Here is a 226,620-nt window from a genome sequence, read left to right on the forward strand (position 1 = left end):
GGTATAGGCTGAGGAAATGTCCATTAGACCATCGTGATAAATTTAACAGGAACTAATTTCATGATTTTTAAGTGGGATCGCGGGGAATTCGACATAACAAAGTATGTTCCCAGTAATGGAGCGGCTAGTTCCCATTACTAATTATATAAATATTATTGAAAGTTTCTTCTTTATGTAAACATAGATATTAGTTATTTAAGAATGTAATATATTTGACCACTATCGATAACAAACTAAATTATATTTTACTTACTACATTGAACGAAAATAGCGCTGTTAGTAAGTGGATATGTAGGCGTCAATCTGCATCTGATTTTGGAAAGACTGTACTGCTCTTTAATCCCACACATAAATAAAAACTGGCCAATACTAAACCAGATAGACGTTAATTGGGTTCCTTCGTCTTTTATTACTATTTAATCGTCATGAAATAATTTTAAATTAAGAGTTTAACTCCATAAATTCAATAGAATATATTAATTAACGTGAATAAAAAGTAGCCCATGTCTATCTTTATATCACTTGTATGTCAAATCCTATAACAATAAGTTGAGCTTTTAAGCTACTTAAGGTAATAAACAAACAAATTAAAAATCACCATTATCGCTACTAGAGTATAAGTAAGAAAAGTATCAAAAATATTTATATTATATAGAGTTTACTGAGAAGCACAAATTTACATACTAAATTAAGGTTTCTTTATATAATTTATGTTTCGGTGGAGAGGTTCTCTTCGATGTACGTATTTCACAAAAAAAAAATGGATTTAATATTAAAAAATTGTGTAATATTTTCATCGGTATTTAAAAATGATTTCATCAACATCACCTTACCTCAACAACATTACCTTACTGAACCCTAAAAAGAGATAACACTCAAATAAAATATTCATCGAATTCAATGTGTAATTAAAACTTTATAAACTAAACCGGAATTATATTGATAATATAATAATAATAAATAATTTCACATATAATTACAGCAGGTATAGCTAGAGCATCAAAGGTGAATGATATTTCGTCCATTGGTCGGTGGCCAAATTGTCCAACCTACAGAATATCTATCATAAATCTACACAGAATTAGCCAGGAAACAGGTATCTATGTCATTTTGGTTTCGATGTAAAAACGAAAAAGGGATGATATTTTTTATTGTACATAAATATATATTACATAAAAATGTAATATATACGCTATGGTATATGATTATATATATTATGATTATCCACATATGTGTACATATTTGTATATTTCCCAGTGACTCACCATAAAGAGACTTTGTACAAAAGTCGTTTGCTTGGGCATCTCTATCCCATTCGTGTTTCTACCGTGAAGTAGTTGTGTTTGCATGGCTGTGTTTCCATTTGAAGGATGGAATGTGACAATGAATTTACAGGGTACAGAGGAATAACACTTGAGCCCTCAGAAATGGCAACGCATGGGGAGGTTCATGGGTGAAACAGTATACTCTGTTATGTCCATGATACTGCTCATGTCTATAGGCGACGGTTACCACTTTCCATCAGATGGACCATCAGCTTGCTTGCCATTCTAAATTGCATAAAAAAATACCTTTATAGTTGTAATGCGTAGATGAGTAAATTATTTTTGATGCATAAATTATATTGTACTTACATACTTATTTACGCATATTTTTGGAAAGTTAGTTTGAACAAAACATTACCGTACCGTATTAATTAATATAACATTGTTAATTCTCTGTAATGTATACCTACGGAAATTAAGAGTACTAACACGTAGAAATAATGTCAAAAGAAAGGATTTCGAAGCATTATAATATAAATAAATTTCAAAATTGGACGTATATACACCAAGGGAGGCGTACACTGTCCTATTATAATTTGAAATACTGTGCATTAACTAGTTTTGGAGTCCAAAGTCTCTAATGGATAATAATGGAATGGTAAACTCTCGTGCGCTAACGGTATACGCTGACAGGGCACCAGTGAGGGATAATAGGTAAGAATTAAAAGGCAGGTCAGTTAGCTCATCGTGACGAATACACCTAGAAATCGTAGGTCGACTTAATAGGGTATATTACTAGCAATGAAATTGGTAGTCCGCATTACTAACAATCCCTTCCCCCCAAAAAGGCAGGTCAGTTAGTCCATCGTGATGAATACACCTGGAATTCAGCACTGTGGTTTCCAGGAGGGCCCACGTGGAGATCGACTTAACAGGGTATATTGCTAACAACGAAACTGGTAAACTGGCCACTTCCCCCCTGGTATATGATGTTGAAATAAACACATAATAAGTCCAACATTTGATTAGAAAAATCACTTAATTTATTGATTATAAAAAACTAAAACATAACTTTTCGTGGTGGGTTTCTTTTTTGTTGCTACCGTATCTAATTTCTACGAAACAGATTCAGTCAGTGGATTGGGCTGTATGCGCCGCCCGCGCAGGGACGGGGCGGCAACCGTCCACATCACATGCATCCGCCATTTTGGCAATTCGTTTTATAATTGATCAACTAAATTATTCCGACATTATACTACCTCGCATAAGTTATTTACACAAGCATTACAACTGCATAAAACTGTGAATGTTTACTGGAGATATTGTTTTGCAAAGATAAAAATGTTAATCACGGTGTCAATGTCCGACACCAAGTGTCTTTGCTCCTTCTTTCGATAACGTATATAACTCACTAGTTTTATTCATGCTAATATAAATATATCTTGCATTAATATCAATGCGTTTTATATAATTTCTTTTATAATTTTCTTATAGTGTCATGTGCTAGCGACTTGAAATAATTATCCGGGTTATAAAGTGGTCTGTCTTTCTTCATACAAATATTATCTAGTTAAAATATCTATTTTGAATTCAAAGATTGCATAACATACATTTCAATAAGTAAGAGTGATAAATTAAAACTGAATATCAGCATTTGTATGTAAGTACTCTTTAATTAATGCTCACTGAAGGGTGACTAATTACCCTCGTCTATTATACAAGGTTAAAATGCATCGATCACCCCTCTATGAATTATTTACTCTGTAATTTTTACTTAGTTAATCCTACTACTATTAAAAATGCGAATGTTTGTGAGGATAGATAAATGTTTATTATTCTTTCACGCAAAAATTATTGAACGGATTTGATATAAATTTTATACACGGGCAGATTATAACCATGCGATCTTATTTTCACGCCGGCAAGCGAAGCTGCGCGATATTGCTAGAATTTAATAAATATGAAATGCTAAAACTTTAGATAAAAGTTTATGATATGTACCTACATAAAAATTAACTAGTAACTAATACCTGTAGTTAGAGATACGTGTAATATTTATATCAGCAAATGTTAGACTCCGTTAGCAACAGAACCAATTTAGCGTGTGCCTGGAATGTACAAGAATAATACTTAGTTGGCAAATTGAATGTCTAAGTAGCAAATAAGTCCACATGTCTGTATTTATAATCACAAATAAGGCTAAAAAGTAAACGTCATCGGGCAGTAAGCGTCACCGAAATCGTGGCGCTGCAGAGCAGACGCGCCAGAGAGACGGCGACGCTCGCGCCAAGCTCGCCTTCAGTCGAGTGGCCAAAACTGGCGCAGGCTGTGGCGCGAAGGCTCGTGATTGGCCGAAGAGCCGGCGGCGGCGGCGCGCGCGCAAGGCCGCCGGTTTTCCCGCGAACAATGCCAAATGGTGCATTTGTCAAGGTGAGTTCGTTCACCGCCGACGCCGGCGCCGCCGCGTGCTCCTCCACAGAGTTGCTCATTCGCGCCGATCGAAGGTCGACAAAAGTCAGCCAACCGAGCGCTTAGTTCGCCCGCGCCACGCTGAATCTACATTCATTTGCATCTGCTGTGAATTACAGGTGAAAATTACTAAATACCTTTAATTACTGTTGAACATATTTTTGCTTTTCGTTGCATTTGTAAAATTTGACATTGAATATAGATAAATATTGATACGACTTGACACTAATATACGAGCTGGATGACACTATATTACGTAGATTATTTTGGCCGTTACTGTATCTAACAATTATATTGTACTTGTAGTGATATCATTGCTTTTTCTATTTTTGTTCATGTAGGTACAAAGTAAAGTACATTTAGTACATGCACAGAATTAGAAAGGCAATAACTAATACTAAAGTGTGTAGTGTAGTACTTTTTAAGTATTTGTATTAATTTCCCATAGACCAATATTTAATACTTAGATATAATTTAACCTGGATTACCAGTTTTTTATTACAATTAATTAAAAAACTTAGTTTTGTTTTAATTGTAATACTTAATTTGTTATACTACTTATTGAATGGAAGAATTAATTTTGTAATTAAATGAGAATAATGTTTATAAAGAATTAATATGAAAAAGAAGAAAGAAGAAAAAGGTGTGAATACACAGAAGACAAAATATCAAGTGCTACGCCCGGATGAAATTCCCGTCGGCCGGTAGTAATTGGGTCGGTGGGATCTTCGTCCGTTTGTATCGCTGATAATTTTTAATACAACGTAATACGTCGAACTGCAGCAATATGAAATAACTGAAAATGAAACAACGAAATTCAATTGAAGAACATAATGAAGATATTAGCAAGACTTAACGTTAGGTATATACATGGCTATAACAAACTGATTCATTGTAATTGATATCGATGTTTGTATATCAATTAATTACATCCGTTGGCCTATTTATTTGTATAATTTATATTCACAAATTACAGCATACAGTAGTAGAATATATACGTAATTAATATTTTATATTTCAAGTGAATAATCTTGGAAATACTGGTACAATACTAATTTCTAGAATGAACTCTAAATGTAAAATGTTGTGTATGTGTGTTGAGCACAACAATATTAGTGTGTTGTCGAATAAAAATATTTATTTTTATAAGACCATCCCTTGACTTTTAGGAAGTGGATGCGGGTGGTTTAGAGCCGTTCCTTATGGTAGTCTATTGGTGAAGCCTACGTTCGACAGTGGACAGATAACGGCTAAGGTAATCATTATGATACTTTGACTTTCGCTACAGCTTAGATACATTATATCTACCTTATTTTTAAATATTATAAGAAATATTCCATTTAGAAACAGATATATACTCGATTTTCATTTCTTGAAAGATGAGCCCCATATGTTAATACCTGGCTACATAGTAACATTAACCTAAACTACACTTTTTTTTTTTAAATAAAACCTATCGGATTTCTATGCACATATACAAACAAAATTTTATCTAAGTGTTGAGGGTGAACCCAGGTGGTGATAAAGAACTGAGGCGTCCCCACTCATCACATTAGTTTTACCCATCTAGCTTACGTCATTAAAGCAGGAACGCCGCCTCTTGAACTATATTATATTTGCATATCTTATTTCATTTTCTACGAAACACTGATGGCACTGAAATGTAATATTAAATATGTAAACTCATTATTATTATTTATTGTATCTTGAATAATTTACCACACAAAAAGTGGTAGGAGTACTATAAGCATTGAAGTCGATTCCGAAGAGCTTTTTCTCTAAACTTACCCATAAAATTAAAATTCGAATTTAATGTCACAACGAAATCTTTTTTGTAAGGGCCAATATGAACTAATATTATAATAAATTTTAATTAAAATTATTATAATTTTAACTCACGATAGTCTATAAAATAGTAAATTCGAAAAATTATCGAAATAAAATATTAGGTTAAGACATAAATTTAGAGAAATTGCTCCTCAGAATTGGTTTCATTCTCTACCACTGTATTTGAGTTGGGTTGAGTTTACTCTATTTGGGAATATGCAGAAATTCTTAAATGCAATATCTACTTTATAATAATTTAATTCCTTTATAATAATTTAATTTAATTCCTTTATAATAGTTTCTTTTATAATAATTTAATTCCTTGTTATTTGTTATATAATTAACTTTCTCATTATATTATATTTAGTAAATAATCGTTTGTAATTTAATTAATAAACTGGCACGATGTTAATAAAATTGGCACTACATGTATAAATATTTGAAAAAAAATTTTTTGGCACTTGTTATTGTTGCTGAAGTAAGTCATTAGGCAGTGTGCAAATGTAGGTATTTATTGTTTATGTATAATATCAACCACCAATTAATTAGCTTTATTTTCATGCAATTAAAATTATTTTGTGGTGGATTTCATATTAATTGTAAAATATAGAACAATAAACTATATATGGTCTGCTTCAATAGAACTAATGAAAAGGTGACAAAATTTTATTATAGTTTCCATATTCAAATTAAATCTGTAACAAATTGAAATATTTAGTTAATTCATCTGTTTTTCATTTAGAATAGCAAGACATTAACATACACATCAGCATACTTAATGTCGGATCCTTAGATTATATAGATAGAGTATCGAGCCTCAAAAACGGGTCAACTTTTTCTCAGGTAATTGTCAATTTAGTTGACTCGTATTTTCATAAGTATTCTATATACTTATACATAAAATGTATCTTGACGTATTATTTAATAAATAAAATGAGTATTTACGCTTTAAAAAAGATGCAGCATTTATAAGACAAATACAAAAGTTATAAAGAAATCACTCATAAATGTTTATCACGCAAAATTATATGAAAAAGTTGACCCGTTTTTCTCGAAGCATTTCTATGGAGACACTCTATCTATATAATCTAAGTATATATTTTCTAAGTCTTTGTATATATTTTCATTAAGTTCTATTGAAACAGGCCGTAGACACTGTGTCTAATCGCCGTCAGCGACATAGAAACCCCGTTTCCTATGGACCTAATGATTTGTAACAGAAAAAATATATTTTAGTTTGCAGTAGTTTGCACAGTGCCTGAATGGTAAAATCTATAATATTTTTTTATATTATTCATGATACAATGGAATCCAATTTTTTTTTTAAGAGTAATGAATGCATAGGAAATTTTTCGCTTTTTAGGAAAATTGGAATATAATAGCTCAACTAAATAAACTTCTGTTTCCACCAAAATAGATAAATACAACGCATCTTATTATTATTATTATTTAGAAAACGGCGCGATATCAACGTTATATACATAATAAAAAACTTTAAAATTCTAAATAAGAAAACTGCCATGTCATTTATTACCAATATCAGTAGGTACTTGAAATAATGTAGATGTTATTATTTATTCTAGGTACAAAAGGCGGAGTCAAAGAAAACTTTCTAATGCTCGGAATCAAGAGGAGAAAATCTCTTTCTCTCTTTTTGGATCCCCGTGGAGTGTCAGAAAAAGATTAGAAACCAGAATACCGGAATCCTATCAACGGTATATTTATTTCTACTTGAGCAGTGTGGTAATAAAAAAAGTAGATATACCTATTTTATAAAAGAATTTTATTCTCAGCAGTGGAAAATGAATGCCATGTTATGATGATGATGATAAAATTTTATAAAAACAATAAATATCAACTTTTATTGGAAAGTATATCGGTTAAGCTGATTAACTCCGGCTCTATTTACAATACTGAGTCTCATTAGTGGACAGGAGCACATGTTTACCAGTTTAGTCTATTTGATTTGGTTCAGAGATGAACTATAAGAATTGTCGATGATCCTACACTTAGATACGAGTATGTATTCTGCCAGCTGCGTTGTATAAATTACATAGATTTTTTTTATTTATTTATTTCTAGACGGCGAATCAAAATAAGACATGTACCAGTTTTTAAATTAAACCTTCAAGAATACAACAGTGTTCGGTTACCGATATCGGATTTTGGTGTACCTAATAATTTTACCTAAATCAGGAACAAACATACAGGTAGATAAAATTTATAAAAATACTTGTTTTGACTTCTGTTGCTCTTATTAAGACCCCTCATTCATTTTTTCTTAATTGTCTCCTATGTACCTATCTACAAATACCTATATAAATAATAATAATAAATAATAGATATCTACAAATTACAAATTTACAAAAGAAAGAGGTTCTATGTTCGACTGTATATTTTTTTATATTATATTAGTAAGATATGTATATAGTATCAACGAAACCTCTTACTTCTGAGAAAAGGCTTCGCTGTGTACCTATGTTCTTTATCACGCTTGTGGGCATGATATCTACGGTTAATTTCTATCACAGCCGCCTATACCACGTGGTAACATTACAAAGAAATTCGCCCTAAATCTCAGAACCTATATGGTTGCATACAATATAACTTACAGAACATGCTTCTAAGTGAAGATTTTTTCCTATAGATTACAAAACATGGTTGCTAGAAAAAAAAGAATTAACTATGTTTTTAGAATCATTGACTACTCTTGGTGTAATATATATTTATTGTAGCATAAAAACGCACTTTAAATCCGCTTACAATATAAATATTTTCTTTCTTATCAGGAGCATAGCGGACTAGTAAGCTGGTCAACTAACAGGGACTAAGGGCCTATAGAAAAATGCAAATGAGATGGAAAGATGACACCAGGGAAATATTGTCTCAATGGAGGAAAATGTAACGAATTAACAACGATGGGTTTAAGGATTGATGTTGTGGTAGTCGACCTGATAAGCAATGGCACCCCTGCCCTTAGCCACCTTACTAACAATGCAATAAACAAATCAAAATCATGTGATAATAGTCTAACAAATGAAGGCAATCAAAACACAAAAAAAAAATAAGAAAAAGAACAAATTGAATTTTAATTTTTTTATAAATATCTCTCACCCGTCAAATATTATTAAAGATTATTACATTTGTATGTATCTGATGTATTATATTATCATAGGTATCATAGGTATAATCTAATATACCAGTTCAGTTAGAATTCTGTCTTCAAAGCCCCCGTCATGATGCGCTATCTAGCGAGTTAGAGATTAAATGATACTAAACATTCGTTGCTGTACATGGAAATATATAAAATTTCTATGGTATCTAGTTTGTACAAAGAGAATCATCATCATTTCAGCCGTTAACTGTCCACTGCTGAACATAGGCCTCCCCTTTGGGGGATTTTATCAGTATTTACCAGGCTTGATTGGGAGGCGAATTAGCAACTGCAGTTAGGCTTTGGTGATGTTTTAAGAAAGACGCAAGAAAGTCCCTCTCCGACAATTAAATTCTTTTAAAATCGTCTCTTATGACACCCCCGGCAAAGAAGGGGCAAATAGAGAATAAGAACTGCAAATTGACAATTGAACACTTGATATCAATATTCATTATTATTTCACAACGTGAATTAGAATGAGAAATTAGTAATGGAGACTAGCCGCCCCATTGCTACATGTAAATCTATCCACAAATGGACACCACAACTTATAGACATCATCATCTCAGCCATCAACTGTCCACTGTGAAACACAGGCCTCCCCCATAGACTGCCATAAGGAACGGTTCTGAGCCACCTGCATCCACTGATTTACTGCACTGCATATGAAGTCGTCAATCCATCTAGTGGGTTTTTTTAATGGGTGAAAATGGTATGGTAACACCGCCTGCGTCAACGGGATACGCTGGCCGAGCACCAGTGAAGGGTGATAGATGAGAATGAAAACAAGTCAGTTAGCTTATCATGATGAATTCATCAGGAATTAACCGTGATAGTTTCCAGGGAGAACCGCGAGGAGGTCGACCTAGTTGGGTATATTGCTAGCAATGGGATTCTCAGTCTCCATTACTAACAATCCCTTCCCCCCCCCCCATCTAGTGGGTGTCGTCCTACACTGCGTTTGCCCGTATGAGATTGCTATTTAAGAACCTTTCTTCCCATCGGTTGTCGGTTCTTCGAAGTGTGACCAGGCCATTGCCTCTTTAACTTGCTTATCCTTCGGGCTAGATTGATCACCTTGGTTCTTTTGCGGTTATCCTTATTTCGTATTGTACAACGCAAAGAAACTCAGAGTTTGCCTTGAGAGTGCCCTCTCTATATCTCGCTGAATAATTTGAAGCTTTTGCATACGGGCAATAGGGCCACTAATAGACATACAAAATACGTATTCCTTTCAAATGTTCAAATAATACCGTTTGCGTATTCTCAAACTTACGATAATTAATATCCTAGGTGGCATAGACGACTTCACTTCGCTCCTTTTCATTAAATATTTCAAGTAATTTTTTATATTGACACGGTTCTTTCGATTAACTTGACTAACGGTTTACTCGAGTTAAAATACATTTGACTCACTGAAATCTATTTTTTATACTGGGCATAAAATAATAGATGAGTTAAGCAATAATATTATTTTATACCCTCATTATATCGTTGGTGAATGTATTGCAAAAAGTGCTCTGCTAGCAAAATAAAATGTAAATCAGAATATATCACGATTATCATCTTCCTTGCCTTATCTCAATTATTCTCAGCATTATATCCCTTATTTGGAGTCGGGGTAATATGATTTTATTCATCAGAGGGAGTTGTACAAAAGTCATTTGCTTGGATACTTCTGTCTCATCCGTGTTTCTGCTGTGAAACAATTGTTTTTGCATGGCTGTTTCGGTTTGTTGATTTTTTAATGGGTAAAAATGAAATAGTAACCCCGCCTGCGCTATCGGTATATACTGGTGGAGCACTAATGGGAAATAATACGTAAGAATTATTGCAGATCAATTGACTCACCATAACGAATTCAACAAGAAATAACCATGATAGTTTCCAGAGAGAACCACGTAGAAGTCGACCTGATAGCAATGGGGCTATCAGACCTCATTACTAATAATCCTTTACACTGCATTAACCCATTCATCAAACTTTACCCTTTTGAAGAGTGGGATAATGCAGTGAAATTAAAAGGTACACACCATGCCTTAGTGTTATCACCTTAGTCCTCAAGAATGGTAACGCATAGGGTACTATGGGCGACACAGTACTGTTGTCCATTGTACTATTCATGTCTATACGATTACCGCTTTCCACCAGATAGACTGTCCGATAGCTTGTTTGCTAATCTAATTGATTAAAAAGTCTAATTTCCCTAGGATTTGGTTTTTGGGTTTACGAGCGACTAAGTTTATTGATAATATTCGCCATCTACGGTATGGGGGAAAGGATCGAGGAAAAAGGAGGAGAGCGTTAGATTGAGTAAATGATGTTAGTAAAAAAGCAATGAAGGTCTTATAGAAAAAAGGGAAAGAAGAATTGCATATAAATCTACCATTGAATATACTTTACGCCTACTTCACCTTGCTTCGGAATTTTTCATATAAATTATTGCCATCAAAATTCAAATTCTCAATCTGAAAGACACCTTAAAAATAATATTACTTCCTTATTATGGCATGATTAACATTTTAGCTCAAGAACTTTTAGAAAATCAATCAGAAACATTGAAAATTATTAAATTGTTGTTGAAAATTGACAGATAATTACGACGTTGACACACCTTCAGTAAGTACTAATAGTAATAATGAACTAACAATAACGAGCGCTCGTAACAAAAAAATATTACCGTTTTAAAAAATTTCCAACACAATTATTAAAAATCGTTTTTCATATTAATATATTGTCAGGCATATATATTATATATAGTCTAATACATGAAAAAATACTTGTTTATAACTAGCTAGCTAGCTAGCTGTTGCCTCAACTTAGCATGCATGGTATCATGTTTTCCGTTTATGTTGAAATTTTCAAAAATCCATTTTTAGCGGATGCCTACGTTATAAAATACGATTTTATAAGTATAAACTTCGTTAGAAAAAAATCTTCATTGCCATTTTACATTAGCCGCCATATTAGATCTGACAATATTTAATGTCCGAAAAAAATATATTGATGTGAGAAATTAGCGTTAGAAAGATTTGTCCAATATTTCAAAATAATCAGATGATTATTTGAAAAAAAAAAAACCTATTACATAATCAGTATCGATCACATAGACCAACACAAAAACAAGTTAATAAAAACGTTGCAAAAAATTAGTTAATTCGCGCTACCCTAAGTCTTATTCTGAAGACACGTAACAAAAACTGTAGAACATGCTGCACTGAATTTTTTTTCTTTTATGTGAGTGATACATGCTAAATATAGAGTATGCGTGTTGTAGCCGCCCAGTGGCGGTGCGTCGTTCTATTACGTGTCTCGTTAGTCAGCCTATTAATTCGCGAATGCCTGCGTCAGCATCGTTACAAGGCTATGCGTAACTACACTTGTTTTAGGAAAAACAACGCTCGTGTAACGCGCATGTTTATTATCTATATTATTTGGACAGAACTCGATTCCATCAGGTACCGATTTACGTAAAGGATTAAAAAAAAATACCGATTTTTTTAAACAAATCAATATTATTTCCAATAAATTTATCAGTACATCCACATTGAATGCAATAGTAATTTTTATCCATTAAATACAACATAAAGTCTTCGACAGCTTGAAACTAAACATTATGAATACAATCTATTTACAATAAGGTGGTTTAAACACAAAATAAAACATTGAACATAACAAAAATCAGTGCAACAATAAAATAATAAATATTTATAGATAGTGGACTTCAACGTGGTAAAGTTATAGTAATTCTACAAATATAATATATTGTTAGTTATACAAGTTTATTACAAAATTATCTATTGGGCATTAAATCACAGAGCTAAGCGATCAAGTTCCGACCGATAAAGTGACGCTTGTAGAAGACCACAAGACGAGATGTGACGCGCACCGCGCAAACTGAAGCATCCGATGTTCCGGCATTTTGTATACAGAGCTTAGCTTTTTGCCTAATCCCTTATTTATCAGACGGTACATACTCATCATATTACAATACGAAAACAAAACAACTGATTCGAGGCAATTTGTGAGCGGCACTTAAGAATAACGAAACCGTATCAAACCTTCACGCACAAAACCTCTAAACTAATCTGTGAGTACCGATACTACAACTCGAAATTATAACACTATACATATCAAAAATGTCAGAGCTGCACAGTAAATGCGTATACAATAATATCGAAAGTCATCTACGCTGGCTAATTGTAAATAATTCTAAATAAAGATAACGAACACGGTATCGACCGGCGTCCAAAAAGTCTACGTCGATTCTATAAGACTAGAAAAATGCAAATGATTCGAAGGAAAACTGACAATTTCGTCGACGAACAAATGCCCATACTTGAAAATCTGTACAATTGATATGTGTAGTCCCAGAAGCGATGCGAAAGCTTTCTTGCGGCCCGCGAACGGCGACATAACGTCATATAAACAGATGAACACACTATGAAATATCATCAATTATCTAAAATATTCAACAAGAGAATTGGGCTGAGTCTCCTACTCGTTCGGTTGAGAATTTCGATAGAGCTCGTACAACAATAATTATCATAACTTAGGACAGTCGTTAGGCCTTAATATATAAAATTTACAGTTATGTATTATGGCAGATATCAACAATCAATTTATATCTATCAAATATGATACTGACACTTTTTACAGAAACAATACTAGGAATATATACACACGATAACAACGTTCACCGACCCCGCGGCGTCGCGCCGCCACCTCCAATAATAAATGGCACTTTCGATACAAGCTCAATCAAGTATACAAACAATTTTCCGTGTCCTCGACTCGCACCGGTCGCCAAAAACAATCACCGGACCGAGAGCATCCAATATGACGACTTCGATCTATCGTTCTAACTATAGGTACTAAATTATACTAATTAAATACTTCTGAACCCTCGGCCGACAACTAAGCGCGCATATAATATTCGAATCGTTAAGGTACTGGCAGCGGGGCGGCCGGTCCGAGTCAATTCTGCCGAGATTACAAAATCACTCAATTTTGGAAGAGGTCACGACTCGGAAAGAATCGAGTGAATGAGCAAAGAATCGGAGCCGGTGGCGCGTCCAGAACGGCGGCTACGCGTATCCCGGTGGATCCCAGGTGGCCGTCCATCAGGAGATTTGTGGTAGCAGCAGGTAGTAAAGCACCGCGGCGAGTATAGGCACGCATACCGCGGCAAGCTGAGTCATGGACACGCGAGTTGATGGTTTGCACTGCAACTGAGCTAGTTGTTCCGCTAGTCGCGCACGTTCGCCGCACACCTCCGCCCACCGCTCCTTCGCGCGGACCAGCTCCTCTTCAAGTGCGTGCAGCGACCCGTTCTGCAGCGTCACTTGCAGCCGCTGTTCGTCGTCGAGTCGCACAAAATCGGTCGCAGGCTCGCTCGCCGCGCTCTCCTCATCCCTGTTGATCTCCGTGGACGCCGAGTCAGTGTCGTCGTCATCCTCATCAAGCCGGAACATCTCATCAATCTCAGCGGATATCTGTTTAGCGTCGATTTTTTCATCGACCTTTCTTAAATCTTCAATAGAGGGTGTAGTCTCAATCGCTCTATCTGTAGTTTGTTTCTCGGTGTCGGCCCGTTGTCGTTCGAGCAGTTGGTCCTTGGCGAGGAGTTCAGCGCGCAAGTTGTCGACGAGAGCTGTGAGGTCGTCGAGTTCAGCACGTGTAGGTCGGAACGCAAGTTGCGCCTGCATTTCGGCTGCGTTTGCCGCCAGCCGTTGGATCTCGGCGAGATTCGCCTCCTCTGCGACCGTCGAGCGCGTTAATTGAGCCTGAAATTATAAATATTTATTTAATATAATTATACTACCTATAATAAATAATGTAAATACTTAGCTTTGGTTTCTGTAAAGATCTTGACATAAAGATATAAGTTGTTAATTCAGTAAACATAAATAACTATGAATGCGTGCAACCTTTAAATCAAAAGATATTATATCTCAGTCTTTAGACATAGCTAAGTAATATACCATGAGCTGCAATTTAATACGGAATGTCTATAGTGTCTAATGTCCTTGTCCATCAAGTGGATTTTTAGCTTGATTTTCAGAAACATAAAAAAATAATACAAAAGTACGAATCTACTTTTTTTCTACTACTTTGGTGGCAAACAAAAATACAGCCCGTGTGATGGTAAACGAGATTACCGAAGTCTATGGACACCTATAACACCAATATTTTTTTAAAATGCGTCAGAGCGGTATGATGTAAATGAATAGAATATAGGGTAATAAATATAGGAAAGAAGTGTATTAATTTTTTTTTTAACCCCGGAAAAAGGTGTAAGGTATATGCAGTGGAATTGGACGTTTTCTTATGAGTGATTCCTTTATAACTTTTATATGTATTTATTTTGTCTTATAATTTCTGCATCCTTTAAATATGAAACACTCATTTTATTTATTAAATAATATGTTCAGATACATTTTATGCGTAAGTATATAAAATACTGATAAAAAAAAATGGCAACCTCACCCGCAGTATCGGTATACACCGGCGGGGCACCAGTAAAGGTATCATTTTTGGTGAGAATGAAGCAGGTCAGTTAGCCCATCGTGACGAATTCAACAAGAATTGTTCACGATGGTTTCATTGCAGGGGGAACTATGTATATAGTGTGTAGTGTGTGAGTGTCAACCGGAGTGTGTGTAATAGGGCGGAGTGTGTGTATGTGCGGAGTGTGTGTGTGTAGCAAGTGTGTGTGGGTCAGTCAAACTCCATGTGTGTAACAGTGTGTGTTTGCGTAGTGTGTGTGTGTAGTGTGTGTGTAGTGTGCAGAGTGTGTGTATAGTGTAGTGTGTGGAGTGTGTGGAGTGTGTGAGTGTGTGTAGTGTGTGTAGTGTGTGTAGTGTGCGAAGTGTGTGTAGTGTGCGGAGTGTGTGTAGTGTGCGGAGTGTGTGTAGTGTGCGAAGTGTGTGTAGTGTGCGGAGCGTGTGTAACGTGCGCAGTGCGTGGCGCACCTGCAGGTCGAGTATGCTGGCGCGCGCGAGGGCGGCGTGGTCGGGCTCGGCGGCGGGGTCGCGCGCGGCCAGCAGCTCGTCGCGCACGCCGCGCAGCTGCTCGTTCTCGGCGAGCGCGGCGCCCAGCCGCGCGCGCAGCACCTTGATCTCCTCGTTCAGCCCGCTCATCACGCGCAGCACGTTCGCGTACTCCACGTTCGCTTTGTGCTGACCAGTCCGAAATTGTATGTTAGTACATCATTATAATATTTGTGTCTCAGACTAAACTATTTATGCGACAGCCTAGGAAATCATACAGCAATTAATAGTGATACCTATCTACTCTAATATTATATATAAAGGGGAAAGATTTAATTGTTTATTTGTAATGGATAAACTTAAAAACTTCACAACCAATTTTAAAATATTACGAAATTAATTCCTCTAAAATCCCATGAAGGTATATGACATTTTTCATACTTCAAGAAAAAACTAAATAAAACTGTTAAAAATTTGCTTTTTCTTCCAAATTTCAATGAAATGCAAAACAAATTGGGGTAGTTTTAAACTTTCGCGTTATTTATACATATTATCGGGATTTAACGCAATAAAAAATTTTCACGGTGAACGTCGGCAATAAAGAAACAGGTATGTAGGCCCTATTTACCTAAAAAAATTTTTCATCGCGTAAAGTCTCAATAGTGTATTTAAAAATTGGATTAATATAAAATATTTACTGCAGAGGTATCCTTGTTGAGCGGGTCACTGAATGTGGAATTTGCGTTGTTATCTGACTCCCCGTCAACTGGACTTGGACAATCTTCAAGGCCACTCTCTGTAAAATAAAATGAAAGAGATTAGCATTAAACTAATATGATTATGTAGTGTCCACTTGTTAACTAATGAACTCCTCCCATCCCATAGTGTTAGAAATATTTGCCTTAAATTAATCATTAAAATTCACTAATTCTGGAAATTTAATAAATAGCACTTCATAATTAGTCCTATCATCATCATCATCTTCCTACCCTTATCCCAGTTATTATTTGGGGTCGGCGTAATGTTTTTTATCCATATTACAAAAAGATTTGGCTTATAGTTTTACAACCGGCCGCCTGCCTGACGTCAAACTTCTTTAGGAATTGGTCCCGGCAAATACTTCGCTCGTTTTCGAAATCAGCTACCTTCTTTTGTCTTCTTATCGAATTAAGAGAGATTAGGATCCTGACACAAAATTGTTATTATAATTACAATAAAATTGTAATAAATAAAAATTGTGTATTTTCATTCTAAAGTTGATTGTCGTACTTTCATATATTTATAAACTATATCCCATTTTTTATATAATAATATCACGTAATATTAAAAATGTGTAATAAAAAAAACTAGAAGTGGCTTTATTGGTAACCGTTCAACAAAAACTTTATGTAAGACATGTTATTAAATCATTATAACTACTCGTATTTAACACGCTGTGTATGCCCAAGATAAAATGGCGCATCCTTCCTCTCCCGCGGCTGTCATAAGAGGCGACTATGGGTACTTAATGGTAGAGGGATAGGCCGCAGCTCCCCTTTTAAAACGTCACTAAAGCCTAACTGCGGTTGCCAACCCGTCTGCCAACCGTGACAATTACTGGCAAAATTTCCCTTATGGGAAAGACCTATTCAGCAGTGAACAATTAAAGGCTGATATAATAATAATTATTTCAAATCATCTAATCTAATCAGACACATTTACCACAGGGAGACTTTGTACAAAAGTCGATTGCTTGGGTACCTCTGTCCCATTCGTGTTTCTACCATGAAGCAGTTGTGTGTGCATGGCTATGTTTCAGTTTGAAGGGTGGGATATGGTGTGAATTTACAGGGTTCAGAGGAATAACATCTGAGTCCTCAGGAATGGCAACGCATGGGGGGTATCATGGGCGAAACAGTATACTCTGTGCTCATGTCTATAGGCGACGGTTACCACTTTCCATCAGGTGGGCCATCAGCTTGTTTGCCATTCTAAGTTGTATAAAAAAAAAACAAATGGTTATAATACTTTTCAGGGACAAGCAACAAATTCCTATATATTTCTACTGTATTAAAATTATAATATTGTTTAAACAGCGATTTTTTAACCATACCGTGATTTAGAAGCGGTTGCTTCTCTTCATCTCCCCCAGAATCAGGGTCCCCTGATTTTTCCTCGCCGCTACCACTGCCGCTACTCTCATCTGTCGTTTCTGTAAACATATGAGTAACATTTCACAATGTATAGCATTAAATGAACGTTTGCAAATGGATTTATTTTTTAAATAATAAATTTACATAGACTTATATAAAAGTGTTGAGAAAGGTACATGATCCGCCATTTTGTCAGCCATTAAAAGTATGTATTTTAAGTACTGCATATTCTATGAGCAACAGAACTAAAAATTTAAGTTCAATTGGATGTCATGAACTGGTTCTAATTCAGCTTGCAAGATTTGACCTAAACAAACTAACATATATTGCAAATTAAATGTCTATGTAATTAGAAGAAAGTTGCTTTTTTTTTATACATCTTAAAATTACAAACAAGCTGACGGCCCGCTTGATGGAAAGTGGTAACTGTCGCCTATAAGAATAAACAATACTATGGCTCTAACATAGTTGTTTCAAATTTAAATTATAAATAAGTACATTACTGTTTCTAAAACACATTTATCTATTCAGTTATCTTGGATATAACCTGACATTTTTTAGTCTTATTTTTTGCAATATGATTAAATGTTATAACGTTGTATTAAAAATAACATTAACAGTTCATAAAATTTTAAAAGGGTTCATATTAATTTGGAAATAAACAAAATAAGTTTTAAAAATTACCTTTTAAATCAGAATTATTATAAATGTTATTTTTCTTTAATATCAATTCGAACTCTTTGGCGGACTTCCCTTGCGCTGATATCGCCTTTATTCCAGCCTGAAAAAGTCAATATTTAAAATATACAAGTGTCATGCCTCCATACTTAGTAATTTTATTGCAATATCCCACCCTTTAAAACATAGTGGAATCTCGATTATCCGAATATTTCCGTATCCAAACTTATTCTTCACTCTTTCGCTCACCGATTTAGAAATGATATTGTATATTAATTGGGTGTAATCCATTTTCTTATAGCTCGTAATTTTTTTAAATCGTTTTGTCTAAACGACATATGCAAAACACTAAAAATAAAAAAATAAATAAAAAATTAACAGTTGTTTGATTTGTTTTTGAAATCAATTATCCGGATTCCCGATTATATGGTTTTATTTAATTCGGATAATCGAGATTCTACTGCATATGTAAACACAGTTGTTTGAAACACGAGTGAGACAAAGGAAAGCATACAGACGACTTGTAGACTAAAGTGAATGGTCATCTAACACTTAGGCCGCTATTGTCGTACACAAAGGCCTTTGTGGTGGCTTACTTACTGAACGACAGCTTTAGCTACCCTCAAAAATCAAGAAGCAAAAGACAATTCTTTAAAATACATTAATTTGAAAATTAAAAAATTTAGACTGGCATTCTATCTTCGGCCTATCAGACTGTAGTCAAAAGTCGCCCAATCCAACAAGAAGCCGAAAGAATAAGTGATTTTATTTAAAATTACGTAAATAATAACTCGCAGAGTAAGTCACTCAATTTAGTATGTGTATAAGCAAGTGAATTACCATATTTAGTAGATGCTGTGGCAACAGTAGCTTAATGTAATCGGGCAGCGCTCTCACGGCATCGTCCAGCGAGCCGCCGCACTGCGCCTCTTGTAGCTTGTTACTGTCTGTACTGAGCACCAACATTTTCGCTTCGCCGTTTTGTACAGAATACTGTAAATAAGAAAGAGAAACTTTAAGGGAAAATAATTTTTAAATTTTAAAAAGAAGCACTCTATTGTTTAATTTTAATGTAAAATTTTCTCAAAAACGGCTCAACTTTTTATCAGCTAATTGTTAAATTAGCTGACTCGTTCTTTTATTACAATTCTTTATATTTACGCATACAATATATCTTAACATATTATTTAATAAAGAAAATTAATATTCATGCATTATAAAGATGTTATTCATAATAACATCAAATCTCTCAAACTTATTTTTATAAGACAAAAAAATAAAACAGTGTAATAGTTAAAATAGGTTTGTATATACAAAAAAAGAGTATTGTATCACTCAAGTTGATGATTAAACTATTTATCGAGTCTCAAAAAAAAGTTAATTGTTAAATTAAGTCGCTTTTCTCTTGACGTATTATTTAATAAATAAAATTAATAGCATTTGCAGAATTTATAAGACAAAATAAATATAGAAGTTATGTCCCTAACTATTTATCTATATATTATAAGAGCACTACACTGACCGTGAGTGGTAAATGGTTGCGGACGGCCTGCTCGCGCTCCTCCGCGGCAGTGATAGCGAGCCGCGCAGCGCACATTTTACGCTCGCACCGCGCTGCCAGCTTCTGCAAAATACACAATATAAACAAAACTTTAATATCTATTAGTATGTATTAGGAAGATTAACTCGTGTTAGAAAATGAATAAATAAATATTCCTTATATTTTATTTATTTATTCTTTATTAACAACATTACAAAAAAAAAAGTCTGGTATAAAAGGTGAACTATAAATATTACATTATAAATGTAAAAAAGAAATATGTGACGACTATTTGAATTTGAACAACTGATCGGATTGGAATACTAATAGGTAAACAGTTAAGTATTGTCTAGCTAGTATAATTCAATATAACATAATTTTATCACAGCTACATCATAATAAATTAAAAATAAAATTTGTCAAACTAGTGGAAAATATACATAATCTATAAAATATATATATAATATAATCGATAAAGTGATGCTTCTATTAAATATAAACCATACTGAATGCATGTGACACTCACAATTTACAAGACGACAGTTACACAGACAGACGTTATTTATTGAAAACTGTATTGTACAGTTGTATTAATAATGACAACAAATAATGCTAACATATCACAAAATGCATTGTGATACACATGGTACTCCTTGCACATTGTCATTACAGAGGTATGCAGTAATTACAGAACTATGTTCATGTTCACACATTGTCTCGTTCCAACGTTCGCCTTGCATGCAAGAGAGAGAAAGAGAGAGAGAGAGAGTGCGAGAGGGAGTGAGAGCAATTGAGAGCGAGTGAAAGTGTATGAGTTTTTTTTACAACACAGGGGGCAAACGAGCATGCGGCTCACCTGGTGGTAAGTGACTACCGCCGCCCATGATCACCCATAACACCAACAGCATTGCAGGTGTGCTACCGGCCTTTTAAAAAGGAATATACTCTTTTCTTGAAGGTTATGTTGTCGTATCGGTTTGGAAATACTGCTGCTGGAAGTTGATTCCAAAGAGTGGTGCGTGGAAGAAAGTGCCTCGAAAAACGCACGGTGGAAGACCGCCACTCGTCTAGATGATTGGGATGAAACTTTAGTTTATGGCGGATTGTACGGTGGTGAAAATCAGCAGCAGGTATCAATCCGAACAATTCCTCAGAACACTCCCCATGATAAATTCTGTAGAAGATGCACAAAGATGCAACATCTCTGCGCAGTTTAAGTGGGCCGAGTCGGACAGTAAGGCGTTGACTATCAATAATTCGAGCCGCCCGACTTTGAATGCGGTCTAACGGAAGGAGTTGGTACTGGGGCCTGACTTGAGCTTTATACAATTTCAGGCGGTATTCCGACATGAAATACCGTCTCACTCTATTGAGCACTCCTAACTTTTTGGAAGCTATCTTAGCCTTTTCCTCCAGATGACCGCAAAACTGGACGTCTCAAGATATATCAACGCCCAGAACTCCTAGACTCGACTTTTTATCAAGGGAAGTGCCCTGAAAGTGTGGAGATACGACAAACAGGATCTTTTTTGCAGTGAACGCGCAGACTTGTGTCTTCTTAGGGTTAAATGTATGTGAGTGTGTGTGTGTGTGTGAGAGAGAGAGAGAGAGAGAGTAAAGAGAGTAGAGAGAGCCAGCATACCTGCAGCTCGGCGAGCGCGTTGTTGGCGGCGAGCCGCAGCGCGCAGTTGTGCTGGTGCAGCGCGGTGGCCTCGCGGTTGCGCCGCTCCAGCGATTCCTCCAGCGCCAGCCGCTGCTCGTGCGCCGCGCGAAGGCTCTCCTGCGCCACTTCCTGCAAACATGCAGTCGGGCATGATTCGTCACTTAGCTGGTAATAATACTCAATGAACCATTTAGTCAGTATAAAGAAAAATGCAATTACTAGATTTAATTTTTTAACATATTTTATGAATGTCTTTGTCTATAGGTATTGTTGATATGACTAAACAAAAAATATATATATAAAATTATTCAAATCCAATACCATCAATAAAAAATAATCTCTAAAGATCTTAATTACCTATCAATCTACTTACTGTGAATGATTTTGACTGTCAAACTAATCCTTATTATGGTAAATAGATTGCCGCCTATTATTGATAGATTCTATTAATGGTGCAAAGTCAGGTGCCCCTGGATAGCAAACAGCCCGCAGAGCCTACGGTACAGACAGGACGAGCCCCTTTAGGAAGACCCCACTAACACATTTTGGTCCCCCCACCAACATATTTGTTTAGTGAAGTCCTAGTTTATACCTACGATACTAATGTCTAAATACTTTTAACTTGCTACTTGAGTGAAAGGAAATTGATAATATAAATAAAAGTAATATTCTAAAGCGCTCTGTGTTTACCTGATAGTTCCTTTTATCGCTTAGTAGCTGCGCTACATTTTGCGCGTCTGGCTGCTTGCCGACCGAGAGCATGGTCTCGAGCGTGTGTACGCGCATCAACAGTCTCTGCTCGCCCACGAACAGCTCCCACGACGCCTGCGCCTCCGCACGCGTCCGCTCTACGAACTCGCGTAACGTCCGCAACCGACTCTCCAGCGATGCTTCGCGTTGTATCGCTTCCTGATATATGAAATGTTTATGTATGTAGGTGTAATCAGTTTTAATAGAATCGTAGATTATATAGATAGAGCCTCGAATCTTAAAAACGGGCCAACTTTTAGTCAGCTAATTATTAAATTAACTGACTCGTTTTTTCTATTACTGTTCTATTAGGTATATACTTATGCACACAATGTATCTTGACATGTTTATATTTAATTACTGAATAAATAAAATAAATTTTTGCAGACTAAAAAGGGCAAAAATTATAAAACAAAAAATAGAATTAATAAAGGAATCACTTATAACTTATTTGGTAACTCTATCACGTACACAATTGTATGAAACAATCGAGCCGCTTATTTCGATACATTTGTATGGGGACACTATCTATATAATCTAAGAATAGAACCTATCGAAAAAGTTTTGTTGTAATATATATATATATATATATATATATATATATATATATATATATATATATATATATATATATATATATATATATATATATATATATATATATATATAGTCACGGGTAATAGCTAGTTATAAATAATTTACTTAAAAAGAATTGTTTATAATTTCTACTGTATGTTTTGTAGCGATATCTTCGCCCATTCTGAATCTATTATTATACTTATTTTTTTTAATAGTAGGTGTTTATCCAATGTTAATTTTATTATAAGATTAATCTGCTTTTATTTGAAGTAAAATATTTTACAGTTTCTATTTGAGTAAGGTGAGTCTTCACTCAATCGTTTCGGGATCACATCAAATAGATGTCAAAAATTTTAGAATAATTTACATTAGTAACACAAGCACACTAGAATTGGCACCATTTCTACGATTAATCCTCTTGCAATAAACAAGGCCAAATGACCAAAATAATATTCGTAAAAAGCAAGAGGTACAAAACAAATAATTTACTATGGACCTATATATAAAACTAAAACCATCATTTTTAAACGATGTGCTATTTCTTGCTCTCCTACATAAGGACGTAGCGTAAACATAATATGTTTTTACTTATTATTTAAAAAATAATACATAATAACCTGTATTTATAACTTTAAAACGTAAACAACATCGTCTTAACCACAATTAGAGTCACTAAAGTTTAGTCTATTTCAATAGAATTCACAGAAAAGGTAATCGATTGGAAATATTCAAAAGATTTTTTATTTGTACTGTTAGTTTATCAAACTTTAGCAGACTGTTTAATGGTCGGATAAATTATTATTCATTTGTTTACATTTCGTTTTGTTTTCGTTATATTCTATTGAAACCGACTATATAATAATAAACTAGAGTAACAAACCATAAATTTTACCTGTACAAAGTTGTTTAACTGATAAAGTTCCTTAAGGTGTAATGGTGTGGTCATGGTGGGATTGAAGGAAAGCTTCGCCTCTTTTCCATCCGGGTGGTACAGCTTGAGAAGGGCCACCACGGGAGGAAACGTGTTCTAAAATTAAAAACAAAAATAAATATAAATACAACGCATACATTGTCTTATAATCTTATAATAAATAAAATACTTCAACTGCTAAAAGATGACTAAATCAGTGATAATCCGCTATTTAACATTATGTACGTATTTAACAAATACAAAAGTAAACAAACCATATAAACATAACAATTATAACTACGTAGCAATTAATAAATTACGAAGTAATTATAAATGTTTAAAATACAAAAAGATAAACGCAACCATTTTTAATACCAGAATTGAAGCTTCTAACCGGATAGCACCGACAACAAATTATATTTTAAGGAACCATACGAATTATATTAGCCATATTAACTTCACACTTTGGCTTTATGTGGTTTATAATTTATAAGAGACGGGAATTAACGCGATCTTTCAAGTGAACTATGATATTTTACCTGAGGTATCTCGACCAGGTTATACCGACTGTGGTCACGAGTAGACTGATATAGTGCTGTCATGCATCGAATCATCTAACACGGTCAGTGTTGTGTGCAGAAACCGTCAGTATAGGGACAAAATTTGTGTGGTCAATAAGTGGGTAGTACAAAAAACTTCTGCCTCGGAAACGAAGTAATGACAGCGCTACAATAGTCTACTCGTAACCACGGCCGGTTTAACCTAGTCAAAACGTCAAAATAACTCAGGTCATATTACATTATTTTGTATCATAGTTTACCTAAATGATTGCGTTATTTCTCGTTTCTTATGTAGCATATATTCGCCAAATTCTGAACCGATTGTAATATATTTTTTTTAACAAAAGATTCCAGTATCCATACTAAACTAGTCAAACAAATTTTAATCAAACCTGTTTAAAAAATCAGTGTAGATATTGGGCAATGACAATTTATACACAATAAATTAAATTCAAAACTATAAACATGTAAGTTCAAAATCACAAAAACAATGCATTAGAGTCTTTTTTTACAAGGATGATAATAGAATGGCAACCCCGCCTGCGCTAAGGGCATACGCTGGCAGAGCACCAGTGAGGGATAATAGGTAAGAATAAAAAGGCAGGTCAGTTAGTCCATCGTGATGAATACACTTGGAATTGAGCACAATAGTCTCCAGACCACTAAAAGCTTGACTTGATAGGGTATATTGCTAGCAATGGGGTCGGTACTTTGCATTACAACAACCTCCCCCCCCCCCCCTCCTGTATTACAGGGTTGGAAAAGGTGTTCATAACTGTTCATGTACATAAAATTCGTTAAATTCAAATAAATAGATAATTTGTCTATACCTATCTAAATGAGGAAATATCCTTATCACACTGAATGACCACAAAATTTTAGTTTCAATAAACGCGAATAATAATATATTATTACAAATACAAACTTAAACGTTCATAATATTAATATTGACTCTATAATTTATTAATCCTTGATTCACTTTTAATATTCAACATCCTGCAAAAGTATTTTGTTTTTTTTTTTGCACTAATTCAATTTCATTTAATTGTATTTACTGTCATTATCTTATTAATAGAATAAAAAACTAGGCAATGTTTGTACATGGGAGATATTTAAGAAAAAATTATATAGGTAACGACCCCGTACGAAAGAATGCAGTATAGTACGAACCCCACTCAATGCAGTGACGACACCTAATGTAAATAGGACTCCATTTTTCGCACTTAGCCTCTCATTTGGGCCGTGACGATACCTAATACATTGTAGGGATGCAGGTGGCTCAGGAACGTTCCTACACTGCCATAGACTGCCACAGTCTATGGGGTAGGCCAATGTTCAGCAGTGGACAGGTGATGGCTCAGATTATGATGATGATGAATATGGGGAATTTTAATAGTTTATTCTCCAAAAAATAGAACCTACAGATGTCAAAAAGATATTTTTTACAAATTATCTTTATGCATGTTCCGACATCACACAGAAATCATTCTACCAAATTTGTTGTGATTTTGAAATCTGCACCAAATTTAAGGTCTAACTTTAATACTGGTGTATGTTTTACTTTAATACACCTTCTAGAAGTAGCCCATTTCATGGTTTTTCTACTTATGAAATCCATGTGTACGAAGTAGCGGACAAAAAGCTAGTCAAAACATAAAAGAATATAAATAAATATTTTAAAAATATTTTCATCAAACAAAGCAAGCTTTGTTTCTTAACAAACATATCGTAAGTTAGGTTGGATTTTGTTTGTATATAAAAATTATTCAAAGTGTGGTCGGGTTTCTCCTAATGTGGAATAGCTACTTTTATTTTGAGTCTTGATAAACAAATTGTTAGTAACGAAGACTAGAGGACTCGTTGCATTTTCAATTGCGTCCATGTGGAGGTTGAACAGTAGTTGGACGTGATAGGAACTATAAATTATGCAAATGTGTGACGACAAAATACAAAAATACAGTACAAATACAGAGGTTTTAGATGCAGTGAAATGGGAGAATTAAATCCACAATTAAGACAGCATTATAATGCAAAGCAAATCAATGAAATCTTAGGGGGGTCGATTCTGAAATACCATTATCTATCACTAGCTATAAAACTAGAATTTCAGTTTAATATAAAAGCGAAAATACATATTATTGACTTTAAATTTAAATAGTCCTCGGAGATCTGTAATTTCATTAAAATACCTAATAAAAACTTAAATTTTAGAAGTTTAGGAAATACAAGCCTTGAACTTAGTGCAGGAATTGCTGGTAAATCGATTTCAAGCCACTTTTTAACGTCATGCGGACGAAGTCGTAGGGACAGTTAGTTTATAGCAACGATTACAATAAATTTTGTTTTGTAATCTGTGCTGTCTATTTTACAATACAGGCATGGTCTAAATATCAAACAGTAAGTGATTTGCCTATTATACCTTACACTAATTGGACACATTGGACGTTGGAAAAATTTAATTAGAAAACGGGTTTAAATACAAATATCAAATAATTTATATTACTTTACCACAATTTCTGAAGACATATGATGGACTGAAGTTTGAGGCTGCGAGTAAAAAAACTCAAATATAAGTATAAATATATTTAAAAAAAAATCTCGATATTTGATAATTAAAAAAAAATATATAAATATATATATATATATATATATATATATATTGCAATAAATGTACATAACAATTGCGTTAAATTAATTTATTATTGATTACTTATAACACTCATTTATATTATTTAGCATATTTAGTTAGATTTTTTGGTATTTTTCAGGTCGCGTCACAGCTACTCATGGTTAAGGATCACGAATTGATCCCGAAACTTGTCGAGCTTTCTCTACTAATTACAGGTTAATTAAACTGGTAGTTATTAAATTAAAGTATAATGTGTGCTTACGAAACTATTAACAATAAAAATTTTTAGCAATATCTAAAGTAAGAAAAGGAAATTGGCATAAATGAAAAAAAAAAAACATTGATAACTAGGTAGAAATCAACTTTCGTATTAATAAGTGAATATCCACGTGAAATTTTCTCCAATAAACATTTCTGATAGACATATAGACAGTAAAAGATATTTTATAAGTCGTTCATAAGTATCAACCAATATGTATACACTGAAACAGAACTTATGTGTTTTGAATAAATAACTTATGAACACAAAATAGATCAAGGTGAGTGGTATTTACGACATAGGCTGACATCTCATAGTCACATAATAATACCCTTATACTCTAAAACGTCAATGTTTCACACACAGTACGACTTAAAATGTGTATGATATAATTCTGCCAACTAAAATACAAACTTTCTTAGGTCTTAGTGATAGTTCGCAGCAAATTACAAAAAATGTACACAAAACCTTATATCTAATCATTATGCATCATTTGTAACTGAGAACTATTTTATCTAACTTTTTATAGTCAAAAATATTACAAAAATGTCTACCTTTTCTGAATTGCTCGCATTCTCAACAACAGGTATGCCGAATTGGACGACGTCACCGGAAAACACTTCGTGGGGCTCTTGCTCTTTGGATATGGAGCACCGGTTATTGTTGATAAACGTGCCGTTGCTGCTCTGATTGTCCTGCAAACAAACAAACAAATGTCATATGGAATGTCTACAGTATGCGATAACAATAATATACTGTTCCTATTCAATATAGAATAACCTCACAATACATAATATTCGTAGTACTCTGTGAAATAGATTTTAAAGGTGGAGTCAAACCAGGTAACCGAATCTTTGTTTTCTCTTATCTGATGTGCAATCTAAGACAATTCTTTCGTAAAGTACATTCCGGAACAATTTTATAATTTTAAGCGTTGTTCTTGTATTATTCTTTAAGTGTGTACCTGAAACTACATTTTGTATTTTATTATTTTAATCTAGCTTCACCATTAAAGAACCTCTAAAATAGACAATTAAAAAAATGAATAAGTAAAAAAAAAAGAAAATCGAACACGAATTTAGGAATAGTAAATTTAGGATTAATATATAATTAAAAGCTGTTCGTTGTAAGAGAGCGAGTGAACCGATTTGACTAACATGTTATTAATGTTCATAATAGATTCAAGTTTTTACAAATTACAATTGGGACAGGATAACATCTGTCACAGTTAATTCTGCATAAAAAAACAAGCTGACTACAAACTAGCTTACATACTTGTCAATACACATCCAAAATTAATCACATTAATTGAAAAATGTTGTACAGATGTTCATGTAATATTGTAGGTGCTCTCTGCGAAACAATTTCCCAAAAATTCCAAGAGAAGAAAGAAACATTAACAGGTTGGTACCACAGACACCGTTATGATTTAAGACACAAAAAAGGTACTTAGTACTTGACAAAATAAATACAAAAACCTTACAAAAATAGAATTGACCAAAAGAAACACAAAAACAAATCGGTGACAGTTAGCGAAAATATCATATAGCAAATATTTTTTGTATGTAATTATAAATCCTTGCCACAAGTTACAACTAGTCTGGAATGTAAGTTGTGTTGCCGCACAAAACAAGATTCGGAGCCAGTTTATAAAATTAACATAACTTTGTGGATGTATCATAAGATAGATTTTGGTAATCACCATATTGATCAAGCTATAAATACGTATTTTATAATGACTTATCGTTCTTAATTTACAATATTTTATGCATTTATTCTATTAAATCTAAACATCGATAAAGAGTACCTATTCTAACTAAACAATATTAAATTTTATAAGGTAAGTACATAAAACGCATGATTAATCATACAATGAACAATATAACCGATAAGAAAAGTCAACAGTCTAGTAATTTTATTGATGCGTAATAATCTTTATAATACAATGGACACAAATAGTTGTAAAAAAAATCGCAGTATAGGTGACGAGCGGTTAACACTAGGCTCTTAGCACCGATCTATTAATTTGCCAGAAGGTGCTCAGTTTAAAGGTGAAACACGTGTCACAAAACGTCTGTTGACGAAATGGTAATCGGAGATTGTGGCTAATATGGTAGGTTGTTGTAACTTTTGGTAATAATAATAGTAGTCAATCTTCAAATGTTCGCAGTCGTACATATACCAGTAGTAACGGAATTAAACAAAAGAATTCTAATCAAACCAGTGATTTTCAAAAAAATACTATAATATAGCAAAACTGAATGAAATATTGTTTTAAGTGTGAAAGTTGGACGAAGTAATGTACCTATATAGTATAATTATAACCTATTGGTTGTCCAAGTTTTTGTTTATTATTTAATATTAATTATAAATTAATATAATTTTTATAAGCTATCGTTTCTCACTAAATAGAACACACTTTATTAAGACTTCTATTTCACTGAAGACAGTAAAGTATTTTTGCTCGACAAAAGTAATTTTTCAAGATATTAATACAATACAAAAACTAAAATCGCGTTAAAAAGTAATAACGTTACATAAAAAAATTTAATGATATTTTTGTACATTATACAATTTTAAATATATTTTTTTAACAGTCTAAAAATAAAATAGTAATAGATACGTTTATAGCTAGTAAAAAACGCAGGAAAAATAACGTTCAAAGTGATCCTAAAAATACAATAAATCTTACGATTGTGATTTATCAGTTTGAAATTAGGAACTAGATTGATACCCTTCCAATAAAAGATCAAAACCACGTAGTAACTATTATATCATCTGTGATTAAACATAGTCGATCCGAATTCATAAGGATTTACGAGTAGAGTACATTGTTAATGTTACTTGAATAGAAAATGCTAATAGCAGACGCCAGACATTAGGTATTCTGTAGTAACGCATTCTTACTGTGGTTTAAATTAAACAACGAACAGATTTAAATATTTTTTTTGTCTTCGTTATTTAAATGAATATATAAATATATACACATGGGCGCCGGTAGCAGAGTGTAAGACGGTTGCGCCTGCACCCTCCTGTCGGGAAATAAAATACATAGAAAAAATTTATAGCTTTTTTTTAATAAGTTACTGCTTGAATATATTTCAAATCCAAATTTGTTAAAAAAACATACATGTACAAATATTTATATTTTATTAATATCAGTGTGCAAATACAAATGAAAATAATCCCAACGGCGTCTGTGGGAATAATTTTAAATACATTTTCAATTTCGCGTGACATAAAAAATTCAAAACGTTCACTTTTTAATCGGTTGCAAAAAGGAAACTAAATGACACAGTAACACCTTATATAAGAATTAGGTATGACATGACGAGAAAAGGCCCAATAACATCCCACCACAGTATGAATGGACAATTAGCTGAGATTCATTGCCTAATTCTCCTTATTTTTCGTGCGAAAGTTTGTTGACAGCATTGAAATAGTGGTCTCGAAAAAGATAAAAATCATTAAGTATGAGTCGTATATGTGTGGCATGTCACATATACTATTTTACGCGACTTCACCCGTCGTGATGGACACTCACGTTATAATTCTATATATGACGTAACTTGTGACTGTAATTTTTTAAGCAGTAAATAGATAGATCACTCAGTATAGTGTAGATCTATTACTTTTCATATAATTTTAAAAAATTCAAGTAATAAAACTGGTCAGGTGTGAGTCGAACTTACACGCCGAGGGTCCGTACACCGATCGCTAAGAAATAAAATTACCTTTAATGCACACTTCTACTTGTACGAAATAGACACCTAATAGTTGTTATTATTGATATTTCATTTTGTATTTTTTTTTTTATTTTAGTTCATAATTTTGATTAAAAACCGGACCGCATAGTTAAGTCTATTTTTGTAGATATTTTGATAATTACCTACTCAAAAAACGGTAGTAAATAGAAACATCGTTTTATTTTTTCTGTAATATTACATGTTATATGTATTTTTATAAACTGTATTTCGATTTTTTGGCTTCACAAACTTCGGAGATGGAATATTTTTTCTGACACTTTCGATCAAGCATAAATTTAAACTAAGTAGTATAAAAATCAGATATGTACTTTTGTAAACTGTATTTCAGATTTTTTGACTTTACAAACTTCGAACTATTAGCTCTATTTTGAAATTATGGCTACCCCCTTTTAGATCCTTAATAAAAAAATAAAAAATTGTTTAATTATTTCTTCGCAATATATGTGGACCAACAATATATAAAACTATTCGAAATTGCAAATCGATAGTTGTATCTATATATCAGATATAGAGCTGTGACAGCACACGCACAGAGCTTTGCACCTTTTTGATATAGGAGTCTTAAAAAATAGTGACTTAGATGGACTAAGTTTTTTTTAAGTATGTATAAGCACGACAGAAGTTGGAACGCTTAATAAGTGAAACTGCTTATTAATTTTTCAAAGATGGCTATAACAAATATGGATAGGCACTTTTATTGGAAATCAGAGCAATCGTTAGCCTAAAAAACGACATTCATACCAATTAATCCGCTGCTTGTATCCGATACGAATGAATCTATGCATATAAATAGTATTATAACACCCATCCATTATGGCTTAGAGCATTCATACCAAAGTCTGACAACATATTCATTATCCACCAATTAACAATAACGAGCAATTTTCAATATTTCAAACTTTATAAGCGAGATACCTACATTTTTTATTATACAACTTAGAATGGCAAACAAGCTGATGGCCCACCTGATGGAAAGTGGTAACCGTCGCCTATAGACATGAGCAGTACCATGGACATAACAAAATATACTGTTTTACCCATGATACCCCCCATGCGTTGTCATTCCTGAGGACTCAGGTGTTATTCCTCCGTACTCAGTAAATTCACGCCATATCCCACCCTTCAAACCGAAACACAGGCATGCAAACACAACTGCTTTACGATTGAAACACGAATGGGACAGAGGTACCCAAGCAATCGACTTTTGTACAGAGTCTCCCTCTGGTAACATTATACTTAAGATACGAGTTAATAAAAAATCCTATTGTTCATTTATTATTTCTTACTGCACCGGTACCACTTCTACTATTATAAGTGCGGAAGCTTTTGAGGATAGATGCATGTTTGTTACTCTTTCTTATATCTTTGTATCAGATTTGAATCTTTGACAAACAGATTATATATATCCTATCTAAACACAGGATACGTTATACGCTAATTCATATTTCACACACGAGCAAAATATTATTAATGTCAAAAATCGAAACTCAAATGTAATTTGAAAAAACGCAGCCAAATACAAAAATTAAAAATCTCTTATCACTATATTATTAGCAGATTAAATATGGACGTAGTAATTACACATGAGCGATAAACTAGGAATAAGGATACATTAAAAACGACCTTAGGCCCAAAGCAACAATTCGAAACGCATACCAAAGAAACAACCTCCAAATGCGGAGAAGCTGTTTAGTAAACGGAATTAGCATGAGACAATCAGACAACAGAAGCGTACGCTCATAGAAATCGACTGTGGGCGGAAGCGGTGAGAGCCGAGTTGCCGATCTGGGTTCATTCTAGGCCTTAACACGTAACCAGTCCAAGGTTCTTTCATAATTTTAAATGTTTGACGAGTTGATTGTTTGTACGTAACGTGAGTTTAGTGACGACACCGTGAATGAACTATGACGAGTTTAGAAAATTGTAAAACAAGACAACATGAAAGATACGCGTGTGGGTCGCAAAAAATATATTTTGAGTTGCTTTGTACATTATATAGACAGAAACGAGTAATAATATGTTAAAATGAAATGTTAAAATGTTTCTTTAAGACGACTGTGTCAGATATTGTTAGTATATTTGTAAAATTAATATTATTCGTGTACATTAAAATTATATCTAATTAATTGACTTGAACGAACCGACAGACCATTTGATGGGAAACAGCTATCATACTTACTATTAATATAAATGTGATAATTGAATTGTGTCCCACAAAAAAAAATAACTTCAATTATGGTAAAACGAGTTATTTTGTTTTAAAAACTAAACTGCTGAACCGATTTTAATAAAAATTTCTATAGGACCATTTTGTAAGCATATCCTTGCAGATACAAAAAAAACTTTTCCAAATTGGTTTACAACTGGCAGTTATGAGGTAACAAACATAAAAAGATATACAACCAAATTGAGAACCTCCTTTTTTTTGATTTCGATAGAAAATGAATTTATTTGTTACCTTGACAGATATCAACATAGACTTCATTTCATTCTCGTCAATGAATATGTTTTAGTCACACAGATCAAAAGCAACAGGAGAGTCTATGAGTTGCAAGCTTTTTTAAAAGTGTCGTATTTATGAAGTGCAACATGTTTGAAGAATAATTTAAGATTAAAATAATTTAAGTCGGTTTTTTTGTGGAACACAACAAAAAAACTACTTTAATCGTGGCAAAATCAAACACATTGATTAAAAAAATCCAGATATTTGGATTTAAATAATAAATTACTGAACCAATCTTAATAAAATTTCTATGAGATTCATCTGAAAGTATATCCTTTCAGATAGATATAGATAATAATACAAATTTCAAATCGATTTATATCGGACAAAGTTATAAGATAACAAACATAAAAAAACACCACCAAATTGAGAACTTTCTCCTTTTTTGAAATCGATTAAAAAATTACCGTGATACAAAATATTTCTATAAACAAAGCTTCAACAAGATATTAGACCCTACTATCTCGCGCAGACCTAATTGCACATTTGAAACTCCTTCTAGTGTCTTCTTCTCATTTGCATTCCTCGAAACTAATTTCATTACATTTATATTAGTACTTGGAAGTATGATATTTCGCTATCAACAGAGAGTACTTACCACGAGGTAAAAGTGGCCTTTATCATAGTACAGCGTAGCGTGATGCCGCGAGAGCACCCGGCATTCAAATATGGTATTCGTTGGGCTTGGAGTCGCGCGGTAAACGTTCCGGCCGATCTGAAATACAATGGAATTATTTTTAATTTGAAATTTTGTAAAATATATTATATTTCAAACATTATTCTAATCATAGGTAAAACTAATAACAACATATTTTCGTTATTTTGTTATTACATTTATAAATATAAGAATAACAAATTGAAACCTGTTAACAGTATAATCTCATTAAAAACATACATTTAAAATGAGAGCCAAGTTCAATATTACGAATTATGCCATTTCGATTCCGCCATATTAAAAAATTGAGATCTATATGGGTCCTAAGTTCTGTATAGAAAAATCTTAAACTTACTAGTTACAAAAAGTGCAACATTATAAAATGAATTTACATAACAATTTCTTGTTTCTTGGTACTACTACCATGTTTGGTACTTAATAGGATTTTATCAATAAACCAAATGCTAGAAAAGCAATGTATGTATTATAACAACCCAACAGTATGAGTACAGTATAAACAGGACGTACACTAACATGCACATGACTTAATGAAGATAAGTTGATTAGACAAATACAATAAAGCCTGTACATAAAAACTAGACTTGGCTAATTTTTCAAGCTCAAGCTCAATTCAATTCAAGCAAAATTCAATTTTGATAAGCCAAATCTTGAGCTTGAATTATATTTATATCAAAAATGATATAAATATGCATTGTTTAAATAATTGTCTGTTAAAATTTAAAAATGTATAATACCAAGAAATAATAAATTGTTATATAAATTCATTTTATAATATTGCACATTCTTGTAATTTTAAAGATTTTCTACACAGAACTTGGCATCCATATAGACCTCAATTCTTTTTACTGCAGAGTCAAAATGACACATTCGTAATATTGAATTTGGCTCTCATTTCACATTTATGTTTTTGATGAGATACCATTAATTTTTGTACAGAAATTATTAGTATTCATCATTAATACATTGATATTTGCAAAAATACTTAATTTTTTTACTTTTACGCTATATTCGTTATTTTGTTTGTTATTAATTTTGTTTTTCAGCTTATTTTCTATATTTTTTGTACCTTCGAAATATTCGTGAATTCGTTTCCATTCATTATTTTTAATTTTTCTTACGCGTTTTCTGTTTATTTTTAATTTGACCAAGTCGGTGAGATAGAATATATATGTGACAATATATTAACTCATTAGATATCAACAACTATTTGAGCAACATTTATGATATTATGGATTCTAAACAAACTAAGGGTCTTTAATAACTGTGACAAATTTCATGTATATAGGTTATATAAGTTTCGACTTATGAGGAGGTCAATATATATATAATTTAATATTACACTCAGCTGCTACGTCGTCAGTTTTTTTTTTTAACTTGGCTGGACACGCTGCCGCATGTCTAGATATAAATAGCGAAACAAAACTACACGGGGTTTTGTGATTCACATAAAAAAAAATGGTTCTACGGCAATTACTAGTAATGTAGTATTTTTTTTTTAAATAGAATTTTATAATAGAGCTACCAAACTGCAATCCTGCTGCTTTTGTAAGTCGCCAATCAGGTATAACAATGATAATAACATTTATATGTTGTTTTTTTTTCATTTAAGTCTATAGGTAACTCTTGCTATGATTATATAATGAAATTATATGTAGCTGAATATATTTCACTGAATATGGTTAAATTACTCATAGTCATACTCATACAAAAAAAATATGAATAATTAAAATAAAAAAAAACTGAATTATTCAACAATTTACGATGTAACAAATAACAAAACACGTATGTTTCAGATAATGCTGTTACAGAGATACTCAAAGTATGTATCCTGGCTCTTTGAGCACTATGAAGGAAGAGCCATGAAGAGTTAACAAGGGCACGAAGCGGCAGTACAGACCAATCTGGTTTTCACAAAACAGGAATTTTCTTTTCTCTAGAAACTAGATTTACTTATAATCGTAATAAACAATGCACATTTTATTCACAAAAGATAATTTAAAAATAATTATTCGTATTACGATAGTTATAAGGGACATTTGTACAATATTTTTTACTACTTAGAATGGCAAAAAAATCATTGTGCAATGCAAAGCAATTAGCATCATATACGCCCTGAGTGTAGAAAAAAATTGGCAATTAGGAGAAACCTGCAGTCCTGAGAAAAATAATTGAAAAACTTTTCGACTTACATAGCTATGTAAGCCATACATTGTGATTGTTTTCATTTTAGCATTTAGTATTGTACAGATTTTAACTATTAAAATACCTGTTAATGTGCCGTGAATTGAAAAAAGTTTGGGAACCCCTGTGCCCTTGCATAATACCATTGTTGTCGAGTCAAATCACGTTTACATTACTGCGATAATTACTCTAACGCACGCACTCGTTCGTTCACTATTGACTCACTACTCAGTGGAAGCAATAACTATTTTGCAAAACCATGTGGCAACATGTATTAATGCTATCGATAGAATTAATCATCAACTTCTCTAGTAGTATTTAATTTGACAAATTGATGGTACTTTACTCAATTACCTAATAGAAAAATATTACTTTAAAGAACAAATTGATCCCACAGGATCCGAACCTGCATTATTCAGCTATCTGAGTACATTCTTCCCAATCCCATCAATAAAGAAAGTTTTACGCATTTAATACTGTTACTAAAAGCAAAGTCAACATTTTAAGTAATTTCAAAAATAAAATCACTGTTAGTTAATCAAATTATAATTTAAAAAATTGTTCTTTAAAAATTTTTAAATGGAATAATATATACATTTAAAAATAAAAATAAAAAATAATTATAATAAAGCACCCTGACTAATACAACTGTCAAAATAAGTTAAATAGTACCTAAATATTGTTTTTATTTATCCCAGTTAAAAAAAGAGCAAAATATGAGTGTATGGTAAATGCGAGGCTCTTTTAAAACAGCCTATTTGCAACACAAACAAAAAAAAGTAAAATGGCCAAGCATTTAATAACTAGATTATTAATAATTAGTTATTAGTTAAGTTATTGGAGAGTTTAAACTCTCCAATAAAAAGGATGAATTTGTAGCCCTCAGTACGAAATGTGGAGGAAAACACATGTTGGAAGGTATTAAAGAAGGCCTATATTCAGCAGTGGATAGATACAGGTTGCAATGATAAATCATTATTTATTAATAATTATTAAAATTAAAAGATTATTATTAATCTGTAAAATAGACTAATATTTTTATTGTTATCTCGAAAATATAGTTACAGTAGAGCACTTATTATAAACACCGTTTATAGTAACACTATTTATTAAAATTAAAAATTAGTTATTTACTTGCCTGTTCATATTAATTTTGTTACAACTAAATTCACCATTTTCTATTTGCTTTATTCTTTGAAGAAAAAAATGAAACAATAGTCAATACTGGTATGTAGTTACTAATAAATAACCAAACCTTACAATTATTTGCTTATGATATACCTCGATATTCCTATCATAGAACAATGTATAATTATACCGCGCCCAAGTATCTGTCTCACGAGTAATTTACCAATCTTAAAACCTGAATTATTAATCTTAAAGGCACCCTTCGTATATGATAAGGGAACTTTGAGCACAATAATATACCCACAAAGTAGCGACAAAGTTTGAAAGGTAATTATAGCATTGTACTATTAATATAGTTATGAAATTATAGCATACCTATTGTATTAAAAATCCATTGTGAACTGAGTATAGTTAAGTACTGTAGTGTAGTAACCATTATAGTAAGTGTTTATAATAAGTGCTCTACTGTAACTATCTTTTGGCGATAACAAAAAAAAATAATCTATTTTACAGATTAATAATAATCTTTGATATAACTATTTAGTATGAATATGTATCAGTTTCACAATGAAGAAGAAACGCCGAAGATCTTAATATGTGACTGTAGCACACTCATATATAAACAATATATCTGCTTTAAAAAATACACATATCTTAAGGAGATGAAAAACATCACTACCTAGAATATCTTAAAATTGCTATCACTGATATGAGTTAGCAGCAAACTTTAAAGAAAGGGGTCGTAATGTCACAGGTTTTTCGACTTGACAAAGCCTATTTCTCAATAATAATAATGTATCAGTTTGAACAGAAGATATTACACATAGCCTTTTTAGTAACAATAGGAGCTGGTTAAACCACTTAAAGATACCACGTAAATAGTAGCCAACTATTTGTTTAATGGACACGAGTCAATATGAAAAAAATCACAATTTGTCTAGTCATCTAGTACGAATCACGTCTAACAACAAAGTTAGCAATCGGTAGGAATATAGTTTCCTGTTCAACCATAAAAAACTGATAGGAACGCACTTCCGGCACTAGTACGCGCAACAGATGGGTGAACAGAAATAGCATAAATTAATCTCATTAAATTTAATTGCCAGTGCACAATTGTGACCGTCTCAAGCACCTCGGGTCAGGCTGAGTCACGCATGTACGCACCCTGGCCCGACATGTACTATGGTGCACGCCTGGATTGCATACAAAGTATCGCAGTGTGAGCATCAGACGCAATTTAAATGTCGCCAGAGAATAATATACACTTTATATGCAATAAGTATGTATATTCAAGGAGAAAAGGGATTATTAGTAATGAGGTCTAATAGCCCTATTGCTAGCAATATACCCCTTTCAGGTCGACCTCCACGCGGTGACCCTGGAAACCATCATGGCTAATTCTTGTCGAATTCATCATGGTGACCTGCACTCATTCTCACCTATCATCTACTGGTGCCTGGTCGATTCCATTTTCATTCATTATCACCCATTAAAAAAAACAATATGTATATTCAAAATGTATTGAACTAACTAAACCCAAATAATAATCCAATAAAATGTATGAAATACCATTAGAATTTGTTATAAATAAACAAATAGGTATTAATTAATAATATACCAGAGATTTTGTGCAAAATTCGTCCGCTTGAACACCTTTGTTCCACCCGTGTTTCTACCATGAATCTGATATGCATGCATGACTGGTTTTCAGTGTGAAATATGGCAGTAAAATTACAGGGTACAAAGGCGTTACACCATAGTCAGTGGAAATGACAACAGGTGAAAAGGTAAAAAAAATATGTAAGCTTGTTTGGCATTCCAAATTGCATAAAAAAAAAAAATCTTTTAATGTATGGATAACATAAATTATAAAAGTAATAGAAGCAAGAGGAGTAGGTACCTATATAGAGAAACTGGTTTTTTATGCAACTAGGAATAGCACAGCAAAATGTTGACAGACAACCCGTGTTGTAAAAAAGTAATCTAACGGTATGTTACCCTTTTTCAAATTCAAATCATCTTTATTCAAATAGGTTTGTTTACAAGCATTTTTATATTGTATTTTTTATTAATCTACTGTAGCATCTAGAATATTGTTATATGCTCAGAAGAAACCTTAACAAACTCTTTTAAATCTTTGTTCACATTTTATTTAGTATATATAAATATACTGTCTAAAATTACATAGGCATTGCTTATGCATGATCGACTAATGCCATGCTATGTTTGTCATTCAAATAATCATTTAATGTGTAATAAATATGCTTTCATTCCTACTGATATAAACAGCACAATGGATATTACACAGTATTTTTTATGCAACTTAGAATGGAAAACAAGCTGACGGCCCATAGCTCTGATGGAAAGTGATAACCGTCGCCTATAGACATGAGCAATACCATGGACATAACAGAATTTACTGTTTCGCCCATGATACCCCCATGCATTGCCATTCCTAAGGAGTCAGGTGTTATTCCTCTGTGCTGCTGTACTGAAACACAGCCATGCAAACACAATTGTTTTACAGTAGAAACAAGAATGGGGCAGAAGTGCCCAAGCAAATGACTTTCGTACAAAGTCTCCCTCTGGTAAAGATTTAATGTAATATAAATTGGACTCTCTTTTCTGTGATTAGACTCTTATTTGGACCATTGTGCATATGAGTTATGGCTAGCCCAGCTTCGCTCAAAAGCACAGAACCTTCCTAGAATTTTCACAGGCTTCATGGAGAGACCTCACCATTCCAACTATTTCTAAACATTGAAAGGCCACAGCTTTACATTACAGGATTATGTGAACAGCTGTTTCTTCGGCGTTAAGAGAACCTCAACATAGAGGCTGTCTGTGGCTCCTATTGTGTATGTTTGTTTAATAGGCAATAGCCCGTTATTGTATCTATGATTATTATAAGTGGATATCACAGAATATCCTATAATATTAATTACTTAATTAATTTTTTTTCTAATATTAACTTTATTGTTCTTTTTTATCTCCTACTATTAATTATTGTTTTTTATTTTTATTTTCGGATTATGTAATTTTAGTGGAATTTTGTTTAATTATTATTTAAACACATATCAGTTGGGGGCCTGGTGATCTGCACTATAGGTCTTAACCTATTACAGACACCAGCTCCTCACAGCAGAGTTCCATATTATTTTTATTTTATTTTATCCTAAATACCTATGTGTAAATTTAAGGAGACATTAATAAAAATATTATTATTATTATTATATAAGTTTCACAGCACTTTTTATGTATTGCCATTTCTAGTAAGGTACACTATGGTATTTTGTCATATCCCACTCATCAAACCAATACACAGCCATACAAGGACAATTATTTGATGGCAGCAACTGGAACAGAGATACCAATGTGGGGATAACTTTGTACAAATTCTCCCTCTAATCTGTTATAAAATATTAAAAAGTCTTCTTCTTCCTACCCATATCCCAATTATTATATGGGGTTGGCGTAATATATTTTTATCCATATCACAAAAAGATTTGGCTTAGTTTTAAGACCAGCTGCCTGCCTGATGTCAACCCTATTTGGGAATGCATTTATAATTTCCACTACCTACAGTATAGAGGAAAGAATTGAGGAAAAAAGGAAGAGAATGTCGGCAATGCTTAAAGGAAATTGGTAAACAAGAAATTGGTGAATAAGGGACTTATGTGGGAAAGTAAAAGGGAGGGGGGACACTGCAATTGTGGAAAGGACTGGGACACTGCAGCAGCTCGGAAGGCCGGGATCGTATACCTATATGCCCTTATTCTAGAATTGGACAGATTTCTAGAGAACACCTCTGATGCTAAATAGTGAAAAGTATACTTTAATATTAAAAAGAGGCCTCATGAGACTGATGTATTGTTATGTTAAAATTGTTCAAGTATATCCTCTTCAAAATGATAGATATTGATATTTTATGATAATGTCACACAAAGATTACTATCAAAACAATATTGATAAGAGTATGTATATATTTACCTTGCTTTATAGTGACTGAAGAGGTGAATTGACAGTTCATTGCTATGTAAATAGGAACTTGTAATTGGAAAAGCAAAAAACCGGTTTTGTTAAAACAGTAACTTCATACCCATGCTTCAATTTTAATGTCAAAGCCAGATATGAAAGAAAAAATATTATCATACTAAAGTGAATAGTTACTATAAAGGTACTATTTACACACTTCTATCATAGATACCAAATTAATATCTTTTACTAAACAATCAAATGTAAATGTTTTGGTAATATAAACCATAAAAAACATATATGTAAGAATTTGCCCAAATTTTATAAATACAAAGGTGATCCTTATTTTTTTTTTTCAAATATTTTATATTCATTTAATAAAGCATGTCAAATGCATTAGAGGTTTACACATGAAAATATTCTTGAAATTCATGTTGTGAAACTAGTTACATGTAAAATGACTAGTACATGTAAATAATAACAATGTAAATTGACCAAAATTAAAATTAAAATGTTTATATTGAACATTTAACAAATTAGGTACTTCAAATTCTTTATTTTTAAATTGTTGTTAATAATATGATCATAAGCACAATTTATTTAAATTTTCTTTTACACACAATTTATAACAATAAATTGAACTTTAAAATAATGTATTAGTTAAGTAGGCATGTAAAATAATAATAGTAAAAACAAATTATTTACAGAAGATTGTTCCAATTTATACCTAGTTGAAAGTTATTGTACCTAAAAGAATCAAACAAGAATCAGAGTTTATCTGTTGATATCATAATGTATATAAATTACCATAAGATCAGTTTGTGGCATTAAATAAGGACAAGAAGGTATTGCTATTTTCAGATATTGTTATTAAAACGAAATTTGAGTACTGAAAATAAGTTTAAATTTATATATTTAACAAAAAATAAAACAAAAAATATGTATAAAAATTATTGAACAGAAAATTATTTATGCATATTTGATGCCCACCAAGAAGCAGTTAAAGATAGACACATTGCTAATAAAGGTTTATTATTAATTAGGCAAATTTAGAAAATGAACTTTTTTAACTCTGTTAATTTTAAGTTTTCTGGATAGCGCACTCAACTATTAGTTAATTGATCTCATAGTATAATATCTATATATACTTGGCTTTCAAACTACAATCAGTTCTTACACTTGAAATATGTAGGTAAATTACTTTCTCAAAATTAGTTATTGAGAAACAAGGCAGACAAAACATAATAATGTCTATTGGACAATCCATATTAGTAGGATTCCCTGTTATAAATAAAACTACTTGGTTTATTTTTTTGTTACCACTTGGTGCCTTTATAGCTTAACCAGTCACATAAAATTTAATATACATTTAAGATATATAAAGACATAAGCTGCTATTTATCCTAGTTAATTAAAATATTTGTCATGTGAACAAAGTTATGAATGAAAACTAGTAATTCATACCTTTTTATTCTAGCTATTTTGCACTGTTAATTTAATAAAAAATATATATCAAGATTGTTTTATGGTATATGTGAAGTATCTATAAAAATCAGATTACAGGATATTGTTTTATAGTCAGTGATTAGGTAGCATTTTTATTACTATTACACAAAATATCCAAATCTTATATGAGCTCAATTTTAATGAATTTCCAAAACAGTTACCGAATATACAACATAACTCACATCCTCTCTTAATTGTAGTGAGCTGACGAACAACTAAATTCTAGAGATTTTTTACATAAAAATATCCTTTTATTAAGAACAAATATTTATTTATTAAAACTTATTCATAACAATTAAAATTGTAAACATTCAAAATATTATTCCTGAATGGGTATTATTTGCTAATTTGCAAAAGTGGTAAGATAGTGGTAAATATGGCATCTTACCTTCACTGGCTGTTCCAAAGTTACGCGCCTCTCCTCAAACGGCAACGAATTTGAATGGGGAATGAAAATTGCTCTGGGTACCCCCACATCTTGGTTATTAGGTGGCTCTGGCCCAGGGGTCCAGTTATAATCCATGTTCTTGATAGTGTTGTTCATTTGAGGTTTGACCTTCTTACTCTTTGCTATCACCATCGCACACACTGCCCCCGGGAGTCAGTGCACATACCTCGTATAAGAAAGAACGAGCGGCACATAGATGATCGAATTAGTCTATTCACTTGTAGGTGAAAGGTGAACACAATTCACTGCCATCTTGAGGGGCAAACATTATTATTTCTAAAGACGATTATGTGTTGTAGATATCCCAACGCTTATGCAAACGCAAACACCATTATTTATGAAACTTGATTCCTTTCGTCTACGTATCGTATCGACAATTATAAAATATCAAAATTTGGAAGAAATATATCAAAACCTAATATCTAATATTTAAGACTTCGAGTAAACGAAATTATCAATTTACAATTGCCCAAAATATATTAGATTAAATTATATTTAGGGCGTTAATTGAAATAATCATCGGAGGAACTTACGAAATGGGCGCAAGAATCGGACATTTGTTTTGTTGAATAGGTATGTCTCGTTGTTCATCTGTTAAATGGGTATTTTATTAGGTACATTAAATAAGAATAAATACTGCCACAGTAAAAAAATCTATTGTAGAGATATTTAAACCTATTTACCTGTGATTCGAAGTGATTTTTTAACAGATATAAAGCCATTAACAAAACAGACAACTGGATATGAATATTTTTATTCTTATTTAGGGTTATTTAGAATAAAAACAGGTAAACACACGACTTTAAAATTTTAGAACTTAATAGTTCGTAAGCAATGGCGTCGACTTAAATCATTAAAAGAAATAAACATCTATTAATTAATAGATTATAAAGCACAAATGGAACTATTCCTTCATCTTTGTCTTATAAGCGATTAACACGGAACCCTAAAAATAGGTGCTAGACTTAAGTCGCTTGACCGTCCATAAATGCTATAAAATACTTTATGACAGTAAGATAGTAGTTGCCATGCTTGGCAGGCCAGTCGACAACGGGAGTTAAGATTTTAGTGATGTTTTAAGAAAAATGCTGCTGCCCATCCCTCGATATTATTCCCTTAGTCACCTCTTACAACACCCGCGGAAATTATAAAATATCACCAGTTTAGAAATATCTAATATTTAAGATTATAAATATTAACTATTTCTTGAGTATTACCTAATAATTGTTTTCTATGACTGTAAAATGATAAATTTAGATCAAATTATGTACAACATAAATGTTATAAATTATCTATATAGATTTGTAGGTACATAGGTTTAAAGATATATACCTATAAATATTTTGTTAATACTTTTTCACCATCCAATCTCGTTATTTTCTTTTTTATTGTTAGTAAAATAAACAAGCAAACGGTCCACCAGATAAGTAACAACTGCTGTCACCTATGAAAACTTGCAACACGAGGGTTGCCTATGTATTATTGGCCTTTTAAATGTTTGTACATTTTTAGAAATCGTACAACTATTTAATAGGCCTATATTGTAGTTTGAAGGAATAACTACGAAGGGAGTCTATTTCACAAATTGTATAAGGTAAATAAGAACGACTTGACGCGTAATGGTAGTGTGCCACGTGCCAAAAAACCTCAATAAAGCCCAATTTTATAGCGAGCGAAAGTTAGGTTGGTAAAAAAATGATTAGGGAACTAGACAGTGTAATTCCTTGAAACACTTCACATTGTATAAAGGTGAAAGGAATTGATATTTGGGTGCTCTTGCCTAAAGTTAAGAGCAGTACTCTATATGTGCACGAATTTAGACTTCATGAAGTAGAAGCCAATACTGAGGAGTTAAATACGCTTTCGTTTGTTTTAACATCTCAAGGTTTTTAGAAGCCGATTGCAATTTTTTCCACTAAATGACCCCTGATTAGAAGTCGCTCGCACACACCTTACTCCTACCCATTCTTGATTATGCCGACTCATGTTATTTAGACCTCACCGAAGAGCAATTAAACCGTTCAAATCTAACACCTAATGCCGACTCATGTTATTTAGACCTCACCGAAGAGCAATTAATGACCCCTGATTAGTATCCGCTTCATATTTGGCTTTAAATATGATAATCCTAAGATCCGTTTTCTTAATGCTTTTAAAGACTTTAGAAAAAGTGTACTAGACTAATCTGTTTATGAAGACTTTTTAAGCTGTAAAAAATATGTAAAATAATTAAGTAATTATGTTTACCACAGTGGACACAAAAGTCGCCATGCCATCTATAATGTTTACTGAACTTTTTACTTTACTATAGGTACTAAACAGGTTTGCGAATACAACTATGAAAATTACATCTAATTTGGCGCAGTAGTTTTTGCGTGATGCCAGACCAAACATATATACAAAGACAGAGAGGTAATTTTTTTTAATTATTGTTTAGCTTTTTTATTATGTACCTCACAAATTATTTTTTCTTAAATACTCATCGTATATATATCATTACATACATATCATAATCTGGACAGAGAGGTAATTTTTTTTAATTATTGTTTAGCTTTTTTATTTAATTTATTTTATAAGTACTCATCGTATATATAATAATATCATAATCTGGTTAAAAATTTATTTTATAAGTAAATAAGGTGTTCAGCTATTGTAGGTACTAAATATAAAGAGGAAAGTTCGATTTGTTATACGTTTGTAATCGACGAATATATTTTAAAAATTCTTTGCCTTATCGAAAACTACATTATTAGTTAATAACATAGGCTATATTTTAATAAAAAAATTGTACTAAGTGAAGATTTTTCCTTTGAATCCTTAAACTGTGGAATCAGCTTCTTGTCAAGATTTTCCCTAGAGACTAAACTAAAGAATATAGGATCCTTAAATAGGGATATATTAAGGTTTTTTCAGGGTCGGCAACGCGTATATGACTACCCTAGTGTTGAGGAGGAAAGGGACTATCAAACGCAGACTAAGGTCTCAATTGCTAGCAATACACACAACCAGATTATTATTAGATAGGCTATATATTTGTTTGCCACCATCGTGATATAAAAGAAATAATTACTTGTTCCTCATGGTAGTGTATCTCGATTTTTAATTGCATAATATTTAAATTAATTTATTTAAATTTATTAGAATTAAAATATAACAATTCCTAAATTGGTATTCAATATTACAATAGCCTTTAAACCACCTGCAGGTGGCTCTGGATCATTCCTTAGGACAGTCTATGGGAAAGACCTATTATTGAGTAATGGACAGATAACGACTGATATGATCATGATGATGATGAATTATATTGGTACGGTAATTTTATGATATAGAGCGATGTAGTTGTCATTAAAAAACACCTTCTATAGAGATGTTCTCCACATTATCGCTGAGTGTTCAAAAAAAACCGGCGTTAAACGGTAAAAACTGTATCACTATATTGTCGCTAACCTTTTTATTCTCCTTAAACTTCCATTAGCAGTATCTCTTTTTAACAACGAGTGTTGCCATAGTCTCCTCATAAGTTTTAATGTAGATGGCGCTAACTCAAAGATTGAATAATCACTAAATTCGTTAGTTTATTCGTTCATCTGTACTACTATACAGCTAAGTTTCATTCGATGGATGGAGTGAACTGAAATGAACTAAATTGACTATCCTGCCAGCCAAAGTGAGCCACTGCATCGAAAACGGTTTCTGCCTTGAGTCTTGTGTGAATTGTGTGCTCGTGTGTGATATTTATTTCGAACCTTAGTGCCGTTTTAAGTGTTTTTGTGTTTTGTGAGTATTTATTACAAATATATTCTTGTCAAATTCGTTTATATAACAGTATCTCCAATATTTTCAGTTGATTCCATGATCTTTTATGTGTTCAATATGGCCGTTCTTTTAGATTATTTGAACTTTTTCTGATGACTAATTTGTAAAATATCAATTTTCCCAATATTCCATAAATTCCTTCATATTATGTTGGTGAATTTTTACAGTTTACACATTTCGTTGATGTGGCAATTGACAGTAACCCTATTGGATTTGACGTTTAATTTCTGACTCATTTTTCTGCAGTGCTCCCTTCTTTTTATTGTTTTTGCGCATGATTATTTCTAAAGATATAAAACACTTTTTAGAAGTTGTTAGTTAATACTCCTGCAAAATTAATAAAGCTGCTATAATATTTAAGTGCTTATTAAAATGAAATACTTATTGTCAATAATATTCAAAACAATCTTATTGGTTGTATTTTGAAAACTATTCCACTTTGATCGATATTTATTTGTATAACATCGTTTTCAATAACTTAAAAATATGCAGTAATGTGTTAAAAGCCAAAAACATTACACATATTCAAATATGTATATATATACTATAATAGTAAAAATTGTGCATATTATTCATTAAAAATAATATTATTACATTATTTAAACTCATTCTTTATCTACTGATAAATTCAACATAATATTCCTCCCCATATGTTATGCTTATTAATATCATAAATCTGAAATAGATATTGTTTATTTCTTAACAGCTCAACTAATCACCATATAATTTGTCATACAAGTACTATTTTGGATGAAGAAGAACAAATAGCCACACATACAGAGACAGAATAATCTGTTATGTCTATGGTACTACTTATGTTTATAAGCAACATTTACCATTTTCAATCAGATGACCCATCAGCTTGTTTATTACTATAAGTACATAAAAAATATGAAGTTTACTTTTTATCTGGATCAATCAACAGGTATATGCTGTTCACACAGATAAAGTTGCAAATAAAAACTAGTCCTGTAATAAGTAGGGATTATAAAGCTTACATTTATATTGTTGCTCTTTTCATAGGTGAGTTTAATTTGTTGTTAATTTATAATGATGAATTTTTAAGTTTTATAATGCTAAACAACACTTAAGAATCATTTTTAGGCTATAAATAGCTATATAAATCAGTACTAACATAAAATTATTTTATATTTTTGATAGCTATTTAATACCATATATAATCTGTGTGTACTGCAAACTCCTGTGCAACATATTATATGTAACTTAAAATATTAAATTATTAATTGTAAAAGAATATATTGAATAGCTTTTAATCAAATCTTAAAATATGAATATCACCTTAATTGTTTAATAATTTCTTCGGAGCATATTTTTTGTATAATAAGCAGTCCATTACTGACATCACATTATTGATTTTTATCTGTGACTTCAATTAAGTCATTGGAATGCATTGATTGACCAGACTATAAAATGTCCTTCTTCATTCCAAATACTATAAATATGTCAAACATAATCTTTAGTTGAGCAAATTAAGGTGCTAAACAAAAGGCTTTAAACAAAGTCCTGTTCCTATTCATAGTATTATTGGATTTTTACCTAAATTTATTTCATTTAATGCATGCTATACAATTTGCAATCCTTACATTATTTACTATTTAGAATATTAGGTGCTATACGAGAGACTAATATTATAAATATAAATTATAGATAGTGTTAAGTGTTTGATACAATATTAATAAATACTCCGGTATTATAAAGAATGATAATTTTATTTTTACCAATAATTCATAAACAACAAAAGATATTTCAGTTAAATATGTTACACAAAATAGATCACATCCCCTAGATTAATGCATATGATACTACCCTTTTTTATATTATAAATGTGGTAGTGGAGGCTAATTTATATTTCACTCACAGTAACAAAGTTGTGGATAAAAATTAGACCTAAATTAATTAATTATAATTAGCTATCTGCTAATTCTCAAAGTAAATATATATATATATCAATCATATAAAGAAATATTCTCATATAATATTTCTTTTTGCAAAGTTACCAAAATAAAGTTACCCTTGACATGGAAGCCATATATAGTTTTATTAGTCAGCTTGAATTACATGCATATTATCTTCAAAATTAAGTGAAACCTTGCAATTGCCATTTCAATAATAAGTTCACCATATTGCATACAAGTGTATAATAGTAAAAAGTTTAAGTTAGACACACCTGTTATAACTTCTTAGTCATATTATTTTTTAGTCAAATATAAATATATTTACACCTAAAGAATTTTGTGTCCTTTAGCAGGCAATTAAACCTTGTCACACTCAATGTAATTTGTCATTATTATTACTAACCTGGTATATCTCAAGCCTTTAACAGAAACAAACCTACATTTCCTCTATGTTCATAATTATTTATTTTTTATCACTAATCAATTAAATTTAAAGAAATATTTTAATAACTTAGTATAGTATTATCTGTTGATCTTTGGCACATATATATATAACTCTGACATGTGTAGGCCACATTTGTATGTAATAATTTGTGGAAGAGGCAGGGCATATTTCTTTATGATGCTATGCTTTTTGTAGTCATGAATTTCCAAAAAATATCACATATAAGTTATACATTTGTTTGTATTAATAAAAATGGATCATAGATATCTGTAATAAAAAAAATATATTAATATAATAAAATAATAATAACTCCAATATAAAGCAATATATTATTGCTTTATATTTGAGGTAGATGAAGCAAGTCTCTCATTTTTTAAATATAATAATTAAAAATCGCGTAAATCGAGACTAAATGCAGTTAGAATCTAATATTTATTTAATTACGAGTCAGTGCATTAAACGGTGGTTGAGACGGAGCAGCGTTTCACATGTTATCATAGGATGTGTGTTTTGTTGCACAGGTGTGATAATGGCCACGGTGCTCCCGCCGTCGCCCGCGTGAACAAGTAAGACTCTAGTGCAGTGAACCTCCCGGGCCCGCCGCCTCAAGCGTCACCCGATCACAATGAAAATGGTGTTGTCTCAACGGCAACGAGAGGAGCTGTATGTATTTATTTTATTGGTATTTATATTATTGGTTTTAGAGAAAACTGAAGTCAGACTCAAAGTAGTTTCGTATAACATATTTTCCATTCGTTACAAGTTTTGGAGCATAGTTTCAATGGCGGCTGCAGTAGAATAAAGAGCAAGAGATAGAAAAGGTTTAAACCAAAAGAAACAACGTACAACATTATTTGTAAATGTAGTCTAGCTGCGAAAGATTTGCTTAGTCTAACTTCATTGAAGTTAACCAAACATGAAAACAGTAAATATAAAAAATTTAAACATTCCGAAATAAAAAAAAAATTTCAATATATACGAGGTCTGTCCGGAAAATGTTCTGGAATAGTGGGGAGGCCAGGTAAGCGCAGGATATGTCCCTAACAATCAGTTCTGGTCTGACCGCCGTGCGGTGCGAACTGGCTTGTCAATCTGTGAAGTTACCTCTTAACGAAAATGGAGCCCGCTTCCGTTGAAGAGCAGCGCGTCGTAATCAAGTTTCTCTCGAAACTCGGCAAGAATGGCCGTGAAATTTTTGCCGATCTCAGAACAGTTTATGGGGATGATGCTGTGAAGGAACCAACCGTCCACAAGTGGCTAAAAAGATTCAGAGAGGGCCGAGAAAGCGTTCAAGATGACCCACGTTCAGGACGTCCTTCCACTTCACATTCCGACGAAAACGTGGAAAGAATTCGAACTTGTGTTAATGGGGACCGTCGTTTAACGGTCAGACAGGTGGCTGAAGAGCTTAATTTGGGCAAAACCGTGGTCCACGAAATTCTAAGAAACGAACTTCAAATGAAAAAAATTTGCGCCAAGATCGTTCCGTGAGTTTTTGAGTAAAAATTCCATTACGGTGACCGAACAATTCGCCGGATTTGGCCCCGTGTGACTTCTTCTTGTTCCCAAAAACCAAAACTTCGGGGGCGGCATTTGGGGGACATAAATGAGATAAAAAAAGCTACGACGGGGCAGCTGAGAAACCTACAACCAGAGGACTTTCAAGGAGCCTTCTCACAGTGGAAACGGCGTTGGCACAAGTGCATTATAAAAATTGATTTACCTGAATAATTGTAAAATAAAATTTTTAAAAAAAAACTTTCCGGACAAATATATCTTGCGACGAAAAATAAAAGCTTTAAAAAAATAGACAGAAAAATGCCAAAAGGTTCCCTAACCTTATTTGCAATACATTGCACTTTAATTAATTCGACATTAATATTAGAAAGTGACTATTGAAATCAACTGATCTGTTGATTTTATTTACAAAATATTGATTGAGAAAACACATATAGAGCTGTAAGACTATTAACGACTATGTTATATACTAGAATTATCGTAATTAAAATTAGAAAGCTGTATTTAGAAATTAGCCAGTACAAACTCAGACAAATGTATAATTGTAATTCCTACGATAGCAGGTGTTGCACTGTCCTTGATTGTGTCTAACCTAGATTAATCAAAACCTATAAGTATAAGTTTTGAATAATCTAAATTATTATCTTTGTTATATAATAGAATAAATCTATGGTCAAAGGCTTTGCTTTATAATTTGGCGACCAAGAAAATATTTTTCTATAGGACGAAGATTTTGTATCCATACCTAGTATTCTTTTTCTTAGAGAATTATTCACTGTCATATATTTTTCAAATAAAACTCTCTAAGCTAATAACAGAAGTAGAAGCATTCACTATGTAGACAACTTTGAACAGATTATTAAAAAAATAACTAAATATTAATGTAATTGTGTAATGTACTTAGTATGTGATCTCTTGTCTTTCGTATTCAATATTTCATTAACTAAAATATTGTCTATTAGAGCGAATTTCCACTGATATTTTTAGGCGTATTTAAATTAAAAACAATAGTCTTGCAAAAATATATTTTAATTCTCCTCTGAGTTTTAATGAATTCGGTCAAGCAAATATTTGCCGAGGCAACAAGGTCGTGGCTATAACGCAACGATACCTTTACAAGTATTTTACTAGTATCGAATTAAACACACTCTAGCAGAGCATAAATATTAAATCATCATCATGTCAGCCGTTATTTGTCCACTGCTATAAATAGGTTTCCTCCATGGACTCATAGGCCGTTCCTTATGGCAGTTAACAATTAGAGAGATTTACCAGTAGTTGCCACGCTTGGCAGGCGGATTGACAACTGCAATTAGGCTTTGATGATTTTTTAAAAGGGCAATGGGCATCGCATCCTACTAAATGAATCATACATAATATACAACGAGATAGCAATATCTGATGTTCTGCTTTTTCCCTACATATCGAAAGTGCGTCTACCCATAAATTCGTTTGTCACTTGTTGTTTCCGAGGTCCATCTTCGACCTCATTGTCACTTCCTATTACATTAAAGAAACACCCGTCTTGCTACTGCATTTGTTACAATTGACGTCGTTCTTTTTGGCGCAGCAAAATCTTTAACTATTGAAACTCAAAGATTCAAAAATGTAATACGAGTATGTAAAATGAAAGTAGTTCTATCAATGTTATATGTATTGCGCCATGCTGCAATATCTTAATATAACTAGAATACTTTGACGTATGTAAATTTATATCTTAGTCCCCAAAAACTTGATATATAATCGTTTCGTATTACCTAAGTTCGATAGTTGTATCAAGTTGTTTGTGTAATCGAATTTAAACGATTAATTTCCTTCCGCGTGAAACCATTCGTGTTTTATTTACTCGTCCTAACTCTTTCTATGAAAGTTGGAAGTAGTTTCTAGATTTTAGTGCCCAGTTAATTATTAAGTATGATAATTATTAGAAAGAAAGAAATCATTTATTCAAATAAACTTACATTGAAGCACTTTTGAAAAGTCATTACATTTTTTTTAATCTACCGCTCGTTCGGAAAGCTGTCTCATCACAAGAAGAACGAGCAAGAAACTTGCGTGTTGCTCTTTTAAAAATATTTATTACTTATTCAGTTATGATTTGGTCTTTGATGTAAGAAAGCAATCTACGGGACGGGACCGTCCTATATGATATACGAGTACATACAAGAAAACAAAGAAAAGACTTTTATTTCGTCATTGTGCAATTTTTCGTATTTCTCAACTTTAATTTTGTCGTTGTTTGATTTTTTTATAATTGTCAATTAAATAGATAGCATAAAAGGTAGAAAATATTCCTGCAGTACTTTGAGCACTGGCTGTAGTCAGCGGGGAAGTCGCGGGTGACCTGCCAGCCGCTCGACCTTTGAAAGTAACAGTGTTCTTCACTGAAAGGTCATTGATCCCGCCTGCAGCGCCTTCCACTAGGCTCCTATGCATAACTTTCTTCATAAATTAAGAAATTCCATAATTTTTACTAGCTGTGTCATTATAGATTAAGAGAAACTGTACCCTATCTCTCTTTGTGCTAAATTTCTTTTAAATTTGTTCACCAGTTTATAAAAGTAATAAATATTCAAACATTTATAAGATTTTATTCATGATTCAATGCACAAACTTATCTGTGAACAAATGCGGCCTTCAAAATAATCGTTACTTTATAGATAGGATTGTTACCATAATTTATTTCAATAATATGTACATTACTACAGAAATATTTTAATTGCTTCAGAAATAAATTATCTATTATACAGATACTGATATTCATTGAAAACCTGTCTAAAATATGCATCTATAATATTATTATTATTAAATCTATGCTATTGCTATTACTTAATAGAATTTTGTAACTCAAACTTGTTTGTTATGAATATAATCTTATACTTATCCCATTGTTTTGTATTGTGCCAATCGCGAACTCGTGGCCCAAATGCCTTATCGCATTCCTCTTTACCTTACCCTTTGAGCTCGCCTTGCTCAAGTGAAAGGAAACACGACCTGCAAACTTATAAAGATGGCCATTCTGTTCACACGCTATTGTTATTAATGTATATCGTGTCCAACCAAGGTGCAACTCGCCCATATAAATTTTGAAATTACGTAAGCTTATTAGACAAATGCGATTATACTCTTAATAGTATTACGCTAAAGTACTGCAGGTGAATGACAGAAATATCCTATATGCTAAACATAACGATATCTTACGTCATACGTGTTGTGTTGTGTCTCTTAGAACGGGACCGGACGTACAAAGTCGCACCAACATGTTACTGTTACTTTATAACACCTTCCCGAGTATCAATAGAAAATCTCGGCTCCATGGGACCATTCCGCGTTCCGTTCGAATCTACCGCGTCAAGAGTTGGGGTCGTTGAACGCGTCTCTTGATTAAAAATAACGATGACAAGTGAATTAAAAGTAGCAAAATTGCTAAAAGGACTTGATCCGCTCTATTGTCAATATAGTAGGAATGACATAATATACCTGGTGTATGTACTGATTGGACCTTAATTACCCACTTATGTTAAAAGAAAAATTTAACATAAGAAAACAGTTTTTATATAACATGGAAAGGCAAATAAGCAGGCAGCCCATCTAACGGAAAATGGTAACCGTCGCGTAAGACATTCATAACGTTATGATATGAACATCCCTGAGTACGATGTCGTTTTGAGGTGCTGTTTATAAGATTTTTTTAATGGGTGAAAATGAAATAACCCCGTCTGCGCTATCGGAATTCACTGATTGGACATCAGTGAGTCATAATGAAGTAGGTCATTTGGTCTATTATGATGAATTTAACATTAACCGCAATAGTTTTTTTTTTTTTTAATGGATAATAATGGAATGATAGCCCCCACCCGCCCTATCGGTATACACCGGAGGGGCACCAGTGAAGGATGATAGGTGAGGATGAAGTAGGTCAGTTAGCCCATCGTGATGAATTCAACAAGAATTGTTCACGATGGTTTCCAGGGGGAAACACGTGGAGGTCGACCTAATAAGGCATATTGCTAGCAATGGTGCTGTCAAACTCCATTGCTAAAAATTCCTTTCCCCCTAACCACAATAGTTCCCAAAGGGAACCTCGTCGAAGTCCACCTGATAAGGTATTTTGTTAACAACTTCATTATTAACGATCCCTTTCTCCCAGTACCAAGATATTATACCTTTCTTACACGGTAATTATACTGGTTTATGTCACCCTTCAAACCATGTAAACACAAATGCTTGGCGGTGGAAATACTAACTTTAATAAATTAATTTTACTGAACTAGGTCTTATTTTGCGGAAGTCCATATCAATGTTGACAGTCGCTCAGATAGTAATGGTAGTGAAATTAAACAAAATAATTCTAAACGACTAACCAGTAACTTAATGTTGCTGATAAATGTTTCAGCAACATAGACACCATTCGATGTCCAACATTGCGGTTATATTGTATATACTTAAATATCCACACATTAATAATTTATTTAATTTATATATTTGGGATTACATTATTCATATCGCAAGTGTTTATGAGCAACACTACTCACTTTCCATAAGACAGACTTAGTTTCGTAAGCCATTCGTTGCCTCTAACAATAAAAAACATATACTAAAAAATAGTATGACTAAAATTATTAATTATATGTTTGTTTTTGTGTTTGTAAAAATAAACAGCTTCATACAATTAAGTTTTAAATAAGACATCTAATATTAATGATGCAATCTAAAATAATATATAAGAAATGTATTACCTAACAAAATGTATATACTTAATGAAAGGTTGTAGAACTATTAAAAATAATACCTACCTAAACATTAAAACTGCGCAAAGTAACTGACGTTCTTTAATTGTCTGTTACACCTTATAGAAAAAGAAAAAAAATTAATTCAAATTACTGACACAATCAAATATGAATTGAATTTTCACTATAAGTTTAGATTGGTTAGCGAATCGGCAATGTTATTCTGTCCCCTACTACCTACTGAGACTTACCGGGTCTATATTTTTTTATCGGCATAAAAAATATCTCTGAAGTTGAGGCAAAGCAATAGGTTCACTTTTACAAAGTTTCATTGAAATTGGTTAAGCGGTTTCGAAGATTAGTGTAAACGAATATCGTGACACGAGATACCAGATGTATATACCAGAGATATGGATTCTTCACAATGAAATATATCTAATACTTATGCGATGCTTGCAACTCAACATATAGATATTATACTTCCTAAATATTCGTATCAGTCTGTCGAGACCTTTCTCAATTCGTCATAATTTTTTATACATAATAACCTCATATTATAGACGCTTGAGAAAATAACAGTGAAAGTGCATAAACGGTAACGCGCACGCTGAGCTAGTGTATTATTCAAATTAGTGATAACTATCTCTTTATACCGGCTGCCTTGCAAGAACACCTATTGGCATCTCAACCAGGTCGAATCGAGAGTTGTCTTACTTTTGCAGCCGAACTACAAAATGCTTACGTCATAGTTTATTACCATAATCAATCAAGATCATAATCTCGCTTACATAACTAGTATGATCAAAAATCGTTGCAGAACGTTTATCTTTAAATTATATCGTGCAAAACTCTAGCGCTGTTGACGCGTCTGCAAATACGTAAAATAGCATCAATAGGTGTGCCAAAATGATGTAATTTCTTCCCTAGTGTTGTGGTGATATTGACCTTGATAATTATACCAATATCGATTGTTATTATTTATTTTACGTGTTATTTTTATCGTAGTTTATCTACGCTATTAACTACATGCAATGTTATCAACCTGCATTTATTTGAAGGCAAATGTGAGTAATCGCATATGTTTCGTCACTTAGAATTACGTCAGTGTCAACATGTATTATCTTGTTCTAGACAATTTCAACTTCGATTGAGATATCATTCTATGAATATATTTATTGATAGTTTTTGTAAATAATCTTTTATAATCATAATTTTATTATGATCATATCATGATCACTTATATTGTAAAAAGTTTTTATTAGATTTTTGAAATATGTATAGGGCATAATTGTATTGAAGGTGATTATATGTACATTTACATGTGTATACTCTCCTGTATCCACACATCCAATCCAACATTTTGTAATTATTTATACATAAATTTAATCTATTCTGTTATACAGTTAGAAAAATGAAATTTTTATAAAAACAATTTCCTAGCTTTCTTTACCAAATAAAAAAAGCAAAATCTTGCAAAGCGACGGTTCAAATATCAGATTAATGTCTTTGTGAGAATATCTATTTTCCAAGTCGATGAATAAATAAATGCACTTAAATCGTTCCGCTTTAAATAATCCTATGCAGAGACAGAGGTATGGATAGTAGGGCGATATTCTCTAATAACCAAACCAGTACCTATTTTCTGTATAGAGAGAGCATATCTTTTCATACATACAGTATACAATTACAGTATGTAGTTATGTTCGCAAGGCGACTAGCCTTAAGCACAGTCGAGTATCAGTACAAAACTAGTTATTTTAATATGTTTCTTTATGTGGTTCCCATCATCAAGAACGCGACACGTGAGGTTCAAGACCCGTTGTTCATCCGCTAAACGTCTCGGTACGCGTGGAATGCAGTTCTCGCTACCCCGCCGGACTGTCGCCCATTCGCTAGTTACTTTACCATTACTTTGAGTAGGCAGCTTTCTGCATATATATAATGACGATGTTATGACGCGCAAAATGATCATATTATATTAAAAAACTGAATGAAAATCGTAATCTCGTCCACGATTTTTTTTTAAAGTCGTCCCTTATATTATATATTTATCTTATGTCCAGTCTATTGTTGATAAAGAATGATTTTTATTAAAAAATTTCAATGTAATGTGTTTTTTCGTATTTTCTACTTTGGACTTCTTAATAAACTTCCATTTTTTACTTGAATTTTATACACTCCAAAATCTTTTAATTTGGCTAAACCATACATGAAAAAATTATATTTATTTAAGTGAGATAACATGATATGGAAAAGTCTTTTTTAATAAAATTTCTAGATTAGACGTATGAACTGTTTATTTTGTAGTGACGATGTAATACCACAAGCCGTTTTTTACTGTCATGCAGTAATTATATGCGTTCTTTTATTTATCATAACCAAATTTAGCCAAAATCCGGTACATACGATTGCCACCTACATTATGAGGTGCCTATGTGACCATGACGTCACCATACACCGCACATAGTGGACAAAGGTCGAATACGCAGAGGCTATTCACAATTTTAAAGTAAGTGACGAATTAGCCCGAAATGTCTAAGGCTGACAATATAATTTCTTGGCTTATCGATGTAACAAACAATTTATTAGTATCACAACATATTGTTACATTAGAGTGTATCTTTCCAAATTCCATTAACAGGGAATAAGGAATTTTTAATAACGGGGACTAGCAACCCCATTGATAATAATATGAATATATTAGGTTAACCACCACACTTTCTCCCCCGGAAATCATCATGATAAACCAAATAACCTTTTTTCATGATCACCTATATCATTTGTCACCGGTGCTTCGCCAGTGTATAATACCACTAGATTTTATCCATCATTCATTAAAAAGAAAGTCTAATACATTGCTTAAATAAATATTAAAATATATAATATAATAAATATATAATATAATCTTATTTGCTTAGATTAGAAATCTTTTTTTTTTGTTAAAGAAATTTGTTGAAAAAAGCACACATGCTTCGTTATATATTGAACAGTTTCACGCTACTAATTTCCTTACACAGTAAATTTGTCCATTAATGTCAAGTTTTTTGCGGATTACTTTCAGAAATCATTTGCAAAGTTGCACGTTTCATTAACTTAATAATTATGTATATACCATATACTTTTCGGAAAGTCATGTTAATCTATCTAGGCTCCCTTAGTAACAGCATCCTCCTACATTCAGTACATGTATTTATTTATAAGGATCTTCTCTCTCTCTTAGTTATTCCCACAAGAGCTATTGTAGGCGGATTGATAAGGCACAACCTTATCAATCCGCCTACGATAGCTCTTAATCATGATACGCTCTTTGTTGTCAGTTGCTTTAAATATTCATATACATTTTTTTAATTTATATGCTTATTTTAAGTGAATTTCAATAATATATTTCAATGTTATTGTGCTTAAAATTTACATGAATTCCACTTTTATGAATAATGTATTACCGATATTGAATTGAATTTCCTAAACGGGCTACGGAACCAACTTGGCCGTTGCCGTGACAACTTATTTTCATTGTCGATCCAGCTCAATATAAAATACATATAAATAATCAATCTTTGACCTTTCCCCAGCCAAATACATCGTGTCGATGGTATTTCGTTCCCCTATTCCTGGTTTAACCGATACCATTACTTTAACCCCTGTTGCCAGGAAGTCGGAGTCAATATAATAAAGCTTACAGGTTGTTTGTATTGTTGGGTTCGTGAAATAATAGCTGTCTTTTGATTGTAGGTATCATTGGTACATACCATGTATTATTGTAAGCAAATATAATTAAATCCATTCCTAATTCAAAATAAATCTCAAAGAAAATTTCTTAAATATCCTAGCAGCATCATTTTAGCGCAATTAAATTATATCAAATTTCTTTTCAATCTGAAAATTATGTATTTATGCACGAGTTTATGTATGCGCGTAACTTTAATTTTTAAATGTATATTTTTAATTAAAAATAAACAAATAAGATTGTCAAAGGCATTTCCTTAACGGTATTTGTCTCCCATTTAACGTGTATAATTGTTTAGACGAATATTGTAGAGAATTTTTAACTTCAACGTGGCAGTTAGAGAACTGATTGTCACCTCTCAACTTTAGTTAAATAATTGTAGAAAAAGTATAAAAGTACACAGATGGATGTAAAACAATGTCAGAACCTTATTCTTACCGAGAGAATAATAATGAACCATTAGATCGCGTACGTTTGTACATATATAAATCTCTTTTAAAATTATTATAAAATTTCACATGGGTTGCATTCCATGCGTTGTCAGCATTATAGTCGTCCTTTTAGTAGAATTTCCATTAATACTTTAATTAACAGTGAGTGATAGGTTATTTGAAGTATGTCTCCCATATATCCATTAGTAACTGAACTTAACTAAAAAGAACTGTAGGAAATGTTTAAAAATAACGTTTCCTTTTAGATGCATTCATTTTCTGAACAGCGACATGGCACGCTAGTTCATGGAGCAAATTGACATCTCTGTTTCTTGCTTGGATTGAATTGATACTTCGAAAAATGCTATACTTTTCTTTAAATATTATATATCTGTATTATATTATCTGTGATATTGTACTAGTTTTTACGTGCAAGTTTGTCTGCATAAACATATTATATCGATTGAAAAGTAATCTATGTACAACAATTCTATCTAAAAAAAAGATATAGTACGTTTATAGAGTCATGTGGGGTAAACGTACGCATTTTTTAGTTAATTGCTTCCAGAATAAAAGATTTTGATAATTGAAAAGAAAAAACTTTTATTTTAACGTTAAAAACATTTGAGAAGAAAAACAAAATATAAAATTTCAATTCTAACAATAACTATTACTTTTATTTAATAATTTAATGAACAAGGGAAACGCGGGTTTTTACCCGCATCGGCGGGAAAGTATCCGCACACCTTCGGTTAAGTGTACGCACGTAAACTTAATTTACTATTGCACAAAAATCACATGTGAATGTACCCTCTTCGTAACTTGTACAGGCGTCGTGCCATCAAGGTAACAGATATAACTTTATGGCTTTGTATCTCCTTAACGTCTACTGTGCTTATAGAGTTCAAAGAAGGTATATTTCGAGCTATAGCATCAGCAGATAGATTACACATATCAGTAACTGCAGATGGTGCAAATTCTGCTTCTGTAAATAAATCGTCTTCCACGCACAACCACTCTTTGGAATCAACTTCCAGCAGTAGTATTTCCGAACCGATACGACAACATAATCTTCAAGAAAAGAGTATATTCCTTTTTAAAAGGCCGGCAGCATACCTGCAATGCCGCTGATGTTGTGGGTGATCATGGGCGGCGGTACTCACTTACCACAGGGGGCAAACGAGCATGCGGCTCGCATGCTCGTTTGCCCCCTGTGTTGTAAAAAAAAAGGATATATTCCAGTCATCCTGAATGTACAAACTGCGTTACCTACAGTAGCAATTTTTTTAAACGCTCTGTCGAAAATAGAAGTTACTTGGTATTGATTAATAGATCTATCAGGATGCTGTGCCATCCATTTATCAGCTTCAAGTGCGTACTGATTTTTTAGAGGACTGTAAATGGTTCTATCCAAGGGTTGTATATTGTGACTACTGTGAGGTGGCAATGTAAGTACAACGATGTTATTCTCTTTGCAATACAGAGTAGCTTGCAAGCTGATATGACTTGAATGATTGTCAATAATCAGTATTGGTGAAGTGCATTCCTTGAAGTGTACCAGCCACTGAAAATATAAGTCCGCGTTGGTGAATCCGGAATCAGATGTCATGCCAATGCTACCAGCCGGAGCTCCGTCCATAAGTTCACCCTTCATTCTTTTTCGAGGCAAAATAAATGCAGGCGGCACATAATTTTCAGTTGCATTAACACAACAAACTACGGTTATAGTTTGACCACGTTCTCCGGAAACAATTTTGTCAACTAGAAGGCAAACAAATATGACTGGGTAAGTATATGCATTTTAATTAATGCGGACACTTAACCCCTGGACACTTACCCCATCCCATTAAAGCAAATAAAAATAATAAAATTTCGAAGTATGACTTACCTTAGACAAAATAAATAGATTCACACAAAATATTGAATAACTTCTGTTCTCAGTCACTTTATTATACAATCAGACTAATAACATTGCTTCAGTAACTATGCAAATTAATTTTAAAGAAAAAAATAACAAATCCGTGCAAAAGCAATACTGCTGTGTAAGTTTCTACAGCATTGTACAGCAAACCTGTAACGTAGTACTCTCGCTTGGTGGTCAAGTGCTAACTAAACGCGATAGGTCTCGACCTGGTGTCATCCATGGGGTTCGCAGAATGTTCACTGCGGACACTTTTTCGCCGCGTACGTTTACCCCACATGACTCTACAACAATTTTATCGTGATTGTTTGATGTATGCCAAGAAGAAATTGCTTATGCTTATTACTCTTAACTTATTTCATATTTCTAATACATACTATGATAATTAATAATTGATTGTAATAAAAATATATGAGACTTCCAAAAGAAGTCTTCAGTTTTATCAGATTTTTTTTAGAGACTAGAGAGAGACTTTGTATAAAAGTCGTTTGCTTGGGTGCCTCTGTCCCATTTGTGTTTCAACCATAAAGCAGTTGTGTTTGCATGGCTGTTTCGGTATGAAGGGTGGGATATGGCGTGAATTTACAGGGTACAGAGGAATAACACCTGAATCCTCAGGAATGGCAACACATGGGGGGGGGTATCATGGGCGAAACAATATACTTTGTTATGTCCATGGTACTGTTCATGTCTATAGGCGACGGTTACCACTTTCCATCAGGTGGGCTGTCAGCTTGTTTGCCATTCTAAGTTGTATAAAAAAAGATATTTTACGTTATTACGTCGCTAAATCTAAATCAAAATTTTCATAATTCTTTTTGCGGTCGATAGTTGTCTTATTCCTGTGTACGTTCCATTCATATTGCAACGATTGAAGTTGCTGTATTTCTTTTCTGAGCAAAAAACTGTAATTGCGTAGCAAAATTTACTACATGATTCCGCGTTCTTAAATCTAAATATTTTCTATCTACGAAACATAGACGATCCATACATGGAAAATATCTCATCGTTTATAACTTTTTTAAAGTACAGAATGTATTTATTTAAGTAATTAATTATTTATGCAATATTATGTTACTGACGCACTTATTCATTTACATAGAGTTATTGTTTATCATTTAATAGATACATAATAACGCTTGGATACATGTTTATTATATCCAAGATTATCTGGAACTTATTATAAAATCTCTAGGGAAATTGTTGGAAACGCCAGAGGAATAGATTGGCAATGACGCAGTCGGTTTCTGACGTAGCGCCTACCAGCCGGCGGCGTCTAGGCGATCGATACGATCGCGTGGGCGACCGCCCTTTCATCCCCGCTGTTGAATAAACGTGACTACGAAACATACCATTGTCGTTTAAAAACTGCATTTTCTCATACATCGCTAAAATAAATAGGTTCAGAGACGTTTTAGTTAAGATTTTTAACTGTACAATTTTTATCTTTAGATTTTATAAGCTGTAATACTCGTATTGACAATTGATATTTCCAAAGGATACGATCAAATATATATTTTATATTTATTATATGTTATGTATATTTTATATTTTATAGAATTCAAAATTTTTAGATTAGAACTCGTATGTGAATAAAATTACAGAAGTATTAATAATCATTCAGAAAATACATCTAGGTTACTTTGATACTGTTCTACAATTTAATTTTTTATATTTTTTTTATATCTAATCGCATTGTTGTATAATTATAAACTCAAAATACGACCAAGCGAACATTCACTATACAGGGCTAGTAGTGCTAATAAAATTACAATATCTATGATCTTAGTATTTTTGAAATAGGTAGATGTCTATAGAATCCCCACACCAAGTCCTCGACTTCTAAAAATGTGGACAATTGGTTTTTCTAAATTGTTTAATTAAGTAATCAACATTCTAATTTAGCGATTGATATTTATTCGTATTTAAGTTACAAGGTTTCGTAGCGTTTTCAACGAATGTGTCGTATGCGGAATGCAGATGAACTGTACGTGTTGTTCATTCGTACACAGTACACGTTTGTAATTTACTGATGTACCGACTACTATTGACTTAGTATTCGTTTTGCTTCGGTGCTCATCTCTATGTTATCCCGTTATGGCATGTTCTATTTGCGACATAATAATGATTATTTTTATATCATTACTAGCTGACCTCGGCAAACGTTTTTTACAACTTTTTTTTTCGGAACTAAAATTGTCTTATCTCTCAAGAAGCTAATAGTATCAAACCGATTTTAGTTGGGAGAAGGTATTGTTAGTAATCGAGTATGGTATCCCTACTGCTGGCAACATACCCCATCAGGCCGACTTTCATGTGGTCCCTTTAGAAACCATCGTGATTAATTCTCAGTAAATTTTTCACGATGTCTTATCGACTTACGTTTAGCTTTAATTATCATCTGTCATATAACTCATTGCTACGTCGCCAGCGTATAACAGGCGGGATTACCTATTGCATCCTATTAAAATAAAAAAAAAATTAACGAAATTTTCTAAAGATGTAGACATAACATACCGAAAATTTCACTAAAATCGCTTGAGCGGTTTCGCAAATTAGCATGACCGAACATTGTGACACGGGATTTTTATATATTAAGATACATCAAAGGCACAGGATTAGATCAAAGGTCCCCAAACTCTTGTTTCGTAGATCACTTATCATGTGTTTCGATTTTGGGTTGATGCCCGCTACTAATATTGAATTTTTGAAGTTACTACTACTACTGAAGGCTCAAGGGTGGGCATTGACCCTTTCCAAATCGTAGTTCAAACGTTCAGATCGATATGGGCCCTTTCATTAATACAATTCAACACTGATCAAGTTATTTACTGTAAATGGAATGACGGAATTACCCTGCAAGCATGCAGCGACAGATCTAGATTTCGTTTCTGTTCACTCGACCGCATATAAAATGGGTGCATTGCGTAGTAAACAAGCACTTGTCCTTCCAATTAGGGCCATAACTTTGGAAATGTATCGTGAAAGTTATTTTCTCAGGCGCTCCCGATCGGCCCGCGCCTCTTTGTACAAAACCACTTTCGCTGGGCCCAGCGCCCCAACGTCGCTTTTCAACTATTACATTGTCCAGTTAGAGACAGCAGCCGAATTTGCGAATAATACAATCATGATGACTGACAAGTTTTTTTTTTTTATTTAACGAGAGCAATTCGTTCTCAGCCGACTTAAAAAGAAGTAGGCTCTCGATTCTACTATAATTTTTCGTGTATGTTACGCGATAACTTGATCCATTCTGCGCCAATTCGACGGATTCTTTCGATAATCAATAGGATGTATTCTCATCTTAGTCTCATACAATTTTATCACCATTAAAAACTAGTATATAATTACTTTTTTTAACTAATTTAAATTTAATTTAGTCTTTACCCACTTCGTCCACTTGACGGGTAGACTGATGAACAGATATGTATAGCATATATATATATATATATATATATATATATATCTTTCGTGACAATTACTCGAGCATTTAAGACAATAAGAGGTAGCAAACAAACAAACACGAGTTTATTTATAATATTAATATAGATCATGATACCAAGAATATATGATGTGCTCGTATGAGTGGAATTCATTATGTACGGGACTTTGAACAAGTATAATTTATTATATTTAATTTAGTACAGTTTCAGACTAATTTCACTTTCACATCGATCTTTTTTCTTGGTATCAATTAAATTGTAAGTAAATAACTATTTTATTCATGTCATGCTTTTTCGTCGAAATAGAATTAATTTTATTACTCTTGAGCTTATGTAAATTGCAATCTTTCTGCTAATAAAAAAGTCCGTATGGTGATTTTATCTCCAGGACGATGTAGAAGAGCTAATGTAAATAAAAAATGAAGAAAACCCCAACCAAAAACCCCATCTATACCTACTGAATCATTTGGTCGGTGTAGTAATAATAGCCCGCTAATATGAAATGCAGTAATAAAATAAAATGTCAGTTCAAAGCGTAAGAGTAATCTACACTTATATTCATTATTTTCATAAATATACTGTCTGTCAATCTGTTGTTTGGTATTACTAGTATCGGCCAAGTATATCACTATGTCGTGATATAGTTCCGTTATTAATATAACAGAATCTTTTTACCATGTCTCAATAAACGTAACATGATTGCTCCCACGCTAACAATAGAGACACCCGTGAATAGACTGATTTGGTTTCTCTCCATAGATATCATGCACTGGCGTACTCGTAATGGTATAAAAACAAGTACCACTCTACTGAATGGTTTACAAGTGATAGCTTGACATATTATTTATAGTCTTTTTACTTTTCACCTATACCTTTGTCTGCCATAGGAAAGCATCGTTGCCGATGTGTTTACAATATGGATTATGCATTACAATAAAAACTGTAATGGGATTATTTACTTTACTAGCAAGGATAAAGACATAAGCTACTTACTTAGATAAAAATTAGCCTATGTCCTTCTCTACGCTTAATTTCATAACCATCGAGCTTATTGCACCTTTGTACTATAACAAGTACTTTCGTGGATAAATGTGTCTTAACTTAATTAAATAAATTGTACCGAAATATGTATGGCTTCTAATCGCTTTTAATATATATAGCGCTACTTGTAACAAAATCCTAATCAGGATAAAACGACCCCAACTAGAAAGTAACACAATTATGTAATCTTCTAATAGATTGAACTAGAGCACTGGCTAACTGATGGAGATCAGGCTTAACCTATAGTGGGTTGAGTATTGTATTTAGAAATTTCTTCTGTTATGTAAATGATGCATAAAGGAAGCAACTTTTATTTAAATAGAGAGAGAGGGAGATAGAGAAATATATAAAAGTTAACGATAAGTCTCATCAGACACGCAGTTAGTTTGAAGATAAATATGCTCATGTAAGCTAATCGGTAGTTGAAGGCTTCTTGTCTATCATTATCATTGAAAAATATGTGCATTACATAATAAACTAGGACCGATTTATATATTCAAAATAATTCTAAATACTTTGAAGAATGACGTAACCCCAGTATCTAACGGAATACAAACTAAGAATTTTGACAAAGAAAATACTTCATTTCTTGTATACTAGTAACAACGTCTCATTTTGCATCAAAATCTGCATAGTGTTACTCTTTAATGGGAAGTAAATAATAAAATACTACAGTAATATCGGATAGTTCAATATTTTCAGTAACAACACCTCTTGCTTATCGACCTTGCTTCAAATCCGTTTATCAAACTTTCTGCTGCTTTGCTACTAATACGATCGACGGTTTTATTGGCTTGGCCATACCATTGTTCTTACGTAAACAGCAAATTGTTTGTTTGAGACTTAAGTAGGTATGAAATGTAAAGTGAATTACAATTTTCTTGTGTTACATTATGCGTGAAATTATTCTTAAATCTATAATAAAAATAGTGTTCCCACAAATGAAATGGAGTTTTTCTGAGGCTTTCGTTATTTAATCAGCCTATCTTGCTCTATAGAAAGTTAACGCCATAATTGTTTGTTTTGTAATAGCTCCAAGCTGCAATGGAGTAACATATCCATAAAAGTAATAAATCAGCACATTCTGAATGAAGGTTGTAATCGTATAAACCTGTGTATTTGTCATTTCTCTTAGAAAGCTGGTGTAGGCGGTGTACAAACTACAATCCTAGTCTTGATAATATGTAGGTACCTGTAGAAAATTCTGAGCTTGTATTACTTACTACCTGCCCTCTATTTTATCCACTTAATCGTTTAAGTCAAATTATTAAATATAATAAAGCGTTTTAACAGTAGTTAATTTAATGATAATATGTTCTTGAAATATTTTTTGTAAACGAATGTTCTACATTCGTTCTTAAATCCAACTTTTTAAGAATCGAACTTTATAAGAAAAATAAATATTTGTATAACTAATTATATAACATATATTACGCTCTTATTTGCTTTTACATACGTTCACTACCCTCTCTATGGAAAGCCTTAGCGCTCACTAGTAGGAGGCATTGTTCCCAATATATCCAGAAAATCTATGGGCTCATTATACATTATATATTATAATATGTATTTACTAGAATGTAGGTTTGCATGTAATTCTTATACACAACAATATCATAAAATTCATGTAGTTAAATCTGATATAAAAAACTAAATACTCCAAATGAAGGTTTGCACGCTGCATAGTGGAGAATGCAAAATTAACATTTAGATATATTGTATTGTGAGTTGCCTGTTATGTTTATTACAAAACCACTTGTGTTAACCAAATGAATGACCTCATCATTGGTCTCAAACGATGTGTGTCATCGTGCCTTGTGCTAATGATCAGATTTACATCCAATGATTTAGCCATAATCGTGAACAAACACATTTCATTTTTTATACTCGTAGAACCGGTTTCTGGTAATTATATTGTGATATGACGCGACAACATTGCATTAACCTGACATTAATTTTATTATATAATATTATGTATTTGCGTAGGCTTCAATAAAAATCAGGTGACATCTTACATAAATTCATACTATTTATTTAATATCACATTATTTATAAATACTAGTGTGTAAATTTATACCTGCTAAGGTATTTGTAAGAAGCGAACCATTCAGTTGTAATCTTGATTGACACAGGGTAATAATGTCTTGGCATAGTCATTAAAAGCGTTGTTGACACAACATTGTTTCTCAATACACACTCGACCCGAGGCATATAACATGGTGTAAAAATACTAGAATTATGTAATGATTACTTCTTCATTATCATGGTAAACTTATTGTTCTGTCAGTTACAGTGCGAAAGTTCATTCGGTATGCGTTGCTTTTTGCACAACGATACTTGAACGGTCCGTCTAATGTTACAATAAGTGACCAGCAAAAAACCGGTTGAAGAAGCCACGACAGTACATACTTCGCAACATAAATTTGACTAAAAGATGTTTTAAACTAGTCTGTGAATGTTACTCCCTCTAATATCGGATAGAGTCAAAGTTTTTCTAAATCAGGGGTTCTGAAACTTATAGCACCAAGTACTCTATACTAGGCAAGTGGAATAAATATATAGGACTTAACAAATTATACTAGGATTTTACACACGAACACGGACTATTTACTTATACATTTTACTTATATTAGGATTTGCACTATGGTAAAAAAAATACGCAAGAAAAAAAAAAAACGGAAATTATAAAAAAAAATTAGAAGGTTTCGCGTGAAAAATAGCGACAGGCATTACAGTTATTTAATAAAAAAAAAATCCTAAAAGCCACTACTAGGCTCTTTAGATCAGCAATCCAAAATAGTTTAGGTACTAAACTGCATTTTATTCAATCCAGTTTAAGCAAATAATTATTTATTTTCAATAATCAGATATGGAATATCATTGCCCTTACTCTCCCTATGAATAAAATTGAAACTATTGAGTTGTATATTTATATTATATATAGTGTAGGTATACGTTCTAGTGGATGACAATTACGAATACGGGCCATCATAGCTTATAACAAGGACGGCTTATCGAATTAGGATATGTTCGTACTTCAGTGGGTATGTTCGACATTTGTTCCTTCACTCAAGATTACTAGTAAGCTAATACGTAGATATTACTACGGAAATTGCTCTTTAAAAGACCTTAGTGACTTCCTGCACACATCCATCGCATCATGTATGCATTATTGTGTGTTTTTTTTTCATTCTATAGGAAAATATTGTTTATCCACGACTTCGTCCGCGTGATCGAGCTGTTTTGATTTAAATAGGTAGTTTTCTAGGTCTTTCTATTCATCGCAAATACTACGTGTATTGCGATGGAGATAAAAAGACCAAAATTGTGTGAATATGGGTTGAGTTATTAAGCAACCAAAAGGTAACAAACAAATTCGTTATAACTTTATATTGGTGAAAACATACAAAAAATATTTCTCATTTTAATTGAATTCCTTAAAATACAAGAACTTCGTTCTCCTAACAATTAAACGTTCAAAACAGCTATGTATTACACTAACCATTCGTGTTTCTACCGTGAAGCAGTTGTGTTTGCATGCATGGCTGTGTTTTGGTTTGAAAGGCAGTGAATTAACAGGGTACAGAAAATAACACCTGAGTCCTCAACAATGATAACAGTATATTCTGTTGTGATCATGGTGCTGCTCATGTTTATAGGCAACGGTTACCACTTTCCATCAGGTGGGCCGTCAGCTTGTTTGCCATTCTAAGTTGCATAAAAAACTAACCATATGTGAAAATGAACAGCATATGATAAAATCTGCTTTTTTTTTTAAATCTAATAAGCAAATAATGCAGTGTTGCCGAAAATCTGTTCTCTACTTCGAACGAATTTATTCACATTTTTTTTACCACACCCATATAGCCATGTGTTTTAGCCTTTGAAGAACTGTGCGACTTAATCATAATTTGCAACATCTTGCTCTGTTACATTTAAATTAAATCTATATCCTTCTATTGACAGTTTTATAAGATAATGTAAAATGTTATAGGTGAACCTTATTGAATAAATAAAATAAATAACTGTAGGTATTGTTGACTCATCGCATATCGGCTGGCTTGTTAATCGACAACGACAAGAAGACCAAACATTTAAATATAGAGTCATCTTTGTAATTCAGTTGATGAGCAATTTTAGAAAATACTATAAAAAGTTCATTTATTTTTGTACTTATTAGGGTTCTGTACAAAAAAGGTAAAAAGGAACCTTTATGTTACGACTTTGTCCGACAATTCGTCTGTCACAGCATATATCTAAACAATCACTAATGCTCTCGATTTGAAATTTGGAATAATTTTACATATTATTAGCACACACATATGTTATGTCCAAAAAGGATACACAAAATTTCAAAATTTGTCTATTAGTCCAAACAGCAGGCTACCATATGAAAGGGTTTCATTTGTCCATTTTAAAACTGAATTTGATTTATTTTTATTATATGTGTAATATTTAATTTATGATCGAAAATGTGAGAAAAAAGCCATCCCCCTCCTCCACCTATCTCCGAGGTTTGTAAAATGAAAAATATCAATTAATTACAATTTATACAGGTATATTCATATATACCTTTATAAATTACTTTACTGTACCTATTTAAAAAATATTTTAGAAAAATAAAATTTATGTAATTGTAAAAATTATTTTAGAAAAATAAAACGATGTTTTTGTCTAGTATACTTAGTTATACGATCCTGTTTTCGGTTTGGCATTTTCAGCTAAATGTATTTTATTTTTAAACTTATAATTAATACTCAATTTTTTTAATTGTTAAAGGAACAAAGCGATCGCCGATTATTTAGGCAGCAATGGCTACACGGACGCGCTGGAAGCGTTTAAAAAGGAAGCCGAAATGAGCGGTGAGATGGATCGCAAGTTCGGAGGCCTTCTCGAGAAAAAATGGACTTCGGTCATCAGGCTGCAAAAGAAGGCAAGGCACATTTTAATAGTTAGAATATTTATTGTGACGAAAAATAGGCTCTTATGATTTACCACTGAAGTTAAAATGATTTTGGTAAAATTGCTTTCTTTCCGTGTTTAATTATATCAGAACATGTCTTCATTTTCCGGAACTTTGTCTTGCAGCCAGTTGATATTTTTATGGATTCTAATACCCGGTACACGAAGATCTTTTGTAATTTTATTTATAGTATTATGACGCTAGTAATTGTACAAAACATTGATCTATATTGTTGGATGTCTAGAACCATTACGAACACGAATAAAATTCGTCGTTATTAAAATTTGCAAATTCAAAATGCGTGGTGATTGGAAGTTACCGTAATAAATCTATTGCAACTTGTTTACTGACTTCTTAATTACTATTTGGATATTTACGACCGGTGGTGATATCTTATGTAAGTTTCGCTTTCCATAATTTATGACATCTCTAATTGATTCCCAAATGGTTATTGATCGTATCATTTATGTTAGTGTTCTCATAGCATACCATACATACATTCTCCGAAGTGCGGAACTAATATTATTACGTAAATCTCACATCGACATGTCCGAAGAACTGTTACCAAATTCTGTCACGTGTATCGACTAATTAATTCATTTGTACAGTATGTTACATTGGTGTACTTCCACAAACGTATTCTATTGTTATTGTCGAATTGAATGATTAATGAATGAATGGAACAAATTGTGACATGTTTATATAGTCCATGCAGTGTACCTACCTGATCGATCCGCGTTGTACCACTATCCGACGTTTCTAGGTCGCAGATTTTCCTAAGTCAGTAGGCGAGCTGTGTCTTGCAACGTGCTCCTCTTGCGACACATTGAAACGATTCAAACGACTATACTGGTGAACAGCAATGAACTTTGATTTTAACATACAAAAACATGTTTTTTTAAATATACTTGGAATTGTTTCCTTTTTTATAATGCTATATGCACCATTCATAAAATACATATCGAGCTAAAAGTATGGTTTAAATAAATTTTAAATTATCCGATTTTGTTGTCAGTGTTTTTTTGATGGGTGAAAATGGTATGGTAACCCTGCCTGCGCTAACGGAATACGCTGGCGGAGCACCAGTGAAGGGTGATAGATGAGAATGAAAACAGGTCAGTTAGCCTATCATGATGAATTCATCAGGAATTAACCATGATAGTTTCCAGGGAGAAACGCGTGGAGGTCGACCTGGTTGGGTATATTGCTAGCAATGGGATTCTCAGTCTCCGTTACTAACAATTCCTTTCCCTCCTGTTGTCAGTGTTAGGTTTATATGACTTATCGTTTTAGAAGGTACCTTCCAACATAACAGTGCGTTTATTATCCCATTAGAGAAAACTCATAGAAACAGCTAACGACGCTGTTTATATTTCTATTTCTCTTCACGCCAAGTTCCTTGCGTGGTAGTTTTTTTTTTTACAACATAGGGGGCAAACGAGCATGCGGCTCACCTGATTGTAAGTGACTACCGCCGCCCATGGTCACCCACAACTCCTACGGCATTGCAGGTGTGCTGCCGGCCTTTTAAAAAGGAATATACTCTTTTCTCGAAGGTTATGTTGTCGTATCGGTACAGCAATTGATTTGTAAATAAACAGAATAATAATTCTAAAAACTTTATTTGATACTGCAATAATTGGTAATTAACTGTATTGGAATTTATATTACCATCGGAAGGACATACATTATATTCCTAATCTATATTTTTGAAATATGGATGAGTGATACGTTATTACGTATACGTTACTTGCATTATACAACATATGAAAATAAAACAACATAAGAAAATAAATGTAATAGATATAATATGATTATTTGTACTCTTACAGCTGTGTGCATCAAAATTTACTAATTGTTATTTAGTCGTTAAATGATAAATCTATAGGTAAGAACAAAATTCACAAAGAGTTAACAATTAACACAAAATTATAATTTCGGGTTAGAGGTATATTATCAGCTCGTTAATACTAATAGCAACAGTACTCGCCTATATAAATAGATTTTAAAGCTCCAGAAATATTGTATAAAATGTAAACAAATAAAATGCCAAGGTAAATAGGTGTGCTGCTTTGTTTATTTAATCTTGAATCTCGTTCCACTCTAATCGTTTATGAATTATAGTAAAAATGAATTAGCATAGCGTATTTAATATCTATTTAAATATATAAAAAAATCTGAAAAATGTTTCTTAGATAACTATATAAAAAAACGATAATGGGAATTGTAACTACTGGTAGAGTTTATTTATACAAACATTTATCTATGAGCCGTAACAAATTCTATACATATGTTTTGATTATAGCATAATATAATCCGTTATGTCGATAGTAGTCGTTTAAAAATAAAAAAGGCTTAAAATAATAGAATAATAGTAATAGAATATATATATATATATATATATATATATATATAATCAACGCAAATCCCGTATATTAACATATATAATATATTAAAGTTTAATTATAATATTGAGATAAATAGCAGACTTAAAACTATAGACTATAAAGTAGAAAAAACGTAGTTCATGCTTGAATGCAAATTTGCTTGCGGCAAATCTAATGTCAAAGGTGCTTGATAGCCTGAATGACGAAAGAATTATAGATAAAGCCAGTGTAGTGGACAGGAACATGGAGCAAGAGACTTCTATAAGATCAAAGACATCGGTTACTGATGTTCCTGTGATATCGATTTTTTATTTAAGAATAAAAAAAAACAGATTATAGTTACAGCATCTATTCGGTTTTCGTTTGGGGACTTGACGTTACCGTGCCCTATTTTTCCAGGTGATGGAACTGGAGTCGAAATTAGCGGAGGCACAAAAGGAATTCATAGAGGGAGCGCCGACACGAGCCAAACGCACTCCAGCTGAATGGATACCGCGCCCGCCTGAAAAGTTCTGTCTCACCGGACACCGGGCCACCATTACTAAAGTAATTACAAAGTACATAATTTTAAAATTATAACGCATTTAGGGTGCTAATGGACTGCCTTAAATTTGTAACGTACATCAAGTATTACCTCTATACCATCATGTATATACACTATGCATTCCTGGTCTACAGTATACGCACCTGTTCCAACATTATCCTGGATATGATGGCAAACAAGGCCAGTAAACATTTTTATTTGATACATGTGTGTAGAAATATACTGTAGCATAATTAATTGATTACTCATTTAAAAAAAAAAATTCGTAACCCTGCATTTTTTTTTTATTTTTTTATATTATTTGATTGTTAATTTAAGTATGAATTGTCAATCCTATTTGAAATTTTATATTTATGCCCACACTGTTGGTTTGTGAATAGAGAGTATTATTTAATACACTCCCTACTTTGATGTTTTCATCTACAATACAATATACACAGTTAAAGATCAAATGGTTTTTAAATAAAATAAAAATCGCATTTTAATGGATACATCCGTTTTAGAATTACGGCAAGAAATACACAGACTTCAAAATAATACACATTTTGTTTTAAGAGTACACTTGTATAGCAGTAACAGTTACCCTATAAATTATTGTACTATATTTTCCGAATAACTCTATGTTTACCTTACCCAGAGAACTAAGTACATTCAATTCAGACTTTCTAAACGAATGAAAGTTTCTGTATTTCCACACATTTAAATACAAAATGTATTCAAGCATTGTCTAAGGGATCTGGCATTGTTTTACTTCTTACTGAGCAAATAGTTTCTCTGATACAAACCTTGGAGTTTATCACTGAGTAATTAATTTTAGTTACAGTACCACGCAATGACAAGTGCGTACACAGAAATCCATTCTATATTGTGTATGCACTTTTAATAATGTAAACTTATTATATACTTTTTTTTATCTTTTTTATACCCTTAACATATAAGTGTTATTTGCATTTTTCCTAAATTTTATCTTAATGTTATATACATTAAGGAAAAAATTATGTAATTTGTAATTTCTAACACAAACTAGGTATCAGCACCTAGTTTTAGAAATTACAATATTGTATACAACCAAAGGCGGACTCAATTTTAGTCATTTAGCAATTGTTTATATACAATTCTATAATTATCTTATAGTTGTATGATAGCGATAATTGAACAGTGGTATCTTTAGATTCCTTACATCATTCCGAGTGACACGGACTATTTTTATTTAAATAGTATATTTTAAAAATGCAGTTGCGTTTTTTTATTTGCGGAGGTACTCTAACTTGTTTTTTTTAACGTTTAATATTCCTATTAAGGTTTTAGAAGAAACATGGAATTTAAACATTCCTATCAGGTGTTCCTGACGGGTTGCATAATTGAAATGATTAAATATCTTAGGATAGTATTAAAATAAATATTTGCGTATTTCAGGTAATATTTCATCCAGTGTTCAGTTTGATGGTGTCCTCGAGCGAGGATGCAACCATCAAAGTGTGGGAATTTGAGAGCGGCGAGTACGAACGAACCCTGAAGGGTCACACCGATTCCGTTCAGGACATTGCATTCGATCAACACGGCAAACTCCTCGGTAAGTTATCATCAATATTTACATTCTGTTTCGCCTTTATTCTTGACAGGCATAACTTTTTAAAAGCGCCAGTCAAGTTCATCTGACAGAGAACCTGCGTGTTTGTTTTTTCTGTTTATACAACTGCCTACTATATTAACACAGTGAATATAATAGAAATGGAATGTAGGAACTAAAGTTTACAATATGTTACACTTAGTTTTTACTCGCAACTTCGTTCGTGTGACCGGGATATGCCCGAGTGTCAGAAAACAAATGTAGCCTGTCTTTCTCCATCCCAAATACACCAAATAAAGGTAATAGAGGCGGATTTGAGTCAAGCAATCAAATGTTGCGGGTGAACGTTGTAAGTCATTTACCATCAGCCGAGCCGCATTTTCGTTTGCCCCTCTTTATTATAAAAAAGACAAATAGTAAATCGACAATCTTACTGTTTGCCTTTTTGAGAGTGTCGGTAATACAAAATAAAATATTTCATGGCCGTACTCTAAAATTGTATGTAAAATAAATATTACATGTTTACAACGAACGTTGTGGTAGGTTTAGCGTGCGTTCTACTATTTATACTATATAAACACACTCCCGTTTAGACTACGCTTACATCCAATACACTTAAAGATTCCCAATTTACGATGCTATCTTTTGTTTAACACGTGCACGGTTTATTTAAATTTTAACTTTTTTGGTTTGTACAATTTGGGAATATCTCCGGAGTAGTAGTAACTGCTTAACTTAAAATTATATATATTTTTTCAATATAATAACTCAATCGTCTAGGGTTAGGCAGCAACGTCCCTTTTAGAAAATCACCAAAAGTTAAACTGCGGTTGCTAACCCATTTGCTAAGCTTGACAAGTACTGGCAAATCCTTTCAATTGTAAACTGCCATAAGAAATAGCCCCGTCGCTTATAACAGTCTATGGGGGAGACCTATGTTCAGTAAAGGTCAAATAACGGCTGATATGATCATGATCATATATAATTTGCTACCGGGTACTGGGGGAGACCTAGACTAATCTACTATAATCACATAGATTGTGTTTTATCTGAAGAAGGAATCAAGATGCGTGCATTCGTGAGACGAGTTATAAAAGTGCAGGCAACAAGAGATCTTTTTGGTACTCAGAGGGCCTACCATGAAATGTTTTCCGAAATTTCGATGCCGAACGAAACACAAATTTGATGTTAAAATTACATAATACTTACCGTTTAAAAACATTAAAAAAATGAAAATATTATTCCTTTGGACTTTTATGGCAGGATTTATGACGAACGAAATGTTAAGCTCCATTTACTGGCTCGATTTAGGTATGAACGAAAACACGAAATTGAGTCCGAAATTTCGGATTTTCATTTCATGGTAGGCCCCCAGTTCTCTTTGCCTATCCCGTAAGAGACTTGATATGAAGATTTTTGTTTATTTATTGAAATAATTATAACATCATAATAATAAAAACCAAATCAATATTATAAGGATGGTGCATATATATAGAATAAATAAATATAGATAAGTTGCTACTTCTGCCACTAAAGGCATAGATAAGAATATATGCAGTCGTGTATAATACACTTCTTTTAATCAGGATGTTGTTGTAATATGCGAATAAGACAACAAAGTACAATACACCAATGCAAGGGAGAGATGGATAATTGAAAGTAAAAACAAACTATATGGATCCGTTTAGCTAGCATGGTAACAGTAAGTTGATTGTCTTGTGGAAACCCAATCCCAGTAGTAATTCGTTTATGGGTTGTTATAATAATAGGCATAGAACAAAGATGAGTGCTGTCTTCTCTAAAGGTCTTGTTGCGACTCCCTTACTATTGTGATCTGATGAACCAGAGGTTGTTAACCTCTGGTCTGGTCAGCGACTTACTTCGGTAAAAAATTGTTTCTATTCTGTTCACGTTTACAATGAACAATTTATTTAATTTCGAGTCATCATTGACACGGGTTAATACATAAACATATGAATTTAATTATATTGACTGCGAACTCTCGAATACAATCTTGTGATGATAACATTTAGCGTATTTATCAGTTTGTATCATATACGGATAAGTAGATACGATTGCGGATATAATATACTTCAAATAATGTATTTTTAATCATTAGTTATTGTTAAAATGTAATATTTCCAATGCATTTGATGAAAAGGGTATCCGAAACCCTTTGCTGAAGTTCATAAACAAACTTGAACAAAACCTCACAAAACATTATGTGTTTAGATTTGTAGTGTTATTGTCAAACCATATCTATTTATCTATCTACTATCTAACTCGCGCAGGCATTTTTGTTCTAAAAATCTTTGCCCATTGCCATTTTGCATTGCGAAGCAGAAATGTTTTATAGTCCTTTAGATTGTAAAAAATAGTGAAGATGTAAATCTAAAGTTGTGTGTCAGTAAATAAAAGGCAATATATTATTATAGTATAAAACGATATATAACTATCACCGTATTCATAAAATCCATCTCTATATCATAAAATATAAAATAATGTAGGTGTAGATAGACTGTGTAAAAGATGGCATGACTAGAATAGGAGTGAATGCGAAAATGACTGCGAATAGATGTGAATGGAAGGGGAAAACATAACGCCAAACCAGAATTGGAATAAGGGCAGGAAGATGTTAGAAATTTGCCCAAAGGTCGCACTCGCAACACTAGTAGTAGTTGTAGTATGAGGCATCATTATGTTATATTTTTTCCAGTATCATGCAGTGCAGACATGTCAATCAAGCTGTGGGATTTCAACCAGACTTTCGAGTGCGTAAAGACGATGCATGGACACGATCACAATGTGTCGTCGGTGGCGTTCTCTCCTAGTGGTGACATAGTCTACTCGGCCAGCCGCGACAAGACTATTAAAGCATGGGAAGTGGCCACTGGGTAAGTAGATGCTAGACTACTCATTAGGTACCTTTTGAAGGGATTATCAGCAACCTTTCTTTGTTGCACTTTCGCTTAGCGGTGTTATTTCAAAGTAATTTATAAAATAATTACTCAGTAAGTAATATATTGCTGTTATAATACGAGGACAAGTAGGGTTTTTGTTAATGGTATAATTAATCTAGTAGATTCCATGATGGTACCAATTTTTTTGTGTAGAACTCTTATTTCTATCAGAAATGACAACGCGCTAATAAACAATGGAAGTGATGAATCCTTAAAAGATGCGACTAAATATTCATAAAATAATTATTGAAAGATTTTAAAAGTTTATTGTCGCCGTATTTATTATCACAAGCCATATTAATTGAAATCTACCTGGCCGTTTACATTATTATTACAAGTTACTTGGACACCACCAGACTTGGGAATACTGCATATCAGAAAACCATTATCCTCTTTTTTGTCAACTAAGTAAAAATAACAGGCGTTAAATAGTATAACCGCATTAAATACTGCGTATAAACTTCAGATACTGTATCAAGACGTACAAGGGTCACCGTGAGTGGGTGCGCATGGTGCGCGTGTCTGCGGACGGCTCGCTTCTCGCCTCCTGCTCTAACGACCAGACGGTGCGCATCTGGAACGCGGACACCAACGAGTGCAAGGTAACAAACGATACTTCGCTACTAGCTTCAATTTTGATTTTAAAAATAAATATAAGTGTAAATAAAAAAAAAATCTACCAAAACTCCCCAATAGGCGGAGGCCATTTTTAGCAATGAACCGTTAGCAGCCGCTGTGATGTTGATGATGATTATAGTAATAATATAATATGTTTTTATACTTGACACGTTTTTTTTAATTGGGCATTTAAAAGTAAGAAGATCGAAATAGATAATATTAGACAATAATATTGATATGATGACCTTACCTTATGCAATTCTGAGCCATCTCAGCTGTCGAAATGAGTAATTTAAATTTCTAAATGTATAATTTCGTAATTCTAAAACTTAGGTTAAATAAATATTATGCACATTAAGTTTCCTTGGAAACCATTTTCGATTGACAATTCGAGGTCAATGAAATTTCTATTCTTTCTTATTTTGACCGCACTGTATGTATTATTGGTCTGTTTTAGAACAACACTATTAAAAATACTATACAAACAAATGAATAATTGATGCGAGCATAAGATAGTCTGCTGATGTTTAGTAATAATATAATATCGATTAATTAACTAAATGTTCCGATTTGTTAATAATTTCTTTTAAGAGTTTCTGTGAGAATTTCATCAAAAATTGATTACCTTTTTATTATATTCTCTTAAAACAGACTATATTGTTGATATGTATACGTTGATATATTGTATTAATTAATAAACTGTGCTCAGATGGAGCTCCGCGAACACGAGCACGTGGTGGAGTGCGTGGCTTGGGCGCCTGAGGCCGCGGCCGCCGCCGTTAACGAGGCAGCCGGCGGAGACAACCGCCGCGCCAACCACGTCGGGCCCTTCCTCGCCAGCGGATCCCGGGATAAGTCCGTCAAGGTACCGCTTGCAATATAGTTACTGTATGTATTTATTTATTGGAAAACCAACAGCTTACAATTTATAGCTTAAAACAACAACAATTTATCCATATAAAAAGCCAATAACAGGTTTTCACTGACTTAGCAATATAAATTTGCCGTGGCTACAGTAATTATAAAATTTAGAAGGAAATAAAAATAACAATTATTATTAAGTATTAAAAAAAGCTTCGGCCCTTTTCGGTTCACACGACGTTCAATGCAAATAATAGGAATTCTAAAACTTTAATATTGTTGTAAATTGCACTAAAATACAAGACTCTATGGAAATAACAAGAGTTAGCTCATTAAAAATCACTTACACTTTTTAATTCGGCTTTGTCTTGTCCTAATAATATTCAAACGTAAATTGCTGGTAGTGACCAGTTGTAGTGACAACAATGTACTATTACATAGTCTAATATTTGAATTGTCCGATTTATGCCTAGCTACACAGAGATCCACGTCTCTGTAAGCGAATTTACGTCATGTGAGAGGAGTGACAACGTATATAACGTGAGGTGTTATTTTATCAGATCTGGGACGTGAGCACCGGGCAGTGCCTGGCGACGCTGGCCGGGCACGACAACTGGGTGCGCGGGCTCGCCTGGCACCCTGGCGGCCGCTACCTGCTCACCGCCTCCGACGACAAGACGCTGCGTGTGTGGGACGTCGCACACACACGCTGCCTCAAGACGCTCTACGCGCATCACCACTTTGCCACCAGCCTCGGTAAGCACGGCACCTTTATTCCAAACACCGTGTAAAAACTGTGCGAACAGTTTTCGAACGTTGGCAAAAAATGGTATTACTTAACACGATTCCCCAATTTGATTAAATGCACTTTTCCAACAAAAACCTCGCCATTTGTGATCTAATGGCAAAAGATATAACTATTTTGAATTCGTTCAAACATTCGTTCGCTAATACCTTGTAGGTTATACAAAACATGTCAAAAATGAAGTTGGACGTAAATGTAATTGCACGACATTGTTTGATCTTATAAAGAATCACTCCTCCAACTCCTAATCCTTATATGGTCCTCATATAAATAATGTCACCTGTAAATAGTGACTTGCGTAAATGAATTAGAAAAGTGTTCCTTGTCTTATATATAATCTAGGACATGCTCCATATGGGAATAAAATTTCATTTCAATCGAATAAAGAGCGATTTACAAAATCGCTTATATATAAAAACATTCACTTATGTATTAATGAAAATAATGTAAATATGAAAACTATATATATTCCCGATATTTATCAATTCTGAATTAATTTTTATGACATTTTGTATGATTTACTCCAATGTTTTTAATTTTCTTATCATGTTATTGGCTTTCACATTGTGAAATAAAATAACTTAGGTATTCAACAAAATTATTTAATGTATTAGATACAGCGTCATATTATGTAAGTATTATAGATTCGATTTCTGATGCTTATTAGTGTTTTTTTTTTTTATTTTCAGATTTCCACAGGAGCTTGCCATACGTGATATCGGGCAGCGTCGACCAGACCGTCAAAGTTTGGGAGTGTCGCTAAGAGCGTTGCCATTTTAGTAACTTAAACTCACCGATGATATCTTTATCATTATTTTCACATACCTATAGCTGCAATGAGGGCAATATGTGTTGCGATTTTAATGGTTTAATCATTTTGGAAAGAAGGAATAGTTTTGATATTTTATTAATTATATTTCCTCCTTCCACTCATTGTGGTCTTCTCTCGTACATTTGACGATGCTATGTCCGTCTAATGATCGAAATAATGTGTTCCTTGACTCCGCTCGCGAGCTTCTTCTGTTACTTCGGTGTAGATTTGCACATTCCATTATATTGTAATGGTTCATAGTTAATTTCTGTATATTTTTAGCTAATATGTGACATAAGCATAACATTGAGAACTCAATGATGGTAAAATGGATGCGACGTAGCATCTGTCATGTACCCGATCGGAACGATGGAATGAGGTGAAAAGCTGTGTTATAATTTAACAGTTCATTAATTACTCTTGTTTTATTTTATAGTTATTTTTTTTTTTATTGATAAGTGTGTTTAGATATAAATTTTATTTTGGTAAAGTAGTTAATCGTTTCTTACATGTCAACTCTAGAAAAACTTGTACCTTGATTTGTTTATTGATAGTTTAGTTTATTAAATTTGATATTGATGGTTATTCATGACAATCAGCCGAGAATTAGTATTTTTTACATAGAACACTCATACTCAAAATACTTCATCTACCATTGTACATAATTACAATCAATCGTTGTTCGTCTCTGCTCGATTCGATATACATTATGTTTGTTTGCACCAGTGCCAACATCATGAATGGATATCAATAGGGATAACGAAATTAAATACGAGTGAATAAACTTTGCTTAATATTACGATTGCTAAGGCCCAGATGCGCGCTTTATAATAACGAATGGAAGTTTCATAGGGACTTATTTTAAGTTTTGGCTATTTCAAAACTTTAACTATAAGTTAGAGCGTTTTATTTTAATGTTTTTAATTATTTATTTATATTTTCAATTTTTTATTTGTATGTCTAGTACGAATTTCCGGTCAAGTAGAGATGATTAAATTGCTAGATGTTTTAATATTGTCATGCAAATGTCATTAAATATTGTCATTTGATTTTAATTAGTAAGTTGTTTCATATATTGTCATACAAGGAATTACATAAAATGTGTGATATTTAATTAATATTTTAATTTTCCATCTATAATATGGTTGCTAGATGCAAAGATAAATTTAATTAATGGAGCCTATTATGTCGTATTAGTTATTTATTATGCTAAAGAAAACATTTGGTTGCCTGGTTATTATGACTAGTGTGTAGTCGTAGTTATAGTTGAGTATGGTCATACTATTAGATGCTTTGCCGTTAGAATATGAAGTACAATGTGTGACCAGCAAATTTTTTGCACGAACGAGAAGTAGAATATTGCAAGTTCGCAGAATTCGTTACAGAACCTCATAAAAATTAAAACAATGAACGTGCCCAAATTTTGCTGATTTTACATTACGTAAAACTTAAGTAAAGGCCTACTCTGATACCGTGCTTATCATACTAGCGAATCTCGAAATATATACAGCTCTGTGTCGTTAGTTATATCACTAGCTAGTGTTGGTAGCGGCAATGTACTCAGTTACATGGCACGGTATGGAGTTTCTTATCATATTATCATAACATCGCTTAATCAATGTAAATTCGTAAATACACAATGACCAAGGAGATTATTATAAACGTTAGTAATTGGAGAGAGCGTAGTTTGGAAGTGATGGTATAATACATAAGTAGGTACTGAACATAACAAAGGAGAATATTGTATGAGGTGCCAGAGTGGTTAATTACAATATTCGACAATATATTTTCTAGTCATTGTTAGCTAATTTCTTTAAAAGTAAACATAGCTTAAAACGCTTATATTAAATTCTGTTACTCATATTGCTCTGCAGTTTCAATATATTTACATAGCATATATAATTTATTGTAATAACGAAATTCTTTTTCCTAACTTTATTTTTTATTTCTGTTAACCAAACAATATGACACTAAAAATCATAGAATACATTCACAAATCAATCACAGCACGAGCTCTCTCCTTTTACATACACTTTTACTTGGCGCAATATAATCTCTTTGATATAAAGGTAGTCGCCCAATTTGCTTGCGATTTATATAGTAATATTTACATAAATAAGGTGTTTGTATTACAATTATTGAGTAATGTAGGTAATAATTACTGCACTCATTCAAACATGATATGCTTACCATAAGAATTATATAATAAATATATGTATCTACATTGTATTTGCATATTATGCAAAATTCTCTTAGGCGAACAAATTTGATTTTGCAATCTTAATGTAATATTTAATTTTCATGTAATATTTGAATTTTATGGAGCCAAGTTCCATCTTAATCGAGGTCAAACCTTGAAGATATTCAAATTGTATTAAATGTCTGTATAATGTTCGTCTCAGAAATTTACATATTTACATGCAAAAAAAAATCAAATACAATTGTGTGATTGATTTGTCCCCAATTGCCCCTTAAACAAGAGAATTTTGCCCATAACTGCTGTATTGTCTAAATTTATATAGAAATTTAACTACCAATATTTCATAGAATTTGGTTTAATATTTTCTGTAAATAAATCATTAAATATCTAATTTATTTTATAGTGTGTTTCCATTATTTATCTCCCAATAGAACATACCTTACTGCTAGACTGGGTTCGATTCTTAATTTAGTTAAAAAGCTAATCAACAAAGAATAAATCACAAGACAATTTTTCTAAATTTGTATAAATTTAAATGAATTAGGTCCAAAAACCCTAATAGGGTCATATTACATTTTATGCGCAGGTACTATCCTTGAGTCAAAACGATGATTCATGTTTCACAATATAATTAAAAATATTAATTTTAGAGACATTTACCAGTACAGACTTTTTTTACCAGATAAGTGTCATATTCATGTTTTGCCGCTAAACAATTCTGTGTCTGTGTTTTAAATAGAAGTACAATATTCAAGTTTGAGACGATGAGATTTTACAGAATAGGAGGGAAAACGTTTTCAGTAGTGGCAACACCTGAGGAGTACTTTTTTTTTGATGGGTGAAAATGGTATGGTAACCCCGCCTGCGCTAACGGGATACGCTGGCGGAGCACCAGTGAAGGGTGATAGATGAGAATGAAAACAGGCCAGTTAGCCCATCATGATGAATTCATCAGGAATTAATCATGATAGTTTCCAGTTACTAACAATCCCTTTCCCCCCAGACAGGCCAGTTAGTCTATCATGATAAATTCAACGAAAAATTATAATGGTTTCCAGGGGGAATCGCATGGAGGTGGACCTGATGGGGATGTCAGTACCCATTACTATAAATATAGAGTATATTGATAGCAATGGGTACTGACCTCCCCATTTCCAACAATTTCTCCCCCTTCTCTGTATATGCTGCCAGTTTATATAGATTAGGATGAAAACTTTTAATGAAATCACGATGGTTTCTAGGGGAACCGCGTGGACATGGCAAGGTATATTACTAGCAATGAAGCTTCAGTTCTACTTCTTCCCTCGTGTATTCTGTAATGTTCATGGTAGGACGAACAGGTGGACGGTCAGCTTGTGTGCTATTTCATATTGCAACAAAGGGTAATAGCATGTCAGAATAAATAACAAGTCTTTTAGTAATACCAAATGAATTCATCCACAATCCCTAACAATAAAAGTCAAATAAAGATGAATTTAAGTTCATTCTCATCTACTATCCTTTACTGGTGCTATTCTATCAACGTACAGCGGCATATGAACGCAGGAACGCCTTAATTTCCTTTACGGATTTTTTTTAATAGATCATAATGGAATTATAACTCACGGTCACGTTAACGGCAAACGCTGATGGGGCACTAGAAAATCTTTCGTTCAATTTAGCGATATATGACTTTACTAATCCGACTACTAATTATTCGACCGTTTTTATTTTTTTTTTAAGCACAGGGGGCGAAAGAGCTAGCGGCTCACCTGGTGCTAAGTGACTACCACAGTCCATGATCACTCACAACACTAAAGGCATTGCAGGTGTGCTGCCGGCTATTTAAAAAGGAATATGCTCTTTTCTTGAAAGTTATGTTGTCGTATCAGTTCGAAAATACTGCTGCTGGAAGTTGATTCCAAAGAGTGGTTGTGCGTGGAAGAAAGTGCTTTGAAAAACGCACGGTGGAGTACCGCCACTCGTCCACTGTGCAATTCATTTGATTATTTTAATGATTATCAAATCATCCAACTATTCATCTCGTTCTTCGTAATTAATAATTATTGATGTACGAATCAATATATATATAAGTCGACACGATAGTTTGGAATATCTTTTTTTATTAATGAGTGTTGCCAATTTATATTTAGTGAAAATTACCAATTTTTGATAGTCATAAAACACAGACTTAAGGTAATGATGTAGTAATAATGTACACGGAACGAACGTGCTAATAGTAGATACAGAGAAAGAACCTTATTTTCGTTACTCTGATTGATTACTAATTAATAAAATATTATACAGAAATTAGTATATTACAATTTAGTAGGCGAATTATAAAAATAGTAATTACTAATTATTCGAATAATAATAAACAAAATCATTTAGTTTTGCACACCGTTAGTTCAAGTCGACCGTAATATTATGACATTTGTCATTTTTTAAGTCATACTCTGTAAAAATAATACTGTCAATCTGTCAGTGTCAGATGATTATTGACGAAGTTGAAATGTCATCAATCAAACTCAATCAATCAAAGATTTTATTTTATTTTAGTAGAATTGCTTTTTGCTTTGTGGTTGGTCAGTTTTACTTTCGTGTAATTTATCAATCAGGTGTTGGCATGAAATAATAAATTTGCACAACTTTAATATTTTATGTGATTTTTATTTATTTATCGCTGTTGTAACAAATTAAAAATGGATGTGGAGGAATGCCTTAAGGAATGGGAGGATTTAATTGCGGACTACAAACATCTTGAGGTACCTACATTAATGGTTTCACTTAATAATCATAGTTCAACATTTTCATGGCGATTTGTATTACATCCATGATAAAAACTTATTAACGATAATTTTTTACTGGTACATACGACCTAGTAACGTAGCATTACCATATTATTCCAATGTCATTCGAACCGGTATAAGAGTAATGACGGAAGCCGGAGGTTTGAAATCTTTATACTAAAATCTACATATTTACTATACATATTACATTAAAATTAGAAATATTTAAATGAATGATTATAGTGTAAAAATATAGAATATTTGAAGTTTATCTTATTATGTTAAAAAATTCTCCATTTGTTTTAAGAATTTTTTCAATATCTACTGAAAAACCGTCCCTTAGTGTACCCAGTAACCAGAGTTTGTTGTGTTCCAGGCTACAAATAAGGAGTATATAACAAAACTTGAGGAAGTGGGAGAATTACAGTCCAAATGCATGAAAGAGCTGGACCACCAGCGGTATCGCATGTCTCTTATCACTAGTGCATTGAAAAGGTCAGATCTATCATCTTGTTGCATTTTATTATGATTACTCACATGCAATAAGAATTACTTAGTATCTATGAAATCAATATCGATAGAATCCTATTAAATGAGTTCGCTTTTTATTTAAGAAATTAAAAATTAATTTCTGTGAAACAAGATAAAAAATGTTAGGAATCCAATTCTAATACAAAACATCTAGCTGTTATGTATTGATATCTTGGTTTACCCATATCAATGATTTGCAGAGTGATTTTTATGTTAGTTATTTTTATTCTTATATTTCCCTGTAGATTTCATAGCATGTTGCCTTCTTTATTCAACAAGGATTCAGATGGGCCATATTGCTATTTTGCTGGAGAATGAAGTAAATAATAATGTTTATTTATAACATGATTTTAAAAATTCTGTGATTTACATAAAAATTTCATGTTATATCTGTGTTATAATAAAAATAAAAGTTACTATTGGGGTGTTATTTTCAATGTCTTTAGGCTGTATTTCATACAATTATCTATCATTATATTATTATTGTCATTTTGTAAATAATAGAAAAAATTGTAAGAAGAGAAAGAAAAGTGACTTGAAAGTACTTTATTATATTATTGAGTTATATTATTAGTATTGCCATAATTATAAATGTAATGTTTATTTAATAGTATATTGACAGTGTTACATATAGTTCATTAGAATACAACACAATATAAACATGGTGGTATGCACACCATTTACAGATGTAATAATAATAATAATATAAGCCTTTATTCAGACATAACATGTCTTTTTTTTTGTAAAAAAATATTATTTCTATTTAAAAAGGCACTATATACTTTAAGATGTATCTGCATATAGTCAGAAGCTTAGCTTGCACTCTAGGGTGTGTGACCTACCCAGACTCCCTGCCCTTAGATATGCCTGAGGCTATAATAAATTTGAAACTATGTATGAAATCAGATAAATATTGTACACATGTTTGTTGATAATATCTGATAAAACTACCCAAATATAAATACTGTAATATAGATAATTTGATAACAGATTCAAATTTTTATGGCGAGTGTAACTTAATCATGCTTAATAAATTATAAGTACAGGGGTCTTATTTGGGAATTTGGATAATCTTATCATCCCTCTTATGTTAAGTGTAATGATAAAATATGCAAATAAAAAAATATACAAGTACTTTTATTAACTAGTTAGGAGTATTTTTTTTTAGGTATATCTATTTGAAACTGCTTGTTATTCTTCTATATCTTTTATGTACTTATTTGATTTTATGTGAAATAGATTTATATGGTCATGAGTGTGTTAAAAATGTAGGCAAATCGAATTAATGTCCAAAGTTTTCATAAACATTACAGTACATACCAGTGTAGTAATTGCCTTCATTTTTAGGATTAAAATAATTTGTATAATCCTCACTCGTGAATATTATAAATATAAAAATGAGTTTGCTTGTATTTCCTCTTGGTGCATTAACAGCTCAATCAGTCGTCATGCAATTTGTCATACACAGTATTTGAGACAGAGATGTACATAGGCTACTTTTTATCCTGGTCAATAATTATATCTTGGTCACACTGATGAAGTCACATGTAAAAAACTTTCATCCTCAGAAAGAAAAAATCAACACACGAATATTTGACCTCAATATGTATTTGCTAATATTAAGTACATATAATAATTTATTTTTATTTCACAATTTCCTGGATATGTAAAATTAAATTTATTAATGTTATATTATTAGATTAGAAAAGAAAGGCATCACAAAAGATGAGCGTCTGGAGAATCTGGAAAAGGAGATTATGAAGAGGAAAGCAATGCTGCATGAGATAAAAGCAACATTACCAAAACAGAATAGTCTTTATTTACGTATCATTCTCGGAAATGTAAATGTGTCTATTTTAAATAAAAATGACAAGTAAGTTTTCAAGACAGTACTGTACTCTACTTGTAATCTGTTTTTCTTTATACTTGTTAAATATTTTATGAATTATTACACATTAAGAAAAGTGTTTGGTACAAAAGGCGGACTTAATGCATAATTTATAGCATTCTTTTCCAGTTGACTTTTGGAATAACAAATGTAATTATTGCGGTAAACAGTATTAAAGATTGTTGTAGGTGAATGGTTACAAATATATATATTGACGCACAAATTAATATATATGAGGGAGAACTACTGGACATATTCTTAATTTTTAAATAACAAAAAAGTCAAAGAAAAGTAGTGTTTTGCAACTCAGAGTTGTGCTCTCTTGAGTGGAGTCCTAAAGTGTTTTAATGTATTAAATTTGGGAATTTGAATTGCAAATAGATAATGACATGTGTAATAGATTGATATGGTTCTAGTTCGATCAGGCTAATTAAGAAAGATCTCGAATCTGAATGTTCTGATTTATGATCAATGTTTTCATTATCATTATAAACATGCTAATTCTAAAATATGTAACAATTTTCGGCTTTTTAACATTTGTTATGCTTAAAAATTTACGGAAAATGATAATTGTCTCCTATAGACATAAACATATTTATACCATCTATATTATAATATATTTTTAATGTCAATAATCCCAAATGACTAATTTGCATTGCTTATGTCATGTAGCAAAATGTTTGTACAATTCACTAAATTTTTTTTTTGTTTTCAGGTTTAAATATAAAGATGAATATGAAAAATTCAAGCTAATTCTTAGTGCGATAGCTTTTGTTCTAGCTGTTACTAATTTGTACATAGATTTCAGGTAAGATTTATTCAAATATCATACTAATATATTTTTCTCGAAAATTTTATATTTAAAATGCAGTGTATGTTTCTATTATGTCGCTATGGGAAAAATTAACTATTTGCCGCTATTTTGTAATAAATGACGATGTTAACTCAAAATGAACTCATATTATCGGTTTGGGGTTTTGCCCCGCGAGCATACCCCTAGTTCAAGCCCTGTTCAAATGTATACAACGTAATAAAATATAAATTAAAAATTGTGTACCACAAAAAAAAATACTGAATCAGTATGATTGTGATAAAACCAGATATTTTGATCTAAAAACTGAACTACTAAGCCGATTTTGATAACATTTCTACGGGACCAATCTGTAAGTATGTCCTTTGAGATTTGATAAAACAATTTTCCAAATCGATTTAGAGTTGAAGGAGTTATGTGGTAACAAAAAAAAAATACAACCAAATTAAGAATCTTTTTTTTTTTAAGTCGGTTGAAAATAGATTTCCTTTTATTTAAAATTGTCTAGTCATTCTGAAAACGGAGTCTTTGATAGTTATTATGAGCGCGTTACAAATTGCGCCATAACAATCTTTTTTATGTACTTCGTATATTTAGTGAACAAACTTGATACATATGTATGTAAATAAAAAGAAAACGCACAAAATAAAAAGAAAAATCGTTACGAAATTTTGGTTAGAAAAATTGCGGTTTGTAAAATTTCTAAGTCTTATGTAATGTTGATATATTTTATTATGCAGGATCTAGAAATATCTTATCTCAATATTTATGAACTTTAAATACTTTTGGATACAGTTTCAATTTATCATTATTATATTTATTTCTAAAAATGTACCTGAGTATTTATCTAATAAACCTGCCAGCTGTGATCTTGATTCGATTAGATTAAGACGTGTAATATTAGAATAATCTTTATTTAAATAAACGTGTTTACAATTTATGGTTTATAAGAGACAGGAATTAACGTGATCCTTTAGGTAAACTATGCTAAAAGTTAATATATACTTTTTTTTTAATAATACTAAGTCTATTTATTGCTATTTACATTTTACAAGTACAGTACAATCATTACTTAGTAGTGCTTGTTTACATTTATTAAATAATCATTTTTTCTACGAAATGTTATTCTTTATCTAACGAAAAATTTGCCAGTTACTTATCAGTCTGTTAAAATATTGCGCGGCACTCCCCATCAATTCTGTTTTGGCTGTGCGGGTAGTATAAGAAGGAAGGCACTGGATCTGATTCTGAAGTGTCATTTGTCGAATCTTGTCTCTTAGCCTAATATTTTACTATATTTATTTTGCAAAATTTCTGGTTTATGGACCCGTCATAAATTAAATTTATAATAATTTTGACTTAACTTAAAAAAAAAAAATTGTTCATATAGGTCCTTACAATAAAGATTTTACTGTGACAACAAATTGAAATTTTAATTTTATAAAAGGTTATAAGAGTAATGACGCCTTCAAAATTGCCCACACTGTCTGCCTACCCACACACGATACTGTGAAATGATAATATGCTGTTTAAAATCTATGTATTATAGTTAAAGTATATTTAAAAAAAATACAGTCATTAGTTGTTGTAATCTTGACCAATTACGACATTAAACTGTCATTGCGTTCAACAATATTTTACATAATGACCTGACCTATTACGTTGCAGCCAATTTGGACTGGACATTTTAGTGAGTAAAACTAATTTAAGCTGCTTGAATAAATCATACCTAGGTACATCAATATATTATAATGACATGTTATAATTATCATAGTATCTCTACATTTACAATGTTTAATTTGGTCCAAGTAGGAGTTAATGCTTTGCATCAATAACACCAAGGCTATTGTACTTTTATAATCCCTTAATACATTCAATGCATATCTTATCGTGTTGTAAAAATGTGTAATGAAAATAAAATTTATAAAATCTATTATTTTACATTTTATATCGTGTTATAGCCATGCAAATTTAAGCAGGGTTTACTGTGGGAACAGTTGGTTCAATTTCTTTGTCTGATACCCACTTAAGTATCTATACATTTATTTATTTACTTATTACACACAATACATATACAAACGCGAGTACATTGGACTCTGCACTAGGTGAACTTGTATCACGAGAGTCCATAAAGGGTTTACTAAGAACATTTAGATGTCATTAAATATACAAATATGTACGTACCTATTGATACTAAGGGGTTATTGCTACTAATGGTAACTAGTCCCATCGCTAGCAATATACCTTGTTAGGTCGACCTCCAGTGGACTTTCAGGCGGTTCCCCCTGGAAACCATGGTGTTGAATTTCAGTTGTATTCATCACGTGTGCTAACTGACTTGCTTTCATTCTCACTTATCATCTCTCGCTGGTGTCTCGACAGCGTATATCGTTAGCGCCGACGGGGCTACCATTCCATTATCATCCATTAAAAAAAATCTACTCATAATAGTACTGTATAGACGTAAATATTGTGTACATAAATTATTATAGAAGTTTCATAAATTTCGCATTTGTATTTGAAAACAAATAACACGTGCGTCCATCTTTTATTGTTTGACGGTTAAAGTACAATACCAGTATTATTGTACAGTAATGAATGACAAATACTACTTAGTAAGAATGCGGATTGAAATAGTATGTTGTAGGAATGATAATTATTACTTGGCATTTGAGCATATTATGCATTTGTTATAGGTATATTAAGAAAAAAATGCCTTTAGATAAGGCGAAATGTGTAGATCTATTATATTTAAGACCATTATTATAACCACATTTCTAGCAAATAAATAAATTATTATTATTTTTATTATTATTATTATTAAAAAAAATATTTCAATTATGTAATGCAATATGCACATTTTAACTGTTCGCTACCTGTGTATAATTTAAGATAAACTTTATCTTCAAATTCAAAAAGGTAGATTTAGTCCTTATGGTATACTTTCTAAAGAACATATGTATTATTCTCCAAAACCTAACTGCGAATGCCAATCTACCTGCCAAGCATGCCAACTACTAGCAAAACCCCCCCAAGGGGGAGCCTTACGTTCAACAGTAAACAGTTAAGACTGATATGATGTAATGTATTGTTATTACGATATATACAAAATAGTACATAAATGTGTACTTATCTTTGTTGAGAATTACATTCTATTGCTTGAATAAGTTTTATCGGAAGAATTACAATAGATCATAAGTCAATTTAATGTTAATATGCCTAATCTTACGTAATCTTATGTTCAAGTATCAAGGACGCTATTTACCTTTTATCATGTGACTCATATATTTACTATTTAACAATATTTCCTCTTTACCTTTGAATTTTTGGTGATATAATTTTGATTAATTTCAAAACAGGCGTAGTTTTCAACTTTTTTTATATATCGTTATTTTGTCTCATATCCATTGTATCAGTGGAACAAAATTTTAAAATGTAATTAAAATATTTTTAATCAGAATAATTGACAAACTAATTATAATATATATTAAATCTTTAAAGCATTTATTTACCACTCTATTAAATACATAGAAAATTATTTTCTACTTATTATCGCCAGTATTAATCAATAACAAACATTTGTGCTTATGACGTTAGACAGAGATTAAGGATTTATTTACGTCCAGCACACGCATAGTAACGCCATATTAAATATGCACAAATAAAAGGAAAATGAATTGACGGCATTAGTAATGTATGGTTATCTGTACCTACACATCTATTAATTGGCGCCTATTATTGTTTGTATAGATTTTTTTTATCTCTTCAGGGTCTTTGAACTTATGATAAAATTATAGAAACATTAACAAATAGTACGGTTATAATATTAAATGTGTATAGATTTGCATTTTGCATCTAATTTTATATTAGAAAATGGAAGGGTTTCAAGAGTAGTCAAGGTCACTGCAGATATCGCTTTAATTAAATAATAATATGATTATATAAACGAGATGATAACATGCGAGCGGCTTATACACAGGTCGTTCCAATATGTGACCTTGCGTGACCATTTTTGCCCTTGCTAACCACAAAATGTACTGTCACATTCTTACCATGTATAAGTATACTTATAATACATGATATAGAATTGTTGTACAAGTGTATGTATATACGATTATATATGTACAATTCCAAATATAAATAATGGTTACTAATATTAAAGTGATCACGAAAAAAAGATACCAACCTATTAAAATTTATCTATCATTCAATAATAGTCGGTATTTTCAAACAAATATATAATTTTACTGTTAGGTTTATGTTTAGTTTAACAATTTGGTGAGCTAAATACAAAACCACTTTTTTAAATAATACTATTTTTATCGACTTTTTATAAAAAGAAGTTTTCAATTGGATTGTATTATTTTAGTAAGTTACAAGGTGTTTTCGCAAATTGTAACTGATATTTAGTGAATGTGCTTACATAAACGATAAATAATTATTTACTTGTGTCAAATCTGTCAAAATTCTTAGCTGATGTAATTCCTTTTTTATATTCCTATTATAAAAAATAATATAGTTGGTTAGGCTATTGAGAGAGGATGAATGAAAGAAGAATTACGAAAGATATTTATCGAGCACGAACGAATGGAGATGTCGGTAGGGGCCGCCGTACACGGACGTAGATATATTTACCAAAAAGTCGACGTACTGAATAACAGCCAAATTAAAAGTACCTATACGAGGTTTGTCCGGAAAGTACGTATAAAAGTTTTTTAAAAATTTTATTTTACAATTATTCAGGTAAATCAATTTTATCCCCTTCAAAGTACTCCCCCTGTGACATAATGCACTTGTGCCAACGCCGTTTCCACTGTGAGAAGGCTCCTTGAAAGTCCTCTGGTTGTAGGTTTCTCAGCTGCCCCGTCGTAGCTTTTTTTATCTCATTTATGTCCCCCAAATGCCGCCCCCGAAGTACCAATTTGGTTTTTGGGAACAAGAAGAAGTCACACGGGGCCAAATCCGGCGAATAGGGGGGTGTTCGGTCACCGTAATGGAATTTTTACTCAAAAACTCACGGACAACAAGAGAGGTGTGGGCAGGGGCATTGTCGTGGTGAAGAATCCAACGCCCCTCTCGCGCCAATTCTGGACGAACTCGTGCCACACGAGCTTTGAGGCGTCTGAGCACATCGACGTAGAATTTTCCATCAACTGTCTGGCCTGGAGGGACGAATTCTTGATGGACAATCCCCCGAACATCGAAAAAAACAATCAACATTGTCTTGACCTTTTTAGCCACTTGTGGACGGTTGGTTCCTTCACAGCATCATCCCCATAAACTGTTCTGAGATCGGCAAAAATTTCACGGCCATTCTTGCCGAGTTTCGAGAGAAACTTGATTACGACGCGCTGCTCTTCAACGGAAGCGGGCTCCATGCCGACGGGGTTTCGTAAAGAGGTAACTTCACAGATGGCGTGACAAGCCAGTTCGCACCGCACGGCGGTCAGACCAGAACTGAAGCATTGTTAGGGACATAAGGAAGGGGTCCTGCGCTTACCTGGCCTCCCCACTCCTCTTTCTCGCATTCCAGAACACTTTTATACGAACTTTCCGGACAGACCTCGTAAAGGGCAAGCGTGTATGCAAGATTGTTAAATGTAGAGAAAACGAATGAGGTCTGTTTGAATCGAATCATTATTTCTACCTACCCCAATGGGAGATAGGCGTGACAGATATGTATGTAAATATGTAAAAAATATTTTCCTTGTAATAATTCCAGGCCATTACAATTGATATTGATATTCTTGCTGGTATGGTACTACTGCACGTTAACAATCCGGGAGAGCATACTTAAGGTCAACGGCTCAAGGATTAAGGGCTGGTGGAGGCTCCACCACTTCATCTCCACTGTCGTTGCTGGTATCTTGTTGATTTGGCCCCAAAATGAGCCTTGGGAAGAATTTAAACATACATTCCTGTGGTTTATTGCGTATATCAGTAAGTGTTTCTTTATTATTATTAAATAAATTTTTGACATATTAAAAGTATATTATTATTTATACTCCGTTTAAATTTATTTATAGTACTTTTTAATCTTATTATTTTTCTGTCACTTCTTAACCAGACAATTTTAATTATTAAATATGGAAAGCCATACTAAGTACCTGGAAGAGATATTTAGTGATAAGCCCCTCATTGTTGCCTCTTTATATTGATTTTATGTAATAATATTTTTGTAATCAATTTTCTTTTCTCTCTCCCTTCAAAGAAAGATATAATCTGTATCTTTCTTTGAAGGGAGCAAAGAGAAAAAATTTAGTTGTCATTTATTTATTCATTCATTTTAAATTGCTTCACAGGTGTAGTCCAATACATGCAATTCAGGTACCAAAGTGGTGTCCTATACAGACTAAAAGCTCTGGGGGCACGGCATAATATGGATATTACAATCGAAGGCTTCCACTCGTGGATGTGGCGCGGCCTCTCTTATCTAATGCCTTTTCTGTTTGGGGGATACTTGTTCCAACTATATATTGCTTACACGTTATACCACATTAGCTATCATCCTGAAGCAACTTGGCAGGTATGTAATATATAGTATTATCTTTAATCAATGTTTTTTGTACACCTTCAGTATAGATGAGTGTACTATTTCAATTATTAAAAAAAAACATATTTCTATTATTATAAATGTGTGAGTTTGGTTCTTTAGATATTTGTTAATCAAGTACACTTAAACAACTGAACGGATATGAATAATTTGGTACATAGATAGATCATGTCCTAAATTAGGACATGGAATAGTTTTTATCCTATTCCACACAAGTAAAGCCGCGGAATAAATATAGTAAATGTAATCTTATCTATATATTGGATTAACAAATAGGCCACTGTTTGTCCTTATTCAATACAGTGGTATTATAATATTTGGGTGGTGGTAAACAATTACACGTAATTTTCGAGACTGGCAATTTTTTTCCATGGTTATTTAAAAGTGTATCCTATTGTCCATTTATAAAGCACATTTCCCTGTAACAAACCGACAACAGGTGGCAGCTTTAAGTATGTCATTCCTGCTCCTGGGAGTCGGGAATACGGCGACTATGTTAATGGTGATACCGCAGAAGTTCAGCGAGCAGGTACAGTCGTGAAGCGGACGCGCGGCGAAAACGTATTGAACACGCACGCATTTGTACGAGTGTTGTAGAACAATTGCAAATAGTCGAAAGTATTGTTCCAAGAAGAGTTTCTTTTTCGTTTATTAATGATTTATTGCAATTATATCGTAGTTGTACAATTATGGTATATATTTATTTTTTTATTAAATTTCAAGTTATCTGTTTTATTTACGCAATAAATAAAATACATGAATGAATCTGAATGTTAAAAGAATCTCTTATTGGAGTAAAAAAATTAGTAGAAAACGAACTTTAGAAATATTCGTAGTAAGTTTATACGTATGTGGACCAACTTCGTTCTGTTTAGAATGTAGTGAATGTTAGATATTGCAATGTTAAAGCCATTTGCACACTATGCGATATTTGAGCGACACAAATATTTATTTATAACAATCGAACATATAACCTTCTCTCTTTTTTTAAGTCGGTTAGATACTGTTTTTTTTTTCTTCCTATAGATTGTAAACTATACCTTTAAATAGTCCATGTCAAATTTATAGTTTTGTCGCTCCGGACAAAAATAATATTTATTCGCCTCTTTTAACGTTTACTCGTTGCTATCTCTCTTTTATTTTTTAGCCAATTTTAGCCAAGTATTTGCCCAGTGTGCTCCCACTTATTTTGGGCCCCGGTAAAAACAGTGCGCTAAATGACTTGAAAGCAGTCACTCTTACTGAAAGCCGCTTTGGTGTTTGTAGTCGAATTTTCTTCGACTACAAACACCAATTACCTTAACAGCTGTTTCAGATGAAAGTGTATGTTGTTGCAAGCATTTATATATCGCATAATGAGTAACTAGCTGAATTGTGTAAGGGTCATATGTAGAAATGTTATTGTAGTATTTATTGTTGCATATTAAAATATTCCTGTCCTATAAATCTATATACATATATCTATAATTCTTAATGTACTTTTTTTTAACTGATTACAAAGTTAACTATAAAAATATTTTTTACGTAATTGTGAATGTCAATTTATTTAATTCTAATGTATAATATAAACTAATCTATTATATTTTGTATATCAGCACGTAGGTACATAATTTTTTTTTCTGCCCATAACATTTAATATAAAACGAAGTACCTTAAACAAATTTTTAGTAAGTTTAGGTACGCAGCAGTTTTTGCGAAACAGACATATTGTAGTATTTGACAGATGGCAAAAGATCTGATTTTAATATTGTTATACATAATCTCTAAATAAATGACGGAATGGTAACGAATTATCAGAAATTTGTGCCAAAATGTATTGTTTATTTTTGTGTGTTAATGGTTGTTTTTGCATGTATGAATTAATTTATTTATATGCATGTTCTGTGAGTGGTAGACAAAATTGGCCTTTTTATTTATGGTGTTTTTGTTTATTTTTAAATAGCACAAAAAATGACGTTAATTAGCGGCATGGAGCGGTGCCATTTTTGATATCTTACAATAATGTTCTGTTATTTGACATTAACGTATGGAAATATAAGTGCCTCCAATCAAACTGTTTACTCCTTTCCATCCAAAGGTTGCCTGGAAGAGATCGCTTTTAGCGATAAGGCCGCCCATTGTTTTCTCACTATGATTATTTCTTGTAATTGTTTATATCTAGAATAAGTTTACTGTTGTAATCTTTTGGAGGAAACAATAAAGAGTATTTATCTATCTATCTATCTATCCTTACATATGTGGCTGTCAATATTCACGAATTGTCGATAAAGAACTCATGAGCAGGTTTCTCTAAAACAATAAATAATGCAATGCACTCGGTATTGTATTATTTTTTGTTTCATATCAGCCGTTAACTGTCCACTGCTGAATATAAGCCACCATCTTGCGAGGTTTTGCCAGTAGTTGCCACGCTTGGCAGGTGGATTAACAATCACAGTTAGGCTTTGGAGACGTTTTAAGAGGGACGCTGCTGCTTAGCTCTCGCCCTCCCTTAATCGCCTCTTACGTCACCCACAGGAAAGGAAAGGGGGCCTATTATGCTTTTTATTTAAGTAAATTTAATTATAAAGATTCTTGACTAGTTTAACCGTTATACGACAAATTCACGCGCCATGCCGCTAGTTTTATTTATGGGAAGAAATGTACAAACTAGAGTTGATTTTGATGCAACAGTCGATATGCATTACAAGTTATAATACATTTGCCAGTATAATGGCTTCGCCCAAGATTACTTCATTTATATGTTAATTTAGCTTTTTTTTTTTTTAAATATTACTGTGCATTTAAATATTTGTATACAGAAACTAGGACCAATAAAAATTTTAATATTTTTTTAAATGTTAAAAATATAAACACGCATTTTAATATATTGAAATCTAATAATTTTCATACATATTATTTTTATTTTTCAAATATTTGTAAATTCCACCTGTCTAGGTTCAATATTTTCTCAATGGCATATATCTTTATTATTACGTACCTACAAAACAATTACAATTTTCGAATATCATTATTATTATTTAGAAATAATTAGCAAATTTACAATGTAACCGCCGCATTCTAATCTCTTCTCTTTTGAGTAATGGCAGAGCTAGTCATATTTTGTATACATAATTAATTGACTAATTTATTGTATGAATAGTTCGTGTAAATGTCACATATTGAATTGCATTGGATATTATTATAATTTTTAAAATATTACTCACGGTAGAACTATTTTTAATTGTATCTAGAAATATAATTGAGGAAGTCCAGTTGAGTTAGAATTAATTTTTTGAGTTATAAATATTTCATTGTGGATCCAACTAAAACAGTTCAAAGTTTTGTAAAAATTCAGCCAAAAGAAAAAACAAAATGCAAAACAACCGATTGTTTTTATTATTAAAAATGTTACGAAATTTTATTTTAATGTTTCGTTACTTCAATGATTAGATACATATATAATAAATACAACTTTTGGTAGGAATGAAGTAAATTTAATATAAGAATTATGATATAAAAGGGTTACTTATGTGTAACTAACTTTAACTTTTATTTTTCTAGTAAATATGTAAACAGGTAAAAAAATAGATTCTAAAAGTCAGAATATTCTTAATGACACGGATACACTGCGATCTTAGATAATTTTATAGTATGATTCTAGCATCTAAAGTATAGATTTAAGATACCAAATAGCCCTTCATGCAATCACAATAATTAATTGAGTCCAAAATACGAGTAAGGATAAATTTGAACATAAAAGAATTTTTATTATAAAGAATTAACATTAGAAGGAAGAAAGCGTTCGATCGACTATAAAAATAGTTGGTTAAAGCATACTTTTGTTGGCTATATTGTATATTTTTGTTAACGAAGACTAATGCTGAAAATGATATAACATTGTGATTTAGATTGTACTTAACATGCTTTTTATGACATATTTTTTTTTTTATTTTATACAAATAATGCCTGTCTCTAATAATGATGTAATAAATTTGTTTTTCAGTTGCACATGTTTTTTGAATTATTTATTTATTTTTGCGACGTTTGGCAGGTGTCTTACTTGGCTGCTTTGTTTCTTACGTTGTACTCTTGCAACATGTACACAATATTGCGGACTCTGCGCAAGAAAACACAAGGTGGACTCAAGCTGCGATACAAATTGCGTGCGATCGCTTACCGCCTGTCCAATGAACTCGCCGTATTGGTACGTGCCAGTTAGATCATATACATAAGGGTACGGAGTGGATGCGAGTAACATAAATGATTTTTGATAAAGAATATTTCCTATAAGGGTAAAGGTGACAAAACCAATCACTGAGGCCAACTTTGTATGATCCTAATAAATTTTTGTCTTTAAAAATTTTTATAAATCTAATAATTAAGCAAATAGTAATTATTTTACTTAGGAACTATTGACACGGTTAATATCTTCCATAGTTTTCTGTAATAGCAACTTATTATAAATTTTAAATAACAAAAACATTATGTTTTGTATTTTCAAATTATTAACTGTCACTCGTATTCACATGCTCCATTGCTATAAAAGCCCTCCTGTATTAATCAGTTAATTACATTAATTATGTCGTGTACTCATATATGCCTTCAGAGTACTAAACTTAGATACAATACCACATATTACATTATAGCTTGTTTTAGGACATACCTAATTAATCCGTTATTTTAGACACAATAAGTAAACAATGTCTGATTATTTCAGAGCGGGGATGGTTTATGTAGAGTTTAGCTATTTACGTAGGCCTTTATGTCCGTTTTTTGCAGTGTACGTGTCCGTATTGGAGCTAAGGGATATTTGTTTGTGAAATATTACGTAATATTTAATGTGGCTATGGATTTGATATGTGGAAATCAGCATTTATTGATAATTTTCATTGTAATAGCAAGTCCGTTAAGTGAAATGTTTAAAATAATCTAAAAAAAAAAAAACTCGTAAAGCTGTTGGCCCTATTCGGTAATCAGCAACTAAGTCACTACTTTCATACAAAAGAGGTACCATAATACACGATGATAATCAAATGAACCTATTAAATTTTTACAAGAAACGCAGACATCCGATTTAAGTATTTCTACTTTACTAATGCAAATAGATTTAGGGTATAGAGGAATAACACCCGAGTCCTCAGGAATGGCTATTCATGAGAGGTACCATGAGCGAAACAGTATACTCTGTTATGTCCATGGTACTTTTCATGTCTATAGGCGACGGTTACCACTCTCCATCTGGTGGGTCGTCCGCTTATTTGCCATTGTAAGTTGCATAAAACGCTATTTCAGTTTTATTATATTTGGTTGACATCCTTATAGCGTGGGATGAATTTAAATACTTCAAGTCATCCCTCAAACGATCCCCACATAATACACCCCTACCCTAACCTATATATATATATATATATATATATATATATATATGTTTATACGTCTTAGTCTCTATGCAGATAGGAAAGCCAAGTGAATATTTTTGAATTTGGGAAATTAGTTCATATATCTAGGTTTAAGCCCTTAAAACAGTACATGTCACTAAATCCACAACTATTTATGCATAACAACACAAACTTTTAAATTAATATACATAGCGTTTAAACATAGTTTCGAATAGTTTTGAATATATAATTTAGTAATGTACTATTTAAGTCTGTGTAATATTATTTAATTGACATACCTAGTTTTAAGTAAACGATACATTAGTACTAGAGTAATATATTTTTTTTTATTTGTAAGCATTTACCACAAAATCACAAATACGTAAATAATCTACAGAATTTAAGGTATTATATATCATATGCATATATTTTTGTATAAATATATTTTTTTTATATATTATACTTATATAATATATTGATACAACGTAATATGTTACCTCCCATATCTATATTATTTGTAAAAGTTAGCCGTGATTTTAACTTTCATTGGCCCTGAATATTTAAACTGAACATATAAAATTGTAATTTTAGAAGCAATTATTATAGTTAATAAGATGGAAGTGTGTGAATTTAAAAGGTAAATTTAAAAAGCAATTCCAATATGTGTGGTGTCGGTCACGGTAAGTAAAAATCTCGATGCATTCGGCTGAATATTCTTGTATATGTAGTTCTATATTGGCTAAATTACTATATATTACACGCTTTATTATACTATATTATCTTTGCTGCAATTTAAAATAACAAGATTTTTTACTTCAATAAATTATAGGAATTTGGCCAAAATTAATTTTATCATTTGCTATTGTTCGTAATGTGTCACTAGCTGTTTTGTACACGTAGGTACAATAAAGTGTGAGTGTGTTTAATGCATTTTATGTTTGTGTGTGTAATAAATATGGTTGTGGTATTTTAAAATGTAGTTGCTTAGGTGTTACAATTTAGTTTATAATTGCATGGTTAGTATTAGATTATGTACATATTGATACATGTGGTAGCATAGTATATATTTGGCAATAATGAACACCTATATTAGTTTATCTAGTTTTCAAAATATATCAAAAGGTCATTTTGAGAATAGGTATTCATTGTGCCCTAACTGCATTCATGGTATGTAAAATAAACTAGTAGTTATGTGGGTAAAAGCGCAGCATTTTCCTCTGGCAGATTTACCGGTTATATTAGTCTTCCTGAATGTCTATGTTCCTGATTATAAAGTTTAAAACAATTACTTATAGACACCTAACATTGCCTTGATGTGTTTTTTTTATTAATAAGAAGTGTTTACTCGCTTTCATACATTTCAATTTTATCATTTGTATAAATTGAAAAAGTATTTCTTATCGATTACAGGAGCAAAAATGGAGACAGAATAAAGTGGAAACAAAATCAGAATAGGAAACGTTACTCTGGTGTAACTAGCCTATACATATGTGATTATAATAATAATAATAATATCGGTGATTATTGAATGAATCAATAACATTATTCTTATTAATATTTTAATAATTAATGAACATACAATTTATATTTTCATATTTCATGGTGTTTAAAAAATATTTAATGGTGTTATTTTATCCTATGTAAATATAGTTATTTATTAATTGAGTAGTGTCCTCATTTTTTCCCCAAGTTCATCCTAAAAAATAACATGCATGCACATTTCACTTCTGCGATAGACACAGCACTAATATATATGGGCGCTATCCCGTTTGCGCTATCGGTATACGCTGGTAGGTCACCAGTGAGGGATGATAGGTGAGGATAAAAGCAAGTCAGTTATCATGACGAATTCCACTAGAATTATCCGCGATAGTTTCCAGTGGGAACCGTGTGGAGGTCGAACTGGTGGGTGTATTGCTAACAATGGGGTAGATAGTTCCATTATTAACAATCCCTTTTCCCCCTTTTTAGTATAACACAGTATAGATTAAGCAATGGTTTCTGATGATGCGGTAAAAATGAATATAACGTTTAGTGAAAATAAAACGTCAAGTGGAAATGAACAATGATTTAAGTTGATGGACGATCAAGATATCTTAAAAAAAAAAACAAATATAGATTCACATATTTTATTATATAAACCTAGGAACAATCAGTAACCCACAAAATTTAAACGAAAAATTCTAATCACATACATATTTTAACTCTGCAAACTTGCAGTTTAAATATACATAATACGTCACTTAAATATAAATCTTAAATATATTTATTTACATGTAACGTATATGTACAAGACATACAAAAGTATTGCAATTAACTAATAATGAAATTAATTATAACTAATATTAAATTTTCTTAGTATACGGTACAAAACTTTTTTAAAATATTAATCTATGTGACTGTACAATGCTGCGGCCGAATTTTTATATTATTTTAAACACCCTTATCAGCATCACAGACTGGGGTTACAAGTTTATTACCAATTAATTAGCTTTTGTAAACCGCTTTTTCACAAGCGAACTTGAAACGTACTCTTTCATCTGTAATCATAGTAAAGATGAATGGGACGGAAATATCAGTAGTTTCCAAAGCAAGAAAAATGTACTAATAATTAACTTTCTATGCGAAGAATTTCTGTATGTAATATATTCTATAAATTAATATGAAAAAATGAGGATGTATAGACAAGGGAAACGTAAAATTAGTCACAATAATATTTTAAGAATGATAGGGTATAGATTGTTCTTATAAGTTGCAGTAAACTGCACTTACCCAGATGCAATAAAAGTCCTACTAACTTGAAATAATAAACGATAAGTTTATTATCTGTGCCAATCTTCAAAACTAAATAATTGATCCTTTATAGTTTAAGTTTGCTATGCCAGATACAAAAATTCTTGCAAGATTATTTTTGAAAAAAAAAAACAGTTGCCGTGAAAGGTGGGATCCAATTGTAAAATCAGATGGTATGGAGGCATGATATAATAAAAGTTACATGAGGAGTATCATAACCGCCAATGTATTTTGTGTTGTCCAATGAACGCCAATGTATTTTGTATTGTCCATGGTACTGTTCTCAATCAAGACAGGATAATGAAGAATATAATCAAGATCAATGTCAAAATACATTAAATGTCCCACGTTTAAAACGATACCCCACAAATGTATAACTGTTCCTAAACTTATGGATATTACGAAATTTTCACAATATGTGCATATTTACATTGTTTTTGTATATTTATGTATCTAAAGAAAAACGGTACTTTGAAAAATAAGTCTTAATTTTTATTAACAAGCACAACAAAAGCCTTTAGCGATACACTTTAGACTTTTGGTGGATAGAAAATTTTGTTTATTTGAATGATAATTTCTAAGAGCGTGTCTACGAGAGCGGTAACTTAATGGCAAAAACATTATTTTGGCATAGCCGTGTGTTCAAATCTCAACCGCTTCAAATTCTAATTACGAAATTATATTAATTATATTTAATATATTTTTATCGTATTTCAATGATGAACAATTTGTTTTCGATTACACTTCTTCGTAAAGAAAAATAAAAAAAAAACAAAGTTTATAGTTATGTTTCAGTGTCATTTCTTTATTTAATAATTTATTATTTCCCTTTGGGAAAACACTGAGCAAGTATGGTAAGTAAAATAAGAAATTATGATTATAATAATATAAAAAGAAAGATTGTATAATATAATGTTAACAACTAATAGTCATCATCTTCGTTTTCCTCCTTTGGAAAGTTTTCTTCATCTTCATCTGAATGTGCACTATTATTATCCTGGTTGTCTAAACGAGGTTTTTTCACTAAAAGTCCATGTTTTTGCAATTTTTCTATGGCTTCTAAAGTAGTCCGTTTTGAGGCACTATTGTCATTATTTTGTTCAAGATTAGAATCCCTTTTAATTTGACTAGTTTTCACAATTTTTAAACCAGACACATTACTAAGTTTGCTTAGCTGTTGAGAGTTGGAACTGACTTCGGACTTCATTTGTGCTGTAAATGTTGTGTTACCCTTAACAGTTTTTGTAACATTCATTACATTGGTCTTGCTTACATGTGTTGCCGACGCATAGTGTACTGTAGATCCACCGTCTCGGTCACTAGTAAAAGTAGGAATATCTGATACAGGAATAAGTGACTCTTTTGGCTTTTTAAAACAACTAAAAGGTCCACTTGACTCTTGTGTTACAGATCTTTTCATAGTACTTGAAGGAGTATTGAGTACTTTAGTGTTGAGATTTTGCACTGGTGTAGAACTAACACTTTTATTAACAGTTGGCATTCTCGGAGTAACAGGTCTCGTTACATTTGACCTTGGTCTCACAGGAACTAACTGATTATTAAGATTAGAATGTCTAACAGTAGTACCAACAACAGGTCTGACAGGTGACATCGCACTTCTAATTTTTGTTCCACATATAGGCGATGCGTGACGTACAACAATTCCTTGATATTTATTGCTAGACTGTTGATGTGGTTTCATCTTCTGATTTTTTTGTGATGTTGACTGAGTTGTACTTTGAACTTCCTGCTGTACAGTTTGATTTATAGTTTTTATTGTTTTTGTTACAGTCGTTGTGATTTCTTGGATAATAGTTTTACTTTCAACTGTTTTCACTGTAACTTCTTTATTTATTGCACTAATGTGATTAGAAATATTTTTATTTATTAATTGGTTCATAGGTCGTTTAATTGTATTACATGCATTAGCTGATTCGTCGTTCCAGTCTTGAGAAACCTGGTTACTTGGCCTAGATTTTATGGATAAATCTTTATTAAGATTATTTGGTAGAGCAGTTGCTCCTTTTATAGTAACAGGTGATTCTTGTTTTTGTGGTTTCTTTTCATTTAAACTTTTAACTGTGATACTTTTACTAATATTTTTTAATGTTTCCAAATTTGAGTTTTCATTACGAGGCGTTATGTTTTGATGAACTTTTTTTAGTGTATTTGTTACCAATTTACTTTCAATATCTATAAATTGGTCATCTTCTTTGTCATTATTATCATGATCACTAAATGTTCCATCAGGGGATTGAATAAACATGTTATCATTGTCTCTAGAGTCAATATTGTCCACTGCCACATCACATTCATCATTTAATTCTGTAATTTTAACTCTGCTTGAACATGAATCAGAATCATATTCGTCATCATTCATATTTTTATCATTGGTATCTTGAGTATTTTGATCTTGAGATTTAACTGAAGGACAAGGAGAAGAATTCCCTGATTTTATTGTAAGGTGTTTACTTAAATTTTTTAAAGTATTTTGGAGAACAATATTTTTAGAATTTTGCTGACCTACTTTTATTTTTTCGTCAGATTTGCTTTGTAAGTATTCTTCGTCAGACTCATAAACGTCTTCACTTTTATCAATGTAATCATGTTGGGGGACATCTTTTTTATGTGTTACTTGTTGGTGTTTATTACGTGATTTAATGGTAATATGTTTGCTTAAATTCTTTAATGCATCAATTGATTTATTGTACGGTAAATTCAGTTGTCCTTGTGAAGTCTTAGAAGTTGCTTGATTCTTATATTCATCTTGTTTTTCTTCATCACTATCAGAGTCATCAATATTAAATATCTCTATTTCTTTATTTGTTTGTTCTTTTGTAATAATATTAGCTGTTGAATTATTTCTAGCAATATTTACATGTTGTTTCATAGTCGTCTTATTCATTTTTAATTGATCCACATTTTTAACATTACTGCTAACTGACTTTGCTGTAATATTTGTTAAGTTTTTTAAAAGAACTGCATTTGATCGTAAATTTGTATTTTCTTCTGAATAAGTCCCAATTTCTTTCACGGGTAATGTTAACGATTGTGCAGTTTTTATTTTAGATGAGTTATTAGATGTTTTCATTTTTAACTGAGGACTGCTAATTGGACTTGCAGCTTTCAAATTCGCCAATACTTCTGGTTTCTGAGTTTTTGATGTTGTGTAATTTTTATTTTGTGAAATGTCTTTTACATTTTTGTTCACAATAATAGAAGGGCTTTTATTTGTGCTTTGACTTGTATTTGTGCTCTCTTCGTCTTCATCGTATCTGAGTAAGTCTTGTTCAGACGATTTTCGTGATTGTGCTAAAGATTTAATTGTAATATTTTTATTTAAAATTTTCATAGCATCCAAACGATTTATTACTTCATCTTTAGTTTTTTCGCTGTTATTAATCGAGTTTTTGACTTCTGTGGTTTCTGTTTCAGAATGTTCGTCACTATCATTATAATCAAAGTTATTATGTGGTTCTTTTGAAACATTGTTTTCATTTATTTCTTTTTGTTCTATAAGATTTGTTTGTAAAACCGGTTTGACAATAATATGACTTAGATGTTTCAGTGCTTTCAAAGAACTCTGTTTGGTATTGCCATCTATATTCATTTCAGTATTTTTTTCTTTTATAGCATCATGTGTCATATCTTCTGACGGATTACTATCATTTATTTTGGTGAAAGCAGGAGTTTGTTCATTGGTATTATAATTTGATTGACCCACATGTTTTATTGTTATATCTTGACTAACACTTAGTAACGTTTTTAGAGGATTTGAAATGCATTTTTCTGGTTTTGTAGGAGTTTTACGATCTTCTTTAGGGCTTTCACAATTTTTATGCAATTCTTGATTAAGTAAATTACTTTCGAGCTTTAAATCACATTTTATATTATTACTATCAACTACTGCCTGTGGGGTTATTATATCTTCAGATATTTTATCAGTCTTACAAAAATTATTGGCATGTGTTATATTATCATCAATTTCTTTACTAATTTTGAGGTCTGAGTTATGATCAGGGCCCCTATAATTTTTTTCCTCTTCTGTTTCAGATGGTGTGTCTTTTGGTATAAGATCACATTCGACTTCTATGTTTTCGGAGAACGACTTTTCGGGAGTTGATAATAGTCGCTCATCTTTTGACTCATTTGAAACAGATTGCGGTAGTTTAATTAAAATAGCTTGATCAGTTGGTGGCTCGGAAATGTTGTTTTTTGCAGATTTTTTTACTATTTTTATTTCATTGTTGCTCTGATTTATTAATTTTGTTAGAACTTCGTTAGACATACTTACCTTATTTGTATTGGTTTGAATTGGTGCTGCTCCTTCATATAACTTTCTAGTTTTGTTTTTTACTATTTTCGTCCCTATAACTGGCTTTTTTGCCGACTTCATTTTTACAATAATACCTTGTTTTTTTAGTTTTTCCAAATCTTTAGATGAGGAGGCTTTAGTTCCGCTACGTAATGCCTGTGGTTCCTTTTTAACTTTTAGACGTTTTGCTACTACCCGCGATGGAACTTCCTCAACTCCTTGAAAACCAATGCAGTCCCCAAATACATCTTTGTTCATATTAAAAAATTCATCAAGGGTTATGGCAGATTTTTTTGATTTCTTATGTTTTTTATGTTTCTTGGGTTTAATTTTTGAATAGTCTTCATCTTTAGACAATTCTAAGTTTTCTTCATCAACAGGTTGATCTATTGCTAGTTGAAGAAAATTTTCCTGAAAAAATATATTTCTAATTTATTATGAGCATGCAACAAGCATGTAGTCATTTGGGAAAAAGTAATAATCTAGGCTGGCGAGAATGAAATACACAGAATGAAGACTATTATATACTATCTTAAATTAAGTTTAATAATTTTCGTAATTATCATAATAATTTCTCACTAATGAAAAATTTTCAATATATTCGAAATCTTAAAAATTGCCTTAGCACAAAGAGATAAAATACAGGATTTCATTTTGGTTAAGACTAATTTCAATGATTTTTGACATCACATGGTTATACATGTATTTAATGGAGGGGGCCGGGTGGCGGCATCCACCCAGGGATCTGAACAAAATTCTGCAGAGATATGTCTGAGAGTATATTACACGACGTTTTTTTAAGGGGGCCTGGCCTTCCAGACAAGTGGCAAGCAAATTCATCAATACAATCTAAGTAAGGCAATATTTCTTCTACGTCTCACGATGATGATCAGTGAAATAGAATGAGATAGCTACGTCGGATATCTCATTCCAACTCATGGACTACTAGCGATGTCGATTCTATCGATGAATTCGCTTGCCACTTGTCTAAAGAGCCAGGTCACCCCTGAAAAATAATCTTAAATACACCAATACATATGATTGTTCATGAGAAGTCGAAGAAATATTGTCTTACTCAGATTATTTGGGGAAAGTTTTTCAGTTTCATTACTATTCTTGAATATCAGCAAGATCATATACGTAATAATAATATATACAGTATATATATATATATATATATATATATATATATATATATATATATAATAATAATAAATATTATAGCACTTACTATTCCTAGTGCATTTATTGCGCTCTCAGCATCTGCAGCATTTTCAATTTTCTCCATTACTGGTGGTACAGTTTCTAAAGAAAATTCAGTTATTTCATCCGCCCTGTAAATTACGAATATTAATAAATAAATAAATTACATTAATCAAATTTATTGACAAATTTTGATAAGAAAGCTTTCTTACATATCGTTTTTTTCACTGTACATATCCTCAATGCTATGGTAAGTTATGTGTAGTTCATAAGCATCTAAATGGTAGAATATTGCATCACATAGAGGACATCGTAATATATCTTCAGGATTTGGATCTTCGTCACCATGGTCATCAATCATATGCTTCTGTAAGTATAAAAGATAAACCCTTATATTTATTTAAAGAATATTAGATTCTTTTAAATATATTAACTAAGAAAAATATATTTAAACAAAACGGAAATAAAAACAAGTTTCAATTAATAATTTTGGTTTAGCTTAGTTTAAAAATATCTACTGCCTAATATATATGTACTTACTATGAATGGACAACATATTTTTTGTCAATTATCAAAAATAATAAGTACATTATTATTGTATAATTAACTTTATAGTTCCTTAACAGAGTAATTTTTAAATAATCAATCAGAAACACTGAAAATTATTAAATTGTATTTGAAAATTGACATAATTGTGACTATGCCACACTGTCAAACTAAAGTTATGAAAGCTCTGAAATGAAATAAACAGTTTTATGTGGATTGAAAAAGAAAATAAGGATAGTCCGTTATTTTGCCTAAGCCAAAATTGTATATAGTTACTTATGGGTTAAAATTACATATCGTACATAATATATAATTTTACTGTTATCTTGCTCGTATTATAATATTTACAACAACAAGGTATATGGCCACTTAAAGCAGTGTAACATCAAATCTTGGAGAATTTATTCATGCCACATGCCATCCTTACAGCAGGGTAGCTTGTATGATGTTTTTGAGCAACATTTTTTAAGATATCCTATAAAAAGGTTTCTGGGGATGGTGAGTGTGCCACCGAGTATTCTTGTATACATTGTGACAGTTTCTGATAGTCTAATTTTGAGTAAAAAGTACTAATTTTTAATTTAATGTCTCTTTTTATTAATATATGGTTGGCGGTATGCTAATGCTCCATGCGTTCCTGGGAGTCGCCGTATTGTGTCCTTAACACCTCCTATGATTAAGTATGTTTATACAAACTGATGATACTCACATGTAAATTAACTTTATTAATATATTCTTCTCCACAAAATGCACAGTAGTAAATCTGTACTGCTTCCTGAAAATAAAGATTTGAGGATTTTTTTATTTTTTTAGAATATAATACTCGAAATTTATAAATCTTCTTCAAAATTAATGTTATAAAGAAGGAACATTTAATTGACAAATCCAAAAACTACTACATTTAAAAAAAATCCACCTGTAGAAAGCTACATTATCAGTGAGTAACATGGACTGCATTTTATTAAAAAAAAGAACCCGTAAGAAGATACTGCTGCTGAAATAACTACATAGCTAATCAATACACATATGAGGTTGCCAAGTCTAGAAATAGTGCAAATGTAGAGTTTCATATAACAAGGTGAGTGAGATCAGAGTGTATCTTTATGAGTAAAGAGATATTTTTTTATATAACTTAGAATGGCAAACAAGCTAACGGCCCACCTGATGGAAAGTGGTAACCGTCGATATGAGCAGTACCATGGACATAACAGAGTATACTATTTCGCCTATAATACCCCCATGTGTTGCCATTTCTGAATAATCAGATGTTATTCCTCTGTACCCTGTAAATTCACGCCATATCCCACCTTTCAAACCGAAACACAACCATCCAAACATAACTACAGTTAAAACACGAATGTACAGAGCTATCCAAGCAAACGACTTTTGTACAAAGTCTCCTTCTGGTTTAATACTACTTTGATTTTTGTAAATATGTGTAAAGTTCATAGACCCTATACATAGTGGATTATTTTTTTTTTAAATTACATTGGGGGCCATATATAGGTATGAGAATTCAATGGGGAACATACAAGAAAATAGCTAAAGAATTCAATTTTATAATCAAGACCTTTCTAATTCGAACTCAATTTGAAATGCAACTTAATAACTAATGTTATCCTTACTAACATTATATGTCTTTGTTACACTTTTGCTGTAACAGTTAAATTACTGATAATAAAATTTTATATACACATTCGGTACCATATCAGTTATTAATTGTCCACTGTTGAACATAGGCCTCCCTCTATTGGGGGGATTTTTGTTTGGCAATCGCAGTTAGGCATTGGAGATGTTCCAAGAGGGATGCTGCTGTCCATCCCTTAACCGTTAAGTTCCCTTAGTTACTTCTTATAATATCCACGGGAAATGAAAGAGTGGTCTATATGGCAGTCAAACGTGCAACCACTCAAAAAAAGGTCACAACTAAAGTCAAAAGATTGATATGAAGATGGGAAGATCATATGTTAAGAGGTAGCTGTAAATGGACCAATATTGTAACAGAATGGATTTCTCAATACAGAATTAAAAGGAAAAGAGGCCTTAACTACAAAAGATGACTCAATGAGATAAAGTGTTACAGGTGTATTATGGCTCACAATTAAAAGGATGGAAAATTATGGAGGAGGCCTTTGTGTTGAAAGGACACACTGACCCAACAACTGCTGTGTAGCATAATTATTAATTGCATAACATTTGTGGTCAATAAATAAAAGTATTTAAATTGAAAGTATTTGGCAAGGATACATAGGATACTTTTTATTTCAGTCAATCATTAATATCTCAATAACACACAAAGTCACAGTTAGCTAGCTAGTTTATAATAATTTATATAGAATTCTAAATAATTTAGGTGGATAAATAAACAGAATGATGAAGGAGGGAGATGCATGAGTCATCATATGATTTCAGATTTCTATTTTCTACTATGGTGGTAAACAAGCATATGGCCTGTAACACCAAGAATGACACATGCACAGCAGGAAGATCATTCCACAACCTTAGCATTCACAGGAGGAAGCCCTTCAGAAACTGGTTTCGGATGAAGTATGAACTAAAGTTTTGAACATGCAAGTTTGTGTTTTAGTATGATGAATTGGACTAAATTTAGTCTGCCCTAATTAGAGACTTTTGTATTGTTAGTATGCAGACTATCAGTCCTATTGCTAGCAATATACTCTGTCAGATCTCTCCTAGAAACCATCAATTCCAGATGTATTATATTGAGAAATGCAATGCCTAATGGCAAAAATTAAAAATTATCAACTGTCAATAAGCTACTCATATATAACAATCTTTAAATCAATATGGTCCTTTGGGTTCTAACTGTGGAGTTCTGCAAGTGCTTCTAACCTAAATAAAATTTAAAGATTCCAGAACTATATCCTAAAAAAGCAAGTATGCAATGAACCTTGGTTTATTCATAATTTAGATTCCTCAATTCTCCAAATAAATTTTTAATTATGTTAAGGAAGAATTTACAAACATCTGTAAAAAGCATAAAACTGAGCTGGATAATCATCCAAATAAACTTGCAGTGTAATTATTGTTAGTGGACAGTATGATATGCTTGAAAAAGGCTTTGTGAGGAAATAAGAGTCTAATTTACATGACACGCTCAAAGAGTTGCAAAACACCAGACTTCAACAACCTAGCCAGTGAAAGATTTTATGGAGAAAGATTTTTATTGGCAAGTCAAATGAAATGTGTCAACATATATGCTCATAGTTGGGAAAAGATTGATCAGAAAAAAGAAATGGGAATTGTTTACGGACTGGGATAAAAGACTTTATCCTTCTCCACCCCATATAGTATGTGTATATCAAATTTGATAATAAAAATTCACATTCATCTTTATAATATTAGTAAGAATGATCACTTTATTTAGTTTGGATATACCTGATTAAACATCTTTAATTTTTTTGACTGTCCAAAGGAAGGTATTTCTGTATCTTGTCGATGGAAGAACTTGTTGTGGTACAACATTGCAGAAGGTATGTAGAATGTCACACCACATGGATCACAATGGAAATCACTGTTTGAACATACTTCTGCATTTTCATGATTTACTTTCAAATGTTTGTTGTATAAATGCTGAAAAATTTTAAGAGGTTATATTTAAATAGCATTCAGTTAAACATTTTGATTTTATATTTGTAAATTCTGATAACTAAGCTAAAAATATCCATTTATTTATGGATAATGATAAGATATTATACATTACATAATCTCATAAGGAAATGCATATTAAATCTACATTATGTGATAACAGATAGGTTTATGTGGTGGGGAGAGTACATAGGTCACATTTTATCGGCAAACTAATCACTTGAAACAAATGACATTTTACCTTCATAGTGAATAGTTTCCCGCACCACGGACAAAAATATTTTGCATCGTGATCTGGGTGCACCTTGTGCTTGTGAGTTATCGCTTTTGAAATTGTTGGAAACGCTTCGGAACACACGTCGCAGCTAACCATTTCAGCATCTTCATTCGACTTCTCATTAGTCTCTGTTTTGTTTTCATGCCGTACTTTATTTTTGACATTCTGTTTGAATTTCGGATCCCCATGTTTTCTAGTAAAATATATGACACTTTAATATGAAAAGTAAAATATATATTTGCAGAATAAAAGAACTAAGTTACTTAGGTAATTCCTCATACCTGAAATGTATTTGTAAATCTTCTTTACTCTGAAAAGTTTCTTTACAAAATATACAGTTGAACTCTTGAGTGGTAGTCATAATGTTACAAATGTTATCAGTTCAGTATTTCTACACTTTGTAATAATAGAGAAATTTCGGCACCATATTCTGTAGACATATTGTAGTCTCGATATTGTTTATTATGCATACATTAGTAAAACAATCTATATTTACTTGTTACAAAATCCAATAAATAGAAATCCAAACAAAACGATAGCCATTTTATATTTTGTTTTAGTACAGACAAAAAATTTAAATTTCACAGATAAGTTAAATAATTATAATATAACTAATGAATTCTTTATCTATGATATTAATGTAATGATCACAAACAAGTACGTATACTATGTCACAAATAACTAAGAGACTAAGAGAACTCGTTTAAAAAATATATTACACAAACACTAGCGACATCAAATGAATAGAAAATTCGCATATTTTAAATGAATATTATTGACATACATTTATAAATTTGTACAGTTAGCTATTACTAAAACTATTATTTTTTATAATAATGCAATTATCTTGATTAAAGTTACATCGGCTACAAATTTGTTATTGTTAGTTTTGAGGTTACAAGTATATGGTCACCCTAATGGTGAATGAGTCTAGTAACTAACTACATTAATGTTATTTTTTTATTCAGGTCATACACAAAAAGACGTACAAAAATATTCATTCTTCATATTTTGAGCCATGGCTAAGTTATTTAATCCATATCTTATGGGAAAACGCTTATATTCTGGAACAAGCGGGAAATTATTGGGTCGAAAATATGTTTTAACTAAATATTTTAGAGGTGAACCAAAGGCAAGTGACTTTAAAATTGTCGAAGAACAAATTCCAGAATTAAAAGAAGGCGGTAAGTATCTATTATTGAGTACTTATTTGAGGACGATTAATGCAACTTAAAAGAGAAAAAAAAAACCGTACCAAAGTATGAGCAAATTATTCTACACAATAATTTTTAATAACAAAGAAATTGTTTATTTATAAAAATGTATTTATATAAATACAATTCAGAAATTTTAATTTCTACCCATTTTTATTTTATTTTTATTGTTTTTTTTTTAGAAATATTAACAGAAGCAGAATATCTTAGTGTTGATCCTTACATGCGCGCCTATATGATTGGTTATAAATTGCCTACCGACATGATTGGAGGACAAGTTGCAAAGTACGTTAAAGAAATTATATGTAAGTTAAAAAATATTTATATAGTGATCCAATACTATTAATTTAATGTTTTTTTCAGAATTATAGCAAGTCGCAATAAAGATTTTCCTGTAGGTAAATATGTAGTGGGAGCTTTTGGATGGCGTACGCATACTGTGTGTAGTCCTAAAGTACCGCCTTCACTTGGATTTCTACCGACAATTTTGTTACCTAATATTGAACCACATCCTCTTTCTTTGGGCTTGGGCATATTGGGAATGCCTGGGTATGTTTATATTTTTATACCTATACTAACAAAATTGTTATTTACTATTATTATAATGAACTATTTTTTTTCTACGCGTTTTGGACTGATAAATTAACTGACCGCCCACCTGATGTGATAAATGATAACCATTCGTTGCCTATAAAATAAAAACAACATAATTGATACCACAAAATATATCGATCATGCTTGCTTATATAGATAAAACATTGAATGTTAAAAATAGACAACTTTTATTCAGTTAATTAGACGTTTGACTCAATAAATCTTAACACATATATTTTAAAATCAAAATATATGCGCTTATTTCAGTGTTGCAAGTAATTAGATTAAACATTTCCTAGATGTGGTAAATTTTTTAAATTAAAATTAGAAACTAATTTTCTGACGTAATATAAGCATAACGTATAGCTTGCAAATAAATATACATGTATTAATTAAAATACAGCCATTTTCAAATATTTAAAATCGAAAACCAATTTTACGTCTGTACTTAGATATAAATCAAAGTATTTAGTAAAAATAAGCGTCGTACAAATCATTATAGAAGAATTTTGTATTTTTTTTTTTGTTTTAATTTAATCTTGCAATGTAATTTTCCCTATATGCTTAATTATAATTTAAGAACAAGAAATTACATAGAAGTCTAGTGTATAAAAAATGTTATACGGTCGTAAAACACTACTAAATTCAGATACAACCTGCTTGCATCCTTTCTACATAAACTATGTCAAATATATAATCTAGTAATGTAAAATTTGTCATTGACAAATAATTGACATATCAAACATTTTCATATACTAGCCTGCTATATATTGAGAAAAATGACAACAGATGGTGTATCTTTCCTCCTCTTTTTACTAATTATATTTGCATAAGAAGAAAGGAGGCAACCATGTGATTTACAGTTTTTATTTTATCATTTCTTTTATGCAATTCCTTGTTCTTAGGTTATAATGTATATTATGGTAACCCTATTCACGCACACCAATAAAAAAGTTAAACTGGGGTCTACCATAAAATGAAATTCGAATTTACGAGCTCAATTTCGTGATTTTTTCGTTCCGAAATCGGCCCAGTAAATAGAGCTTAACATTTCGTTCATTATAATAGTTTTAAACTTCTGTTTTTAATATAATTAAAAAATTTCCCCGAGAATTCGTCCCCGAAATTTCGGAAACTATTTCATGGTAGGCCCTCTGTTTTCAGTTGTATAGAGACACTGTATCTCTCATGCTTTGCTATTTCTAATGACTAAGGTGGGAGGAAAAAAATTGTCAGTACTGGGGTTTGATAGCCCCATTGCGAGCAATATACCCTATCAGGTCGACCTCCTGGACCACGTGGTTTCCCATGGAAACCATCGTAGCTAATTTTTGTTGAATTCTTCACGATGGACTAACTGACCTGTTTCGTCCTCACCTATCATCACGCACTGGTGCTCCGCCAGTATATACCGATAGCGCAGGCAGGATTACCATTCTATTATCACCTATAAAAAAATTACTAAAGTGTTATTATTCTATAATTTCTATGCCGTATTTATTGTAATATCCATAAATTATTTAGTTTGTTTATTACAGAATTATATATTTTTCATAACACTTATTACACTAATGCTATTTATAAATTGAACTTAGTATTTCTTAAACCCCATATCAAAACTATTTATGTGAATAGTGTTACCAATCCCCTTTTAATATAAACTAAGGGAAATTATTTTTTTTAGTCAAATATCCTTTAATTAGGGGGAAAGGGATTGTTAGTAATGGGGTCTGATTTCTCTATAACTAGCAATACACCCTATCAGGTCGACCTCCACTCGGTTCCCCTTGGAACCTATCGTGATATATTCTAGTGGAATTCGTCACGATTGGGTAACTGACCTGCTTTTTCTTCGTGATCTATCATCCCTTATTGGTGCCTCGCCAGCGTATACCGATAGCGCAGGCGGGGTTACCATTCCATTATCACACATTAAAAAAAAATATCCTTTAGTATTTTACCCCATAGTTCAAGTAATTCTTAAGATTTCAACCTTCTAGTTGATAGATTAATTTTACGATAGTCATTTTGACCTGGCTATTACGAGGTTATCGTTTTTCAAAACTTATTTTTATATGAATTATAATTAATTGCTTTAAAACCTAACTTAATACAATACCTTATTCTTAGGAATACTGCGTATTTTGGTCTCAAAGAGATATGTAAGCCAGAACCTGGGGAAACAATTGCAATTACAGGAGCAGCTGGTGCTGTTGGTTCTCATGTTGGACAAATTGGTAAAATACTCGGTTAGTTTGAATTTCTAATAATCTACTTTTAAGAAGAAATATAATTATTTAAGCCTAACGTAGGTATTAAATAACTATTTCGCAATTTACTCAGAATTTAGTGTGAATATAGCGTATAGAGTAAAATAAAAAAAATTGAGAGAATCAAAATAGGTTTTTATTTATTGAAAAATAAACTGACGAGCAAGTTGAGGGCTCACCTGATGGAAAGTGTTAATTTGCACCTGTATAAAGATTCGACGGTAAACGATTTTTTTTTTGATGGGTGAAAATGGTATAGTAACTCCGCCTGCGCTAACGGGATACGCTGGCGGAGCACCAGTGAAGGGTGATAGATGAGAATGAAAACAGGCCAGTTAGCCCATCATGATGAATCCATAAGGAATTAACCATGATAGTTTCCAGGGGGAACCGCAAGGAGGTCGACCTGGTTGGGTATATTGCTAGCAATGGGATTCTCAGTCTCCATTACTAACAATCCCTTTTCCCCCGACGATAAACGATTGTAAAGGGATTATGATTATCATAAGATACGATTGTCAAGGATGAAATGGAGATAAAGGAAATAGTCACGCGATTGTAGTGTACAGATATAATAATTATTTATGAGATACTTATCTTTATTAAATATTTATCTACTGTTTGTTTTTCAGGTTGCAAAGTCATTGGCTTCGCAGGTAGCGACGATAAATGTGAATATTTAAAAAAAGAATTGGGTTTCGATCATGCATTTAATTACAAGACTGCTAATATTAGACAAGCTTTAAAAGAAGGCGCACCACAACGTATAGATTGCTATTTCGATAATGTAGGTGGTAACATGTAAATTTATTAAATTTAAATAATATTTTAAGTGTACATGAATTAACATGTTTATTTAAAATAACGAAATACCAAGGTAATACAAATTAATACATACTTTATTCCTAACATAAATTAATTTTTATTTAATTTAAAATGATAATTAGAAGTCAGTACAATTGTTGCTAAAATATAACTTTAAATATATTATTTTTAGTTAGGTATTTGATTGATTTCATTGCGATTTTTTTTTTCATATAATTTTACAGGTGGGTGGCGAAATTAGTTCCACGATAATGAATCATATGAATAAAAACGGTCGTGTTGCAGTCTGTGGCTCTATATCATCTTATAATGATGAAAAATTACCAAAAGGTATTAACACTTCATGATAAATCTCATTACCTAGAATATTTACATGACTGATATTATGGTATCTTATGATATATGCAGGGTTCCCAAATTTATTTTGTCTACTGCCCACTTTGAGAATAAATTATTTTATAGCGTCCCCATTTTTTCACCTACTTAAAAACCACTATTATTTCAAGATCAACAAATCGCCCTCCAAGACTCTACACAATGCTCCCATTTTTTTTCTGGGTCTTTTACCGCCCCCCTTTAGGACGGCAGCGCCCACAAGGGGGCGTTATCGTCCACTTTGGGAAAGGTTGGTATGTAGGATAGTCTCCACACAAATCTTTCATTAAAAAAGGTCAATTTTTATTCATGTGTGTGTGAATACGATTTCTATAATATTACATTTACTATTCAGTATATGTTATAAATTAGCATGTGGTCCCGGCATAGATGAGGCCACTAATTTTTTTTCGTGGGTATCATAATAGGCGACTAAGGAACTTAATAGTTGAGCAGTAGCGTCTCTTGAAACGACACTAAAGTCTAACTGCGATTGCTAACTCGCTTATCAAACATCACTATGTTTGATAAGCAAGTTAGCAACCGCAGTTAGACTTAGTTATATTGTAAGATTAAATTGAAAAATAAAATCTATACAAAATGTTTACGTATATATTTGAAAGAACAAAGTAAACAGTGCATATTGATAAGTAATGATGCTTATCTTTTGATTTATATGCAAATATATACTTATAATACGTATTCGTTTATAATTATTTTAAATTGATACATGTACATATATTTATTTATAACCACATATATATATATATATATATATATATATATATATATTACGAATTTAATAATTCATAGAAATAGAAAAAATAACGCTGTCGCATGTGTACATGTTATTCGTATCTATTGTAGCGGTGCGGAAGAGGGGCAGGTGGGGGCGGGCACATCTATGAAGTAGGTAGCTAGGTAAAAATGTAAAATGTTGTAAAAATGTCCACTCGTGCGAAGCCGGGACGGGCCGCTAGTATATATATATGTATATCAGAAAAATTAGTTCTGAGATCAAATTTAAAAAATCAATTTCGCCTGATTTATTTTAAATTTAATTTTTCGCAACTCTGAAAAAATGACGTTTTGTTTTGATTAAAAAAATATATATGTGTTTTAATAATGGATAATAAAAGGTTTTAAAGTATTTGGTGTTTAAACATTGTGATTATTTATTGAATACACTACATGCTTGACAATAAATGGATTATTAGGATTTACTACATATCCAATAGTATTTAGTTAATATTAATTTTTTTTTTTTTATTTTCAGTTTCAATATTACAACCAGCAATTGTTTTTAAAGAGCTTAAGGTAGAAGGATTTTTAGTTAATCGATGGTTCAACCGTTGGCACGAAGGAATTAATTTCAATCTGAAATTGTTGAATGAAGGCAAACTAAAATATCAAGAAAAAGTATACCACGGATTTGATAACATGGTTGATGCATTAGTAGGCATGTTAAGAGGTGAAAATACTGGAAAAGCTGTCGTCAAAGTAAAATAATTAATATTTTTCTTTTCATGTGAAGTTTTGTTTTAAATTGATACGAATTGTTTTAAAAAGTAAAGTAAGAATATACATTTTTTGTAAACAGTATAAAAATAACTTTTATCTTGAAAGTTAAAATAGTATCTAGTTATTTATAACCTACTTATTTTACATTATATATAATTTATTTTTTTATATTTTCAAGAAATAAAATAAATTCTAAGATGATAAAATGTTGTTATTTCAATACTTCAAGGATTATGATAACTTCATCATCTTCATTCATTATCCATTACTGAACGTATGTTTTCTTTTGGTTGATAGCCCATCTGTTGAAAAATGGCAATTACCGTCTATAGACATGGACGTTAAAATACATTGTTATATATATATATATATATATATATATATATATATATATATATATATATATATATATATATATATATATATATATATATGTATATATATATATACACATATATAATAGGTTCACCTCCACGAGGTTTCCCCAGGAAACCATTGTGGTAAATTGTTGATGAATTCTTCGCGATGATGGGTCAACTGACTTGCATTGATCTTCACCTATCATCTCTTACTGGTGCTCCGTCTGCATTTAAATATTGATAGCGCAGGTGATGTTACCATTTTTATCTTTACATATTAAAAAAAACCTCTCCCTGAAGAAGACATCCAGATGAAGTCGAAACAATTGTTAGAAATGACAAGTATAGTAAATTCATAAAGTTTTCGTTATACACTTATTTTATTTAAAAATAATAAGAAAACGATGATATCGCCTCTATTGAGAGATTTAGAAACAAAAATTGCTGCACTGAATTAATTCGACTTTTGTCACTAAATTACAAATGGCGTTGATTGTCGTTCTTTTTAATCCTATGTCCAGGGTGAATAGAAACAACTGACATTGTCATATTTTTCTTTTAAATAAAGAAATAAACCGCCTATTTTTTATTTGAAACATTTTATAGGTCTTAAACTGTATAACGAATACATTTTGTACCTCGAGTTAATTCAAAAATAATAATTTACTTAAGTCAAAGATCGAAAAGTATGCTATTCACCTCGTTTACGATATAAGTACAAATATACCAGTTGTTAAGCCGTAAGAAAAAAAAATTTCAAAAATTCAAAAAGAATTTTAATTTTTGTTTTTGTCCTTTTACTTTTTTTGAATTCAATCGATATTTATTTTTATGATTAAGCATATTTACTCACTTTATATTTTTCTGATTTTATAGATTAGTAGAATAAGTACGTTATGTTATGTATTGTTTTGACACATATATTTTGGAGTTTTAGTGTGAATTATTTGCTTTTTCGTTCTTTGATATACTAGATTTAATTTTTTTATTCAACAAAAATGTCTCTTTCAAAATTAATTTCAAAGTATTCTAATAACAGCATTATAACACTTATTATTACCACCATCGACTCCCCAGTGGGAAAAATTGTAGCTGCAGCAGATGACGAATTTTTGTATTTAGTAACTTTTGAAGATTCAAAAAAAATCGACAAAAAACTTCGTGCACTGTCCAAGGAACTGCCTTGTAATTTTTTGGAGGGAACAAATAAAGTCCTAAAAAAATTAAAGCATGAACTATCTGAATATTTTAAAGGGAATCTGAAGATTTTTTCTGTACAGATAAAAGCAATTGGTTCTGATTTTCAAAAGGTATAATATATATTCTTTATTGCACTTGTAAATTACACGTAATATAATACATTTATAAATGTGATGAAATGTTGTGTCCACCCTTGCGGTGGACTTATCTCTGATAGAGATCTAGAAGTATAATGATCATCTATAAATTTCTTTTTAATATAATAAGTCATCTGTTAAGTAGGCAGTAACTATTGCTTAAATATGAAAGGAACTATAAATTAATATAATCTTTATATATGAAGGTAATTATTCATATTAAAATATTAGTTTTATAAGTAAATACTTATAATTATCATATATTAGCAGGCATTAATAAAACATTGATTTGAGAAGTAGAAAAATATTATATTTCTAATAAATTTTTGTCTCCTTTAGACTGTCCTCTTTCTATTTATAGTGTGGTTTATTTTTTAATGTGAAATATATATATGTAATTGTTTTAAATTTTGTTTCAGCAAGTTTGGGACCAACTTCAACAGGTGCCGTATGGCACATACCAAACATATGGTGACATTGCCAAGTCGTTAGGACGATCAGGGAACCATTCCAGAGCAGTGGGTGGTGCTTGTGGAGCAAATACCCATTTATTGGTGGTACCCTGCCATAGAGTAGTGGCCTCGAACTCTAAAGGAGGCTTTAGTAGTGGTATTGATAGAAAGGAATGGTTACTAGAGCATGAGAAAAAATATACAACTTAATTGTCTTGCAGTCATGAAAATTTTATTTACTCTTCATTCAGTTCTGATTGAAATATCAGTTGGTGTTTAAGATATTATTGATTTTTATTACATTCATTTAGAATTATAAAAATGATAATATAATTAATGTAAATAGTTTTTAGAACAGCTAATAATTACTGTGTAAATTATCTGTTATTTTATTTAAGGACTAGAAATAGAAGATTACAAATTCATGTAGGTACAAATATTCAAGGCAAAGTACTAATTATAAAAGTAGCTTATAGTATAATGTATTAATAATAATAGTTATACTACTCTGATACTGCAAGTTAACTTATATTATGTAAATTGTTTTTTATTACATATTTTCATAATAAAAACGAAAAATGAGACCATTTACTGTTATCAGTTATTTATAAAGTGGTGTATACCATCTATTCATGGGCTATCTGTCTCTGGAACTCCTTACTTCCTAATGGGGCAAGACATTCTGCTGATCTAATGGAAAGCCATTAGATCAGCACAATCTCTTGCCTAGTTCAAGAGGCAGGTAAAATTTCATTACTTATCTCTCTAATTTGTTTTGATGTTCACTACATCTGATTTACCTTGATGTATTTAGTATATTTATGTATCATTGTTATTATACATTTGTTTCTGGTTAATATGAACCATTTTTAAACTGTCAACAAAATTGCATCATCTCTTTAAAAACAAGTTCACTTTGATATCCTATGTAGATACCTATCAAATATTTTGTATAAATTTACATTAAGTAGTAGGTATTTACTCAATATTTGTATTTTTAAATTTCATTACATTTAATAAACTTAAAATATTTTTTGTTAAGCTGCGTTGTTTAGTTCGTAGTAGATCCCCTTGAGCCGCATGAGGTGGTCGTGCGTGCCGGCTTCTAGTACGCGTCCGTCGCTGAGTACGCAGATGCGGTGCGCGTCGCGCACGGTGCTCAGCCGGTGCGCGATCGTCACGCATGTGCGGCCCGCGCTCGCCGCCGATAGCGCATCCTGCACCACCTACATTGAGAATGGATTTTTTGTTCATTTGTAATAAATTAGTTTTATAGTACTCATTGATGATATAGAGATGTAACGGCGATTTATCACTAATAGGATGTTTTATTCAATTCATGGAATAGTATTGCATAGCATATGGAATAGTATTAGACTAGTAGGTATTGCAGGCGTTCATAGACTACGGTAACTACTTACCATGAGGTAGGCCGTGTGCTTGTTTACTACCTCAGTGGTGTAAAAAGAGACTATTTCAGTGACACATTTCATGCACAGGTATAAATCGGGAACTATAATACTTATTATTGTACTTCGTTGTAGAATACAATTAATGATTTAAAAATACAATTGATCTTGATCATACTGATAGTATGATTAATCAATATTGATCAAGTTAGATCAATATTAATTACCTTTTCACTCTCTGTGTCAAGAGCGCTGGTAGCCTCGTCAAGTATTAGAATCTTTGGGTGCCTTATCAATGCTCTCGCTATAGCTACACGCTGCTTTTGACCACCGGATAACTGCGTGCCTTTTGATCCTACATTTGTGTCGTAACCCTAAAAATAATTACTGTGTTTTCAGTATGTTAAATTTCAGTAAACTGCATAAAATTTAATAGGTACTCACTGAAGGCAATGATATAATGAAGTTGTGTATATTTGCTTGTTTGGCAGCTTCTATGATTTCATCCATACTTGGTTGTCGCGAATTGTCCCCGTACGCAATGTTTTCCCCGATGGTTCGGTCAAACAATATCGGTTCTTGTTGGACGAAGCCTATCGTTTTTCTCGCATCTGCTAGGGTTAATTTTTGAATAGGTATGCCATTTTGTATCTGAAAAATTAATTATCATGTTGTCTAAGTATACATATTTTTTTTTACATGACTTGTGAATTTGAACCACTTGTGAATAGATCACGAGAGCGAAAGTTTGAAATTATGGTTCAGAAAATATTTTCATATTGTGAAACTGAATAACTTTGTTTTGATGGTTGTGCCTTTTAAAAATCTTATGGATGGTTGACATTGTTCACTTTTGCCGACCGTTCAATACTAACCGTTCTACTCCAATGTGCTAGCGCGATCAGTTTGTCTGATTGTTTTGTTGTTTTTAGTGTTTATTGTCATTGAAGATTTAATCAGAAATTTAAATTGACTGTAACTGTACCTACACTGCATGCTGGGGGAGGAAAGGATTGTTAGTAATGCAAACTATCATTCCCATTATTAGTAATGTACCTACTCTGTCAGGTCGACCTCCACGTGGTCCCTCCTGGAAACTATCGTTTTGAATTCTAGTTGTGCTCTCCAACGTATACCGTTAGTGCAGGTGGGGTTACCATTCCATTATTATCCATTAAACACTGCATACTGATGCATATATAGATCATTTTATAAACTAAAGATATTTTGTTTGTGTATACACTTACAACAACTCCCATATCTGGATCGTAGAATCGTTCTAGTAGTTGTATAATTGTGCTTTTGCCACATCCACTAGCACCGACCAACGCTATAGTTTTACCCTTATTAATATCGAGATCCAAATTATTTAATACTTTTACGTCAGGTCTAGATGGATATTTAAAATGTATGTTCTTTAATTGTGCCGTGCCATTCTCTTCCTGGAAATTTATGGGTATTTTAGAAATATTATTCGGTCATTTTGTCACTAATTCAAAATTTTAGTTTTATAACGGTTAGTTTACTGTACAGATATTGGACACAAGATTGATATACTTTCAAAATATATAATAATATCATATGTTACAAAGTCTATAATGTTAAAGTAGATAGGAATTTTTTCTAAAGAGGAACGTTAGCTAAAGAGCTATTGTCTATGCAAGATATAATTTCCTAGTTGTGCTAGGTAATATGAGAATTTCCAAATGTTTTTATTGCTATCTGTAACCTATAGCTTTATTCTTTTAATCCCTCTATGCCAAGGTTTCATTTAAATCCGTCTCGCCGTTTAAGTGTGATTTAATAACAAACACTCAAACGTTTTGGAAAATGAACAGAAGGAAATATGACATTTAGTAAATAATACTATTTCAAATTATTTAAATAGATTTGTTTACAAGCTCTTTTAAATCCCAATTTTTTTTTTATTAATTTACTGCAGGGTTCGTAATATTGTTGTCTGCTAAGAACCTGCAAGAAACTCAGCGGTTACACTTTTAAATCTCTGTTAACTTTGTGTATTTATATGAATGTATTGTCTAGATTTATATGGTAAAAATCCCGTGCATGATAGAATATCACAATACGCGTTTGTCATTTAAATACCTAATCGTTTAGTGTGTACCTAATCGTTTAGGTAACAATAAGTATTTCTTTATAACAGTCTAAATTTTATTAAAAGTTACTTCGGAATTTATAGGAACATATATTCTTTATAGAAAATATACAATTTTAGAATCAGAGAATCTATACTTGTGTATAGGTTACTTTTCTTTACTTTTTTTTTGTTCACCATGGGGGTTATCGTTTAAGTCCAATATCTAGTAAGTGCAATTCTCTTTGAAAAACAATTTATTCAGTATATTATAAGACTCTCACAACTTACAAATTCTTTAACAGGTTCTGCTGGGTCTGTGATTTTTGACTTAAGATTGAGTAATACTACGACACGTCCTGCTGCTTTTATTCCTTTATGGAAGTTTGGTGCAAAGGCAAAAGCCTGTGCTGCAGTACTAGCGCTTATAAGTATTGCTTGTGCCGCTCTGTAATTGTATTTTGTGCCTGATTATTAATAAAAAAAAAAAATAGTATACTTAATTAAAAAATAAGGTTTGCCAAAGAGCATTATAGTCCCATGTAGTTCGGTATAGAATATGCCATCCTTTTGTTTCCCGTGGGTGTTGTAAGAGGCATCTAAGGCTACTTAATGATCTAGGGATGGGCAGCAGCGTACCTTTTAAGATATCATCAAAAGCCTAACTGCGATTGCCTACTCGCCTACCAAGCGTGGCAATTATTAGTAAAATCTCACATATGGCCTATGTTCAGCAGTGAACAGTTCACGGCTGATATGATGATGATGATGATGGTTGAAGCGTAGTATATTTGATATAAAACTATTCGACAAGTATTGCGTTCTGGTACAAAAATTGCTGGTGCAACACAAAAAGCGGCAACTATAAAGTGGGATTGGGTAGAACATCGTATGTGAAGCGATAAGTGGGCCAAAATAGGTACATGTTGGTTTGCTGATAAAAAAAAAAAAAGTCGCGGAAGACCTGATAGGTATGCGATAGAGACGATCTCGGCCGGTTTCACAAAAACTAGTATAGCTTGGTCAGCAATTGTGCAAGAGGGAAGCAGTTGTGGGAGATCTTTATTCAGCAATGGGACACTATGGGCTATGATTGATTGATTAATATGTAACCATCTATTTATTTTCACACCAAATAAGCAGAAATTAAAGCAGTAATTTTCAGTAGCAACAATAGAAAAAATCATAAGTATTTGTAGTTAAATACTTACTTCATTACGATTGCATAATCTATGTGCTCATTTACGATTAGCGTTCCACCATAATATAAAGCTATGGCATTGGTGAAATTCATGAGACCTCGGGAGAGACCAAACACTAGACCACGCCAATGTGATGCTCGTTTAGCAATTTGTAGGCCAGGTAGAAGTAGTATAGAGTAACAATTCAAAAACATTCTCTCCTTCCCAAGAGATGCTACCGTACGCACGTTTGATATTGCGTCTAGAGCCAACTAAAAGAGAATAAGATATACACATAAATACATTACTTATTACAAATGTAACTGATAGATTTTAAAAGTCTATAGGCGACGATTACCACTTTCCATCAGGTAGGCCGTCAGTTTGTTTGCCATTCTAAGTTCTATAAAAAAAAAGCTCGAAGTATTAAGAACTTAACACTAAAAAATTATTTATCAATGTAGGGTGACGGAAAATACCGACAAACCAAATTAATCTGATTGATGGCAGTTTGGTTCCTTGCTATCTCGTTCTAATAATTACGTTTTGCGAAATATAGGCGTGTCTAGAGTTATCTATTTATTATTATCTTCACTACTTTTGAATCGATTTTGGTAATTACTTTTGCAATCGATAGGGTTTATCTCAATTGGAAGTAAACTAATATTGCTTTAAGAGAAATTAAAGTACATAATTTTTTTGTGGAGCAAAATCTAAAACAGTATCAGTACCTAAGTATATTATTTTAAATATCGGAAAATCCTTACCTTTGAGCTAGCTTCCATAGCCTTTGCTGTACCAGTAGATTCAGCACCTGCCATCTGACGTTCTTTATAGAAAACACCTGCTATTAAAGGCACAAAAACAAGTGCAACTAGTCCTACACGATATTCATAATAAAATGAGATCACTAGAGCGAGTACTAACGTGCCTGCTGCTTGCAGCAGTGTACCTATGCGTTGTCCAGTAGCCTGAAAAAAATAAATGAAAGTGAGTATTGTATCAAGTAAGTAGAAGACGAGTAGGCGTTATTTGACATCTACTTTCAAGTTTACGATCCCTTCTTGCGAGTTAGATTACTACAAAATTTATTTATTAGTACTTAAAGATAAAGATAAATTTATTTGCAAACTTATATTAATGGAATTGAGTGGCAAATAAGTAGATTAAAATAGAATATGGTAACTATCATTAATATTTCTATGGAATTGGCAGCTCTCATTTCTGGCATGCCTGGTATGTTACCTTGGTTTGGGCACGTGGAAGAATGACGGAAGAAAGAATCGTAAAATAACGATGTTAAAATATTATTAGCAGAGATTAATAGGGATTTGGCTTACAGGGCGTATTAGTATAATTTAAAACCTTTAAAAACCTTTTTAAAAAAATTATAGTGGAAGGATATAGTGATGAAGGGATTTCTAGATTTCTTTATCATCTTCAGATAGATTGTATATATAATTGTCCGTCAAATGTCTAAACCGGCTTAAGTATACATGAAACAAATTATTGTGATTCATGGAAAAATCTGGTATGCTAGTTGTGTTATTAGAGTTAATTTTGACACTCGATTGCCTGCGTATACCTCGTGAGAGATCTTGTATAAAGATAGATGGGACTTACTGCTTGCACTGCAGCTGCTTCTCCAGCTAACCGGGCGCAAAGTGCACCGGTGGAATTGTTTTTGTCATCGTAATAGGCTACATCTTGCTGCAAAAGGGTTCCGAACATTCGTTTCCGTAGCCTTTCTGTCAAATACTCTCCAGCAACTCCGTAGAAGTGTATCTTGAAAAGATTTTTAAAATTTTATATGGAAATTAAAACATATGTATTATGACGTTGTTCTAAAACAGTACTACTGACAGAAGGCCATAAGTTCGAGTCTAGGATAATAAAAAGCTGTGTAAAAGAAAATACTGTTAACAAAACTAATCTTCAAGATGGCGGTTGACCACGTTAGATTCCAATATACTCCGCGAAATTTGGGCATGTACAGCGTTACGGTCATTACAAAGTTGACTTTTCAATGAGGGTTTCCAAATAGTGATAGATAATTGATTAGGTATTCTTGCATTGTTCCTAATATTGTCAAGTAGAGAATGCTAATACTATATATATCATAGACTTAGTATAACGTACTACGTAAAATATAATTAAATATAAATAGTGTAAATAAACAAATATATATGTATTACCGTGATAAAATTGGCGATTCCAGAAAGTAGTCCTATGATGATAAACGTGAATACAAGTCTACGCACTTCATACAGCATCTCATCTTTATCGGTGTTAGAAAATACCTGAAAGTGATAAATGCAATGGATTATGCGTGGAAGAGAATTTAAGTTAAGATCTTGTAAAAGATAGTTAAGTTTTAAGAAAATCTTAGTTAAATTTATTTGAAACGAATATCAAAACAGATTGATTACAAAATAAACATCGAATTAGATATTTATTATTTAATAAATTATTCAGTAGAATTTCATATTATATTTACTTCTTTGTAGAAGTAAATGTAATCTTAGAATGGTAATTGCCTAATAAATATGTACTCAACTTTATTTAATTTTAACAAAATCAGTACAGCAGATAGTTATTAAATTATAATTTTTACCCCTATGTAGTCGCCGATTATCACTCCAAACATTGGCATAGCGAAACCACTAAATAATGAAGAGATACTAGCTAAAGTCACAGACTTCCATTCTGGACCGTTCAGTCGTACTATCTCCCAAAAAGATGTATCCTGTTCAATTTCTTCTGGTTCCGTATCTTCCTGTAAACAATTTAATATTAAATGAATGATTTAATGTTAATTAAATGAGTATAATTTTATTTTATATATCTATGAAAAAAAACCCGAGTATTAACAGTTAGGTACCTATTGATTTTTAATTAAAGGCTCTCTCCATTAAAACTTTTTTCGATACTTTATAAGTTTCTGCGTTGACTAACAAAGAGAAAAATTCTTTCCATGAATAAAAGTTCTAAGTTCGCCTTATATACCTACGTATCGCTTGATTATTGCTCTGGGGAAGGGATAATGGAAACTAGAAACCCTATTGATGGGCAAATCTATCTAACTCCAGTCTCATCTATCGTCGCTCATTGGTGCTTCATTAGGATAAACTAATATCGCAGGTGAAGTTATCTCCCATTTTCATGTATTAAAAAAACCTACCGCTTCCTTAATATTTTTAGATATGTCTACATATATTTTTTTTTATTTTGTATAATAAAACACATAGACAAACAAAACAGCTTCTTACGAAATTCTACATTTGAATTCATTGATTGATTTGAAATTGTTTTAAACAGGATTAAAAAGCAAATGTTTGCTTTTTATGCACAAAGTGATCTTAATTTAGGTATGTATTAAAATTCAATTATTAGCAATGGAGTTTGTACATAATATAACATAATCTAATATAATTGTAACTAGACCATTTCTGTACATGGAAGAATCTGTCTCAATATTTATTCCGGCAGCTGTGTACTGGAAGATCTAACTAAGAAGTTTGTGTGTTTTATCTTAATACTCTATCAAGAAGTGGTCTACTCATTGGTTTTCCTATTTCTGAAATTCACAAGTACAAAGTAGCGGATAAAAAATTAGTTTATATATATTTTTGCAAGAAGTTTGTACTCGTATATAGGTATATTTTGCTAAGACAACAAATAAGGATATAATAAAAATTAATACTTACTATAATTTGGGCATTCTTGATATCGTCTTCGTCATCGGTATCGTCTGCTTCTGATTGTTGACGAGTAATGTTTGGTTTATCTGTAAAATTTACATTATGTACTGTAGTACTAGTTAGACTCGGTATCAAATTATTTACGTATTAAATGTAATATTATTACCATAAGCTTCAAGACCTGTGTTAGATATTTGTATCATCACCATATCGTAGTATTGTCCTTTCTTTTTCATCAAGTCATCATGGCTTCCCGATTCAACGATTTCCCCGTTTTTGAATACGTATATGATATCAGCATGTCGTATTGTTGATAATCTATGAGCTACTATAATAGTCGTGCGGTTTTCTTGTGCCTGGATGTATTTAGATAATGAAAACAAAAATTATAGTGGTTATTTATTCGTATTAAGTGAATTACATTAGTAATTGTTAAATTATCTTTAAGTTAGTAGAAGAAGTCGCAGATCGTCCTCCACTGTATGAAGTTTGAATAATATTTCTGTTTATATTCAATTATTATCTTCATTTTTAAGTTTAAATTCAACGAAACTACGTTGGATTAATCTTTGGACTGCTGGATTTTTAATGCTTTTGCAATCGACGAGGATCATACTGATATTTGTAATATAATAAAACTATTTTTATCTTAAGTTTATTTATTTAACGCTTTATTGCACCGTAAATAAAAATATACAATGACAAGTGAATAATTCAAGTGAAATACAGTAACAAAAATACAGATTAAAATATACACATAAAGGTACAAAAGGCGGTCTTATCGCTAGGGCAATCTCTCACAGACAACCTTTGGTTAAAGGAGAACAGATAGAAATGGGCAGGTGGCGTAAGAGTGAATTAATAATTTTTCGTGCATAAAATACAAAAACCTGTAATGCACAAAAATATCCAATACATTTTAGCTAAGGTATTTATAATTTATACGTGTATGTATATAATTTTTTATGACACAGAATTGTAAATAAAGCTAAGGTTCCATATAACTTGAACGGCAGTATGGACATTACAGATTACTTTGTGATACCTATGGTATCCCTCATGCATCGCCATTTCTAGGGACTACGGTGTTATCAGCATCATCATATCAGTCGTTATCTGTCCACTGTTGAACAGAGCCCTCCCTTATAGACTGCTGTAAGAAATGATCCTGAGACACCTGCATCCACTGACGCTCTGCAGTTTGAGGTCATCACTCATCCTGGTCTTATACCACGGTGTTATGTTTAAGAGTAATTCAGCAAACTCCTGAATATCTTTAAAGTTTCATATTTAGTATCGATCAATCAGCTTACCTTGTCTAATGCTTTTTGAACCTTTGCTTCAGAAGAAATATCAAGTGCGCTGGTTGCTTCATCGAGGAGCAGTATGCGTGGATTACGTATGAGAGCGCGCGCTATAGCGACACGTTGTTTCTGTCCACCTGATAAGGATGCTCCACGCTCGCCTACAACTGTGTCATATCCCTATAACATTGTAACCATTAATCTTATAATATAGCTCCTACGGTGTATAGAATAAAAAATACATTCATTTGTCTATTTCTTTAAATGCTGTTGTATATTTGTTAATAACAGTTACGAACACTTATAACAGGTTAGGGGTTTTATTTATGTATATCTCTATTCGGAAGGGATATATTTGTTTTTGTTTATTTTGTTGATATTTTGGGTTTGAATGTTGAATACTCGTCTTACTCATTGTTCCCGCGAATTAAATGATTAATATTATTTCCAAAGGCTATTTTTAACTTAATTACAATATTTGTACCGTTTAGAGTTATGTATAATAGTAACAAAAGTTACTATAGAAAAAAAAAACAAAACATTCATTTTGTTTGTGTACATATTGTTAATCTTTAAAACCTGTATTATTCTTTGAGGGAAACAATAAAGTGTTTTTATTCTTTCATTTATTCATAATACGTATATAACTGAATCAGGAGTAGCGTATATATTTCTTTATAAATTACTCCTATTCATGAGTATAAGCTAGTTATCATTGAGTTTAAGGAACCTTTCGCGATTTTTTATATAATACATAATTAAATAATTATATGTGTAAGTATATACATTAGTATACCTTAGGCAACTTTGTGATAAAGTGATGCGCGTTGGCTTGTCTCGCGCAGGCTTCGATTTCCGCTTCGGTAGCGTCTTCTCTTCCATAGCGGATATTCTCTCGAATTGTAGTATTGAATAGTACAGGCTCCTGGCTCACCAGACCGATTTGATCGCGCAGCCAGCGTACAGATAGGTCACGGACATCATTACCGTCTACGGTAACCTGTTAATGGAAAGTATTTTTATAATATAATAGAAATAATATTTTTGATTATACATACATATAATACGAATTTATAGCGATGTATATCAGCGACTACTTTTAAAATTGGCTAATTGATTACTTAATAATATTTACTAATATCTGATTATTTACTACTTAATGATTACTTATTAATACTTACTGTTCCATTGATAACATCATAGTATCGTGATATGAGTTGTACGACAGTAGATTTGCCGCATCCGGAGTGTCCTACCAGCGCCGCTGTCTGGCCGTGATTCACCTTCATATTTATTCCTTTTAAAACCTATTAAAGGAAGATAAAAATTACATTCTCATACAGTGAAGGTAAGCTAATTATCAGTGATAAATGACTGTTTGATTGGAAAGAAATATCTACAATTATTTAAGTATAGTATAAATATATAATCATAATAATATAATAACAATTGCCAGGTCGCTGATAGATTTTATTTATCAGGTGTGTCGAAATAATAAATTACATTAGTATTAGTAATACTGTTTTATTAAAACAAAAATGGAAGCAACTTGTTGGTAGTAAAAAGGTTACATACTGGTACATCGGGTTTCGAAGGGTAGTTGAATACGACGTTTTTAAATTCAATATTTCCGTCACAGCTTTTAGGTGTTACACCTACATTTTTCAATGGATTAATAGTAGGTACATTATCTATTAAATTGAAAATTTGTGCACCCGCACCGGTGGCAACCCCAAATACTACAACGAGAGTTTGTAATACTGCGAAATTCTCGGATGCCATTAGCACGCCCAAGAAAACCTGTGTAAACGGGAAAAAAATACAGTAATTAAAGTTACCACTGCCTACCTAATTAGGTATAAGCTGTGTTTAATGAAACTCACAGAGAGCATAGTAGACACATCATATGTTTCAGGATCATTCACAATAAGAACGTATCCGAACCAGAACGCGAGAGCGTATGAGGAGAAGATGCACAGAAACAATATTCCCATAGTTAAAGCATTGTAGAAACCTAAAACAAATCATGCCTAATAAAAATTACTATGTGAAAAATTAAAAATGTATTCTATTCTTTTTTCAAATACTGCTCTATCTGCGACTTTATTTGGATTAAAATTATATCTCTGAATCCGACGATTAGCTTCAAACTATGTTGGTTCTAGAGGTAGTAAATATTTTTATTTTTATAATTACGTCTAGAGTCAGACAGTTCTACCAGTGGAATAAAAAAAGAATTAAAGTCAATACAAAGAAAAAAAAAATATAATAAACGTAAGAATTCAAAAATAACACAGAAACAGGGTGTAAATTTATTTTATTATTTATATATTTTAAAACTTTACCTTTTGTTATGTTAATTTTTCGAATGTGTTTCAAGTGACTTTCATATCTTTCCATTTCTTTTTGTTGTCCGCTAAATGCGTACACTGTTCGGATAGACGATAGAACTTCTTCGGCTACAGCACCGGCTTTTCCTGTGGCTTCAGTTTCTTTAATGGACAATTTGGCAGATATCTGAAACACATAATATCTAAAACACATAAATACTTATTGGTCTAATTAAATTTCTTCTCAAATGATACGGTCATCAACGAACAGCATTTAATTTATAGAGATAATTCTATTTAAAATCTTCTAGAGTCAGAATTTAGCAATAGACATGGATTGGATTTTTTTGCTGCACTATACGCCCATTATACGATACTCAATCTGAATATAATAAGCTATGAAAATATAGTCAACAAAGCTGGAAACTTAGAATATCCAAACTCGAGACATTTTCGAAAATTTAATTTTCTCAACTGATTCCACCGGTAATCGAACATGGGACCTCATTAACGCAAAGCAATGTTGGCACGTACCACTGAGGATATTTATTAGATTATATTGAAATGTTACTTACCCAACCTGATAACCCAAGTACGGCATATTGTACAGGGAATGATATTAAACATAATAAGGCTAGTTTCCAGCCTAAATATAATGCCATTAGAAATGTACTAATAGAGCCTGTGAAATAATAAATACTTGTAGCTACTTTTTCACCTATTCCGTCCTCAACTTTCATAGCATCGCTGGAAAAAAAGAAATTACGTTATTTTCTTCATAAGTGAGACAAATAGAGAACGTTCGTGAATCATAAGATTGAATCTCATGTCGAACTTCTGTATTTTTTATATTTATACTAACTATATATTTAAGAGTTTACCTTGTCATCTTCTCTGCGAAATCACCCATTTGATGTGTATCGAAATATCCAAAGTCTTGATTTAAGACTGCCTTAAAATATTCTTGTCGCATGCGGTATACCTAAAAAAAATATTAGTGATCAATTATTAGAGTACCTAAACATATGTTTATAATAATTTTATATCCTAATATAATTGATTTTAAAACTCAATAGATTTTAATGAAATTTTATAAATGTGTAATGTTTGTTTTAAGTTCAAAGATAGGATTGTTTTTGTTGCAATAAAAATGGACCTGGTAGATGATGGTAGGGGTAAAACAATGAACAAACAAGGAAAAACAAATCAGTATGGCCTATTTACGTATTCGAATGAGGTGTAGCGGAAATATACAAAACAAAAGCATTAATATTTAGGCTTATTATTACAGTTATTAAAAAATACATATGTAAAGCATTTACAAGACAGCATATGACACAAAAATTGGTTGCTAATTGTTTATTATTACTACCCGCATATAAGTACATTTACTAACCTGATTATATGCTGCGATGTTCATAAGAACAGTTGCGACATATGTGAAAAATACGAAAGTCACAGCAACAAGGGAGTTAATGATTGCATAATAGAAAAGTGCTTTATAGAATGCTTCATCGTCTGGCGTTCCTTCTTTCAACGATATCCCATATAAGACCATATTTTGGGATAAATATGAAAACAGTAATACGCACAGCGGCGTTGTACAACCGCATATAATTGAGCTTAGGATTGCAATGGTTATGTAGATCTTGTCTTTTATGCTCGCAAAGCGGAACTGAAAGATAAAGAGACACAGAACAAATAATTAGGTAATCTAGTCAGATTCAGTTCAGATTTGTCATTAAAGGAATATATTAGTTGATTGTAATATTATTTTATGATTAAAAATATAATGGAACCCTAATTGTGCATTTGGGAAATGCTAGCGGAGTTACCAGAGAATGATGAGATAAGATAAGGAAAAATCAGGTCAATTGGGCCATCGTGACGAAATCAGTAGTAATTAATCATTATAGTTTTAAGGGAGAACCGTTTGGAGGTCGACAGTGTATTATTATCATTGAAGAGTCTAGTCACTATTACTGATCAACCTTTTCTTTCACATTTCTCTAATATTATAGTACCGGACAAGTGGTTATTAGACTCTCTCCGAAAGCCAATGAGCCAAGCTTGAATAACTTGACTGTTTTTAGATGTATCTGGTTGGAGCAACTGTATCCAGGCTCCTAAATGTTAACTATCATACTTCAATCGTGAATAGTTTACATAATGATATAATTACATTATCTTGTTATATCAACAGATTTTGACTAGAATAGTATCTACTATTATTTTTATTTGTGGCACTTAATGGGTTTAATGGGCGTTACACGACGTTTTCAATCATCATTTATATATTTATCAGCTTTTAATTGTCCACTACCGAAAATAAGCCTCCCCCCTTGGTGGGTTTTGCCAATAGTTGTCTGACTTGGCAAACGGATTGCCAACTGCAGTTAGGCTTTGGAGATATTTTAAGAGGGTCGCTGCTGCCCATTCTTCGCCCTCTCTTAGTCGCCTCTTACGACACCCACGGCAAAGGAAGGGGTGGCCTATTCTATGCCGACGCTTTCTATATTGATATGAAATAACGAAATCTCATAACTTGGAATTTAGTTTATATAATATACATATATATCTTAGAAATTTTAAATACCTAATCCTGTAAAAAGCATATTTATACTATCATCAGGTGTTTAGAGAAAAAAGGTTCAGTGAGACCCATATGTGGATCATATAGCTAGATTTCTTTATTAAAATATTTACTAAGACTCACAAATTAAAGTTCTTTTAAATATCCGAACAGACGCTCGTATAAGTTACCAGGCTTACCTACTAATCCTGCACATATTGTAAGAGTTAATTTTTTTTTCGTTTGTTATCTATTATAATGCCTATATCCTGGATTGGTACACAGGATACCATTTATGCTTTATGATATAGGTAAACAATGACAATTTAAAATTTGTTTATTATGAATGATTCGTTTTGTGTTTGTTTCCGCGTTCGAATGACGAGATAAAATGTATAAAAACTACTCACCAAGGCAAAAAAAGATATGCTAGGTATGTCTTGCTTTGTATCCTCCTCGGCATCTTCAGATTTACTGTAATAAGTGGGCAAGTATAATTAAATTAAATATGTTGTATAATAAAAAAATCCACGGTATACTGCGGTTTTAAATTCTATATGATTATTACTATTTTATAAAGTTTCCTGGTAATTTACTGTGCATAATAAATATTATAATTGTGTGGTCCCGGCATAGAATGGGCCATCCTTTTCTTTCCCGTGAGTGTCGTAAGAGTCGACTAAGGGAACTTAATGGTTAAGACATAGGCAGCAGCGTACCTCTTAAAACATCATCAAAAGTCAAACTGCGGTTGCCAACCCGCCTGCCAAGCGTGGCAACTACTGATAAAATCCTTCAAATAGCAAATTGCCTTAAGGAACTGTCTCGTTGCTTATGATAGTTTATGGGGAATTCTATGTTTAGCAGTGAACAAATAACGGCTTATATGATATTTAGTATGATGAAAAAGTATTATATAATAAATATATGTATATGCTGAACAAACACATATGTTTTGATACTCGTATGTTATTACTTGAATATACCATGTAGCAGAGCATATATATTCGTACAGGCTCTTTACATTGATTATTATACATGGTATAAATTGCTTGATATATTAATTATGCAAATCTATTTATTTATTGGAAAGAAGATGTTATTAAATGAAAAAAATATGATCGTAAATTTGTAAATGATATAGGAATACACTATAAATACAATAAGTATTTATTAGTATTTATAATGATGAATTTTAAATTCCAGCAAATGTCAATAATCTCTAGTAAGAGTACCGAAGTATGTTCGCTTGTTTAACCGTATGCCTAGGTACGAGTATACATAGTGCATGTTTAATTAATTTGTAATCAGTATCTAGCTTGCTTTTTTTTATCAAAGATTTGTAATTCTAAGTTCTAAGTCTAAATTCTAAGTCGTATAAAAAAAATCCTTTTTTTTACCTTTTTATTATATTGACTGTATTAACCGACTTTTATTTTGCAGTTTTTGTTTTGACAGCTTCTTTTAACTCAGAATATATTTTGCTATTACTATATACTTGTATTTACTGCTAGCTGTATTCCGCGGCTCTTGTAAGTTAACATATAATCTAACGTATACCTAATTTCATTCAAACTTGTTTAGCAGTTTTTGCGTGAAAAAGTAACAAACATCCATCAAAGGTTAAAAGGTGGGTGAATCTACCGAAAACACAAGTAGAACAGAGGTATAGATAATATTCAATTGTGGCAAATCCAGTTATTTTGAGTCAAAAACTAAATCACTTATTCGATTTTCAGATATACTTACGGATTTTCATATTGGTTTACAACTGACGGAGTTATGAGAAAAAACATTAAAAAAAATACAGCCGAATTGAGAAGGTGAGAACTCACTATTTTCGAAATCGGTTCAAATAAAATTATTTAATTTATTCTTGTTTTATAAGTTACATTACAGATATATAAATATTTTCTTACGAAATAACAACGATGATGTTTGAGACATGTTAGGACCCAAATCAATCCTACCTATCTAAATATCTATGTTCTATACATAAGCGTATATTATAATACGTCAAGTTGTCGGTCGCATTTTAATTTTATTTGAATTTTAATATGGATATTTATAGATGAATGTTAACAAAAGTTCTAGATGCAAATCATTCGTGTGACCCGATGCTAAAAATAGCTTACATTATCAACATATAGAGATTAAAGAGGCAAATGCTTTTAGTTTATATATATATATATATATATATATATATATATATATATATATATATATATATATTTTAAACAGGTAGAATATTATGTAAATTTCGAAATTTAGAAAGCTTAATTTACACTAGATCCTACCTTGCGGGCGTTATTTTTATTGGATCACTTTTATCCACAAGTAGTGATTCCATTTCATGTTTATTTGTTTCATCTTTTAATGTGTATTTCTCTTTTGTTTTATTTAATTTAATCCCACTGGATTCTTCCGTATCGTCCATTATTGTATACAATCTACACTGTGGACCGCACGAAACAACTTTTCTAACTGGAGAAGGCCTTCGTTATTATTTTATTAAAATGATACGATGAACCAAAACCGGTAAACATGCTATAGGCCATGTCCATCCGTTGATACTATATTAAATAAAAAACTTATAAAAACCTGTTTCGGCTTGGTTAATATGGATAAATTTGAATCAGTTTAAAACCTTAATTTAAAAGTATACAGAAGAAAATAAAAAAAGGATACAAAAAAAAATGTGAAATTAACCGTTTTGAATATATCTCAAAATTAATTTATTAATTAGTAAATAGAGTTTGATCGACTCAAATAGAGGTAGCCGGTACAACTGTCTAAGTAGACAAAATCTTATTTGAAAAATCGATTCAGGGTACGATAAGGCGAACCTGGAATACCTGGAGAAGGTAAAATCCATTAAGAATTCAAAAAAAATGAGAATGTTGATTTTTTGGAACATAGTCTAAAATACGATATTGCTATTATAGGGTAGGGTATTAAGGCTTTTAGGGGGCGGTATTAATCCCTTGGGAATTGGTAGTGTAACCTTAAGAATAATTACTAATATTATTAATGTGAAAGTGAGTTTGTTACCTTATAGCGCCTAAATGGTTTAATCAGTCACTATGAAATTCGTATATAGGTACTGTATGGGATGGAGAAGGATTTAGGTTATTTTTTATTCCGGAAGTCGCGGGTAAAAGTTAGTATTAAATAATAATATACGAATGGGCCCAACCTTTTTCCGTGCAGCAAGATTACGTACATTGTTTTGTTTCTGTCTAAAGTTAGATTCCTATACTAGTTTGTAGTTTAGTCCTTAGTTACCTACTGGATATAAACTTTATTTATTAGATCTAAGTCTGTTTGACGTTTCGTTATTAATAACGGTTAAATGTGTAGATCTAAATGATCGTTACTAGATTCCAATTCAACTTTTAATTTAATGAATACACCAATGTAAATAAATGAAATCAGTTTACAATTTGCAAAGATATTTGCGTGTTACGAAATTGATTTATGAAATATGGCCGCCGGTTTTAAAAAACCTTATATAATCTTAAGTTTTAAAAAAATAGAATATTGTCACAATTAGAATATATTTAAAGATATTCAACGAAATATATTCCAAAACAGGTTTGTAAAAATAATAGGTGTTTTAGATACGCCAGACAAAACACTATAGTGGGTGTTTGGTCAAATAGAGACCTTCACATTGTCGAGATGATGAAGTCAAGGTTTTTAAACACTTATACATAATTGCAACATCAGTAGTGGTCGAGTTCACTGCTATGTGTAGGTATACAATATAAAGTATAATTATATTGAATATAAATTATAAAAACGTATATACTCGTAAGAACTTACGATACTCATGCATCGTATAAATTATTATTCCATGACCTTCTCATCTATCTAAGGTTTTATTAAAGGTTTATTTACATAATGTGCATTTTAGTTTACCTTCAAACTAATTATATTTTTTATAAGTAAACATAACGTTATTATTATTATTATGTTTACTTAGATCAGGATGATAACTGTCTCTGAATTATGTTATGCATACCTAACTCTATTATTTACGTTGTTAAATATACTATTAACGTTATATCCTAGAATATTGAAACTGTTCTTTTGTTTTAATAAAATTGATCTTAGAGAGTATGAGAGATAAAATTGGCATCTATTTGTTATTGTAAGAAAACATCAGATTTATAATGTCGTCATTAAAGTTTTGTACGCCATTTCTAAGGAAAATTATTGAAATAAAAAGAGGTATTCATTGATATTGTTTTAATATTAACTATTGCCCGATCTGTTAAGATTGTAGTAGATCCCCTTGAGCCGCATGAGATGGTCGTGCGTGCCGGCTTCGAGTACGCGTCCGTCGCCGAGCACGCAGATGCGGTGCGCGTCGCGCACGGTGCTCAGCCGGTGCGCGATCGTCACGCATGTGCGGCCCGCGCTCGCAGCGGACAGTGCATCCTGCACCACCTATGTAAATTATTTTCGTGGAATTCAGCACATTTTAATATATGTTTTGTCATTTTTGAAGTAAAAGAAACGATATATTTCAGAAGATATCTATCATCGTTACCGCCAATTGACGTTCTAGAGTTGAGTACACGAGTCTTAAGATATATAATAGTAGCTTCTATCACTATACCTTCTGTATCTGTATGTAATGTATAATGATCCCCTCGTCTTTTTTTTCATTTGCATAATGGTAGATAGTTAATTTTAAACTTTTGCCTTGTTTACACATACTTAAATACACTATCTAACTTAACGTGATGAAAAATTTTCGCAGGCAAGTAATCCCTACATACCTGCTTCTTTATTGCTGACGTTTCGACGTGGATTGCACTACATCAAGGTCACGACAGTTATCTCAAAAAAATTTCATCGTGTTAAGTACTGATACTGTATTTTAATATGATGGTAGATAACTTGCAAATTGCTTTTAATTTTATAGTTCGTCAAGTTTTAGAAAGAGGTAAAATTTTGGTATAAACTATTAATAAATGCCAATGTGAGATTTCCTAACGTACTACGGCTTTCCTTATAAGATTATCTTAGTCTTGTCAGAGTTGAATTAATTGAACCTCTTTCTTGCCTGTGGAGTTTAATTTCTGAGACTTATGTCAAAAACAAAAATATAATAATACATGTAATTACGAAAATTACATGTATTATGTGATTTTTGTTTTTCTATTAGGCATACATAAATTAATTTTACCTTTTCACTCTCTGTGTCAAGAGCACTAGTAGCTTCGTCGAGTAACAGTATCTGTGGATTTCTGATCAATGCTCTTGCTATAGCCACTCGCTGTTTCTGGCCTCCAGATAATTGAGCGCCTTTTGTACCGATGTTTGAGTCATAACCCTAAGAAAATTGTTCAATTTGTAATTTTTATGTTTTTTGTTATAGGCTCTAAAAACATTATTGTATACTCAAATCAGGCGTTTTCAATTCAGAAACTTTAATTCTGAACTTTAGTATTAGTTAGATAGTTTTACATTTTCAAGAGCATCTTAGTTTAATGTTGAAAAAATTTGTGTAAAATTAAAATCTTTCTGATAGTATATTAATGTAAATGCTTACTAAAGGCAGTGATTTAATGAAGTTGTGTATGTTTGCTTGTTTTGCAGCTTCTACGATTTCATCCATACTGGGTTGGCGCGAGTTGTCCCCATAAGCAATATTTTCTCCAATCGTTCGGTCAAAGAGTATTGGCTCTTGTTGCACGAAACCGATCGTTCGTCTAGCATCGATCAAGCTGAGATTTTGTATAGGTACACCACTTTGGGTCTGAAAATTTGATAAGACTTAAAAATTTTGAATTATAATTTTACTCTAATTATATAACGAAAACTAGCTTTTGCCCGCGGCTTGTAGATTTTGGAAGAAAGAAAACCAATAAAATTGACTATTTATAGACGGCATATAAAGGTAATAATAAAACTTTCAGAAATAGAACTGTAGAACCTGCACATTATTTGGTGCAGTAAAGTTTACGTGATGCCAGGATAAATATACATATAGAGGGATAAAAATTCTAAAATGATTGTTTTGGCTTTTTTTCCTTTTATTGAGAGTGATCATATTTTTTTATATATCCTATATGTAAATATTATATTGTTACTAATGAATAGTACTCTTATTATTCATACTTACTACAATTCCATCATCTGGATCGTAGTACCTCTGGAGGAGCTGTATAACTGTACTCTTGCCGCATCCACTTGCCCCTACCAACGCTACAGTTTGTCCTTGCTCTATTTGAAGATTCATATTTTTAAGAACTTGTATATTTGGTCGAGTTGGATATTTGAAACTTACGTCTTGTAAGGCTGCTGTTCCAGTATTTTTCTGTAAAAAATATTTTCTTCTGTTCTTTAGTTCACTTTTATCCTTATTATTTTTGTATTTAAACAGCCTTTACGTGTATAATAATAATAAGATAAAGTAAAATTCTGGTTAATCTGAACTTCGTATTTTCTCTTGTATGTAAGCTCTAAGTCTTGCGTAATAAGTATGTTATAAATGGTGTAATTTATTACAAGTTTAAGTAGTTTTCGTTGTAATTTGATATGTTTGTAACTATTTTAGTCCAGGAACAAAAATGGGAAGATTGACTATCTGATCAGTAGCTAAGGTATCTTGAAATTAGAATTAATTTATCTAATCGAAATAAGTTTAATTGATATTTTTTATGAAGCGTGTCTTACATATTTTTTATGAAGCGTTTAGTATATTAGAGGTATTTAATAGACAAATCTACATATTGTTTTTCTTTATCTGCATATACCATATATACCATACTGTTGTTTGTCTTAACGAAAATAAATTAAATTGAAGATGTTGTCTTCATACATTTACTTACAAATTCTTTCATAGGTGTCACAGGATCAGTAATTTTAGATTGTATTTTAAGTAATGTTATTACACGTCCTGCAGCTTTTATTCCTTTATGGAAGTTCGGGGCAAAGGCAAAAGCTTGTGCTGCTGAAGCAGCACCAAGTATAAGTGAGTCGACTGATCTGAAATAAAAAAAATCTTCTATTTCTATTTACAGAAGACGAAACAAACCTATTTATGAGTAAGTCTCTAAGATATACTTACTTCAGAATTATTGAATATTTAATATGTTCGCTTACAATAAGTATTCCTCCGTAATACATAGCTGCGGCGTAAATAAAATTGAAGAGACCTCGTGATAAGCCGAATACTATACCACGCCAATGGGCAGATCGTTTAGCGATTAGAAGGGCTGGCAGAAGTTCCACAGAGTATTTATTTAGAAACATCTTTTCTTTTCCAAGTGATGCTACTGTGCGCATATTTGACACTGCTTCGACAGCTAACTAAAATATAAAACGAGCTCATGTAGACTACGGTAAAAACGTTGTTTAAAAATTACTCAAGTTTTTTCTTATTTGAAAAATATTTTGAATAAGTACATAGAAAGGTGTAGTTTTTAGACCAAGGTCTCCCAAAAGGATAGCTAAGTATGGAAACTTAGATCATTATGGCGAAGCTTTCTGCTTCTTGTTCGATCGCCATAAAAAAGAACAGTGACTGCGTTACTAGAAGTAGAAAAATTCATCATATTAACATACCTTCGAGCTAGCTTCCATGGTCTTGGCGGTTCCGAAGGATTCAGCGCTCACCATTCTACCTTCCTTATATACGATAGCAGCCATAAGTGGTACAGAAGTGAAAGCTACTAATCCTACACGCCATTCATAATAAAGCGAAAGAACAAGAGCAAGAATAAATGTTCCTGCCGCTTGCAAAACAGTACCAATTCTTTGACCAGTTGCCTACAATAACAATAAAAAATAAATATAAAGTAACTTTCAATATTAAATTTAATAATTATTATTATATTAGTAACAATCTTACGGCTTGAACTGAGGCAGCTTCGCCAGCTAATCGTGCACAAAGTGCACCTGTGGAATTATTCTTGTCATCATAGTATGCTACTTCTTGTTGCAGAAGTTTTTCGAACATTAATTTGCGTAACCTCTCTGTTAAGCACTCACCAGCTATACCATAAAAATAAACCTATAAACACCATACAGATATAAATAAATATAATTTATAATAATTAAAGTTATAAGGTCCGTACCGTACCGGTCGTAAAACTAAAAGCTGAAATCTTGTGTTATATAAATGAAAACGTATTACGCTAACCCCAAATATTGAGATAAGATCAGTAAGATGCTGATGTCTAATGTAAGAACACAATATAAGTATGTAATTTAGACTTATAATTACCGTAATGAAATTGCCGATCCCTGAGAACATTCCGGCAACAATAAATATGATTATAAATCTTTGTATTTCGGATGACACTTCATCGGTGTTAGGATTGGAAAAAACCTGAAAATTAAATTAGAACTTAGCAAGAGCCTTGCGAGTATATTATTGTTTTTATTGTATTAAATAGGATAAGTGCATTACTTTACATATAGTAATGCATGGTCATATAAACAAATAGTAGCAATGCAGCAACAACAGTATCAATGTAGCAACGGTTAGGGTGCATCGAATTTAATCCCATAAGTAATTTAGTGTGCCATTTGATGACATTTAATTTATCAGAAATTTTTCTCTGGTTGAAATGAAATATTTTGTACTTTTTGTTTATGATATAACCGGAGTAAAAGGCTTTATCTCACGCGTAATGATAGTCATAAGTTTATGTTTTGACGAAACCTTTAAAACTAATCCGAAATTCCTTTTAGATAATATTTATATCTTACCCCTACAAAGTCGCCAAGAACAACTGCTAACACTGGCATAGCGAACCCGCTTACAAGTGAACAGGCACTAGCAACAGTAATAGATTTCCATTCAGGAGAATTAAGCCTGACTACTTCCCAAAATGACACTTCCTTTTCTAGTTCTTCAAAATCGTTCTTTTCCTGTAATATTAAAATTAAATAATGCTAATACCTTTATTCACTTCTTAAGTTTAAATTATCGTTAGGATTAAAGTGTTTTGAAGTACTTACTGTAGTTTTAGTTATTACGATTTCATCTTCATCTTGTTCATTTATTTCTGTTGACTGTTTACGGTTCAATTGTGGTTTATCTATTAAAAAAAAAGGTCATTGCTATCAATTTGGTCACGAATTAAAAGTACAATTTACTATATTCTTCTTACCCTTATTTTCATCTGCTGCAGGAGGTGCTTGTATCATCACCATATCATAATAATGTCCTTTCTTTTTCATTAATTCATTATGAGGTCCATATTCGATTATTTCTCCATTTTTAAATACATAAATCACATCTACATTCCTTATAGTTGATAGTCTGTGTGCTACTATAATTGTAGTACGACCTTCTTGTGCCTATTGATTTAAATGAAATTAGTTAACTATAGATATTACATTATTAAAAAAAGTAGCCTATAATAGCATAATATATAATCTTTATTTAGTACATATTTATCGAGGTGACATGTAATTTATTCTATTATCTTAACGAATAGCTTTCACTTTACCTTATCTAGAGCTTTTTGGACTTTAGCTTCAGACGATGTATCAAGTGCACTGGTAGCTTCATCAAGGAGAAGAATGTGTGGATTACGTATGAGAGCTCGGGCTATCGCAATACGTTGCTTCTGTCCCCCTGATAGAGATGCTCCACGTTCGCCCACTAATGTATCGTACCCCTGTAATATTATATTATTATTGTTCTTATGTTGATAATAATTTTTGATTATTTGCTATGAATTGCTATTACCTTACCGCAGGTAATTTTTTGATGAATTCATGTGCGTTGGCCTGTTTAGCACAAGTTTCAATCTCAGAATCGGTAGCGTTCTCTCGTCCGTAGCGGATGTTCTCCCTGACGGTCGTGTTGAACAGCACAGGCTCCTGCCCCACCAGGCCGATCTGATCGCGCAGCCATCGTACTGACAACTCGCGGACGTCAACATCGTCCACACATACCTATAGATTGTTTGTAACTTTTGCATGTGTTCGTTTTTTTTTTCAAAGGTTGGTTAGTAAAATCTGCTATTTGGGCAATATTTTCTTTATCAACAAAGTTTATCTAACTATATATATTAGTTAAATTAGAATTTTTATTTTTAAAATTGTGTTATGTATTTTCTGCATAGCTAAATAAGATAATATTCTAATGGTACTATAATTTAATGTATTTATTTTATGCTAGGTAATTTCAAATTTCTTATAAAATTTAATCAAGAAGTTACCCCATGCCTATAATGATTAGTATTCATTATACTCACGCTTCCGTCTATAACGTCGTAGTAGCGCGATATCAGCTGTATGATGGTTGACTTGCCGCATCCAGAGTGTCCCACTAGCGCCACCGACTGACCGCGTTTCACACTCAGGCTCACACCTTTCAGTACCTGCACAGTTTCAATGTGTACAGAGAATCCAATTCCAAACGTCTCTATATTCCTTGTTTTATATTCACACTTCGTTTCGTATAAGATTATGGAGGTTACGTAATAATAACATTAAATTCTTAGGATTTTACCTATTTAAATCCTACAAACTCATGTAAGGGACCAAGTTATTTGATTAAGTACTAAATTTACTGAATTAGCTACAGTACTTAATTTTTATTTGATACCTATTTAATATGTATACGTAATTCAGGGATTGCCATGTGGTCCCGGCATAGAATAGGCCACCCCTTTCATTCCCGTGGATGTAGTAAGAGGCGACTAAGGAAACTTAATAGTCGAGGGATGGTCAGCAGCGTTCCTCGTGAAACATCACCAAAGCTTAATTACCTTTACCAATCTGCCTGCCAAGCGTGGCGACTTGTTAAACCCTTCAATAGGGGGAAACCTATGTTTGGTAGTGGACAGCTAACGGTTGATATGGTATGGTTTCGATATTAGGATCGATTTTTTTGGAATTCTCGAATTGAAATCAAGTGTTTTATTAATGTGGAAATGTACTCTGTAATTTTTTAGCTGATATAACAATCCATTCGTTAGTGATATATACAAGATGTGCATGCAAATTAATTTTGTTATCAACATTGATTAGATTACCGAATCATGAATAAATATTAATAAACTAATATAGAACTTTGAGTAAATATATAAATGAATTTAGCGAATAACAACAGTACTTTTATTAGATTAGGATATTATTAATCTTTTAACATGTGTTTATTATTTATTATTATTTATTTTGTAAAACGAGTACTTACTGGCACGTCGGGTTTTGAAGGATAGTGGAATACGACATTTTTCAGTTCAATATTCCCATCGATATGTTTGGGCACCGCGCCCTTGTTTAGTAACGGGTCGATAGTCGGCACGTTGTCGATCAAACTGAAAATCTGTGCACCAGCACCGCACGCGACACCGAACACCTCCACAAGAGTTGATAATATGCTAAAGTTCTCTGAGGCCATAATGATGTTCATGAATACCTATATACAAGTAAGACATATAAAATAAAATGTATCTACTTCTAAATATGTATTTTGTGTGATATTGTTATATATCCTTAGGTTGTAACACTAGAGGATGTTTTATTGCACATATATCTGACACATATGTCTACATAATTTATCATAATAAATTTTATGAATAAACATTATCGTTATAGTATTGCTGAGGTCATAAATTTCACTTTTTTTATGGAATGTGTAAATAAGAAATGCAATGGGCATCACAGTACACGTATGCATTACACAGTTCACAAGTGATTTTCTAATAGGAAATAGCTCTTTCTGTTATAATAACACTACACTATTAGTTTTTAAAATTACTTTTAACAAATGCAATCAAGCCAAAAATACTCTCGTATTTAGTACACTTTTTAGGAATAGATGAGTAAATATGGATTATGCGAAAATGGTCATTTGGTGTACTATTTATTAGCCGAGCACGATGGAACCAATCATTTGTTGAACACGAGACCTTTCTTGTGACCGTGAGTGATCGGGATAAATATTTGAACCCATATCCCATAATCCCAAATACATGATTATAGCTTGAGTCGTTATTGATTGTTAATCAAACACGCAGCGTAGGTAGGTACAATACTCACAATAAAATTTTACTGATGGTTTTGCCTACATTATTCTATTATGACAGACGGATGAATATTTGTTACTCTTTTACGTAAAAACTATTTACGTGAAATTTGGTACACGTTAATAGTTTTTATTTAATAAGTTATATCCTAACTAAGCACATAGAATTTATATATTGATTTACATGGGTGAAATTGCTATAGCTAGTGGGAAATAGATTTAAAGTTTGTGTGTGCTAGGTATGTATGTATATCACTTACAGCAATCATAGTAGCCACGTTATAGATTTCCGGCTCATCTACAGTTAATTTGTATCCAAACCAGAAGGAGAGAGCGTACGAACCGAATATACAGAAAAATAGTATTCCCATTGATAAGCCATTATAAAAACCTGAAATGTGAGAGTGTAATGATTTATTATTTATTTTAAAATAAAAAATAGTCTTAATAAACAAATTAGAATTATTATATAGTTAGGAGAGATAACTAAGTCATACTATGGTTGCCAGTATACACGTCTATAAAAATAACACTATCTGAAAGAAAGAAAACAATTGTCTCATTTGATATTAAAAAGTTATGAGAAACCGTGTCTAACTTTATTTATATAGAAGCCAATGAAGACATTTGACAAGTTTCATGGCTGTATTTGTTCAATAACTACATGTTAAATATCTAACCTTTCTTAATATTAATTTTTCTGACATCTTTCAAGTGACTTTCGTATCTTTCCATTTCTTTTTGTTGCCCGCTGAAAGCGTACACTGTACGGATCGACGATAAAACTTCTTCGGCTATAGCGCCTGCTTTACCCGATGCTACAGTTTCTTTTTTAGACAGTCTAGATGATAACTACAAAAAGTAAGAGATAAAAGGTAAATATTATATATTTTTCTTTAATACGACATAACATAATCAAGAAACACAGTTAATAAAATACTACCCATCCTGAAATTCCAAGTAGTCCAAAGGTAACAGGGAAAGATATCAAACACAACAAGGCTAGTTTCCAACCCAATATCAGAGCAGTGATAATGGAACTAACGGAGCATGTCAAATAGAAAATACTGGTTGCCACTTTTTCTCCGATACCGTCTTCTAATTTTATAACATCGCTGTAAAGTGAAAAATATTAACAATAAATGAGACAGACTTTAAAAATATTAAATTGTTTTCTTAAATGTTTATTTATTCCGTATAGGTTTACATGATTGTATTGAAGATCGCTATGTTTATATGTATTTCCAAGAATTTTCGCGACATACATTTTATGTTACAATTAATATAGTATACGTCTACGAATGTAGAATTGAAATTTAAATAAAAGTGTATAACATAGAACTGAAATTTAAAGGAAAGTATATTGAGCCTAATTTAGAGCAAAAAATCAATATTCATGCATGCGGTACATGAATTTGCCGACTTTTTTTTAACAACTGTATGCCTTTCCAACTGACTTTAAAAGAAGGAGGTTTTCAATCCGGTTGTATTTTTTTATGTTTGTTACCTCATAAGTCCGTCAGTTGTAAACCGATTCGAATTTTTTTTTTTATCTGATACTATACATTTACAGATTGTCTTCGTAGAAATTTTATTAAATCGGTTCGATACATTAGTTTTTAAATAAAAATAACTAGTGTTGCCACAATTAAAGTTGTATTTTTTTAACACATCTTAATTATTTATTATAATATCTGTGTGTGTGTTATTAATATTCTTTTTATTACCTGCTCATTTTTGCAGCGAAATCTCCCATTTGATGAGTATCAACATACCCAAAGTCTTGATTAAGCGCTGCTTTTAAATATTCTTGTCTTATTTTATATATCTGTAATTAGATTAAATAGAGTTAGATATATTCATTATCTCGTAACGAAGCCAATATTTTATTTTTGCGTATGTCATGCGAACTAAAAAAAAGAGATCAAAGCTTTTTGGTAAATATTAAGAATAAGTACTATTATAATCATATGTTTACTCAATAAACTATTTATAATATATTCAACGAGATTTTTAAATGTTTTAAAAAGAAGTAAAAAGAATTTATTCATGTCTCATCATTCACTGTATGTTACATTGTTCCATCAGTAGGTATGTTTCTACGTATGTCCTATCAATATTTATGTTTAATTTTGTTATTTCGATTATAACTACTCATCAATCCTACCAGAATACTGATTAATTTCGTTATAAGACATATAGTTGTAGTAGGTATTACCTATAAACTTCGAAAATATCTCTATTTTGTTTTCTAGGATTTTTTAAATGGTTTATGCTTTTTTTAATTTTTTTAATCCTACTACTCCTACGATTAAGATGTAATTAAGTCATAAATATTATTGTTAGTAATGAAATATTTTTTTTTAAAAGAAATATTTTATATATCTTGTGAGGATGATGCGTCTATTTTTTTAAAATAAGTAACTTTTATAATATTACATATTTTCAAATTTATTTAGTTGAGTAAACTTAAATTTTATAATAGGTTTACAATAGTTTATAAATAATATATTTCTCAGCTGTACGCAACACAAAATAAACATATTAATGCAATAATATGGTTTTCTTATTGTAATTTGTTACAGTGTGTGACTAATTAATATTCAGTGAGATTCAATTATGAATGTTTGTTTGTTTGTAAATTTTTTCTATGTGTTATTGGAATGACAACTCTGCTACGCTGGCGGGGAAGTAATGAAGGAAGATATATGAGGATGAATTTATTTGTTATATTTATTTATTTTGTATTTATTTTCATAATGACGAATTTATAAACCATGATGTTTTCCAGAGAAGACCATGTGGGGGTCGATCTGACTGGGTATATTACTAGTAAGGGAAATATAATGTACCTACACTCACTTAGAATAAGTTTAATAATAGAAACCTTTCATTCAATCGTTTCGAGAATATTTGATTTATTGATAGTATAGAATAGTATTCATTAAACTAAGGAACCTTTCACAATCGACACGATTGAAATATATTTGTACAAAAACTTATACTTTGTTGTTCTTGATTGGAATTTGTAGGTAGGTTTTATAGGGAGGTCAAATATATGACCTAGAATAGAGCTGGTTGGAAGCGAATGAATGATTAGTTGTCCAGACAAGAGGAAACTCGCTAAGCCGCTAAAAAAACCCCATTTGCTGTGGCCCCACAGTTCCAAGGCACGTCTCTTAACATCTCTAAAAGCATTGGGATCCTTGGTGTCGACATCTCTAGTGACGTACAGTTCCGTGGCCACCTCGAAGATAAGGTGAAGCTGGCATCCAAAAAACTCGGTGTGCTCAATAGAGCGAAGCATTACTTCACGCCGGATCAGCGATTAATGCTTTACAAATCGCAAATCCGGCCCCATATGGAGTATTGCTGTCACTTATGGGCGGGAGCACCTAGATACCAGCTTGAACCCTTCGACTCAGTGCAACGACGAGCTATGAGAATTGTCGATGATCCCATGCTTGCAAGCGGTATCGAACCATTAAGTCTTAGGAGAGATTTTGCCTCACTTTGCGTGTTCTACCGCTTATACAACGGATTGTGCTCAGTGGAATTATTCAATATGATGCCTACGGCCACTTTCTATCATCGTACGGCTCGCCATCGGCAGGGAGTTCACCCTCATACCTTACAGCCTAAATGGTCGCGTACAACGCGGTTTCAGAGATGCTTTCTCCCACGAACACTCAGGTTATGGAATGAGCTCCCTGCCGAGGTTTTCCCGAGAGACTACAGCATGGGGTTTTTCAAAAGGGGGGTAAAGAGGTTTCTTCAGGGTCGGCAACGCGCGCGTAATACCTCTGGTATTGCAGGCGTTCATAGGCTACGATAACCGCTTACCATCAGGTGGGCCGTATGCTTGTTTGCCACCTCAGTGGTATAAAAAAAAAAAAAACTCTTAAATGAAAAGAGAGTAGGTAGGAATATTATAAACGTGAAAGTGTGTTTGTTTGTTTACCTCATAGCGCCTTAACGTCTTAATTAATCCCTATGAAATTTTGTATATACGTACTATATATGTGTACTATATGATGGACATGAATTAGATTACCCGTTACTAATTTTTTATCTCATTATATTAAGTTCGCTCGAAGAGACTGCTTTCAGAGATAGGTTCACCATTGCTAACAAAATCTATAACAATTCCATTGTATATCTTTTTTATAAGTGCAATAAAGAATATATATACTATTTATTCCATTCAAAGAACATATGTTTATCGGTCAAGCAGATGAATCCACGAGTAAAAGCTAGTTTGAACATTAATGAACGCACCTGATTAAACGCTGCTATGTTCATTAATACTGTGGCGATATACGATAACACAACGAACACTAAGCCCGCTGCGGAATTCCATAATGCAAAAAATCGCAGAGAATCCAAAAACACGTCATCTTCTGGGATTCCCTTTTTTAATGACATTTCGTAGTCGACCATACTTTGAGAGATATTTGAGAATAAGATCATGGTAACTGGCATCATACACCCGCTTACAACTGAACACAATAGTGCGGTTACTATATAGATTATGTCTTTGGTGCTGGCGAACCTGTACTGCAATAAAAAAAAAAAAAAAAAATTAGTGGCAATAAAAAGCTACATACATTTTTAATTGCATCTGTTATAGATTGAATGTAACATTCCAAATCTTGTGCTGCTATATTAAACTGTATAAATTTCTTAGAGCAAGGCATTAATTAAATGAATACAACAAAATGACCTTAATCTGCGTATTCTTTTTTACTTTTTACATTAAATGAATTACGTAATTGGTTTTGTAGAAAGGTTGAAAAGGTGCTTTATCTTTCGACCTTAGAAGTTTAAAGTTGTGCAGTTTGATGAATAGCTTTTTTAAAAATTATTTGCTTTAATATACTGTAAGACATTACAAATTGTATTGAGAGATAATTCTTGTAAACAAATACCTTAGACATTTATAACTAATTATAATACTATTACTATTTTAATACTTTAGACATTTGTCTAATAACGACAAAGATTTTTGAGTGTCCTATACTATTATTGCCCGACTAGCTGTCAAGTTAATTTGTTTCATTGCTAAACAATCCTTTAAAGATCATCGTGACTAATAATTTGTGCACTAGCTCCGATATACGTACATACTAAGATCATTCTCAGTTCTCACTTATTATCTGTCACTGCTATCTCACCAACGTCAATAAATAGCGTAGGAGAAATTAATTACATTTTCATCTATTAAAAAAGTCCTGTAGACAAGTTTGCGCACACAGTTGACTTTATATGTTATAGTTGATACATAAGTAGTGCACAGTTAAATGGGGTTCTATTTTTGTAACAATAGCATGGCCTTGCCCTTCCCATACCATTATTTGATTTATATCATTCTATGTCCATTCAACTTTGTCCAGAGGTCGATTGCATATGTTTATTCAATCATACAGATAATTATTAGTATACTCACTAAGGTAAAAAACGATATGCTTGGAACGTCTGTGTTTGTATCCTTCTCCCCTTGCTTTCTGCAACAATTTAGGTTCTTTTTAATTTTTTCGTAAATTGAACATCTTTTTTTTATTTTACTAAAATAAATACAATTTTACAATTAAAATCTCGTAGAATGTTTGTAAAAATTCAATACATTTTTAAGCAAATAATATATATAAGGAAACGATTTTGTGAATTCGTTAAAAATAAAACAAATAATTTTAATGGTTTTTTATTTGAAATAATAAAAATAACTTATTTATTTGCTAGAAAAGTGTTTTAAGTACTTGTGTGGTGTAAATTTTAGTGTAAAAACCATTATATGTATGTATTGAAATGCAGTAACAAATATAGGTTATACATACGTATAATACCACCTAATTGCACGAAGTTCTTAAAAAAAAAGTGGGAATGTTTCTTGAGAGTCGATAGTACGTAGTAAATACCTCTAGAAGTGTAAGCGTCTATAAGCGGTGTTCGTTTATCATAAAGCGAATTGTATGGCTGTAGGCCATTTCAGGAATATAAAAAAAAAAAAAAAAACTGTATACATATCAACAAGCTACTTATTTAAAATCAATCTACTTTATTAATATCAAATTAAGTTACAGCATTAAAAACAGTAACAATACTATATAGATACCTAAAACATCACAAATAGCAAGCCATGCTTCGATAGTCTGTAGTCATCCGGAAATAATTAATGCCAAGGTAAATGATGATAAAGTAACGAAATTCGCAATGTTTATAAAATCATAAATTAAAATGTATATCTATGAATACAATATTTCTTTGGTTAGTTACAGTATAGTATAAATTTTAAAGAATTAAACAAAATTTATATGAGTATACAAGGATAAAATGTATTCCATGAATGAAACGACATTTAAAGTGAGCACTGTATTTTGTTATACTTAAAAGCGACGCAAAAAAAAACGCAAATTATTATGGTGTGAAACGGACCATGTGTAAGGAAAATTGAAATAATTAAATTATATTGACTTATGAAAAAAGAATAAAACTCGTGTAGAGAGGTTTTCGTACGTTGATTATTTACGCTTAATAAATTGTTTTGAACCTGATTCTAATTTTTTTTTGGTAATAAAAAAACAGTAAAATTGTACAATACTGTGTCGTGTTGCCGTTAATTATAAAAGCATTCCTTAAGTATTCTTTAATTAACCAGTAGGTAGATGGGTATGTAAGTAATAAAAACGAAAAATGTTACTAGGTATAGGAGATAAATATTTTAAAGAACTTTAATATATCCAATTAAATTCTACTGAACACCAGAATATTCTACTTTTAAGTATTTACGAATATTAATTAATTTAGTATACTGTGGTCTCTTTCAACAGAACTTAATGATCTAAACAAACGAATAATTGTCCTAACTATAAGACTTTAATCGATTAATTGATTAAATATTTTCATTATTACGAAATGTCTATTATTAAGAAAGCGTTTGAAAGAAAGAAAGAAATATTTATTTAGTATTTAATTTCACACTTAATTACAAAAATATTTAACAATAAACAAAAATAAACAAAAAAAAAAAGAAAGAAAAGCACTAAAATGGTTGAAGATAATTACAAAAATATTTACCAATAAACAAAAAGGGGAAAAAAAGCATTAAAATGGTTGAAGTTTGAACATGGCTCTGATTTTTAACGGCACTAATTTGTTTTTTTATGATAATTTCGTAAAACTTGGTATTTTTTCAATAAGTTCTATTAAAATAAAATGTGCGTTATAATAGAATTTAATGAAAAGGGAACCAAACTACATGCTCATATATTTTTCAATATAAAAACCTAAAAGCATTTCATAATGTCTAAAAGTTGATCACATTGACTGGCGAAATATTAATAGACCTGTACGTAAATACTATTGCTAGGTAAATGACGGTCAAGGCGACTGTACAGACTTTTTCACGGCTTATTTTTATTTTTGATTGAAATAGTCAGAAGAATAGACTATACGGATAAATTATTATGAAACTTTTTAGATTTTCGCCGCTGTCTTTACAATTAATAATGTTATGCAATAGCCTCGAAATATGGGCGTACACAAATAAATAAATAATTGTGATAAGAATCCGTTCAGTTCAAATACATTATTTTGAATGCAAATAATTATATTTTACAGTTTACGAATTGACAGAAATTAATAATTCATAAGATAATAGATAGGTATCTCATTTTACTATAATTACAATACAAGTAATAATGCTAAGCGTTATAATCTTAAGACCAATAGTTAAACTTAATGTTTTTTTATTGTTTGTTGTTATTTTGAAAGTACTTTAGTGCAGTATTAATAACTGTTAACTATTTAAAATTGAAAGTAAAACATTTAAATAAATTGATAGATTACAATTTATTTAACAACTAACGGTATACTGAATATTATTATAAACTATTAGGTATTTTTTTATTATTATTAAGCACATTTTTACTGGCCGTTAGGTAATGTAGTCAAAATTTACGCACAAATGGAGTGTGTATGTAATCTAATTTTGCTTATAGAAATAAGACTATTTAAAAATTACTGGCTTCTCCGTATGATATAATTTTAGATTCACTTACCTTTTTGTAGGAACTATGCTTGGATTAACTTTTTCTAAAAGTAAAGATTCAGTGTCATGTTCTTCATTTTCTTTGTTATGGTTGACTTTTGTTTTATTTAATTTAACACGTCGATTATCTTCAAATTTTTTATTTATACTTTCACGAGATCGACTCGTGTAATCAAAACTATTGTCATCTTCAGAAAACACCATTATAATTGTATAAAATAAGTTACTACTTTAATATAAGGTAACAGGAAAATACGAATGGTAATTTGCAAGTTGCTAAGATGTCGAGAAAAAACCCGCTCCGCGCACCATTGGTGTCATTACTAAGCTAACAGTAACTCGTAAAATGCGAAACGTTGCCGCAATAGTATAAGAGCCAGTGTTGCCAATATTGAGTAAAAGGGATTTATCATGAATCTTTGAAGGTTCAAACAACAGACTCGGGTAATTTACGAATTGTAAGACCTAATTGCAATGCAGTGTAATATTTGTAAATAACATCTAACATGCAATAGCATGTTATAATGTTATAACATATTATGTGTAATAATACAGACATACGGAAGATAAATAAACGTAATTTAATTCATGGAGTATTATTGTATTTGAATGAAACGCGGTCTCTATATAATAATAGGCGAAGGGAGCGCCGAGGTCCAAAGGTTTAATAAGAAGCGTCACCTTTAGAGTAAACAGTGCGGATTCCCGATAACTTATTATTCCTTTTGAGACACTTAGTGGCATCAAAATTTGACTAAGGACTACTAAGTGGTAAAGATCTTAAATAACTATTAATCTATAATAATTCGTAAAAGAAGTAAGATCTTTTTTCTTTTTTAAGTTTTTTAGTCGTTTGGCCTGGTCGCTGACCTGGTTTTATACTAAGAGCAGTATATTTTACATTACATTATACATATATATTTAAATACAAATACTAAAAAGTCTTTATAAACATTTATAATAATAATATTATTAATAATGATACCTATTATTATTAAAAATTTTATGATTATTTTAAAAAAATTGTAGGAATAAAAAAAACGTGTCGATGTAGTTTTGTTGCATGCATGCGATATCAATAGTAGCAGCAACATTGTGCAATTATGAGATTAAATATGAAATATTCATTGGTCCTATTTTAAGAAAAAAACTATTTATTTATTTATTTATTCTTTATTGTACACAGAAAAAATTACAACATATAATATAATATATATATATATATATATATATATATATATATATATATATATATATATATATATATATATATATATAATAAAGATGTACAACAGGCGAGCTTAACTCTGTAAGAGTTCTCTTCCAGCAAACCTTGAGTGGAAAGGAGCATTAATTATTAGCGGGCAGTATGCGTACAATAATAGACGGAAACATAACAACTATTTATATAATAATTGATATATTAATAAAAAATCTGCAAATAGGAGAATGTAGGAAGATTAAATGATAAAAAGAACTAGAAGTCAACGAAATTGTATATGACTTACACATTATTCAAGTCCATGATACAGATAAATTGAGATATACCTTCTCTAGAGTTATTCTTCATGCCGAATACTATGACTACTATACTTTTTATATAAAATTATATGATGATAAAATTTCATGCCAAAAAAAAAGAGAAATTTTTACATTATAATATTAGTAAGGGTTGTTAATAATATATTAATTGAAATATTATAAAAATAAAGTAATAATAGGTAGCTGCAAAAGTTGATATTATTTTATTATTTATATATAATTTGTAGTGGCACAAAGTAATAAAGCACAATTATAAGATATGAATGAAATAACTAGGCACATACCTACTAAACTCAGGAGGAAAAATATTCAAAAAAGGTAAATAAGCACCTATTATATGATTCAATGCTTAAGTTTCCGTTAATTTCTTGCTTACTTCTTTATTTTGTTAGTAAGTGTAATTGCTGTAATAGTTGGATTGAGCAACTTTTAGTTTGGCAAGAAAGATTCTTGTGTGGAGACCCCATACAGGGAAATGTAGTATAGGATGATCTCCCACTAGATGTAGCGACGGCCTAAAATGTATTGCAGGGAGTCAATAGATGCAGGTGGCTTAGGACCATTCCTTATAGTCTATGGGAGTGGGCTATGTTCAACAGTGGATAGATAATGGTTATGATAATGACGATGAGCAGCTTTTAGGAATCGGCGTTGAGTCTTGTCATTGCCTCTATTATAAATTTAAATGAATTGAACCATCAGCGTTCTACTTACCATGATATATGATTGCAAAGCCTACAGTTGCTCGGCTAGCTGTCGAAAGAGTTATGCTTAAAATTTATCATTGAGGCATTAAATCCGAAACGAAGTATTCTGGAGGTGTGGCCTCGAATTTGTGCAATGCTTGCAGCTAATTAGAACGATGACATGCGTGTGGTTTTTTTAATGGATGATAATGGAATGGCAATCTCGTCTGTGCTATTTGTATACCGAGACGGGGTACCAGTGAGGGATGATTGGTGGGAATGCAAAGGCAGATCAATTAGCCCATCGTGACGAATTCAACGATAAATTAGTCAGGATGGTTTCTAGGGGGAACCGCATGGAGGTCGACCTGATAGGGTATATTGATAGCAATAGGGATTAACCTCCCTATTAATAACAATCTATTCCGCCCGATGTGGACATGTGTGTGTTGGCTGGTACTAACTCAATAATCTGTTCAGCTTAGTTTGTATTGGTAGAAGTCTATGTCAAGCGGTAAATTGACTGCAGTGGGCTAATAATGATAATAGCATTATTTGTTACATATTTATATTAAAATTTATTTATTTATTTTATAAATAATTAATTTTTTTATACAAATTAGAATGGCAAACAAGCTGACGGCTCACCTGATGGAAAGTGGTAACCGTCGCCTATAGACATGAGCAGTACCATGGATATAACAGAGTATACTGTTTCGCCCTTTGATACCCGCCATACGTTGCCATTCCTGAGGACTCAGGTGTTATTCCTCCGTACCCTGTAAATTCACGCCATATCCCACCCTTCAAACCGAAACACAGCCATGCTAACACAACTACTTCACGGTTGAAACACGAATGGGACAGAGGTACCCAAGCAAACGACTTTTGTACAAAGTCTCCCTCTGGTATAATAATAAATAAATAATATACTGAACATATTTGAAGAGTTAAAGTAAAATTTTGTGTCAGCAACAGCAAAAGTAATGCCTTCGTGTTTGTATTCCTATGAATTATTAGTTAACCTATATTAACAAAGTCAACGAGCAATCTGCGTGGGTTCTGTCGTAGCGCGTTTCAATTGTGAGATTGGATTAATGCTTCCAAGAATATATATAATATATAATAAAAGCTTCGTTTATCTTCTTATCATCAAGATACGTAGGTTTTTTTTAATGGATGTTAAAATGAGTGAGATTGGTAACTCTGCCTATGATGTTGCTGATGTCCCAGAATATACTGTGCTCTTGTCGTTATCAAACATAACGCTTAGTGTTATGCTTTCTCTACTATACAAAGATAAGCAATTTTTATTTTCAAGGAATTATTATAGTAGTAACAGTAATAATATCTATTTAGTTCGTTATTTAAAAGTTCGTGAAGTGTCATTATCATCGTATCAACTGTACGCTGTTGAACATAGGCCTTCCCCATTGCTACGTTTGGTTAGCGGATTGGCAACCGCAATAAGGCTTTTAGTGAGATTTTAAGAGAGACGCTGCTACCCATTCCTCGACAATTAAGTCGCCTCTTACGATACCCACGGTAAAGGAAGGGGTGGTCCATTCTATGCTGGACCACATGGCAAGTTTAAAGTAATGGAGTGTATTTTAAATTAACAATAAGAACAATTTAAAATAATTCATGACTCCATCTACCGGGAAACAAGTGACTCTTTAGTCAAACAAACTGTCACATATTGCTTTCTGTACAAGTTAATATTTACAGCTGGTTTTTTATCCATCATATAGTATTAGGTATATTGAAATATGTTCAACAGATGTCACTATTTACAGTGTAATTTATTTGAGGTATTAAGTATTTGAATACTATCATTAATTTATGGTAATTATATAATTTTTTTAATATATTTAGCAAGCAGAAAGGTAGCACTAGCCATTTCCTTTGTCGTGTATTAAATGTCCTATCTGTTAAATTAGAATATAACCTACTCATGTTTTAAATACGAATCAAATTTATTCAGCCGTTTACTTATGTTTGAATAGCAAACATACAAACATCTTAAAAATTTTCACATTTATAATGTTAGTAGGATTTTTTTATATTCATCTGGTTGAAAGTGACACTTTATGCAAGTCGTATACATAATTTGTTTATTTCAATATACCATTATTATAAAAAAAACATCATTTATTTAATATTAGTGAAATTACCTTGAAATTACAGAGTAAGCATGATGATATAAGATTTTAATTCCTTATGGATGTCAACGTACAAGGAGTGCTGTGTTGTCGATGGTACCTTCTGTCTAATACTGTAATACATTATCTATGCTACTGTCCATGTCAACATGCATACGCAATAGTATTTTTAAAGGATGATCATTTCAGCCATTATCTGTCCACTGATGAAAATAAGTCTTCCCCATAAGGGGAGTTTTGCTAGTAGTTGTCATGCTTGATAGGCGGGTTGACAACCGCATTTAGGCTTTTAGACATGCTTTGAGAGAGACGCTGCTGCCCATCCCTTGACCATTAATTACGACACCTACGGGAAATGAAGGGGTGGCCTATTCTATGCCGGGATCACACGGGGAAGTCGAGTTAGATAAATAGGTGTTATATTTAATTTTGACTCTTGTTAATATCTGTCGTATTGATAGTTTTTAATAACAAAGTATTATCATAATGAAAGAAAGGAATAAAGGTATTTTATATAAAACCCAGTTTAATTGGACTAACTTTATTGTAACTGATTGTCTTCTTAAAATATGAACAAAAATACAAAATTCAGGTACAGTTAGGTCCATATATGTCTATCTTAATATACCTTATCTATGTATTATAGTGTACTTACAAAGTTCATATATCTTGGTAACACCAAATTATAATGTCTTATTACAATTTAAAAACATTGATATTGCATTTTAAGTAAAATTAACTAGGTATTTTTTGTATACTATTAATGACGTGCTTTTAACCAACGATAGATATATGAAAAGATGCAAATTTAAGAAAAGTATGCTAAATTGAAATTGTAAAAATTTTACAATAGTCATAAGATTATTGTAAATACAAGGTAAAGCTTATCTAGATTGACTTTAAAGGTCTTGTAATCAAGCCTTAAATAGTTTTTAAAGAATCAGTGTGTATGCTTTTAGGATTTATTGATATTCATTAGGTTAGGCTTAAAATAAAAAATTGGATAACCAAAATGGAAGATAAAAGAGGTTGTACTAACTCCAAATAATTAAAGTCTGTTGTAATAGTAGACATTTGTAAAATATATCTACAAAGTTACTACTTCTGAATTTTTATGGATTTTACGAAAATAATGTTAATACTATTATGGTTATTTATGACGAAGTGGTCAGCTGTAAAGATAGGTTAGGTAAATTTGTTTTTACTTGTGAAAATGATTTTTATGTCCTGATTTTTTTATTTTTTATTGCTTGCGTGCCCGCCAGCTGGCGGATCAAGATGTTGACCTTGACTTACGCTACCTCAATTTACGTGAACTAGGAATTACGCGATTTTCATATCTCGTCGATTCGATTGTTTGAACGCCAGACAACTGTAGATTAATCATTTTGTCCACACTATTGTTAAGCTAATGTACGTATTTGAACATCTTTTGCGAAATATGCATAGCTAAGAGCTAAAAGACAAGGAATTAAACCCTGATTTACACTAATTCGACTTACGCGGTCATCACTTAGACCTACATATTGCGTATGCATATGGTAGGTGCAAAGCTGCAGATCGTGTGATTGCAGGGAATTCGCGGAGTATGCAGTGGAATTCTGTCTCACCAGTCATGACAGATATCCTCTGCTGTAGTTTTAGAAGTAGTGGGAGACAAGGAGAGATGTAGATAAACAATTTTAATTAAAATTAATATATATGTTTACATTTTCTATTTTATAGGTTCACTGAGGTATTTAATAGATTACGTACTTAATTAATTTTATTACGAACATCATTCATCACTTATATTTATTATACAATAGAAAATCGTTTATATAACTAATACATAAAAATTTTATATAGTTGTACACTAAAAAAAAATATATTCTAGCCTATAATTAAACACATAGAGAGACAATATCATACGTTTACAAGCACCTAGGTATTAATTTACATTTAATAACTGCAACAATAGAAAAATGCAATAACTCAGAGTGGTTTGTGTCAGTTCTACAAATTATTAAGTGACAAACCGCGTTCAAGTTTATGTCGACAATATATATGGTTCACGAGTTATTGCCACCTTTATTTATTTGTTACTGACGCTTTGATATTAAACACAATCTTGACAAGCTAAAAAGTTTAATGTTATCTTAACTTTGATATTTGGTAGAACTTTATATACTATATCTATGAAATTTATATTCTTTTTTGTAGAAAATGCAAGCGTTTTTCTAATAATATAAATAAAAAAAATTTTTATGTGAACGCGATCGTAATATATTTTTTTTACAACCCACTCTAGGCATAATATAACTGTGTCCCGTACTGAGAATATATATATATATATATATATATATATATATATATATATATATATATATATATATATATATATATACATTTTTTCTTCATGATATTAAAAAAATAATGTTTTTTTTTTGTACCTGTTTCTACTATTTATAAAAGTACACAAATATTATAATTATAGTGAAAAATATTTGCTAAATAGTCAATACCGATAATAATTTCATGAAATACAAAGTAAATGTGCGTAAATTTTAACAATGATCTTAATTTTATGAAAAGTATTTTAAAATAACTACAGGCTAAAGATAATAATAAAAGCATTTGTTGTGAAACTGACTAGCAAATTTTGACAACATCGGTGCCGTACATTTATTGATGAGGATTCTTTTGTATGAACATGACGTGATACGTAATCTGGAATAAGAAAAAAAAAACATACAGTCATTATTTAAAATATAGGAAATGAATATTTTATAAATTGTTAAGTTGATGTTCGTAGTCAGAGGACCTACCATGAAATGTTTTCCGAAAATACGAAATTAAATCTAAAAATTTGCAATTTCACTTCATGGTAGACCTTCGAGTTACTCATCAAAGGAAATCCCCAATTTTACCACACAATTCACCTATCAAACTTTATCCAAATTTTCCTAGTATGAGTGAGTAACTATTTTATAGTTATTACTCACTGTAATTCCCGGCTTTGCTCATGTGCATTAAAAAGTACTCTATGTATTAATCTAAAATGTGTAAAATTTAAAAAAAGTGGGTAAAATTTTATTCATTCAACCATTTAAGTGGTATTAAGTAACAAACATTTTTACAAACTATTGTAATTTTGTTATACATGTACTTAAGTATTGTAAAATTGTAACCGGATAATGTTTGAACAAAGGAGATATTTAGAAAGAGTTTTATTAGAACTATAGAAGCAAAAACAATATTTTTTTTGTAATTTTGTCGCTTTATTTGTTTGTCTGTAGGTTTGGCCATGTTATTGAATGCAGTTTTTATATTTAGTTCCCAAGGCCGAAATTAATATTTGGTGTAATACATATCCACATTTATTTTATCCCAAAAACAGAAGTTGGTTTATAATATAATAGCAGGAAGGATTGAGTACCTTTCATTCAGTGTAAATCTTTTAACCGCACGCCAGGGTCGTCGGAAGACAGTCTGCTTTCTTCTGTGATAGCAGTGCTGGTCATGTTGCCACTCTTTCTGGAGTCTGTCGGTATGTGAGGTAGACCACGGATGCTACGGTACCTAAGAAATAGGTATAAAACATTACTATTGTAGGTAACATTATGTTATGTTAAATACCTATATTGCACAAGACATGTTATTAGGAAGAATAAAACAAATCATGCAAGGAGCTTATGGCATTTATTTCTTTCTGTCTACCCCGTAAGAGACCTGATGCATAGACATAATACATACATACATTTATAGAGCTAAGTATATATGTTGAATACCTACTAAAGGCACTATTTTGTGACTGATACTATATTTTTATTTTCGAAAAATTATCTCATTAAAAGACAATTGTCTTGACTTATAATAAAATATATTTATCCTATATGACAAATAATTTTATTGTCTTATATTGGTAAAATACCTGCTAATGAGTATTTTAAACCTACTGTCATAACCTATCTCTCGTAATATATTATTAATATTTTGTTAGAAGTAAATCCGGAATTATTAATCTATGTCTGTTGGTCTTTGGATTGACAAGAATTAAAACACTATCTTCATTGTCATAATCTTGAATTTTTATACAAAGAGACACTAGGTTCTTTGTTCATAAAACTCAATGTAAATTGAAAATAGCTATTTATAGCTTATTTAATTTCCAATTTTTAGTTCCCTTACAAAATAATATTTTAAGACACGAGATAATCTAATATATAAAAAATCTCGTTATTTGTAGTCGCGCACCTTCGAAACGGCTCGGATTTTTATGAAATATTTCATGTACCATATATTTAATAGGTATTTTTTTAATGGGTGAAAATGGCATGGTAACCCTGTATGCGCTATCGGTATACACTGGCGGGGTATCAGTGAGAGGTGATAGGTGAGGATGAAGAGGCAGGTCAGTTAGACCATCCTGACGAATTCAACGATAAATTAGTCACGATAGTTTCCAGGGGGAACCGCGTGGAGGTCTATTATAGGTTACTAACAATCCCTTCCCCCTATTTGGTAGGTATGAGAATAGGTCGTAAAGTATATAATATACCGCTGCAGGGTGTCTCTATCTCTAATTTATAAGCAGACTAATGTTTACCGGATCAGCTAGTGTTTTATAATGTACAATTGGTTTTAGCAATATATATGAAAACTCATGCATTTAAATTGATTTTAAAATAAATATATGTACAAGAATTTGTGAAACATTATTTCATGTCAGGAAACAACTGTCTCATGTTCGGTGTTTCCACTTAAAATCAGCACTGTGGTATTATCGAATACCACAGTATATAACTGAGTGGAAGTCCCATTAGGTATTCACTGAAGCACGTGTAATCAAATGGTTAAATATGTAGTTTTTTTTTTTATATGTGAAATACCGACAAAATGTGTTTATATTTTCTATGTATATACATAGTATTTGATTTAGCTCAAGTTTACGTTTTCAGTGTGATATAAGACGCCTATGTAACTATGATATAATGTATGCAACTATGATGCTTGATAAACGGCTGCCTGCAATCCAACTACCTACCACGATCAATAAAAGTTACGTTCCTTGACATGAAATAATGTTTCACTAGCTCCTGTAGACATTATTATTATTCACTTGTCAAACAACTGATTGTATGAATCATTCATTACTAATTGTAACCCGTCGTTTTGTCCGCTCGAATTATGATAAATGTTTTATCTAGGTATTAATGTATAATTTTGTATGTACCTATATGTATCAAATTTTATTCAAATTCGTTCAGAATTTTAATAATTACTGAGTAACAATCTTTCAAATATTTTTATAAAAATTTGAATGATTATACATATATTATACATTTATACATTATTACGAGTATATTAGTAACATATAATTTTTGAAGCAAAACATTCTCATTTTGTATATATATTATATTATTATATAGAAACATATATATATATATATATACACACTATAATATATATATATATATATATATATATATATATATATATATATATATATATATATATATATATATATATATATATATATATATAACTTTTCTAAAATTTTAATCCATAAAATTAAGCAAAAAGGACATACCTTCTGACAATCAAGTTGCGCACTTTCTTCTTCCAAACAAAGATCATAAATATGAAGAAACCAAGCATTATGTTTGAGATATCGACTATCACCCAATACAAGTTGGAGCCACCGACGGCGAAACTGATCAGTTCCACAGACCAATTTATACCCATCACGACAAACAACTTCAGGTATAAGGAAAATCTGAGGAACAAAAGGTGTACATGTATTTATTCTTTGAACTTAGGTAAGTAATAACAATTATAGAACTAATGTAAGCAAAGGTGAACTTATAACTAAAAAAGAGATCTCTTTTCTGAAAGAGATCTTTGCACTAAACCCAATCCATACATGCACAGGCATAGGTATATTAATTTTTAGACTTTCACGTTGCATGGTTGCATTGCATAAAGCTATATTATTTTAGTAAGTTACATATACATATCTATATCTATACTTATAATAAATCTGTAGAGAGGTCAATTCTGTCAATTCTGTTCCAAAATAACTATTGGGGGGTGATTAGTGATCGATACTGATGCCAAAAATGCAATCAGTAAAATTTTTGTCTGTCTGTCTGTATGTTCGTTACAGAAACAACAACTACTCGACGGATTTTAACGAAACTTGGTACAATTATTCTTCGTACTCCTGGGCAGGTTATAGTATACTATTCATCACGCTACGATCAATAGAAGCAGAGCAGTGAAGGGAAATGTTGGGAAAACGGGAGAAGTTACTCAATTTTTAAGCTTCCGTCGTGTGTGCAGCCCTAACGGCCACTTATTAAAATGTAAATATGTCCACCCGTGCGCCGCCGGGACGGGCCGCTAGTTTATAATAAACTATTTGGCCCTGCAAATGTTGTTTTGCGCCTACTGCCATCTACCGGGTCTATTGTTTCTTGGGAATAAAATTTATCTTTAGATATGGCAAACGATGCATAGTTACATTTCCTTAATATTAAGTCGGCAGTTTCAGAGTCTGGCGTGAAGAAATATAGTAACTCTGAATATTTATATATTAAGATTCATTATTTATTTTTTTAACTTTCATATAATTAAGGATATTGTTCCACAAATAACTGAATTCAATTGTGACGAAACCAGTTATTTTAATTTAAAAACTAATTAGTGAACCGATTTTGATAAAGTTTCTATACTATACGGAGTTTAAAAAAAAGACGGAAGCTTTTAGAAGTTAGTTGAAAACATATTATGACAATTAAAAATAATAAAAAAAAAGGTAGATATAAAAGGTGGTTCTATCACTAGGGCAAAGTTTCCTGGCTCAGTTTTCATATAATCAGGTTTCATATAAATCATATATAAAAAAATGCTGAACATAGGTCTTCCTCATAAGGAGAGTTTTGCCCATAAGTTGCCACGCTTCGCGGGCAAGTTAACAACCGCAGTTAGATTTTAGTGATGTTTTAAGAGGGATGCTGTTTTGCCCGCTCGACCATCGAGTTTCCGTAGTCGCTTCTTTAGATACCCACGGGAAAGAAAGGCACTCCTTCCTTTCCCATTCTATGCCGGCGGCGATTAGGTTACTTGTTGGTGTCTATATCACAAACTTACCTCTGTTTGTCATTCTTCATTTTGTCTTTTGATGTTGACTTGGATCCCTTTAAAATTGAAGTCTCCTGTTTGATGGAGCGTATACGATGAGCTGTCACCGAAAAGAACACTATGTTGCATACAACCAGCACTAGGACTGGTGCGAAGAAGTATATCAGCTCACTCAGCCAATCTGAAGATGTTGAAAAACAATATTTATTTATTTAATTTAATCAACTGAGTGAGCTTTACAGTTTTTCATTACGCTCACACAGGAAAGCATCAGTACAATAAAACATGTGTTAATAAATGGAATTATATTAATTGGATTTAAATTACAACATAACATGGATAGAAATAACATCTATATCTCTGAACACAAACAGTCTGTGGTCATCCGACGAAACTCCAGCAAGTTAGAGGCAAACACGTCTAATTGCGGATACCGGCTGAAAATAGAGATAGAGGAGCTTGCTTAATCAATTCTGCTCTTCTTAATGAAATATCAAATTATTAATGTACATATCAGTTCCTTTATGAGGTAGACAGATATTATTTATGCTACAGTCTACTGCAGGTATATTAGAATAGATGTGTGTAGTTTTTAAATATATAATATAACCGTTGTAATCGTAATAAGAAATATCAATTATTTTAATGACGTCATATAGTGATTATTAAATCATCTTCATAATAATCATTAAATTTAATTAATTCTGTTGATTAAATGAATTACACTAACGATGGCAATGGCCTGTGGTCTCGGTATAGAATGGGCCATCCTCTCCTTTCGGGTATCGTAAGAGGCAACTAAGGGAATTTAATAGCCGAGGGATGGGCAGCAGCGTCCCTTTTAAAATATCACCAATGGCTAACTGCGGTTGTTAATCCTGCTGCCAAGCGTGGCAACTAATGGCAACACTTTCCTTATGGAGAAGGCCTATGTTCCGCAAAGAACGTTAAATATTTAATAATAAAATACACTATCGAGAAGTAGATATGGGCCACTTTGGGTGGTTTTCAACAACTATGATTTTTGTCTAATTTTAGTGAACTTTTTTAATATTTAGTCGTCAGTAATATTAATATAAAAGATAAATCATAAATTACCAGACAATAAATTACCTTTACAAAATTATTATAAATGTTGCAATAGAACTGTGAAACGATAAATAATTCCTCTTTAATATAGAGGTACATAGTAGTTCATTTAACTAATTGATGTTGGATTTACTTTGTAAAATTATTTATTCAGAGGTAAAGAGACACGTGTAGGTATACCTCGGACGTTTTAACATTGTTAGATCAAGATATATCTACGTAGAAGAATTGTAGGTAAGATTGTGTTTCTGATTGCCTACTTAATTTCTTTTTTACAAATGCTTGGCACATAGTCTCACTCTCACAGAAATAACATTATGTAAACTAAAGTGTAATTATTATAATTAATTTCATAATATTTTATCTACTAGTAGTGACGATTATAAGTATAATAATACATTTAAAATTGCCATTAGGAAACTCTTTTTAGCAAAGCCTATTTATTAAACGTTTACTTAGATGACAAACGTGCATGGTATTAGTCCAGTACCATGTTATTAGACCATGCCATTTTAGACATGGTAAGTTTAAGTAAATACAATTTTTTAACAGAGAATTAAAAGGGTAACTCTTGAATTTCTTACGGATTCTTTTCAACATAAAAATTGACGATTTGAAATAGCTTGTAAACAACTTTAACAAGTGTTACATGTCACAAGTATGTGTCTAATACAAACTAACAGATAAATAAGATATATTATTACTATATCCATACTGTTTGTCTTGTTCCGATTCCAATGAGTACGAGAAATATTTATCTTTGTGCGATGTAAATATATTACAAGATAAACCACAAATTATAGAGCAACTCGAATAAATATTATGACAGCTTATTGAGCAGACAAAAGAACTGTATGTACTTACATAAAAGTATTACAAAAGAATATAATTTTTGCACATATAAGATATGAGATATACATATATGTGATTAAAATTTTAAAGATAGGGTAAAAGTAAGTAAAGTAAGTTCAATAAGTCCATAGTAAGTACTGTTCGGCGCTCAAACTGCGAAACGAACGGTTAAAACTAGGCTCCGAGCAGCGATCTAATAATTTACCTGAAGATGCCTTGTTTAGTGGTGAAACACGTTTCACAAAATGTGCATGAATGAAATGGCAATCGGAGATGATGGCTAATATGGAAGGTTGTGGAGCTTCTGGTAGTAATAGTGGTGGTCAATTATCGAGTGTTGATAGTCACACATATACTAATGGTAGTGGAGTTAAACAAAATAATTCTAAACAACTGACCAGTGGTAATGGTATATTTACAGGGCGTTACTACATCTCAAAATGTAGACTTACTATCACATATAATAGGTGTATTTACTCAATGGGGTAGATTCTGAAGTGCCATTTATTTAAACTTATTTCATAAAAAAATTTAAAATGATTGTCTCGCAAAATTAGATAAAATTACTGTTTTGTGAACCATTACAAATTAAATTTATATATATTATAAATTTCAACTCCAGTCTATTAGAAATTTACTTTATATTTGTCCTTGAAATAAGGATTTCGCCGTGATATTCATTCGAAATTTTAATTTCAGAGACAGATTTATAAAAATTGCGCCTCAGAATCGACCCTTATATGGCACTAAAGACATACGTACTGTCGAACCAACACCTCCGGTCTCCAAAGCCTGGCTTGATAACGCTGGGTGGCAAGTTAGCGTATTGCATGCCGATGGTAACTGCAGTCAATAGAAGCGGAATACCCCATGCGTATGCACTGTATATGGTGAAACGTCTTGTTTCCCGGCGCTTTGATGTACTGCTGCCTCGGTAGCCACTATGTTTAAAAAATCAAAAAAGATATATAATACATATATTACAAGAAAATTATACAAAGCAGTTTAAATTATTGAATAAATTGTGTTCGAAAGTCAAATTTAACATATTTAAATTTTAATATCAGAGAAGATAAAATTATAAAAATTCACAATATTTTTTATTAGTTTTCTTACAGGCCAGTCAATCAATAAAGAACTCTCTAAATTATTGATATTTCCAATAAGAACTAGCTATTTATGAATATCTATCATACTGATTGTTACAGAACCAAACCAATATCTGAAATTTACGAAAAAATCATCACATGTACATATGGTATATGCCTATAGATATATTATACATATATATGTGAGAATAATGACTTCGTAGCTTTTGTTTCGTAGCTTCGTAGCTTTGATCATAGGTTATACTAGTTCTACCTAAAAAATTGTCGCTAATCGGTTTTGACGACAAGCTATTAAATAATAAATGTCACGTAATCGTTGTGTTTAATTAAGTTGTTTTTATAATTACATTATTGTTTAAAATATAGATCTAAATATAAATTTAGAAGTACTACGACATACAATGGTAGACATTCAGGCAGGTTGACATTTTAGTGTTATGGATGCGAACTGTAATATGGATAGTTAAATATAATGTTTTAGTAGCTAGGGTATTTACGATGTATCAGCGTATCATTCATATTAGGACACTGAACTAGTCGTCAAAGGTAATAGGCAATAAGGAAGATAATTAAAAAAAAAATGTTTTTTTAAACAAAGACACAATTAAAGCAATTAAGTTAAGCTATCATTATTAGAAATAAAAAATTATGTTCATGTGTGTAAGTCTGTATAAGGAAAGGGCAACTGTATCTTAGGATTTCAATGAAAGTATCACTGTAGTGAAAAGCTAGGCAAAAATCAACTTTTTTTTTTCATCAATTGCATTTCAATATGGGTAAAGGTGAGTCCATAATTGTTTGGTAGATTATATTTATCGTGTTGATTATATGATAATATTTTAATTTCTATGAAACAAATAGTGAATTAAGTAAGCAAAGTTTATATATTGGCCAAATTTGAATTTAGTACCATCGAAGTAATAATATTTGAGTCGCGATATAAAATCGAGTCGTTATGTGCTAGTATAAGTATTATATTGTATTTCAACACGCTCAGCCAGCACTAATTTTTGAGCGTTCACGTAAGCTATTGTAAACCGTCGATTTCATGGAAACAGCGTGTATTACCTGTATAACCTAAACGTGTCATTTCTTTTTTATAGACTTAGGTTGAATATAAACAAAGAAGGTCATTAGGTTACATTTCAATTAACAACCAACCTGTATACTAAGATTATACTTAGATTAACCTTTATACTTAGATTATAACGCCTTTTTAACAAAAATTTTTATTTACTTCAAATATGGTTTTAGTATTTAATTTCGGAGGGTTTTTTTTTGATGAGTCAAAATGGTATGGTAACCCCGCCTGCGCTAACGGGATACGCTGGCGGAGCACCAGTGAAAGGTGATAGATGAGAATTAAAACAGGCCAGTTAGCCCATCATGATGAATTCATCAGGAATTAACCATGATAGTTTCCAGAGGGAACCGCGAAGAGGTCGACCTGGTTGGGTATATTGCTAGCAATGGGATTCTCAGTCTCCATTACTAACAATCCCTTTCCCCCCAATTTCGGAGGGTTGACATCAAAAGAGCATGTACCACCTATTATCACCATACATACTATTTAATTATTTGATTACATCAATTTGATTTAATCAAATAATTTACGAAATGTAGTACTGAAACCAATTTTGATCAATTTCAACAGGTACTGTTAAAATATATTACTTTATTATTTTCATCTGTTTGGAAATAACACCAATAATAAAGCCCATACTTTTGTATTTTTTAGTTTGTGGAAATTAATTTGTAGTATCATAAAACGGACAGAGCGGCCGAGACTACTAGATGACTAGTAAGTGTTAATAACGACAGAATGAATCTTTTGAAAACGTGCCTTTTGAAAAGTAAATACTTATTTTGAATTTGTTTGCTTTATTTGGACAACAATACGTAATAAAAACTGTGCTATATCATTTGTGAATAAAATTTATGTTCGAAATAATTTAAGTTTTAGATAGTTTTAATTTTCAATAGTATAATAAAACGTGATCAGACAGTGGCTGCCACATTTGAATTCTATTTTAGGTCGTGGGGCATTATCTAGTTAGTATTAATGATCAACGACGTCACTAGATTTAATAATAAATTTTGAATGGTACTTATATGTCGGCACACAGTAATAAATTTAAATAGTTGAAATGTCGTTATTAATAATGATTATTTCTATGAGAGTTTCTTAATAAATCAACATGGTTTATAGTCTTACCTTTGCGATTTTTGAGAGGATATCATCTTGCCGAGTCTTATTCCAAAAGGTAGCAAGAAAAAATAAGATTAAACATAAATAAATAAAAATATATAAAATTATTGGTTAATTAGGTTTGGTCTTTTGGAAAACAAAGCACAAGAAAGAGACGTTTTACAAGTTATATCTACCTTAAATCTATCATTAGCATCACGACAATTCATTAATTACCCACTGTTGGAACATATCGTTGCTATATCTTTGTAAGATAATTATTGTCCTATTACCACTATATTAGAGACGCCTTGGTAGTATATTATATAAAATATTTTGGTTTTCTTATGTAAAATAAGTACTTATACCTGTTTACTATATACAAGTGTACCTATTAAAGCTTTGTTCGCATATTTTTTTATAATATTTTGAGGATTATAACTAGTAATAAAACAAAATCGATCATAATACTGTTTGCAAAAAGATGTGCGAGCATAAATATAATTAGTGTAGGTATTATTCCCTATATATACTATATTTCACTGAATTGAAAGATACGCCGCCATCTCATTAGCGTAGGCAAAACAAGAGAACGCCAAATGCTAGTGCTCCCATTCAGGGACCTTCCCACATTCATAATTTATTCATTCATCAATCTTTTCATGCAAATTGTGGAGTCTGTCATATTTTCGTAAATATATATATATATATATATATATATATATATAATCTGAATGTACCTACCTATAATATAGCAAAATAAAAAGGTAGTCAAGTCACTATGCCAACCAACGTGATGGTTAATAATTATTGTCAATGCTTATGTCCATTCATGGGCAGAGTGTGAGCTGTGACAAGACCAATGGGATATTAATGGGCTATTTGTTAGCACTATAAGGTACGAGTATAAATTTTTATATGATTTGAACTTAACGACTAGTGATTAAACATTACTACAATCATGTAACAGTGGACCTACTACATACACTCCTTTTTCAAATAAATTTATTTACATTCTATTGCCCCATTTAAAGAATAATAAAAATATTATATTATACTTAAAGTGTAAAAGGCTGTCTTATCCCTAAAGTAATCACTTTCAAATACCTTTGGATAAAGGAGAAAAGAAAAACACTGTAGCCGTATTACATTATTATTAGTTAGTACATTGTGTTTGTTGCCCATAATTTATTCTAAGTTACTTAGTTCTAAGTTATTTAGTTGCATAGAATTTCTACCTGACGCTATATTAAGAGTATTAAATTTTAATAAGATGTGTTATTATTGTAGTTGTTTGAATATTTTATATGAACATGGCTATGGCAGAAACTATTTACCGTAAATATTTATTATTTTTAATCAGAATAATATCTTTTCTTATGAAAACACCTACTTATGTCACTTTAATTTTCAAATAGAACTCTACTGACGTAGATATTATATACTGCAAACTATGTCATGCGAATTAAGACGAAAAGAATCTTATGTGTTAATATAGGTTTAAATTTATTCAAATTCGTTCAGCCCTATAAGCGTAACTAAGTATATATCTAAATAAATATACGCCCATATACATTGAAAGAAATAGTAGGATATCTAATAACAAACTATGAGAGTAATACATTAAAAGATATTGACGTCATATAATTTGCGTCATAATAAGTACTCCTTTGTTATATTTTAATTATAGGTTAATTACATTTTCATTGATATCTGTTCACTCATACATACATTCATACAGAGTATGAATGACTGTTGTATACGAGTCGGATTTAATGTTCTTATATATTAGTTTGTAAATCTTATTTTTTTTATAGTGTGTGAATTTTCTTAATTATAAACGAAATTATAATGTGTTGTAATATAATTAAGTCTTCAGTAATTAATATTCATTTTATATGCCAACATATATTAGTTTTTATTGATAGTGATATGTCAGTCTGTCTGTATCGTTGATGGTTCTTATACCTAATTGCGTTTGTGTAAAGTTGATTAGAAAATGTTAATTATAATGCAAACCTAAGTTCTTGAATATATATTTGAAGAGTATAAAAATAATGTTTCATAGCAAAGGCGTTGCTTGACTCTATGCATTTTCATGGGACTGTAAGTTACTTATAAAAGTTTTAATATTGTCGCGTTACCTAAATGTCACGGTCGTGCTATACTAAGAATTTTACATGTAGATTGTAATTTTGCTATTTAAATAAAATTGTTACACGCAATTCTGTAATCAAATAATTGAAATTTAGTTTGAATTTATTTATAAATTTGAAATTTTTAACAAACAAGGTATATCTCTTTAAACGTGAGATAAAATGTTAGATACATCGAAGTAAAAATGAAGGTTAAATACAACGTCAACTAAAATTTCACGACACCGAAGTTAATTTTTATTCACATGAGCATTTCAACGTTAAATCAAGGAATTTATGTACTCGTTTGTATTAAATTTCCTTGTGTTAGATTCTTAGATAAATAACTCTATTCTAAAGAGAGTTATTTGTCTAAGGTTAGAGACAGGTAACACGAATGCAAGCTTGTGGTATGGACCTACAGGCGCATACTGCAATCTGCTGGCGAGGGTATGACCGATCTGCAATTCAGTCACAATGTAAAAATATACAAACTTTGAAATAAATAAAAATTTGAAAAAAAAATTGGGAGTCTAAAATTTTTTTTATTATTGCTGGCATGTAATATAAATAGAGAAAGAAAATTGTTCTACAATTTATATATAATTTTTTTAAATATTTTCTTTTATTACTGCTAGATTGCTTTTAAATAAATAACTTTTAACAAATTTTAGATTTTAATGCATTCAATATTTAACAAACACAGATAAATTATAAAGGCTATGCACATAATAGTAGATAGTGAAATCGATTCTGAGGCACCACATGTCTAAACCTATTTCTTAATCTAACATTTTAATGTGATAGTTTCATGGATCATCATAAACTAAACTTATAATAATACTGACTTAAATCTATTAGAAATTTAGTTCATATTGACCCTTAGATTAAATATTTCATTGAGATATCAAATCGTAATTTTAATTTTATAGAAAGATTTAGAGTAGTGCTTCTTAACCGATGGTCCGAGAAACACTGATGGCATTTCGAAGCATATAAAGTTGTTCTCAAAACCATTCAAGCCAAAAAGATTGAAATGAATGAAATGAGATTTATTCGTAAAAAACATAACTTTAGTTTCTTAACTAATATTATAGTTTTATAAGGGTACAGATTATGGACACGTCCATGATAACGAGTCAACACAACGCGCGCTGTGCTACAATTTGAACAATAAATGTAAGACGCGTATATTACATTTATTCATAGAATAGATAAAACAAAATCTATCGAGATTATGCAGTAAATGTACACGTATTGCTGTGTGAATTGTTTGGAGTTCAAACAGTTGATGTTCCATGGCAAGACAGAAATTTAGTCAAATGGTCCTTAATTACAAATGGTTAGGAATCACTGTTAGCGCCTCAAAATTGATTCCATTGTCTGTATTTGTAGGGAATTTAAACTGAACATTAATGAAATAGAGAGAATAGGTAATCGCTAATCAATGGAATAATAAAGGCAATATTAATCATGAACAAATTACTATTATTATATACCTTTTATACCTAGAGGAATCATAAATATAAGTATGTTTACAAATCCTCGTAAATTTGGAGTCTACGGTTATCATTAAAACACCTACATACGTGTTGCAAATTAGGAATTAATGATCTAGAAGTTACCAATTTTACAACCCATCTTGCATAGATAATGAAGAATCATTTAGATTCTAAATAAGAAATAAGAAAAAAAAAGAAATTGCCGTTTTTGTGCCTGCTAGATAATTATGACTATATTATTATGACAACCTTGGCGATGTGTGGTTTAAAACACTAACTTTTCAATGTTCGTGAATCTGAACAATATAAACATTTATATTCATGAATATATAAGGTATCGTAATCATACGGGTGTTTTTATGCATAATGTGTTTATTTGAAAAAAAAAAAATCTATAAGTACTTTTACAGCTGAAGCCGTTTAGTTAGGGACTGGATGGCGTTATATGATAATGTCTAAGATTATTTATTTATATACAAACCACATTATGCACGGAGTGATTACTTAAATAAACTACCTTCTTTACACTACCTATGTATCTTCTACAATTCGTTTTAGTTTAAACTGCAGTAAAAAAAAATGAAGCATCATTATTATAAAACCATATTAAAAAAAATAATGTAAACAATTGTTTAAATACCTGAACGTCCTCCAGATATCGAAGCACATGACGTTAAGCCAGAAAAAGCTCGACTGGAATGCGTAGTATACGATGAAAGCTGGAAACAAATTGCACATTAATATTTGCATCTTGCTCTTGTTGAACAGAATATATCTCGTTTGATAAAATCTATTGGTTTTCAGAAATGTGGGAATTTATCTACAAACAATTATTGTAGAAAGAAAAGATTTAATTTTTTGTTTGTAATGGAAAAATTCAAAAAATTCTTAATCGATTTGAAGAATGATTTCACTTACATAAAGCTATATCATCGGACAGAAATATTTTTTAAAACATACAGATCCCTATACTATCTACCTGTGCGAATTAAGGGCGGGTCGCTAGTTTATAAAAGTATTAAAAGTTTTTTTTATAGGTATCGTAACTTTTTTTTTTAAATGGTAATGAAATGGAAGCTCCGCGGAATCGGTATATGCAGAGTACAAGTGAGGGATGACATCGGATAATTTTTTAATCACTTAATAATTTTTGATATATGAATTTCATATTTTATTAATATTTCTATATAAATAAACTCGATATTATTTAGTAAATTGCCAAATATCTAATCGTAAATTAAAATGTTAAACATGAATGGTCAAACATTTTAATTATCCAAACAAATGTCAAATGTGTTGAAAGAATATTTTAAATAGCTTATTCACGTATGGTTTGTATATGAATAAAGTAAAAATCAAAGGTTTACAGAAGTCAGATTTCTCGCGGGATACGAGATCAATAATAAGATAAAGAAATAAAGAAAACAAACGAAGTGTGTCCAACGCGGTGCAAACAATTGGATCTGAATACGTAATATTATTTCGGAAATTGAATCAATCTTTATAAGTACGAGGTTAAATTTAAATAGAGTACCTATTTATAAGGAATGGCACGCTATTATTGGCTCGTTTAGCTTTTTATCTATCGTTTCATAATAAAAACGATGGAATAATGTATAGCTTGCTGAGCGGATATTTTTAATATGTATTCCTGTTTTATACTTTTACTTTTTAGCTATTTTTTTCTTATATTTTTAGATTGGTCTCATAGAAATTTTGTCATATTCGATTCGGTAGTTTAGTTTTAAATCAAAATAATTAGCTTCATCACCATTTAAATCCGTGTTTCTTTTTCTGAAACAAAATCTACTTTTTAGTAAACTATTTTGTATTAATATAATGAAGGTCAACTGTCGACATTTGATTATGAAAAAAAAAATCTATAACAAAATAATAAAATTATATTAAGAGTATATTACTGCTAGGAAGCAAATGATGACAGTTATATGTTGAATTTATTTTCTATGAATATCCTAAAGAGCTCTAGATATTTTAAGACAATATGAGCCTCCTAACATGTAGTCAATATGAGATTATATTATAAAAAAAAAGCATTTAAAATAGAAAAGAAAATAAAAAAAAATATTGTGATAGTTTAGTTAATAGATACTGATATTACTATACAAAAGAATCATGTCTGAATCCAAAGAATGAAGTACATATATATACGAGTCTCGTATGATGGCTAAGTTATAATTTTCGTCACATTTCGTCGGTTCATTACTGTTGATTGTAATAGGTATATTTACGAAACGGACGGCGGCCTTTCATTTATATGCCCTACTTATCGTGTTTATTATATAAATACAATTTTCCCAAAGTATATGGGCTATTTGTCTCTTATAGGTTTAATATATAGTTCAAGGTGACTATTTATGATTGCTGACCTTTTAGGTTTGTAAATAGATAATATTTAAGGGATTTTTAATTATTTGTATACCACTTTATCGTAGCAATATTGATAAATAAAGTACATAATATACGTATTTTGTATATATTTACAATATTACTTGGTTCGATATTTATTATTATATTAAAATCTATTGATAAGTGCATTTTTTTGTATAATATATGTTATATTATTACAGTATACATACAAGTTAAATACTTTTTATTTGTAACTAATCATTAGTTGGTAGAGAATGCCATACGGTATTAAGCTCTACATTTGTACAGTTAAGAATAAAGAAAAAAAAGAGCAATTAAAAGTCTATGGATGTTTATTGTTTTTTTTTTTTTTATTTTTATTATTTTTGTTATCTATAAAGCTCAATTTCAGTTTAGTTCGAGTATTATGAAATTAGAAATACTAATAATACTATTATTTAATATAAAGGAACACACAGGTTATTATTATGCCGGTTAATCAATATTCTTAATCAAACCGACGAAATTGCGGACATAGTTATAGTTGAAAACAAAAAAATATTACGTGTTGTGATCCCACAATATTTGTCTTTTTGTTTGTATAAGTGCCTATACGAATTACGAGAAAGTTGATAAGAAATTTTACTGTTTTTTTGTTATTGTACAGTAATATTTTATAGTACAATGTTATTTAATTACATATAGACTGAATATATGAACAAATTACAACTCTAAAACATTTATAATAATCTCCATAATCATGATTACCATCTCATTGTCATTGTTAATTGTGAATTATTTTATACTGTCACGTAATTAGAATTATTATTTATTGTTTTAATAATGGCCGTGTGGTCTCGGCATAGAATAGAACACCTTTTCCTTTCCCGTAAGTGTCGTAAAAGACGACTAAGCGAGGACAAGGGATGGGCAGCAGCATCTCTCTTAAAACATCTCTAAAGCCTAACTGTTTTGTTTACAAACTTTTTATATGAATATTCATTTACCACTTGATTCCTTCAATAATAAATATTGACTATCAACGTCGATATTTCTTGGATCCTTCAAAGTATTGGCTAACGTAGTCATATCAATTAAATTGGCAATTTTCTGGGAAAGGCCTAATAATAAATTTATGTACATGACAAGTTCTTAGCGAATTACCTACTTTGTGGATTCTAATGGGATACATTTAAGCAAATTAATTGTAATTATGATTCGTGGAACTTTGGTTTTTTAACTCTCCTAATGATGAAGAGGAATAAAAAGATTATCATCATTAACCTTCCACATAGGGAGGGGGGGGGGGGGAGGTTGCCAGTAGTAACCACGCTTGGCAGGCAGGTTAGCAATCGCAGTTAAGCTTTGGTGATGTTTTAAGAGGAATGCTATTGCCCATCTCTTGACCTTTAAGTTCTCTTAGTTGTATCTTACGACACCCATAGGAAAAGATAGGATGGCCCATTCTATGCCGGGATCATGCTGCAAAGCCTATATTCTCCGTTAATTCATGCAAAATTCCATGTCGATTCTAAAAATCATTTATTTTTACATACCACTATTTATCTTTTCTAATAACCAGACTATTTTGCTGGAAGAAATTCCTGTAAGGAGTAATCTCGCCTATATATATGTACTTGAATTTGTAATTAAATTTTATTTTTTTATGCAACGGTGAATGTCAAACGAGTTGATGGCACCATACAGCTCATAAATATTGCAAATAGGTACTAAAGAAAATGCTGATTTCTTATGTGAATTGTTTAATTATAAATATGTAATAATTTATGGATATAAAAGAAAAAATAAGAAAAAATATAATGTTATTTACCTCATAATGCAAACAGTGAGATTGTATATTTCATAAAAAGATTTAGTTTTTTATTTTATTTATAAATATAGTAAAGAAGGGGAGATAAGACTATAAAAAAAATCTTAAATAGTTGTATATAGGTATTTTTTGTCATAAAATTGTCAATGTTGTTTTATAATAAAAGTCCTTAAATTAAATAGGAAATAGAACAATATATAAGACGGTGACTCTAGTAATAAGTAGATCAACAAGGTATAATGTGAAATCGACAATTTAACCTATTAACCCGTAGTGAGACGAAACTGTACAAGGAATGTGTGGGTGGCCTGCTTTATAGCCCATTCATATTCGTTTATATATCGCCTATAACTGACGTTGAGTAAAATTAGACTAAACATTTCGCAGAGAATATCTTAGAATCCGAATACTTAAAACAGCACTAATCATAAACTGGTGAATTAATAATAATATCTTGACTCGCGCGAGACTGGTCAAGTCAATATGAAAAAATTTGCCAAGAGCATATTGGACAGGAATAATTCGAGTTCTGCATCAATGTCATAAGGTTTCACTTTGTTGTTTCTGTAATAAGTCATTAAACGTTTTTTTTTAAGAAGATTAGTGAGTTTCTATTTGTCTATATACTTTTTTAAAATTTTATATAATACGATATCCCTATGTATGCTTAAATCTTTAAAACTACGCAACGGATTTTGAAGCGGGTCTTTTTTAATGGATAGTGATTCAAGAGGAAGGTATATATTTATAATACATGCATAATATAGTAGAGAAACACTGATAATTTAAGAGATTTCTAATGTGATTTGATGTAATGTGCACCCGTGCGAAATCGGGGCGAGTCGCTAGTACCAAATAAAAGTAGTAGAGCTATAGAGATAGAAAACGAAAAAAAAATGTCAGAGGAATTTTTTTTCATTTCTTATTATTATAATATAAATGAGCCATTATTATAAATTGTTGCTAATTGTAGTAGTAATTAATGAAAATACCTAAATATATGTTATGACATATCCATGTCATCCATTTCATACCACACCCGGAAAAATACTTCCTAATTGAATTAACTAATATCACAGCTAATTAATTTTGTAGAATGCGTTTCGTTGGCGTTTAGTTCAGCGTAATAGCGATGTGAAAGTATGGGGGAATAAGGTGAGGGGGGGGGGGTGATAATGGTTGTGGGCGTGGCACATGTTGACATGACAGTTGATTAGGTGTAACAGGGTGTAATAGAAAAAATGGTGATTTAAATACCATGTACGTACTATATATGACAATAATGTAAAACGATTATATCGTGAAGTATTAAAGATTTTGTGTCACAAAAATCACCGACTTCAGTTATTTTCTTGTAAAAAGTAAACTATTGAACCGATTTTTATAACATTTCTATGGGACCAATATAAAAGTAAATCCCATCAGATAAAAAGCAATAATTTTTCAAATTGGTTTATAAATGACGGAGTTACTCGTATGAGGTAACAAACATTTAAAAAATACAACCTTAATGACAACCTCCTCCTTTTTTGATGTCGGATGAAAATACATAATACTAGTCTATTAGATAAAGTACAAACCAATCTATAGATAGAATCGCTTCGGTCAGCGCTTACATAAGAAAGAACAAGACAGTGCACGTCGTCGTCTCATTCTATCTCACAGAAACACTAGCGATAACGATTATACCACTTGTTCGAGGAGCAGTTTATACTGATGATAAATTGCTACCAAAAAATATACAGGGATAGAACCGGGAAATACAGGTACCAACAATCCCGAGAATTTCAGGTTCTTTACACTAGTCGAAAAACCGGGAACTAAATATCAAGGAAATCTAGAAAGCACCTTCCTTTTCTATCATTATCATCATATGCCTACGAAGTTACTCCAGTGTTAACGGTTATATTGATAACTTTGTATAAAATCATTTAATTAATATAAACAGCTTATACGCCTTCTATAAGCTGTGTGGTCTCGGCATAGAATGGGCCACCCCTTTATTTCCCATGTATGTCATATGAGGCAACTAAACGGTCGAGGGATGGGCAGCAGTGTCTCTCTTAAAATATCACTAAAGTCTAACTGTTGTTGCCAACCCAAGCCAAGGGTGAAAACTGCTGGTAAAGTTGCCCTTATGGGGAAGGCCTAGGTTCAGCAGTGGACAGTTAATATTTGATATAATAAAAATAATAAATATTAAACGATTGTTTACAAGACAAAAGTGCTTGACTCTAAATGGTCATGCATTAAATTATTTATGTAAAATTATTATTCATATTACGAATTAAATGTGACAGATATCCGATTATATTTTGATTGACATACAATTCAATTATAATATTTACAGTAATGGACTTGATTAGTCCAAAAAGTTATTTAATTTATTACACTAATCAAGTCCAAACAAACAGCGTATGAGTTATTTTATTGATACACTGTTTGCTAGTCTGTATTGACACTAATTCATTCTAATTGTAATATCAACTTTTGTTAAAAAATGCGACAGTTGAGTATCTTGCTCGTTCTTATTAGCTGAAGTTCCATTCCAAACAAACGTTAGTATCATAAAAAATACTTATCAAAATTGTTTGTAATTAAATATATTTAAATAAGAAAAGTTCTTATTCTTAGGAAAATTTTATTGTTGCACCTCTAGTGGATAGTTTTGGAAACTCGAGATTTCTATATAAACTTATCGACGTAAACATGAACGCAGTAGTAACATAAATTTATAATTTACATTAAAGACTGAAAATTATTATAAGATATGAGATAAGTATAAAATGATGTTATTTGATGTAACGTAAATAATTTTTTAAGACTAGCATTGTCTTATAAGACATTCGAAGATATAATACCATTCAATCGATTTAAAAAAAAGAGGTTCTCAATTCGTCTATATTTTTTTGTTCCTTTTTTTCTTTTCCATCTAATGTCGGATGAGTATTGAATAATTAAATAAATACTTACCAATAATTACACATCCTGTCATAGCTATCCTCATTTGACCAGACTGAATCTTCAGGTATGCCAGGAATATGTAGGCCACAATAAGACCTGAGCAATACGCCATCAAGCACATACCATGTAGGTTTCGTAGCTCAGGAATGAACGCGTACACAACAAAAGTTGCGATCAGGAATGGAACGGATAATAGAAGTCCTGAAAATGAAAACATGCTTAGTGTAATGTTTGCATGAGAGAGTAAATGTTTGTTACTCTCTCATGCAAGTACTATCAAATGGATTTGAATAAAATTTGGTACACAGATACGTTATATCCTAATTTAAAACATAACACACTTTATATAAAGATTAACGCAGGCAAAGCCGCGCTGTGCAGCACTAGTTGTATCACACGGTACAGCTAGTTTTGGTACTTACTGACCAAAATAAGATTGTAAGGAGATTGATTACGTTACATCTGGTATTCTATGCTTGAATTGTAAAAGTAATTCGTATTTTTTGTATGTACGTATAAGACGTCTTCATCAATCGGGACCGATTTCGATCATTCTATTTGCAATCGATTGAGTTTATTCCTGTTGGAGCCTGTTTTTCTTTGCGGATTAAAACCCCATTTGTGATTGCGAACATAAAGATTCCACATTCTAAATTTAAATATTTTAAATGCTATATCTACGGACCATCTCGTCATTTATAGGCGTTATTTATTATTTTTGAATTATTAAAAGATTACTAGTCAATATTTATTTTGTCATGATCGTTTTTTTTGTGGATCAATACACATAACCCATTTTGCCATAGTATGGCAAAACGGGTATGTTTTGCATTACTCAGCAATTTCAAAGAACCACTGATGATACAGCGTAATAAGTGTATTGTCTTAATACAGAGAAAAGTTTGCAGCAAATATCTCTAATAAACAAGTACCTACATAATGTTTCCGTCAGTTTTTATTATATCGACTACTTCTGAATCATCATTATCATATCAACCATTAACTGTCCACTGCTGAACATAGGCCTCCCCATAAGGGAGTTTAGTTAGTAGTTGCCACGCTTGGCAGGCGGTTTGGTAACTACCTACGTCTGAATACTGTAGTAAATTTTATTATGTTTTGCTCTATGATTAATACGTTTGTTACGAGGAAACACAAAATATTTTGCCAACACCAAACATGTAATGGGACTAATAAAAATTTATTGATCCATTAACTTAAGAGGCAGGATATTGAAGCGATAGTAAAATTAACATGAATATGATAGCCCTCGCGGCTCGAATTTACTCAGAATAATAGTATTCATCAAGTGTAAAACTAATGAGTTTTAATGTATTTTGTTTCGTTATCGTTTATCCATTACCGTTATCAGATAAGAGCCGTTCTCGCTCAATACTTGTGTGGACTAACGGATTTACTTGTGTTAGATAACCGCCAAAATAAATTATAATCTAAGTCTTTAGTTTAGAAACCAAATTAAACTGACAACTGACAACTTTATTTTAAGGAATAATACACAAAATATACAAAATATACATGTCAATTTAAGATATAAACAAAGAAAAAATGTATTATCGGGCACTCAAAACAGATTTTTATCATCCGTGATATGACACTTCATTATATTGATAATATTACCTAAACAAAGATTGTGAAAAAAATATTAACAACAAAGGATAAATAAATGTAGGTCGAAAATAAGATTTTAAAAATATTTTTAAAGCTGCTTATTTGAAATTGTTAAATTAATAATAGGTTTAAATATACCTTCCGATATCTCGAACTCATTAGATTTGAAATTTTCGAAATTTATCCGTGGTGTAGTGGGGAACACACTCAGCTCGGACAACAGAGAGATGTGGGTTCGAATCTTATTAGATCGAGATGTCGCAAAGGATTTTTTCAATCTACTCGTATTAGTCATTTAAATACATTTTGTTCCACAAAAACAGTGACCTTAATCAATAACAATGACTTATTAATCAAAATAAAATAACTATAAAACCATTTAGAAATAGACGAAGATATCACAAGAAAGGAACAGGCGAATATAGAACTTCCTCTTTTTGGAAATAGTCTAGATATGTTTTTGCGGAACTTTATTGGCATCGTGGGTTTGGCACCAGACAATTCTGGGATGGCCACAGTACAGCCCACTCTTAAATATGCCTACAGGTTTGAAGGGTGGAAAATAGCAGTGAAATTATAATTGTGTGTGAAACATAGTCCTCATGCATGAGGGATGCCATGGACATCACGACACTGTGTATGTTTCTCTGCAGGCGATGGTAACCAGTTTTCATCAGACGGGCTGTTAGTTTGTTAGCCATTTCATGTTGGAAAAGATAAATCTATTGAAAACAAAAAAGAAAACATAAGAAGCAAATTCTCACCCACGGCGTATCCGACGTAAAGAATTTTACTATCATCTATGATGGGTTCTTCCGGGTAGCAAACTGTGGCCACCATTCTCAGGGTCTCCGTGGAGTTCTCCATCATCATATCGATGCAGTACTCTTGGTTATTTAACCATTGTGGTCTGCCTTGTACTACTTCGACAAGAGTGCCGTTCTGAAAAAAAAAATGTATACATTAAAAATCTTTTGTAAATTTTGTTATTGTGTTTATTTATTTTATTAGGTTATTTATTTATTTGATCTTTAGGTACAAAGTTATCTTATTATTATTATTCATTATTTTAGTTCTTTATTTGTAATAGATTCAATTATAGATTTATTGTGACTCTTAACAACAAAGGAAATGCTAATTGAGTTATGAGTAGACTTTGAATTAATTTAATTAAATATCATTAAACCCTATTAATATACATTAAACGTATGTTAACACTGAGCTAACAGCGTTAAAAGTAGCACTATAAAAACATATAACTGTTTGTTTTATCATTATCATCATATCAGACTTAACTGTCCACTGTTAAACATAAGCCTCCCACTTGGGGGTTTTGCCAGTAGTTGCGGATTGGCAACCACAGTTAGGCTTTAGAGATGTTTTAAGAGGGACGCTGTTGTCCGTCCCTCGCCCTCCTCGCCTTACGACACCCACGGGAAAGGAAGGGGTGGCCTATTCTATGCCGAGACCTATAAATAGTGATGTATAGCACTGTTTATTTGTTTGTACTTATTTATAACTTTAGAATTAAGAAAAATAATCATCAATATCGGTTGAAAAATATATAAATATGTAGTCGAATTGATAATCAATTGAGAAAATTATCTATTTAACAAATAAAAAAAATAATTCCAAAATATTTCACCAATGATCATTATATTTCAAACTATATATTTCAACATACTTATTGATCAAATTTTATATATCTGTGTATAATATAATATTAAATAACTATAGCTGAGAGCATTTTAAATGTTATATTAAAAAATCTTGTATCATGGTTTTAAGACATATGGTAATTCTCATGGAACCAGCAAGCGAGGAATAATAAATAGTTATTAGAATAATAAACAATACACAATCCACTGTATTGGACCCAATAGGTACCTATGTTTGTTAGCATTCCACTATAGAAACAATAAAGTGTTTTAAAACGCGTAGTTTTATTTAAATACTTATTTGTAAATTTTGAGAAGAGTAGGAATTCCAAATGTACTTCGAACTGTAATGTTTTGCAACCATGCTACTCGTAGTATATACACGCAGGTACACAATATTTATTTTTATAAATATATTTTGTTGTTACTCAGAGCTTTAGTATTTATTTTGCATGGCTTTATTTTATATTTACTTTCAGCTAAGAATGCAACTCTTACTACAGTAACGTATACACTGGTTTTGGTTCGAGTCAGCTCAGAATTTAAATTTGTTTTAATAGATATAAAAACAGTTTTTGACAATATATCAAAGCTGTTGCCTACAGGTACATTCTGGGTACTGTTACATAGCCGTGGTTATGTACAACATACTAATATAAAAGTGCTGAACTGCATTTTCGAAACAGTCAACGGTTAACAATAATGTATGTGTCATACCATCCATTTCCAGCGATTTTTCGATATATTTTAATTCAGACCGGATTTGAACCTCAGACGAACAAGATACTTTACTAATTTTTATAATAAACACTCGTGTTAAATAAAATAATTTTCTTTTTAAAAAGTCTCATCTGACCCACCCCGTAACAGTACAATAAAATCATAAAAAGAAAATTAATAACAAGAAGAGTTTTGCAGTAGTGCTAAAATACTGAAAAATATTTAGCAATATCGAACATTAATATTGAAGAATATTTAACAAAAACACTTTAATTCTTCTGAAATTCAATACCAAAGTATTATTGTTTCTTGCTAAATTAATTTATAAGTATAATTATCCTTTATTGGTAACTCATCAGTGTAAACCAATAGCGCAAGTCGGGTTTTTTTATAATGGGTATACGCTATCGGTATACATTGGCGGGGTACCAGGAAGAGGTGATAGATAGGTGAGGATGAAAAGGCAGGTCAGCCCATCGTGACAAATTCAACGATAAATTAGCCACGATAGATTCCAGGGGGAACCTCGTGGAGGTCGACCTGATAGGGTATATTAATAGCAATGGGACTAACCTCCCCATTACTAACAATTCCTTCCCCCCGCAAATCTGGTTACCATATTATTATCATCTCTTAAAAAAATGGTAGGAACCATTGCGTCACAAAGGTCCTCAATTATGTATATTATTTATAGCCACGTGATGAAGTGTTGATTACTGTTACCCTCTCCGATGAGTGAGTGAGGGCTTATTTTTAAACATATACGGTCGCGACCACGACCTGTTTCCCGCGACAAACTCGGTTTGGTAAGCAAACATATGGTTTTTCTGAGAACGCCTGAACTAACAAATGCACGATTCTCAAGGATCTGGCAACCTTGAAATAGAGTCGAAGTATGTGTGACACATATTGTTATTGTGATCAACAATATTATTTTTTAATTATTGTAAAAAATGAAGACATGTAGGCATACGAGTTTGAGTATAAAAAGTATAGACTTTGAAAGTTTTCATAGGGATTTTAAAAACAATGTTTTAAACGACTTCTAAATAAGGAACTTTTCAAGCATTTGTTTTCAATTTTTTCAAGTTACTAATATAAAAACGAATTCAAACTTTGAAAATTCCTTTTGAAATATTATGTAGGTATTTATTCTTGTTTTATTCCCATATTACAATTGTGATGATTTTTTTTATGGGTGTAAATGGAATGGTAACCCCACCTGCGCTAACGGGATACGCTGGCGGAGTACCAATGAAAGGTGATATGTATATAAGTGAAGGGTGAGTGATAGATGAGAATGAAAACAGGCCAGTTAGCCCATCATGATGAATTCATCAGGAATTAACCATGATAGTTTCCAGGGAGAACCGCGAGGAGGTCGACCTGGTTGGGTATATTGCTAGCAATGGGATTCTCAGTCTCCATCACTAACAATCCCTTTCCCCCCTATTGTGATGATTATAGCCTCATTTTTTCAACCGACTTAAAAAAAAGAGTGTTCTCAATTCGGTTCATTTTTTATGTTTGTTACCGTTAGTTCCGTTAATTGTACCGTTAACTCCGTTAGTTGTAAAGGGATTCAGAAAGTTTTTTTTTTTTATTTGAAAGGATATACTTACAGATTGATTCTATAGAAATTTTATCAAAATCGGTTCAGTAGTTAAGTTTATAAATCAAAATAACTAGTTCTGCCATATTTGGAATTGTATTTTTTTTATGAACAACAATCTTAAATTATTGTATAGCATACACTGCTTGTTATGAACCAAAATCAACTTTTACACATAATGCCATGTTCTAAATTGAAATATTTTAATGAAATATGACAACAAGACGTTACAATTCATGCATTTGTTTTATCTTGTGTGAAGTAGTAATTTTCAATTTACTTCAAAAAGAAGGAAGTTCTCAATTCAGTGACGTTTTTTTATGCTTGTTACCTCGTAACACCGTCAGATCTAGACTAATTTGGAAAATACTTTTATATGAAAAGATAAACTTACAGATTGGTCCCATAGAATTTATATTAAAATTAATTCAGTAGTTTACTTTTTGAATCAAAATAACTGGTTTTGTCGCAATGGAAATCGTTTTTTTTTTGTTGGATCAGTCTTTAATTATTATGGAACAAAATGTAGGTCCTGTAGCTACTTATTGCAAATGGATTTGCGTAATATTTATTCTTTAATATTCAATCCTTAATTTTCCTCAAGATATTTATAGGAATTGCTTTAATTTTTAGCGGTTTGCAAAAGGAGGATGTGTAGAGGAGTATATTTTTTTGCCGTGTTACTGGATTACTTCAACGCAAATACTGAACAGATTTGGATAATCCATTTTGCAATCTATAGGATTTACTGTCGCGTTTCTTCTAATTTTGTGACGATTTAGGCAGCCATTATTCTTTGTGGTGCATTGTGTGCTCGAAAGTCTATATAACTTGCTATTAACTAATAAGTTATTACAAATTTCACGTAAATCGAATTTATTGCTGGAAACAGGCAAATCATCATCATATAAGCCGTCTATTATCCACTGTTAAACATATGATTCCCCCAAAAGGGGGGTTTTGCCGGTAGTTGTCACGCTTAGCAGATGGATAGATAACTGCAGTTAAGCGTTGACGCTGCAGGAAACAGGCACATTTATGATAAATAATATTTATTATCTATTGTTCACAAAAAAGAATTTCAATGTACTACAATATAGATAAAGATGTATGTTTTTCTACTAAATTGGTAAATACATTAGTATTTACCAATTTAGTAGAAAAAGATACAAATCTCGAAATACTCTGACGAAGTTAATTAGGCTCATGTTTACTTATCTTTTATGAGTCAGAGTTAACAGCACCATTTACAAAAGCGGTGTTTTGTTCCAGTTAATGGCCAACGGAATGTTAACTTAGGGTTGACCATAGAAAACATTTGATGTCGGTAACTACACAACTCTATTTGCCAATTCGTACTAAAGTAAACTTACACAACAAAATACTGGTACTTGTAGAAATTAATTAAACGATTTTAATAAAACAAAAAGTACTTATTTTTGTTGCAACTAATGGTTTAGAATGTATCTATGTCTCTATGTGTACATATGTGTTCTATATGCTATTATTTTATTATGATAGTTATTATATATGTTCTAAATTAAAAATAATTTAAATAAAATTATAAATTTAGTAAAATAAGTAATATTTAATTTAATTTATTATTTTAAGGAATTTTACAGCTGTAATAACATAATAATTAACTATATATATACACATAATTAACGAAAATTGAATTATTTATAGTCTAGATAATTAATAAATGTAAAAATACAGGCTAAACGTCGTTACAATCAATTAACGAGTAATTTGCTGCGGTTTCTCTTATATAACTGCTGCTACTATAAAAATATTGTATATCCATTTTGTTATCGCTACTATATACACCATTTAAAATAGTGGAAGCTCGTATTATGAAGCAATTGCTTCTGTACTGGATGCGAGTCAGTGGAATATTAAAAAGTCTAAAGTGACGCGAGTTAGTATTAGGAACTTTTAGGGAAATTTTGCTTAACAAGGATGGGCAATCGATCAGACCCCTTGCTAATTTCATCATTAACATCGCATCTTTATTATTATACTTAGAATCTATTACATATTAAATGTATAGATTCTGTAGTTTGACGTGTGAGTAATTCAGGCTGTTTTTTCTTCAATTTAATATATTTACCTAAATTCTTATTTAAGCATAATAAATCAAATACATATTAAATATTGAATAAAAACTAATACAAAATACTTGAATATACGTACTAATCAAATAAATAAAAGTTAGGTTTTATATGGTTTTACCCTGCTTGGGCGGTGATCGCATGTTTCTTCATAATCAAAGTTAAATGCACCTGACGCTAACAACACACCGCGATACCTATTGTTGGTCGGTCAGCACAGTTCTATTGTAAATTAAAAGTATTTTATTATATTCCTAATTACCTAATTAAAACATTTCGTGTAGGTACCCCTTTCCATTCGTTTAGTGACACATTTTCATAATATATTAGCCATTGGGTTCCTGCTTTCCGAAAGGTGGAATAGGTAATTTTACTGTCCATGTTAAAGTTTAAATAAAAAAAAAAAGCTTACAAATTGATTTATTTTAAAAAAGTTGTTATTAGTTGTTACTTGGTAATTTTTACGAATGGGCACGCTATTCGAGTCACTGCTCCCGTACGGATCCGATTATACACAATCGTCTATCACCGAAGTCTATCACTCGTTCATCCTTTCAACACGCGTAAAGTGCTTGTTGTTCTGTTTAATTTAAGCTTCGATGGAAATAATAGGTACCAATGTTGTTTAAAATTTAAGAATATGCAAGTGTTACTCATCTTATTACTATTATACATAAGAAAGTTTGTGAGGATAGATGGATGTTTGTTACTCTGTCATGTGAAATCTACTGAACGGATTTGATTGAACGGCTTATGTCATATCTTAAAACATAGTATACATATGTAATGATTCATTTTGGTAAAGCTGTGGGGTACAGTTAGTATTATAATAATCTGAAATAAGTATATAAAGAATTTCGCTATCTATATCGATATTTCCTATGGTGGCAAACAAGCATACGACCCGTCTGATAGAAAAGGATACTTATACTGTGTCGTTATGTAAGTAGGTATATATTTAATTTCTTCAGGTCAAATTATTAATTAATTGAATACGACATTATTGTTTGTTATAATTACATTATAAAATAATAGTTTTCCCTGAGTGACTGATATAGGAAATAATACTTTTATATCTTTTGGTATCTGCATTGTATTTATCACTGACTAATCATATACAAACTTAAAATTTTGAACTAATATTTAAATATTTCTCCATTACGTAGATATTCGTTAAAATAGGGTTTAGAAATTTTGCACGGGGATGAGAAATAACGGATACTGCGAGTGGACATTTTCCCATAAGCAACATACCTACTTCAAAGTTTTTTATTGCATGAATCTTTTGGTAAAATGTTCAATATTACTGGTAGTATATGTAGGTTTTCTATATATTCTGTATACTTTTGATTAAATTCTGTACCTATGTTTTTTAAAAGTTATATATTTCCTCCAATTGTTAACCGATTTTGGTAGTTATTTGTACAATGAGTAGATTGTAAGTTGCATAAAAAAAAATGTAGATTTACTCTCATACAAATTTGTCACAGTTGAAAATATTTCTTATTGTTGATAAAAAAAATAATTTAACATCTTTATTTATGATTAGAAATTAATACTAAATTAATAAATTATTTAAACTTTTCATTACTTGATAGTATTTAGAATGTAGCGTCCCTATGTGTCCACAATTTACCTCATGAAATAGGCACTTACATTCTTGCATCCTAATTCTGATAAAGTTATGAATGGTAAAATATTATCAGTTTACTTAAAAAAATGGCCCCTCTTCGAAGAAATACACGATAAGGAAGACTTAAAGGAAAATAATGTATTCGTCACCTGTATAGTAAAATTTCTGACTGATATACATATTTAAGAAAGCATATATGTAGTTTCATTTGCTTTATACATTGTTTACACCTTTTATTTAATAGATTTCTTTATGTTTAAACAAAAATATTTATTTTTTTAAACACTAGCTATATCCCGCTGCTTTGGCTATGTGAATTAATATAAAAAATATTGGTTGTGTACGTATCTGTGTGTGATTTGTGTACTTTTCAAATCATATTAAACATCTTAATGAACTTCCACATTTTAAATATTTCTGTTAATAGATATACACATATATGTATGTAAGTATATGGATGCATGTACTTAATATGTAGTAACAATATTTATACATATTTTAGTAGTAAAAGCACCGCCTCTTTTATTTTCTGCTTGCCTCATGGTTGACTGGTAGGGAACACCATTAGGTATTAAGTCAGCCATATGTACAGTTACTTATATTATTTAATTGTGCATTGAAGTTTAAATAAATAAATAATATATATATTAGACTACTGTAGACTTGTTAAATATATTAATAAATTTTAATAACACATATGTATATAAATTCAGTGTTTGCTACGACCTAGAAGGTAAAATCTCTCAATCTATTCGTATACAGATTGTAAGGAATTGTTTGATAAACACGATAATACTATTTTTTTAAATAGATAACAGTTGTTTATTTATGTATATGTTTGACGGAGACAAATATTATTACCGAATAAAATTATGTCAAGGATAATAACTTATATATCAAACAATACCTGCTTGCTTCAAATAACAAAGGAATAGAGATTTTTTGACAGATTTTTCACACTACGTAAAATATAACCTGTGTTATCTAAAGAAATTGTTGCTTGTAAGCTACCCTCAATACAATTAAATAAATAAATGTGAAGGAAATATGAATACCGTAGGCAGTACAGAATATACTGCGATGCTTTTAAGTTTTCTCATATGTTAATTTCTGACGATAAGAATCTATAAGTAAGAAGCCGTATTTCGACAAAATAACATTGATTTATTACCTCTTGAAGGAATAACTCCTCGTGGCTGGAACTTGTATCGACGAGGTATTTCTCATCACATAGAGTGCTGTACATGTAGAAGAAATGCACGTGTGCACTCACATCCAACGCCTCCCGCCCTTTGTAAACCGTCGGACTGAAGGGGTTAACCACTTCCAAATCAGACTCGGTACATTGTTTGTTCTGATACATTTCGTTCGCACCACAACACTTCCACAGGCATATTCGGCCAATACAAGGGCATCCTAGACGAACTGACGGGTCAGATTGGTACCAAGTACCGCTTTTGTATTCTACCCCATTGTGAAAGATGGAACCATTGTCATATAACACACCATTTGTGATATCTATGCTCTCTACTTCGCTGCAAGGGTTGCACCTTACATGAGATATGACTGAAAACGCCGATATAATTACTAACATTAATTGCACCATTGTCAATCACCACTGTAAGTATTTACTCAAATAAATATTTAATTTGTTTATAAATCTACAACACTTTTAATTCACCAAAACAGTTCTTTATTCACTTGTTGCGTTTATAAAATAACTCATGGTTAAAGTGCCATATAATGTATATAAAATCAGTCTATTAGATCGCAACGTTTATCGTTATTCGCTATCACAGCACTCGTGAGGTAATTCGTATGTATCATTTTATAATGATAAGAGATAAGATGTAGATTCAACGGCGGTGGTATCCTGCTAGTGAGGTGAGTGAGTACGAACCGTGTGATTCACGCGATATTTGGAAGCCGACTGGCTGACTCTGACTAACGCGTGGTTCTCTCCTCAGCCTGTACCCTGGAATACTGTCCATATTTACGTATGTACTCCTGAACCAACTGCTCTTTATCAGTTGCACAAGTTATAAATATTTACTTCTACCTACGTCATGAACATAGTTACTCATTCTCAGAGGAACGTTAAATGCATGCATTAATTAAAATAATTTTGCAACGATTCGTAGGGACTTTACTGATGGTATTGTTCCATTTACATTAAAGCCGGTCACATGTAGATTGAATTTATAAGCCGAGGGTTCTGAAATACAATCAGTATTTCAGAACCTTCTAGATAAATAGATTTCTGTTTTCTTTATATTAAAATTTATTTTAATATAAAGTCTCATGTTATCTAGATACAGAGTTCACCTTTACTTACACTGCCTCTAATTGTATTTACCTATTATATTTCTAACCGCAACAAAGAATATAACATTATATGAGATATTCTTTTATAAAATAGTTAACAATAATAATTATTGTTATTGAAATAGGAATTTCTTTATTTCTTTCTTTTAGGCCGTAACTGTAGTTATGAACTGGATCATAATAATTATGTTTGTAAAGGTTTTAGTAATTGTAATGATTTTAATTGTTTTTTATTTTAATATATTGGGCTATATTATACTTTCAAATATTGTATATATTTGGAAATATTCCAAATTTCATATCTATAGTATTAGTAGTTGATGAAATATAGTATTGTTAGCAATGGACAGTTAGATCCCATTACTAACAATCCCTTTCCCCACAGTGTGCGTTATTAGAAATATATTCCGACAGGTCGTCCTACGTGTGTTCTTTCCTTTAAACTACTACTGATTTCTGGTGAGTTCGTTATAATAGGCCAACAGACCTATCATCCCGTACTCCATATATGTATATCCCGTACTCTACTTTGCCAGCGAATACCAATATCGCAAGTGGCGTTATCATTCCATTTTTTTTTCAATTGATGATAACCCGCCTGCGGTAACGGTATACACTGGCAGGGCACCAGTAAGATGTGATTGGTGAAAATAAAAAGACAGGTCAGTTGGCCCATCGTGATGAATACCTACACCAGGAATTCAGAACGATGGTTTCCAGGGAGGACCACGTGGAGGTCGATCTTATAGGACATATTGTTAGCAATGGGACTGATAGTCCGCATTACTAACAATTCCTTCCTCCCATCATTCCATTATTATCCATAAAAAAAATTTAACGAACTTAGATATAGACGTGTCTGAAGTATGACTCCTATTAACTTGACAGCTGGACGTTAGCTCAAAATTTTTTGCTGTTTTTCGACGATATAGTCAAATGTATATAAGTACATGTAATTTTTTTTTAAATTAATGATAATGAAATGGTAATCCCGCTTGCGTTATCGATATGCATAGGCAGGGCACTAGTTAAGAATGATAGGTGAAGATGTAGCAGATCAGTTAGCCCCTCGTGACAAATTCACTAATGAATCAATTACGATGGTTTCCAGGGGGAACCGCGAGGAGATCAACCTGATAGGATATTTTGTTTGTAATAGGGTTGCTAATCCCCATTATTAACAATCCCTTTTCCTCCCAGAACATGTAATGTTATCGACTCATGTTTCTTTGGAAAAAGTGCTCAGTGTAGCACTCCGTAGTTATATGAGTAGGGGAGTAGGGGGGAAGAAATTTTTAGTAATTTATTTATTTATTTAAGGACAACCAACAAAGCATACATTACATATTTACTTAAAATACATTCTAATAAGGTTACATTATAAAATGCTGCTTCAATTAAAGGCCGTCACGACACGCGTATTCATAATATATTATTATTAGGATGAAAATTTACATAAACTACAATACTAGTCATACAATAAATAGTTAGACTACAGTAATACTTTGGATTTGAAAGATTTGTACACTTATAATCTATACATATGTGCAATGATACATGCCATGCTGTTATTAAGCTGATTAAATTAAACTAAAGAATCTATACAAAGTGGATTTAAATTTGTTTAAGGTCGTGTTAATATCAATATTAATATTAGGCAATCGTTTAAGAGCCTCATTGTTAGCAATATATTATATTAAGTCGACCTCCACGTGATTCTCCTTTAAAATCATCGTGGCTTATTCTTGTTGAAGTCGTCACGATGGGCTAATTGACATGCTTGGTCCTCACCTATCATCCCTCACTGGTGCCCTGCCTGTGCATACCAACAACGCGGGCGGGATTACCATTCCATTATGACACATAAAAAAAAAACAGTAGTGATGTGTAGTTCATTAGCAAGTAGACCTTTCTTTAAAAAATATTATTAATGATTTTAATTTCATCCTGTAGATGTTGTAATAATAAATTCAGCACATTGAGCTATTAGCATCTGGTCGACTTCCACGCGGCCCCCCTCGAAAGCACCGTGCATGATTAATTCATCTTGAATTAGTCAGTATTTTTGATGAAGTTACTTCTTCCATTTATATAATTCAATTAATGGAATAAATATGAAACTTTGTTACGATGGATGGTCAACCATCCATGTTTGTTAATTAATTAAACGGATTTGAATGAAATTTGGTACATGGGTAGGTTATATCCTAACTTAGCACATTATTTTATACATATACTGATTCATGGGAACTGTTTAATGGTAAAAATAATCATCATCATCATCATCTCAGCCATTATCTGTCCATAAGGAACGGTCCAGAGCCACTTACGTTAATGATAATAATACTACAGAATTTTAATACTTAGTCTAACACATAGATTTTTATTTATACTATGAATATTATACAAAATTACACCTCTAGCTTACCCTTTGGTCTTCTTTAGTAAATACATCATTTATTCTGACTAGATAAAGAACATGGCTATCAAGAATTTTTTTTATGCAACTTAGAATGCCAAACAATTGACGACCCACCTGATGGAAAATGGTAACTGTTGCCTATAGACATGAACAGTACCGTAAATATATAATTTACTAAGAATTATGATTATTATATTATATTGAGATAATTTCGTAGTTTCATATAATTATATCATATATAATATATACTCATAACAGCGCTGTTTATATGTACTTGTAAAATAAGTAACGGCATCTGGAGACGCTTTGTGGTATTACTTGTGTTTGCGCATAATTTTAAAAATGCAATATTATCTCGGTAGAGGGCAGTACACTCTGCTTAAAAATAAGCATGTATAAGCTGCCGATCTTGGCTAATTATCTATGAATTTTACTAAAGGAATTTTTAGTGAATGAAAAAATTAGACTTATAAAAATTTATGATAAAGTATAATAAATAATGTGCTACTAATTAAATGATGTTAATATTTTTAAATAGGGCAATTACTTTTACTGACCAATTTTTTTGTAGTAGTCACTCAGAACTAAACAATTGTCTATAATGAGTAAAACCCGGTGGCGTGCGCCACGTCAGATAAAACAAAAAAAAAAGAATAAAACCGGTCAAGTGTCAGATGAACTCACTCGCCGAGGGTTCCGTTCATATAATATCTCTGAAGTTTTTTGTTCTGTTTACGTTAAAAAGTAATTAATAATAATATTTTGATCAGCAAACAGCAAAACAAAAACTGTGTATACAACATACTCAGTTTACTGAGAATGCTCGCCGTATTTAGAATACACAGAAACACCATGAGACAGAAAACTGCTAAGAAGTCATATTTATCACAATACCAACATACATAACACAAATCAATCGGTACGAAACATGAGAATAGTAATTTTGAGAATATACATATGTAGAAGTAGAATATTATCGTATAAGAACATTATATCGAATTATTATTATTGTATTTTAAATTAACATTTCAGCATTTAGAAATTTAATTTTGAATATCTGTTTTGGACCTCATAGTAAAAAAGTTTTTTTTTTATTTTAATATTTCCATTGCAATATATACGGGCCAATAATATGTAAAACTGTTTGTAATGAAAGGCAGACTGATAAAATCGCACCATAATGGTTTTTTGTATCTTTTAATATGGATCCATAAAAACACGAATGGCCACTTGCAAATTACTCCTACTATAGAATCACGATAACTAAAATTACTTTCATGTTTTTTTTTTTTAATGAGAACTAAATGCTAAGAAAAAATGTAAGTAGGTAGATACGAATAAATAGTGATTTTGACGACTTATTATAATATAATGGTAGAATTGGTAAACAAATAAAAATTGTAAACCAAACAAACACCCTGTGCAGTCACATAGCACGTACCGTCCATACTGGAATATATTATCTACCGAGTAGTGTATTAAAATTAAACCAGAGAAGTTCCAGAACTAAACTATGAATAGCAATGTTTATAATCAGGACATACACAGATACATATAAAACAATAAATATCTTAGGAATGTATTAAGTTTTGTTGGCAAAAAGTGTCAAAATTCGTCATAAGACGTTTGGCATGTAAATTTTTTCGTTAAATCGAATTAAAACGATTTTTCGACGTTATCAGTAATTAATCAATTTTTGGCAATATTTTTTAATTAAATATAATTTGGTAAATTTGAATAGAGACATTTTATCTATATAGGGGAGAAAGGGATTGTTAGTAATGTTAAGGAATTGTAAGTGGGCTAACAGCTCCATTGCTAGTAATATACCTTGTCAGGTCAACCTCCATATTTTATTTGTATTTTATATAAAAATGATCATGTTTCATTACACCAGCGCGAAGTAGAGACAAATCGATAGTATTTTATACTTTTTTTATAAGCACAATCGGTACTCGTGAGACTACTCGATCTGAAAAAGGTGGGTGATAAAATAATGAGTTTGAAGATACCTACTAAAGGTACGTATCAAACAAAATTCATACAACATGACTCGGTTAATGTGCAAGAAGCCATTTTGTTCTGTACCATAGCCATGGCCATAGACAACATGAGTGTATAAATATCGAAACGTCTACAATAAACGGGCTATTCAAGTGCTTCACGTATTCCACTATTGTATATAGTGTTTTATAAAGTTTTGTCCGTGAGTACATAATTTTATTTATATTTTTATTAGAATATATAGTATTACTTATTCGCTATAATAAAATTATCTTTAATATATATCAGTTTTAAAGCATTTTCTACAAACTTTATATCAAATAGAAGGTTATTATCAATTCTGTTGTACATACTTTTATTACCTCAGAACTCCATCAATTATCAAAAAAATTATCGATTTATAGATATTTTTTTTTTATCTGAAAGGCTGTGCTTTTAAAGAAAGAAATAAACACTTTAATTATGCTAACTATATAGAATTATGGTACTCCCACAGCAGCATAAATGAAAAAGGTGTATTTGTGTTGAATGGTTCTGTGAATTAGGCCCGTGCTTGGTTTATTGTTAATGCGCTACAGTGCTGTTTTTCAGCACAAATGTTGGCGTCACAAGTAAAGGCTTTCAGATTGGTTTTATATAAATTTTATGAAATTAGTTCAGTAGTTTGGTTTTTAAATTAACTGGTTTTGTCACGATTGAAGTACGAGAAAAAAATTCGTGGAACAAAATCTGAGTCCTTACTTGGTACGACATCAAAAAGGATATTTTTTTCATGCTTTCCTACTTATTTGTGGGAGATAAATCTGGCATTTTGCTTCGTTATGTACCAATATACACATAGACAACATGGCGGCCATCACAAGCTCTTCAGTCGGTCTGTGACGAGAAAATAGAGCTATATGTAGATAAGTCATCGATTTTTATAATGTACGGCAAAGAGCTATAGTCCTAAGTAACGATGAAGTTTTGTTGAAATTGTCACAAAGACATTTTAGATGAAATTAGTGTCATTTTTGAAGTCTGTTGATAACGTTCAATCACTCATTTATTTACATTACCATTAAATGCTTCTGAACCTGACTATACTAAGTGTACATGATGTTTTTTTTAGTCGGTTCAACAAAGCATCTCTATATTTCAGAATATGGGGCTATTGTCCGCAATCATAGTTAACGTCGTTGGTGGCACTGTTATCTATGCCACCGGAGGCCTGGGAATTGGCTTAGTGGCTCCTATGTTGGGTTTTGGAAGTGCCGGAATAGCGGCAGGCAGCACCGCCGCCGCTGCCCAGGCGTACTACGGCAATTTGGTCGCCGGCAGCATAATTTCGAAGCTAACTGCAGCCGCCATGGTTGCCCCCACTCCGTAAGAACATACTTAATTTTTTTTTGCAATTTCAATGGCAAGCAATCCATTGCGAGTGCCTACTTGATAGTTAGTGGTAACTGGAGGGAAGGGATTGTTAGTAATGAGGTCTAACTGATCCATTGTTAGCAATACACTCTATCAGGTCGACCTCCACGCGGTTCCCCCTGGAAATCGTCGTGGTTAATTCTAGCGAAATTCGTCACAATGAGCTAACTGACCTGCTTTCATCATCACCTATCATTCCTCACTGGTTCTCCGCCAGCGTATGCCGATAGCGCAAGCGGGGTTACACAGTTAGTGGTAACTGATCTCTATAGATATGAGCAACATGTACCTAATTTTGATTTTACGTTGCATTCCATTCCAGAGGTAGAGATAGTTTTATGAGTGACTATAAATAAATTTACAGATTAAAAAATACTATCCTGTAATGTCTATAAAAATATATCTAGTTTGTAATATAAAAAAAAGTACGGCATTTTCCTGGTATTCCATATTGTTCTGTACGAGATTACTGCATAGATCATAAATGATATATTAAATAGATTCTGGGATTGTAAATATTATGTGTAATCTAATGTATTCGATTTTTTTTTTTTTATTTATAATCAATCGTTTTGTTTATAGTTTTATTATTTAATTGAAATAAACAACATATAGTAACAAATAACATGTATCTAACGCCCAAGGTACTAAAGTTAATAATTAAAATGTGGATATTTAAAGGACCACCAAAACCTAACTGCGTTTTCCAACTCCCTTGCCAAGTTGGAGTTCCTAATGGCAAAACTCCCCTTATGGGGAAGGCCTACGTTTAGCAGTGAACATTTAACGCTTGATATGATGATGATTAATTTAATATTTTTGACATGAATAAATGCTCTTAAATGTAGATATAATATAATTAGATACATTTTTTGATTAATGAAAATGGAATGGAGACACTGGTTGTGCTTACCGGTTTTTGCTGGAGCAATGATAGATGAAAATGAAGCTAGATCAGTTGGCGCTTTATGATTGATTCATAAGGTTTTTTTTTATATATTACGCAGTGTCATCTTGTTCCAAACTAAGCAGGCTGCACTATGGATATCAGACAACTGACTTTTTATAAATATATATATATTGTACATAGATAATACCCAGACTAATACAAACAGATATTAATACAATATTTGTACTGTGCGGAAATCAATCCGCTACTATTGCATGATAAATATATTATGTTTTTTTTTATTCAACTTAGAATGGTAAACAAGCTGACGGCCCACCTGATAGAAAGTGGTAACCGTCGCCTATAGACATGAGCAGTACCATGGACATAACAGAATATATTGTTTCGTCCATGATAGATATGGTTTATCTTTTAAACCATTTAACATATAAATCCCTCTCCTATAACGTCTGCTAGATTATAAGTAATAAGAATCTCTTTTATTTATGTATGGTACATTATTTGTTTTACAGATGATAAGCGAGAATAGTCTGCTGTCATTCCTGAGTATTATTGTAAAATAATTTGAGAATTATTTTTATTAAAACTCGGATAAATAATAAATAGTGTTTTATTATTATTGACAAATAAAACTACTAGTTTTAATTGTCAATATATGTAATTTATACCTGTGGTAATGATAATTATTATGTTGCATATTATGTGTTTAAAGGTTACTGATGTTTAGAGTCCCTTTTGATGATTTTTCATTATTATTGTCGAAAATGAATATGTACTTTGGTTGTGACATGTAATGCTATAGAGCCTTAGACTTAGTATAATGTAAGTCTAGAGCTCAACATCGAATCTTAACAGTCTAAATAACAAAATTTTTCAAATTCATACCTATCAAAATTGTTAAATAACAATTGTCGCTAGCTTCGTGCTTATGAGGGCACATACAACTATTGTTCTGTAAACTACGTCATATGTCATTGTGTAACTTTTGATAAGAGCGCACCCATTCACACAAATAGGTTCTAGTTTTTAATGGATGAAAAAAATTGGTTACAATCACAGTTTTAATTTATATTAGTGAATACTAATGAGGGATTACGGTTGAGGATGAATAAGCTTCATTGGCCAGTAGTAATGAGATTATTAGGAATTAACTACGATAGTATCCAGGAAGTGGCAGTCAAGCATACGGCCCACCTGATAGTAAGTAGTTACCGTAGCCTATGAACGCTTGCAATACCAGGGATATTACGCGCGCGTTGCAGATTCTGAAGAAACCTCTACCTCCTCCCCTTTTGAAGAACCCCATGCTATAGTCTATTGGGAAAACCTCGGCAGTGAGCTCGTTCCATAAACTGAGTGTTCGTGGGAGAAAACATATCTGAAACCGCTTTGTACGCGATGGTAGAATGTTGCCGTGGACATCATATTGAACAATTCCTCTGAGCACAATCTGTAGTACAAGCGGTAGATACGCAGAGTGAGGCAAAATCTCTCCTAAGACTTATAGGTTCGATACCGCTTGTAGGCCTGGGATCATCGACAATTCTCATAGTTCGCCCTTGCACTGAGTCGAAGGGTTCAGAGCGGGTATTTAGATGCTTCCGCCCATAAATGACAGCAATACTCTATTTGGGGCGGATTTATAGTGCTTTGCTGTATTAAGTATACCGATTTTTTTAGATGCCAGCTTCATCTTTTCTTCGAAGTGGCCACGGAACTGTACGTCACTAGAAATGTCGACACCAAGTATCCCAATGCTTTTAGAGATGTTAATGATGTTAGAGACTTTTAAAGATGTTAGAGACTTTTAAAGATGTTAGAGACGTGCCCCGGAACTGTGGAGCCACAGTAAATGGGGTTTTTTAGCTGTGAACGCGTAAGCTTGTGTTTTAGCGGGGTTAAATTGGACTAAGTTTTGTCGTCCCCAATCAGAGACTCCAGTTAACGTTCAGTTAGCATGAGGGTTTTTTAAGGGTGATAATGGAATATTATCCCCGCTTGTGCTATTGCTTTACGCTGATGGAGCACTAGTGAAAAACGATATATGAGAATGAAAGCACATCAGTTGGTTCATCGTAAATAATTCTTAAGAATTAACCAGAATGATTGTCAGATGAATTTCATGGAGGTTAATTCGTCTGGGTATATTGGCCAGCAATGGGATCCCTATTACTAATAATGCTGTTTGTTATATTTTATTTTGTAACAGATGATTTTTTCTTTTATACAAAATACTTTTTTGTAATGTGATCAGTAAAAGATAAATAAATGAAAACGCACACGCCTATAATAACGGTTTACAATGCCAAGGTACCAGTAAAGGATGTGATGAAGATAAAGTCAGATTAGTTAACACATCGAGGTGAATTCAAGAGGAATTAAATATGATGGTCTCCAAAAGACTACGTGCAGGTTATTATGTTAATAGGATATAATCCCATCCCCCTCACTTCTGTTATACTAGGTACATGACAATTTATCTACAGTGTTATTAAATTACAAATTTGTGTAACCAACTCCTTGAGCATAGACAGCCTCGGCACACAGACGAGAGCACAGAGTTCCGGTTGAATTCTTGTGATTTATCAAAATAAACGATGTTTTGTCGGAGATGAGCGAAAATGTGCAAACGTAATCTCTCCGTCAAATATAGACATTTCGAACCGATACGACAACATACCCTTCAAGAAAAGAGTATATTCCTTTTTAAAAGGTCGGCAGCACACCTGCAATGCCGCTGCTGTTGTGGGTGATCATGGGCGGCGATAGTCACTTACCATCAAGTGAGTCGCATGCTACTTACGTACGTACTTTTTATAAGATATCAGTTTTGAAGTAGCTATTACATGCCTAATAAAAAAAATATAAATTTGGTGACAAAGTAATTAATAAGTCGGCATAGTGCGACCAATTTTTAATCTTCGAAAAAGTCGAACGCGTTCATTCAGCCAGCACGTAATTCAAACCCTGAGATCCACGATTCTTTTTTGTTTCCTAAAATTTGAGGATAAAGAGATTCTTAGTGATATCTTAACACCCATCATATATCTAGCAATATAGAGTATGTAGATCGACCTCCACGCGGTTCCCTCGAGTAACTATCGGGTTAATTCGTGTTGAATTCGTCACGATGAACTAATTGACCTGCTTTTATTCTCACCCCTTACTAGCAATTTGTAAGTGTATACCAGCCGTTCCTAAAGTGGGCGATAACGCACCCTTGTGGGCGCTGTAAGCTTAAAGGGGGGCGGTAAAAGACCCAGAAAAAATGGGGCCGTTGTGTAGAGGCTTGGGGGGTGATTTGTAATTTGAAGTAATAATGGTTTTTAAGTAGGTGAAAAAATGAGGGCGCTAAAAATAATTTATTCTCAAAGTGAGCAGTAGACAAAATAAGTTTGAGAACCTTTGGTGTATATAGATAGCGCAAGCGGGGTAACCATTCCATTCCATTTACGTTCATTCAAAAGACTGGACTCTTTACATAACGGTACTAACAAATCTAATAAACTAAAATATGTAGGTATTTAATATATCACTAAGGTTTTATCATTTTTATTCAAGTCTATATAGATAACATCATGCAACCCAATGTTATTGTCACTGATAGGTCTACACAGATAGTTGTATGTACTGATAACGGCAATATGACATTATCTCAACTTATATTTTACCTACTTACATTTCTGCCTACTTAATAGTCCAACCATTTTACGAACGGTGATATAATGTTAAACTGAATAGGTTGGAAATATTTTTGCAGTTTTTTAATTTTGCTTAAATTTAAATTTCCCGCCAATCTAGAGGCGTCTATACAGTCTTACATCAACGAAAAGTAATCACAGTTAAAAAAAAAATTGTTTACCATGGTGCTAGCAAAAAAGTATATTGTTCTAAAGCCTTTTTTTGGAGAACCAAAAAACAGTGATTTTCAAATTGTTGAAGAAAGACTGCCCGAGATACAAGATGATGGTGAGTTAAAAATAACCTTAATACTTAATAACATGGTTACGACGTGGGTAACTGTTACATTTTATATTTAGCTAGCTTGTACACGCGACATTGTCCGCGTAACCTGCATGACCGTAATAAAACGTACGTGTACGTGGTACGTGTTACCAAATTTCATAATTATTGATCAAGCCGTTAAGGCGCTAAGAGTTAACAAAATAAACACACATTCACATTTATATTTATTCAATAAGGATTTGGATAAACTTGCCAGAGAGAAAGTATCGTTTATCCCGTTTCTGTGTATTATATGTGTACCTAAATTGTGTACTTATTTATATTTGTATGTATTTCACACTTGATCCTTATCCTTAAGAATCTTCGGTTCTAGAATGAAATAAGATTTTTATCAACAAGATATATTTTTACCAAGAAATTATATTACATATGATGGATTTGTAAGGACAGTTCAAGCATCAAAACATTTTTTTATGAATGTACTTGCTTTTGCCCACTGCTACGTACCTGTGGATTTCAGAAGTAGGTAAACCATTAAAATAAAGACTTTTATACGGTATATGAACATAAAACTTTTTACCAGATTTTAACTGTGAAAACCGCATCCAATTTGGTGCAGTAGTTTTTGCATAAGTTGGAACAAACATACATACATATTAAGCATATATACATATCGACATCGTAACCTTCAAGAAAAGAGCAGATTCCTTTTGACTTGCAACACACCTGCAATTCCTTTAGTGTTGCGAGTGCTTATGGGCGACGGTTGTCACTTACCATCAGGTGAGCTGCATGCTAGTCTGCCTCCTGTTTAAACAAAAGCATACATAAAGACAAACAAAATTTCAAAAAATTATTGTTTTGGCCTATATTGGTCTTATAAATATTATAACAAAAATATGTTGTTCATAGATGAATAGGTATACTTACTTATTCTGTGACTTATTGTAACAGTCGAGATACTCGTTGAATTGTATTAATTAATACCTTAATATTTTTACAGAATTTTTGGCCAAAGCAGCATACATAAGCGTCGATCCATATCAGAGGGTAAAACTCGGCGACAAGTACCCATGTGATATGATTGGAAGTCAAGTAGCTAAGTTAGTACACTACCTACACTTACCTATTATTATTACTTATTTTACCTATTTCGATTTAAAGGGTAAGATGTAGCTAATGCAGTCATCCAAAAGGGAGGGATGCCATGAGTGTCACAGTATATTCTGCGATGTTATTACTGTAATATTTTTAAACTATACCTACTTGTACAATCATTGTGTATGTCGAAATGATTGAAGTGGAATTTTGCAAGGATTTAATATTAATCCGGGTGAATTCATCATGATGGACCAAATTACCCCACTTTATTTCTACCTATTAATACTTACCCATATACGACCTATTACCTATACACGATAAATACGCTGCAAGTCTATACTGATATCATAAACAGTACCATTACTCCATTTTCTTCACATTAAAAGAAGTCTTGTTGCACGAGTTAATCTCACATTTGATCGCTTATTTTCTGATTACTTGTTTTAGGGTTATCGAAAGTAAAAATAAAGATTATCCAGTTGGTTCATGGGTTATGGGTCATTTTGGTTGGCGCACATATACTATCACAAAACCTAGTGATGAAAAATTCTGTAACCAGAAGCCATATTTGTATCGTTTACCGGATTTTGGTAACTTGCCTGTATCCTTGGGCTTAGGCGTCTGTGGAAGAGTGGGGTGAGTCATCTGTATGTCTTTGTAAGTTCTATAAATTATTATTAGTTTAAAAAAAAACCTATTTTGGTGGTTTGGTGATTAGTATGGAACGTAAATTAAAAAAATATATATTAAGAAGAATCATCAAAATCGGTTCAAAATTGGCTGAGATATCTTCCAACATAAAAAAAAATATTGACTCTGCCTTATTGAAATGACAATAGCAATAGATATTTCTGGAGGATCGTCAGTTTGTTTGTCATGTTAAGTAACTGAGATGAAGCACATTAAAATGCACAACTTGGCTAAACCTGATCATATCTAGTGTTAAGTTCACCACGTCTTTACGAGTAATTTTAATGTATCGTATATTGATTTATTCTATAGGAACAGCGCGTATTTTGGTTTTACACAAATCTGTCAACCAAATGCTGGAGAAACAGTGGTAGTGTCAGGGGCTGCCGGAGCTGTCGGTCAAATCGCCAAGATACTGGGTAAAGAATCTTTATACTTTATACGTAGATAGCAGCTGTGTACTAGCACTTCCCAAAGTAACATCGTATTTTCTGAGTATAAATACTTTTAGCTAATGCAAATTCATTAACTTAGAAATACTACAGATAACATAATACTATACTAGGCAATACTAAACAGAAAACGGTCATAATATCTATAGGCAACGGTTAACATTTTTAATCAGAAGTGGATCAAAGGTGGATTTTTAATGGACGAAAATGGATTGACAATTATGCGAGCTCTAGATTTACGATAGTGGGTTACCAGTGAGGATATATCACGAATACTAAATAAGAGAGTAAGTACCACGCAATTATAACAACGGCTTGGTCCTCAAGCTAATATACCATACCCTACCAAGGGTTTCCTTAGAGACTACAGTATAGGGTTCTTCAAAAAGGGTATATTAAGGTTTATTTTGGGTCGGCAATGCGAACGTGCAGTTTTGCAGGCGACCATAGGCTAGTGACTGTTTACTATCAGATGGGCTGTATGCTTGTCTGCCACCTTTGTGATATAAATAAAAAACATGTGTTGAGAAACCAGGCAACGATCTGGGGGCACAGTCCTGAACACCCAGCCCCCTCAGTCAAATTAGAAAATTTTGTTTTCTAAATCACAGGATAAAACAAAATCCACAGGGCACCATAGGTGTATTTAATGGGGGAGGGAGGGTCGTATTCACTCCAGAATTGACCATCCCACGATCTTTTAGCTATGGTTAAAGATATGTATGTCTCAGAGTGCATATGTATCTTTTTTAAATGGCTAGGCCCCCGGATCACCGGCTACAGTTAAATAAATATATAGCGAATCTGTATGTAAGTACCTAGGAGTAACAATTGTTTTTTTTTCTCAGGATGTCGAGTAATAGGATTTGCTGGAACAGATGAAAAGTGCAAATGGCTGACTGGTGAACTCGGATTTGATTCTGCAGGCAACTACAAAAACGTGAACATTGCAGATTTCCTTAGGGAAAACGCACCAAATGGTGTAGATTGTTACTTCGATAATGTAGGCGGAGAATTAAGTAGTATCGTAATATCGCAAATGAATCAGTTTGGGAGAGTGGCAGTTTGCGGTGCAATATCGAGTTATAATGAAACAGAACCTGAAAATCGAAAAGGTAATCGAGTAATTTTTTTAAGTAGTTATTAAAATAGGTTGTCTGGAAGAGATCGCTTAGTAATAAGGCCGCCTTTTGTATCACTTCTCATTAATATTTACTGTATTTATTATTATTATTTTGCTTGGTGCAATAAAGTGTGAAATAAATAAATAAAATAGTCAAAGTATCCTACTATAATAAAATCGTGCTGATGTAAACTACACAAAAAAAAAAAAACTAAGTTTATATATATTGATGTCCCCCACATATTGTAATAGGTTTGAACAAATAGTTTGCTAGGGGGTCCTTAAGGGATATTTGATATTTCAAAATAGGTGTACTAGCCTAAATCATATGGGGTACAGGGATTGTTAGTAGTGAGATCCAACAGACCCATTACTAGCAATATACCCTAACAGGTCGACCTCCACGCGGTACCTCCTGGAAACCATCGTGGTTAATTTTTGATGAATTCATCACGATGGGCTAACTGACCTGCCTTTTCATCCTCACCAATCATCCCTCACTGGTGCCCTGCCAGCGTATCCTAGCGCAGGTGGGGTGACCATTCCATTTTTATCCATTAAAAAAAAAATGGGAATCATATGAAAGAGATTCGTTTATACATTTACAAATGTATTTTTATGTATTTTTTACGTCATAGTTTTCGACTTATGACATAAAATGTAAAAGAAAAATAAACGAAAAGTCAAAAATAATCCTTTTAATATTATTAATACGAAAGTTTGTATATATGAATGGATGTTTGTGTTTCTTCCACGCAAAAACTATATACTGAATATATTTAAATGAAATTTGGTACTATATTATATTGTTAGTATTATATCCTAACATATATTGTCCTAAGTATTTCATGTACTAACATGAGATTCTTTATGTATTAACTTATGTGGGCGAAGCCGCGGGATGCACATAGTAATACACAAAGGTACATGTCAATATTATAGGGAAAAAAAGCAGTTTTGAGAAATTAACAAAAATCATCTAAAAACAAAACGTTCGGTCTTAACCATCATTAAGGCCACTTAAGAAAATTCTAATTGTAATGACAATAATAAACATAATTAGGCATGTATTTCTTATAAAAAAATACAATAAAGTCAAGACCATACTTTAAAATTTAAACATTAGGTATTTGAAGATAATAAAAGTGTATGCTTTTAGTGTTCTTCTATATTAATATTATAAAGAGGAAAGATTTTATTGTTTGTAATGGATAAACTCAAAAACGAATTAATTTAATTTAAACTATAGAAATCTACATTATCAATGAGAAAAATAGGCTATATATTATTTAGATCCCTAGTAAATAAATAAATAATGTACCTATTAAATACTTTTTCAGCTACTATACTGCAACCTTCAATCGTAAGTAAACAGTTAAAAATAGAAGGATTTCAAGTGAATAGATTCGCTAATCGCACAACTGAAGGAATCAAACAAAATCTACAGTGGATACAAGAAGGAAAGCTCAAATATCGAGAACACATTATCGATGGGTTTGAATCAACAGCCGATGCGTTCATAGGATTATTTAGGGGAGCAAATACAGGGAAGGCTCTCGTGAGAATTATTTAATAAATGTAATTTTTAAAATAAATAATGTAAAATATAGTAATATGTAACTTATTACAAAACCTTACACTACATATTACCTATTTATCACAAAAGGCACCTAGCCTTGCGACGTTTTAAAGGCGGTGAAGTTAATCGTTTTTGAGTATATTTACTCAAAAATAGTTCTTCATAAATTATATTATTTGCATTTGGGCTTAAATATTTTGATATTTCTTGGTAAAGGCGTCTTTTATGCGATTCTTCATTTACTGGAATTTGAGTAGTGACAGACTTAGTATTCAAAGGGTGAGGTAACATTGAAAACTTTAATTCATTTATCTTCTCAGAATTTTGATCTATTCTTCTTAACAAAGTTTCTTCCATTTTCTTTATACGGTCTTCTAAGATTGCAACAGAATGCTCATGCATACTAGATATCTTAGATTCCTTATCCTGATTGGGTTCATTATTAGATACCTTCTTTTGTTTTATTTCTTTCGTCGTATTATGTTTTTGTTTAACTTCCTCAACAATTCTATAAGGATCATCTAATTTATCAAGACAAGATTCTATAATGTCTCTTAGTTTCATATTAAACTTTCTTTTTTCCTCAATTTTTGCTACTCTTTCTGGTGGTATTTTAGTCTTCATAAGAGAAATTTTAGGGGATGTTGTCGCACATAGGTTTTGAATACTTTTTTCAGGGGTTTTATTTGACATTTGTTTAATTTCAATATTCTCAATTGTTATATTTTTATTTGTCTTTTGTGCCGCTATATTGTCAACGTGAGGTCCTTCTTCCTTATTTATATCGTTAAATTTCATACCCACTTCTTCAATAGTGTATTCTACTGGTTTATCATCTGATATTACAGTGTTAAAATTATCTGTTTCATTTGACTGAATTCTAATTTCAGTATTTGGTCCACAGATAACTGAAGTTGGAGAAATCCGCCGTAATTTGTTTGGAATGGGAAATGGTTCTGATATTTTTTTCTCTGATATGATTTTTATTTTATTTTTCGTTGGATTGACCATTGATACTGCAGTTTTATTGTCTTTTAATATACTGACACTTTTATTTTTCACGGGCGCCATATCAATTTCAATAAAACTTTCATGAGAGTTCTTGGAAAGTGGCGACGTTAACATAGACTGAGTTTGATATTTTTGTATCATATTAGGTGGCTGTACTTGTTTACATTCTGAACTATAATTATTGATTAAATTTATTTTCTGATTTTCTCTTTGTATAATATTATTATTTTGAATATTGCCAAACTTATCAGTAACACAGTACTTGATATTGCTGGTATTTGGGAGCTTCATATTGATGATGTTTTGTATGGCCTTATTATTAGACTGTTCTAAGTTTTCCTTTTTTATTGTACTAATAGTAGATACATTTGAATCTTTTACATCATTATTCATCAAAAAATCTGCATATTTTGTTGAATAATTGGCTTTTTTATCACTAACTGTTAAACATTCATTCTCAATATCGTCAACAGCAATATCACATAGTATAGATGGGTTTTCTACTTTACTTTTTAGATTACAATAAGGACCATCTTCTGTGGGTACTGCGTCACATTTCAGTCTATCTTTCTGAAATTATAAAAAAAGTTTTATTAAATAACAGAAGAAATTTACATGAATACAATCATAAGAATACATCACTTCTTTAAATGTATAAAATGTCATTACAGATGACTAAAATAGTAAAACATATGCTAATGAAAGAAAACTTGAATTAGTAGTAATAGTAGGCTAATATACTTTTCTTATGGAAAGTCTATCTTATCCAGCAGAAAAAATAGGGCCATAGTTTAATGGGTTATTAATCCATTATGTCATATGCATAAAAGTATGGTATATACTTTATGACAGACATAATCTTTAATTTGTGTAAAATGAAATGTAGGATATAAATGATTAAGTAATAAAAATCAAAACATCAATACATTAAAATAATTTTACAAATATTCATATTTATAACTAAAAGATGTATTATATTACTTAATGTATTTTATGTATAGACCATATTTAAATTATTTATTACCTTATAATTCATGAAGTGTTCATCTTTAAAATGATGTTGACAAACCACTCTGTTCCTGAGCTGTGACACTCGCAAATTTAGGAAATCAGTTCTATTACCATTAACCAACCATTGGTGGCACCTCACTTTGTCAAACACTGGGTAGTGAAACATGTGAGTTTTACCATCAGTTTTCACAGTGCATGAGCCATATGAACAGCGACAACCTCCCATTGTTCTAACCCTGGAAAACATTCATATAATAATATCAACTACTGACAGTCAGATGACATAGTGTAGATGATAGGGCCACAATAAGAAAAAGCAATGATCTGGCAAAAAATTGTATTAAAGTTTCTTATAGTAACAAGTTTTTTTAATGCATAACAATGATATTGTTACCCTGTTTGTGCTATTAGTGTAAGACAGGATTCCAATAAGAGATGATGGATGAATTAATAGGTCAGTTAAATCACCATGAGAAACTCCACAAGACTTAACCACAATGGTTTCTAAGGTTATTGCTAGTAATAAGGATATTAGAGGATTCCATTATTTTCATTTGCTATATTAATGGGTTTTCTTTTAATGTATGAAAATGGAATGGCAACCTTGTGTAGGGGGATCGGAATAGTTAGTAATGAGGTCTAACCAGTGATCTTGAATGCCAAAATAGAAAATCAGTAGAATTACCAATTGTTATATTTGGATCTAAAATAGGTATATAAAAAAACACTAGTCCTGACATAGAATGGTCTATACCTTTCTTTCCTGTGGTGTTGTAAGAGGTAACTAGTGAACTTAATAATCGATGGATAGGCAGCAGCACTCCTATTTAACATCAAAGCCTAACTGTGGTTGTCAACCTGTTTGCCAAATGTGGTAACCACTGGTAAAACCCCTTAATAGGAGGAGGCCTATGTTCAGCAGGGGACAGTTAATGGTTGATATGATACATAAATATGTGTACTCTATTTATATTATCAAATCACAAAGCGATTTCCCATAAAAGATAGATAAAGAGGTATACCAAATTGGAATTCTCGAAAATTGTTAAAAAATCCAGAGAAGTTTCTTGTATTCTTAGAAGTCATAGAAAAACTGTACCATTTCAGTATTTGGGTAGGACAGGCACTTATTGGTCTAACAGTCCTTTGCTAGAAATACCTTATTAGGATTATTTCCATAGAGTTTTCTCTTTTGTACTGTTGTGGCTAATTATTATCCAATTCATCATGACAGACCAACTGACCGATATACATCTTCACATATCATTTCTCACTGGTGCCCCGCCAGCATATACCGATAGCGAAGACAGTTACTATTTTATTTTTACCCATTAAAATAAAAATGTCATAAATCACTTGTGCAATTTTATTTATTTATGATGTTTCTCAGGAGACAATGTGGAGATTGATAGTAGTCCTTTGTGATTATAATTAGTATTAAGTGCTATTTATATTATATTTATTGTGGAATTTCACAATCAGCTATAAAGTTACTTCTGTTACACATTAAACAGCTCGAATGACAAAAACGATTTATTACACTTGAATTCTTATGTATTAAAATAAGTAGAATTTACGAATACTGATATGTGTCCTTAAAAATAAATTCTAATATGATATTTTAACATACCTTGTGCATTTAATGGTGACTGTTACACTGTACCCAAGTGATTTTAGACTGGTATTTGTACGACAGACATTAAAAAGTTAAATACATAATTCGTAATAAGTAGTAATTTAAAGTCACTGAATTAGTAAAATTATAATTGTGCAAAATATTGAATATTAAATATAATTTCAGGAGGCAAAACGCAATATTTACATAAACACTAATCTATGTTCACCATTATCGTTACTCATCATTAGTTTGTTGCTTAACCACAGATTAGAAAAACTATGCGCTCAATTTCGCTCGACGTATAGATCGACAAAACATTAAATGACAGCTGGTTGCAGATAAATAAAAAGACACCAAGAAGATGTTTACCACAGATTATAAATTTAAAATGTATCCATAGACGTATTTTCATAATAACAGATTGGAAATGCAAACATAAATGCAAGAAAATAGTTACATTAGTGTGCGTACAATTTACATTACATATTACATACTTTGTGTGCATAATTTGTTTTAAATTTAATTTACATTCAAATTCAGCAGCTGATTGTAATTAACATTTATTTTTTTATGTGTTAAAATGGAATGGTAACCCCGCCTGCGCTATTGACATACACTGGTAGGGCACTAATGTGAGATGATATATAATAATGAAGATAGCTCACTTAACTCCTTATGACGAAATTAACAACATTTAATCACGATTTTTTCAAGGACAACGGCGTGGAGGTCGACCTGATAGGGTATATTGCTTGCAATGGGTCTGTTTGTACCTATTACTATTGGCAAGTTTGAATGGTATTTAGTTCATCATTTATTTAGACTCAATTCAGAAATAATAATGAAACATTTTAAATATGGTACATATTTAACAATTAATATCGATTATGGATAATAATATTCAACATATAATTGATAACTTAGACAATATAAGCTATTTTACATCTTACACTTGCCACCCTGAAGATTGTACTAAGTTATTACCACATTCAGAGACATTAAAAATTGTAACACAAAATATAAGAAGCATATCGGTTAATATTACTGGATTTTTTTCACTAAGAGCAAGAATGAAATGCACACCAGATATTTGTATTCACAGATTGTTGACTTTCCTGTAATCATATTTTACCTCAAATTAATCTTTATTCAGTGATATCAACCACACTTACCTATATGCCAATTTATGTAATTCTGTACTGTATTGATTCCTGGGGAGGTGCATCTAGGAATCACGTTCTCATGCTTGAAAAAGTACAAAGATGTATTCTAAAATTTAGTAATTTTTGCCCATATACTTATTCTACTACACTTCTATACCAGGAGAATAAAGTTTTAATTGTAAGACAATATGAATGAAATGAATGAATGAATGAAATACAATAATGTTTGCAGATTCTAACAATCTGCAAACATTTATGAATGTAGCAAAAAAAACGTAGTGATATTGTTTTTAATAACGCAAATTGTAAGACATCTTTTATCCAAAAATTTTCCTATTATCATGGGCAATCAATTTACAACAAGATTAATAAAAAGATGAACATATTACAACTAAACATTTATAACTGCAAAAATGTGTTCTTTAAATGGCTTCTAACATTAAATTATGAAAGTATAGAAGACTTGTTACACGTCATAAGATAGAAAAAATATTTTTTACACATATACACACACACACACACACACACACAAATCAAACCAAATCTTTGGTAAACCTTTGCCATCCATACATTGACAAAGATATGTTGAAAGAATGACTAAAAACATATTAGACCACTGACAAGAACACTGATTTCTGCAGACACTGCAATAGTGCAGAAGAAATTATTTAGCATATAACTGTAACCTGTAAAAGTATTGTGCAAACGAACTACAAACATAGACTCGATCAGGTAGATTCAATATTTTTTTGCAATTTAGAATGGCAAACAAGCTGACGGTACACCTGATAGAAAGTGGTAACTGTCGCCTATGGACATGAGCAGTACAATTCATCAAATATGATTTTATACGAAAAAAAAGTAGCCTTACTAATAAATATAAGCCAGAAACTGTTTTAGAGAACTAAAAGTGTAAATTTTACTGGGATAGGACTATACTAAGGTGACCAACTATACTCATTTACTGTGTTTTGTACTCTTTTTTTCGCAAACTGTACTCTTTTCAAATCTTGTACTCTGAAAGTACTCATTTGTATAATTTTATAAAACTGAAGAAATGGAACAATGAGAAAAAAGAACTTGACAAAAGATGGGTAGAAATCTTTCGGCATTTTAGAGTAGAACATGTCCCACATGAAAATTTAAAAGTTTTAATAGAAATTTCCTTATGTTGTCCAGACACTAATGCTGTTGAAAGGGTATTTTCACAAGAGAATGATTATTGGAGCAGTGAGAAATCGCAACTTTCTGTAAAAACATTGTCAGCCGTCTTAACAGTCAAATTTAATATGCAAAATGAAAGTTGTTCGGATGTGGCTACATTATTAGACGAACATCCTCATTTAGCAAAAAACTCCACTCCGAAGAAAAATATGTTTTTAAAAGAGAATAAAGTTTTTATCGTTTTTTCTGTTTTTACCTATGAAATACTTGTAAAGTGTACTCTTTTTGAACAAAAAATTGTTGGTCACCTTAACTATACTTACAGACAAAATGATACACTACAAGAAGTTAAAATGAAGTTATTTGATACCTAAATAATAAATAACATTTAATCCATATTAATACGACTAAATAATTAGGACCAAGAAAAATCGTATCTGTATAAAAGTTCATAGGTATATGTATTAATGGGTTTCATGTTGTAGGTACTTATTTTGAAACTGATTATGAGAAATTAATAAAAAAACTTTTTAAAAACCAAATGTAGTTAATTAGTCTAATTTTTACCGATTAACAAAAATGATCAATTGTAATATGAATATTTTGTATGAGAAATGCATTTTATCGCATAATTATGTATATATTTATGTACGAAACTCTCGACGTGTGAGGTCAACTCGCACCTGGCCTGTTTCATTTAAAACAATAATAAATAAATAAGTGTCTGATTATTAAAAATATTTTTTAGTATTGAAAATTATAAGCACCTGTAAACGACGTTACATTTACAACTAGTATCTAGTAGGTAATACAATTCACTTATACCAATAGTTACCTACTAGTTTAATATCGTAATAAACTTGTACACCTAATAATTAATTACTAATCGAATACGTGGGAACACTGTTAAATTATTACCAACTATTATCGTGAGTGTAGCAAACCGTTCAAATATGATTGTCATGTATAATTAATCAGACTTCCACTAGGTAGTGACATAGCTACAACACCACACTTATAAATTGCCTGCTCCACTCAGTCATAAACGAACAGTAGCTCTATGTGCGCTTCTATAAAATTGAATGTCCGACGTAATCAAATACGTGACGTGATGATATCTAAAAAAGTCGATAACGGGCAATATGCATTCAACGTACTGGGTCCTTTGAATACTTTACTGAAGATATTTTCTCTGAATTGCAATTTGCAGATTAATACGTCCTTAGATAATTTTTGTATACTTTTCAAATATGCGTTAACAGTCACCGTTTTGGGTGTAATAAATTTTTTCACTCTGTATTATAAAGTGATCAATGTATATAGTCAAATAAATGCTTCAATTAAATTTACTGACTTAGTGCAAATGGTATTCGATTATTTTCAATATTTAGTTGATGTCTACAACGCATACAAATACGGAAGAAACGTGAGCATTGAATATTATAAACAATATGGAAATATTGATAAAATTCTCGGCGTTACAAATTATCCTGCAATTAAAAAAAGAATAATGAAAAGTATTGTCTTCTTTCTGTTCAGTTGGTTTATAACTTCAGCTTGTGACTTTGCGGCTTGGGTTTTGAGTTTCGGTTGGTTAACACCAATAATGTATTCCGTCGCGTACATTTTTCTCTTGATAAAAATTTTAACTACATTGGATTTATCTGCACATGCTATGCAGATTGAATGTCGGTTGCGAAGCATTTGTGATTTACTTCAACATAAATATGCTTCACTTGAACCTTTACCGGGAGTAGAAAGTGATTTATTGAATAATCTGAACTGGTTTTATTCTGATGCATGCTCACGAGTTAATAAATTGCTAACGAAAAAAAATCTGATAATAAAGCCATTGTGTAGCAGCGATCACGAAGTAAAATGGTTATGTAGATGTTACTTGATGCTCATAGAACAATCTACGTTCATCAACAACATGTTTGGGATTCGGGTGAGCGATTATGAAATAAATATAAGAAATTGAGTTTCTTGTATGCTTAATCTATTATATTTTATTACACTTACATAGAAATACTTTAAAGAACTAGATGTTTTTTGGTGGAAGTCTATTATTGCTGTTTTTTTTTATTCCACTATCATCAGTACCAATGTGTGCGACCGCTGATACTCGAAGATTGACTACTATTATTATAAACGAAAGTTCTGCAACTTTGCACATTAGCCATCGATGTCCGACTACCGCTTTGTCCAAGCACGTTTACCTCTAAACGAGGCATTATCTGGAAAATTAATAGATCACTGCTTGGAGCCTAGTATTAATCGTTCGACACCCAAATAACAAAATAAAATAAATTGTACAAAATAATTTTAATCATATGGATAAATACACCTAACTATCTAGAAAATTTTGCAATACAGGAATCTAACTATATCTAATTTTTTTTTCTTCCAGTTTCTATTAAATAGCCTAAGTTTACTTATTGATATGATAAGATTTTTGAATCTCGCAGTCAGAATGTTAATTGGATCTCAGGTAAGAAATAGAATATTCCCACTGTTAAGTAAATATAATATTTCAATAGACAAAAATGAAAAACTCATTTTTTTTAATATACTAGTAAGTTATTTATTAAAATTATCACAGATACATTATCTAAATGAAATTACTAACAAGTGGAAATATTCAATCAATTAGTCGATATTTTATTCATTGCATATTAAGACTGTCTCATACCTACATGGTCGAGTCATTTATTCATTTGTTTACATTTTCATTAAATTCTGTTGGAACATTCCATAACAATGCGTACCTATTCGTATCATATCAGTCTTTAACTGTTCACTGCTGAACATAGGCCTCCCCTTTATGGGGGGTTTTGCCGCCGTTTTTGGATTGGCAAGCGCAGTTAGATTTTGGTGATGATTCAAGAAGGACGGTGCTGCCCATCCCTCGAACATTAAGTTCTCTTAACCTCTTCTTACGATAGCCACGAAAGAATAAGGGATGGCCTATTATATGTCGGGAGCATACGGTACTAGATAGTAATTAACAAAACGGAACTTAGGTATTTATTTATACTATATTAATTATACTCAAACCCCATAGGACGTTGCTATGAATATTATTAATTTATTGTAAAACGTACCGATGTTATATGTTTTTACTATTACGAAAAGCAATACATATGATATGACAGAGGATGTCTAGGTGGGCAAAATAATAATAATTATTATTATTATTTCAGCCATTAACTGTTCACTGTTGAACATAAGCTTTTTCCATAAAGTTTCCCCCAAAGAGTTTTACCAGTAATTGCCATGCTTAGCAGGCGGGTTGGTAACCGCAGTTAGGCTTTTAGAGATGTTTTAAGGGGGACGCTGCTGTCTATCCCTCGCCCTCCCTTAGTCGCCTCTTACGACAGCCACGGGAAAGGAAGAGGTAGTCCATTCTATGCCGGGGCACACACGGCATGGCACGGAACGGTACAAAATAATAATATATGCTAACTAATTGTGTGTGGGCGCTTTTAAATTTATGTGTAGGTACTTCCGCGGTATCATAAAGTACAGGATTTACCTATTTAGAGAGCAGGGTTTCACCTATGTTTAAAGATGTTTGTAACATTTATTTTGAAATAAACTTATTATTATTATTGTTATCATCATGCCGAGTAAAACCATCTTTTCTCTAATAATGTTCCTTTGTCGTTCTGATCTTCATCATCATGAAGGGCATTGTACAAGCTAATATCCGTAAGTATCTAGAGATTTACGGATACTAGATGCAATTTAGTATCTAGATACTAAATTGCAGAGACTTGCGTATTTGAACAGATTATCTAGTACGTATGTAATCTAATAGTTTACGGTCCATCCTATCAGTTATCATGGTATTGAGCAATTAATTAATTCTGTGAAAATTGAATGGTAAAAAACTAGTTATTGTACTAATACAGGTATCTGCAATTCGAGCGTGCTCTACGCGATATATTCCAATAGCAATCGATCGGAATTATATACAAGAATTTCCTTATATACTATTTGTAAGCAAATTCATGTATGCTAAACTTCGAGAAATGCTTAATTTATACGTAACAAATATTTTTAATCCATTATTGTGACTTAACGCGATATTGTGCAGGTAAATAATATTTATATACTTCGGTCCTGTCCTGGCCACGACGAGGTGCAATCCAAGTCGAAACCTCGGCAATAAAGAAGCAGGTGTGTAGATACTATTTATCTATAAAAAAAATGCCATCGCGTTAAGTCCCGATAGTGTATTTAAAATATGTGTAAATAATGCAAAAGCTTAAAATGAACTACATATGACTTTTTTTTTCTATGAAGCATACCACCTACGACGCTGGTTACTTTCCAGCGGTATGTAGTCTGCTACGTCTGCTCATGTGTGTGGTGATATTAGTGAATTTGGTAGACAACTGCGAGAAAGTCCATCGACAAACCGACAACATACTTAACATCGCTGACCATATTCTTATCAATAGGCAACCAGGTAAAGTATCTATTAATAGTTTTTTATGCAACATGAAATGTCAAGCAAGCTGACCGTTCATTTGAAGGAAAACGGAATGAATAACGTACGAAGTACGTAAGAAAATAGTTCTACTAATTCCTATCTACTCGCCTACTAATGTTTGTATAGTTGTACTACTCGTGTATACAATACTAGCTCTATCCCACCGCTTCACTCGCGTGAAACAATATATAAAGTATTGTTTGTTAGTTGGGATATATCCTATCCGTGTACCAAATTTCATTTAAATACATCACCATATTAGCCTTTAACTGACCACTGCTGAACATAAGCCTCCCCCTTGAGGGGTTTTGCCAGTAGTTGCCATGTTTGGCAAGCGGATTGGCAACCGCAGATGACTTTGGAGATGTTTAAAAGGGGACGTTGCTGTCCACCTCACGCCCTTCCTTAGTTGTCTCTTACAACATATACAGAAAAGGAAGTGCTTTATTTTATACCGGGACTACATGGGAGTTTAAATTCATTCAGTAGTTAGTGCGTGAAAGTCTAATAATCATTCATCCTCACAAACTTTCGAATTTATAATGTAATATTTATTTATAATTTTTGTAATACAATTAATATGAGTAAATAAATAAGAATGAGAAGAATAAGTATTGAATAAATAAAAAGAAAATTAATAAGAATAATATTATTAACAATATTTATGGTTGGTCTTTGCATTACAGACGAAGAATTACGAGACACCGTAACTGAACTTCGGGACCTAATACGATCGCGCCCTATCTATTTTAATATTGCAAATTTTTTTCGTCTAAACTACTCTATGCTTTTATCTGTTGCTTCTGTAGTAGTAACATACACTATCATATTGTTACAAACTATAAATTAAAATATATTAATATAAATATAGATATATTATTTAAATAAATAAAATAGTTTTTCTGTACCTTAAAAATAAACCATTGTTACATTTTTATTATTACTAGCTGTTTCTCGTCACTTTGCCTGCATGCAACATTATATAAGGTAACATTATATACGTATGAACCAAATCTAATTCAAATCTGTTATGCCGTTTGAACTTGATTGTGTAACATACGAAAATCAAAACAACTTTACAAACTTTCTTATTTACAATATATGTATTTATAATATTAATGGGATCATAAAGGCTTTTTATGACAACAGTGATAATCAGTACCGTTACTATGTGAAAGACAGTTTGACTAAAAGTTGTATGCACTTTTATCTCACTAATACATTTGTTTGCCAAGGAGCTACGCTTACATGCCTATAATTTTGGAGAGAAACCGCCTTAGTTCTATTCAGACTTACTATGGCTGTACAGTGTAGGTATTTTCATTATAGTGTCAGAGTATTGTTTATGTCTACAGAGGTTGGTTGTTAATTTAAAGCAAATCCTATATGTTTTGTTTTTTTTTTATCATCAAATGGATATAGTACATGAAACCTTAGTAGTTATACTAAGCCTATGCATGAATATAAACTCTAATACAGAATGGTATAGTTTCGATTATGATATCTATTTTTTTTTTGATGATAGTGTCTTGACATATTTGACATTATTTTACCATATGTTATATGATTGCTTTACGCTTCAACATATCTGAGGGCAAGGAATTAAACCGGCTCCCTGCCAGCACCGGCCCACATAGTAGCCACGGACCTCCCTTGACGATAATGTTACTATAGTTTCTCTATGATCTGTAATCGACTATTCTCTTCCAGATGTCCCACAGACGTGACACCTAACATGGAAGTAATTGGGGGAATGGGGACTATTAGTCCCATTGCTAGCAATATACCCTATCAGGTCGACATTCATCTGCCTTTTCGTTATCACCTAGTATCCCTAATTGGTGTCCCGTCAATGTATATCGTTAGCGCGGACGGGATTGCCATTCCATTATCATTTATTAAAAAAAAACATGGAACTAATCGATTATATACTCTACGTGAAACACATTCAACTCTACGAAAATTTTGCTGTATCAAAGCAACGCGGCGCAATTTTACCAGAGGAAGACTTTGTACAAAAGTCGTTTGCTTCTGTCTCGTTCGTGTTTTTACCGTGAAGCAGTAGTGCTTGCTTGACTGTGTTTCGGTTTGAAAGGTGGAATCACAGGCAACGAATTTACAGGGTACAGTGAAATAACACCCGAGTCTTCAGGAATGGCAACATATGGGGGGTGTCATAGGCGAATAGACCGGAGTGAGACTGTTGTATTATGAAGTCACATAAAATGGCCGATTCTGGGAATCCATTTCTCTAAAATTATAATAGCTTTGTCTTGAATCTATTATATTACAAAATTAGTTCATATTGATTTTAAGTACAATATAGAATTCGTTTAAAAAATAACGCCTTAGAATCGACCTCATTGTCTCATCATCATCATCATATCAGCTATTATACGTCCACTGTTGAAAATAGGCCTCATGTCATACATTCAGCAACTTCCCGCAACGCATTTGAGGTAGTCACGCCATCTAATGGCGTATTGTCCTTCATTGTTTTTGCGCATATAAGGTTGCTATTCAAGACTCTTTCTTCGGTTGTCGGTTCTTCAAGCTATATGACCAGCTCATTGCCACTTTAACTTGCTTGTCCTTCAGGTTATGTTGGTTACATAGGTTCTTCTGCGTATATCCTTATTTTGGTTTCTTATTATTAAGCAGAGAAACTTAATATTGTCTTTTAGGTAATAACATTTTACCAGATCGAGATTGA

General features: G+C 31.7%; 12 protein-coding genes across 17 annotated transcripts; 6 read left to right on the forward strand and 6 right to left on the reverse strand.

Moving 5' to 3' along the window:
• Positions 1 to 12,942: 12,942 nt before the first annotated feature.
• LOC128201173 (sarcolemmal membrane-associated protein) lies at positions 12,943 to 44,170 on the reverse strand. The gene is made up of 13 exons (XM_052897276.1): positions 43,532 to 44,170; positions 34,276 to 34,392; positions 27,962 to 28,102; positions 23,942 to 24,076; positions 22,411 to 22,629; positions 21,700 to 21,849; positions 20,040 to 20,141; positions 19,358 to 19,510; positions 18,524 to 18,620; positions 17,800 to 17,898; positions 16,406 to 16,503; positions 15,690 to 15,896; positions 12,943 to 14,501 (listed from the first exon to the last, which is right to left on the reverse strand). Exons 1-13 carry the CDS (start codon positions 43,721 to 43,723, stop codon positions 13,839 to 13,841), a joined length of 2,373 nt encoding a protein of 790 aa, XP_052753236.1. The 5' UTR covers positions 43,724 to 44,170; the 3' UTR covers positions 12,943 to 13,838.
• Positions 44,171 to 47,212: 3,042 nt separating this feature from the next.
• On the forward strand, positions 47,213 to 84,695 carry LOC113520489 (lissencephaly-1 homolog). Its single transcript, XM_026905826.3, has 10 exons — positions 47,213 to 47,368; positions 50,290 to 50,431; positions 71,356 to 71,509; positions 74,326 to 74,472; positions 75,887 to 76,043; positions 78,757 to 78,934; positions 79,467 to 79,602; positions 80,328 to 80,483; positions 81,040 to 81,235; positions 81,974 to 84,695. The coding sequence occupies exons 2-10, from the start codon at positions 50,394 to 50,396 to the stop codon at positions 82,045 to 82,047; spliced, it is 1,236 nt and encodes a 411-aa protein (XP_026761627.1). The 5' UTR covers positions 47,213 to 47,368; positions 50,290 to 50,393; the 3' UTR covers positions 82,048 to 84,695.
• A 2,122-nt stretch (positions 84,696 to 86,817) lies between these two features.
• LOC113520546 (transmembrane protein 120 homolog) lies at positions 86,818 to 103,871 on the forward strand. 3 transcript variants are annotated; one of them, XM_031910135.2, is made up of 9 exons: positions 86,818 to 87,039; positions 87,440 to 87,558; positions 89,294 to 89,467; positions 90,198 to 90,290; positions 96,016 to 96,233; positions 96,596 to 96,819; positions 97,286 to 97,375; positions 100,880 to 101,032; positions 103,617 to 103,871. In XM_031910135.2, exons 1-9 carry the CDS (start codon positions 86,977 to 86,979, stop codon positions 103,659 to 103,661), a joined length of 1,179 nt encoding a protein of 392 aa, XP_031765995.1. In that variant the 5' UTR covers positions 86,818 to 86,976; the 3' UTR covers positions 103,662 to 103,871. The 3 variants fall into 3 exon arrangements, with proteins under 3 accessions (XP_031765995.1, XP_026761711.2, XP_026761710.1); XM_026905910.3 differs by lacking the exon at positions 100,880 to 101,032; XM_026905909.3 differs by lacking the exon at positions 97,286 to 97,375 and having other exon boundaries at positions 86,820 to 87,039.
• A 450-nt stretch (positions 103,872 to 104,321) lies between these two features.
• On the reverse strand, positions 104,322 to 115,503 carry LOC113520662 (putative uncharacterized protein DDB_G0267840). 2 transcript variants are annotated; one of them, XM_026906058.3, is made up of 7 exons: positions 115,231 to 115,503; positions 114,914 to 115,142; positions 114,463 to 114,657; positions 111,773 to 111,838; positions 110,730 to 110,884; positions 110,546 to 110,648; positions 104,322 to 109,725 (listed from the first exon to the last, which is right to left on the reverse strand). In XM_026906058.3, exons 1-7 carry the CDS (start codon positions 115,308 to 115,310, stop codon positions 105,922 to 105,924), a joined length of 4,632 nt encoding a protein of 1,543 aa, XP_026761859.2. In that variant the 5' UTR covers positions 115,311 to 115,503; the 3' UTR covers positions 104,322 to 105,921. The 2 variants fall into 2 exon arrangements, with proteins under 2 accessions (XP_026761859.2, XP_031765975.2); XM_031910115.2 differs by lacking the exons at positions 114,914 to 115,142; positions 115,231 to 115,503 and adding an exon at positions 114,788 to 114,845.
• Positions 114,852 to 121,752, forward strand: LOC113520795 (prostaglandin reductase 1-like). The gene is made up of 8 exons (XM_052897292.1): positions 114,852 to 114,985; positions 115,918 to 116,133; positions 116,346 to 116,448; positions 116,527 to 116,712; positions 118,888 to 119,006; positions 119,660 to 119,814; positions 120,077 to 120,182; positions 121,504 to 121,752. Exons 2-8 carry the CDS (start codon positions 115,968 to 115,970, stop codon positions 121,734 to 121,736), a joined length of 1,068 nt encoding a protein of 355 aa, XP_052753252.1. The 5' UTR covers positions 114,852 to 114,985; positions 115,918 to 115,967; the 3' UTR covers positions 121,737 to 121,752.
• A 549-nt stretch (positions 121,753 to 122,301) lies between these two features.
• LOC128201196 (methylated-DNA--protein-cysteine methyltransferase-like) lies at positions 122,302 to 124,937 on the forward strand. The gene is made up of 2 exons (XM_052897410.1): positions 122,302 to 123,417; positions 123,864 to 124,937. Exons 1-2 carry the CDS (start codon positions 123,106 to 123,108, stop codon positions 124,104 to 124,106), a joined length of 555 nt encoding a protein of 184 aa, XP_052753370.1. The 5' UTR covers positions 122,302 to 123,105; the 3' UTR covers positions 124,107 to 124,937.
• Positions 124,921 to 141,449, reverse strand: LOC113520794 (ATP-dependent translocase ABCB1-like). Of its 2 annotated transcripts, XM_026906201.3 has the most exons (23): positions 140,786 to 141,449; positions 138,899 to 138,962; positions 137,313 to 137,591; positions 136,798 to 136,898; positions 136,492 to 136,663; positions 135,932 to 136,103; positions 135,470 to 135,600; positions 135,162 to 135,386; positions 134,768 to 134,893; positions 134,383 to 134,586; positions 133,596 to 133,766; positions 132,449 to 132,638; positions 132,289 to 132,368; positions 131,196 to 131,357; positions 130,777 to 130,881; positions 130,205 to 130,366; positions 129,349 to 129,552; positions 128,612 to 128,853; positions 127,692 to 127,848; positions 126,553 to 126,747; positions 125,750 to 125,956; positions 125,533 to 125,679; positions 124,921 to 125,122 (listed from the first exon to the last, which is right to left on the reverse strand). In XM_026906201.3, exons 1-23 carry the CDS (start codon positions 140,923 to 140,925, stop codon positions 124,934 to 124,936), a joined length of 3,825 nt encoding a protein of 1,274 aa, XP_026762002.2. In that variant the 5' UTR covers positions 140,926 to 141,449; the 3' UTR covers positions 124,921 to 124,933. The 2 variants fall into 2 exon arrangements, with proteins under 2 accessions (XP_026762002.2, XP_031765976.2); XM_031910116.2 differs by lacking the exon at positions 124,921 to 125,122 and having other exon boundaries at positions 125,569 to 125,692.
• Positions 141,450 to 142,724: 1,275 nt separating this feature from the next.
• LOC113520666 (ATP-dependent translocase ABCB1-like) lies at positions 142,725 to 158,882 on the reverse strand. The gene is made up of 23 exons (XM_052897374.1): positions 158,553 to 158,882; positions 155,942 to 155,999; positions 154,774 to 155,052; positions 152,223 to 152,323; positions 151,439 to 151,610; positions 151,176 to 151,347; positions 150,756 to 150,886; positions 149,662 to 149,886; positions 148,718 to 148,843; positions 148,212 to 148,415; positions 147,965 to 148,135; positions 147,623 to 147,812; positions 147,471 to 147,550; positions 147,219 to 147,380; positions 146,731 to 146,835; positions 146,356 to 146,517; positions 146,070 to 146,273; positions 145,573 to 145,814; positions 145,334 to 145,490; positions 144,625 to 144,819; positions 144,052 to 144,258; positions 143,686 to 143,832; positions 142,725 to 142,940 (listed from the first exon to the last, which is right to left on the reverse strand). The coding sequence occupies exons 1-23, from the start codon at positions 158,744 to 158,746 to the stop codon at positions 142,746 to 142,748; spliced, it is 3,879 nt and encodes a 1,292-aa protein (XP_052753334.1). The 5' UTR covers positions 158,747 to 158,882; the 3' UTR covers positions 142,725 to 142,745.
• A 6,419-nt stretch (positions 158,883 to 165,301) lies between these two features.
• LOC113514620 (G-protein coupled receptor Mth2-like) lies at positions 165,302 to 197,624 on the reverse strand. Its single transcript, XM_031910372.2, has 9 exons — positions 196,629 to 197,624; positions 188,488 to 188,665; positions 186,104 to 186,295; positions 179,573 to 179,651; positions 172,761 to 172,939; positions 170,067 to 170,238; positions 168,505 to 168,690; positions 166,351 to 166,493; positions 165,302 to 165,641 (listed from the first exon to the last, which is right to left on the reverse strand). The coding sequence occupies exons 1-8, from the start codon at positions 197,061 to 197,063 to the stop codon at positions 166,358 to 166,360; spliced, it is 1,557 nt and encodes a 518-aa protein (XP_031766232.2). The 5' UTR covers positions 197,064 to 197,624; the 3' UTR covers positions 165,302 to 165,641; positions 166,351 to 166,357.
• A 10,154-nt stretch (positions 197,625 to 207,778) lies between these two features.
• Positions 207,779 to 213,472, forward strand: LOC113520664 (prostaglandin reductase 1-like). 2 transcript variants are annotated; one of them, XM_026906060.3, is made up of 6 exons: positions 207,779 to 208,500; positions 209,501 to 209,600; positions 210,046 to 210,234; positions 210,601 to 210,707; positions 211,589 to 211,855; positions 213,204 to 213,472. In XM_026906060.3, exons 1-6 carry the CDS (start codon positions 208,395 to 208,397, stop codon positions 213,434 to 213,436), a joined length of 1,002 nt encoding a protein of 333 aa, XP_026761861.2. In that variant the 5' UTR covers positions 207,779 to 208,394; the 3' UTR covers positions 213,437 to 213,472. The 2 variants fall into 2 exon arrangements, with proteins under 2 accessions (XP_026761861.2, XP_052753237.1); XM_052897277.1 differs by lacking the exon at positions 207,779 to 208,500 and adding an exon at positions 209,034 to 209,280.
• On the reverse strand, positions 213,418 to 217,380 carry LOC113520663 (bromodomain-containing protein DDB_G0270170-like). The gene is made up of 3 exons (XM_026906059.3): positions 217,095 to 217,380; positions 215,478 to 215,700; positions 213,418 to 215,023 (listed from the first exon to the last, which is right to left on the reverse strand). The coding sequence occupies exons 2-3, from the start codon at positions 215,688 to 215,690 to the stop codon at positions 213,521 to 213,523; spliced, it is 1,716 nt and encodes a 571-aa protein (XP_026761860.1). The 5' UTR covers positions 215,691 to 215,700; positions 217,095 to 217,380; the 3' UTR covers positions 213,418 to 213,520.
• A 2,963-nt stretch (positions 217,381 to 220,343) lies between these two features.
• LOC113520791 (uncharacterized) lies at positions 220,344 to 224,769 on the forward strand. The gene is made up of 4 exons (XM_026906199.3): positions 220,344 to 221,357; positions 221,820 to 221,900; positions 223,718 to 223,883; positions 224,594 to 224,769. Exons 1-4 carry the CDS (start codon positions 220,470 to 220,472, stop codon positions 224,755 to 224,757), a joined length of 1,299 nt encoding a protein of 432 aa, XP_026762000.2. The 5' UTR covers positions 220,344 to 220,469; the 3' UTR covers positions 224,758 to 224,769.
• The last annotated feature ends 1,851 nt before the right edge of the window (positions 224,770 to 226,620 follow it).

The sequence above is a fragment of the Galleria mellonella genome, unplaced genomic scaffold, assembly GCF_026898425.1.
Source record: "Galleria mellonella isolate WM207_F2 unplaced genomic scaffold, CSIRO_AGI_GalMel_v1 utg36, whole genome shotgun sequence".
NCBI lineage: Eukaryota > Metazoa > Arthropoda > Insecta > Lepidoptera > Pyralidae > Galleria > Galleria mellonella.

Coding starts and splice junctions, on each gene's coding strand:
- LOC128201173 (XM_052897276.1), bottom strand. CDS start 43,723: ATGGTGATAGCAAAGAGTAAGAAGGTCAAACCTCAAATGAACAACACT. Junction 20,142..21,699: donor ACGCGCTCGCCGAGCTGCAG/GTATGCTGGCTC, acceptor TGTATTTTGCAG/AAGCTGGCAGCGCGGTGCGA. Junction 15,897..16,405: donor TCAACAAGGATACCTCTGCA/GTAAATATTTTA, acceptor CGGACTGGTCAG/CACAAAGCGAACGTGGAGTA.
- LOC113520489 (XM_026905826.3), top strand. CDS start 50,394: ATGAAAATGGTGTTGTCTCAACGGCAACGAGAGGAGCT. Junction 74,473..75,886: donor ACCGGGCCACCATTACTAAA/GTAATTACAAAG, acceptor TGCGTATTTCAG/GTAATATTTCATCCAGTGTT. Junction 80,484..81,039: donor CCCGGGATAAGTCCGTCAAG/GTACCGCTTGCA, acceptor TTATTTTATCAG/ATCTGGGACGTGAGCACCGG.
- LOC113520546 (XM_031910135.2), top strand. CDS start 86,977: ATGGATGTGGAGGAATGCCTTAAGGAATGGGAGGATTTAATTGCGGAC. Junction 97,376..100,879: donor CGCAGAAGTTCAGCGAGCAG/GTACAGTCGTGA, acceptor GACGTTTGGCAG/GTGTCTTACTTGGCTGCTTT. Junction 101,033..103,616: donor CCAATGAACTCGCCGTATTG/GTACGTGCCAGT, acceptor TATCGATTACAG/GAGCAAAAATGGAGACAGAA.
- LOC113520662 (XM_026906058.3), bottom strand. CDS start 115,310: ATGACTACCACTCAAGAGTTCAACTGTATATTTTGTAAAGAAACTTTT. Junction 115,143..115,230: donor GATTTACAAATACATTTCAG/GTATGAGGAATT, acceptor ATATTTTACTAG/AAAACATGGGGATCCGAAAT. Junction 111,839..114,462: donor AATTAAAGATGTTTAATCAG/GTATATCCAAAC, acceptor CTTTATTTTCAG/GAAGCAGTACAGATTTACTA.
- LOC113520795 (XM_052897292.1), top strand. CDS start 115,968: ATGGCTAAGTTATTTAATCCATATCTTATGGGAAAACGCTTATATTCT. Junction 119,007..119,659: donor ACAAATTGGTAAAATACTCG/GTTAGTTTGAAT, acceptor TTTGTTTTTCAG/GTTGCAAAGTCATTGGCTTC. Junction 120,183..121,503: donor TGATGAAAAATTACCAAAAG/GTATTAACACTT, acceptor TTTTATTTTCAG/TTTCAATATTACAACCAGCA.
- LOC128201196 (XM_052897410.1), top strand. CDS start 123,106: ATGTCTCTTTCAAAATTAATTTCAAAGTATTCTAATAACAGCATTATA. Junction 123,418..123,863: donor TTGGTTCTGATTTTCAAAAG/GTATAATATATA, acceptor ATTTTGTTTCAG/CAAGTTTGGGACCAACTTCA.
- LOC113520794 (XM_026906201.3), bottom strand. CDS start 140,925: ATGGACGATACGGAAGAATCCAGTGGGATTAAATTAAATAAAACAAAA. Junction 132,369..132,448: donor CACAGGTCTTGAAGCTTATG/GTAATAATATTA, acceptor TAAATTTTACAG/ATAAACCAAACATTACTCGT. Junction 128,854..129,348: donor CTATGGAAGCTAGCTCAAAG/GTAAGGATTTTC, acceptor ATTCTCTTTTAG/TTGGCTCTAGACGCAATATC.
- LOC113520666 (XM_052897374.1), bottom strand. CDS start 158,746: ATGGTGTTTTCTGAAGATGACAATAGTTTTGATTACACGAGTCGATCT. Junction 156,000..158,552: donor AGCATAGTTCCTACAAAAAG/GTAAGTGAATCT, acceptor AAATTGTTGCAG/AAAGCAAGGGGAGAAGGATA. Junction 143,833..144,051: donor TCATTAAATCACTGCCTTTA/GTAAGCATTTAC, acceptor CAATTTTCTTAG/GGTTATGACTCAAACATCGG.
- LOC113514620 (XM_031910372.2), bottom strand. CDS start 197,063: ATGGTGCAATTAATGTTAGTAATTATATCGGCGTTTTCAGTCATATCT. Junction 186,296..188,487: donor TTACGTCGGATACGCCGTGG/GTGAGAATTTGC, acceptor TTTCATTTTCAG/GACTTCTATTATCCGTTCCA. Junction 179,652..186,103: donor GACAGGATGTGTAATTATTG/GTAAGTATTTAT, acceptor ATTTGTTTCCAG/CTTTCATCGTATACTACGCA.
- LOC113520664 (XM_026906060.3), top strand. CDS start 208,395: ATGGTGCTAGCAAAAAAGTATATTGTTCTAAAGCCTTTTTTTGGAGAA. Junction 208,501..209,500: donor GCCCGAGATACAAGATGATG/GTGAGTTAAAAA, acceptor ATATTTTTACAG/AATTTTTGGCCAAAGCAGCA. Junction 210,235..210,600: donor GGCGTCTGTGGAAGAGTGGG/GTGAGTCATCTG, acceptor TTTATTCTATAG/GAACAGCGCGTATTTTGGTT.
- LOC113520663 (XM_026906059.3), bottom strand. CDS start 215,690: ATGGGAGGTTGTCGCTGTTCATATGGCTCATGCACTGTGAAAACTGAT. Junction 215,024..215,477: donor AACACTTCATGAATTATAAG/GTAATAAATAAT, acceptor TTATAATTTCAG/AAAGATAGACTGAAATGTGA.
- LOC113520791 (XM_026906199.3), top strand. CDS start 220,470: ATGTGCGCTTCTATAAAATTGAATGTCCGACGTAATCAAATACGTGAC. Junction 221,358..221,819: donor ACAACATGTTTGGGATTCGG/GTGAGCGATTAT, acceptor TTTTTCTTCCAG/TTTCTATTAAATAGCCTAAG. Junction 221,901..223,717: donor GAATGTTAATTGGATCTCAG/GTAAGAAATAGA, acceptor TTTTCTATGAAG/CATACCACCTACGACGCTGG.